Source organism: Ursus arctos, unplaced genomic scaffold, assembly GCF_023065955.2.
Source record: "Ursus arctos isolate Adak ecotype North America unplaced genomic scaffold, UrsArc2.0 scaffold_1, whole genome shotgun sequence".
In the NCBI taxonomy this organism is placed as follows: domain Eukaryota; kingdom Metazoa; phylum Chordata; class Mammalia; order Carnivora; family Ursidae; genus Ursus; species Ursus arctos.
The window spans coordinates 93,331,260-93,619,617 of NW_026622763.1; the positions used below are offsets into that span (position 1 = coordinate 93,331,260).

The 288,358-nt window shown below is 41.4% G+C and overlaps 1 protein-coding gene across 2 annotated transcripts; it reads right to left on the reverse strand.

Annotated features, from left to right (window-relative positions):
- Positions 1-31,083: 31,083 nt before the first annotated feature.
- Positions 31,084-171,179, reverse strand: EPHA4 (EPH receptor A4). 2 transcript variants are annotated; one of them, XM_057305094.1, is made up of 18 exons: positions 171,033-171,179; positions 167,860-167,927; positions 163,032-163,695; positions 105,471-105,626; positions 88,745-89,083; positions 64,237-64,361; positions 63,047-63,206; positions 61,784-61,895; positions 53,275-53,333; positions 51,326-51,439; positions 50,882-51,067; positions 46,452-46,513; positions 45,793-46,002; positions 43,819-43,968; positions 40,192-40,385; positions 36,787-36,942; positions 35,525-36,457; positions 31,084-31,622 (listed from the first exon to the last, which is right to left on the reverse strand). In XM_057305094.1, the coding sequence occupies exons 1-17, from the start codon at positions 171,121-171,123 to the stop codon at positions 36,343-36,345; spliced, it is 2,961 nt and encodes a 986-aa protein (XP_057161077.1). In that variant the 5' UTR covers positions 171,124-171,179; the 3' UTR covers positions 31,084-31,622; positions 35,525-36,342. The 2 variants fall into 2 exon arrangements, with proteins under 2 accessions (XP_057161077.1, XP_026347626.1); XM_026491841.3 differs by lacking the exon at positions 31,084-31,622 and having other exon boundaries at positions 36,370-36,457; positions 36,758-36,942; positions 171,033-171,159.
- Between the last annotated feature and the right edge of the window lie 117,179 nt (positions 171,180-288,358).

A 288,358-nucleotide genomic window follows, 5' to 3' on the forward strand; every position in this document is an offset into this window, starting at 1 on the left:
GTCCTTCTTTAAAAAAAAATAGTGTCTGCTTTCTTAGCATTTCTATTTTATACTCTTACTAAAAACTTTGCCTTCTGACTCCCTATTTTGTTCTAGCTCTAAAGAATCTATGCTTTAAGAAAGATCACTCTCATTCCTTTAACATCTTTCTTCCCTTTTCCCCATTCTTAGTGGTTCTGAGCTATTTGTGGATGCAATTCTTATTTCAGAAGGAGTAGTGAGTAAGTGGCTAATAGACAGTGAATCACCTACTTTGGACCAACACCCTATTTACCAGGGATTGGCCATGTTGATTCAGGTGTGTGTATATTATTTTTTAAGAAGCAGAACTGGATTGCCCCAGTAAGGCAATGCACCTATGAATTGTCATACATATCCAGGCTTGCCATCTAAAGGAGATTCCTAACAAATACAATATAGCTTCACATATGTTGACAATCTATTCTATAACATGGTTACATAAATAGCTAAACACTAGAAGGCCAAACTTGACTGTGTATATCAGATTTGGGGACTGAATTCGTGTGCACTAACTATCAGAGGAAATGACAAGAGGGTATAACTGGAGGTTTCAGTGCAAGGATTCATTCTGAAAACTGCCAAGGTAGAGAGGATAGAGGGAAGAAGAGTGACCAGGTGGAAGAGGGACCAGCCGGGGAATGACTAAACCCAGTTCTGGATCCAGTTCCTCGGTTATACATTTGTTTAAAGTGGGTGGCCTTGGGGAAGGCTACAAATGGGCCAAGGACAACTGGGAGGTGAACTTTGCAGAAGTGTAGTGGTGAGAACTCACATGGGGTGGTGTAGAGAAAGTGTGTGCCCTTTACTCATTGGAGGTCATCAAGACTGCAAATAAAATGCAATTAAAAAATTATTTTAAAGAGGGATAGCTTCACAGCCCAGGATAACATGAAGAGTGTAAGACAGAAAGAAAGGAAACTAGTTGGAAGACTCAAAATAACCTTGGCCCGAAACTCTTAATGTAGACCCTGCTTTTTTTCTCTTTTTCCATCAGTGTCAAATTCCTCTCTATACTCTTCTTTTACATTCATATCAATCCCACCTCACCTACCACCGTGATACTGCAATCTTGGGTTACTTATGGTTCCATTTTTTCTATGTTATTCCCTCCCAGAGAATGTTTGGAACAATTATCTCATGTAGCCAGCATACATATGGATACCATTTAGACAGTGAAGGGGCAGTGGTTTAAAAGTTTTTCTTAATATTTTCAGTGTAAACTTTTTGTTTCATACTTTGTTATTTTCCAGTTAAAGAGAGATTCAAGTTCAGTGTGATGTGAGTCAGCAAAGCCCCTCAAGCACTCCTGTCTGCTGGGGAAGCAGGCTGCTGATGCCACCTTGACCCCCCCCACACACCCCCAAAATCCTTGGAATAGACCAAGCACCTTTCTCGGGGTTACTTTTTCCTGATGGATTTAAAGAGAGAAAGCTGGACTAGAATCTGGACATTCCCTGGATCAGGATCCCAAGAACTATATAAACAAAGTCCACAAAACGACTAGACTCAAAATTCCTGGTACGTTGGAAAATGTAGCACAGGGCCTTATACGTAGTCATTACCTAATGCGTGCTTACTGAACTGAATTGGATCTCACCATTTTATTTGATGTAGCCCTTTTCTCTGCTCCATTTTTCCTTGCTATAAGAACAAGTGAACCTGAGTAGTTAGAAGAAAAGGGCTTTTGAAAGAGAAAAACACTACACCAACTACATGTAGAAATTTAAAATAACTGTAGAACTCATGGCTTGTGGAGACACAATTGTCATGGACCCACATGCGAAGGCACTGCGTGGTGTGTGTATACAGTTCCCTGGGTGGTAAGTGTGTTGACGCACAATGTGTTTTTATTTAAAGTTCAAAGGGAAATTTTTCATTAGAAAATATTCTGATTGGCTGCCATTGTCAAGTCATTCCTTCACTCTTATTTTCCGTCTCTAAGTAGCTAGAGGCAACACACAAGAAAGAAGCATTTGAGGGGAGCCTGGGTGGCTCAGTCGGTTAAGGGTCTGACTCTTGGTTTTGGCTTAGGTCATGATTTCGGTCAGGCTCTGAGCTCAGAGGGGGCATCTGCTTGAAGATTTTCTCTCTCTCTTTCCTCTCCCTCTGCCCCTCCCCCTTCAAATAATAAATAAATCTTTAAAACAAACAAAAAGAAACATTTGGGAACAAATCCCGAATCAGCTTCTCTTCATTAGGCCATGCTTAATGATATACCCTTGGTCAACAATTTGTTGAATAAGACTACCAGAAATTCAGGTGATGTTCATGCTACTTTGTTAGTATTACTCGGCAGTAAGTACTAACATTCTCCCAGTCAATGACTCCCGTAGTCCTTGACTTCATCATTCTACAGTTTCTGGATGAATCTCCCACCTAGCTGCTTACAAGCCAAGGAAGCTTAATCAATGTATTAACATCCAATAAGAAATGTGTTGTGTTAGCATGGCCTTTTAAAAATATCTGAAAGTAAAACTAATCTCACCATTTTGGAGGTAGGATGGAAGACTTCCTTTTTTTTTTTTTTTTAAATAAGATTATGTAAGATGAGTGAGCTAGATATTACAATAAGGAATACATTACATGCATCCGCAGTTCATCTCTCTATCTGGAGCGGATATCACATGCAGTGCTTCCCTACAAGATAACCTAACCACGACCAGACTGCCCTGAACAGCCCACATCGGCAATGATATCTAGTTTTCTTACTTACTAGGGAGTATGTTTTTAATTGACCACATTTTTAAAAGCTTCTACAGCATCAGTTCTATCATTTTCAGTGTGATGACTACAAAAAAAAAATTTAAAGGCTCTTTTTTGGAAAGCCACAGCATTTCTCATTTTGTTTCCATTGTTAGAATCTGAGTGACATTTCAGAGGAGTTGCAAAGAACTATTCCCCACTCATTTTCCCCGTTTCTTTATCCCATTCGCCTCATGTAATTGTATATGTGCATATAATCTATCAAAAAGATTACCAGATATAACCCCAGGAAAAGCCAGGGTAGATGCCCTTCCACAAATATTTACAGGCTTTGTGTCTGAGGCGTTGTACGTAGACATTTCCCATTTTCATTTGTGCCAAGTTTGAGTATGTCGACATTATCAGATGCTAAAAGAAGAATTAAACAGACATGGATTCTGAGTGACTTTGGGCAAAAACTTCCTGAATCCCAGTTTCTGTTTCTATAAACCTTGAGGTGGGAGGGAGATAGCTCTGCTACGCAGTCTTCAAGGCTCCCTGCCTTAGCTGTAGCCTGAGACTCCAAAGACAAATTTCTTTCTGTTGTCGACCGATTGGTAATTATTACCCGTTAATTGGTAATAAGTACTGATTGGTAATTAATTACCTGTAATTATTTACATGTGCAGCAAACAAGCCAAGACAGTTACACACACAGCTTCGTGGCACTATTCTTTCACTTGCGCGCCAGCTCCTGGTGTCTCTGCATAATTTCCAAGCCTAGTTCGTCAACCATAAGATGGCTCCCTCGACAAAATCCTGTGCTTAGCTCTAAGTCTGTTGAATTCATGCTTTTCTTTCCCCCTCTGCCTCCATCTCATAACCTTGAAAATAGCCAGGTGGCCTACTCTAAATCACCCAGGGTTAATTAGTCACTGTTTATTTGTAAGCGTCGGTCCTCTCTGCTCCCAACATCTGCTTCTTGTACTCAATGTTTAGCATCTATCATGCTCATCGTTACCTCTGATGAGGCTGGTTGGTCACTGGGGCAAAGTTTCAGCCAAACTTTAAGTGAGTTTTCTTCATGTTGGCACATTGAACAAATATTTGTTGAATAATGACTGATTTGGTTAGGGAGAAATACAGGCTCATGTAAAGTCCATGGTTTCCACTAAATTGAGTGTAAATTTCATCTGTTGATGTTATTCACAACCACTGTGTTGACATAATAGTGGTAAAGAAAGATAATACAGTATTATGGAGTTCTTTTATTATCAGCTGGAGTGAATGAGTACTGAAGAGTTGGGTCCTCTTACCTTGACATAAACCTGAGAGAAAACTGTGGACTGGACCTTCTAAAGATTTGTATCCTGGGACAAGACACACCTCCCACCCCTCTCCAAAGAGTTCTTGATGGGCCTGTGAGGCATCTTGGCTGCACACTGGATGGGGGAGTGTCTCATCCAGTTTCCCAAGAATACTTTAGTTAAGGTGTTCTCCAACAGGCACCTGGAGGGATGTGAAACTTCAAGAAACTTCAGTTCTGCCCATCATAAATATGGCTCAAAGTGGCAATCCAAAAGGATTTTGCTCTCTACTCCCAAGAAATGTGGAGCTAGAGTCCTCCCACGAGGAGAGAGTGGGAGAGAAAACAAATACTTCATGTATTTCTAACACTACAAATTTTTTTAATTGGTGACTGACGATGTGTCCTCCACTCCATCCTCCCAGAATTATAAAACCATTTACCAAAAATTGCAGGACTTTTGATTTGTTCTGTTATGGGTTATTCGAAGTCTTAACTCCAGAGAATCAAGTCTGAACTAGTAGCCAACAGTGATTCCATGCTCCCTTCCCATCAGCCTCAGCCACGACCCAGGAATTCAAACACAAGTGGGAGCGGAACTCCGCTTGTCTCAACATCAGTGAACATGTCTTTATGAAAGACAAGACTTGTTTGCCAGACCAATGAGGAAAACATATCTGTTTTGTGTCCTGCAGACAACTGGTCCATGGACGGTGTCACTAGTTGAAGGCAGAGGCCTGTCATGCCACAAAGAAAGACCTCATGAGTATCAGCTCCTTGGCCATTGGAGGGCTGCCTGATTGCGCCAAATGCTCTCAGCTGCTACCCTTCAAAACATTAACCTTTTTCTTTTTTTTTTAAATCTACTGATGTTTGTCCCTTTTTAACTGGTCTTGAAACTTGTTTCAGTTTTGCCAGCCACAATCCTGGGGGTTGATACCAAATCAACACAGGCTGATTGATGCCAGTTTGGAGTTTATACAAAGTAGGAAGTGTACATAAGTTTTCCATATGATTTTTGACAGAAAAACATCTGACCCCGACTATGTTAATTTCTCAGTGAATTCTTGAGATAGATTTATTTATTTACTTACTTACTTACTTATATATGTCTGTCAGTTCTTGGAAGAGGAAGAAAGAGGAGAGAGAAGCTGATTGCCTTTGCAACATGAATTTCACAGAAACTCTCCAAAATGGAGTAAAATGAGTTGTTTCAAAAAATCACAATGTGTATGTTGTTGAACTATCAAAAACTGTGTATGTTGTTAAGCTATCTTGCTAAGGTTAGTTGGCTGGGATAAGAGAAAAAATCATTTAATTAGGAAAAGGAACTAAGAAATTGCATTAATTTAGCGACCGAAGTATGAACATTAAGGTAAAAAAAAAAAAAAGTACATCATCCAGGTGCATTTTCCTAGTCAAGAAATGTCCCATTGTCTTGTTTTCCCTTTTGGCATTTTGGAGAGTTCCAGGAGCTAAGTGGGAAGGACTGATCTTTGTAGAAGTGAGAGCCTAAGTCAGGCAGGCGCATTGGGCTGATTTTTCTGCCCTGTTGCTCTATATTCCCTGCTTTGAAATTCAACTATTCTGTATTTCATTTCTTTCATTACAGGCATGAAAAACGGACACCAGATCTCTGAACTTCAGATAGCAATCATGTGTCTGTCCCATCTTGCAACATAAGTTGTTCCAGTCGGCTAGTACAGTAGAGTGGAACAGTTAGGCCTCCGAAGCACAAAACCCTAATTTAAATTCTGGCTCAAGCACTACTCTGGATGAACTCAGGAAAAATGTTTTCAGCTACCAAGTGGGAGTAAGAATTCCCATCTCAGGAGGCTGTTAGGAGGACTAAACAAAGCTCGGTTCGGTCACTTGTGAGCTGTTCCCCAGGATCCGGCACATGAGCTAGGCTCTGAGTTTGGCAACGATGGTGGAGTGTGTATTCTTTTATGTCATTCCAGATAGGAGGAAATCAGAGACTCTACTAATCCCTTCTTTTCCGTAATACTAGTCTACATATCCGCGCTTCCCTTCTAGCTATCGTTGAGAAGCAAACAGGGAAAGCTCGCTCCCATAGGCATGAAAAAACTGAGATCTGTCATTGGAGGAGCCGTGGAGAAGCAACCTGAATGTAGTACATATAGTAATGGTCGAAATAGGACTAATCAAAACAAGAATGTATTTTTTTCCTTTGTTCCAACTTAAAGTAATGGGAAAAAAACAGAAGCAGATTTCTCATGAAGACAGAGATATTCAATTTCTGAGCCCTTCCTTCCTAAACCCTTCCTAAATCAACATTGATTTACAGGCCTAATTTTGCATTATGTTCCTCAAGGAGGGCCCTCAACATCGTACCCCCATCAGCCTACACAGCACCCAGCTCCACCCCTGCGCAAGTTGTCGTCAGTTAATTTGCCTCATGTTATTCCTGCTCCTGTTCCATACTGAGCTTTCGACGGAAATTCTGAATCTGAAATTTGGAATCTGATGTGCAACACAAACAAAAGGAAAGTGATCGTCTGATTAATTGGCAAAATCCTCGCGCTCAAGAAACACTGAGCCCTGGCATATGTTCACTCAGCAGTGTAACAATGCGTCACATGTGGGTGTTTCTTGCTCAATTATCAAGCACCAGTTTAAATCATTCGAATTGACGAACAGCATACATACAGAAGAGTGCACAGATTATAAGCGAATAGCTGGGCAAATCTTAGAAATCAAAGACGTCCTTGCAACAATCCCCCATGTCTAAATATACGACATTACTGACTTTCTAGAAAGCCCTTCTGTGCTCCATCATTTGTTTTCTCCAAATTTTTTTTTGTGAGACTTCAAACCTTCAAAAAAGTGAAATAATACAGTAAACACAAACACCCCTTTTAGCTAGATTCATTGATTAACATTTGCTCTGCTCTTATACCGCCTTCCCACTCGCTCTTTTGTGTAACCATTTGAGGATTGTCATAACACCTGACTCCTAAAAATCGATGTATTCCCTGAAAGCAAGACATTCTCCTGGTATTCACAATACCATTATCACAATAAACGACATGTCAATTCAGTGACATCACCTAATATCAAATCCATATTCAAATTTGTTCCCCAAATGTTCTTTATGATTTTCTTCCCACCCAAGACTCAATCCGTGTTTCTGTATTACTTATATCTGTCATGTATCTTTAGTCTGCTTTATTCTGTCACGGTCTCAGCACCATTTTTGCCTTCGGTATATTGAAAACACAAACAATATGTCTTCCAGAGTGTCCCAGAGCCAGGTTTTGAAACTGGGTCTTCTGACTGTTTTTCTTTGTTGTTGTGTTTGTTTGTTTCTACTCCGGAGGGTGGCTACCTCAAATGTCACAGACAAGACCAGCTACATAATTTATGGAACCTGTGCAAAATGAAAATGCAGGGCCTCTTTTTCTAAAAGCAGAGGAGAAAATGCTGTTTAAGAGAGGAAAATAATAAGTTTTTATCTTTAAAATTATTTTATTCCTGTGAAACACAGTGGAGTAGCAGTAATATGTCAGTAACAATGCCAACTTAGAAAACGCAAAAAAAATAAAAGGCCTTTGGCATTATATTTTATATAAGAAATAATAATCCTAATAAAGTCAAAACTTTATTAAGTACTTATATGATATCTTGAGTGATCATAAAAATTTTTCTGGCCTTCTTCATTTATTCATTTTATTAGATCAATCAAACTTTTAGCAACTTCATTTTCAATCAATATAATTGAAAGTAATCATTCTCAGCAAATGAAAGGTAGCAAACGATAGTTGAGCTTTTTTAACTTTAAGAAAGATCTTTATGCTGATGCAAGTGTTACTATAGTTAAGGACATTTTATAGACTGTGACAATATTGGGAGACATTTTTGATGTTATTTTGAAATACAAATTTTTGTACATTTAGAGCTAATGATTCTTGAGAAACAATTTTTCTAAAAAGATTTAACTCTTCATACAAATCAGTTTTGTGTAAGTTTGAGTTTAATTGTAAGTGTAAATTTATACAATAGCACTTTAATGTTTCCTCTGACATTTTACGTAACTTGTAGAGGTCATACAAGAAACTGAAAGCGGCTTCACGGTCTGTGTGTAATTCAAGTGCCTGTATATGCATCGTATCACTGTATCTTCAATTACAAGGAAAGATTCATCTTAAAATTGTTTCCTTGGTAAATCCAAAGCTTCGTATGAAAATAGTATTCTTTTTCATTCAAGGTGATAATTTTTTAATTTAATTTCAGTTTCTAAGCCTGTAAGTATTTGCTTTGCAATGGTGCCACGGGTTTCAAATCCAGAAATTCTAAACTCTTTTAAGAGTAATTCCTTGATACGTTTTATTGCAATGTCCATGCATATGCTATTATTTTGTAGTAATTTACTGACAAAGTTTGCTGAGTGCACGCCAGTAGTCCCTGTGCTGGTATATAGCTTCAAGATGGCTGTTTATGCATTCTGTTGCTTCCTTGGGGATCCATGGTGCCCCGACTGCCCCAGGCATGCACATGTGCACTGGGCAGCCAAGCCAACTGCTCAGCGTGCATGCTGCCTGCTACCCTTCTATGCCCATCAGCCTGAGTCCATGCTTGCTGCCAACTGGTGGATTTCCTCTGCTCACACACATGTTCAGTTGTCCCATCGCACTTCACTTAGCAAACATGAATTCAAAGATAAAATGATTAAGAATTTCAAGACAGAATAGCAAAGCATTGAACCAGACTCAAGCCTCTCCTAAGAGTAGGGCCATGTGACTGCATGGGTCACACACCCATGAAGCTGGCTGGCCCCAGGGACTGACTAAGAAATTGCCCCCTAGAAGGTCAAGGGTAAGAGAGTATGTGTACACACAGTATTTCCACAACAGGGTTAGTGGCAAGCTGGAACATCAAAGACCAGTGGGAAGATGCCTGCTCCCAAGGAAATCCTAGAGGGCTGCCACAGGGCAGAGGTCCTCAGCCATGGTGTACAGCAGAATGACCGAAGGGTCATGAATATCACAGTGTTTCTGACTGAGCAGGTCTGGGAGGACCCATGAATTTGCATTTCTAACAAGTTTCTAGGTGCTGCTGGTGCTGCTGGGACCGCAAGCATACTCTGAGAACCACTGCCATAGGGTACGGTAGGACCAGTTTGCTTGACAGTCCATGTTTGTAAGGGAAAGCAAAAATCCAGATTTTATGTAAAATATTCCAATTTTTACAAAAAAATATTTACTTGAAAGTTATCGAACACCAAACAAAACATTTATAGGTTGAGTTTGACCTGAGTGTTCTTGGTTTATAACTCTCCTACTAAGAAATTATGCTAAATTAGAGGGAAATAGCGCTCAAAACCTTAATGTTTAAAAGTCTAGTAGGAAACTGAGTCAGGGATACAATTCTTAAAAAGCCATAACCAGTGGAAGTATTACTTATTTATTATTTACTTTATTTATTTTAGATAAAATTGCATTATTTTCCCTCAGACCCTTAAACACACACACACACACACACACAGTATGATGGGTAAATGCATGGATACCTTCAGACTTACATTATCAAATTAAAAGGAAAACACACCTCACAAATCAGGTAAGGAATTTCCCATCGTGGGTAGGAGTTACAAGGCAAAATGGAGGTGCATTGTCTTGGTCTCGTTTTTATCTGAAATGTGAAGTGCCGAGGATTAAGCCATCTCTCTCCCGCACCTTTGCCTTCCATTCCTTCCAACTCTCAGACTTCTCTTTATCACCAATACTGTACATTTGGCTTCACAAATCCAATACTCAACAGTTATAATTAGAATAGGGAGAAAAGAATGAAGGCATCTTTTTCTTACAGTGAAAACCTACAGCTGAATTCATTCTACTTAGCAGCAATTAAAACACATTTGTGAATTTATAAATATTTTGTAGCATGGTTCTGCAAGTGTTTCTAATTTGAGCAATGACAGGTGTTTGTTGTTTAAAATAAATAGTGATCCTGGGGTCTTTTACTTAGGATTCAAAATATGTCATTGTGGAAGAACAAAATTGAATGCCGACTAAATTTTCTTCAATAACAAGTTGTGATGAGCTCTGCTTAGTTCACTTAGTTGACATATGTCAGACTAGCATGTGAAGTGCCTACTATGTGCCAGGTGCTACTTCAACTACTGGCGTGTAATTTTCAGAACAATTCTGAGACCTAGGTCTTAGTAGCCCCATGTTATGGATGAGAAAGCTGAGCTCAGAGAGCATAAGTGACTCAGTCAAGATCACACTGTCAAGGAGTGGTGGAGATGGTACTGAAACACAAAGTCTGAATCTTACCCCGGGGACTGGTCGCTGGGGATGATCTTTGTCTTCAGCTCAGCTCAGGATCCCTGAGCTGAAGAATACCTGCAGGCAGCATCACACTGGAGAAATGCCAGTCTTACATGCAGCTTCGGGGAGGACGCCCAGTGGGCTTCGAGTGAATGGTGTCCAAATGCATTTTCAGGGAGCAATTGAAAAATGAAATCCTAGACTCTGAAGTCAAAATGTTTGTATTCAAATCCTATCTCTGTAACTTAGTTTATGCACTTTGGCAAGTTGCTTGCCTGCCCAAAGCCTCATTGGCCCACTGCCCCCCCCCCCCCGCCTTGGTAAAATGAGGGTGATAACAGCACCTATCCCTTGGAACTGCATTGAGGATAAAAATAGATGAGTAGTACTCAGCACAATGTGAGCATAGTACTCGGCACATTGTGAATGCTCAATAAATCTTTGGCATTGTAATACTGCTTAATTTAAGGGGATCTTTGGGAACACTCCCACTCCCAAATATCTTATCTGCCCAAGAGTCACATCTGAAACCCCGGCAGGACAAACTCAGTCTTAGAGGCCACTAACTCCTCCTCCTATTTCAACAATCAGTTCAGGTGTTTGTTTGCTTTTATCTCCCAGGAAACTTTCCCAAACGTCCCGTACACATTTGCCTAGCATTCTGCCTATAAGATTACATGCCATGTGAAATTGTATTATACTATATTACGATGTATACTATATCTGTTTGACCTTTGCCCTACCAGATTGTGTGCTCTCTGAGGGCAAGAATGTCTTTCTATCTTACCCACCTTTGAGTATATCTATGAGGGCTGGCTCTTGCTCTAATCTGCTGGCATAGACACCTACCTTTGCAAAACACCCCCTCCTGTTGCAAAGCATTTCTTTGAATCACTAACAAGTTCAGTCTGTCAGGTAGGCAACTTGGACCTACTAATGTCCGTGGAGATACCTGGCCCTCCCTCTGGGTACCACTTCCTCTGTCCCCCACAGTCACTCCCTGCCAGGCTCTGCTAGAACCTTCTGAGTAGCAAAATTGAGCAGTGGTCTGTGAACAAATGGGAACCTTCCTCTCTCTGTCTGCATTTTGCCTTGTTATATCTTTCCCAAAGTAGTAGGGGAGTAGGAATGGAGGGAAAATGGCAGGGGTCCCCCTTCAGAGAAGGCAATACAGGGATGTACTCCCTGTGGAGAATTAAAGAGAATTAAAAACAAAACCGTCTAAAAGTCAACCGGCTTTTTACTATTGCTGCACACTGACAGTCCTAACAATGAAAAACTACTCCTCCCTTTAGTGCATCTAAGTTCTAAACAACCGCTACAGTTTTTGTTGAGTTTTAATAATAGTAATAGCAAAACAACAGTGGCAATAACATAGACTTCAAATTAGCAAGTTTTGTCACTTGTCTTTGAATAAGTGTGATATTCCACATGAAAGTTAACGCAGAGAACGCCCAGTTATACAGTCACCCTCAGAATACACAAACTCAGCTACATAATTTCATTTGAAGAGTAAAGAATCATTTGAAATCAATCCAGCTCCCTGTGGGTGCAGTTTGTGTCTTCAATTTCCTAAATACTTCATATTTCTGCATTTAAACAGTAGGTTCAAATTAATGACAACATGGTGGTTGGAAAGATGAGAGATAGGACTTGAGTTGCTTCAGCTCCGTCATTCTATCTGATCTCTTGGACTTTTTGGGTTTGAAATTTAAAAACAATGAAATATAGCGCAAATAGCAAGCTTTGCTGGGTAAGTGCAAATTTCAGTTCATAGATTAAATAATTTATTGAATTTTAATACTATCATTAAGGTGAAGTTTCTTTTTCAATTGTTTGTCAATTAAAGAAAGAATTGAGAAAATAATGAGTATTGTTATTATATGATTATTACAGAAGATAATTTTGTTGAATTGGAGAGGATTAATAAGTGATCTGCTCCAGGTGTCAAATATGTTAGGAATGCCATAAAAAGTTGTGCTGCCCGGGCCATGATATTTTACAAAGAATGATCTTTCAGATACTACTGAAAGTCAAAAATCCACATTACAGAATTTACATATATGTAAATATGTATATATACATATGTATACATATTTATATATGTGTGTATATATGTACATAGAGAGAGAGAAAGCCATGTTACTGAACATACATATTACTGAAACATATCATATAAGATATGTGATATTATTAAAATCCAGACCAGATGCAACAAAGTCTAAGTTGGAGACAGAGGTCAAAACCTTTGTTTCTAGGTGAAGCTTGTCCTGCTCCCATCTTCCTCCTTTGCTTTTTTGCAAAGACTCCTGAAGAGCCTGCCCCACCGGTTCTCCCAGGTGCTCAGATATGTGGACACATGGCCATTCATGCAGCTAAGGCTCAGACTGGAACCCCTCCACCTTTGTAACCAGGTTAAGTATAGAGCCCAGAGCGAGCAGGTGTACCATAAATTTTAAATGGATAAATGAAAGAATGAAGTGCGTGAAATTAAACCACATTGACATGATCCCATTTATTCAGGGCTGTTTTTCCTCCTGGCTGGATAGGGAAAGGGAAAGGAGGACAGGAGGGTGTCGGAGGTGGTCGAAGGGTCAAGACTAATGCAAGACACTGCGGGACTGGAGCTCACTTCTCCGGCTGGCCAGGCTGGAGCCTGAGCGGGCTCACATTTCAAGAGCTGTTCTACCGAGCGCTGGAGTTGAGCAACCAACAAGGAGAGTCCCTTTATTGTTGCTTTTCTGTTTCCATAGCACTTTAGGTTTCATGCTTTACAACCATTAATTATTTATTCCGCAAGACACTCCAGAGAGATTATAGACTAGGAAACACGCAGAGCAAGATTGAGTGCCTTGCCAGGCCTGCGGAGCACTTCAGTGAGAGTGAGGAAGACTGCCTCATGGTTTCCACTCCTGTACTCAGGTCCCCACGGCCCTTCCACCAGCCTTTTCTGCCAGAGGGAAAAAAAGCACAGTCTGGCTTCCAGAAGCCGCTCGAAAAGTTGAATCCACTCACTTTTGTTTCATCATAATTAAGACTTTCAGGAAAATGACTTTCGCTTTTGAAACTAATTTAAAAGGGAACTAATTAAGAGGAAAAACAAACAGTTCAGTATAAAGTATTGAGCCTTGACTCGATTTTCCATTCCTTATCAAGTAATGACCAGCGGTGAAGCAGGAATTTATTGAGCTCCAGTATTTGAACCCTAAGGATGTGTGGTATTTTGATCTATCAACAGGGCAGGCAGTTAATACTCAGCAAATAATAATTTCAGCAAGACTTCCGGAGTTCTGTGGAGACCTCCAACAGTGGGCATCCTGTTGTTTGGACTGTGGCACCACTGGCTGCCTCCAGAGCATCTCCTGTAACCCCTGCACCAGCCTCAGGGGGGATTCAGCAAGTCCCATGAAGCTCCTTGCACTCCTGGTAAGATGGCCTCTCCTGCAGCGACACCACTACCCGCCTCACCCTTACAAACTGACCAAGAACAAATCTAAAAAAAGACTAGAAGAGTTTATTAGTTACCTTCATCAAAAAGGCCATCACAGCTAATCTGACCACACTTTAAATCTCTGCCTACCTCAACCACTTCCAGAAGTTTAGGGCTTCCCATCATCACCTGGGTTTTTATGCTTCATAACCTCCTAATCTGACACAGCCTCCTACCACTTCTCTGCCTTCCACTCTAACATCTGGAATTTAGAGTGTATTATGAGCTAAATTCCCTTTAATCACAACATTTCCTCTGGGGGGGGGGGGTTCTCTTTCTTTGTCTAAGTGGAATCTGGCTATTGTCTGACAGCTCTACTTCCCCAAAAGCCCTCACCAACCATGACAATGTTTTTCTATGGCTCCCTAGCACCCTAGGGCCTGGACATGCAGCATTATCATCCCTGTTCCTCTTGGCTGTTTCCACATAATTTCTCATCCCTTCTTCCTCAAACGCACAGGCTCCTTTGAGCCACATCAATCAGGCAACACTATCAACTACCCCTCCTTATTTTACTCATCTAACAGTATTCAATTAGGCCTCCATATTTATTGAAAATATTAGCACCCAGCTCACTGCCTTTGTTGCCAAAATTAATCCTGTCTCCGTCATCACTCTTGGCAGCTTCAACATCTAACAAAATAGTCCATCCATCACTCTAGCCTTTCATTGCCAACAATCTTTCCTCCAGTTCACCTTAGCCATCAAGTCTCATGATCTCAACAACCTAGATCTCATAATCGCCATATCCATAACTATATTACTTCCACTATCTTGATTGCACTCTCTGACCATCAGCTCTGTCTTTCTAACTCACAATTCTAACAAGCCCCCTCCCATTCCAACAATTCTTTGATCTTCATTGGGACTTCCAATCTATTGACTCTAACACACCTATCAGTCCCCCTAACGGGCTTATATTCTTTTTTACTCAACTCAGATTCTGTGGATCACACAGTTTCTATGGATCACAATCCAAGAGAAGCGGGGTATTTCTGCCTCAGAGTCTTTCATGAAGGTGTTGTCAAGATATCGGCCAAGACTATGGTCATCTGAAGGCTTGACTGGGGCTGGAGGGTCTGCTTCCAAGTTGGTTCAATCACATGGCTACTGACAAGAGTCTTCAGTTCCCCCCCATGTGAATCTCTCCATGGCACTATTTGAGTGTCTTCACCGCAGGCCAAATGACTTCACCCAAAGCAAAGAATCTAAGAATGAGAGAAAGAGGAAGCCACAACACTTTTGGTGACCTAGTCTTAGAAGTCACACACCACTACTTCCACCATATTCCTTCAGAAAACAAGTCACTAAGCCCACTGTACACTGAAGAGGAGGAAAATTATACTCTACCTTTTGAAGGGAGAAGTATCAGAGAATCTGTATACATATTTTAGAATAATTGTTCCATTTTACAGATGAGGAAATTGATGTGCATGGTGGACAAATAGCTTGCCTGTGATCATACAGTCTCAAACATGAAAACATTCTATTTCTCACTCACATAAAGTCTCCATCAGTGGGTTCTTCTCCAAGTGGTAGCTCCAAGATCTAGTACCCTTCCATTTTACAGCTCCACCATCTTCAACACATGGCTTCCAACGTTAATATTTGTGTCTTCATCAAGCCCTGGAAGGCAAAGTTATATGAAAAATCAAACATGAGAGATTTTTATGAATCAGTCCTTAGAGTGACATAACATCATTTCTGCTCCTATTCCATTAGCAAGAACTTGGTCACATGGCCACAACTACCAGCAAGGAACTGGTGAAATGTTATTTAACTTGTATAGGAGTAAGAGGAAATGGAGTTAGTAAGAAGTTAGAAGTCTCTGCCACACCCAAATCCCATGCTCATCCTGTATGCACTGTGTTGTGACAATGTCCATATGGGGTTACAGCAGGGTAGTAGGTTTCACAAATAGTCTATTTCACAAATAGAAAAGATGAAATTGAAAAACTACATTGTATATTGTATCCCTTCAAATTGTTTCCGTTATTATTTTTATTTTTTTATTTTATCTTTTTATTATTTATTTGTCTATTTATTTATTTTAACAAGGGAGGTGGGGAGGGGCAGAGGGAGAGGGAGAGAGAGAATTTTTAAGTAGGCTCCATGCCCAGTGCAGAGCCCAACACAGAGCTTGATTATCACAACCCTGAGATCATGATCTGAGCCGAAATCAAGAGTTGGCCGCTTAACTGACTGACCCACCCAGGCGCTCCAATTGTTTCCATGTTTTAAAATTGTTTGTTCGATTGTTTGTTGACTGAAACCACCAGTGGATCCACATATCCATTCCATTATATGTCTAAATATAAGCTTTCTAGGCTGTCTGATATATAAACATGTAGCTCCAGGCCAGACATGTTCTTTTCATCTTTACAATATAGATAGGACTTATTTGGAGCTCTATTTTAGAATTATCTGGAAAATGCCTCCAATCTCTCATTTCATCTATGGAACACAATGTTCAAAGGCGGTGAATACAAATTAATCTGTACCAATTATCCTGCCTGTTCAGGAGTTAAGCACTCCTGAAATTCTCCCACAGGTATTTTTTTTTTTTAGATTCCCCAGGGGTAAGTAGCATCTCACATGTGCTCAGCAACAAGGTCGTTCCTGGTCTGCTGCTCCAACATCTTGCCCAGGCACCTGGCCCCTGACTGTAGGCAGGAGGCCCCAAGAGAAATACTGCTTCTCCATGCTCATCAGTGCTCCACTGATGGCCGCTCTAAATGCTGGGAGTACCAAAGCTGCAGGAGGGTCCACGGCACTGTTTGGACCCTGACACTCATAAGTATTTCATGAACACACGTCCTTTACTTTCTGGCCTTACAACTTGTGGTAGATGATGATTCAGGGAATCAGGAAATATGTCCTCACTTCCCCCTGCCTCATCACAGGAGAATATACCCCTACCCACTGATGTTTGCCCTAGCCGTGTGACTCGCTTTGACCTCGTGGTGGATGGAATGTACTTCCTTACCCCTTGATCTTGAACTCAGCCATGTAACTTGGTTTTTGCCAATAGGATATTAGTGTGTATGACATACATAGAAGCTTGAAATGCAAGTAGCATTTTAGGATGACATGTACGCAGATTTTATGTGGCAAGAGCCAACTTCTAGCCTCTTCTGTGATCTCAAAGTTAGTCCCTGAGTCTAAGTCAGGGGAGTCAACACCAATCCATCCATTCCAGTGTGTTTCCACCTGTTCTGTTCCCTTCAGACACTCCAGGACCAAACTAATCAAAAGGAAAGATGGACCTAAATCCAGTCTGGGACTCAACTCAGATATCTTGGTACATTTGACTAACACTTACCTGTCCATGTTCTTCATGAATCCACTTGTAGGATTGCTTTAAAATCACATTTGGAAATAAAACCAGAACAACTTTTCACTACCACCTTAAAAAAAGCAGGCTTACCATTTCCTATAGAGAGAAGTTTACTAGACTTTTCTCAGTTTAATTAGGCTCTCATGCATCATAGGTCTTTCATATACATGACCTCACCCTGCAAGGTTAGTGGTATCTTTCCTGGCAAACATTTTACAAAGAGGGCATTTGTTTTGGAAATACACGTTTAATTTAGATGAATTTTTATAGCCACAGTGCTTGATTCTGATGAAAATGTTTACGAGCAGCATTTCTGCTCTGGAAACATTTGTTTCTATTATTCTGACAGAAACAAAATTTGGTTGGTTGTTGTTTGGGATGTGAAGTGGTTTTGTAAGCATTTCAGTTTGAGGCCCAGGCAGGCAGTCACAATAATTCTTCTCCAAATAAATGGGAACCACTGTTTTTGTATTCATTACTTCAATAAGAAAAGTTTAACCAGTGAAAGGATTTGCAAAACATCACATCACAAAAAGCCTAAAGTGAATCCCAACAAAAGTTAGCACATTGTAAATATTTTGCAAAGGTTTGAGCAATCTTTTCTTTCAATAAATAGTTGTCTACACAGTAAAGGAAAGAAAAGTCGAAAGAGGAAAGTGTGTTGTCTCTTTTATAGTTGTGAACAGCAAATATTCCTGAATTCAGCAGAACGTTATTGTGTGCCTTATGGGTTATACATAAGGAGGAAGAGTGGAGTAAATTTCATGCCAACATATTAAGTGACATAGAAGTGACTTCTGTAATTAAATCATTTTTTAATCATCAAAATTGAAAATAAGAGAAAACAACTTCTGAAGAAGTCCAGGGTCAATCAGCTAAATAAACTAAAGTCATTCAGTCAACTAACATTGATTGGATTTTAGCAAGATGAAATTGACTTTGCTCCAACTCCACCCACTTCACAAACTAATTAAAAGAGCACATCAGCAACATCTTCAATCAGCTAAGCAAGATAAGTGGGCTTCAAAGCAATCAACTCCAAAACTCTGTCAAGAATAGCAATAGATCCTCAAAGAACCTCCCAGAGCTTTCTGAAAGTTACTCGTGTCAATCAGAAGAACAAAAACTCAGAGCCATGTGGTTCTGATTTGGGGGGACCTTTTTGGACAAGGTGGCTGACATATAAAAAAGAAAATCACACACTGGCAGGGCATATGCTCGTATGCAAGATCTCCCTCAACTTCAGCCCTCCTAAATTTCCATCAAGCAAGAGTAATAACAGTGCTTAGATCAGAAGGGCTTGCAGGGTCATTGGGTAAATCATTTAAAATGTCTAGAAACGTACAAACTCCTATAGTCCTTAAATGGAATAGAGGATTATTAGATTACCTTTTGCAAGGAACACTAGCTGTGGATCAGTGAAAGACCTTGCATTGTAAGCATCCCGTTCTCTCTACCATTCAAAGCACCACAGAACATTTCGTTCATTTCAGAATAGAGCAAAGAATAAAAGAAGCACTTTGAGTTCACTTAATGGCACAAGCAATGTTTTTTCTTCTTTCCATGTGTTTCCGTTCTCAAAGTACCAGAAATCTAATTTTTTAATAAAAGATATCTAACTATTCAAAGCTCTGTTCTATTGACAAGCCTAGGTAAAAAAAAAAAATTCAGGAAAAATCTGAAAATAGAAATTTCTTTCCTTTAACTCTTGGATGAAAATAAGAAAGGAAAAAGGAAGGAAGGAGTAAAAAGAAAGAAAAGACACAGAATGACATAGGAGAGACCATCCATGTCTAGTATGGTGTTAAGTTTTCTGGTCAACTTCATTGATCCTTCATGGTAATCCTTTCTTTTCTCTCTGGCTTGCTCTCTTTCTATCTTTTGTGTCTTTTTTTTTTTTTTTTTTTTTTTTTTTTTTTTTTTTTTTTTAGGGCCCATGTCTCTATTCAGAATTTTTATTGCTTTAGATGCATGAGAATATTCTTAAGCCTTTCAAAAAATAAATTTCTATGAAATACATGGATTCAGTGATTGCAGGGCTGCATGGGGAATAATTAGAAGAGCCAGGGTAACAGGGACCACTCAGAGTGCTTCAGAACACAAACCGTGCACCAAGTAGCTTGAAAATACTTATATATCATCACAGCTGCTACGGCAGGACCAGAACATACCTGGTAAATATCAGTGCTGCCTCTTTTCTGTGACTGCATATAAACATTCTTGCATTCAGAAGCTCATACCTAGGAACCAAGAAATTTAAAGCATATGTTGAATTTTAGAGCTGAAAGATAGTAGAGATTAGGGAGCCCGAGTCCTGGTTTTAGAACAAGAAGTCATGAGTGACATATTTCCACTCACAAAGCTCTTTGTAGCAGAGTTCAGGCTAGATCTAGTATCTTCTAAACTGTATGGTATTATTTTCCAATGACATCAAGCAGAGAGTACCTATTACACTAAGTAGATTTCCTATCACACTGGTGTATAGCTGGGGGAAATCAATTTCAGGTCATTGACCAGAGAATTCAAAGTCTTACTTAAAACGTGAAATTTTACTGCTTCTCATGAAAACACAAATTTCCCCATATCCCAGTCCTCCATCAAGACGTTTGGACAGATAACAATAATAATGGGCAACTTATACCAAAAGGACTGCTAAAATGAAGGGAAAGCAATACTCCGTTGTGGAAATGCTACAGGAAGTTAACCAGTGAACCACATTCTTCTCCAGCTCTTCTTCATCCTTCAAGAAGCCTGATGGTATTGTAGGAAGAGCATCATCTTCGGAGGCAGTTGGATCTGATCTCTTTCCAGCCAAGTCTTGGCAAATAGCCTTCTCAAAGGTTTCTGAGTGTTTCCCAGCATTCCTGCCTCCCATAGAGTCTGGAACAAATCTGTCAGGTTCCCCTTGGTTTTTCTCCTATGCCGCTGACAATCTTCATGAGAGCAGTCTCTTCCAGGCAGCTATTTTTCATTACAAGCCCTTACTCCCTTCTCCCTGATTTTACTGTGAGCTTACTGCTTAACCCGATTCCCCACATCACAGTTGGGAACGGATTAAGGAAGATGTGGATTACCCTAAATTTAATTGAAGTTTAGGGTTACAGGGAATAAATTACAACTGCTAACATCCCGCCTACCCAGGTTCCTCATTAGATCTCCTTATTAGGTCAACACCCTGCCTATCTCTAGCCTACTTCTTTGTGTAGAGACCCAATAGTTCTCACCACTGGAAATGCTCCTGACACTCCCGTGGCTCAACTTTACTTTGCCATCTGAGGCCCTACAGAAGAAAATATCCTCTCTACTAGTCCAAGAGCAACATTCTGTTCAGCCCTAGAGAATCCTCCTTTCAGGTTGATTGACCATGATTAACCTTCCATCCAGGGCAAAATTGTCACCTGTTGCATGTGACCTGGCATCATGACTCAGACTTGACATTCACAAGAGTCAATGGGATATTTCCCAAAGTCTGACATATTCGATCTTAACACCACATAAAGGATAAGAGTTACTCAGTCCAAGTTGCTAAGACCAACCCAGTTGATTTTTTTTTCTCTACCGGAAGTATGTCTTCCAAATTAAAATATGAAAAGATGACAGTTTTTACATTGTTCCTGTCATGGTCTGGTCTCACATTCTGATTTCCCAGGAGCAAGTTTCAATGGCATGCACACGCACACGTAGGACTTAATAAGAAGGGAAAGAATGGGAAGGATCCAAAGACAAATCAGAGCCAACCCTAAAAATAAGAAACTTCTTAGAAACCTGTGAGTGACAGGGTTTCAGCTTGGAAAAAAAAAATGTTTTGCCTCTAATCCCCATGGGGATATATAGTAATATTCATGGCTGTTGTTAGTCATCATTGGATTCATAGGATCCAAAACTAGTTTGAAATATTCAAACAAAGCAAATGGAAGTCAGATTCTAAATCTTAGGTGATAGTTCTCAGGAAAAAATAATGCAAAATATGGTTAAGATTGTAGGACATGAAGGTAAAGAGTTAACCATTTCTTAACTATCTATTACCATGCACCTGACCATTTACCAATCATTTACTTTCACACAGCAACCTTAAATGGTAGACACCATTCCCATTTTACATATGAGGAAAGCATGCAATTTGTCTAAGAAGACCCAGGCAGTGAATGGCAGGACTAGAACTCATGTCCCATCTATTTGATAAATAAGCCAAGGATCTTTCTAATATCCCTCAACACACTCATCCACTTGCCTGATACCTGGGCGGACAACACATGGTGATAATGATGTTGATACTAAAGATGAGAAAAATGAAGAAGGGAGAAGTCAAGGAGTTTTGATGGCATTATGATGATTCACATATTTAGTATAAGGATATGTACTAAGGGTAATGACAGAGTATTTCTTCTTTCCTTGAATTTCAATGCAGTAAAAACAAATCACGAGGATTTACTTATTCATCCATTCAAGTAACTCAGCCAGCATTGGTTGGGAACCTATAATATGGCAGCCATGTCTATATCCATGAAGAGGTAGACAAGGAAAATGAAAGATTTCTAAGATTTTTAAGATGCTGTTGATTTTAGAGTCTAGCAGGAGAATCAACAAGAAAATCAATAGTACTCTCCATTGCTAAAAGCACTCCAGACAAAGTAGGCACAGGGTGATATGAGAAGGGACTTAGTGACTCAGACTAAGAGGATAATGAAGAACTCCATGAGGCACTGACTCAAGATCCTGAAAAACAAGTAGGCATTAACTAGGTGGACACGGTATATAAGAAGAGGAAAGAGCATAGGTGAGGCATGGAAAGGCTTAGTATATCTGGAAAATTGTAAATAGGTCTCTTTGAAACTTGGGTAAGTAACACTTGTACTCTAAGGTTTGATCTCTCCATGTGCGTTAGAAATAATCAAAGTACCTTCTTTGTAGAAGTGGATGGTTCCTTGGTGCAAAGCAGATCACACTTAGCACAGTTCTTGGTCCTTGGCGAAGGCTTCATTAATGTTAGCTTTGTTATGGGGAACTTTGCAGGCCATGATTGATATGGTTAATTGTCACAGAAATCATCTGGGTCAAACTGACTTAAACAATAAAGGAGATTTCTAGGCTTCCGATATTAAAAGTGCAGAAGCAAACCAAGCTCCAGGCATGATTCAGAGGCACGGCTAGTGCAAAGCCAGGAAGTGTTTACCACACAGCTCTGGGGGCAGAGTGAGGAGGAGGAGGAGGAGGAGGAGGAAACAGAGCGGAGGAAAAGAAGCAGCAGCCCGGACTTCTAGCATTTGCCCATGTCCAAGGTATAAATACTCCCAACTGTGGCCAGTTGCCGCTCCCAACATGATGTTAAGCAGCTCACAAGCATCCTACAACTTTAACAATCAGCTCTCGAGAGCTGGTTGGTACAAACAGGCTCTGTTTCTTCAAGGTTCTCTTCATCTATGTGTGTGTCACCTTCACCCTGAGGCTAACTTTTCTCATGATCCAAAATGGCTGCCAGAGCAAATGGCGCCTTTTGTTCATGTCGGGGGCAGGGCAGAGTTCAAGAAAGATTGCTTCCTATGCTATGCAAAAGAAGTCTCAAGTTTCACTCTGTTTGGACCTCCTTTGAATCAGTCATTGGTTCAGAGGTTTACTCTGGTTTGGACCCACTAGTACAACTCCAGATGGAGATGGGTCAGTCCCACCCAAGTGACATAAAGAGAGAACGTGGATCCTTTACTGAAATCTGTTAAGTGCTATGAGGAAGAGCACCAAGGGGGAGTGGATGTTGTGTGAGCTACCAGCAAAAGCCCAAGACACAGCCTGGGAGGCTTATACCTTATCGAGAGGGTGAGGCAGAGATCCTGGGAGGCAAATGATTGGAAAATTAGTCTCTTCACATCAGATGCCAATCCTTATTTAACCAGCTAGTTCTGCTTTTACTATCATGGCAGATGACATCAGGGAAAAAATGTGTATTATGTTAGCTCAAGTTTTAACTTCATATATTTTACAAACAGTCGGGACCTAACTTATAAAGAGGTAATTTACAAGGATCTTCTCGTTTTGCAAATGAGAATTTGTTTTGATTCTCTCAGTTCCTGGCCATTTTGAGGAGGGGAAAAAAAAAGATGAACTCAATTAAAACCTTAACTGAATGGTAAATGAGGTGGTGACGCTATTATGTCACCCACGAGATAATGCATAAGCAAGAGCAACCTACGGGGCAATTAGCCCCCTGAGAGCTTCTAATATTTCAATAAGTCACAGAAATAAATTCTGAGCAATTTAAAGACTAAGAACTCTATTAATTGTAATGTTCTTTTGCCCGTATAAAAAAAATTGTTGTGCGTGTGTGTCTTTTTGCCATTTCCTATCAAGTCTTTCTTGAACTTCCTTGCAACTTTTCAGCCCTACGCATTTGCCTCTGGCTGATTTTAAATTATGCTAATTGGAAGAGGGAAAAATGCTGGTAATGGAATAAAATGGAATGCCATTTCTTATAGCATCTGGTGCAATCTGAGCCATTTAAAAGTGCATCTTATGGAATAGGGCTCTGAATAAGCAATGCCAGTCTGATTACAAACAACATGGGTCTCATTAGAATCCGTCAATCTGATTGCTAGGTAGTGATACAGTGCAGATTACTAGGCCATAATTGCCTCTTACATATTATGTGTATAATATATAGTTTCTCTGGTGTATGTTTAAGCCACTTTCTCTCATGGCTATCTTTTCCAGCTCTACACAAAGCAATGTCTATGTTCTACTAAGTTGATTTTAACTGGGTCCTTAGGTCCTAATTCTATTTTCTTCTAAGTATTCATCAAGTTTTCTACAACAGTGCTGTAAACAAAGAATTATGTTCAGGGCAATTGCCAGAAACAAGATATGTCGGGGGTCTATTACCCATTCAACCGGGAACAGTCAAGGGCCCAAGGCACTTCCTCCGAAGGGAAGGGGAAAATGACGGAGGCCGAAGCCCTCAATATAGCTACGAGTCTTAATGAGGTTGTTGATTTAAGTGTGGGGTGCATTTTTGCATTGTCAAAATCTATTTGGTTCTTTACGAGGACTAGAAGAATTCAGACATCTTAGCCCTGGACTTTGGCTCACATGGTTCGGTTTGTGAATTAAAGCCTGCGATATGGGCTCTGAAATCAGGACTTGAGATTCATACTTCCGAGTAGCGTAATCTCTCCCACCCCTGCTTCCCACCTCACATGCTCCATCCCCAAACAGTACTTGCAGCCACAAGGCCGAGGCCGTGCTGGAGAAAAGTCAAATCTCCACGCAGCCGCAAAGCTAGAGAAGTACTTGGAAAATGCCTGGGGTTGTGAAGGTAGAATGCCTTGTGGGCGGTGGATCAGGATACTTAAGCTAAACATTGTACAACAGTTGTTTGCCTATCTCCTTCAGTTTCCTCATATGAAACTCCAAAGGGTAGACTGAGAGCTTTCATTCCATGGAGATGTGAACAGGGTTTCATTTTCAAGTGTCTTTGGAAAATGCTAGGGTAAATGGGCAAAACTGGTTTCCTTACTGCAGGATTTCTCAGAGCCTTTAATACACCAATGTGCTGTATGAATCTCCAAAAGGGAATAATAGAATGCATCATGGTTTTCTCATCTTATTTGGCTGTAGAACCCTTCTTGCCCCAACCTACCATCTACTGAATAATATTTATTAACATCTGATCAATCTAATGTTTTATCAAAATCTTTATGTGTTTTCTGCTGTGCTACATTTGGACAGTTACACTCGTTCACATGGCCTTAACTGGCTCCTTAGACATCCGTGTTCGCAGCTCCTGCTTTCTGGTTTGGACCCACTAGTATAACTCCAGATGGGGATGGGTCAGTCCCACGCAAATGAATTGATTACACTGAATTCTTACAAGACCCTGACAAAGTAGGGAATTCTTACTTTCCTTTTAAAGGTGAGTAAACTTTGTTTCAGGAAGGTTAAGTGAATTGCCCAAAGTCACATAGGTAGTAAGTACCGAGGGCAGGGTTCACATTAAATTGGTGTACTTTTTATTACGTGATCCTCAGACTCCACTTCAGTGAATTTTTCTTTTGTCCTTGGACCCATCCTTTGTTTCTGTTTGGTTAATGACTAGCCTCTCTGTCACAAGCCATCATCGAAGTGAAGAATGGCACTTGAGAAGTTTCATCCGTGACTCTTATACTTAGGATACAAACGTGATGACTAAACGAAAATCACTACTTCCTCCCCCACTCTACATCAGATGGTAGTATTTGAGTGATAATAGATTACACTCAGCTTTTAAGTGAAAAGTAGACTTTGGAAATTAATTCTTACATAACGCAGCGTGTAAGGTCGACGTTGTATGTAAGTTACAGTTTCTCTCACTAGAGCTTCCCAAAAACAATCAGCAGGACTCACCGATCGAAAATGAGCCACCTGGCAACAGAAGAGGCAAGCAGTGTTTAAGGAAGAACGTCCTGGCATGTATACCTCCTACCAATGGCTTCAACATGAAATTGGAACATACCCACCTGGCAAAATGTTTCATCAGATTGAGTTTATCACACGCACGGCGTGGCGGGGGCTGCAGAACTTACAAGCAAATTGTTGGAGTGCAGCTACTTGTGTTTAAATCCCAACTTCCAACCCTTTTTAGCAAGGTGGCCTTGAACTAATTGTCTAAGCAATCTGTACTTTAGTTGTTTTCATCCAGACAGTGAACATATGAGGACTTACGCCACAGACACAGGCTGCTGCGTGTACATAAACAGAGCTTAATACATGTCTGGCGTGTCGTTAAGTGTTCAAAAATGCTAAAGAGAAGGAAACCCCATAAGCCTGAGCTTTAGCTCCAGTTCTTCCGATGCTTCAGACAGAACAAGACTTTAATTAAGGTCTTGCCCATCTCACAGATGGCAAAGGGCTAAGGTGGTTTGGTTTTCACATTCTAGTTGTATCCTGATTCGGAGGAAAAGTACTGCTTGAAATCTCATGCCTGGGATTAGGGTTTTTTTCTATGCTCCCCACTCCCTTCCCCCGTCCTAGGAATACTGAGTGGCTAAGGCCATTTAAGCCTGAAGAGGCAGCACTTTTGTATATAAACAGAAGCTTGTGGCTACAGAAAGCATAGAGATCTGTGATGCGGGAAGGAAAATGTTATCTCTGAAGCATCTGGGTAGACAAGGATGAGGATGCAAATAGTATAGCAAGTCTGAACACTGCTCGTGCTTCTCTGCATCTCTGGGAAAAGCATTAGACACATTAGTGGGAGGAGATCAAACGAAGCTTAGAGATGCATTTGACTTGCACAAGAAGCTTTCCCTGACCTCCCCTTGGTGCACGGGGCTCCTTGTCCTTGTGGTAGAGACTGGATAGCTGCTCGACAGATTTAATTCATCTTCCCATGCACACAAGACTCTATTTGCCACCCTCCAAAAAGCTTAGGCCATGCAATAGGTTCTGACCAATAAAATAAGGGAGGAAGAATACAAGCCCTTCCCCAGTCTGGCCATAAAGCCTTCAGCACAATCACCCACATTCTCTTAGGTGGTGGCCATAGATGCCACCTGTTGACAATGACAGCCTCACAGGAGGGAAGGAGCTTGGATCCTGGTCACTGCTTGCCAAGTTGCCAGAAAGAGCCTCTGGATCTTCATCCGGCCATGATGTTCGCTAGAAACAACACTTTAGTGTGTTGAACCCTGAAAACATGGGGCCTTTTATTGCAGAAGCTAGCCTTCATTACCCTAAATAATACAAAACCTCGTATTACGCTACACTGAAATCAATCTCAAAATTATTGTTAAGATTATGCGTGGCAATTTTGATACCACTCTGCCAGCTCATTCTAGAAAATGGGGGGGGGGACTACTTCCCTGGTCAATGTGATGGTTAATTTCATGTGAACCTGACTGGCATGGGGTGCCCAGATTAAACATTATTCCTGGGTGTGTCTGTGAGGGTGTCTCTGGATGAAATCAGCATTTAAATTAGTGGATTCAGTAGAATGCCCTCCCCAGCGTGGGTGGGCATCATCCAATATGTTGAGGGCCTGAATAGAATGATAGGTGGAGAAAGGCGGAATTCCCCTCTTTTGTTCCCTGCTTAACTCTCCGAGCTAAAACATCTCATCTTATCCTGCCCACGGACTGGGACTTCCGCCATTGGCATGGCCGGTGCTTAGGCCATTGCATTTGAACCGAACCACACCACCGACTTTCCTGGGTCCCTGGCTTGCAGATCGTGGGACTTCTCAGCTTTTGTAAATGCATGACACAATTTCTCATAAAAAGTCCGTATCTATATTTCTATAATATAGATTTATCTCTAATACAGTTGACTTTCTTTCTAAACAAGTGGGACAGAAAATGCCAAGCCTAGTCTGCCTCAAACCATAAATATCTCATCAATGACTCAATTAATAGAGCTGATTCTAGAGAGGTATTTAAGAAATAAACACAAAATAACCAGATGTAACCCAGATTCTTTTTATTCCAAGGTCTATGTTTTAAAAGATCTCTGGTAACACTAAACAGCCTGCTCTCATTCTCTGAAGCCAGCTGCTCCTAAGGGCTTTAGTTCATGCACTGTAGTAAGTCTTGAGACTGATTTTCAATTCACAGGGGCTCAGTCAATTGACAGTTTGCTTAATGAAATGGTGTAATGATGGGAGCATTCATCCTTAAAACTATGGCTCTTATTATTTTTGTATCCCACACTCATTATAATTTGCTGAAATTTAGGAACTTTCTCTCCATCAAAACCCATATATATAATCATTGACATTTACACCATGTTTTAGGGACACTCTTAGACCTCTTGGAGCCCCAATGCACTCTCAAGAGTCCAACAATCCAGGATTGAAAGCTTTTGGTAAGGATGGGTGGCCCGTCACTAGCAAAGATGTTCAAGGGAGTATAGAACTGGGGATGTTGGAGAAGACAGGCTGATCACTGAAAATGCTCCTGAGAATACTGTAGTCCCCTCTTATCCACAGGAGATACATTCTAAGACCCCCCAGGGGACACCCAAAACCACAGATAATATCAAATTCCATATATAGTATGTTTTTTTTCCCCCAACGTGTATCTACCAATGAAAAAGCTTAATTTATAAATTAGGCACAGTAAGATGTTAACAATAACTAATAGTAAAATAGAATAATATAACAATACACCATAAGAAAAGTTATGTGGGTATGGTCTCTCACTTCTTCAAAATATCTTATTGTATTCACCCTTCTTGTGATGATATGTAGATGATAAAATACCGAGGTGATGAAGTGAGGTGAATGACATAGGCACTGTGACATAACGTTAGGTTACTATTGACCTCCTGATGCTATAGGAGAAGATGGGTCATCTGCTTCCAGACCGTGGTTGACTGTGGGTAACTGAGACCATAGATAAGAGGGAGGAAACAACTGTAGTTACCATTTGCTGAGTTCTGGCTAGATGTTAGACACCCTGCTACAGCTCTAATATATTTAGTCTTTATAAAAGTTTGTGGGGGGCTTAGTTAACTGTTTGACTCCATTTCGGCTCAGGTCATGACCTCAGGGTTGGGAGACTGAGCCCCCTGTTGGGCTCTGTGCTCACCCTGGAGTCTGCTGGAGATTCTCTCTCTCAGTCTCCCCCTGCCCCTCCCCACTGCTCACACGTGCTTGCTCAAATAAATACATAATTTTTTTTAAGTCTATGGTGTTATTATTGCCATTGTACAAACAAGGAAACGGGCACAGGGAAGTTAAGAACCTCGCCCTAAATTGCATTATCAGTAGTAAGTGGGGAGCCTAGATTCCAACCAAAGATCATAGTCTTAATTACACTGGGCTGCATTCAGGATCTCATAGAACCTAAGTCTGATTTGCTAATGTGTTGTTTTCAAGGGCAAGGGCTACTTAGAAGTCAATGCTTTTTATCCTCTAACTAAGCACACTCAATTAGAACTTAAGATTTTATGTTCTCGCCAAATGACAACCAAGAATTAATTTAGAAACAGCAGGCATATGGAAAAATTATTGAAAAGAGACAACTGGATTCCAGGTCTGTATACGGCAACTACTTTATTATTTTCAAATGCAAACTCTTTGCATTTAGTTTGCTATTTTACAATTTTACAAACTAGGTATAAAAGACCATAAATAAATGACATAAGTTATGTGTACCTAAAGTTCATGAAGGGAAGAAAAATACCTTGACAAAATAAAACAAAATAGAAAATCTATGTCTAACTCAAGAGATCGCTCAAATTTCGGAACATGTCGGAACCAAGCAAAGTTCTGTTAATTTCCTTTTCGGTATGAACTAAATTATAATATGCCTTATACATTCTAATTTTAACCACAGTCCTTGCATATTCCAACATACTTGGAGTGATACAAAAAATAAATGCACTCTTCAGTGTGTATCAATGCTTGATGTTGTTTGGAGAATGTCAAATAAGTGAAAATATTGCTTCTAGAACTTTCCTTTACTGGTCAGAATTTGAGTGTCTTCAGACAAATACTGAGGCTATAAGCGTGTATGGATTAATACACATATCCTTCACAGATTGAATACAAGAGTTCTCAAAACACACACACCAGCAGTGTAGTGAGCACAACCTGTCTTGAAAATAACTTTTTCAACACACCAGAACATCTCACCCATGACTGTTAAAAATAACTTGGGGCCGGCAGACACATGGTGAAGCTACTTGATTTGGTGCAGGGGAGCAGCTTAATGCTGCCTAATGGAAGATCTGAGCAAGATTGAGCATCCGAACTCACTAGGCCAGCACGTGCTTACAGGGCTAGATACAGTCCCTGAAGTTGGCCTCCTGCCCTGACCCCTGGGGAAAGATGACCAGCTCAGAGATTCAACCTCATTTCTTTATACATATTTTTCAGGCATCAATGCATAGGCACATCCCTTTAAAAATATATTAAAGTCCCCAAAAAGGGGTGAATTAACTTTGTCACTCTGGCATAGCTATGAGAGTACAATGCCACACACCCTGTCAGAATATAATAAGTATTTATTGACGATTTTCTCTACTTAATTCAACGACATAGGGTTCAGAATCTTTTTTCCCATTTTTTCCCTGATTTGATGTTAGAGCTTATGTAAATGGCCACGGTTTCTGCAACCATAGCTTAGAATAAGCAAGGCAGCCACTCAGATGATGAAAAATGGCAGTACGTTGGCTGGAGTTTGGTATACATATCCTATCAGAACTGAATCTCACACACCGGACCTCAGATCCTAGAAGGCTAAGGGCCATCAGAGTCAGCTGCACGTTGGTAACTGTAGAACTCTTCCTGTAAATTGGGAACCTGAAATTGCTTGAGGACATTTAATCCCAACTATGCTAACCTCAAGAGTCACTGGCATGTATTTTTCTGTGACATTGAGAGACAAAGTATTAATCCAGGACACATCATCTCAAAGCTGACACACGCGTCTACGTTCATCTCCGGAAGTATATGAATTGCATATATTTTGTTCGCACTCAACGAGTCCATTTATGCAGGAAAACAAAGGCTACTTCTATTCCATTTGGGGTTACCAGACAAATCCCACGCCCTTCTCTCTCTCCATCAAGAAACTGGTGATTCAGGTGAGAAGTTCAATCGGAATTAGTGATTTTGATGATGGGTTGTCACCTGAATGGATTTATACTCTCAAATGACCCCACCGCTAAGGTGAAAATGCCTCCATCCAAAGCTGTAGACCTACTTATTAAGGTTAGTGTGGCAGCTACAAAATACACTTCTAAGATACAGGACATCGAACATTTCCGGGCTGTCTTTCTAAGGGGACGGGTGCGGTCTTCCAGGCCCACCAACTCATGGGGCTCTTCCTCTCCGAACTGGCGAGAAACCAGAACTCTCCAGGTGTCGCATTCCACAACATTCACAGGCAGTTCTCAGCAAGAGGCTCTACACTCACACGCACATACACCCGCGGACACGCACAGGCACACCTATGTACACACATCAAAAGAGATAGTCAGCTCATAGTTAGTCTAGGAAAAAAAATATATTTATATCACGGCAATGGCACACCCTGGGTAAAATGTTACTTCAGCAATGCATATCATAGGCAGCTCATGGGAACTGGCTTTGTTCTGTGTGATGGCACCGAACCTGGTGTCCATGGTACAGCCTGTAGCCTTGGGTCACTCGCTGTCGCGCCAAGGCAGCGGTGACGTACAGGAGCGAGAGATGGAAATACATATAAATAAAACCACAAGGAGTTTAGGAACAAGGGCTCTGCAGAGCTGGTGCTGCGAGACAGTACATCCCTCAATGCAACCGGAGAAGCCGTGCAGAAGCTCGCACGGTCGCCGTTTCTTTCACTGGGCAAGGAGATGCGGACGTCACACATGTATTCTTCTCGGGTAAGGGTGTTGTTTCATCAGTGTCTTTGCTCCAGAACGGGCGTCGCAGAAGCAGAAGAAATGCATTTCGGAGGGACTAAGGAAGGCGTGTTCTGTTTTCTTCTGTGGGCTTTGTAATCACAGGAAGGGCTGTGAGGCCAAGATAGCAGAGTCTACTCCCTGTAGAGAAAGGAACAAGAGTTTAGACAAAACAGCAGCCAGTATGGCCAGCCCGTTGTCAGCCAGTATTGCAAGGAAGACGAGAAGCACGTAGAAGTTGGTATGGCTCAGTGAGGAGTAGTTCAGGAAGGAGAGTGCCGAGCTCTTGCTTTCCTCCTCGGAAAAATGACCATTAGCGTAGCAACAGGCATGTCTGTTAATAGCTTGATTGCACAACTCGAGGAAGGCACCGGTCTTCCCCTATCATAGGGATGAGGCCGTCGAATCAGAGCAAAGTTGAACTCCCTGCTCAGGGTCACGTCCTACGTTGTGAAGGAGCAGAGCTGGGATGAGAACCCACACAGTGTGGAGTCTATGAGCCATGCCTTAACCACTGTGTGAACAGTCTCTCTGTGGAAACGAAAAATCTGACCTGGGAATTGTGCAAGAGGAGAAAGGCTTAGAGTTGGTAAAAGGATGTGAAAGGAAACTGTAGTACCGGAAAAGCCCCAGCTCCTTAGCACCCAGCCTTTCCAGAAAGGGAAATTATGTATCTAGGGATCAAATCTGGAAACAACACAATCCACCCTGATTCAACACTATGATTGAAAAAATGCAAAGCAAGAAATAAAAAGTACTGGGTTTTTTTCTTAAAAAGTAACTTCTAATGAAGGAGAGTACCTAGTAAAGGATTCATACATGCTGCATTTAACAGGCACAGGGAGGGAGTGCTGGGGCTTTGGCACTGGGAGACGTCTGGTGCACCAGTGAGAAAGGTTTGGGAGGTTTGAGCCCACCAAGAACTAATCAGTCTCAACTGTCCCATCAGTCTAGAACAGAACAAGATCAGTCCGACACAACAGAATCACTGTGGCTCCTCATTGTCCTCTCAATAATCAACACGGACCACAGTAAATAATTTCTCCTCCTTCCTTTGTGACAACTGACCACCAAGACTGCTTCAGACACCGTGTCTCCCACCGCAATGGCTGTGTTTGGCAGTGGATGACCTCAGGTGGAGAGCAAAGGATTAAGACCAGAATGTATCCTCACAGACAATTTTGCTTATTTTCTTAAACCAATTCTTTATTTGCTTGTTTTGTACATTGTGAGCTATAAATCAAATTTAGTTCTTTGAGGTAAATAACCATTAATTAGTCTTGTAGGAAACAAGAAGCCACTTGTCAACATCATTCATTTTGACAATTATGAGGAAAATGAAAGAAAAGGACCCAGAACTACTTTTCTAGCTGCGTCTTCTCTGGAGATCAGTAAGTCTATCAAATGTGCAGAGCTTGCACTGGCAGGCATGGATTTACTCAGTCATGAGAGGACAAGAGAACATGAGTATGACCTTAAGACTGACGCAGTACAACCACCACCATATGGATATGCCCACTTTTTGAAGGTGATTTTGCTTTGCTGCCAGAAATTCCATTCTTAGAGGAGACAAAGGACTTCCCAAAACATGTCTGTCCCATGTCAGTTCACCAACACTCTTCTTCAATAATTTGCTATAGGAAGTAGGCTATTGGGGGACTCAGCGTGTATGTCAGAAGGGTTGGACTTTTGAAGTGGCAAGTGTGGGAATGTGAAGGCTTGTATCTAGTTGATGCCAGAATACTCTAGAACAGAGAAAAAGAAACCTCTGCTCCTTTGAATTCAGACAACTCCTTATTTGCGGGGAAGTGCTTGAACAAAGACCAAAGCATGTGGTCTGTGTGGTGTCATGAGGGAAAGATGTAACTTTTGTTGTGACTAAATAAACAAAACATGGTTCCTCTGAATCCCTTACAAAGACCTCAAGATGTCTTTACCATCCATTTCATTACAACAGCATCTTGCTTGTGCATTTCACCCTTTTCCATTGTGAAATAACAATGTCATGGATGTCGAGACTAAATGATAGAGGAGTATCGGATAGGTCTGCCACCTTTTGTATCAAACCCTCATAAATCCACTCAAGGTGAAGCAGCCTTATCTGCATGGCTCCTACCAGCGAACTTCATTTCACCCCACTCTCGCATGTCGCAATACAACATTTGGGTTCGAGAATGAAAGATGGATGAGTAACACTTGGAAAACATTGGAGGAAGAATATACCTTCCTTCTGTGAAGTTCAGCGTGTTCTACATAAGAGCATTTCATATACACTTACAACAATGCCACGTGTTAGGAAAGGTGTTATTATTAAAGTATCATTATCTCTAATTTACAGGTGGAGGGACTGAGTTATAAAGAAACATGGAGTGAATTTCTCAGTGTCAACATCTCAGTTGGCTTTAGAATCCATAGTTGTCTAAATGCCAGAGCCTGGCTCCATGCCCTGGGAAACAATGGAACATTCCTATTGTCCTCCTCTTTCTCTTCAAAAATGTGTAACTTCACGGAAGCAGTAGAGTTTCACTTCGACTATTACTGGATATTATTTTAGGCACTTAGAAAGCCCTTTTTTGGCTTTTCCATTAGCCTGACTCTAATTCACACAATGTGTTAAAATTAAGATCCAGAATCAACCTTCGAATGTAGTAAGATTTCGAGCCTTGCCTCATTATTCTGCACATACAGAAAATATGCACTGAGAAGTAAAACCACGACCTTGGCATAGTGTCCGACATTAACTTGTTAGGATATCTTACAACTGACACACTCTCTCTCTTGAAATGTTCTGCTTTGGTATGTTCAGTGTGTAGAGAAATACCTCATCTCACGTTATCGCCTTGAAGAAAGCAAGACTTCTAATTATTCAATGTATGCAAGGAAACACTCTTTTGACTTCCAAGATAATGCCATCATGCTCCCTTATTTGAACTGGTCCGTGGAGATTGAAAACAAAATACTCCACAGCTTTCCTGAAGGAAAAAAATACATAATTTTTTTTTACAGCAAGCAGAAAAACCCACCTCTATTTGTCACCTTTGAACATGAATATCCAGAACTCTTAGGATTCAGCAAAAGTGGTGATAAGACAAAAACAGTTGGAGTAGTTTTTTAAAAAAAAGAAATTTCACGTTCCTTCTGAACAGAAAAGCTTTTACAACCAGTGTTGCAAAAAGGTTTTTACTAAACTGTCATGATTTGACAGCATCAAATTGAACATGCCTTGCTCTGTAAGAAATAGCTCTCAGCATAAAACCAAGGGGGGGGGAAGGTCATTAAAATCAGCCAAACTCATGTTTAAAAGTGGTGAAAATGGAAGAGTTTAAGAAGTTAAAATTTGTCCAGTCAAAAAAGTTAGGCTGTTCGTTTCTAGGAATAAACAAAGCCATTTAATTCACATTTCAAGAAGAAAATTCTGGGATTAAAATGGAAGCATCTAAGGCTAATGGTCTTGATGGATGAGAAGCATGTTTTCCAGGAGGTCACATTCTGATAATGGGATGTCAAGGTGAATTCTAAGTCTCACTATTGACTTCTAGGTAAATCCTCCCTGACTGCCCCTGTTTGGTGCTGGGGTTACTGGAGCAGGACAGAAAGTGAGAATAATGGATGGATCTTCCAGTACTTCTCAATTGCAGCAAAGTCTCCAAAGAGTGAGGCATGACCCAAGGTTAGCGGTACCCAACAGATACTCAGTAAATATTTGTGGCATGAATGGAGGGCACCAAAGGGCAAGAGGAACTCTGTGTGAGAGAAAGCAAAGTGAGCGAGGCTCTGGGTGCCATGTCTCCAAACCTGCCTTCATATATCTCCTAACTCACTTCTTCCCAGAACAGCAGGGAAGCCATACTGGTTTCCACACTGGTCTCTTCTCCCATTGTCAAGAGAGGACTGAAATCTTGAAAGAACCCCAAACTAAATGATAGACATCAAAGAATATTTATTGGTCAGTGTTTCAAATTAGATCAAGTTAAGAAAAAAGTTTTCATTGGAGAAAGATTCATTGCTGTTTTTTTTTTTTTCTTTTTTCTTTTTTGCCTTACCTTGTAGGTTCGGGTTTGCTTCTTTAAAGGAGGGAAGTGTGAAAGTTCCCTACTCAAGATTGTCACGGTCCGCTATCCATAAGGTAGTTACAGTAAGTTTGTAGAGTCCCAAAATACGATTTCATATGGCACAGCCTTAGGCCCAAAGAAACAGACCTTGTTTGTCCAGTGAGGGGGAGGTGCTTGGGTTTTATTATTAATTATTATTATTATTATTTGAAATCCACTTTCCTTCTTTCCAGCCCCTTATGTCATCGTAGGCCACCAGGTGGCCTGAGCACTGAAGGAGCAACACTGATGAGCCATGTGGTTTTCACCTAGGTTGTTTCCCACGGTATGAACCAAGCCTTAAAAGCTACAACTGAGTCCTTCCAGAATGTTCCTGGGCATGGTATCCATTCCAGTGAAAGCAGGATGACGGTCATTTACGCCACAAACAAAATACTGCAGTTGTAATTCCCAATGGAGAGAGGATCAAGGATGTCTCAGAGAAGCTCAGTGTCTGGCAGCAAATGTGGCATCAAAACTCGGAGGTGGTGTTCTATTTATATAGGGACATGTATTTTACAAACTGGTGATGGACGGAGTACTTCTGAGAAACACTTTGTTCCAGGTCTCATTTCAAACGACGGCTGTCATTTCGGTGAAGCCCCACAGGTTCGGTGATCTGTACACCAAGCAACACTGCAGGTGTTCGATTTTCTTTTCCTTAATTTCAGAGGGCGAAGACGAAGTAAAAAAAGTGCAGTTCTTCAATTAAAGTGCATGGATGAGGTAAACTAATTTTTCAAGAGTTTCGAGTTTATTCAGTAACTGGCTCAGACAGGAACCATTCTGCCGTGGATCTGTTGCATTTGGGTTCTCATCGCCTGGACGCTGCTCAAAATCTTATTCTGGTGTGTGACGGCTGTGATGCCGATTCTTGCCAGGTCACTGTAGGTACGGGGAGAAAAAAGAGGGAGAGCAAAAGTTACGAGGGCGGAGAACCTCGTTTCCGGGCTTCATGCAGACACACATTTGAAATCAGCCACAATTCATAGAGCACGACAAGGCAGGTGTATTAAAATGTTTAATTAAGCAATTGAATGCAACAATGTAGGTGCTTTAGAGGCGCTGTACAATTATACTCAACAAAATGAAAGGCATTCCGGTTTTTCTTTTTTTTTTTTAATGAGGAGGATGATAATGCAGCTCAAAGCAAAAAAAGAAAAATACTATTAAATCTAGATTTACCCTTTGGTGTTACATCGCTGAGTACTTACTCCTGGTTCATGTGCACTACAGCCTCTAGTGTGGTATAACCAGCAGCCGTGAAGTTATCCTTATACCGGTCCATTTTAATGGCCTGGAGCCAATCGCCCACTGATACCACGGCAGAGAATTCAGGGGAGCTTGGATCCAACAACGCTGTGTTAGGTCTGGTAAGGGAATGAGGAAGTGGAGACAGACAGGACTTATCAGTGAGACAGGACAGACTCAGGAGTCAGATTGCCTAAGATAGGCACTGAAATGCCGAAGACAAGCTTTTTAGAGGGACTACCTATCATCAAACGGCATCACGTGGTTTTTTTGCCCCTAATTTCAAAAAATTGCAAAAAGCGTGTATCCAGCACCTTATCTATTCTTAATTCCACTTCCTGCATTTGTTTTATGTGGACCTCTTAGTACATTAATGATCATACAGGTCTTTCAATATCCCCGACTGGGGTAAAGATTGCGAGAGACCTTGTGGCGGAAACTGGTTCAGTCTTCGCAGGAAGAGTGAAGTATTACATACTTCGGCAAAGCGACTATGGAAACCCTAGTGAAGTATGAGTAAGGAAAACTGTGAGCTTGCAACCTGGCAGGCTTGATGAAGCAGAGAAAACAGCAAGAGTTCAAGTCCAGCGTGCTCCCAGCCAGGTTCGTAGGCAGGCTCAGTGCCTTCAAACAAACTTGGGACAGCAGGGAGTTAATGCCCTCTTTAATAAACCCATTCCTGACCAGCACGGGTGCCAAGATGGGAAGGAAGAATGGCCACTTTGATCACCGCTTGGGTTGTGGAATGTGCTTCTCATGTTCCCTCTTAGATCATTTCAACGAATTCTAAGCACTTTTTATGAAGTTATTTATTAGTTTACGCATTTCTCAGCCCAGGTGTTTTATGTTAGGACATCGTCAAGAGCGACAACAGTTGAAGGCAGGAATTTTGCCATTCCTCGTGATACTGATATACGATAAAACATCTATTTATGGCAGCATTTACTAAGATAAGTATAGTCATCTTCAACATCAAACTACTTAATAATTGTTGGGTGGACCTTCTCAGGGTATTTTATACTGCCTTTACTTTAATCACCTGGATAGCGACAGGCTACTAGTTTAGTTTAATTTCCTTGAACTCCTATTTCCCTAGAAATTGTAGAATGCGGCTGATCTTAACATTTGACCTAATTTTCATCCTGAGACTGTGCTGCTTGAATATAAACACTAAATCAGAATATCATCATTACTGAATTTTTAGCCAAAAAATTATTTTCCTCTGAAAACAAAATTAAGTCAGTGTAATGCCTTGATTAATTTTCTACCTAGCAGAATTAATCCAATTCCATTGTTTGTTTTGTAATTTTAACCTGTGACTTTGACCCGCATTACTTCTTTCTTATGTAACTATTTTACCAAAGACTTGTTTTATCAGTTTTGTGTCCAAATAGTAGCTTGCCTTTGTGACCTTTTATGTACATTACTTCAATGAATTTTCTGAGTAAAATCCTGTAAATTTTTATGGCAAGAATAATCAGGATTTAATTCTTCCCCCAATAACAAGTATCACCACAGAGGATTTTAGACATTAATATTAAGGTTTATAAATAATATTCGTCATTAGAGAAAGACCAGTAGTTTGCATTTCTAACTTTAAGCCAAGAGCATTAATGGGTCGGTCCACATGTAGGCTCTAGGTACCTGACTAGGTCAAAATGACCCGAGGATGAAAATAGCCTGAGTCAGTATCAGTGAACTGCAAGGGTCATTCTCAGGCTTGTTCTTAAAGTCTCTGTGCTCTCTGTGGAACACCATGACATGTGCCCAATTTTGTGCTGAATCACATACAATGTTATACTACATCCCATTATCAGCAAGCAGTAATAAGCATCAAAGCTACTGAAGTACCATCAGTGAGAAAATTGAGAAGAGTATATCCAGTAACTCAATTTGTTCTCAATTTGTTCTGCCTAAATGGCACAAAACACACATTATGCAATATTAGTAAACTGGAGAGCTTCCGCCGGCAGGAGAAGCACCAAGTACCAATGAACCAGCCTTAGGATGCTCAAAATTGATGGGATCCGGAGCTGGAGCCCCAGAAGCTGAAGGAAGATCACCTTGGAATAGAAGAGGCCAGCTACACCTCTCAGAGAACAGAAGAACAAAAAATAGTCCAGAAATGCCAGGAGGTTTTTTTTTTTTTTTTAAAGTCACTTGGCTATCAAGTGGCCGAAGTAAGATGTGATATGAATTCAGCCCAGTGTGATTTCAGAAGACAGAAGAGCTTGATCATGAAGCTCCCGGGACTGTGGCCAGTGCTTAAGGGATCTGAAAGCCTAAAAGAATAGAGTGTATCTCTGCTGTCTGATCCAGACTCTTTTCTTCATGCATTGTAACAATCAGTATATACCTTCTCTTCCACAATCATTGGGCTGTCTTCAGAAGACAGGAGGAGATGCTCATAGCACTGTGGAAGGTCTTGGCTATCGTGGCAAAAACATTCTCCTGTTTTTGACTCATGTTGAAAGAGAGTCATGATGAAAGAGAACCTTGGAGAAGTACAGATTTGGAGGTGAAGCAGCTGGTCGTAACAGCAATGGTGGTCTATACCCTTCCGGATGGGACAGGTATGGAGGGATCCTGACTCTTACACTAGTGAGGTCCAGTCTCCAGGTAGAGAAGTTCCTATTGAGTTATAGGACTTGCAGTATCCTTACCTCCTTTCTGGGCTGATAATGCTTCTCCCTTTTGCTCTTTCCAATGAAATAGCTAACCTCTTTCACAGGTGGTTCAATCTATTCATTTTTTAAAACCCCTCTCAAACATTCATCCGCATGCTTTGTAACCTGATCAGTTTCTGTTTTGGTCCTGTTTCCTTCTACCGGTGAAAGACTCAAAACAAGAGAAACTTTAAGAACTGAAACCGAATGAATTTCTTGCTTGAAAGCCTATAAGCACCTACAACACTTTATAAGTCAACTTAAAACTACAGTGCATGGAGAGCTGTCCTCGACTCCTTATTTTTTCCTAACCCTGTGTCCTTTCCCTTCCCCCAATATAGCATCTGGTGATCTGCATGTCTTCCCAAAGTCCTTTTCATCTCTCTTCTCAGGTCTAGAATCATCAAATAAGCACCTTTGTTCTTTCTTTGTTGCTGGTTTGTTTTTGTTGTTATTTTGGGCCTTTTTTTTTTTTTAATTTATTTTTCTTATGACTGTTTGAGGCCTGACAGGTGCTAGGCTCTTCCATGTGGTGAACAAAACCATCACACGTACTCCATTAACTGAGAAACAAGCCACCCTGGTTGCAGAAGAGTTGTGCAGTGACCTCTGACAAATAGGCAGGAATTCCAGGGAGCCAGCGCTCGCCTGCCACCTCTAATGTACCCTTTCATACATCACTGTTAAGCAAGCATGGCCGACCTGGAGCTCTCGGTCCCCGTCCTCTTCAAGCTGTTGGGGTTGCGGATGAGTTTGTCCAACATGTTGACAATCTGCCCGAATTTCGGCCTGTCACTCCGCTCCTTCTGCCAGCAGTCTAGCATCAGCTGATGGAGTGCAATGGGGCAGTCCATGGGAGGGGGTAGCCGATAGCCTTCCTCAATGGCTTTAATCACCTACCAAAAACGAGAGAATGATACGGAAACTGTCAGGGAAGCTGCCGTTGGAGATCCGCCCTCCTGACCGCCAAGTTCTCCGTGCATCCAGCTGCCGGCAAGCCTGAGCATGAGAACAGCACCCATGTCTTCACAGAAGCCACAGCTGGACCTGAGTATTGCTGGCAACAGGCAGGGAAGCCAGCTGCTGCTACCTGGTGTTCTCAGATGGCAGCCAATGCCAAGCTGAAGTTCTAAAGGGAAGATGCATCAATGTTCCCCAGTGGTTAGAACACAATCAGATCAATAACCTATCTGGTGGCAGCCTGGCCCTCGGAGATCATGTGGCAATGACCCTCCCCCTTCCGCTAGCCAGCATCAGCCAAACCCTCGTAGCCAAAGAGACTCTAACCTGCTGTTAAAGACCTTCCTTAAGAAGCTTTAATGGTTGCGTCCAAGATGGAAGTCCCTTTGTATCATTTTAAGCCTCTGTCCTCTTGCTCAGACAGCTCATGGGTCAAATACAGGAGCCCACCTTCCAGATTTCCCAATCCAGAAGACACTACCTCTCTCTAAAATAGCACTCGCCCCCAACCCTCCAGATGCCCAACTATTTTTACTTTTGGAAGACCACAATATGCCAATATGCCAATTCTGTATCTCATTCTTGGTTTCAGCTGGCTGTCAACTGACCCTGTTAAAAGGTGTTAGTAAGGAGATTTGAAAAAAAGTGTTAGCAAAGAAAATTAAACAAACAAATTTCTTTCAGGGCGTTCACATTTTGAAGGGGACCCTTACACATCAAGGAAACAAGTTATAATGGTAATGATAATTGTCTTATTGCCCAGGGTTCTCCCTGCTTAATAAGACATCAGTAGACCATTCAACAGTCTGTCTTCTCATCCTAAATTTTCCAATCTGTCTTCACAGGTATTATGGTATTTTTATTATTGGCATTTTGCTAAGCCCCCCTTCTTCAGGGCATGAATCCCAGTAATGTAATATCGTATGACTCATGCCAAATTTAAGGAGGGGAATTATTTCCTAACTTCTTGGCTACTCATCAGCAGTATTTACGGGGATCCTATGAAATTCTGGACGTGCTTTTGCTTGGAGAATTTTTAGAAGTTTTATTTGTTTTAAATCAGTTTTTTTTTTTCTCTCTCTCTCTACCAAAATGGTAACTGCTAGCGACAACAGAGCTGTAGCCATCTCAATGACTGTGCTGGATTCACCCTGCCATGGGGTTTATTTACTGCCCAACAATTGGTCTTCAACAGAAAACGGTTAATTCCCAGTTTCTATGTATCAGTATGACTATTGTCTTTTTAGCCAGCACACAGTTTAACCATCATCTTGTGACTTATTAAGCCCTCTGATCCTTTTTTCTCCCACGTATCTTTGCCAACATCCTGTTGTATGAGTACTATTTACCACTCCTTGTAGTGTAGACTTCTATATGCTATCTTACTAAACATTATTCTATTTCTTTCTAGCAATTACATTAAGTCATTTTGATCTGACTTTCTTTTATCTTTCCAGGTGCATGGTGTTGACTCTAGACTTGATGAAAACATTTCACATTGAATTGATGAGAATGAGAGCAATACTGGGCTAATGCCAGGGTAACACAATTTGTTATAAACCCTCAGACTGCTTAATACTCTTTCGTTAGCTCCCTCTCCACTGCCAGCTTGGAAGATGGCTTGTGGGTTAACAAAGCATATTTTCTCAGTTTGCTGCTGAATGTTTTGGGGGGAGCTGAAGAGCAAAACAAACAAAAAACTTGGTAAGTTTGCCATATTTTCAACAGCTATTTTGATTCTATTCACCATATGCCAAATGAATTCTGATGAAAGTAATTCCCCAGTTACATTTCCTATTGATCCCTGTTCTACACAGAACCCAACAGAGACAAATACACGTGAATGACTGATCAATATTACTTGTGGGAGAGAAATGGCTTCAGATGTTCTTCATGGATAAAGCCAGACAACTGAAAGTTAAAAACAATAAAAACTGTTTTCATGTAATATAGAAACTGTCAAAGCTACAGGCCTGAAAATATTTAGGACAGGAAAATGGACAGCATCTTTAGATCCTCTGCTTTTATGAGCATTTGGTCATGACTCTCCACTGAAATAAAGTTGAAGTATCAAATCATTCAATGAGTATACATATGCACTACGTGTTCACGCAGGTTGCTTTTGTCCCTCTGAAAGTCTCTAATCTGAAACCAAATGTTGCTACAAGATAGGACCTGGAAGGTGTCTGTGACACAATCACACCAAACAACAGATTACACACCACTCACCTCTACAGTTTTCCCAGCCTGCAATTACCTATCGGTTATGCTAGCTGCTGGCTTTCTTCCTGTCTGCTATGAACCTTTCTTTGTAACTTACAGATAACACAATGTCAACACTATCATTCCTTTTAATCTGGTTAGAGAATTCTTTTTGCCCCAGTAGACACGAGTACATTAGCTTCTCTATTGCTCTGAACAGTCTTTTATTGATAAGGCAACCAGCATCCTATTTCCTGAATGCACCTGCTTCTTCATTTAATTGTCAAGCCTTTGCAGCTTCCTGTTGGTCCAGGACAAGGCAGATGGGCACGGGGCATTCCACATAGAGAGAATTTTCTAAAAGAAGGCTTTTTTCCCAAACTATAATTTTTATCAATGAATTGAATACCATGCCTTTGTAATCACTCTCTGCTACTTCATATTTTACTTCACATACGTAAGTAACTAACAAGTGCTCTGGGAAGATCCCCTGGTGTAAGATTTTTGTTTTTGTTTTTGTTTTTTTTTTCCCCTTTTGCACCGGAGATGTTTGTAATTAAATTCTATTACTCTGGAATCTTATTAGTGTCATTATCGAATGCTTTTCTGAAATTGCAGGCATTGTGGATACTCCCTTCCGAAGTAGTCCAGATGGCACATTTAAAGGGATGTGCATAATTTACAAAGGGTCATTTAATGAAGCTTTATTTTAGAGTCCTCAAGGGGCAAGCTCTAATTACAACTAGGCCAGCTTTAAAATACTCACTAGTTTTCTTCCAATAAAGCTTTGGTGTCAATTTTTTCACACGTGAAATTTGAGTTTTTCATATATCCTTGTATTTTCTTATGATTCAAAGTTGAGTTTTGTTTCAGTATGGATTTGAGCATTGATCAAGTACAATACAGTTCCTTATCACTCCTCTGTCCATCTGTGCATCTATCTATAAATCTACTGAATGTGTCTTCCATACTATTCCATGTAAGCTATGTAATTTTGGGCCTTGAAATCCATGACCATAAGGCTTAACGAGATTATTAAATGTGTTTGTGTTGAGAATCTTGCATTTCATGTATCATTTCAAGCTCAGCGCTCACTCCATCATACGCTGATGCGATCCTTCCTGAATCTCAATGCAAAGACATATATTTTAGAACGTAAAGACTCACGTCTTGATTGGACATATCCCAATAGGGTCTCTCTCCATACGACATCACTTCCCACATAACGATTCCATAGCTCCATACATCACTCGCTGATGTGAATTTACGATAGGCAATTGCTTCTGGCGCGGTCCACCGGATAGGAATCTTGCCACCCTGTGAACATTCAAGCCATAAGTTATTCCCTAAGTACATCACTGATGTGCCATTTCAGTCACTGAATGTTGTTACTGTTTGCCTAGCAGGACAACAGCATTCCTGAGTTAGCTCTCTAAACAATAAGACACTTGTTTATTTTAACTAGTCTTCTAGGTTGAAACACTTCTCCTCGTATGTTTTCTTTAGTCACAGGAAGTGAATAAGTAATCTGTTTAATTATTTTTAAAAAGTCTACCTACTATCTGAGCTCTGCTTCAGGCAATACTGTAGGAGAAAGGGAATCGCAGCTTTTACAAAATGCGTATGTCATCACGGTGTACCCATGGACATGCTACTGATACTCACTTTGACTTCTTGTTGGATTCTCTCGCTCAACAGCACAGAGGCAGTATTTAATATTGCTTCTAAAATCAGGAACTAAGGAAGTTAGATATGAACATTTCTACCCACCACACTCATCCTACTTTACATAGCATGAGAAACATGTTTAACGTGGTTAGAAGATACTACATTCCATAGGTTCTTAGCAGAAGCCAAATACCAGATGTTAGAGCTGTTATTGTCTTTAATGGAGTGAGGGCACCTGCAAAAATGGTAAAGCAATTGAATATCCAGGAAAAAGTTTAAAATACTGTTTTCTTGTTTGGTTTTGGGTTTTTTGTTTGTTTGTTTTGCCTCAAATATCTGTTGTTTGATTACGCTTATGTGAAAGGTGTTTTTAATTGAGTTTCACATTTCTTAAGGTTCCATCTGGGGAAATTAATTCAACTTAAATTCAGACCCTCAAGCTCATTTGAAAGTTTGCCTTACTGAGGCTACTAGAGAAGACAATGACTTGTACTAGAAATTGCATTGATTCAAGGGAGTTTACTCTGAAAACCCAGTGTGTTACATTTCTACTTGTTCCATACATAAGGACACTTGTGTTGCCTTCTACCTTCCTTATTTGGCTAAGGTTTTATCTATGCAAATGTATCATTCTAGAAGCCTCCTTTAACTTTCCTCTCTCCAAATACTAGAAAAAGAATTAAAGATCTTTAGGATTCACGAAGATGCATTCTTTCCTAAGTGAATGGAATTAGAATTCAAAAGTGGATATATGTGTAAGAATCAAAACTAGAGCCAAAGAAACCATACACTATAAGGAAAAAAAAAACCAACCAACCAAACACAATGTTTAGGATTGCTAATGCAGAATGAGCATCAAAGGGGGAAAACGGCTGGTAACTACCTGCTTCCCACTTATTTTAGCGGTGCCAGCCCTGATGGCCAATAACTTTTATGATTCTGTTTATTCCTTTAGTGTCTTATATTCAGATTGTCCAGCCAAGATAGATAGCCAGTAACTGAATACTGATAACTCTGAACTGTGCCCTAATCCAGCGTATCTACCAGGAGTAAAATGAAGGCCAATTAGATACTAAAAATTCTTGCCCAGTGTAAATGTTTTATAAATCCTCTATCTACATTCTCAGATTCAGTAGCCAACCAACTAGAAACATTGCTCTGTCTTCTCGAAAATAAGAAAATTTTTTAATAATAGAAAAGAACTGAAGAGAAAATCGAAAGAAGGAAGGAAGGAAAAATTAAGTGTAAAAAATGCAGTAAGTAAAGCTCTAGTTTGCAGATTTTAAAGTAGTCACACATCTTGAGGCGGTTTCAAAATCCCTCAGAAACATGGCTTAAAAATGAACACATGGAAACGAAGAGGCTCTGAATGATGAGGAAACTTACAAAAACATGAAGGGTTTAAACATCAAAGTGAGAAAAGAGGAACAGTTTCATCAGAGTCAAAACCCAGAGGTCACAAATCCTCCTTACCCTGGTGGTGTAAGCTGCTTCCGGATCATCCTCAAGCACTCGTGACATGCCAAAATCAGATACTTTGCAGACCAGGTTGCTATTTACCAGAATATTCCGTGCAGCTAGATCTCGATGCACATAGCTCATATCAGATAAGTACTTCATCCCGGACCCGATGCCACGAAGCATGCCCACCAGCTGAATGACAGTAAATCTGCCATCATTCTTCTGTGTAGGAAAGGAATGAGAAACAATCTCATTAGCATTAGGCCAAATTAATTTTCACCAAGCATTTATTACTTGAATCTTTTTTGATATCTGTATCGAGTAGGCAATGAAACTCAACATTATTTCCGGGCCTTTCTGATGAAAAGTCACTAATTCTTTGGTAGAGTGTATCCTAGGAACTGGGTTTGCTTCCTGTAGTAGATGGAAATTATCCAACTGTAATGAATCTACGGCTCAAACAGCCCCACAATGCAAGAATCAATCTAATACTACCTCCGTTGAACACGGATTATTTAATAGCCTTTAAAAATCACATCGTTCTCTATGTCTTCTCTTCTTCCCTCGCCCCATTACAAAAGTCCATGAATACAACCAGAGTGGACACAAGGAGTCTGTGAGAGTCTTCTAAATACCAACATTCTTGGGTTTAATATGAAGTAGTCACGTACCCTGAGGAATGCATCCAAGGAGCCATTCTCCATGTACTCTGTTATGATCATTACTGGTTTACCTAGAGTTTTCAGAAAGAAAAACACAAACCCTTGATGAGCACTGCAGTTAATGAGATAAAAATGGGCTGTGCACAATTTTACTGCCAAGACACCTGTCTTGCGCGATCTAATTTAATTAAAACAAGCCAAGCTTATGCCTCAGCTGTGGGGAGCTAGGAATGAAATATTAAAAGGACGGGTAGGTTTAAATTCCATCTGGAAGGTTAACCCTTTGGGTGGCTTGTTGACAAGGTCTTTAACTAAAGTGGCCTCCGGTATCCAGGGAGCACATGAACGGATAATTGCTCTCTCAAGCAAAAGGGGAAGAAGATAAATGGGCAGGCCTGTGTAAAGGCGAAAAAAATCTTTAGGATAATTAATTTATTTTGTCCCCAGAAGAGCCACTTGTGTGATGCTAAAGCAATCAATGGACAGAGGAACTTTTTTACTTATTTAGAGAAACCCAAGTTTCTGAGAGCAGTGACTACGTCAAATACTCCTTTACTCAGACACATCTTTTTTTCCCCCAGAGCTAGCTAGCTATTTATTTATCTATTTATTTATTTATTTATTTATTTATTTATTTATTTATTTTTATAATGTTATGTTAGTCACCATACAGTACTTCATTAGTTTTTTTTATAATAATTTTTTATTATATTATGTTAGTCACCATACAGTACATCCCTAGTTTTTTATGTAAAGTTCGATGATTCATTAGTTGCGTATAACACCCAGTGCACCATGCAATACGTGCCCTCCTTACTACCCATCACCGGCCTATCCCATCGCCCCACCCCCTTCCCCTCTGAAGCCCTCAGTTTGTTTCCCAGAGTCCATAGTCTCTCATGGTTCATTCCCTCTTCTGTTTACCGCCCCCTTCTTCTTCCCTTTCTTCTCCTACCGATCTTCCTACTTCTTATGTTCCATAAATGAGTGAAACCGTATGATAATTGTCTTTCTCTGCTTGACTCAGACACATCTTAACATTCAAGCGTGCACAATATTAAGCACCCCCTTCCCCGCTCTGCTCAGGTCAGGAGCTGTACCCCTTCTTTTCCCTTTCCTTTCTACTACAAACACTTTATTCTATTTGCTCCCTTAAGCTGACAACCTCAGCAACAACAAACAACAACAATCAGAGTAAAGGTTTGGTAAATTATTTCATCTGAGACAGCAAGTTAATTTGGTACTAGAACATTCTTGCTCCCCCTCACCTGCTCCCCCCACCCCCACAAAGAGAAGAAAATTATTTTTAAATTTGGGAGAAGTAGGAGAAAACAATACTCTCATTTCACTTTGGTTTTCTTTCTGAGAAAACTTAGGAAGTAAGAACCATTCTTAGTTTCTTAATTGCTGGCAATGGGCTCAAGGTCTGAGGTTCCTTCTTTCTAAATGTATTTGTCGGAGGGGTAGGAGTGGAAGCATAAATCCTCCATATTTTACGAAAGGATGGGTTAAAGCAGAGAGACCATAGAAGATTCCCCGGGAGGAAAATAAAATGCTAGTTTGATAAATAAAAAGACTCACTTTCATTGCCATACTTGGGGAATGTTTGGACTTAGACATTCAGCTAGGGAGAATGACTAGGATATGTCACTGCTGAAAATTTCCTGCAATTATTCTAAACTGATACCTTTCCCACCCAGAATAGACTCTGTTCTGATGTGGGGAGAGGGGAAATATCTTCATTTCAGAGGGAAAAGTTAGGAAGAACAGACGTTTTCCATTTCAAAGCTGTCCAAGTTACCATTTTCCCCCCACTGTGTGTTCGGTGTCATGTCTAAGAAATCTTTCCAAGGTAAAACTTTTGGATGAGGAAACAACACCATGGAGACTATTTTCAGTGATGAACAAAAGCTGGCAGAGAAACCGGGAAGTGTGATGTAGGTCAAAGGATGAACAAACACCACTTCCGGTCTCTCCCCTTGGCTGGAGGGAGTGGTCTCTCTACACCTTTTCTGTCCTCCCTCAACATAATGCACAGGAAGCTCTTAATTTTAGATTCGTTTACCCTCTACGTCTGTGGCCACAGACAGAGCAAATGCATCTAAATGAGTTTTAATGAACCCGCCTCAATCAAAAGATACTTTGTCAACTAATGAGAAAGGTTGACTCTCTTGCATTAACACCTACTCCAATTTCACCCGAGCCCTCTGGAGGTGTGGATAATAAGAGAAGATCCAAAAGTTGGGGGTGGGGGTAGTGGAGAGAACGTACAGTCTCCCCGTCAATTTAAAAAGTTACTCAAGTAACTGCTGGTAATGAATTCACACGCTTCCACGTGACCTTTGCACCCTCACACCTCCCTCCTCTGACGGTAGGCACTATCTTTACAATTTTTCTGCATTCCTTCTTCTGTTTTTATGAAAAGTATCCATTTGTCAGAATCTTTATGAGCTCTCCAAGAGAAATAAAGATGAATGTCTCCATAAGCAGAGGGGCTTATAAAATGGGTCTCAGCTGGGCTCATGGATGGACGTGGCTCCCTGCTACCCGCCGCCCCCCCCCCCAAAACAGGCAGGGGTGCAGTGGGGGAGGCCAGAGTGGGGGGAGGGGGACAACTCCTCTGGTGGAAATTTTAAATCATTTTAATTCAGTGACAACTGCATTATGCAAATGCATCCAGTCGTTTATAACAGTTACAGCTGTAATAGCTACGGGTTTTAGAGGCGCGGTGGGACTTTAATACAAAGATCCCCTGTTTCTTCTCTCTTCTGCAGAGGTGCTATGAAAATCACTGTCTGCAGCAGGAAAAACACCCCAAGCTGAACAGAGCCTCCTTTTGAGAAAATGGACCTGCAGAAGTATTTAAACAGAATGTTATCTTTCAATTAAAGTAGCGGAGGGCTTTGGGCGGCCCTGAAGGCCACGGGCAACAGAAAAATATCCTGTCTGTAAAACTAATCTTAAAAGGCAAATAGAGCTATTCTATGCTAATTACAGCCTTTGCCTTAGGTAGAAAATTATATACCCTTAGCACCGAGGTTCCGTTTCTGAAGGATTTGAAGGATTCTGAAGATGGAGAAAGATGTACTTCTTAGGACCTCATAATACGAGTTAACACTTAGGGAAGTTTTTTGTTGTCGTTGTTTCCAATTTGCCAAGCATTATACTAAATACGGAAATACTTCATCCAAAATAACCATCTAAGTTCTATTTTGATCTCTATTGTACAGAAGAGGAAAGTGACAGTTTGAGCCACGCGTCAAGGCCATGTGTGCCTTAGGAGCAGGAGTGTGGACAGGCACGTCTCTGGTCACGGGGCCAAGGGGTCTCTCCGTCTGGTCCCAGGAACCGCAGCTCTGGTTTATCTCCCCGCCCCACCCCACCTGCCGAATCAAACCGGAGGATGTGGTCCAGGAAGCCGTTTTAACAAGTTTTCCAGAATTGTATGTTCGAGGACCTCTGAATGAACGTACACTTTCTCTCACTTTTTAGTAACCTCCTTATTTTCTCTCTGTAAAGGTCACGGACCCTTGTGTCTCACTTTCTGCTCTGCCCAGACCGCCATGTCCTAAGTTGGCTGGTTAACCTCCCCTTCCCTCCCCCCTCCGCACATGCTGACTGGGGATGCTTCCCACAGGCACCTTGGATCAAGTTAGAGGCACCCCGGCCTTCCAGGAGACATAGCCCCGGGGCTTACAAGATCCTTAACTTGTAGTCAAGTCATAGGTCCCGCGGCTCCTGGAACAGAGCCACGTTCAATAGCAACCGGTTTGGCTGAACTGTCCATGTGGTGCTTTATAAATTGGTCTTAGCCAGCCTTACAGATGTATTCGGGGTTTGCTTCACAAAGTGCATCTGTTGAGCTGTGTCGTATTTTAACTGAAGCGTGGTTCACAGGCTCGGCGAATGCTAATGGCCTAAAAAAAGGGAAGGTTCATCCAGGTGTTACCGTGAATAAGGTGCTGAATAGCAACAGCCATAAATCAGGCAGAGCAGACAAGCAAATCCCCCAATATAATAAAGATTTCCAAGATTCACTCCTTGCATCTGGAACTGAAGCTTCAAGCACAAGGTGTGGCGAGGTTTTGTTGTGGTTTATATGAAAAGTACTTAAATTTTATTTTGCCTACCATCTGCTTGCGCCTACCCTGTGACAATCAGTTTGGTCTAGCGAAGGTTTGGAAGATGGCGAGGCATACCAAAAATCTGCAATATTAATTTCCCTAAAATCTCACACAAGCTGCCTTGGAAATAGGGAATCAGCCTAAACCGTAGACCCATTGAGAGCTGACTACAAGATTAATGACTTGTCCTGCACTGATTTCCTCCTATTAGCAATCAGTGGGTCCGCTCCATCTGTCATTTCCCTGGAAAGAAAATGTGTGTTTAATTTGCCAGGAACTTCTAACTCGGCTTTGTAAAGGGAGCGACCCGCGTACATTTGGTAACAACGCCTTCCAGGTGAATTATGTTCGGGTGGTCGAACTGTCCCATGATGCTGGCCTCACTCAGGAAGTCTCTCCTCTGTTTGTCTGTATACCCAGCTTTCAGGGTCTTGATGGCCACACAGATCTCTCTCTTGCCAGGCACTTTGAGACGCCCGCTGCATACCTCGCCAAATTCACCTTTGGAAGAGAAAATGAATCAACTATGGGCCAGAAACACGTTCAAGATGAAAGAGTAATCGCTAACATTTGTTGAGTGCCTCTTACAGGCTGGGCACTGCGTTCATGTTTTACATAGATCAAGGAACTCTCATGTAACAGATCCTTGCATATATACAGGCATATACAACATGTTCATACACATTTGTAGAATCCACATATGTATATTTAATATCTACAAAGAAAATAGGCTTATTCCAGAGACATTCAGATACTTACCAACTCCTATGACTTTTTCGATCTTAATGCAGGATGCGTCGATTTCTTTGGCAAATTCTCGAACTGCTTGGTTGGGATCTTCATATGTAAAGGGATCCACGTACGTTCTAACACCTAAGAAATAAACATGGGATAGGATGGCTGAACACTTCTCAAAGACCACCAATAAACTTAAGTTGTCCAGGTCTAAAAATACTCAGTACAGAAAGTGTTCTTAGCATGACAAAAATACTTAGCATCGACATACGAAAATGTTTCAATTCTTGGTCTGGTTTTCATTAGTGAGTAAACAAAGAATCGTTAGCTACTTAAGAGGTTACAGCTCTACTGACTTCCTGGAATGTCTTCACACTTCAAGGATGAAATCTGAAAACCACCCATCCCATGGAGGAAAAGAGAATCTCTGCAAGAAAAGTGGGAATGTGTTGGCTGAATCCTGTTGTCCAGATCAGTTGCCTGTGTCCTACCTACATCTCCAGCTATCCTTTCTTAGGGAAGATAATTGGAACGTTCTTTCTCAACTGGCCATGTCTACACTGAGCCCCCTTTTGCCCAATAGCTGGACCGATTAAGCATGTGACCAATGATTAACCAATGAAGATTAAAGCCAGGTTAAAATAGGTAAGAGGGATAACACCAGCTAGCACATTTGAGAGTATCATAAACTCTGTATTGGACCTGCACTTTTATTCTGCGTTGCAAAGAAGGTGCTATTAGTAAAGACGCTGAAGTTCACCTGGAAGCTTCAGCTAGAGAAAACGTTGTTGGCTCATTGTGAATGGTTTGAATACCAGGAAGTGTAATTCGGCCAAACCCCACAGTCAACTTGCAGCCTAAATTCAGAATCTGAGCCCTGAGCCCAGAGATTACTAGGACAAGAAGCGTTAGTAATTACTGGGAACGCTCCTTTCCCTGCTAGAGCTCCTAGGGTTTGGGGTACAAAGGGTGTAGGGCACTGGTTGACTTAATCCCCTTGATTCTTCAGAACTGTCAGTCTTGTCCTCAGCTCAAAAACAAAACAAAACAAAACTCATTTGTTTTTGAAAATACATACCACATGCAAATTTTTAAAATATGGTTTTGGAAAGAAAACCAGGTGAATAAATAGAAGGTTGTCAGATATCCCATATCCTTTAGCCCTTTACATGCTGTAGCCAAGACACTCTTTCTCAAGATGATTCTTCCTACCCCTCGTCTCTCTCTTCCTTCTACCTCCCTGTGTTGTCCAATAGGGTAGCTATTACCCATAAGTTGCTATTTAAATGTAAATTAGTTAAAATTAAATAAATAAATTATTTCGATTAAATTATTTCAATTAAATTTAAAATTCACCTTCTCCTTCACACTTGCTACTTTTCAAATACTGAATAGTGCACATGGCTCTCGGCTAACGAATGGGATGACGCAGACAGACCACCGCCATTTCAGGAGGGTTACTGGATCGTACTCCTCTGGGAAAGGCATCAACCACCGTCCATTTGAGAGTCTTCTATCTTGCTCAAGTCATTCTAGGGCCAGTTCTTCAAATTTATTCTTCAACCCCCAAATAATCAGAGTATACTGAAGAAATATTAGTGGTCCTGAATGCCGTAGCAAATATTCTTGGGGTAGAGCAATTACTGTTCATTCCTAGAAGTTCTTTCCTCCCCCCCCCCCCCGCCCAATTTTGTAACATGAGAAAGACTGTGACCTGTTAAGCCTTGCCACCCAGCTACAAAAATGAGCCAGCAAGACCAATACTTTTTCAGGGTGGGGAATAAAATAAGGCAAAAGAAGAATCTAAAGGAGTTTCTCCAACCCCATCTTTAATCTCACTTGAAACAATCCCAAATCACTATTTAGATAATTCTGTGGAAGGACTATAATATTAATAGTCAGATGAATTTAATTTAGGCATTTCTAAACTGAAAACATGAGACATGCTCTAAAATTTAATCCAATTTTCGTACCTTGATTCAAATGTTTCTCTTCATCTGCTTCTTGTTTAGCTTTACTGTATTTACTCCGTCTATTAAAGATTAAGAAAAAAAACACACAATTATTTTCAAAAGTTGTACACCGGTTATGTTCTTTGCTACCATACTGTAAGTCAGGCAAATAACACTGTGCACATTTCACAGATGAGTAAAACTGAGGTTTATGGGAAGTAAAATAATAAGGTGAGTAACTGTCACTTTGGTGGCGAACACTGGTTTCAAGCACAAGCAGTCAGAATCCAGAGTCTCGGCTCTTAACCACGATACTAAACTGAGGCGATAAAGCAAGTATTTTATAATATAATTTCAAGTCTCTAGAATACATTTATCTTACTGAAGACAGATTGTAAGTTTCTTGGCTAATTTTCCCATACATATACTGAGTTGAAATAAGTTTCCATGGGCAAATTCTGCAGAAATCAGATGGTGACAGTATTCACTACATGATAGGTAACAGTCAGTCCTGTTGCTGTAACCACAATAACCACTACCACAGAAGACTCATTATCATATTATATGATATTCTTAAAATAATAGTTTTGTGGTTATTGGTTTCAGCTGCTGCTTACAAACTCCTAAATTATTAATGAAAATTTAAAAGGTAAATATTTGCTTTTTTTACTGGATTACATTCCTTAAGAGTTTGTAGAAAACTTGCAAGAGTAAAAATGAGAAGTTTCCACTTGCAGCAGGATTCTCTTTCCAAAGAAATGGTGTATGGTCTCAGCATCGGCATTCTGTTCTAAATGTCCTACAGAAATGAGATTTGGGGGGGGCGGGGGGGGGGGCTGGCTCACCGGCTGAGTGGCTAAGCCTATGACTCTTGATTTCGGCTCAGGCCATGATCTCAAGCCTGTTGTCAGGTTCCATGCTCCCTGGGGAGTCTACTTAAGATTCTCTCTGCCTCTCGCTCCGCCCCTCCCCTCCCCGACCTAGTTCACACTCACCCTCTCTCTCCGAAACAAACAAACAAACAAACAACAACAACAAAAAAAAACTGAGATTTGGGTGTTATGAAAGTCTTGGGAATCAGAAATCTTATAAATGTTAAATCAATAATTTTCATACATGACATATGTATGCATGTGTGTGTGTATGTGTGTGTGTGTATGTCACTTATGTGAAACAAAAAATAACTTGGTACTACAGCTTTCTGAAGTTCGGGAAGATGAGGACAAATAAGTGAATAAAATGTGCACATTTATGTTTCTGTCCAAAATGTGAAGATCACATTGGAGTTCCTCTTGTGTTTTCTAGTGAATAAGCCAAGGCTCTCGCAGATGAGGAAGCTGACCCAAGATCCCCGCCAGCCCACAGAACATCTCGGCAGTGCGGCCCCATCAGATTCTGAAAACCTGAACCCTTGGACTCCAAACAAGCAGAGAAGGGTGTTATGATCTCATGCAGAAGAGAGAACAGCAGGGAAACTGACAGGGCTGCCCAGGGAGACCGGAGAGGAGCCCCAGCGCAATCCCCATCCCTCTGGCCTGTCTGCAGGTGTCCCTCCAAGTCATAATACCTCGCACTTTCACACTGCATTTAACTTTACAAGCTGGTCTGGACACATTCTCGTGCCCTCCCCGGACCATTGACGAAGCAGGAACCAGCTCGATAAACGGAGACTCAGTCACTCGAGTTAGCTGCCAAGCGTGTGGAATGCAGTCCCAAATAATAGCTTGCCTTTTTAACTTTTTAAAGAGCCATCATGTCTATTATTTAATTGCATCTTCCCAGCAAGCCCAGAGAAGTAGACAGACACACACACACACACTCAGTTTCACTGTACAGGTGAGGCAGGGTGGGGGTGGGGGGCGGTTTCCCCCAGGACCCTCTTTACAAGGAGAGGGGTGCGCCTGCCCTGATCTACTCACAATCTCACATGCCTCTCATAGTACAGATGAACTTACATCAAGATCTCTGATGAGAGTTATTGTAAGTAATACTACATTTTATGTCAGTAAATCCACTTAAACTAGATGCCACTGCTTTCAGAATCCATTGCTTCATCAAAGAAACCAAACACGTTGAAATGTCCTGAAACCAAACATTTGTATGAAAGATGTAGTCCCCTCCACCCCTCCCTGCTCCCTCTCCTTTTAAAGGAAATACAAGAATGTAAGGTCAGGAACTATGAAAACAAGATTTTATGTCAGGGAAACGCATGGCTGGGTCCCAGGGGTGTGATAGGGTCCTGCCAGCCCGAGCGATTGTATCTTATCAGAGCTCCTAAAAGCATTATCTAAAATTACAAGTATATCTCTTGAACCACTTTAGATCTCCAATACTGATTTCGAACGTCTTTCCTTTGGAGAAGCGAAACAATGCACTGAGCAGGAGAGCTTTGGTACCAACTTGAAAATGCCAGTGAGTTCGTCAAAAACCCAGTAGAAACAAGGGCCTCCCTCGGCCCAGGAGGGCAGTTATCTGCTTCACATCAAGCACAGCCATTAACTGTGTGCGAAGCCATGGAAATGCAAAGTGGCAGGGATCATTAATTATAAGGCTGACACGCCCAGCCCCTCCTCAAACTTCTAAACGCAGGAGGAGGAATTAAACAGGGGGTGAAGGTGTATTTTTAAAGAAACGTCTTGACTTGCAGTATTACGTGGGGGAGAGGACCCTCCAGGAGTACAGAAAATGCTGGAAAAGAAACACAAGGAATCACTGTTCAAATGCTAATGGTAGCCTATTAGCTTTTTCAGAAGACATTGGAAATGAAAATGCTGAAGTCAGGCTCTACCTTTGTCACCTGACGACCCTTTCTCCTTGGCTCAGGGGAGGACAATGTGTCTGTTATTGTCCCAAGAAAGAAAGCCCATTGAGGCTGGCCAGCCAGGCTGGAGGCAGCCCCACAGCCTGCAGAAGTGCTAACTCTAAACTGACCTCCACGGGGGCATCACCTGAATGGCAGAGGAAACCTTTGTGGGAGATTTTCTAATTACTGGGACTCGGGCAAGCTGATTAAAGACAGGGTGGGAGGGGAGTGGTTCGTTAGTGAATGCTCCAGGGACCTTTCATCTGCAGGACTGAGAGGGAAGAGCTGCGCCTGCAGGTGAAGCGAGAGTGGGAGCTGAGCCCTCCCCAGCCCCGGTCAAAGGGGGACGGAATCCGGGTATTAGGAGGCATTGTGGAGGAACAGCGTGAGCCCGGAGAGCTGCCCTCCCAACCAATGTGTCCTTCTGGCACCTTGACTATTCAAAAAAAAACAAACAAAACACTGGAGGGGGAGCGTGGCAGGGGCCCAGCACAAACCCCGCTTTTATTAAAATACTAACTTCCCGTGATCAAGTGGATGGATTTGATTGATGTGGTTCACTGTTCCAAACTAATTAGTAAAAGGTAAGTAATTTATTCGGCTAAAGTGCAGATTAAAGAAGATAAAGCAGTGTAATAACTAGCACGGCTCCAGGAGGACCCTCTCCAGCGTTTAATGGCATCACCCATGAAGATTCATGGAAGCCATCCTTCTTTTCCCCTTCCTTAAGCTGTCATTGTTCTCACACCAAATGATGTCTAAATGCTCTACACCAGCAACATTTTGAAACGGGTGGAATGGAACTGTACAATTGCACGCAAGTTGTTTAGAAATGTTCCCGCAGTACCATCTGCCCCCTAATTGTATGAATTTACATGACTTCATCAGAGCCAATTTAGGCCAACATTTGAGTGTATTCATTCTTATGTGATCATAATATTCCAATTAGGACACCAGCGAAGATGGATCCAGCCTGAATGGTAACTGTTTTTGCATTATGTGAACAGTCAGCTCCGAAGTGGAAAAGCTTAGGCTTCAGATGAAGACAAAACCAACGCACAAAGTCCGACGTCACAGTGTGCAGTAGCCCGGCACGGTAACTCACAGATCACACAGGCTGCCAACAGCACCGACGAGACCCCTGAAATTTTCGTCGGCTAGGACGGTCAGTGTGGGCTTTCGACGGAGGTCCGTTTTTTTCAGTCCAGAAGACATGAGAATCATCCGTGCCAGTACTGGAAGTCAGGTAAGATGGACTCCTGTCCCAATCAGGCAAATAACTAGCCGTGTGACCTTGGTTTAGTCATTGTTTCACCTGCTCTCCAGTATAGAAGGTTTCCAGTATAGAAGGTGTCAGTGTTAGAATGAGGCAGTTTCGTGTACCCGGGTCGTTTGTGTACTTCTTCACAACTTTTTACCACAACCACCTCATTTTTTTCCTTAAAATCAATTCACTTCTTTTTCTTTAATTTTAGTAAAATGGGTACAATATACCCTAACATAAACGCACATAACAAAAACCCAGTAGCGATCCTCTATGCCTGGTTATCAGGCAATACTTGCCTCTCATCACCAAACTGTGCTTTAGAATGAGATACTCGTCTTAAATTCTAGTCCTTTCAAAAGTTTCTTTTGCACAATAAAATGGTATTTGAGGAAGACACACTGGCCTCCAGCAACCAGGATTCATAGTATTTGGGACAACCTGATGAAATCATTTATAATGGGGCAGGGGACCAGGGAAATGTAACACATTCGATCATTAGTCCTGGAGGTTGTGACCCTATCATTTCATTTTATGATGTCATTGTTAACACTCCTTTCAAAAATCACTTTAGAAAGCAGTGAAGTGGTTACATGGTGGAGACCACAAACAGATACAGGAGTATGGGCACATGGTGCCACATGCTACTGAGTGGTTTGGGATAAACTTTCCAGGGACAGCAACGCCTAAGTACAAGGCACGCAACACCTGAACCACCCCACAGCAGTACAACTGCGTGCTCGGAAAGCTGACGTAATACTTGAATTACACATCAAGGGATAAAGGGCACTCTGATGGTAGATGCTTGTAAAAAAAGTAAGTGAATTTGTTGGGGCGCCTGGGTGCCTCATTCGGTTAAGCAGCTGCCTTCAGCTCAGGTCATGATCCCAGGGTCCTGGGATCGAGTCCCGCATCGAGCTCCCTGCTCAGAGGGAGAGCCTAATTCGCCCTCTGCCCCTCCCCCCGCTCATTCTCTCTCTCTCTCTCAAAAAAAAAAATTAATTAAAAAAATAGTAAGTGAATTTGCTTAACATAATGTGGGTGGTAAAAACATACAATGGGTCTTAAGTCAACTTACCTTGTAAATCATTTTAAATACATAAATAAAATTGATAAATGTGGGAGTTTGATTCTTTTACTTAGATCCCTAAATGTTTACAACACATCCAAGCTGGCCAAAAGGAAAAAGCGATCTCATTGAAAAAAATGGAGATTACCCTGGCTTGCCTAAGGCTCAGGCTTCCCAGTATAAAGAAGAAATAATGAAATAAATGAAACAATTACTCTCAAAAAAAAAAAAAAAAATCTAGCAAGATACCAGCTGTGAGCCTGAGGCTGTTTCCTCTTTCCTAAATGACAAATTAGCACCAGACAGATTTTTCTTTGAGGTAATCAGGAGGGTTGAAACTTTTCTGTGTGGGTCCCTGTCCTCTACTTCTGAAAGAAATCTCACATGCCATCACCTGGTGGGACTCGGCTGGAGGGAATCACCTTATAAGGGATCCCTCTGTCTCTAGCACTGACACCGCCACCAACATTCTGGGGCTCTACAGGGCGAGAAGCAGCCCTATCATTTCCCGGGCCAGGCTGTTCCATTTGCTGCCTTCCCAGAGGGCTGGCAAGATTATTCGGGGGGTGCTGTTCACCACCGGGGACTAGACTTTTGTCCGCACCACTGTCTCCTCTCTCTTCACCTGTTCTTGTCGCATTGAAACATCTGTAGTCCAATGTGACAGAGCACACAGCCTGCGTGCGGGGAAAAATCAGCTGAGTGTGCAGCAGCCTCCGCGAAGCCTGTCAGCTACCTGGCTCCAGGCAGCCTTTCCCATGACAGCTTTATGGCCGACACTAAAGAAGAATCAATAGGAGGGCAAGGGGTTGACATTTCATTTTCTAAAAAGTGATCCATTGAGGACCAATCACCAAGCAGTGTTTATCAGCCTTGGGAAGTGACATTTTTTTTTTTAATGGGGGAGAAGGGACAAGAATCATCGCTAGGTAACTCGACAGGCTCAATTCTCTAAGGTGGGGACTCATAATTGGAAATTCGATGCATCCTCCTATCAATTCTGCCTTAAAGAATAAAGTGATCAATAAAAGCAGAAAGGAAAAATTAAGTCATCAAGTGTGCGATCCTATTTCCTATAGCTACAAGCTTTTAATAAGCTCATCTTCCTGCATTACATTTTCTGGTGCTTTTGCTTTCTTTTCGTCAAAGCAGAACGTCCAAAAGAAACTTATAATGAGGTGACTTAATCCTAATTATTCTGATTTCACTGGTATATTTAAAGTAAGTTGGGGGGAAAAAAAAGGTAACTCTAAAGAAAAGCTGGACAAGTAGACAAAGCTTCCCTTCAACATCAAAAAGAAGGTTGAGATACAATATGAGACCCACTGTCCGCAAAGGGGTGTTCCCTCAAATGGTTCCAAGCATCCCATGGTACTGAATTTTAGCCAAAGATCATTTTGACGTGGAGGTAATTAAGAATTTTTTTTCTAGTTTTAGACTTTTAAACATCTTTTGTGATAAAATTTTATTGATATATATACTATAAAATTTTCACATGTAGAAAGACATTAATAATGAAAACAAAAGCCCAAGTAATTTCTACAAAGTCTCCCATCCCACCCCTGCCCCCCACTATGGGATGGATATGTATTATTGCATCCCGTTCCCCTGGGTTTGTGTGCCCAGCATGTGTACGTATGCAGAACCACAAGGCAATGGACAAGAAGGAGGTCCATCCTGATTGACTTCCAAAATCAAATGCCAGAAAAGGAAAGAACACTTGAGATTCAAATTCTGTTTAAGCCAAATTAGAGTTTCCTAGGACGGAGCTCTAATAATACACAGGATACAGTGGGTATGTCTATGTATGCTCTACGGGTGCAGTCCAGTGACAGGGAGAAGTGTTCGCGGTGGACTTCGCTTCTTCAGGATGGAACTCACTGCTCTAATCACACACACAGTGATAGACTTCGCACCAAAAAGAACACACACAATGACCAATGTAGGTGGGGTCTGCACATAATGAGCTCTTGTTGCATACTGCATTAGAGTGACCGAGATGGATTTCTATAATACCAGCACATTTTGGAGCATGGGAGTGGGGAGGCATGATATTAACAGATACATGTGACAACTGAGACCATCCCGGCAAATAAGGATATACAGTCGTCACCCTAATTATAATGTACCACAAAGTGAGCAAAGAGCATGATGGCTTGCTCAGGCCGGGGGCAAGAGCCAGAGGCATTGTAGTGACACCAATGAAATCACCAACAGGAGGGGCAGAGAGAGAGGACACAGCAGACGCTGGCCAGGGAGCTGAGCATGCTCCTGGGTGCCCAGTAGTAGCTCTCCCACGAAGGCCAACTAATGACCCGAGACAAGGACTACGTCTTCCTGAGTATCAAGTTCCTCTTCTGTAACGGGAAAAGGTTTATACCGAAGAGGATCATTCTGATGTCCCCAGGTTCTGCCCTTCTTTTGCCAAAAGCCCCACCTTGTGATATAGTTATGGCACAGGGGAGTGAAAGCTGAAGAAACCTCGATCTGGGCACATATGGGACACGAGTGGCTGTCCCTCCTCCACCCCATTCCTCTGGAGCCTCTCAGTAGTGTTAAAAAGCAGATGGGGGCAATAATAATAAGGAAAACTGGTTCAAAAAAATAAGCTGCCAAGCCATTTTTATTTCTCTCTTTCTTTCCTAGATTGGTTCTCAAGTATCAGGGTAGACTGTAGACTTTCACAGAATTAAGTACTCTGCTGTTTTAGATTCATTTCCAAGAACAATGTCATGCCCACAGCGTGCTTAATGGAAACTCTCTAGAAATGGCGATGGCCTCTCCTGAAAGATGACTAAACACAGTGCCCGATTATTGGCTTTGGTTGCGATTATTATTCACCAAACTCAAGCTGAGCCACCTGCTGTTGTGCTGGATTCGCTACTTCACCTATCAAACTTCTCCTGTCGGTAACTCTTCAAGGCAGATCTTCTGCGATCCTCTAACCCTATTTTATAAAAGGGTGAAAAAAAGGCTCAAGCGTTTAAGTAATGTAGCTGACAAATGGCAGAGCTTACATTTTGGACCCAAGTTTTATGTGGCTTCTTTTTTGCCTCTGGCAGTAAGTCCAAGCTTAAGAGAGGTATAAATGTAGCACCTTACAGCTTAGAGAATGTAGACATCTCTCCCTGGCTTGCTTTTCGGCTGCGTTTCCAGGAAATAGCTGGGTCTTTCCAGGACTCTCAGCTGTGAGGGCTGCCACCAGGGCCCAGCCAGCAGCTCCAGGAGGGGTGTGGGGAGATCAAAGCCAAGAGGAAGGAGCTGGCCATGCACATGCCCTGTTTATGATGCTAATCAAAAGCCTAAGCTTTTTGGGGAGGAGACAAAAAGCTCCCTCATAAAAACTGGGATTGGGGGTGGGTGGGTGGGCAGTGAGTGGCTTTTAAGTGCTTACCTCCTGCTGATGACAAAAGCTGCGATGAGAATGACCACCAGCACCACACTGCCTGAGACGGAGACCAGAAGGACGGTGGAGTTGGCCCCATCTCCAATGATCCGGGAAGGCACTGGCAAAGACAGTTACACAAGGATCACCTCTGGGAAGTCCTAAAGCTAGAACTTCTGACTGGGTCACAAACGTCAACGTTCTGGAGCCACCGAGAAGGCTCACGGCCTCTTTTGGCTTTTGATTAAGTATTTATGTGACAGCATTTCTACGACAGCCTTAATGAGATTTAGAAATCTCTTTTATATGTTTGTATGAAGAACTTCAACCAGACGACTCTTACTAAAGCCTCTGGTAAACCTTACCGCTCATTGCTTTTTCTTCTTTTCATTTCTAGTTTTAGCCCTAACACTTATTTAATGATCTGATGTGTTCCTTAGTGAGAAAGACACTTAATTTCAAAAAAGACAAGCAGTTTTGAATACCTACCGATGCCCCACCCCAAATCTGTCAAAAACCTGCTCATTATTGACTGCATCAGAAGCTACTTCCCCCTTGAAGCCTTCCTGGAATATCCCCCCAAAATGTCAAACCGCATCAGATTCAATCCTAGAGTACTTTCTTTTCTGCTTTTTCATTCTTACTTTATTTAGTAATTCATGAAGAAAATGACTTTCTAAAATTGATGTTGAAGATTCTTCTCCACTATCTCCTTATTGGGTAAGCTTTGTTAATTATATAGGTGGAGTCATCTTATGTAACCCACTTATTCAATGGGCATGTCCTTTGTTAACATTTTCAAGTCAATCAATCAGTCCAACTCACAGGGTCAAGAATTGATATGTTTGTCCGAGGAGTCATTTAAAAAAAACTGATCTGACTTGACTTGAACAGATTCCTAGAAATAAATAAAAGAAAATAAATTTGGTCCCTTCTTTACTCTTCCCAGGGAGAAAACTTCCTACCTTCTTTAAGATAGCTATGCAACCCTCAATTTACCTACTTATCAATCCCCTTTTCCATGACCAACAGAAGACTCAAAATAAGAAAAAGAAGAGAACATTTTCTAATCACATGAAAAGACGGGTTCGATAATATGAAAAGTGATCTTCTCCAAAGAGCATGAGCTTTTCTAAGTTACAGACATCGTCATTTCAAGCCGTGTTCATCGCCAGCAGAATGTTCGCCTAACCAGAAATTAGGTACAGCTCCTTGGATTTCAATGTAATAGCATTTCACCTGGACCGTAAAAAGGGCCTCAGAAGTTGGTACCTGTGTTGGTTGTGACCTCCAGGGGCTCACTGAAGTCTCCATAGCCAGCTGCTGTCCTGGCTCGGACATGGAACACATAGGAAGTCAGAGGATTCAGGCCTTTGATGTCCGTGTTCCTGGCAGCCGTCCGGACGATCCGGTAGCTCCGCTCATTCTGATCCTGCATCATGGGACGATAAAATCAGGCAAGGTGGCAAAAGAGAATCCCCCACTTACTCTAGGCCCATAGTTAAAGGAACCAAGCCAGTGTACTCAGAAGTTAAAAGTTACTAGAGTTGGATAAACTCGAAACCTCCTATTCTCTTTCATGTTGGAAGTACCACTGTAACATCTCGGACCCTGAAGGCCATGTGGAGTTTAGGTGTGATCCCTGTTGACACCGACCATATGCAGATCTTCACTTATGATCTTTTTTGAAAAGAACTCAGAGGACGGTTGGTGGCTTTTCCCACTCCACAGCCAGCAATTTAACAGAAATAACCACAAGAAGGTCTCTCATCTTTTTCTATTTTCCGTCTAGAAAATGTCAAAAATGTTGTAATCTGGTTTCAGTGAAAAATAAATCCTGTCCCCTTTCTGCTTTTAATAAGGAAGCCAATAAGTGATTATCTTTAAAAAGAAAGAGAAGTCAATTGTTCATTTTCTAGACAATCTTGAATGCAAATAGCTCTCTTCAGAATTCTGTCCTTTAAGAGAGACAAGTTATTTGTAAAAATAATGTCTTTCTATAACTTTAAGAGGCTGAAAAATGTAATTTTCCTTCCCTGATTTTCTATTAAAAGTCATCAAAACCCACACCTTGATTCTGAATAGCAGTGATCTACTTAAACAGATCATTATTTCGACTTTTATGAGTCACTCTCACTGATAGAAGGCTTATATATAAGAACCTCTTAGTTATCTTGATTTCCGTTACTAGAAAGAAAAAATGGTTATATTAGAATACAGTGCATTTTTCCTATTTTTCAAGATAACCAACTTAATACATAAAATCCATAATTGGATTCGATTGGGGAACAAAATACATTTGGTTTTGAGATTCGCTGGTATTCTGGATTTATAACTGGCTAAAAACTAAAGAGAAAAAGGATGGACGGATGGAGAGAAAGAAGGATGGAAGGGACGACAGGGGCGGGGGCAGGGAGGAAGGAAAAGAAAGGAGGAAGGAAGCTTGCTCATTCAAGCAATACCTTCTCATAATACTTGACTTCATACTCCAAGATCACCCCATTGGGCCTATCTGGTTCCAGCCAAGCCAGAGCAACACTGTATCTTGTAACTTCTTTTGCCTGGACCAAAGCAATGGATGACGGTGCTATTGGGAAAAACAACAAAAAAACAAAAGGGGAAAAGACATTGGTGGTACCAATCGATAATTTCATTTTACTTAAGAAAAATGTGAAGGATTGTCTTGTCTTGCCCAGATTTCCATGTCAGTCTTCCCCAGTACACAAGCATACCATTTTTATGGTTCTCTCCAATATGTTGGTATATGGTTTGTCTTAGAAAAATAATCTTTGAGGTAAAAGCCTGTATACAGCATCACCTCCACAGCACCCGCGGCCATTCCTCACAAAATCTATAGAAAATGCTACCGTCTTCTTTATTTTTTTTGCAAGCCTTGAAATCCACTGGAAGACCGCCTTTTACGTTCAGTAACACTGCGTCTCCTCCTACCTTCCAAGTTTACAAGTGGTCATCTTACTGGTCTTTAATTTTATACAAGCAGGAGAATTTGCGACTCTTCCCGGGGGACTGTAGGAAATGCACACAATTTCTATCCTTTCTAATATAAATAAAAGTACTGCTTAATTGGAGCTAAATTTCTGGTTTGACACAGTGATGCAAATAACGAAGAACAGGAATAGAACAATGATGCTCTCTCTGGACATGGGTGACGTCGTGCAGCTATTTTTACAAAGGCTGAAATATTGCTTTTGCCTGTGGAGTAGCAAACTTTCTTCTTTCCACGAAGAAAGACGCAAAAGCAGTCCTGTAGTGGCTGTGTTCTCAGGGGTCCTGAGATTTATAAAACCAGGCTGCCCTCTTCTTCACTGTGACGGTCCCGTCTCCAGCTGTTGTAAGCTCTGCTGGGACTGACAAGGACACAAATGTGCCATCTCCGGGGAAGAGAGGAGCATTCGTGAAATCCGTAATCTTACCTAACAGAGCTGGTCTGCAGAACTAGAGATTAGGGGGCCTGCCTCAATTGAATGTATATTCCCGTTTGTTACCAAATTGTGGACGTAGGTGAAAACATCACAAAATGGCCACTGAGGAACAACAGCATGGTGTCAGGCCATCCTCCTTTTCTTTCCCAACACACACACCACTGCCAAACCCTAACTCAGAGGAAAAAAGAGAAAAGTAAACTAAATTGTCACTGAAAACGGGCTGGGACTAACTTCAAACATGCTTGACCATATCTGACAGGTGTACTGATGGAAAGGAAAGCAACCAGACACACCACAGTCACACAGGGAATCCTCCAGCTGAAGTGAATCCAGCAGGGAGCACCTCTCGGACATGGTTATTTGACAGCCTGGCGTCTCCGTCGGGGGCACTTCAAGATGGCATGTGCGCATGCGCGTGCGCGCACACCCCCTGCCCTACTTCTCTCTCCCACTCTTTTTCCCCCAAAGCTATTCCAGATTGAATCTCAGGCATACACACAAGTGAAAGATACAGTGGATACACATGTCCTCCATCAAAGGCAACCCCAAGGTTAGTAATACCAAACTGGGTGAACGGAGCTGCATGCAGACATATGGAAGCCACTGAACATCTGAAGAAAATGAAAAACGGAAATGTGCTCATTAGCTGCATTAAGGCTTCCCTCCCCCACCACACACACACACACACACACACACGCACACATTTTCTCTCTCTCTTTCCTTACCGGTTGACACCGAACCATCGTCCAGCAAAATGTAAGGAGTGACTCGTAAATACAGAGACAGCAAGAAGGCTAAGCAAGCTGCCTGGCTGTGAAAAGCTATTTCACTCCAGGTAATAAATATATTGTCTAACACAGCACTTGAGCATACACTCCATAAGAAGGGGCTCTTTAAACTCTGCTGTTCAGGATTGGGAAGTGAAATAGAAAAGTGAGGATTTTTGAAAGAAAGCGGCGGCGGGGGCAGGGGGATCATAAAGTTATAAAACGGACTTTCTCTCAGAAATGGTCTGGGTCAGATCCTGATAATCAATAGATTCCTCGGGAAAGACCTGCCTGGCTGCCCTTGGGGCGCACTGCGTAACGAAGCTTGTTTCTCTCTGGTTGGTTCATCACGAAACTGCTGCACACGGGCAATGAATCTGGTTTTAGAAACTGGAGCAGCAGTGTTCCCCATGCCCATTCGAGGGGAATAGGAATGCAACTGAAGGGCTCAAAACATCGCAGCCAGGGTGTCCACCATAGAATCGTGGTAACTGATAGACTCTTTCTAAGGCAGCCCTACTTGGAAAAATCCATATGCACCAGTGTGTAAATAAACCAACCGTGTGTGCTGACTCGGCCGTCAGTAAAAGGGAAGAACGTGAGATGAGAGAGTCAAGTAGAATAGTTCTAATTCCCGCAAGGTGTTACGGTGTGTGGCTGTCATGTCTGAATTCTTTCTGGACAGATGTCTTTCAGAAAAGCATTTTTATCAGGCTACAGTGACAAAAGCAACCCATGACCAAGTGAGATGGAGAAATAGACCTACTACAACACGCAACTGCACTGTAGTCTATCATGGCAGCCATTCCTCCCCCTGCGGAGAGCGTCTTACCTTCTCTGGTACAAAGAACACCAGTTTAGAAAAAAAACTGAGCTTTACAGCCACTCTGGAGGGAAGAGGCAACTGGATGTGTGCTCCACAATATAAGCCACATAGGGGTTCTTCCCTCGTCCTTCCTACCCTGCTTCCAACCCAGCCAGCCTCCAAGTCCACATCTGGAAGCCATCACTCTGCCACGTGTCCCCAGCTGCGGCTCGCTTCCCCAGATGAGGCATTTGGCAATGGCATTTCTCAATCATTCTCCTACCCCAAAGGTTCCCAAGCTTGTCTTCTCATGCCATTCATGTAATTGCTGCCACATCCCTCTGCATCTTGTGCTATGATCTCAGTAGAAGTTTTCTTGAACTCACATGCTATATTGACTTGAGTTATATTTATATGAAAAAACTCCCCATTACTGATGTAAATAAAACCCCGTTAACAGCAGGTAACCCTAAAAATGAATATGTGAATAAACAATGCTATTAATGTTTGCTGGACAATCTTGCCTCTTCCTACTTTATCCAAGATAGAGATTAGTCAGTGTGAGAGACGCAGCAAGGATAATTCGAGCACCAACTTAAGATTCTGGCCTTGGAGTAACTGCAAGAACTGAGAATTGCAAAGACTCTTGAATTTTCACATAGGGCAATTCAGTATTATAGGACGTTCCACATGGGTCTTCACTGAAATCGTCTCTGATGTCACCATTGTTAGGTTTCCACATTTTGGTAAAGACTACCAAGCCTTTCTCAATTTAGAAATGTTTTGGCTCCTGAGTCCCAATACCCCAGGGCTCTGCCCTTTGCTAACAAAATTACAAGATAATAGACAAACAGAAGGACAGATTGAACACTCTCGTCCCTAAAATATGGTTCAGAAGGAGCTATGACAAATCAGTGCCTTAGTTCAAAAGAGGGCTTCTCACCATAGTGGAAATTTTAGTCAACAGAAAAAGACCAAGCAGAGAAAAGGTCCTGCTTGTCTCTCAGTTCTCTAACGTACATTCTGAAACCTGTGGAGACATAGCTTTTCCTCAGGACTGACTCATCCACTAAGCACATACTTCACGAGCACCCGTGGAATAAGGCAAAGATGGGAAAGTGCAGACAGAGCTAAATCAAATACAGCCTTGGTCTCAAAGGAAGACCCATCTTATCCTTCAGCCTTTTCTGAATGAACAACAACAAAATAGATGAGGAAATTTTTCTAATAGTCTTACAGAGAAGACACCCATTTTCTAGAACTCAAGAGGGGGCAGTTCCTGCTAACCCTCTTCTTACCCAGATTCTCTCGTGGTGATGGGGGGAAGGATGGGGTGGGCGCTTCCTTATTCTACTGTGCGATTACACATGCAATACACCTGTCAAAGGTGAGAGGAGAAGCCAGGAGGAAGATGAAGGTTGACTCACTGTAAGAAAGAGACACATCTTAGATTGGAAACATTCCTACCTACCCACAGACTTTCTTCGTAAAAGAGGTATTTGCTTTAAGGAAAGTTTTGTGCCCCTGGACATAAGCAGGCATTCTTCGGTGGCTAGAATTTTGGCATAACACACAACAAGGAGAGCTGGCCGTGCTAGTCGACAGTAGTACGGTTGAGAAAGATGACTGATGGACATAAAAATCACAAAGGCAAGAACTACTAGAGGGTAGTTTTAAAGAAAATTTTGTGACTTCATTTAATTAAGTCCTTAATTTTCAAATGTTAGAAGCAGTATTTCCAAGGACTGACAGATGTCCATTTTCCTATCCTGAGATATTGTTATCTGAGACCACATCCTATGACTCTCAAGGGTAGTTTAATAGTTTTAATCCAAACCATGTTCTCGATTTCCTTTTCTCTTCACTTATAAATCACGCTGACGTACCCGTTCAATCACTCAACAAATGCCCCGTAAGCCTCTGCTCCAGGAACTTAAAATCCAAAGTAGAGCTAAAAAGATATTTATGTTGAAACAGTTAAATATTTGGCTAAATAAAGATAGTGGCTGAGATAAGGAGCCAGAATAGGGAGGAGGGCATTGTAAATTGCAGAAAGAACCGTGGAAGGATTTGGAGTAAGGCTAGTGAAGTAAGGTCAAGATTTACAGTGACAAACAGGAGGCAGAAAGGTGAAAGATGGCCGAACACAGGTGCACCTGCCCCAAGTATCACTGGGATTTTCAAGAAATTACTAGTATTCTAACTCTGTGAGCGTCGAGGGCTCAGCTAGGACATGTGAAATGAGGTAAAGATGAAAACATATTTGACTCATATACTTAAAGTATTTTCTACTTTACTAATTAGGTGGGAAGATCAGTAACTGTTAGAAGGATTTGGGATGTAATTCTGGGTTTGAAATTTACCAGTTGCCATCTTGGCCAAGTCACTCAATCTTCTTGCCTCCATTCTCCCATTTGTAAAACACCTTCCTTCCAGATACAAGCATGTGAGCTATCAGAAGGTACGCTCCATAAAAGTAGGGCTTTCCCTTGTCCATATCGATACCCGAACTATTCAAGATCATGTCTGGCACATAATGAGCACTTAATAAATTTGTCAAACAAGTAACTAAATGTTAAAATAGACTTAAAGAAATCTTTGTAGACATTGAGACATTTTCTAAATATAAAGTACCGAAAATAAGTCATCCCTAAAACAACTTTTTTATCTGCACCTGTTTCAGATGACCTTCTGTGGGTTTGGTTTTGCTATTTAGGTTAACTAAGATATTGACAATTAGGAGTAAAGTAAATGACAATTCTAATTATAAATGGAGTCTCTGTTTTCTAAGAGATATGAGAGGCTTCTGAGCTTTTCTTTTCAAAGACACAGGTTGTAAAATGTCATTCAAATGTGAATTAACATTAAAACTAGTTTTCACTGCACCTGTTACAGACAGCATTTTGAGGGGCTGCTCTTTTGGCTGACGGAGGTGTTGACAATCCTCTCAGCATTTCACCTCTGTATCTGGAGGGTATGTAAATAGTTCTCCTCATCACAAAGGTATAGTGGCATTGAAATCCCCCCCCCCATGTCATGATCCTAAATCCAGAAAGGGCCCTAAGCAGCTCTCTTGTTTTATAAGACCAGAGTTATCTCCAAAGATGCGTTAATGGAAACAAGTCAGTAACTGCCAGGAGAAGCATGTATCCCTGAAATCCCACCAAAAGGACATCATTGATGAAGTGTTGAGGGTAACAGAGTGCAGAGCCCTTTGCGGTCAAGGTTGGGACAGCAAGATGAAAACACGTGGAAGATATCTTTTTCCACACACACTGGAAACAAGTAAAATGGTAGCAGAGTATCATTTTCTGAAGGTGGAGCAAACACCATAGAGGACGAAAGAAAAAAACTTACCAAAGCTTGAAGGCTGAATGATCTGAGCTTTCTACTGGAAAGCCAAGACAAATGATCCCCCCTTCAAATAGTTCCGTATTCAAAATTCCACATATCCCTGAGAAACTGAGAATGCTTTCTGAATAGAATCCCCATTTGCTATGTACCTGTGGTTACATTTGGTGGGCAATCTGGCCACATGCATGCAGAAGGCACATGTGGGTTTTATCTCTGTGTGTGTTTCCGATAAACAGAAACAGCACAGATTAGGGGCTCGATCATGACTCTCTGACAGTGGTACATTTCACAACGAAGAATAACAGGAGATGCTTTGATGTCAAACAGAGGAGGCTCCTTTTAAGAAAATGGTAAATTTAACTTTCTTTGGTTCAAAGCTCAGCAGTTCTCCTTGCTCCCCACCGATTCAAGTGCTACAATTTTCTTTTATTCGCTTCCTCAATGACTCGCCATTAAACACCTACAAGTCATTTTACTGCAGCAGTTTGGCACTTGCGACACCCAAACAGGATGGAAAGGAGGAAAAAAAAAAGATACGGAGCCAAGAAAGGCAGGAAGGAGTCTCAGCAAATCACTGCAGGCTATCAAACTGTTTGCTTGGGTCCAGCATCACGAGCAATGAATTAGAAACAGTTTGGGAGACCCTGAGTGAGGGAAGGAATGCCGCCAACGAACAGATCGACTACATTTCACTACTGGCTCAAATTAGGAGGGCGGGGGGAGAAGGCAGGCAATAAGCAGATGCAAGGAAAGCTCTCCAGCCTGCAGGCAAGGAAGAGTGGAAACAGCCCTTTATGAAAGTCAAGAAAGCTGGGGATGTCAGTGGTACAACAATGCCCACTGCTTGGAGGGAAGAGGACTTCTTAACCACAGCGGGGTGCCCCCTCCCCAGGATCTGAATTTAAAGAAACAGTGTTTACTCAAGGGGGTCTTTCACTGATAGGAAAAATAACCCCACAGTTTATACATATCTCTGCTTCATGCAAACGGTATATTTAAATTTAATTACTTGGGGCTTAAGGTGGTTTTTGTTCCTTCTTTCTTTCTCATTTCAACACCGCAGCTCTGATTTGCTCTTTATCAAAGGTTTGTGCATTTTAAAATGCTGTCAGGCATCAAAATTAAATGCTTCAGAGCACTAATGATATCCTTGTGATTAAGGGTTTTGCCGTCACAGAAATGCTAAGAACGCCGGTGCTAATATTAATTGCTTTCTTCCACATCCCACCAAAGGGGGGAAGGATTTCTCCTCTGAGCTTTGCACTACCTATGGCACTAAAACACCAGTGAGTAATTTTTTTTTTTTTACTATTATCATCATGGTATTTTATAGTACTCAACAGTGTGAAGTGTTTTCATAGACATATGATGTCGTTTGTACTACATTCAACCAGCTGGCTTAACCCTCTGCTATTTTTTAGGTAAAAATCATTAAAAGACTCAAGCCCCATCCACCCTCCCTTACACTGGTGATACATCACCAACGTTAACAACTCTTCTCTGCACCCCCCAGCGTTTAGCTGCCGTATCATTGATAAGCACCTAAGCACATTTTATCAGAGTCAAGAAAAAAAAAATTGTAAAACTGTCAAAAAAAAAAAAAAAAAAAGAAAAAAGGTACAGAAAAAGTTGATTATTCCGAAACAGATACAGAATTACTTCCCTACTCAACAAAAGACAGAGAACCAAATACTCAATTAAAACCTTTAGAAGACTGAATTCAAGTAAGTTCATTTATATTTAAATATGGATATATTAATATTAATTAAGTGTACAGTTAAAATATAGAAGCGATGCGTTTCTTTTTCCCCCCAGAAAGTGATTTCTTTCCAAGGTCAGGACACAGAGTTGATTTTAAACAAATACTATAAAATAAAGCAGGGCACAGTAACACTTAACCAAAGGATTCAAAAAGACCCACGCTTCCAGTGGTTTTCAGAATCTGTGGACACTAATGGTGACCCAAGAGCAAGTCTTTACAAAGCATTAAACTCAGACTCCTCTTTTTCCAGAGAAATGGGTGGCAGATAAATTTTAGAGAAATCTTTTTCTCGAGAGCTGTTAACCACATTTTAAATAATGGAACGTGACGTTATCCTTGGTCTTCATGGGATGTGTCGGCACAAGCAAGGGAAAGGTGCTGGGATTAGCCTCTGTGGCTAAGTGTCCGAAGATGTGAGCACCCCTCCCCGAAATGACTGTTTCTGGGCTGGAGAAGCTCAGACAAGGACACGTTTCCTTTACATGTGGGAGGGTTCATATGACTGAATTCTGGACATTGGGGTGTGGGTTTAAGTGATTATTCCTTTTCTAGACCCAACACACAAATAGTGTCCTTGGGTCTTTCCATCCTCTCCAACCTACACTCGTCAGCTGGATGTTGACGCCCAGGCCCACATGTCCCCTCATCACCACCAAATGGCTACAACTGGGGCAAGGAACAACTTTCTATTGTGTTAACTGACATTTGTGGTTACAGTAGGTACTCATTCAGGTAAAGGGGAGCCATTCAGCAACAAAGAGGCCTTTTGCACGTAACATTTTCATATGATAACTAACGGAAGTGTAGTAGTAAGGGGGCTCCAGAAGATTGGACGTGGTCCAAGCTGCCTGAATGGCCTTCAGGTTCCCTCGGGGCACTCCAGCCCCAGCAGGGGTAGGGTGAGCAGAATCCACTCATTTGCGCCAGAGACTGGGGAGCGCTGCCCTGCGGTCAGTAATGCCAGGAGCAGATGGTGCAGCTCTGCACGGACACAGGCGGCCGCAGGTCTTCTCCCAGCGAAGGAATTCAGAACAATCACAAGTTACTGGGCTCAAAGATTCCACTGAGCTTGTCTTAATGTTCAATGGGAAAAAGACAGTGGGGTTCTCAAAATGGCTTCGGTGAATTTTCTTTTCAGAAAAGAGTTGGTCTCCACTGCCTAGTTAACAGCTGCCACAGTTGAAGGCTTGGGCTATGTCAGTCAGAGGAAAACCGAGAAGAATGGGCAGGTGAGCAAATCTGACCTCCGGAAGGTGCTGCCATACACTGACCGCCATTTTGACTGAGCAACTCTCTGAGGTACTTACAGTTATCACCTTTGAATTCATATTTGCAAACTTAGGCAACTACAGAAGGTAAATAATTGGGCTGGAGCTATAAAATGAGACTGTAAACCCAAGTCTGCCTGACTCAAAAGTATACAATCCTCTTACCATACCTCCTACCTATAAACACACACTCACTAAATTAGCATTTACTGAGGAACTACCGTGTGCCAAGCACCGTTTTAAATGTCTTGCATGAATTAATCCATATAATCCTCACAACAATCCTATGAGGCAGGTACTACTATTGTTCTCATTTTATAGATAAAGAAACTAAGGTACAGAGAGTTTGAATAACTTGCCCCAAGTTACAGCATGTAAGTGGTGAATTCACAAGTCAAGTCCTGGAGCCCACATTTTCAACCACACTGAACCATAAGAAGCCTCTAGTCTCTCCCCTCCTTACACTGGTAGGAAATGAGAGATCTGAGCATTAAATGGCTTGCTCTCCCGAAGCACCAGCAGTATTAGGAACAGCAAATGCTATGTCTGCTATATGTTACTTAGGTATAGGACTGTCCCTGTACATTCTAGGTTGCCAATAACTTAGGCATGACCTTTGTTCATAGACAAACCTTAAAGCTTTCAGAGATGAATCACCTCACAAGAGAACTACTTAAAGAGCTAAGAAGATAATGATCTAAAACAGAAGAATTCAATCATGAAAGAAAATGATAGTATTTGAAGTTAGGGAAGGGGTAGGGGGTATAGGGCAAGCTTCTGGAAGATCGGTGATGTTCTACTCTTTGCTCTGGTTTATGGTTACACAGGTGTTTGCTTTGAGATAATTCACTGTACATTTGTGGCGTATCCACTTTTCTGTGTATATTTCATAATCAAAAGGCTAAAAGTCAAAGAAAAATGTTAACTAAGGGTATTAAGGATGGAATAGGAAAAGTAGTATTAGAAAGACCCATCCAAAATTTTTAGTTAACCCTCTGAGTAAAGGTCTAAAGGTGTCATGAAAGATCCAAGCTTTTGCAAATTAGGACTTTTGTAACTATTTAACTGCTCTGTTTCATATCTGAGCCATATAGCAATCCCTGCTCTCTGCAGTAAAGAAAATATATTACTTAAATGCTTGTTTTACTTTTTAAAAACTACTACCTTAAATTAGCATTACTACATATGTATAGCTGTACCGTTAGTTATAGAATTACAAGTGAGTGACAGCTCAGACTTGGAACCGAGGCTCATGTCCCCCAGAAGTAACTGCGGATGACTTTGGGCACCAAGTGTCTCTGATATAGGATGTCTTCTGTTTCATCTGACAGCTGCTTGTTTTACTTTCTATTTGCTTCCTAAGAAACTGATTGGCAGGTTCCAAGCAAGGGTAGCCCAATATTTGCCAACAGAAACATTGCAGGATTCAGGGTGTATTTCCTGGTAAGTAAGAATGCCAGTTTGAGGCAAATAGGAAAACAAGTCTTTCGACTGGAAGGCAATTTATAAGAATTTGCCTGAGAAAGACAACCGTTTTAAATGGGCAAAGTTAGCAAGAATAAATAAATTGGCTAATTTTTTTTCTTCTCTGAATGCCTCTAGGAAGATGAGCCTTTCCATTGCACCTCCATAGGTCAAAAAGTATCTAGGATAAACTCTTGGCTGAAATTATTTTATATGCATCTTGATCGGAGAGGATGACGCGCCTTGGGCCAAGTGAGCCCCTCCATGACCGCCGATGCCTACCAAAATTATTGTGGGATTCGGAGGATGGTATCAAGGAAAGGTTCTCCTCTGCTGAGCAGAAATACAGCATAGGGAGTGGAAACGGATTAGCTGCTGTGAATCGAGGCTTCTATTCCTTTAGCTGTCAGCTCCACTGGAGAGCTTGAGGCATTCCAAATCTGGAAAATAAAAGCCGTGCTGTGGGCTTCAGGTTCTCTTTGTTACTCAGACAGCTGCTAATCGTCCTGCTGTGTTTGGAACCAAGGAGACAATGCTATAACATTTAGCTTTTTGACATCCGAAGCATCTAGATCAGTCCCCTATTAAAGATGAATTAATCACAAAGACTCTAAAAGCCAGGAAGATAGATGTACCTAGTAAATCTCTGCGCTTGCCTTTTACTTCCCACACTCTACGTTTCTACGTTTACAGGCAGAAATGCTTAACAGCCTGTTCCAGAAACTGACCGATAAAAAGCCTTGTTCATTACTTTATATCAGATGCTTGACGATTTCCTACACCCCCTGGAAAAGCCTTTCAGAAGGAGGTAAGATGTTGATCATTCTGCTAAAAGAGCCTGTCTGTGTCAATAAATATATCCACTGTGACTGTTGTCATCTGGACTTTTTAAGTGTGATAACTAATTCAGGAGTGTGGCTTTGCCACTTGCTACAGGGACATCCAGATCATCTGCGTAGTTAAAAAAAAAAAAAGCCATTAGATAAACCTGGGAAACTTTAGGGAGCAAAATATTACTACTAGTAGTACTACTAGTACTAATTAGCATCACAAATACTAATACTAGTGCTACTAATGATACTAATGATACTTGGCCTCCAAGTCAGGCCACATTATCCCCTCAAGTCATGGCCCCAAGTGAGAGTGAATAAATGGGAGCTTATTCTGGGTTTGGACACCTGGAAAAATGGAAAGAGTGCGCGCTGGATGAAGCCTCGGAATTCTGTGCACCGAAATTTAGGTTAATAAAAAGGTCTCAGAGTTATTTCTTCACATTCGTCTTCATTTCACAAGAGCATTGAAGAGGGACATCAAATTCTCCATCAAAGAGCAGACCGCCCACAGCATCTGTTATGAATGGGTGCCCGGGTCATGAACCCCCAAACAAAGAAAAAATTAAAAAATAAAAGCAGACAGCCTGACTGATATTATCACGGAGGCCCAGAATCCAATTTTCTTTTTTCCTTCCTTCCATATACTCTTCATAGGAGGCATCTAATCACCATAACACAAGATGAAGAGAAAGTCTCAACACAAGGAGGATCCTATTAAAATACTACAGAAAAGCAGCATTAACCATTCTGAGTTATTGGAAATCTTTTGAAATCAGATTGCTATTTTTTATTTCCCAAGCTAATGGAACCAGTAAGAGGCTAGTACAGTATCTGCAAGGTGCCAGGCTGGTGCCAGCTCAAGGCGCTGAATTCCTTGGCTTTCGATGGAGTCTGAATATATCATGACTAACTCCTTCCCCGTCACTGTCTCAGTGACAGTCCACCGTCTTCCAAATTGAAAGAGTAGGAAGTCAATTAGTGTCACTTATGATGTGAACACCTGTCGACTAAGACCTGGACTGAGACCAATTTCATTACCATAGCCACTCAATGGCTGCCAGATGGCCAGGCCTTGGACCACTTATGATATAGTCCAGATTCAAGGAGGTGACCTAAAGACAGAAAGGTCTAGAGTCCCATTAGTCATCTCCTGAGCCATCCAATTCCCCATCACATATACAATTGCAATAGGATACCTATTTTTCCTAATTGTCATTTAAAAAGACCACAGAAGCTGCTAAAAAAAAAAAAATAAAGTTATGGTGACCAGAAATTGAGGATATTAGCTCCTTAAGTGATAAGCAATTTTATCACCCATTGTTATTTTTAAATCTGAAACTCCTTTTTAATAACTCAACTTTCTCTTTATTGCATTTGAAAACACGTGGACAGAATGGAAAAAAAACACAGAAATGAAAAATATCAGACAAAGAATAAAGAGGAGCATGAAATTATAGGCTACAGATTATCACTGACAGGATAAGACAGACAAGCAGAGGGTACATTTCAATACAATTTTGGTTGCAAATCTATGTGTTCTATGCTAGCTGGAATGTTTCCAAGTCCAAACGTTGCTTGGCTTAAAGAACAATGGCTATGCTGAGAAATGATGGCCATAGATGGTAAAGTAGAGTGCTGCAGGTTGAAGGGGTGGGGGGGAGAGACAGACAGAAACAGGAAGAAGACCAATGCTGAGACTCTCCCTCGTATTCCCAGTTGGTTTCACTACATGGAAATTTGGGAAAGTTCTGAACACAGGGAAATCAAATATTCAAGGGGCAATATGTATGAGCCATAGAACAAACGCTGAGGAGCTGATTTTTCAGTAATACCTAAGGAAGCCTTCGTTTTACTTGGAGTCAAATCTTTCCCTCCCAGTTTCTTGCTTGCTACAAAGACAAGCACAGAGTGACTGTTAAGTGGAGAGAAGTGATGGAGACCTTTGGGTTAAATTACAACCAGCACTTTTTGCAAATGCTTCATATACAAATGGTCACCACATGCTATGCTCTCAAAAATGTGGCCATGAAATGATAGTCTTGAAGCCCTCATATCTGAAACTCTATCTTTTTGTCAATTGTCATAAAAGCTATGATCGAGGTTAGAGAAAGGAGCATAATTTATGAGAAGGAATTTTAAGCTTGGGAATTTGCAATGATAGAATTAATTTGTTTTTAATATTGGGGTATCAGCCAGAAACGAAATGTATGTGCCAGATAGTTTAAACTCCTACAGGCATTATAAGTCTGAAGCTGAAACAACCGAGCTATTAAATTTTAAAATGTTATTAAGGCCAATAGATGTCTCCAACTGGATCTGTGTTTGAAGATCCAAGATAACTTTTGTACGCATAAAGAATAACAAAATCTGGGAAATCTGTAATTGTTTTAGGACTTGAATTTTCTTTTTTCTTTTCTTTTCTTTTTTCTTCTCTTTTTCAACTAGGAGGTTCACAGCATCTCACTGGGGCCCCTCTTTTAACACAACCTGCTGAAATGTGAAATGCAGTACTCCTGGCTCCGCCCAGAAGTCAATCTGTAAATACCGGGAAGGACCTCAATCGAAAAACACATTGCCTAGAAATAGTCCCACAGCATGGTCTCCAAGAAAGACATCGGAGCGGGGCTCCCGCACACTACAGGCAGTTAATGGGAGTATTTCGTGTGTGTTCTGAAATATGAAGAGAAGAAAAACTGGAGGGAAAGTGAAAAAGCCATCATCCAAAGCTCACATGCAATGAAGGTTATACTCTTGAAGAGTTGACAGGAAGATTTAAAGGGCTTCTCATCTACCACTCTTCCCCAGACAATACCCTTTGATATTACACAAAGATTCCTTAAATATATCACCAGTCTCTTAGAGCCACACCTGAATTAGATGACTACTCAGCACGGGTGTCTGCAATGAGGACAGTGAACACAATTTATGCTTTTTAAGTCCTATGACCTGTGCTCTGATTATAAGACACTAATTTTCATAGGCTGATATCCTGCCATATTTGTACTCTCTGCTTGCAGTGGAAAACAAAGCAACAAGAGCCCCGACTATATACTGTAATGATAACCATGCCCCTATTTTAAAATGGGGAGAAACAAGATGACTTTAGCTTCAAGAATTCCCAAGCCTCCCAAAGCAACCTCCTAGAAAGATTCCTAAATCACACTCTCCTAGAGCCTTGTAGGATTCAGTGGGTTTCAGTGCAAACAAGGGCTACACCGACAACTCGTAAGATCATCTAAAATTTTCAGATTAAAAAAAAAGTCTTTGAGTATCTTGGAAAGTGGAAGGAACACTTGATGAAGCTTAGTTGCATATTCAAAATCCCTGGCCCGTCTCTATGCGTGTCCGTGGCTTTGATAAAGGAACACGGAGTAAGCTGTGCTCTTGCCCATCTTTACACTTTCTATGCTCAAAATACATACTTGTTTTGCTAAAAAAAGAAAAAAAAAATTAGGGTTGATTCAAGAGGCAGATTTCCAGCTTGCAGTACCTTATCTAGAGAACCGCCACCTCTCCAGGGAGCCATCGTGAGCTTGCCCCTCTCAGTGTTCGTGCTAATGGATGGATCTCCTTACATGCACTGAACCTGTTGGTGGCAGGTCCCTAGTTAATACCCACTGAGAAGCTGCAGCTACTATTTGTCTTGTTTGTGTCACCGTCAAAAGGTCCCGAGATAAGGATTTTCTTAAAAATCATCTGCCCCAGAATCTTCATTAAAATGGTCTTTTTGACAGTGAGGACCAAACTGCCTGAGAAATTCATAGACAAAGGTTCTCAATGGAAGGTGCCAGGCAAAAAGGAGGCCCACTCTTCCCTTCTTCGCTCTCCCTCTCCTTGCAAGAGTGATCACAAAATAGGACAAATATTTCAAATCACTGTCATTTTACCCATAAGATCTTCTAGATGGATTATGTTTTGGTAAGTAACCCTTTGCTTTGTCATAAAATAAAATAACATAACACAAAATAAAATCAGGTAAGATAAAATTAAATTTAATTTAAAAAAAAAGATGGTTCAGGAGAGCCACAAAGAGCCCCTTTAGAACAAGCTGACCAATTAATCAGAATAGAAGAAGAAGGAATTTAATTAACATTTGTTTCTTCAGCACTGTGCCTGAATTGACAGCCATTTTGCCGACTGTTCAGCCAAATTCCCACCGTACTCCGGGTACCCACCTTCCCATGTGAGACCAAATCATGAGTGACGTTCTCCAATGAAGCCATGGTGTTCACCAGGCAGGCGACCACACTGATGTCTGGCACCACCTTTCTTTTCTGTTATTGTAGTTCTAGGGAAGCCTATGGAATCTTTTTCATTTTTCTGACACAGCCAAAGGAGGAAAAAGTATGCCTTTGTTGGGGGCGGGGGGTTGGCAAAAGGTGGTTGCTGGGGGTTAAGACATTAAAAGAGCTGTTTTTAATACTGATGGATAGAGCTTAGGCTTGCTTATCTTAACAGATTAAAATGTAAAAACTAAAAAAAAAAAAAAAAAAAAATCCTCCCAAGTCTTTACCTGAAGACAACATATGGAATGCTCTCTTACTGTATACCCACATGGAAACAGCACGCAGACGCTGGCGTGCAGAGAAGGCTCTGTACATTGGGCATGACGTGGACACGCACTTTAATGAGTCCCTGTAGATTTAAGATCTCTCAATGCAGGATTAGTCCTGCAGCACGGCTCTTGGTTTTCCTGGTGTTTAAAGGGAAAGAACTCTCTAAAGACATTAGTAGGAGGTTAATGGGAGGTTTGATAAAGTTTCTCTGGATCTTTTTATTAATGCTCAGTGCAAACGACTTCCAGAGCCTCTCCTGGCTCCTCGAAGGAGGTAGTCATTGATTTAGCCAGTTGGACTGATAACGAATCAAGGTAGAAGCCCGTCTAAAACTTTCGCTAGTCTTGCACTGTTCATGTCTCATCTCAGCCAGGCACTTCTCAAATCTCTTGATGGCTTCTCCAGAGGGTGCAGACTCAGTGTTAGTGTCCGAAGTAACGAGCACAGCACTGAGAAATGAAAAATGAATCAGAAATAGACTGTCAAGTGTTTGGGAGTGAAAGCTGGTGAATTAATTACCCTTCTCACCAAAAAAAAAAAAAGTGTACATGATATGTACATTTATGTAAGAGTGAAGGGATAGGAGTGGAAACCAGTGTCCTCAGTCTTGGGTGCAAATGAACTTTGATTCTCTTAGACAGAAAAACAGTTGACTATCGAACAGCATGGGTTTGAACTGGACAGGTTCACTTATGCATGGATTTTTTCCAATACAATACTGTCCTGTAAATACATCTTCTCTTCCTCAAGAATCCCTTAATAATACTTGCTTTTCTGTAGCTTACTTTAAGAATACAGTATATAATATTCATAACATATAAAATATGTGTTCGTCGATTGTTCATGTTATCAGTGAGGCTTCTGGTCAACAACAGTAGGCTATCAGTAGTTAAGTTTTGGGGAATCAAAAGTTATACGTGGATTTTTGACAGTATAGGGTAGGTGCCCTTAACCCCTGCATTGTTTGAGGGTCAATCGTATTAACATCTTTTTAAAAATGAGAAGGAATTTTTATCTATATATAATAATTACTAATACGCCCTATACACACACTATTTATCTATGCTACTCAGTCGGCCTTGAAGCTGGATAATTTAGTAGGTTCTTCAATTTTTTTCTCCTCCCTAGGACTTGAAGCACCCATACTGAATACAAATTCATAGATCCCAGTGCCACAAACAAGAGGCTGTGTACTACTGTACATCTCCCAGTTTATTTTCTTAATTATGATCATAATTAGTGAGTATGCTTAATAATTACAGAGGTGGCAACAATATTCAATAGACATGAAATTATTTTATGGATAATGTTAGAATCAAGAGACTATTCCCTTTTTCAAAAAAAATATACTCCATGTTTTCAAATGTATATTTCCTAGGCATTATGAACTAAACCAGGAGCCCATAGCTGGATTGGGCTGTTAATGAGAAAATCGCCGCCTGGCTTCTCTGAAGCCCATTGTGTGCTTGTCTGGGTCTGTAATTACTCAGGCACAGAAAGGACTCTCCAACCAGCTTCCACTGACAGCTACTCATGATCACATACCAACCACTAGGGATGCGAGAACAACTTCCCACCAAAATCTCTGGACACAATCGCCCTACAATTTGTTTAAAGAATTTTAAAATGTGTCTTTAGAAAGATATCCGACTTACATTGAAGTAGTTTCATTGTGTGTCTTTCCTTTAACTTTCTTAGGAGTAAGAAAAATACAACATATTTACTTGAGATGAAAGGCAAACGAGAAATCATCTCAGTGAGGGGACAATGTCAAAGAGCAGTGCCTACGATTATTTAAGGAGAAAATTGCTGCCAGCATCCAGCCAGCCTACAACACTGCTCAGAATGCACGTTTTTAAGAGAACTGAACGCTGCCTTATCAGAACACTCAAGCACGTTCCACGTTATATTTAAACCTGTCACTGGGAAAAGATCTGCGGTACAAGGCAGCGAAGACGTGCATGAAATTCGACTTGATTCCCTGAAACCGTGTTTAGGTAGTCAAAACCTCTAAAAAAGGCATCTTGCCAAATATTAAAATTGTTTCGAGGGGCGCCTGGGTGGCTTAGTCAGTTAAGCGTCTGCCTTCGGCTCAGGTCATGATCCCAGGGTCCTGGGATGGAGCCCCACATCAGGCTCCCCTGCTCGGTGGGGAGTCTGCTTCTCCTCCTCCCTCTGCTACTCCCCCTGCTTGTGTTCTTTCTCTCAGTCAAATAAATAAAATCTTTGAAAAAAGATGTTAGTCCACCACAATCTTCCCCAGTGTGGTTTCTGACAAATGACCCCAGCACCTCATCTTCTCAACCTCCTTTCTGACTCGTGTTCTTTCTCAATTTAGTACTCCAGAACAGGGATCGGCAAACCTTTTCCACAAGGGGTGAGGTGGTGACTATGTTTGCTGTGCAGGACGTTCACGCCCTGAGCTGCTCCACTCTGCTGCTGTCCCGTGGAAGCACTCTCAGATCACACACCGACGACAGAGTGGGGCTGCGTCCCTGTGGAACTTCTCCACGGACACGGAAAATTGAGTTTTCTAGAATTTCCAAATGGCGCAAAATGTTATTCTTCTCTGGGTTACTGTCAACCCTTGTGAAATAGAGAAACCATTTCTAGTGGGTGGTACCCCACCTGGTAGAGGATCAAGATTTGGCCCCGGGGTTACAGTTTGCCAACCTCTGCCCCAGGGCACTCAGAAGTCAGGTATTCGTGCTTTAGAAGTATCAACAGAGCTTCCCCCCTTGCTCCCCTTCCTTTTCAAGCTTCAGATGCGGCCCCATCTTATTTGGGTTCCTATTCTACGACCATTCTCAAAATGACCAGGACTGTGCTTTCTGCCTGTTAATCTGATCACGAACCACACTTGAGGCCACTGTGGGGCTGCCTGTCACACTCAGCTGTGGTTCAGACCACTCCAGGATGACCTTGCTCTTCAAGGCCTTTCACACCAGGCCAAACCGGACCTCCAGACATCCCTCCCTCCTTCCTGTTCCTTTCCACCCCTAGGTATACAATTACACGACAGCCCTGTTACCTGACAACGGCATTCACTTCAGTCTCATCAGAGGCAGAATTATACACACTGAAGCTAAAGAAGTTAGCACAGGCCCTTTCTGAAGCTCTTTCCCTCATCTGATATTTATAACTTTGTAGGATTTTTTTTGAAATCACACAAAAATTGCCTAAGCTTTACACCCCACAAAATCCGGTGCCACCATGCCCAGAGCACATTGCCTAACTCAACTGCTCTAAGATGTTTCCCTTTCTCCCACCGTCTCCCTGAAGCTTTCCTCTTACCAAGTACAAGACAGGTAGCAATTATACCCAGTGGGGATGAGAATTCCCACTGTTCTCCATTATCCTACTCAAATAACATAATATGTCTAATTAAAAGATGACAGAGAAAGAGAGAATGGGAACCTACCAGTTGAGTAATAAAAGACAGTCTGCCTCCTGTACTTAGTTATTTTCCTTTCTGTACTCATTATTTTGGTTTTATTAAATTTATCGCTACTTGAGAAAGAGTCCACTGATTGTTTTTACTATAAATAAATGTGTTGATCGACAAACAGATATTGAGTACTATGGACTGTGCAGTGGCATTCCATCGAAGTGTTCTGTCACTTCATCGTTGATGTAATATTTTCTTTCAGTCTTCATTAAGAGCAGTGTTGGGAGCATTCTGTTCCCAGCATGCAGCAGTGAAACCAAGCGAAGGCAGGATCTTGATGCAACCCTTGGAAGGCTGGCATTTCTATGAAGTCATGAAATCTGTTTATCAAACGTATCACTAGAGCAGAGTTTCTCAATCTTGGCACGATGGCCATTTCAAACCACATGATTCTTTGTCGTGAGGGCTGTCCTGTGCATGGTAAGATGTTTAGCAGCGTCCCTGGCTTTCACCCACTAGATGTAACAGTGCTCCCAGCTGAGATAACCCAAAATATCTCCAGACATTGACAAATATCTGGGGAGGCACGTTGAACAGCTAACTATACCCAAGATTTAGCTGGCTTACTGTTTCGCCTTTCAAAGGACATACCTTGGCAGGTGTGGGTTTGGACACGTAGAGAGGAGGCAGGATTCAGGTGTGTTCTGCTAACTCTGCAGGAGTATTTACTGGAATTTTCCCCACCCTTGACATTGCCGTTAGAGCCCATTTCTTAACATCCTATGGAAATAAGCCCTACTTCTTCATGCTCATCGCTCATGACTATATTCTTGGAATTACAGACTTTTAGAATTAGAAAAGATCGTAGAGCTCAGCCAGGTTCACATGACTATGTAATCCACCAAGTATCTATCTGAACTTCAGACTCTGTGTTAACAAATGTTTGTCACTAGGATGCTGCAGCTGTGCCAAAGAGAGATCACCAGATGCCATCCCATTGTCAAGTATCTAGACTATGACCTCACGCAACATAAAAATCGAAAGTGTGATCATCGGGGCGACTGGCTGCCTCAGTTGGTAGAGCATGTGACTCTTGATCTAGGGGTCATGAGTTTGAGCCCTGTGCTGGGTGTAGAGTTTACGTACATACATACATATGTAATCATTGTACCAGGTGCAACTCAGGGTTATTAGGGAATACAACCCGTGGCAGTTCATAATGATTTAAAACCAACAAAACAACCTTGCGTATGATTCGGGCCCAGAGCTGGAAGACGGGGGGCGGGAAACGTGCAACTGGCTCGGTGATATTAACATCTACTGCTGGCTGCTATCTCAGCATTTTTAGCAAAACTATTCACAGTTCTGTTGCTTGGCCAGGAAAACCTTGTTTCATTTAGACAGCATTTCTCTGTCCCAGTGACACATCCTGTATTCATTTACCCGAGATGGTCCACTTAAGTAAAAGTAAACCAAAGAAAAGCCATTTAGAAAACAAATCACCCAGCAGTCTGCTTATTCATTTTTCATAAACACCAGAACCATCTCCTCCTGAACGAAAAACACAACAGTCACTGGAGGATGTCAGATGGGGGAGGGGAAACATTTCTTGAGGAACCTCGCTTTGCTCCTTTTGGAAGATAACGCAGGAAAGTGACAGGGTAGGGAGGAATTGCCTTTTCCTCGTCTGTTCTTTTCCTAGGGTGACTTCTGGAGTGTCCCACCCTCACTCTCTTCCCGCTGCTCCTTCCCACTCCTGGCATCGAGGTGAGGCACAGGGGTGGGGGTGGGAGCAGTCCTATGCCCTCTCTGCCCCCACACCTGCCAACCTGTCCAGAATGGACAACTTTGGTAGCACAGGCTTTATCCTTGCAGGGAGCCTGCAGTCAGCCAGCTGAGCTAGAATCTGGGTGACACCGGGCAAGTGTCATTAGAGCCAGCCCTTTTGGCCACAGAAATAAAGCTCCCATCCTTCAATCAGATGGCCAGCAATAAAGCTGACATCCTGAGTTCCCTTTGTCTTGGCTCCAGTGTCAATTGGGTTTGAACTCGGAGGGGGAGGAAAAGCATGTTATTTACCTCTTAAGACCTTAACAATAAGATTTGGGTTAGAATGGTTTAAATAACCATGTGAGAACACCGGCCCATTCACACCACATTCCAGAACTAAATGATCAAAGCCTCGTCAAATGTCCATTTCCGTGCCCAGATACTCAAAGTCTGGTTTCACCAATGAGGCGCATGCCAAGCTGGATGCGGGGATGCTACTAATTATCCAATCAGTGTAAAAGAAAGCAACTTTGTCCTTTTGGGAGCGGGGAGGAGGGTGCTCCCTAGTTTCAGGTACTGGCCCAGACATTAGCTTGGGTGAGTCAAGTCACCTTCACGAACCTGTCCAGCCGTGGGAGTCTCAGAGGTGGTGGTGATAAAACCAGGTATCCCAGGAGGGTTTGTGTCTGTTTGTTAAATAAGTTACTGATGACAGAAAGAACCCTGTGAAAACAGGGCAAAACCAGAGAGCCATGGGGGGCGCCTGGGTGGCTCAGTCATTAAGCGTCTGCTTTCAGCTCAGGGCATGATCCCAGCGTTCTGGGATCGAGCCCCGCATCAGGCTCCTCCGCTGGAAGCCTGCTTCTTCCTCTCCCACTCCACTCCCTGCTTGTGTTCCCTCTCTCGCTGGCTGTCTCTCTGTCAAATAAATAAATAAAATCTAAAACAAAAAACAAAACAAAAAAGAAACCCAAACAACAACAACAACAACAAAAAAAAACAGGGAGCCATGAAACCGTGGCTCTCAGGTGGTAATGTTAACCACCATTTATGCTACGTCTTCCTTCCAGAGAGTGAGCCATCGCTGTCTACCGAAGTCCCTAAGGAATTTAGTTTAATGAAATGATAGGAACGACTTCAATTAGAATATAATTGTGTGTATGTAAATATGCTTAGGGGAGCTTTGGCAGAGTTTATCGTTGCTACATTCACCCAGAATTTGGGCCTATGTTATTAATTTGCCCTACCATGAAGAAAGGGCTGTTCATCACAGATGAACTATTCCGCTGATACTGAATTAGGGAACTCCAAGTCGTAGTAGGGTAATGAGGCAGTGTTACGCACATATACAGCTCTCTGCGAAGCGAAAGCTTTCTGGCTGGCCACATCGGAGGTCTCCTTATTGAAAGACTTATTTTTAATTTTGAACAGCTTCCCAGCATTACCCTTCATGAAAATTAAAACAGGGAGCTGGAATTTTGTCCTGTTCAGCAAACCTCCTAGCAGGGCGCTCGCCATGGCAGAGAAAACCTCATTGCGTCAGAGGAATTCCCCGTCCACCTTTCCGTTAGATCTCAAAGAATTGCACCTACATTTTTTAATAAAACTTGGGACTTTTTTCCTGCCTCTCTCATCATGTTTTTGCACATTTTCTTCCTTTGGAAGATTTTTTAGCCTGTGTTCTTTGTGCTCCTTGGGCCTTCTGGCCTGGTAGAAACTGACATAATCCCTTGGCTCTATTTCTTACGTATAAAGAGAGTCACAGCCATTCTCTCCCTCCCCCGCCCAAATCTGGGGGAGCCAAGCCTGTCCTCAGCACGTCTCTCAGAGGCTATTCTCTGCCAAGGAGAATGACTTCACCTTGTACAGCCTCAAAAGGTCCCTTCCTACTTTTAAATCAGTTAAGAACACGAAGTAGTGATGTGTTTGAGGATAAGTACATCAGGCTGGACGTAAGAATATTGACCGAATCATAAACCAGATTCCCCCAGTGGGTGCAGAGAGGTTGGCTCCGTCTAACTCAGAGACACCAGTAGCACCAATATGTCTCCCAAGATCTATGGGCAATATTTCCAAAAAAGAACTACGAAAAAGCTGGCAAAGTCAGAGTACTTGTGATGCTATCAGAACCTCCTAAATCACACTAGTCTTTGTAGAAAACTGAAACCGATTACCACGAACAGTGCTTACCGCCTATTAAGCGCAGAAATAAAAGACAAAAGCATAACCAGATGATCTGTTCACACCGCGTATTTTAAAAGACTGGTCGTATTTGTGGAGTTGAAGCTGCCCTCCAGTCACATTTGCCATCCTAGCTCCCGCTTAAAATCTTGCCTGTGTTGTAACTTTGTATTTATTCTAGAGAGTTCAGGGCAAAGCAGAAAAATAATGACTTTGCATTGGGACACTGGAATACTTTTCACTATAGGATCAATTAATACGGATATATTTAACTATGGAGTGCACTTACTGAAACATTCATTTAAGAGAGAAGTGCAGTAAGAGGGGACAAGGCTGAGGGCAATTTATAATCCTTTTCCAGCGAAGTGTGTTGTTCTGAAGAGCCTCATGAACGAGTAAACCACAGTGCTTTTCTCCTACTCCCCTTGAACTCGCCAGAAATAAATAACAGGGAGCCAGCAATGTGAGGCAGAGATTCAGGAAGGAAAAAAAGCTCGAGAAAGTGTGGAAACGTTTTCAGGGGAGCACCCGGAATGAGGGGGTCAGGAGCGGGAGCCTAGAAATGCAGACTGTGATTTGCACTTTGAAATATCTGATACCCAAGACTTTGTTAACAGTTCTGCAACTAACTCAGCAGAAACTCTCTTGAACAGAGGTTTTCACGTCTACGGAATTAGAACAGGAAAGCGATGCCGGAAATGGGGTAAATTAACTCTCCTCCCCCACATGTCAATTATGGATTCAACTATGAAAGTGGCTGCAAAACCAGTACTTGTTTTCAGGAAAATATTGTCAAACCGCACAGAACGCCCATTAAACTATTCACTGTTCACAGATTTCCATGATGATTCTAGTAGAGGTCTTTATACATTTTTTAAATTCTAAAATACCAAACAAGATCAAAAGATAGCCACTGATGCTTTGGTTGGAAAGGGCAGCAAATGCCGATACAGCACTCTGCATTGGTAAAAATCAATTTTACAATCCAAAATAATCTTTTAAATGCTCTGATGTCTAACCATGGACCTTGTGATTAAAATGGCTGATACGAATCCCTTACAAGAAAAGTCCAACATGGAGTGACCCAGCTCACTAAACTGTCATCCCCTTCCAATCAGATACTGTCTTCCATCTCACTGAATCACCACCACTTAGTATAGGTCATGCTATGCAGTTGGTGCCCAAAAAAATATTTACTGAACGAATGAACATTCTCCTAAGTATCTTTTGTATTACAAAGCAGCACACGGGTTTATAATTAGATCCATGTGGTTCTACTTCGATTGTAGAACTTTAATATCATTCATGGATACCAACAGAGAAGCCCTTTCTCTCTCTAGATTCGTATTGTACAACAAAGGAGGTCTGATTCCTACCTGCTTGGTTGGTTGTCACAGTGACGGACACTGACTGGTCCGGGCTGGGGTTATACTTGGACACTCCATTCACCGCCCAGATTTCAAATGTGTAATTGGTGTGAGCCAGGAGGTCAGTGATGGAAACTTTGGTTGTCTTCAGGCCATTCTGCTGTGGCGTATAGTGGACCCCACTTCCACAGGGTCGGCACTTGCTGAAATCACCAGCTCCACATTTCTTGCACACCACATTGTAGGAAATATCCTGGCGGCCACCTGTGTTCTGGGGACTGCTCCATTCCAAGTTCACCGAAGTCTCATTGACATTCGAGATCAAGTTGAGGGGAGCAGATGGTGGGCCTAGAAAAAGAAAAAAGAAAAAAAGACACACACATTATCACCCCAAGAACTTAAGCTATCCTTTTGGAATCGCTCAGAGTTTATATTATTCTCTGCAGTAAGGTGGGCCCATGTAGCAAAGAAAGCCAAAAGCAAATCAAGCCAGCAAAAACAGATCTTTTCAAAGAACCACATGAAAGACGGCTGCCTGTATGTCATTCTCAATCCTGTGCAAACAGCAGCAGTGCTGACTGCCACTCGGAGACGTCGTGCATTTCGACATCAAATGGGCTTCGAGTGCAGGCTTCTCTTTGAAGCAGCAGGAAAATACCAGAACTTATCTAGTTTTTATCTCATCATCTGAAAACAGGCATATGAATGTGATTCTAGTTCCCAGGGCCACGGTGGGCCTGGGGTAAAGTAATAGTTAGGTACCACTTTTGAAGCTACAGCATGTCCTCAAGCTGGAATCAAATTAATTGAATTGTATTGCTATGCCTCTTCGGTTCAACACAGCAGTTGAGAGTTCAGCTTTTTATAGGTAATTTTTAGGAACTGGTGTGACCTGGTTGCAGAGATGTCAAAGGTACAGTCACTGGGAGATCCCAACTTGAGGCAGAGATTGCGCAAAGGCTCCCAGACCCCGCGACCTGCCCTTCCGCGACCCAAGGCTGCACCGGGCCCTTTGAAGCATACTCATTCCCACTGACATCAAAGAGTTTATGAAACACGAATGATGCTGGTGGATGTTTTGACACAGAACAATTGACTGCAAACAACATAGTGGTTGGTTTTAAAGATAGTTTAAAAAACAGAACAAAACAAAACAAAAAACCCCAGAGAGCCATGCCGAACCCTCCTGCTTCTTGCTGTTGCTTCATCTTCACATGCCAAGAAGTTGTCATGCCTTCAAGGAGAAGAATCAGGATGGGAGACGGGAGGGAATGCTCCTGGTCTGAGCCACCGCCAAAGGTTGTAAAGACACTTGCCACACTCTCATGAAAAATACCTACTCAACGGAACACATGGAAAGCCCTCTCTTTTCTTTCCTCTTTCCCTTGTGGGTCTTTCAAGAAAAGAACCAGAGTGAGTGTTAATGAAAATCTGAGGTTTCTTGCTCACTGTATCTATTCGATTTTTAATTTACCTGCAATGGACTGCTTTGAGGGAAATGTTTTGTGTTCGTTAGGAAAAGGAAGTGAACTGGAGGCCTGTAGGAACTGGGAAGAAGCTTTAGCTGGTCAACCATAATGGAATGTGCTGTTCCAAAGTAGCCATTGAGAGGGAATTGAAAGAGGTAACCTATTAATCAGGAGTCATACTCAATATTTATGACTTCGCTCACACTGATGAATGGTGAAAGGATTTTGGTGGTAATGCTGAAAAAGGGTAATCCACCCTCCATTTCTCTTCACAGAGCTTACTTGAAGACTGTCACAAAGCTGGCAGGAACTCCCAATCTCCCCTTGAGACTAATTACCAACAATCTCTCTTAGTTTTGAGATCTGCTCCCCATCCAGGGCTGTAAAATGTGTGTTTCAAAGTAAGATTACCCCCCACAGAAGTCTGCAGGAAGAAAATGCAGATTTCTTTCTTGTTTAGATTTCAAATTTATAGCTATGGTCCTTAGCTCACTGACTGGACTATAATAAAGATAAATAAATGGTTTCTGACTAAACGAACACAGTTATTTAAAAATCACAGTGTCCTAGAGCCAGACAGGATGTTAAAGATCATTTGGTCCAATAAGCTCATTTTAAAGATGAGGGAATTGAGATCTAGTAAGTGGATCTGCTAATACTGAAATTTCATGCAATTTAATTAGTGACAAAATCGGACTAAGATCCAAACGTACTAACTCCCACTCTGGGGTCATTTCCACTCCCTTACGGGAGCCCCATTAAAGGTATATAGCAACCAAATCCATAGTTTCAGCCAAAGTTTGCGACATAAAGGTAGGAAAAAGGGAAGGTGTATTTTCAGTTCTGCTCAAATTCTAGTGATGCTCGCCACCACGGTGAAATTCATTAGTCATCTGCCGCTAAAGCTGACCACAGCCTGGTTTATAAAATGCGTCAGCCACTGGTTCTTATTTTGCTGTGACTTCCAGGGTTAAATACGAGTGACTCTTAAATCCATTAACCTCCTTGCCAAGGTTCCTGGTCCACTTTCACATGGGAAAATGTGACACAATGAATCAAGCAATGCAGAAGCAGAAAGTCAGTAATTAGTATGTAGGACGGGGCACAGCAGTGTCTAAACAGGGAAGAAATGGAGCAGAAAAGGAAATGGTCACAGGACTCCAGAGATAGAACACTGCCCCATGGAAAAAAAAAAAAAAAGATGCTGCAGGATTTCAAAATGGAAGGCTGGACCAAAACAAGGGGTAACCTGGAAGAGCCTTCTTCCTTCGGGCAGTGATTCTTCGAGAGGACCCTGGGGTCGATGCTAAAGGGAAGACAGAGAACAGGACGAGGCAAGTTCAGATCCAGTGATGCCTCCGTGAGCGGTCTGGTGAATTGCACTGCACGTGTTTTGTGTGTTGCTGCCGCAGGAGTGATATTATATGGGCTTCAAAACTGGACAAGGGCAGAGTTTTGTCTTGTGGGTTTTGGGGGTGGGGGCAGAGGTAAAAATGCCCACCCAGTATGATTATAACGGCATTCTGCCAAGGCCTGGGAAAGAGCTCATGCTTTATAAATTAGAATCATTATGGCGGTTGTATTTTGTTTACGGGACCGTGGTTTTCTTTCTTCTTCTTTTTTTTTTTTTAAACTCGTGTCAATTAAAAGATGACAGTATATTTCCATTTATAAAAAGGGGCCATCTTTTCCTCAGAAAAGACAGTATTCTCCAGACAAGGAGAAGTCCAGCCAGACCCAGCAGTCATACTTAAATATTAATAGCAGCACCTTAAAACCATTTCCTATAGAAACGGCTATCAGGAAAAGAAAACAGTGTTCTGCATAACCTGGGCTCTCTCAGTAAATACAAGGCATCCAGGAAGGAAAAACTTAACTCTCCAATTATCCTGTCTTCTGTTTACGTAAGTAGTGTATCTGGATATTTGGGAACAAGTAAATTTCTGACAAGTGATTACGCCTTTCTCGTCAGAAATCTGTCCACCCGCAAGTACTTCTCCAATTACAATAGGAGATCTAGAACAAAATGGGTTAACCATGCCATTTGTTTAAATTTTCTAGTCGCCATATTGAGATCGTATCTACTGACCATACAGTGTCAGGGAGCTTACAGGACATATGCGAGGCAGGATTCTGTCCTTCCCAAAACTCCTCACTACTAGCCCATATACAGGACTGGCAGCAATCCTGCTTACGGTATTGTCCCGCGATTCAGGTCATCTTTCTTTCTGTCTTACTCTGGAACATGCAATGCGGGGGTCTCGTTATTCAGACATACACTGCGCATCTGTCTATATCACCAGTCTATGTGCTCCGTAAGAGAGTTGTGTCTTCACCATTTCCCAGTGTCTCCCCTGATTCCCCGTTCAGAGCAAGCTCAACACACGTTTGAGGAGTCGACAAATGAATGACTAGACAGAAAACTAAGAAAGTCCTGTAGCGCATCTGAGGCGCACTACCTACAGTGTGTGAATTAATACAGCCTTCCCTGAGCTAAAGCTGCAATAGTCAGCTCTTCCCAGAGAGACGCATGAGCACTAAGCCCTGTAAAGGAGTATCTCAATGCACCCAGTTTAAGTCAAGTTCCCCTTTTCTAGAATTTAAAAACACTTTGGAAAAAGTCAGTAGGGCTGTATGTCCTATCTTAGTGGTTAGTCCTGTTGGGAGGGACTTGTGGACTCTCCATTTATTCAACAAGGTCTTACTGAGTATTTGTCACCTGCTTTAGAAGATGGAGGGAAAAAGAAATCTGATCCCTTTTGACGCTTTCCTGGATAAGCAAAGCAGCAGAGGGCAGGAAATCGTGGGGGAGGGGAGAAAAGAATAAAGGAAGCTAAATATGGGGGGCACCGGAGGCGCAGAGCAGGCTCTCTGCCCAGTCTCATCATTCTTTAGCTCCCTTACCAGCCAGTGTGGCTGGGAGAGTAAAATGTGGGCTCCATGGGGCGCTTGGCTGGCTCAGTTGGTAGAGTCTGACTCCTGATCCCAGGCTTGTAAGTTAGAGCCCCGTGTTGGGTGTAGAGACTCCTTAAAAATAAAATCTTAAAGGGGCACCTGGGTGGCTCAGTCTGTGAAGCATCTGCCTTCAGGTCAGGTCATGATCCCAGTGTCCCAGGATCGAGCCCTGCATTGGGCTCCCTGCTCCTTGGGGAGGCTGCTTCTCCATCTCTCTCTGTCCCTGCCCCCCCATATGCACTCTCTCTCCCTCTCTCTGTCTTCTGTCAAATAAATACAAAAAAATCCAAAATCTTAAAAATAAATAAATAAAATGAAAAAAAAATGTGAGCTCCGTCAATCAAAGTTTTGATAATTTAGGACTGGTTATGACTTTCTTTCCCCATCTTGGTTCCAGGTGATGGTCTATTCGGGTTTGAAGCTGTGGAAAACTTCGGATCTGAAGAAAAGTTAATTTTCACATTTTCAAAGGGAGGCTGGTATTTTTCTTATTATAGCCTTTGTAGAACCCACTTTTCCTTTACATTTACATTTTATTTTTATCATCAAAATCAAGACTTTTTTTTTTTTTTAAAGATTTTATTTATTTATTTGACAGAGATAGAGACAGCCAGCGAGAGAGGGAACACAAGCAGGGGGAGTGGGAGAGGAAGAAGCAGGCTCATAGCGGAAGAGCCTGATGTGGGGCTTGATCCCAGAACACTGGGATCACGCCCTGAGCCGAAGGCAGACGCTTAACCACTGTGCCACCCAGGCGCCCCCAAAATCAAGACATTTTTAAATAGAAATCAATCAAATGCTGAAGTGTATGTAAGGAGGAAAAAAATGTCCTTCCTTTACATTTTTTTTTTCACTTCCTTGGAATTCCCATGTTAAAATCCCTCTCTGGCTCCAAGAATAGGGCTAGAATGTTAAACTCTTTTAAATTTCCCATGTTTAGAATGCCCTTCACATTTTAAATATAATTTAGTGACACAGAGAATAATAGCTCTGCTCCCAGAACCAAAAGCCAAGCACCATAATCCTTAACCTACGAATCGGTAACAGCAGGATTCAACAGAATTTTCTCTGTGAAGGACTGATGGAGAGTCAGTATTTCAGGCTTTATCGGCCATATGTTCCCTGCAGCCACTATTCCCCTCTTCACTGTCCCTCGAAAGCAGCCAGAGACAACACGGAAACAAATGGACGTGTCTGTGTCCCCAAGAAAATTTTATTTGCCAAAACCGGGGCCAGTGGAATTTGGCATTCGGACTATAGCTTGCCAACCCCAGCTACAGAGAAGTCGTTGGGAGCAATGTACCCTCCCCTCAAAAAGATGCTCAGATGAAGCCTCCTAATTCGGCACATTAATTCTAGAGAGTTCCAGCACATCCCCGCACCTGTCTAGGCAGCTCCATCCAAGAACCCCTGATTTACACCTTCATACGGCCCTGGCTTCTGAGCTGGAAGTTACATCTACCTTCACTGACTCAGGAAGAAATAAAATATGTGAAATATTATAGCCCATTTCTTGAGTTTCTCAGTGCTCTGAAAGAAATGGGCGCTGTATTCCTGCCACTGTGGATAAATTGAATGAACATCCATTTGCTTCACTGGTGTGAAATACTTTCTCTCTGGCACAGCAGGTACTGGTGAAAGGTGCTACAATGGGTAATTATTATTTTCTGCTGGGATGTCAAGTTGCATTCACTTGACAGGAGTTTGACAGCATGAAGTCCCCAAGAAGCTGTAGCCAAATTACAGCAAAAGCAAAGGGCTATCATATCATATAATAAAATATCATATCATGGGATATCATAAAAAGAAGGCTGATCTTCCCTAACCCATCATGTGCTCTCTTCTGGGAAAAAGACAACCTTCCAGAAATAAAGCACACACTATCTGGAGAAGTTGAGTGAATGTGATATTTAAGAAGGACGATATTCCAAGTATAAAAGAAAATTCTAGTAATTCTACAAATCTTAGTTCTTCTCTCCTGTGTATTGGACTAAAGTATCATTCCTGAGTAGTTCAGAGAACACGCTTACTGGCTTATGTCAGGATTTAAAGTAGCCCCATGCAGGAGAACCAGTGTTAACACAACCACATGAAATCTCTATGAGCCTTACTTATATAATAAGGTCATTGGAAAGGGACTCAGCCAACACCGAACCTAAAGTCCTAAATGCCTCCAATGTGAAGGAGGACTTTGGTATGAACCGTTCCATGGAAAGTCAAGGTTAAACTAAGTGCTCCCTATGTACCCCACCCCCAACCCACAAGTCTGATTAAACACATTTTTTCGTTCTTACAGAAAGCAACTGGAACTTCAGCAAAAGACAGAAAGCAAAAAGGGGGACACTGTGATCACTGCAGCTGGAAGTGGGTTCTGCCAAAGGGTTTAAATCCAAATGGACACATGGTCTAATAATATGCCACATCAGCCTGAAATCACTATTTCTTATAGCAACTGTGAAAGTGCTAACAGACTCTAGAGCCAAGGGGAAAAAGAAAAGTTGAAAGTACCCATTATTGGGGCACCTGGGTGGCTCAGTGGGTTAAGCCTCCGATTCTTGATTTCAGCTCAGGTCATGATCTCAGGGTTGTGAGATCAAGCCCCGTATGGGGTTTCAAGCTCAGCCCCGAGTCGGCTTGGAATTCTCTCTCCCCTTTACCCCTCCCCCCACTCATGCATGTGCTCTCTCTAAATAAATACATAAATAAAATCTTTTAAAAAAAGAGCACAACTCTAGACATGCAACTCATAGATTTTAGACTTGGTAGTTCTGCCAGGAATTCTCTTCCCTGACTTTTCAATACCTGCCTCCTTATTCCTTGGCGGGGGGGGGGGGGGGGGGGGGGGTCTCAGCTCAGATCCTCTCTCCTCCCTCTTGACTACTCCATGCAAAATGAAATGCTCCCCTTTCCTCCATTGTGTGCTACCCCATCATCTTGTCTTTTTTCCTTCTTGTGGGAATTTTACATCATCTTATTTATTATTTATATTCCCATTAGAACAGAAATACTATTTTCTGGTTCATGAAAGTACCCCTAGCCCTTAGGAAGATGCCAAACATACAGTAGATACTCACTAAGTACCTGCTGGATAAATAAATGAATTAATGATGATTCCTTACCCAGTCCAGCTCATTCCTCAGAAGCATTACCACTATAGCACTTGTGTATGTTGTGAAAGTGTATTCGAAAAAAAAAAAAAAAAAAAGACAATCACAGGCTAGAAAGTTGAAAAAATTCAAGGCTGCAACCAAAACAATGAGATAGTTGAGAGGAAAACATAGTAGCCGGGCTCCTGTAAAGACTGGTTTCCAGAGCTATCACAGATATTTAATATGTAACGGATTTTTAATCACCATTTTAAAATTCAATGTCTGAGCCATGAAATTAATTCTGGATGTGGAAAGAAACATTCCCCAAGAGCATGGGCAGAAACCTGACTCTTAAATGATCAATTTCTTCAAATGCTACTACTGTCACCCTACAAAAACACTAAGGCAACCAGTACAAGACGGATCTTCTGAGGAAGAGGCGCCATGGGTCTCAAGTTCCACTTCCTATGGCTTCATTAATCACGTACGACTTTGGGATTGTCAGTAATACTTCAGTGCCTTCACTGTAAAACCCCCCGACCCTCCAGATAAGCCTATGTTAATCTCTCTCCAGCTGAAAGACAGGCTGTAAGGCAGAGTCAACAGTCGGGGTGTGTACGTTTTGACGGAAATGAAGCCCACGCTTCCTCCCCGGACAGCTGTATATGTTGCCCCCATTAAATTGCTTTCTCTCTCCTCGCTGCTGTGGGTCGGTTTACATAAAGACTGCTGTTCGGGGACACCTCTCCTGAGATCGATGGACAGTGCATAACCTTTGCTCATGGCAGTTTGTGTGTTTTAATGATGAAGAGAGTCAGAGCATAACTGCCTATTATTAAAAAACAAAACCATTTTGGATGCATCAATCACTTATCACTCCATGAAAAGCTCTTGGCTTCCAATCAGGGTAACTCCTTGCTGCCATTTTGCCACTACCTATTTTTCTGGTGCATCTATTTTAACACCCTCCTCTCCAGGAACCTTTGTCCTTCCTGGGTTAATGGAGGTTTTGGTTTATTTATTTTAAAATGACTAGTTTATGGCTGAAGTACTTTTAAAAGTAAACTCCCAGTTAGCCATGAGGAAGCTGTAATGTGAAAGACTGAGAAAAGTGATTTTTTTTTTTTCAAAATGAGCTTTAGAATTAGTTAGCCTGTGAATTAATTGACATTTCTTGCAAAGCGGTTTTTCCTACATTATCTTATTTAATTCTCATAATAAAATCTGACAAAAAGTATTTATTAGCCTCAGCCATCTGATGACCAAAACGAAGAAACCTTACGCACGTTGCCCCAATTACCACCACCCAAACGTGCAAAGCTATTATGATCAGAATGCCTGATTCTGAGGCTATAATGGCCCCTGTCAGAATGATGTAAGCAATCCGAAGGGAAAAAAAAAAAGAAAACACAACTATGATTTTTTTGTGGAACATTCCTCACTTTCTCACTTCACCCCCGAGTCACCAGTTCTTCTAGCTTCCCTGTCCTTCATGCTGAAGCTTGCTGGCATGACTTCCTGGATGGCGCACTTGTCCTAGATGAGTTACCCTCTTTCTCTGGGAACTTCTCTGTCTCTAAATTCCACTGAAGAGGGTAATCATGAGTTTCTGTTAAAGGCTCTTTCCCGGGGGGTAGGGGTCACAGGAGGGTTGGGGGGCAACCGTATCTATGCAATGAGACTCTTCTCTCAGTTTGTCTTCTGCTGGGCTGTAGATAGCATCTATAGCTGAGCTGTAGATAGAACAAGAGTCAACTCTGGGAAGAAAATGAAAATGCTGATAGCAACGAAGGTAACCAGTGCTCACCCCATGGGATGGCAGCAAAATGTGTAACCAACCCTGTTTCACAGAAGCATGCTATGCACAACCACTGTATGACTTCCATGAACAGTGTCAAAAATGCTACCCAGAAATGATAGTGCTTAGTTGATAACAAGCCACTCGTAATTATTCATGGTGGAAAAACTGCAACGACCTGACTAAATGGCATTGGCAGATTATTCAAGCCTTTCACATGGGAGGTTCCTCAAACCTATGGATTTTCTAGTTTAATCCACATTATACTATGAATCCCTATAAAATGTCCACATTGGACTATTTATCTGTATAAAATGAGAAATAGGTTGGAGGGTAAAGAGAAGGCTAGAATAGCATTGTTTTAAAACAAGTAATTTGGGGGGCCTGGGTGGCTCAAACAGTTAAGTGGCTGACTCTTGATTTTGACTCAGATCACAATCTGAGGGTCCCAGGATCGAGCCCCAAGTCAGCCCGCTCAGCAGGGAGTCTGCTTGAGGTTCTTTCTCTCCCTCTCCCTCTGCCCCCACTTGTGCATGCTCTTGCTCTCAAATAAATAAATAAACCTTTAAAAAATACATAAATAAAACAAATAATTCCATGAAATGATACTTAATTCTTATTAAATATCCTGACGCTTTTTAAAAATTTTAAGAACAACCAAATGGCAAGTCATGAGCCTGGGATCCATCCAGTCCCTTCCAGGAAGCCTCCCTGGTGATCTTTCCCCCTGTAGCCCTGTCTCTGGACAAGAGTCATGCACTTGGGTTCTCTAGAGGTGCTTTTTTTCTATTAGTCAAAATACTGAAAGGCAATCAAAAAGGAAAAGACAAGGATGTGGGTTACTCACTAGCTGATGTCAGACTCTTAACTACTGAGATCTAACCAAAGAAGCACCTAAAAATGAAACTTGTTGAGGACCGCATATGAATCATCAAAATCTTTGGTTGTTCGTATCTGTTTGGTATGGTCCAGGGGCAGGCACATTAATTGGCTTATCAATGGATTACCAGACAGCAAGACCATACATTCTGAACCAAAAACCCTGTCACAGAATCTGGCAATGAGGGAGCTGGTGTTTCAGTCTGAGTTTTTATCCCATGACAAATGGAATGTAGTATGAAATCATACTCTCATTATCACAAATTTGATAAACGATATGAAATAACAAATTTCCCTATAAATCTCGGATCCAAAAATTTTCATAAAAATATGTTCACAAAAATGACTGACTACATGGATGATAAAATGTAATATGGTTAGAGATCAACCAATGGACCTTCTGAAACACCTGGATTAACAAAACTTTAGGAATCGTTGGCCTTTGTTCTCACTCTTATACCGACTAGTCTTCCACTAGAGCTAACTATGCTCTCACTGACCAATTTCACAGAGCGTCCTTCCTCCCATCATTATATTATTAGTTACTTGAAGCTCTAGAGCAAAGAGATATATGCTTTGGGGTGGAAAAAAAAATGTAATTTACTTGAAACCAAAGGCTGCCTTTTATGCTATGGTTTATACATCAAAGACTCATGGTAGACATCCCTCCCCAAATCCCTTAGCCAGACTGTAAAGCACATAGATCTTTGGGGCAGAGAATTGAATCGAACATCAGTGGCACCTTCAAGGGCTTGCTTGAAAATGGATGTGAGATTTCCAAAATTAAAGTACTTAAAAAAAAAAGTGTCTCTCTTCTCCTGACCTTGGAAACAAGTAAGGACGATATTATTTTAATTTGCATTCAAATTTTAACAACACAGTCACACAGCACCACTGGGACCCACATTGGGTTTCCACTGAAGATTGCTCATCATTTCATTATGGTTCATTATGTTGATAACTGTCAGAAAGCATTAGAAGTGAGGGCTTTGAGTAATAGAACTGAAATGGTAATTTTAAAACAATACACTTTCTGGAGGAACTACAGTGGCGCACTAAATTCAATTAGAAAAGGCAAATGTAAAGACAAAGTAAGTGGTGTCTGCTGTTTGGAGCTAAGCTATTTCAATTTCTCCATAACCCAAACCTGCAGAAAGCTTTTTCAAATCAGGACCTTTTGTCATAGATCTTGGTAAATTTGCCCTCATTAGCTCCAAGCTTCTCCGGTATGAATTGTCTTAAAAGCTGCAAATTTGGAATATTTTAGGCCATGCCTAAGTATCAATCAATCACTCTTTGTTTGTTTGGCACAGCTGACTGAATTATTCAAGGCCGTTTACTTGGAGACAGATTTGTGAAGGCCCTTCAAGTTGGCAATCTAAAATAATAATCTCTTATTTACGGAGGGCTCCAATCAGGAGGTTCTAATAAGTTTCATCAAACAAGTTAAATAAAGAGTACCCAAAAGCACAAGGACAGATTTCCAATTGAAAAATACAGAAAACCATCCTGGTAATGGCGCTCGGAAGTAAAGGTGGTGAAATAGCAAATTAGCTATTTCTCTCCAGATATGCAAGGCCAATTTACTTCTTCTGTAAGGCATTTTTTTTCCTAGTGCATTCTGAAGCACAATAAGGGGTTACAATGTTCCCTTAACTGTAATATTGGTTCGGTCTCCCCAGTGGGGGGAACAAAGACCTTTCTCACCATCATCACTGAGCAAGCAACTCAATAACTAAGGTAATCAAAGTTTTCCTGCACAGGCATGTGGCTGACTTCTCCCAACACTGCTGACTGTCGGACAGACCACATTCCTGACTACCAAGAAAGGTAAGCAGAAGGTGAAGGAGATCCGGAGGGGAGGGGCTGGGTCTCCGTAGAGCTAAAAGACAATGATTTCATTAATAAAAATCACATTCGAATTCCTTCTAAGAAATGATTCAAGACATCAAAATGTCTTCATCAGCTTAAACGGAAGCCTTGTGTGTAGAGAGGTCTCGGTGTCTGCCTCGTTGGCAGTGCCACAAAACCACCGTCACCTTTCTTGGTGGACACACGTGTCTCAGGCAGTAACTTGGTGGAGACTCGAGAAGAAAACACAAACAAACAAAGCTCCACGGTGAGTGTTTTTGATTATGTAATTCCGAACCGGGTTGGGTTTTCTTCTGGGAGACAAAGGAAGTATTCCATTTCCATCAAGGGAGAATGTTCACGACCCTTGAAATTATATTCCCAGAGTCACCGCTGAGCTGAACCACAGCCATGGAAAAAGGGCCTCTGTCTCCTGCCATCCAGCAGGAAGCCTTACCACCTGAACACCGTCCACTGACCAGCAGTATCAGCAACATCCAGGAACGTGTCAGAAATGCAGAAGCCCAGGCCTGACTTCTACTAACCCCCAGGTGACTCCCATGAGATGTCTACACCCATTCATACGTAACGAAGCATTTTTCTGACTCTATTCTAACACGTGTGGATTCGCTTCTTGCAAATACTCAAGGATGCTTCTACGGAAGCAGTGCCTAATCCACAGGCAGCCATTTTTGTGAACCTTAACCAGAAGCTCCAAGAGAAGTCTTCTTCAAAATCAAGATTATTTACCATTCAATGCTTTGAAGTTCTCTAGCAGTATGGATGGTATGAAGAACTTCTTAGGGGTTTCCTCCCAAATTAGCCAATGCCGCTTGTATTCACCTGGTCTAATCGTTCTCCAAGTGAACAAAAACCTGATTTTACAAACCAGTGGAGCGGAGTCTTTCTTTGGCTAGAAGAATGAGTCTCAGAGAGTGTGTTTTATTTCTTCATTAGTGTGCCGTCACAGTGAGCGATCACTAAATGTGGGGCTGCATAAGAATGCTGGGGTTAAAGATAGCATAATGAACAAAGAAGGTGCCTGATTATCATGGCTGTCAGCACAAGGGAATTGGCTTTGTCACCTGGCTTAACCAACTGGTAAGAACTGATTAAAGGCTGGAATCAGTTTGAAAGGATCCCTGATGTTTATGTTCCTTTCCATCCCCACATCTTGTCAAAAGAATCCGATAAAGCTCGGGGTGAGGCATGGGGGAAGGGCTTCATTCTGTTGGGTTATCTGAACAACAGTTTCTTTGAGAAACTCCCACTGGCTTCTCTATCGAAATGCCTACTAAGCTCTGTCCCACAGAACTTTCTGCGCTGGCAGAAATACTCTGTGACTGCCCAGTATAGTCACCACTAGCCACATGTAGCTATCGAGCCCTTGGAATATGGCAAGTTAAGCGAGACACTGAATTTTAAACTTGACATTAATAATTTTAAATTTAAAGAGCCACATGTGTCTAGTGGCCACAGTCATGGACAGTGCAGGAAGAGAGAAATCTAGAGTGAGCCATAAACTAGAATAGATTATTCTGTTGCTTAACTTACTAGTATACCTATTAGCAAAATATGGTCACCTCCTTAATGATCCCTGTCTCAAAAGAGGTCTTAAGAGTCTTCTGTAGTTAATGTTTATTAAATTAAAAAATGAAAAAGAACTTAAACTGTGCAGAAGTGGTCTCAACTTTGCCTTTACAGTACAATTTACGGGCGCAACTTTTAAAAGTGCCGATGCCCGAGTCCTATCCCCAGAGACTCTGGAGTGCTGTGCAGCCACTGGGTAATTCGATTGCACAGTCAAGTGAGAAAAGCAGCGTAGAAAGGCAGTCAGACGCACTGGCAAGGTGCTCTGGAGCTAGTCTGGCGGAGGCAGTGACCAACTGGAGATAAAAGAAGAGAACAAACATTTGCTAGATTCCTACCATGTGCCAGACCTTTACAAATATTTTCTTATTCAACTCTTAAAACAACCCCAGAGGTAAGACTCTGAGAATCCCATCTGACAAATGAGTAAGCTGGGGTTTGGAGCAGTTTAACCACCTTGGAACCTGGTGGTGTTAACAGCACTGTGTTCTTCCTCTTCACTCAATAAACATTAGAATAACGCAAAACGCTTGAGTCAGTGACTAGGCGGCGTTCCAAGGGGATGGAGCGGGAGAAAAAAAGATCACGTATTGCTTTGGTATTTTCATGGAACTTTTATCAATGACACAAAGAGCCCCCAGTCTTCCTCTCTTAATGTCACTGAAAGCAATCTGTGAAAAATGCAAAAGCTACTTTAGTTCTTACACTTTTTGGTGCCCCCAATCGCTGAAATCCGTATTTCCCTTTCCTCATTTGTAATCTCAAGATAAAGCCAACAATTGATTCCTACACAAATGTAAGAATCCCAAGGAGTCAGCTACCACACTTAGACACACAAGGCAAAGCATTCCAGTAACTCAGGCAGGTGGTGACCTTTGGGGTCTCCCGAAACTCCCACGTAGCAAAGCTGCAATAGTTACGTGATTGGTCCATGGTCCTAGAAGGCTGCATGACAGATCTGAATCATGAGACTAAATACCTGGGAGCAAGACCCAGGCCATCTTGCCATCAAAGATGAATCTTAGGAGGTTCATAACACAGTCAGCCCCAACCTGGGAAGGCTCTCTCTGTATGAAAAGTAGGTGGTGGACTGCATGCTGTAAGTTAAAGGCAACCATCACATTGTCCACCCCCTGTACTGCCCTTTGAGTTGGTTGCTGTGCCCTAAAATCCCACACCTGGTCAACTGTTGGCAGCCAGAGGAGGAGAGTTTACCATTACCCTAATCACACATCGTGGAACTCAGGATGAGGATACTTGGAAAAGAAAAAGTCTGGGACTTGAGCTCGTCAAACATCCATGGCTATCCAGAGAAAGTACTTAGTCTAGGGAAGCAAGAGAAAAGGAAAATGAGAAAATCCGTGCCTGGTATTCTGGGCTGGCTCTAGTTTACTCCTTCCTTCTGGAGGAAGTATGTGTTTGATCTGGGGCAGTGGGCAAGAGAGCCTGCCAGTGACCCGAACTATTGAGTCTTCTGGTCATGCGGCTCTATCATCAGGCTGGCGTGGAGCTTTGGGTGTGTTCCTTAACATCTCTGAGCTGGCAGTTACCTTGTCTATAAAATGAAGATAATGTCTGTTTTGTAGATTTATTTTAATATGAGCCCTGTGATAAGGTTTCCTGAAAGTGCCTGATAGCTTACCTGGGCCATCATTATAAAACGGTTCTTACTGCTGCTGTCGTGGCCATTTCTGGCTAGAAATGAAACTCTGGGGGCACGTGGGTGGCTCAGTTGGTTAAGCGTCTGCTTTAGGCTCAGGTCATGATCTCAGGATCCTGGGATTGAGCCCTACGTTGGGCTCCCTGCTCAGTGGGGAGCCTGCTTCTCCCTCTGCCTCCCCACTCATGCTCTCTCTCGCTATCTCTGTCTCTCCCTCAAATAAGTAGAATCTTAAAAAAAAAAAAAAAAAAAAGGAAATGTCCAACCTCAGCACAATTGGAATGGATCTGAAATCTCTTCCCACTCCCTTTACAGGTGATACTTGACTGAATTAAGACAATGGCCTCACAGCCAGCCCAAACCAGAAAATGCTTCTGTTTGGAGGGATGCTGGCTCCAGGGCAGCCATGATGGAATTTATAATAGGCAACAAAACGGTATTCGTCATAAAACACAGAAGAAGCTAAAATACATTGAGCACCATCGCTTTACGCTTTTATACACTACGTCACCAACATGGGGGCGCTGAATACCAAAGACCTTAGTGGAGGTACTGTTATTAACTCCATTCTACAGATGAGGAAACAGGAGGCTGAAATTTAAGAGACTGAACAGTCAATCAGCTCCGAACTGGGCAGGCTGGAAAACAAAGCCCAAACCTGTGGGAATCCTGTGTGCCTGGCCCTCGGCTCCATCCCTCCATCCACTGACTCACCCAATCGGGACACCATGGGTAGAACCGCCTGGGCCCACCACTCCCTGCTCTGGTCAAGGTCACAGCCATCGCAGTGTCTGTGAAGCCCACGGTGCACATGAAAAAAATGGCAACACTACGAGCACTGTCCATAGAAAGTGTGAGAACAGATTTCCCTGCTCCTCTGCATACCAAGGTGCCAACCCCATCCATTCATTAGCCCAGCACTTACTGAGTGCCTATCATTAAACAGGCGTCTGTTAGGATCCGGGCCTAAATGTTATGAACACAGAACTATGAGGAAAGAAGGAAGAAGGGTAATGACAACGCAAGCCATGACGTCAGTGCCCAGGATTGAAACCACAGCCCACACGTGATCCCATCCCCGGAACCCTGCCCTGTACCGGTTTCCCCCATAGCTGTCAGGCGTCCCCAAGAATCCTGGAGGAGACGGGAGAGCCATGTAGAAATTCCAATCTCAGCTCTAATTACACTGTCAGACAACCTCTGAATGCTTCACCTCTGCTCCAGAAAGTAGTCTGTGGGCAGCTGTGCGTTTCGAAGGCAACCAGAACAGCGAGAGGAGCCTTGCTTCTCATAAGCACCTCCCCTGCTAGGATTAAGAAAAGATTCATATTTGATCTAATTTGCCCCCTGCACGGTTATCCTGGGAGAAGGCCTGGCAGTGCCCTGCTAGGTGTTAACGAAAGCCGTTGGCATCGAAGAAACAGGACAGAGGCACACAACTTACGGGTGCAGGGCATAGAGGCTGCATCGTTGTCGGCTCTGAAAAAGCCTCGGTCACAGGTGCATGACGTGGCTCCTTCCCAGACCGAGTAGCTGTGGGGTGGGCACTTGGCACAGGTCGCATCCGTGGAGAGGGCCTTGTAATATCCAATTTTGCAGGCTACAGGAAAGGAGGAAAAAAAAAACCAATAAAACCACTGCTCACAGAAGAAAGCAAAATGTCATCTCTTTGATTAAGAAGGGAGACATTTCTGTTAACCGCCAGTGATCACCTGGCTTCAGAGGCTGGTAAAGCAACTGGAAACATTAATCAATTATAGTCACTCTAAATCGTTACATTCCTGATCAGGTGGCGAGGAGCCCTATAGAGGAAATGTTCTTAAAACCAGTAGTATCAATAAAATTACAGCTACGTTTACGGAGTGCTTCCTATGTGCAGGTACCCTGCTTATATGCACAATGCTGTCCCATCCCTACAGCACCTTTCGCACAGGCACTGGGATAAGCTCTACCTTAGAAATAAGGAAGACCAGGGGCACCTGCGTGGCTCAGTCGTTAAGCGTCTGCCTTTGGCTCAGGGCGTGATCCCGGGGTCCTGGGATCGAGCCCCACATCAGGCTCCTCCGCTGGGAGCCTGCTTCTTCCTCTCCCACTCCCCCTGCCTGTGTTCCCTCTCTCGCTGGCTGTCTCTCTGTGTCAAATAAATACATAAAATCTTAAAAAAAAAAAAAAAAAGAAAGAAAGAAAGAAAGAAAGAAAGAAAGAAAGAAAGAAAGAAAGAAAGAAAGAAATGAGGAAGACCAGCTTGGAACAAGACATTCTTGGTACTGGACCATGCATCCAGGAATGCCAGGATCCAGCTTTGAGCCAAATGTTCTGCCCCCAAAGCCTATACTCTTGGCCACATGCTATGGAATCTGAGAGCCTGGTCTTAAACCAACAGTTGGAAGTGTATCCAAGTCCTAACAAAAAATTATTGCTGATTATTTCCTAATTGCAGGTACAGAGGGAACCAAAGCAAAGACCAACAAAGGCAACCAAGCATAAAAAAAAAAAAAGAGTTGGTAAGACATGGGTCATAATTTCAGGGGAAAGTCATATAAAGTCCCAACTGCTGATTCTGAAATATAATATGCTAAGATTTTTTAAGATCAGCAGATATTTTATGTTGATTTTCCAATTAATAAAACCCTCCTGTTTTTCCCTCTCTCGATTTTTTCAACATCCCCCCTTCCTCCCTATGTACGCACACCCTAAGAGCCTGCTGCAGAGAACATGGGCCATATAGTTCTTTACCCACCTGACGTGCTTTCCATGACTTCATCTTTGCAAACATCACACTGACACCAAGAACTGCTTTTACTAATGTGGAAAATCTCAATAATTCTGTGAAACCTCACAATAAAAAATAATTAATAGGACCTTGCTCGCTCCTTTTTCTCCCCTATGCCCTTCACCATCACCTCCCAAATCTGTCTCAACCTGAAATAAAAATTGACCAACACCATCAATATTAAACCCACAGTGACAAGGCCATCCAAAATCACGTTTTTTCATAAGACCAGCGGTTAAAAAAAAAAAAAAAAAAAAAAGGTGACAGCTACCCACAATTTTTCCAGTATGATTTGCTTTCAATTTTCTCCAAGTATCTCATCCTTAAGATGTTCCTTAACTAACAAAAAAACACCAGCTGGGAGAAGAACCCATCAGGCATTTTCCATCAGCTTGACCACAAAAGGAGACCCACCATGCCAGCAACCCAGCAGATTTTACTCAACTGAGTAGATTAAAAAAAAAAAAAAAAAAAAAAAGAGCTCCACGAAACTGCTTGATTCTCTGAGATGTGGCCACTTGGCTTGTCTCATGACTCATCCATCAAGCATCTGTATGGCTTCCAGTAGAAGTCTGTTCCTCCCTCTTGCACATCCTGCTGGTATTTTCTTAATCACGCTCGTGTAATGGCAAGCGGAAAGGGAGTTGAGCAGAAGCTCCAGAAAGGTACACAGTTACTTCACGATGATTAACTAAAAGTTGTTTATGGAATTTCCTTTAACGAGCCAAAACTTTATGACGTGTGGAGCGCCAACAATAAAATGCACCAGGAGATCAATCTCTCCCTTATTTGCTTTCGTCTTTCACTGGACCGGAGAATCTTAGAAAAACAAGTTGCTCCAATGACTGAGATTTATGTGTCTCAAGCTTATACACATCACATAATTAGGAATGGTTCAATATGCAAGGCGCTCTTTGGTCATGCTCAAGATGGCCCTAGGGTTTCCATTAAAATCAGCAACGCCAGCTTGGGGAGGAAGATACACGGAGGGTCAAGCTTGTTCTTCCCACATCAAACACAACAGGTCCCTGAACTCAGAAACAAACCCACTGGGACCTGTGTGTCACTCAGTCACAGCCAACAAAGGCAAGCTGTAGAAACCTGGCACTGAGTCTGGTGGTGCTAGGACTGCTAGGAAGACAGGAATTGCTTCTTATTTTTTCACATCTGGACATTGGATGAAAATTCTCCACATTCCTGATAATCCTTATGTACCTCCCTTCCATCAGGCATCAAAATCTAACATCTCACCATGGAAGTGGAAGACTGACAAGAAAAACTGGCCCATGGTAGATTCACTGCCACGTGAAAAAAAGAGCACATTCAAAAAGTGGTAAGGAAGAGAAAAACAGAGTATTGCTATTTCCTCAACTTCTACGCTGATCAGACTACTTCCATTTAAAAAAATCAAATTCATCATTCACAAAAGTCAAATTACAGGATGTTTTGAATTGTTTGAAGTTCAAAAATGAGTTGTATGTTTATGTTAATTTAAGGAAAAAACGAGATCGCGACTTTATACTTTTTCTCTGTGTCCTTGAGGCTGGCATGAATGTATTAGCGAAAATAAGTATATGTGAATTCATCTGGGGAATACGGAGTTTTATACCTATTTGGAAAATTGAAGGCTGCCCTTCTTTAAACACCCTGACTATTTTTACTCACTTTTCCTCCAGTTTTTACCAGCGCAGGCAAAAGTACAAAATTGTCATTGTGCTATTCTCGGCAACCTTGCTGCCCTTAACACATTCCTTTGTCTTCAACTACATCAAGATCATCTTATTAATATTTCAGGATTCTTAGAAAGGATCTCTCAAAATATAGTAGTGGTTTTTCATGCACACGGCCATTTTGCTGCCTACATTCAAAATGACCTACTAAATTGATGGCTGAGTACATTTCTTCGCTCTCGTGGTTCACAGCCTCCCAGCCTTTGGTGCATGAATGTGTAAGAACATCCCATATTTATTTATTCACCACTTATTTGCATCCTGAAATTTTCACTACATCTTTCATTCTAAACAAAATCCCCATGAAAGGTGTGTTTGGTATAGCAAGCATTGACACATGTTGTGATTTTCCATCACTCTCCTGTAGGTGAGAACTATTACACTGTGTTTTGGAATGGTAATGGCTTGGTAAGCGAGTCAGGAGTGAGTCAAATTGTATACCCAAGAGTCCCTGCACTTCCTTCTGCCCCCTGGCTGGAGTTACACTATGAAGGGGCGCCTTATTTGGCCTTTCAGATATATCATTGTGGGAAGATTAGTTCACATGTGCAGTGCAAACTTTGAGTTCCTTTGCTGTAGCTTTGCCTTAATTAGTTCTTTCTGCTGACTTTAAATAAAAGAAGAAGATAAATGAGGACAAGAAGAGGAAGAAAAACTCTGTTCTTTTCTTTCATTGGCTCACCCAGTACCATAACGAGTTGTATTTTAGGACAGTATTCTATAGAAGTTTCCCTATGGAATACTTAAACATAATAATTTCTGGTTAAACAAAACCAAAAATCTTCTGAAGGTAATGAAGCATCTTCAGGATTTCTTGGTGCATAGATGATTTACATGCAATGCCCAATTTGAGCAGCTAGTTAAACCTACTCCTTAAAAAGATTATATATCGATGTTATGGTCATTTTCCTCCTTTTTTGCAGAAATAAAAAAAGACTGTCTTTATAGTTCATCTTTAAGCAATTTTGATTTGTAAAAATTGTTAATAACAGCAACAGTGATGACATGTCAAGCATTTTTGAGCATTTATGGTGTTAATGTGCATTATTTTATTTAATCTCCACAACAACCCGGTGAGGCTTTATCGGTATTCCCATTTTGCAAGTGAAGAAATTGAGGGTTTTACGTAACTTGCCCCAAGGCACACAATTAAGTAGTAGCGTCACCACCTAACCCCAGCTCATGTTTTTCTAAAGTTTTTCTGTAGTTACATGGGGTTAACACTGACCTTCAGCAAAAATGTGACACTGATATAACTGAGTACAAAAGAACTGAGGACGGTCCCAACTTTCATTTGTCCCCGCTGTCCATCCCGTGGTCGTCTTCACCAGCCACGCTTTGCAATCTGCGAACCAGTTTCCAATTCAAGGCTCCCAGAGCTGCGATGGCCATTAAGATGGCTAATTTATGCCATAGGCACCTGCTGACCACTTGAAATGTGGCTGGTCCAAACTGAGACAGGCTTTAAGTGTGAAATACACCCTGGATTTCAAAGAGTTGGTATTGCAAAAGGAAATGTCCTATTGATAATTTTTATATTGATTATATATTGAAGCAATAACACAGTGGCTTTATCAAGTTAAAAACTGTATCATTAATTTCACCCTTTAGAGCTTACCTTTTTTTTTAATGTGGCTACTAAACTTAGAATTATCTGAGTGGCTTGCATTGTATTTCTGCCGGGCAGAACTCCTCTCCAGTTGGCCATATTGTCGCGACTGGATGCGCGCATGCGCACAGGGACTCCCGCAAATGCTCGGTGCCAAAAGTGCTGGGGCTTGTATCACAATCACCTGAGTCCCTAATAAAGGTTAGCCTAGTCCACTTCAGAGAATCTGATTTGTTTCTACTTAAGGGCGGCTCTCAGCCACCCAGCTAATTTGAAAAACCTAATTTGGGCTAAAGTACTAACAAATAGACACAAATGGGTTAAAAATTACCTTCCTAGGTAACAAATTTGCATTTTACTACAGAGTCCCCTGAAGGTCAAAGCTGAAATTCCAGCAGTGGCTCTCTAGGGGAAAGCTGAAACTTTTATGCAAACTAGTCTCTAGGTAACTTTTGGCTCATGGGAGCCTCTGGGTCCCTCCAAGCTCTTCATGTAGGTATGGTATTAGGCACGCACTTCCAAACGGGTTCTATGGGAACTCTGCCTCGTGTGTACTAGCTACACTGTAGATTCGGTAGGTTTAGGAATCTGCTTTGGAAATATCAGAGTCACTTTTAAAGGGCATTATCGAATCAGTTCTCTGATTAATTGTTCACTTGCTAGACTATTTTTTTTTTAAAGATTTTATTTATTCGACAGAGACAGCCAGTGAGAGAGGTAACACAAGCAGGGGGAGTGGGAGAGGAAGAAGCAGGCTCATAGCGGAGGAGCCTGATGTGGGGCTCGATCCCATAACACTGGGATCACTCCCTGAGCTGAAGGCAGACGCTTAACCGCTGTGCCACCCAGGCACCCCCACTTGCTAGACTATTATATGAATAATTTAAGAAAAACTGATGGGAAAGGGAAACATCTGTCACATAAGTTTCCGCTTTGAGGTTTTTATAACAACACACAAGCCCCAGCCATCTTTGGGGAAGCTGTGGACATGAACAGATTTCCCATATATAGAAGGGAAAACAGGGGCAAAGAAAATGGAAGAATTTGCCCCAGGCAGGGTTGGTTTTCTAACCCAGACAGTGTGGCCTGAATTACTATGCTCATGGGTGAAGATGGGTAGGGAAATTGTTCAGAGGGAAACAAGGGCTCTACTTTCGGGTCCTTCTGATTATACTCCACACCCAAATAGCAAAACATGACCAAGCGCTGGCAAGTCCACATGGCCCAATTCTTCTGTACTCCACAACTGGTTTTACTGATGATATGTGTTGAGAATGTCTGAACACTGAGTCTCTGATGGAACCTTAAAAATCATCTAGCCCAGGAACTGGCACACAGTTCTGTAAAGAGCCAGAGAGTTAAAGAATTTAGGCTTAAGAGTTACACCAAGAATATTAAGAAGGTGCTTACTTATAAGATAAAATTCTAACAAATTTTCTTTAATTTCTTTTATCGATGGAATTCAAAATATAATAGTAATAATGAAGTCCTTTTTTTAAAAAAATACAGGTTTACTAATGATAAGAATGAAATTCTTATCTAGAGAGATAACATTTCACTTAGTTAGCTTTCAAAGAAAATGTTCCATATTATCAAATTGACTGCAAATGCCGTCTGTAAAAAACATTCTTAGCTCTCAGACCATACAAAAACAGGTGGCAGGCCTGAGGGCCATACTTTGCTGACACTTGATCTAGTCCAACATACTCCTTTTCGAGATGAATGACTTGCCAGCAGTTCCTTCTAGAGCATTCCAGGACTAAGTCTGGAATCCAAGGTTCTGTAGTCTCTGTTACCTTGCAAGGCCTCCCTTCGTTTTGAACAGTGAAGCTTAACAAAAAAACACCTTCTTACCATTGCTGCAAGAGTAAACTTTCCATCAACCACCATCCTGGAAACTGATTTGACTCAGTACTATTATTAAGTAAATCAACTTTTAAGTTGATTTTCTTGGTTAAATGATGTACCTTGATTTGGGGGATATCCCTTCTCCATTTTGGGGGCAATACCTCTTAGACTGTTTGAATTTTCACAATCAGTCATTACGATTGATTTTAACTTTACATAGTTTTCAAGGTCAGGTTAAGGTTTTATTTCCTGGGAATCCTGACCTTGGCTTGTTTTTCTATATACAGTTAAAGAATGACGTTGATTTTTGCTTTCTGGGCCACTAAAATCATGGAACACCCAGAAGAGCAGTGGATACACTTTGCATTTATGACACCTGTGAACAAATGTTGCCTTAACCTTCTGCCAGTGGAGATGGGTTTACTCCCCACCCAACTCAAGGATATGCATAGGCCAGAGGAGTGTTCAAGCACTTTGAAAGATTTATCAGTTTCTCAGGTCATTCTTACTGAAGCCTAAGCTCTAGTTTGGGACACCAGTTGATTTAAAAGGAGACATCAACGTGAAGACGACCTGAGCCCAAATTCGGCTGGGAGGTTGAGCTTCTATTCCCCATAGCCATCACTCTCAGACTTTAACATACATCAGAATGATTTGGACGACTTGTATAAAGACCAGTTGCTGGATTCCAATCCGAGTTTTGAATTGTCTGACCAGGCCTGAGAACTTGCAATCCTTACATATGTCCAGGTTGATGACAGTGCACCACACTTTGAGAACTCCTGCCCAAGAGTAAACAGACCCATCTCAAAGTAAAAATGTCAAAGAACACTACATTTCAAATTATGTCAAAGTATCTCATCCTTTTCCAGTACCCAGTTGCTACAGGGAATGAAAAGAGGGCCTAATTATTATGAGGGGGGTTGTAACTAGTTTTGGAGATGGGAGAGAATATCCCAGAAATTTGAAATTTTTTGAAATTTAAAGAATGAATGATTATGAATGATTTCCTTATGAAATTGAAATTATTTTTCAAACCAGTATAACTGCAGCTTGTAGTAACCCGTTCTAGAACAGAGCCTGCTGTGGAATGTCTTTATAAAAATGGATTAATCTGGCACGCCTGGCTCGCTCAGTCGGTAGAGTGTGTGACTTTTTTTTTTTTTTTAAGATTTTATTTATTTATCTGACAGAGAGAGAGAGAGAGTGCGCATGCACACAAGCAGGGGGAGCAGGAGAGGAAGAAGCAGGCTTTCCGCAGAGCAGGGTGCCCCATGCGGGGCTTGATTCCAGACCCTGAAATCATGACCTGAGCTGAAGGCAGAGGCTTAACTGACTGTGCTACCCAGGCGCCCCAGAGTGTGTGACTCTTGACCCTGGGGTTGTGAGTTCCAGCCCCACATTGGGGGTAGAGATTACTTAAAAATAAAAACAATAGGGGCGCCTGAATGGCCCAATGGGTTAAGCATCTGCTTCTGTTCAGGTCCCGATCTCAGGGTCCTGTGATCAAGACCCAAACCTGCTTCTCCCTCTGCCCTTCCCCCTGCTCATGCTTTGTCTATCTCCCTCAAATAAATAAAGTCTTAAAAAAATAAATTTAGAAAATGGATTAATCCAAAATCCCAAGGAAACTTGCTAAACTCGCACAATCTCAAATAAGTAGTTTTCCTCTGCTATCAGTACTATGAACCGATCACTGTTTCTTTTGCCACTGTGCTTCAGATCTATTAAATGGAATTTTTAATTCTTGTTTATTAGATTTAAGAACACTTGTTATCTGGATAGTAAGTTCAGGATGGTAAAAACAGGTGTTTGGGGTTTTTTTAAATTATTAAATAGTGGAATAATTATTTAGAGATTTTTTTTTTTTACATACTCTGGAGAAAATATTTTCTGCAAGACTGTTGTTCTGGTTCTGAAAGACCATAAAATCAGGTTTATCCCATGCATGCCACTGCCTCTACCAAACTGAGTAATACATGAGAGATATTGTCATGAAGGTTTTGCCCTGATGCTGGTGACTTTCGATCTTCAGTCTCCTCAGAATATGATTTTTTTTTAAGATTTTATTTATTTATTTGACAGAGAGAGAGAGAGAGACAGCCAGTGAGAGAGGGAACACAAGCAGGGGGAGTGGGAGAGGAAGAATCAGTCTCCCAGCGGAGCAGGGAGCCCAATGCGGGGCTTGATCCCAGGACCCTGGGATCACGCCCTGAGCCGAAGGCAGACGCTTAACGACTGAGCCACCCAGGCGCCCCAGAATATGATTTTTGAAGTGGCTTCTGGGGAGATGGTGAAAACAAAGTTTCAGCTAAAATGAAAATATTTCATTGCATACTCACCAACAACGAGATCGTAAGTGAACGTGAAGGATGACAATGGCAAAAAGTAAAGCAGAAACAAATCACTGGTTATTTTTCTAGGTCACATTTCTCCTCACTGTCTGATTTCTTTTTAGAGTGTGTCATAATTTATAGCGGGGCAGCAGGGGAAGGTATGGGAAAGGCCCACACTTCGGTCCTGAGTCGTACAGACCTGGATTTGGTTCTTGGTCCTGCCATTTATTGGATATGTGAACTAGAAGAAAGTTTACCTACTGACGTCGACGTTCTCCTCTGCAGGGCTGGCGTGAGGAGGAAAGAAGACACCACAGAAGAGTGAAGCTGGGTTCCTGGCCTGTATCAGCTCCTCCCTAAAAGGGGCACGTGTTATTGCTACAGTCTCCTGTAGGGGGCCTGCACCAGATCAGAGTGTGGATAATCCACGTATCTTATGTACATAGTACTGTATCTCAGCTCTAGAACACTGCACGACAACTTACCCATATTATTTCATTCCCCCTGCTAACACGTTGTAGCAAACTTTCGAGTGAGTTCTCATTCATAGCACCTGCAGCTTATTTCATGATGACACATAAGATAGGTTATTGGGTAAATTTTTAGAATGAAATCAACGATTGGGTTGGGTTTTTGAGGTTTCGTCTTTTTACTGATCGTTTATGATCCAGACCATCTCTTCCAGAAAGCCACAATTCTATCCTACTCTCTATATTCCATCTCCTTCTATTGTTTCCACTCTTACTTGGGAGCTAGCTTTCAAAAAAACAGACAAAGGGAAAAAAAATGACCGAAAAAAATCTATGCTGAAAATTGACTTGCTCTTTCAAGAACAGAATGCAGCATAATCCCATAAATAGGTGGGTAATTCTAAAATGTCAGATGTAGACGGTTTCCACATAAGATGCAGTAAATCCTCTGGAAGGAAGTTCACATAAAGCTTGCTCAATTTAAATTAACTCCATAAAAATTGTTGAACACAAACAAGAAGAATGCAAGGGAGAAATAACTTATTATTTTCCCTGCTTGCCTGGAAAACAGACAATCTAATTATGCAAGGAGCTATTCCTCTTTGGTGAATTTGGAGGGAGTCAACTTGAATAGCAGGAAGGTCCAAAGTAGACAAAAGTTTAATTAAACATGGAATTAATTAGTAGACTCCACGCATGAACAAGACCTCATTCTATTGTCAGAAACTGCGCGGCCCTCCTCCGTATCATGTAAAGGTACTGATGGGAATGAAGATTGTTGGTTGCCATCTTTGTACCTGCAACTTTGGGCTGGTACGCCTGGGGCTCTCCCTCATGGGGAATTTTTAAGGGCTCCAGCAAAGGCAATCAGCCTTCCAAATACAGATGTAAGTCACTTGGGTGATAGATAAAGTGAAGGGCGGCTTTGGGATTTTGGGAAAAGACATAATCTCTGCTGTTAGTTCTAAAGCCCAGAGGTTGCTACCAGGTTTGATCGTGGTGCGGTCAGAAACTTTTACTTAGTTTGATCATGACAATTCTATCTAAGATGAAGTTACTATAACTTCGTAATGCATCACAACAGAGCCTTGTTAGACACAAATTATTTCAGCTTGATAAAGGATGACAATTTTTAAATAGAAGGCAGCACAGCAAATTACTACTTGTGATTATTATTGTAATCACAATAATTTCTCTTTTAATAATTTATCTTTTCTTTTCTAGTTTGTTCAATAAAGATTCCTCTAAGCCTTGTTCTTATTCTCCCACCAAGGGCACTGACAATTTTCTACGTAAAAAAAAAAAAAAAAAGACAGATTTTAATATTGCCTTGAAAAACAATATTCAGGGAAACATTCTAATCCCTAGATAAACTACAAATTTTTATTTTCCGTCTTTATCTCATACCTAAATTTCACATATCAATGACCCCGACTTTTTTTAGTAAATGTTGTGATTAAGGAAATGTTAATTTAACTTTTGTTTTCAATGTATGGATCCTACTGAAGATATAAATTCAAGTATATTGAGCAGAACTTAACTGAATGACTTACAATAATATCTTAAGGTTATGACAAACTTTAAGCTTGTCGGCTTTTCTAACACATTAAAGTTTATATTAAGAAAGTGCTAAAAACACAAATGACCACACTATAAAGAAAAACAATCAAGAAAAACTAATACTTTAAGATGAGCTAAATGCAGAAAGTGTTTAATCATGTTTTTAAAAACACCTAATCCTCTGCCTTGAATCTGAGTATAAAATTACTGAAAATAGAAGGGAATACTTTTGCAAGATTTAAATAAGCCCGGCCATATAAACTATCAATCCTCACCACGGACAGTACAACATTCACAGCGAAGACATGCAAATCTGAAGCCATTAGCACAGAACTTGATTACCCGTGACATTTCAGAGAGCGCCAGGCTTTTTGATGAGTTCTTATTGTCTTCTTCACCCTTCGGTATTTGGGGTCCATAAAGACTAAGCGGCTCATTACATATCCACTGATTACAAATACCAGGTCAAGGCACTGAGTAAGGAAAGCAGCTGGTCTTCCCTCTCACACCTAACACTACCCCATGTGCACTTAATACAGTCTGTGTGATCACCTATCATGTAAAAGTTCCCCCAATAGGAGGTATGCGTATTTATTCATTCACTTGGCCACTCATGTTTTAGCAAACATTTATTAAGCCTTCACATAGTAACAGTGAAAGTAACAATGATAGTGAATATTTACTGAGCACGTACTAAGCGCTAAAAGGCGAGGAATGTGTTCCTGCTTTCAGGGACAGAAGAGTCCATTGCTCACCCTCACATCTTTGGGAATGTTCTCTGGCAGACGTGTCTGTAGACTATTATGGGGTCCTTCCTTGTGCACCTGCTAGTAGAAGGAATGGACTAGAAAAATGGTACCTGAAAGACTAAGTGAGCCCTGTGTGGAATACTCCTGGAGAAAAAAGAGTGTAGACAGGAAGCTCCCCCTTCCACCCCAGAAATTGAAATGACAGTGATTGCCAACTGGCAGCAAATCGATGTGGGGAGTACTCCAGGCATCCAGCGAGCCGATTTAGACAAGGACCCTCTTTCTAGGGAGATCACAGCCCGCCTGGAGAGGGAAGTGGTTTCCTCATTAACTGCACACACATCCTATACTTGCTCATTTTCTCCATTTGAAAGTAAAGGTGGTAAAGAACACTGGGAAAGAATGAAATATGTTCTGAAGGCAGGGCCAGATCAAGAGAAACACGTGTTAAATAATTATTTGATTAACTCCAGCAGCGTCGCTAGTCATTGTCATCCAAAGGACTTTATAGCCCGAGTTGTCACAAATCATGATTTACGCTGGCTGCAGTAATAACTGCTTGGCGCCCCTTCTTCTTTTTTGTTATGTTGATGGGGACTGAGGATCTCAAAAAAAAAAAAAAAGCAGTTTTAAAAGACCAACTTCCCCCATGTTAGTTATTAGCAATGCATTACGATTCTCTGCTGAGGTTTTTGATCATGGGTCCCTTTGCTGTTTACTCTTTGAAAATTATTGTATTAAGATTTTTTTTTTAAAGATTTTATTTATTTATTCGACAGAGATAGAGACAGCCAGCGAGAGAGGGAACACAAGCAGGGGGAGTGAGAGAGGAAGAAGCAGGCTCATAGCGGAGGAGCCTGATGTGGGGCTCGATCCCGTAACGCCAGGATCACACCCTGAGCCGAAGGCAGACGCCCCACCGCTGTGCCACCCAGGTGCCCCAAGATTTTTTTTTTAAAGAGGATTTTAAGATTCTGAGTACCCCTAATAAAAAGAAAGTGATTTATGCTTCACAGGTAGGACCAGGTTAAACATCTGTTTTTGGCATTCCATGCAGTGGATTAATGATTTTTTTTTTAGAACTACCTGCCAGCATTTAATATTCTATGTGTTTGACTATTCCAACCCTGCTTAAGTCTGAGGAGAACAAAATAAAAATTCCCAAGGAGCTCCCAGAAGAGTCCTCGTCTAGACCAAGTGAAATTTATGGGCAATCTTGCACTGTCTGTTTTTGGTGCAGTCTAGTAGGGACCTCAGAGATCAGAGCAAGACCCAGCCGACCAGACACGAAATAACAGGGATGACTTTGCTGTTACACAAAGTAGTGTAGCACCAACCCACTCTCTCCCACTGACTCAGTACACTCGTGCAGGTGAGGGAGGATTTGATCACTGATTTAATGCAATTCTGAAGGCATCAGGTCGGCAGACCAGTGCCCTAAGAAATCAGGTTCAGCTGCTGGCAGGATTGAGCAGTGTGGTGCAGACAGCCCACAGGCACCTGCCTGGACAAGGATAACCTAGGAAGTTCGAAGACAGGGCTTACCGGTGAGCTTCCTAAAGACCCACACGGACAAAAGAGGGGAGCCGGGGAGCCGCACCTTCACAGATCTGAACTCCATGGCACTATGAGAACATCCTTGCCTTCATTTGATCTCCTGTGGTAAAGCATAAAGGGCCAGTCTCTAGATCCTCCCGATGGCAGGGCAGGTCGGGCTGGTCCCACCCTTAGGGGCTCTGGGAGGTTCTCCTGCGGAAAGTGCTCTGGCAGCCTCGGCTTTCTCTGTCATCAGTCTGGATCCGTGGGAAAGAGTAAGATGCCAAAAGTGCTTGCAGGTGAATTCTTTGTCCCTTTCAAGTGCATCTGACTTACACTGATGACTTACAAGTGTGTTTATCTTTTGTTGGGAAGGATTATCAGTTCAGTTGGTAGATCTTTCCCAGGTATAATTTCTAAATCACGAACAGGGACGCTGGGGGAAATACCAAGTCACAATCTGCTCCTGTGTCTGTGTCTCATCCCCAATATCAAACACGAGCAATCCCGATGAAAACTGGTGTGAATACAAACAAAAACGAGACCATGATGGTGACATGTTCCCACAGGCCTGGGTCATGAAGGAAGAAAAAGTGCAACTCCTCCCATTTGAAGAAAGCAGGGGAACAAATCAGGTTTATTAATAAACACGAAAAAACTGCATATCATCAACATAGCCTAAATTCATCTCGACGGAAAAAGAAAGCAAAAAATCCAAAAAACCCTTTACTTACCCAAAACCAACTTCTAGACCAAACTTCAAAAATGACAATGAACAGTACAGGAAATTGAAAACCTTTTCTAGGATTCTATTTAAAGACCTGGCTTACCTACATGTAGGAAACCGGCTTAATCTCTTTGCTAATTACTCTTCCTTTCTATACAGCACAAAGCAATGAAAAATCATTAGCAAGTCCTTCCAACCAGCCATCAAAAGTAGATCACTTTGTGTCTGGAAAGCTGAGACCAAGAGAAGACCTGCATTTTATTTATTAGAATATGAAACTTTTTTCCTAGCCCTGAGGCTGAATCATTCTGAAAGAGGCTTGGATTTGAAGGGGAAAAAAAAAAAAAAAAAGGAAAGAAAGATGAAGTCATAAATCTTCCCCCGGGGCGGGGGGGGGGGGCATTAAAAAAATTTGGCAGGGAGACGATTATCGGCATGAACAAAATGAAGGTTTTTTTCCCTCAAGGCTATGTCAAGGTTACACTTGGTATGTCAAAAACACAACCAAGAATCCATTCCACGCCGATGCGGAAGGGCAGAAGTGAGCTCAGACAGCAGGCTTGCCAGGAGGCCACGCTCCACGGGGTCCAGACCCGGGGTCCAGACCCGGGGTCCAGACCCGGAGTCCAGTCCCAACATTTACCAACTTAAGATCTCTGGGCCTCTGTGTCCTCCAAGGACACCAGACTAAATTTCTACGATCTACCTCTAACCCGTTCTGTGACCTGACAGACTCGATTCTGAAGTGGCCAAAGATGTTTTAATAAACACTGAAGTCATTTATAATTTGGTTCAAATGCCATTCATCAGATCAGTTGAGTATGTTTATCTTCCGCCTTCCGGAACTGGTATGGCCTCATGCATGGAACTCAGGTTCTAAGCTCTGCCATCTACCAGCTGTGGAACCACGAACAAGGGACTGACCTGACTGGCTTTACATAAACAGCTCTTTCCTTCCAAGAAATTCATCACTTCAAACTCTTTATTGAACTCTCTCTTTACCCGTCTTAGCAGAGATTTCTGAGTGCCCCCTATTTCCTTTCAGCCATTTACTAAAATCAAAAAAAAGAGAACAAAGGAAAGAAATGTCTTTATGGTGTCCCAGTTCCCTTGATCTCCATGTATTGTGGACACATACACCTGCCTGGCAAAGGAGAAGGACGGACAAGGTCTGTGCTTTCAAAAAGCACACATTCTAGTGGCAGGGTGTCAGTCCACACAACAAACCTTGTGATGGGGAAGATACTGAGGGGGATGGGGGAGCAGCTTAGAGCAGGCGCTTAGGAACCGCCTTTCAGAGGGGACTCATGAGTTGGGCCCTGAGCTAAAAACAGGCCAGCAAATGTGAAAATTGACATGGAAAAGCATTCAAGGAAAAAGAGAAAGTTGCAAAGGCCCTGTGGTGAGTGTGTATTAGAGGAACGGAAAGAATAGTACTGTGTGGGGGGAATGCTTCAAGAGAAACGCTAAGACCAAGCTCAGAGTCCAGCAGTGTTCTCATTATAAGACCTAAACTCAATGAACAGTTTAAAGTTTATTCTCAATAGGGCGATGGGATTTGCTAGAGATTTTTGAAACATCATTTTGGCCACCAGTGGAACACGGATGGTATAAGTACCAATAGAAGCAGGGTGACCAGTGGGAGGCTGCGGAGGCCAGGGAGAGGTGGTGCTCACCTGGGGCTGGGGCAGCCAGTAGAGCTGGGGTTCATGGTTGGGTTCCAAGTAAGTGACACAGGTGCTCACGCTGCTCTCCCCATGGTCACAAGATGTCCCTTTCGGTGGACATCAGATACCAAACAAGTGACATAAGGAAAAAAACTTAGATTTCCCCCTCGGCTCTGTCCCTCGAAATGAGTCATGTCTAGATCGAACTAAGCAGACGGGGCCATCACTTCCACCGCTGATTACAGAACAACTCTTGCATCTGCTAGCACAACAGGCTTTAGGAGGCCGGTGCCCAGGCCCCGGATTTCGCCACACCTCGGTGGCAGCCACCTGACAGCACCCCCTGACATCAGCCAGCCGAGGGGCCGGATTCCTGAGTGTGATACAAACTGGAACTGAGAGTGCCGCTGACAAGAATTTGTCAACAGCAGCAAAAGTTATTAGGTTTCCAGTTGACATCAGGTAGCTGTTGGTGTGGGCCGTGCGCTGCTGTTTTGCAAGCGACAGCTTCCCTTTCCTGTTTCCAGACAGAACCAACGTTGACCTAATGGGGAGACTACAGAGAGCTTGCTGGTTACCAGGAAAACTGAAAAATGAAAGTAGATTTATTCGGACCTGGCACCATCCATGCCCATTTTTTTTGATTGCCTCTGTGGTCATAGAGCTCAGTCCTTATCCTTCAGTGTAAAATAGTCTATGTCTCTAGATTGTCAGAAACAAGGAAACTTCTCCAACACCCACACTCGCCACAAGGAAGTCTCTCTCCTATAGACTCTTACAGAGCCTCTCTCTACCCCCTCCTTCTGCATAATTGTGATTAAGTCATGAACCGTATGTTTGGAGATTTACTGCCCATTTCCCCCATAGAACACATCTTCCCCGGTGCCTACCCCATTTACTACGAAGCTCTAACAGTGAGTACAGGATCTTGTGACGCTAGCAGCTCAGTATATGTTTGCTGAGTGAATAAATGGATGACCAAATGATGCCTTTAGCATCTGAACTCCGATGACCATCTCAAGAAGTTTAGACACAGGGGACGCCTGGGTGGCTCAATCAGTTAAGCAGCTGCCATCAGCTCAGGTCATGATCCTGGAGTCCTGGGATCGGGACCCCACATCAGGCTCCCTGCTTAAAGGGCAGTCTGCTTCTCCCTCTCCTTCTGCTCCTCCCCCAGCTCATGCTCCCTCCCTCTTTCTCAAATAAATAAAATCTTTAAAAAAAAAGAGAGAGAGAAGTTTGGACACGGAGGGTAACTCAGACCACTTTTGGCTGTGACTTTACAGAGATCATTCCGGGTTCACTTTCCTGTTTCTGTATTTCTTGGCCGTCGGGGTTTCGATTTCCCTTCAAACAGCCCGGCAACATTACAGGCTCTGCTGAAAGTTGCCAACAGGGAAATAAGACAATCCTTACACAAGCAAGCAAGAAGGTCTGCAGCTAATCCTTAAATGTAGAGGAGTAGGGGAGGCAGGATTTTCAAGCTTTCTGTTGGTGAGTACCTGCCACTCAGAGAAGTAGGAAAGCTGTGGTTCAGATCACCCAACAGAAAATGAATCCAGAGAGCAGATTAGTTTTGAAAAGCCAAAATATTTAGATATGAATAATTTGGGGAGGAATGATAGCAGTAAAGGTCTGAGGGGTTGGGGCTCGTGGAGGAAGAAAGAAGTCCTATCAAAGGCAGCCTGGAGAGCTTAGGCAGATAGAATAAGAGATAAGTCCCTTCGCTAAGTTAGTCACACTCTCCCACATACAATTCTCTTGGCAAAAGCTTCTTGCTAACAAAGCAAGCACATACTTTAAACATAACACAGTGCAGTATAACAGCTAGGGTGCCTGTAAATGTAGTTTTAAATACATTTTTAAAAGCATCAAAGGAGGGGCGCCTGGGTGGCTCAATCAGGTAAGGTGTCCAACTCTTGATTTTGGCTCAGGTCATGATCTCAGGGTCACGGGATCGCGCCCTGTGTCTTGCTCCATGCTCCGCACGGAACCTGCTTATCCCTTACCTTCTGCTCATCCCCTTCCCTCTGCTCCACCCCCGACTTGCCCACACTCTCTCTCTCTAATAAATAAACAAATATAATCTTTTTTTAAAAAGCATCAAAGGAGTGGAAAACCAAACAAGACCCACGGTTTGAGAATACTAGAATACTACGATTCCCCGGGTCCTGTGGCCACAAAGGCAATCGGGTTTCCTCACTGCACTTGAAGTAAGCATAGTTTCTGAAAAGCAGTGTGTGGACCTTGAGTCCCAGACAGCTGAGCTGGGGCTAATCCCGATGCACTAGGAGGTGGAATACAGCTGGTGATTCAAAGCGGGACTCCAAGGGAAAGACAGGAGAGAAGAGGAAGGGTCAATTGACAGGGAGAAAACTCATTCCCTTTTCTGCAGCTCTTCAGGCAAATCCAACAGGACCTCTCCTGTTCAGCTCTAAACACATCCTACCCGGGAGACTCTGGTCCCCGATGGTATTAATGCTGCTGGCACTGCCATTCAAAGCTAATCTTACAGCGCTCCCTTAGGAAGGGAGTCTGTCAAGTTTTATGGCTAAAAGAACATTAAAGACCTGTGCATCGTGGGAGAACCACCACATTAACCTCTCAAATGTAAGGCAAAGGTAACATTCTAAACTCGCAGTGTAAATACACAACAGCAGGTTACCTCCAATACGATCTGGAGTTCCAGCCATGCCTTCTCTATCTCTTGGCAGATTGTTTTTTCTTCCTCTGTAATTGCTCCGTTTTTCTCTCTCTCCCCTTAACTCTTTTGTTTCCTCTCCCATTGCCTTCACTGGCCATTAGCGAGAGTGAAGGCTAATTTTTAAATACTCATTTTATGTAATAAATAAAATATAATGCCCATGCTGAGGGTGCCAAGCCTGTTTAAAACCTTTCACGTGCCCCATTGTGTATACCATGAAATTCAAATGGAAGAGTACAGAAACCCAAGGTCCCCCATATGCAGCCCTAATTTGTCCCTCAAACATCCTACGCTCAATCAAACCAGACTGCATACCATTTGATCTTACTTGGGTGGTCCACACATTCCCAATCACTTACAAATAATAAAACCTTAACCTTTCTTCAAAGCCTAAAATCAGGGGCACCTGGGTGGCTCCGTCGGTTAAGCATCTGATTCTTGATTTCGGCTCAGGTCATGATCTCAGCTCCTAAGATGGATTCTTGCTTCAGCAACCCCCTCACCTCACCCAGGCATGAAGCCTGCTTAAGATTCTCTCTCTCCCTCTCTTTCTGCCTCTCCCTTCCCCCCTCCACTATTCCCCACCCCACTCTCTCTCTAAAAAAATAAAACAAACAAAAAACCAAAATCTAAACCAACCACCTCCTCTTCTATCAAGCATTACTACCTTCAGGAATCAGAACTCAAGTTTATGTTTGTGTATACAACATTTGTACCTTGATGCTGATTTTCACATTTATTTTTTCCCCTTATTATCCGGCAAGCAACCGGTAAAGTCAGAAGACAACACTTATCCTAGACACAGTCACGTCTCACGCACACACACACACACACACACACACACACACACACATAGAGCGTAGTATCTTACCTTGAATATAATAAATGTATCTTTAGGAAGTGAGAATTTGAAACTCACTATTCAAGTGTTTCAAGGTTTTCAATTCCAATTTCTCTCCCCCAAACCTTATTATGAAAGCTCATGTAATCTCTGATTTTTTTTTCCTATGTATTGGTGACTGAACAAATAAAAATAAAGTCAATCATCCTTGAAATCCATGTTTCATAACGACATCATAACATTCTGACAGTTGCACTTACAGTATGCAGTATCTGAAATATTACACAATGACAAAAAGTTACTACTACACATTCAGTAACTCTTTAAAATGTATTTGCATTTTACTAGCCATAGTGGTATCTGCATGTAGAGACTCTGAGTTACCACACACAGCAAGGTTTGGCTTGGTCCACAGCATTAGCCCAAGGACACCTTGCAATAATTCCCTCCCTATTCTCGTCCCCTCAGACTGTGACCTACTACTGTGAATGTCAGTCAAGCAGCTATTGCTTGGCCTAACTTCAAACAGCCAACATCACTTCCAAACTTGCCCTTGAATGCAAAAAGGAATAAAGCTCTATCGAGACCAAACCAACAGCAGGACCTCACTTCTGATTAGATGTTTCAGAATATAGAAGTGTGATTGAAACTGGCTTTAAGGTTTCCAGGCCAACTACCTGAGAGAGTAGAGATCTTATAACCAAAATAGGGCCTAGAGGAAGAGGAGTCAGATTTGGAAGGGCATGAGGTCAGTTTGGCAGTCACTGACTCTGAGATTTTGTATTGAGATGTTCGGGAAGCAACTGGAAATACAGGTATGGAGGTCAGCATGACCAAGGATGGAGATCTGAAAAACATCTGCAAAGAGCACAGGAGTCACAGGAGTAGAAGAGCTGAAGATTCAGAAAAAGTTCCAGAAGGAATTGGAAATAACCATATTTCAAAGGCAACTGGAGAAAAAGTAATAAATAAGGCAGGGCAGACAAGAGAACATAGAGTAAAAAGGGAACTAGAATTTACTGAGCACCACCAGGGACAAGGGCAGACACTTTACTCTCACCATTTGCTCTGGTCGTGGCCATTGTCAGTTATACCCACTGTGCATACAGAGGACCTGAGAATTCTGGTGCCCACTGCCACAGATCAAAGGCTATATTCATCATGGAGGAACCAGGAGAGTTCATGAAGAAAGTCAGACCAGAATTTCAAACAGTCAAGGAAGGTGTCAGGGAGGATGAGGCTTAGGAAGAGACCGGGATTGTTAAAGTCGAAGGTGTCTGTAACCTTTGAGAACAGTAACAGAGGAGTGGTGTGGGGGAGGTTAATGGCAGGAATGGTCCAGTTGGTAAGTCACAGTGAATCAAAAGAGTTGGCTAACAACACCTATGCAAGGACCAATCGAGCAATTCTATAAAGACAACAGACTGCTATTAAACAAAGCTCCTATGACCAGAATTTAAACCCATAAAACACCCATCCCAGAACATGGCTCAAGGAGGGTCCCCACACTTCATTTGTGTTCCATTTTCAGGAATTTTACCTTCTGAGAATTCAATCACATTCTTAATCATTCAAAAGCCAATACCCCTTGCTATAAATTAAAGGTGATAAAAAATGTAAGGATTTAGTTTTTATTAACTGTCCATGACCATCTAGAATTTGAGAATCTGGCTCATAGCCTGAGTAATAAGAACGACAAGTAGTTACTGGGACTCACTATGCACTCTTATATTACTTTAAACGATCCTCCCAAACTCTGAGAAGTATGAGCTATTATTTACTTAACCAATTTATTCCACAAATACTTTTACACACCTGGTATGTGTCAGTTAGTGTTCTAGGTGGCAGGGATAAAGCGATATTCCTTGACAAATTGGTGGGGAAAGAGAATAATACATACAATTAAATTAAATGACATTAAATTAAATGACATTAAATTAAATGACATTAAATTAAATGACAAATATATTTTTAAAAAGTGGTAGGTGGTGAGAATAAAAAAAATAAGATATATTTCAATTGAGAAAAATGAGGCACCCAAGCAATGTTTGACCTGTAGAGGGCAGTGAAATGTTTACTGCATGGCGGACTCTGTGGTGTACTGGAGGTCAGATGCAGAGAGAATGACTGGACCAAAGGCTTCTGGACACTCCTGCGTGCTGTGCTGCCTCCCGCCAATGCCACCCTCACTCCTGAGCACCGGAGCGCCACAACCCACAGGTCAGCATGAAACCCATCAGATGCTGCCCAAGTGACATCCAGTGCTAGGCTTCTGGATAGAAGAATGAAAAATAAAACTTGAGAAACTGAGGAAAGCCTAATCCCGCATCTACTACAGTCAGTAAGGCAAGGTTAAATGATCCTTCCGCTATACCTCTGCAGGCATTTTTGCCAAACTGAAATTGAGCATGTAGGGCAAGGGTTAGTCCGTGTTAATTCCTGGTGTATCCAGAAGTCATTATGACCCACTGAGTTAACCTTATAACCAGTCTTATCTGAGGGTGAACATTAGCTGGGACGTACAATTGTCACTGCCTGTATCAAATGGAAAGGCAAACTAGAAAAGGTAAGAAAAGATCATCCTACATGCTTACCTTTCAGAATTGCCCAAACGCTACATAAACCTTAAATATAGTTGAGCCTTGAACAATGTGGGAGTTAGGGGCACGAGCTCCCACCTTCATGCAAGCAAAAAAACCTGTGTCTTGGGGCGCCTGGGTGGCTCACTTGGTTAAGCGTCTGATTTGATTTTGGCTCAGGTCATGATCTCAGGGTTCTGAGATCAAGCCTGCAATTGGGCTCTGCACTGGGCATGAAGCCTGCTTAAGAGTCTCTCTCTCTCTTTCTCTCTGCTCCTCCCCTCTCCAAAAAAAAAAGGGGGGGGGAATCCTGGGTGGCTCAGTCATTAAGCATCTGCCTTCGGCTCAGGGCGTGATCCCGGCGGTCTGGGATCCAGCCCCAAGTCAGGCTCCTCTGCTAGGAGCCTGCTTCTTCCTCTCCCACTCCCCCTGCTTGTTCCCCCTTGTTCCCCCTCTCACTGCCTCTCTCTCTCTCTCTCTCTCTCTCTGTCAAAATCTTAAAAAAAAAAAAAATCTGTGTATTACTTTTCACTCTCCCCAAAACTTAACTGCTAATATCCCACTGTTGACTGGTAGCCTTACCAAGAACACAAAGGTCAGTAACACATATGCTGTATGTTATATGTATTGTACTGTATTCTTCGAATAAAGTGAGCTAGTCAAAACACAATGTTGTTAAGAAACTCATAAAGAAGGGGCGCCAGGGTGGCTCAGTTAGTTAAGCATCTGCCTTCTGCTCAGGTTGTGATCTCAGGGTCCTGGGATCCAGCCCCATGTCACTGTACTGAATTCACTGAAAAAACTCCACGTGTAAGTGGACCCACGCAGTTCAAACCCATATTGTTTAAAGATCAATGTATATCTTAATGACTTTACTTAAGATAAGAAGATACAACATGTAAGAAATTTGTACTTGGGAGTGCCTGAGCGGCTCAGTCAGTTGAGAGGCTGACTCTTGGTTTCAGCTCAGGTCATGATCTCGGGGTCATGAGATAGAGTTCTGGGCCTGCTGGGAGTTTGCTTGAGATTCTCTCTCCCTCTCTCCCTCTCCCCCTCCCCCAGCTTGCACATCCTCTCTCTCCCCCTCTTTCTCTATATAAGTAAGTAAAAATATAAATAAGATAAAATAACAATCGTATTTTTATAATTCTTTAAGTTCCCAAAAGTGTGCTATCTTGTCTCATTTACTGGGATAAACGGTAGGGAAAGACAAAAAAAAAAAAAAGAGGACAAATTTCCTGTCAATAAATATGTAATTTTATAACCTTCTGAAAGAGCTTACTATTTTCAATACTCACCAAATTACATGCCCACGGTAGAAATTTCTATTTCATAAGAGAATGCGATAAAAATTGATGATGTAAACTAGCCCAATCTGTCAAGTAACCTGGCATTCACCACGGCCTCAGGGCAAAGCGGCTGCAAACCACCCGACCCCTGCCCTGTGTAACCCGAGGGGACGTTCATTATACTGCGTGAAACTTACCATTTAGGCAGATGAAAATGGGGACTAGACTCAATGTGCAATGTATATATTAAGTTAAAAGGTTAATTTTCTGACTCATGGTCTGGATATTAGAGCTGTGAAGGAAATCGAGTCATCGTATGCTCCCTAAATTAGCTTTCAGTGAAACAAGACGCGGGATGGGAGAAAGGGATATGTCTCCTGTTTAGGTCCATTAGTTCCAGCAGCAGGGATGCTCCCGGTCACACCTGTGCCGCCTGTCAGGGGTGGAGGCGCGGCGGCCAGGCTCCTGCCTGGATGTCAGGCTGGGATGGAATGACCGAGCTGCCACACACAGCGAGGTGGGACACCTGACCCTCAGCTGTGGCTCCGTCCATGAAATGGGGACATTATGTGAAGAGCAATGAGAAATGGGCCACAAAGGACTTGGCTGGGCACTCAAAATATGCTGCCATTCAGTGGCCCTGAGGTCTTCCCCAGGAGACGTAAACTTAGAGCCTATATCCTCCATGTAGAAGGGTTTCCTCCCCCTGAAAGAAGATCCCCTGAAAAAATGTTGCCAAGAAACAGGCTAGGAGCAGACAAGGGAGAAAAATCCTACAGAGTATTTTTAGGCCCTGTGTCCCCATTAGTGCTGGATATTGCCTACGATCCTATTGTAACTCCGAATCGGATGCTATACTGTATTTCCTATTTTCTGGATTACAAAACAAAGGTTTGGCAAAGATGCCAACTAGTTCAACAACCAGAGTGGGGGTCAGATTGAGGTTTATCACATTCCAAATATAATTCCAACTAATATTTAGTGTATGGTTATAGCTCAGCACTTTTCATAATCTTACTAAATACTTAAGATGATCTTACAAATAAGGAAATACATTCTATTTTAGACTAGGGAAACTGAGGCAAGCAGAGTTCATCAGCTGCTTGAGAACACTTGGCTGCTAAGTTTTGGAGTCAGTTTGAACAAAGCGGTATAATTCCAGAACCACGGCATAAAATACACACATGCCTCCCAAGGACCCGTCTTTCCCCTAGGTGCTCAGGGAAGAGGGTCCACAGTCAAGAAAAATTCATACACACACACACACACACACACACACACACACACACGTACATGTTTAGATTGAGTGAAAAGAGGTATTGAAGTCCCAGTCTACTCATTTGTCTTAGAACAACATAAAAGAATAAATTAGAATGGTGTGGAAATCAAGTACATTCAACATGTCCCATTTCTCCCGCTTCAGAAGATTTTTATTAAAAAATATGTTTGACTCCTCAGTAACAAGTGTCTGATTAACATCCATGTGCACCTGCCCAGTAGCTCACGGGAAACAGAAAGAGAAAGGGAACAGAAAGGGAGAAAGACAAAACCCTGCAAAGAGGCAGCAGAAATGAATAGACATTTTCCCCCAGAAGCCCCCTGGACAGACCTTTATGGTCTCCAGATTCAGGACAATGACTCGGCCTCACAGGACGGAGGGGTCATACCCTGACGTGAAGCCCTGACCTCTACCCTCATTCCCCACCTGGATATGTACAGCCAGGTGTGGTGGCCTCCAGCCTGAAGAAGAGATCCTCATGGGTCTGCTCAACACTCAGGTGTGCTCAGAGACAGTACCTGGAAGCCTGTTCCTTCTGAGGACCACCTTCACAAACCCTCCATAAGGATTCAGTGCCAAGGAGGCCTGGATCGGTCCTGAAGACACTCGTGGCCATGAATGTCTTACAGTTACTCCACAACAGCCCAATGTGGTAGATACGATTATTATTACCTTTTTTGCCAAAGAGAAAATGGAAGCACCAAAGAGATAAGTCACCTGGCTAACTAATGGGTGGGGCAGGGCTGAGACTGAGGCCCTCTAACTCCAGAGCTCACAGTGTTGCCCTGCAAACACCTTCTTCCAATATTCCTCCAGTTTCTGAGGCTCAAGAGCAGAGACAAATTCTCTCACACGTTAAAGTTGTCTCTGTATCCTTCCCAGGCCTCACCTCCACTCAACTACTCCCTATTTCCCCTCCCCCTCCCTTCCCCACAGAGAAGACAAACCTTATCTGTGGTTTAAAACACAAATCTGGGCCTGTCCTGTTCACTCTTGTGTAAATGCAGCAAGATTCCTGATACAGTGGCCTGTAATCCCTAGTAAAAGTCTGATAAGAGTCTCTTAGGTGAAGAGAGTAAACATATTAGCTTTACAGGAGAATGTACTCATCGAGTTAAAAATACACAGACTGAAGAAGAGTGGCTAGCCTAAAATAGCAACTAAAATAATCCCAATTTCAGGCTGGATGACCACCTTCACAGAAAGCATACAGAAACCACTGGATGCATTAACAACCACAGAGAAATCAAATAGCCAATTAAACCGTTTTACCCGCCCGCTCACCCAGATCTGCCAGCCACCTTTGCTCACGTTATCCTTACTCCCTCTGAATCCCCAAGGTCAAGCCTGGGATCCTTTTTCATTTAATATTAATATTATATTTAAATATAATTTTATTTATATTTTTATTATATTTATTTTATAATGATTTATTGTATTTATTTTATAAATAAAAATAAGATTTAATATTATCATCTGCTTCTTGCAGTGCTGATCTGCAGATCATTTTCACCAACAGCACCTCATTTCATAAACTGAATCATCAACTCAACCCGGAGAAGTAAGAGTTCTCCCATTTCCCAGATTAGGAAACTGAGCTTCAGGGAGGTTACCCAGCCAGCAGAGCAGGAACCTGAGCTGACTGGAAATGAGGTGCCACTCCCGTTCCGCCATTTTCAACCCCTCTGAGGTGGCAGCAGGCCGCCTCTCACACCCTTCTTTTTCGACCCTAGCCTTCTGGTCCTGTGCTCTTCTGTGCCATCACCAAACGTGCGACACCCCAGAATTTAAAATAGTTCTCAGTCACGCAACTAAAGGCAGGCTCTCAGCCTCTGTCAGATACGCCCCTCTGATACAACCAGATAAAGAATCAAATTAGAATGTGCAGCCTCAAATACACTAAAAGCAGAGAGTATTAAAAAAAATTCTATCCATATGCCAAAAAAAGGAAAAGAAAAGGAGAAAGAGATACCCCAAGAATATGCACAATATATTAATAGTGGTTCTCTCTGAGTGATAGAATCGTGGGTAATTTTTCTCACTCTGGTACTGTCTTTCTAAATTTTCTGTAATTAGTATATATTATCCTGTTTGACATGGGGAAAATGATGTGAAAAGCGATAAGCAAGGAAAACACTGCAGTGAGGAGTCCCCTGAGGAAGGAAGGAAAGGGACAGGCGGCCATGGTGGTGGGGGGGTGGATTTTGCCGGGTCCTGAGGAGGCTGTGCGGACGTGGGGGTGAAGGCGGCCACCCCCGTTCCCAGAGCACGGGCGACCCTGAGTCGAAGGCTCCCTCTCCCCCTCAGGAACTGTGACTTCTGGGAAACAGCCACCCCTCCCTCCCTGAGGGCTGCCAACCCTTTCCACATCCACACACGCTGACTTGTCCCAACAGAGAATGCCTATCCTCTAAACAAGTCTGCGGATGGCTCGGATCTGGGCTGGGGAGGAGCTGATTATTCTGCAGGCAGAGCTAATTATGGTGACCTGATGCTTGGAGATCCCCTGGTATCAAACGTCTGACTCAAATTCACCTCCAAGGTCATCCCACACGGTCTTTAATCCTAGTCTTAGAGCAAAATGCAAGTTTTCGTAGCTCTGCGGTCACAGCGCTAAATGGCTGAAGTTGGCATGGGCTGTACAGGTTTCTAGGCACGACTCTTGGAGCTTTTAGACCCAAACCCAGCGCTCTGTTTTCCTTCATGGGGGCAAACCCTCGAGTATATTTCCCTCAACGTGAAGACAGAACACTGGAAACAGGAAAGGTGTTTTAATGGGAGTGTTGTTTTCCTACGAGGAAATCCGACCTACCACAAAACCAACTCATGAAAAGGGAGAAAAACGGATTCAGAAAGTGAAATGATTTCAAGTGTTATGTTAACTGAATATCAAAATAATAAACACCCAAAGCAAGCAGGCCAGTAGGAGCAGGTAATAAATCAAAATACTTGTGGGAATGGGACCTCATTAGGCTTGGAAAAAGGAACAGTGTTGCACAAACTGGTTATTAGCACAGGGTTCTCGCTCCCTCCCTCTTTTTCTTTTTTCCTCTTTAAAAAAAAAAAAATGGGACAAAGTCCAATTCTTTTAATACGTAATTTCTTTCCTTATTGTACATGTCTCAGCAAGCTGCCATCAGCTGTTATTTGTTGTTAAGGATTCGTGTAAACATTAAGGCCAGGAGACTGACTCACCCATCAGAGCAGGAAGAGAAAGGATGTGATCACACTGTTACTTTCAACCGCCCTCACGGTCAGCATTGTCCATTACAGGAGACGGCAGTTACCCTTCCCTAACGTGTATTTGAGCACAGTCGGAAGCAAACTCTAGAAGGAACAACGCAGCAGCAGGTACCCACGGTGGGCTGGTGCGCTCAGGTCTGGCCACGTGCACTAGAGGTGGCTCTGCGACACGGCAGAAGCAGCCTGTGGGGCTCCCGGGGACACGTGGACACCGGACATCCTTCTCAGGGGCAGAGCAACCACCAGGAAAAGCTGCTCCCCTAGGAATCCTTGCATATGTGGGCTGAGCGCTTGGTGTGTCTGATTCGGGAATGGGACACAGAGGGAATGCTGTTTTCCAGCTCCACTGGGCGTATCCACAGCCCCGTGGAGCCAGGAAGGGGGGAAGTACAGCAGGACATTGTGGTCTGCAGGCAGGCAGTTCCTTTTGTTGTCAAAAAGTTGTATTTCCTCCACTCGGCAGAGTCCCCTACCTCCACTGTACGATGGGTAAATGCGATTCTTAGATTTTTTTTTTTTTTTTTTGAGAGAGAGAGCACCCAAGCAAGAGAGCACAAGCAGGGGGAGTGCCAGAGGGAGAGGGAGAAGCAGACTCCCTGCAGAGCAGGGAGCCCGAGGCGCGGCTTGATCCCAAGACCCCAGGATCATGACCTGAGCCAAAGGCAGATGCTTAACTGACTGAGCCACCCAGGCGCCCTGGTAAATGTGATTTTTTAAGCACTGCCCCCGGCCACCAAGTACCCTGGAAGGCCTTCAAATACCAGCCATAAGTGGCGGAAGGCCGAGTCCACACCTCAAGGGCCTGGGAGTTCACTTACGAAGGCTAATTTAGAATCACGTGATCACCCCAGCGCACCCTGCTACAATCGAGTTAAGAATCAGATGTTCACTGGACTTACTGGGGTGATCATTTCGCAATACATACAAACAGCAAATCATTGCATCGTGTATCTGAAACTAATATAACGTTATGTCACCTAGACCTCAATAAGAAAATCATTTAAAAAAAGAGAAAAGAATCAGTGAAGGTACAACTGCTCCAACTGCAGCAAACAGCTGTTCTAAGACCACCGGAGAAACCAAGGTCAAGCAAGAATTACCAGAAACGTCCAACAAGGGCTTCTTAACCATGCTTAGTACTGAAAGTGAAAAATTAGAAACGCTTTTAAACTTTCTCTCTGAGATAAACTGAACACGAAAATCTAGTTAGAAAATGTTTATGCGGGCGGGTTTATTACTCTAGTATAGATTATAATAGATTAACCACTTCAATGCCTCTGACATGCTGATCATTTCTTACATTCCTCAAAGCATTAGACCTGTTTCTGCTTGCAGAAGCCATCTGTACTTCTTGAGCTCAGAGTCAATTTGCCTGGGACTCAAAATCATCTTTCAACTAACTTTTGCTTTGTATAATTTTTACAAAATTCCTGGCAGTCCTCAGGCAGGAATTTCATAGCAAACACAAACGGAAGCAGAAAAACAAGAGATACTCTAATTCAAGATTGAACTGTGATAGAAAAGGAAAAATGTGCAAATGTACTTCCTCTATAAATAAGGCCTTTTGCCTTCCAACTCAGGGCTGATTCTGGAGGATATCTCCTTTTTCTTCACTGATGTATGTGAAAAGCTTTTTTTTTTTTTTTTTTCAATTTAAGAACAAAAGTAATATAAATAGGGTGGCAATTATATCTATCTCTCTGTGTCATACCAAATCTGGACTAAACAATTTCTGTGTTTCTAGATATAGACAAAAACATTTTATCCAAATGTCTATTTTATTTTTTACATTACAGCTCCTCAAATTCAAACAGAATCTTCTATTTAGGTAAAGGCCATGGCTCAATTTTCCTCTCAGCAAAGCAGAGACTTTAAATACAAATAAAGAAGGGAGAAATGTACGAAGAGATACCACGTGCAGAATTTCCCAATGAAAACATGTCAGGAGCGAGCACTTCTATGTCACTGAGCTTCTCCCTTAACAAGGGAGTGACCAGCACTCTTTCAAAGGGGGGCTGGCTGAGACAAACCAAATACGTTGGTTTTTGCAAAGGAAATTTCAAACATGGATCAACTGTCACCAAGATATTTCAATTTGTGCCATTGAAAGGTTAGAAAAACTGATCAGTTGAGATTTAATAATCTAGTTCTGATTGCTGGCCTCTTTAATTCAGCAAGTAGGCACATGAATTAACCAAATCCCTTATCATTAGAAGGACAGAGTATTCACTTCCAGTTCCTGCTCAAGGAACCACTTCTGAGCCATTTTACGAGCCTCCAGGGGATGAGCAAAAATTCAAAGTAGTCATGTCAAAATTGTCCAATTTCGCTGAGCCATCCAAACGGCCCTGGCATAGGAACTGTTACAAAGTTACACTGAACAATGTGCAGGCAGTATCATAAACCCATTATCTATCCAATCATCTCCATCTCCAAACACTGGCATCTTTTTGTTCAAAACGTGTTACAACAAATCATAAGCCTGGTCTGTCGTCTTTTGACTTGGTTTCTCTATTTCTGTGTGTGGCTCTTTGGTAAAGTTAGAATGAGGACATGGAGGGCGGTGGGAGTCACGACTCCTTCCAGGACCTCACGTGTATCAATGAGGGATACAGATGTGCGTATGACAAGGGGGGTGATGACTGAGGGAGGAGGAAAGCTGTGTTCAAAGCATAAATTCAAAGGCCTGTCCCTGAAAGAAAAATGTTGAAACCCTGGCCTACACCCATCTGTGACTCCTAAAGTCAACACAGCTCCCAGACACACATTAGAACACTCTGGATGAGTTCCAGTTTATGGAGTTTCCAGAAATACGTAATAATGATGGTACCTGGAGCTCTGCCTCTTCAAAAAAAAAAAAAAAAAAAATCAGTATGATTTGATTCCAAGTATCAATCCAACGACTTCTCTTAAAGGGTATCAACAGAGACCATTTTAACTGGTATCTTTTTTTTTTTTAATAAAGATTTTATTTATTTATTTGCCAGAGAGAGAGAGAGGACGCAAGCAGGGGGAGCAGCAGGCAGAGGGAGAAGGAGACTCTCCGCTGAGAAAGGAGCCCAATGTGGGGCTCGATCCCAGGACTCTGGGATCATGACTTGAGCCGAAGGCAGATCCTCAACCGACTGAGCCACCCGGGCGCCCCTAACTGATGTCTTTAAAAGGATAACTAAAAGGAAGCTTTGAGAGTGGCCCACAAGGAGAATAAACTGTACCCTGCTTACTAAAGAATGAACTGATGCGAAACAGACATCTAAGAAATCAATAAATCATTGGTGTTCCAGCCAGCCACAAGTCATGTGGGAAATTTCTCCGCCCGGGGCCTAAGCCCCGATGCTGGCCTTAATTCTATTTCCATTTGTTGGTCTTCCTGGCTAATCCACACCCTGCTCTAAACAAGTTTTCTTTTTAACCAAATGCTTGGGTTAAGTCCAGAAAATTCTGGAGTTAACTTTTCTCTGCAAAAGCTCCCGAGTTCTAACACTGGGAAGGCCCTCCCTCGTGGAATACTTGCATCTTGCAGGTGCCCGATAGCCTGAAATGACCTTCCCCGGTCTGGCAACAGTGTGTGGATGGGTGGCAGAGGGATTTCCCTACTTTTTAGAAGGAAGAGAACAAACAACGGGCGGGCTGTGATTATCCCTGGAACCCAGGTCAATTTGGTGGCTCTGTCTACAGGTCTTAGTGGCTGGTAATTTCTGATGGGTAATTCTTTGCTCTCCTAGTGCTGCCACATTTAGTTTTATGCCTATAACCCAACTGAAGAGCCTTTTACTTCTACGTAGCTGTACGTCACATTACTGCCCCCCAAAAGTTTCCATAGAAAAGAAGCACTCATACCTCTCCAGTAGATGGGATTGCTTCTCACTTAGGCATCTATATAATTTAATATTATTATTATTATCATCATCATCACTATTTTTGTTAACCCAAAGGAACATTATTCAGAGCATCCAATCTAAACATACGTGGAATTGGCTAATTTCTACCCGGCAGGGATTGATTGACCTGGTAAGCCTACATGGGTGACTTTCCTGGATCCACAGGCCTTTCTCTTCCTACCAAGTTTTTTTTTTTTTTTTAATTTATTTGACAGAGACAGAGACAGCCAGCAAGAGAGGGAACACAAGCAGGGGGAGTGGGAGAGGAAGAAGCAGGCTCATAGCAGAGGAGCCTGATGTGGGGCTCGATCCCACAACGCAGGGATCACGCCCTGAGCCGAAGGCAGACGCCCAACCGCTGTGCCACCCAGGCGCCCCTCTTCCTACCAAGTTAAAGAGAAACGAACAGCACTATTACCTCCCTCCCATCTTGTACTTAGCAAGGGGACCAGCAAATCACTTTCAGGTCTGGGTCAGCCAGTCTTCTCCATGTGGGCAGCAGAGGTCCCAGCCGCATCCAAATGCTATTCCCTCAACCTACCAGAACCACCTGGGAGCTTGTGAAAAATTCAGATCATAGGGGTGCCTAGGTGGCTCAGGTCATGATCCCCGGTCCTGGGTCCTGGCACCTGCTCAGGAGAGAAGGGGAGGGAAACCTGCTTCTCCCTCTTCCTCTGCTGCTGGCCCTGCTTGTGCTTTCTCTCTGTTAAATAAATAAATAAATAAAAATCTTAAAAAAAAGAAAAGAAAGAAAGAAAGAAAGAAAGGAAGGAAGAAATTCAGATCACAAACTCAAAACTTCTGGGATGTATTCTTAAAAATGAGTATTGGTAGCAAACACCCAAAATGATTCTAAAGTACAAAACAAGGGTTCATTTTGGGGACCCTCAGTGTTCACCGTCAGAAGGAAAGCCCAGAAAGCAATCATTTTCCAGGCACATCTATTATGCCATTCTTAGACCTACAAAAAGTAACCACCAGGTGCTGACCTTCTCAAAGGGTTCCAAATTCCGAATCTAAATAAACATCATCACCATTTGTTTAGTGCCCTAAACTCCCCATCTACAAGGTAATAAAGCATCAATCATCCCAAATCAAGAGCACTTTTTTTTTTTTTTTTGGCTCTTCAAACAACTGATTTGTTGTTTTCTCCTTTTGTTGAAATGAAGCCGATCATCCTTTAAATATAACCTTTATGTCAACTTTACTCTGAGGCTTTCCTTATCTTTCTGCTGCATACCTGAAGTGGTAGAACAAAGATTTTGGTAAACATGACAAATCTTGCTATCAATGGCACATTCCCCCTGGTTAGATGAAGTATCTAGACTCTTCCAAGATCAATGGCTCTCAATGGCCAGCAGATAGCAGGCAATCAATGACTATCTGAGGAATGAGCCAGAGGAGGAGAACAAGTCCTTCTTGCGGCTCTGCCCTTCAAAACCTTCCCCAAATCCAGTCTCAGGCTCTGGGTGAGATACCCCTGCTACCAGCTCGTGGACACCCATTCCTCTCCTCCTTCCTGTATTTATCCACATTTAATCAGGTTCCTCTCTCCGGCTTCGAAGCCTTCCCAGATAACTCCAGTCAACATGGACGGTTCTTTTCAATCTCCAGGCAAACAGCACTGATGATCCTCTCACACATTTGGACATTTAAGAGCTAAAAGGCATGGACGGGTGACTTATCCAGCTAATTATTGTCTAGATGAGGAAACTGACGTGAGAAAGCTAAGCAATTTGTCTGTGATCACATAATTGGATATTTTCAAAAGAAATTAGGAACCCAAAGTCTTTCCACCCTCAAGTACTCTTTCTCAAGAAGATTATAGGCCTTCTGGGGGATGAAACAGTATTATTTTCTTTTTTTTTTTTTTTTTTTTTTTTGAGAGAGAGTGAGTGAGCCAGCACAAGCAGGGGAAAGGTAGACGGAGAGGAAGAGGGAGAATCTTAAGGGAGCCTCCATCACACAACCCAGATCATGACCCGAGCCGAAATCAAGAGTGGGATGCTTAACCGACTGAACCACCCAGACACCCCAGATGAAAAATTATTACTATTATTTTTTAAAGATTTTATTTATTTATTTGACAGAGAGACAGACAGCGAGAGTGAGAGAGGGAACACAAGCAGGGGGAGTCTGACAGGGAGAAGCAGACTCCCTGCTGAGCAAGGAGCCCGATGCAGGGCTCGATCCCAGGACCCTGGGATCATGACCTGAGCCAAAGGCAGATGTTTAACAGCTGACCCACCCAGGCGCCCCATGAAAAATTATTTTTAATAAATGTCCTAGTGCTTACTCTTCCACTGAAGTCTGATCATCAGAGTACTTGCCTCGGGATGGTCTGCAACAGAGCTGTGACATTCTCGAAAGTTGTATCCCCAAATCTCCACTAATTCTGAAATTAGAACATCCCTCCATAAACCATAATTTGGCTAATTCCCTTATCTCCAAAAGGGGGTTATTATATCCCCAGTTTAGGATGACTGAAATGTGAGAACATGTATCAAATCAGACAAACAGAGACACACAGAAAGGAAGCAAAGAACCTTGGTTAAGGTGCAGTCAGTAGCCAGACCTCTCAGGTTCAATCCCGACTCTTCATTTCCGCTCTGTGACTTTGGACAAATTGCTTTGCTTCTCTGAGCCTGAGTTTCCACATCTTTAAGGAGAGGATAAAGACAGTCACTCCTTCACCAGGTTGTGGTGCTACAAAGAAATACGGAAAGTAAACTGCCCAGCACAGAGCCAAATTCTGGCCAGGTATGTGCACAATGGCCTTGAGACAGATGATTTAAATTAATGCCAAAAAGTAAAAAAGATAAACCACTCTATGCCATGGGCCTTGGCACCCATAAAACTCATTCATGCATGCTTTCATTCACTCATCGATTCATTTCAATGCCAACTATGTGTCAGGCTCAGCTCAAGGTTCTGAGGATTCAGGAGGACCCAAAGAGGGCCCCCCAGGTTCATGCACGTGGCTCTGTGGTTGACAGAGAAATCCCCGAATGCTGGAGACCTACCCCATCCTTATTCCACTAATGTCACCAGCGTTCCAAATACTTCTTTTGAAGCTGCATTCAAAGCAAGTTAAAAGTCAATCATGAAAAGAGTTTGTTACTTTGCCAATCACTCATTGTTCTTGACTCAAAAGCAAGATTACACAGCACGCTTGATCTTTTCATTTATCAACAACCTTGTCTTTGAATTATCTGATTTCCAAAAATTAAATCCACCTTAAAGGACAAATTGCCCAATACTAAGCACGTTTGAAAAGGGGCCATCAGATATTTTGAAAAAGGCAATTCAAAAAAGTTCCAAAGTCGTGGAGGCATTGTCGTAATTCTATAAAGCCGTCAAGGTGACCACTTTCAAGGATTCATTTGTGGCAAAGTCTCTGCTTTTGCTCTTAAAAAGTCGTGTTGCACTCCGGAGTTACACAGACTTTTGTGTAAGTACACTGCTCGGCAAAACTGAGGGCTGGGCATATAGCAAGCACAAAATGAGTAATTTATTGGATTGAACCAAGAGCCTAAAACATACTGGCATGAAATAGATGTGGGGTAGGGTTATAAGTCTTCCCTTCTAAGACACAAATGAAAATCTCCTTAGGGATACAGCTCTACCTGTAATTTATCTCTACATTATTCTTGTGTGTAATATTATTTTTGGCATGTTAATGCATTGTCAAAGAATTCCAATCTAGTGACATGACAAAAGCTGTATTTCATTTTGGAATATAAAAAGTGTGAAAATCAATTGAATTATATTATCAATGACATGCAATAAGGACAAACAGTATATTCTGGGTAATGTCACTTTTCCAGAATGATTAGCAGCCTAGAGCTATTAGATTAATTACTAGAGTTTTATTCTTACTATTATAATCAGTTGGATTTGCTGAAGGGAGATAAAGGCTCAAAGCTCTCCCCCCACCAAAAAAAAAAAAAAGAGAGAGAGAGAGAGAGTGATTTGCCAGAATCCACATAATTCAGATGATTAACTTCCTTTCTTGGCACTTGACTAAACCCATGAGTTTATGCTGGCAAATAAAACAAGTACTGAAAGTTGAAGTCACTCTTTGATCTAGTAAATAAACCCACAGAAAATTCAGCCTCAATAACACTCTTTAAATTTATGACATAACCAATATTGTAACAAGATGGTGACAAATCCTGGTTTCTTACTGAGAATACACGATACATCCTATGAGTGTGCTTCAAAAATCAATGGGCTGTTTATAAATAAACAAAATCACAGCAACATTTGTCTTTTTGCATTCGTTTACTCATTCATTCCAATCATCACATATGGAGTGCCTGGACCAAATAGGAGCCTACATACTATATTGTTTCAGGCACTGTAGGGGACGCAAAGATAAATGGAATATAGACTTAGCCCTGGAAGAACAAAGGTTCTGGCACTGAACTCCATATACAGTTGTATCAGTTGTTCACTGAACAACTCAAGGGGAAAATGCAACTTAACTAAAATGCAACCTCAACCCTTCTCACCTAACTCAGGGCCACAACAATCCAATAACAGTAAGAGTAAGAGTATAAGCTAATATTTTTTGAGTGACTACTATGTTCCAGGCATGGTTCACGGGCTTTACAAGTATTTACATGTCTAATCCACACAACAACCTGATAGAGTAGGTACTATTACTACCTACATTTTATAAATGAGTGAACTAAAGCACAGAGAAACAAACTGACTTGCCTGAGGGCAAACAGTTAATAAGCTGTAGGGAGGTCATTCACTAAAGAATACTCTGTGCCCTGAAGAGTAAGAATGGGTCCATAGGAAATATAAGTGACATTAGGGAATGTAATTGAAATTCCCACCAAGTTCCAAGGGAGAAGAGAAGTGCTGCTTTAACAATGCCTTGAAGAATGTGTACCATTGAGACAGGCAGGATGTGGGACAGCTTGAACTGTGGACGAAAGCCCAGCAGCTGGATGCAGTAAAGGAACACTTTAGAAAGAGCTTGGACCACCTTTCCCTGAAGAGCCATATGTAAAAACTGCGAGTCGTTTCAGAGTAGGTGTGTGTGATCAACACTCAGGTTTAGGAAAATTCATAATCCTGGTGTGTGTGTGTGTGTGTGTGTACATATACAAATACATACACACACATACCGTATTATAATTACATATCCAGCCTATATAAGGAAGGCTGGGTAGGTTTGGAGAGCAGGGAAGCAGGTAGAAGAGGAGAGATTTGTCATCATGCCCAAATACTACTTCATTTATTAGCACTTGTCCATTTTTACAAGACAATTTTCTTAATTAGTTCAATAAATCCTCTCTATTCAGAGCAAAACATTCAGCTGCCGCTCTTGTGATTACTTAAGTTTCTATGTGCAAGGCAAAACAAATACACATCCACTATGGATACCTTGAGCCAGTGAATCAAGTCAGTTTCCTCAGTTGTCTTAACATCTGACAGATGTAAACAGGATCAACATGCAATTTACGTGGTCAGTGCGACTGAAGTTACCAAACAGGCGATTTTTGATCAATTCAGTATCTTTCCTCTTTTTGTTACTGATCTCACTTTTTTTAAAATTTGATTTTCTACTCGATGGGCATACCACAAAGCCTTCTGTACCAACTAGTCCTCCCAGCACACGATGGGGGAAATGGTGAGAGAGTTTTTATTGAATCCGTGAGTGGGAGGGGCAATTACTATTGAATTATAATAATCTTAAAATTAGAAGGGACCAGAATTAATTACTCCCGTCTTTCTTTCCAGTGAGGGATACTTGCTGAAGCTCCTCTTACCGAGAAGATTCCCTCGATCTGCTTAAACACTTTCCACGGCAGAGAGCTCACTGCTTATCTTTGATGGGTTGGCTGCCAGGCATGTAGAAACCTCACTGACACAGGTAACAGAGGGAGATAGGGAATAACTGGAATCCAGAGGAACTAGGTCTACAGAAACAGACATAGGGCCAAATTCATGCCCCAAATGTTGTGCAAAGCTAGGTAATTTGGGACAATGTCAAACTCTCAGGACTTTGAGCCACAAGGCAGAGAACAGAAGCAGCTAGGGGGGCTCAAGAAGAGACCATAGTGTAGGTCCGGTAGGCAATCCACATTCAAGACGATGATTCAGAGTAAGATTCTGTGAGATTGAGAAACAGGGTGGCAGCAGCCTTGGGGAAGGGAACGGCGGGCTCATTCACAGAGGATTTCGGGAATACAGCCAAAGGTGCTGGTCCCAGGGGGGAACTGGAATGCTGAGCTGGAAAGAGACAGGAGTAGTTATAGTTTCTGGGCCAATAAAGTGTGTGGAAAGCTGTAACACCACAGGCATGTCGATGCCAATATTCACCCCAAGCAAGACAGGAATGCAGTCTGCAACAGCAAAACGCATCTCTACCCAGCAAGTGGGTGATTCTAAGGTTACCACTGAACCACTTCCTTGGTCTGCACTGGCAGTGGAGAGGAAAAGACAAGTCCCACCACGTAAGCAGAATAAATATTTCTGTTTTTAGACATGTCCAGCAAGAAGCCAGAGAGGATAGGTACCAGGAATATTCCCAAATATGACTTCAAGTTGACTTTGTGTGTGAAAGTCTTTCTCTGTGTTTTCAAAATGCTCTACAAGGAATGGTATTAGTTTCATGAATAAAATGTGTTCATTCATTTAAGAGAAAAAATAGAAATACGGCTTTATATTTCATATGGCTAAGAGGTTAGCTACAGAAAGCAGAATGAATGTGTTAGGTCTGAAGAGATGCATGGTCTCACTGACTCGACCCTATTTCCAAATGACAAGTTCCTCCAGATTAAGGCCAATGTGTGTGGGATTCTTTCACTGAGAAAGAGGGAACCAAGAGGATCAGGAGAAGGTGGGAAAGAAAAGATGAAGCAGTTTTCCTTTTTCCATCCGTGCAATTGAAAAAAATAACTTGCAAGATGCTTAGCTTGTTTGTAAGTGGGGAAGGTGCAAAACTGAACTGGATAATTAATATTCCATGGTGAAAAAGTGGGTCCCCAGAGATAACTGCAGGAATGCTCGTATAGGCACTTGGATGACCTAGTTTAAAGGTGCTAAGGCTCTGAAGTGTAACAAGATGAATTTTAAGGTCACAGAAACAATTGATTACATAGCAATCAATGCATTTAACTCATAAACAAGGAGAATCAGCCAATCCTACAGGGATTTGAACTCCTGGTTTTAATGTGTGTATTTTAAAGTCCATGCACTGTCCATGAAGTCATTTTCCTTTCCAGCTGCAGAAACCCTGAAGGCTTTCTGTAAAACTGTAAGACAACAGTGTCTAAGCGATTATATAAAGACAATCAGCCCCATCAAGCTCACTTTAACAATGTCTTTTTGAAAGGCAGCGTTTCTCTGGGTTTTAAGAGCAATGATGCTCCTTGGATAGGAGGAGGAAAAACTTACAGTAGATTTAGAGGCCATAATTTACATCAGGTGACTAAACCATATAATCCTTCATATTAAAGGTTATCCTTTACATTAAAGGGGAGCTGCCAACAGCTACCACAGGCAGCCAAAGAATCCCTACATTTGTTTAAAACAAGCAGAAGAATGAATTGATTTTTAGCATGAAAAGGCAGGCTTAATTGGCAAAAACCTTGAGAAGGTAAATCCTTAAAAGAGGTTTCCTCACAAGCAAGTGCAGTAAGTAAAACCACCTCAGCTTGAGTTCATTTGGTTGATGAGTACTGCATGGAAATTAACACATAACGTTCCTGGAGGTACACGATTTCTCCTTGTCTGTTTCAAGCTCCTTTAAAACTGCGTATGTTTCAAACCAACAATTACTAGCAAATAATTAAGGCTATATTTTGAGATTCTGCTGTGATGATATTCAGGGCACTGTTATTAAAAGCACCAAACCGAAACCATGTGTCCAATTCAATAGGAGAGGGCTGAAGAAACTGTCATATACCCAAGCAGGAGAACACTCTTATTTATTGATCTGGAAAGATTTTGTGATCATGGTGTATGATCTATAACTCTTAGTGTATGTGTATTGTATGTGTGTATATATATATATATATATTTAAAAAAGAAGTCTGAAAGCATAGAAAACAAATGCTAAGCATGACTCTCATTATGTGGTAACATGATAGACGATTTTGCCAGTCTTTTTTTTTTACTTGCTTATGTTACTGCATTTTTCTACACACGACTTCTAAATTTCTTGTGTGTGTGTGTGTGTGTGTTTCCTGAACTTGATAACCCGTCATTCATCAGTTTCCTTGAATGTGGCTTAAAACCATATTTAGATACCCCAGTTAAACAGGGTTTTCCACGCTACACCTGGCAGCCATGCACATAAGGAAGCCAGAATATACGTAATGAGAAGGCTGTGCTATAGTCTAGGAAGTACTAACCAGCTAAAAATCTAAAAAATTACTATCTTCTTTAACCAAAGATGTCATAAATGTATAAATAAATGTAACACTATATACAGATCTTATGAATTACACTGCAGAATTCTAAGTTAACTAATAGTCTCTCCATTTCACAGATGAGTACTACAAGGGCTCAGAGGGATCACACGACTTGTAAAAGATCCACACTCAACAGAAGAGCCCTGGTCACCAGGCCCCAAGCTCCAGGCTCCTTAGACACATTGCTTTCATGAGAAACCCACACAGGCACAGATCAATATATAAAATAAACTCTGAGACAGGAAGACAGAAACCTTCATACAAAGGCTAAATTGTAACAACCTGCCACATAGTCACATTTTTTTTTTATAGAACAAAGAGAGAGGCATCTTTCGTCTCCTGTGACGGAATGAAATGTATCCCTCTAAGAATTCATATGTGGAAGCCCAAACCCCCCGTGTGACTATATTTGCACATCAGACCTCTAGGGAGGTAATTAGGGTTAACTGAGGTCATAAGGGCGAGGCCCTAATCCCACAGGACTAGTGTCCTTTAAGAGGATCTCTTGCTCCACACACACACACACACACACAAGGCCATGTGAGGACACAAAGAGAAGGCAACTGTCTACAAGCCACGAGGAGAACCTTCACCAAAACTAACCCTGATGGCACCTTCACCTTGGACTTCTGGCCTCTCACACCATAAGAAATTAAAGTTCTGCTGGTTAAGCCACCTAGTTTATGGTACTCTCTATGGCAGTCCAAGCAGAGGAAGGTATTTTCCAAAGAATATCAAACAAAAGCCTCTCAAAAGTTGTTTTTCTACAAAGCCAAATTCAGAATTGAAAAATAAATAAGAATGTGATGAGTCTCCTCCCTGGACCAGCACTCTCACCCACTCAGACACTCACGAGTGTCAACTAAATTAACCCTTCACCCTGCCACACCAAACCACCATCCCTTAAAAATTACCACATCCTCTATGGTTTTTTAAACATAAGAATGAAATCACCATGCACTCATGGACCAAAGCTAAAACTTAGAAGTTACTCAAAACTTTCCCTTTCACATATCCCCTTGTTCCCATTGGTCGCGGTATCCATGCTTGGGTTTCATGCCGTATGCCATTTCTGCCTCCCATTGACCAGACACAGTAGATGCTTAAGAAACATTTAGGGCTGAAGTCAGCTGCTGTTCAATACTTGTTTAATTTTCCAAAAGCATTCCTTCACACCTCATCTGAAATGATATTCAAAGTATTTCCCTCCTCCAGGTCCTCACCTGAGCTTACTTCACTTCTCAGATACTTTAAACAGTTTTATAAAGCTTCCTGCTCCCTTAGACTGTGAACTCTTTGCAAAGGAACTTTTCTGCCGAAAAAAAAAAAAAAAAGTGGTGCAGGGAAAGCATGAAGGATTCACTACATACCGATGTAGACAGAGAGAGGCGTAATAAATCCAAGGAGTTCAAGTTTATATGAGGGAGAATGGTTTACTGAAACCCCAATGAATGCAATCAAGGACCAAGGTATAGACTTAGGTATAGGGCACTAAGTTCCCTGAGGTCAACTGCAAAGACACGCAGATACTACTTTGCCTTGGCTGCCCACATCTTTTCTGGGCTTTTCCTGCCTTTAGCAGGATCAAAATGACAGGATTCTACAATTCATGACTTCAGGAAGCAGTGCTTACTCATTTATTATACGCATTATTAATTTGAGCCTCAGTTTCTTCATCTATAAAATGAGAAGTATGATCTAACTAGAGGATTCCTGGGGCCCTACCAGCTTGAACATTCTCCACTCTTAAAGAAGACAGACGTCCCACTTCACCAAGCAACAGTATGGAACCGGGTTTCCTTTTGCCTCTCTCACTACAGAACCCAAACTAGTCCATCTTGCCACCAGGATGAAAAGAGAGTGAAAAGAGCCATCCAAGATGTTTCTATTGTATATAGGATTATAAAGAAATCTTTCGGAAGGGCAACTACTCAGCCTGGGCAAACACATTATGTTTTCTATGCACGATGTTTGTGTAGAGAAAACTAGTTTGCAAGTTAAAGTAATTGCCGTGTTAAAGTAATGACCTCCTTTATTAATTAGGATTGCATCACAAGCAACAGAAAACCAGATTCTAAATGGTTTAATCTAAAAAAAAAAAAGAAGAAACTTAAAAAAAAGGAATTTTTGTGATTTACAAAACACTTCAGGATGGAACTGTTTTTAGGTGCTGAAAAGGTGAGCCATTTCCAGGGAAGCCACAAGGTAGCACCCAGTGGGGGAAGGGTAGAATGGATGTGGGGGGGTGGCTAAAAGCAACCGACATCTACAGCAGTCTCCCCTCATCCCCGGGTTCACTTTCTGTGGTTTCAGTTACCCACAGTCAACCACAATACAGAAGCAGATTATCTCCCTTCTGACTGTCATCAGATGGTCAAGAGCAGCCAATTGCCAAATCGCAATGCCTACGTCATTCCTCTCCCTTCATCTCCTCTCTGGAGGCATTTTATCATCTCATATCATCACAAGAAGGGTGAGTACAGTACATGAAGATTTTGGGAGACAGACCACATTCCCAGAACTTTTATTATGGTTTATTGTGATAACTGTTTCATTTTATTACTAATTATATGGTTAATCTCTTACTGAGCCTAATTTATAAATTAAATTTTGTCATAGGTAGGGATGTATGGGAAAAAACATAGTATATACAGGGCTGGGTACTATTTGTGGTTTCAGGCATCCATTGGGGGTCTTGGAATGTATCCAAGAGAGGAACATATCCAAGATAAAGTGGAGGGAGGGAACATTATACCACCATTTGCAATTGTTTACCCATGTTTTTTCTCTTTCCCCCTTATTATAGAAATGTATTACCTTCCAAATGAGTTCACTGCCATTTTTTTTTTTTCTGCACACATCTGCAAGTAAATACTCTACCTGAATCAGCTTAAATGCACAGGCCCAACATTTAGATAATTAAAAGTTCACCCTCCTTTTCAGATTGATTTTCCTTCTAAATCTCTCTGTATTTACTAAACAATGTGTGAGAAATCAAAAAGTTCTCATTCGCTTAGGCTGTCCTCCTGTTAAAAGGAGATGATGCTCTGTCTTATGTAAACTTGGGTCTATGTTTGTAACCTTCCTCTCCGCTGTGATACCAAGTCAACATAAGAATAATTTGCTCAGGAACACACTCTAGGACAAGGTCTTCAGCCTTAATAATTGCCAAGTCACAATCTGCTCTTTGCAAGGCCATTCGAAATAACACAAAGGCCAGCCATTGGCAGATGAATGTTTGACAAATCTTGGGAATAAACACGGGGCACTGTTGACATAGGTCTATAACTCAGGCATTTTAAATATTCTTCTTACCTTGTAAGAATAGAAGGTGATCCCATATTGTTAACTTGGAAACAGTTTCCTTTTTTTCTAACCGCTCTTACCCAGGCAAAGTAGGCTATACAAGTGGCAAGTGCGGAGGCTGCAGCCAGTCTCTCCGGTTCCAAATCTTCTTGGGGAGTCTACGTGACCTTAGGCACCTCTCCATGCCTCAACTTTCCCAACTGTAAAATGGAGATCATAGGAGTAACATCTGGTCTGTTACAGGGACTAGAGGAGGCCACAGGCATTTCGTGACCAGGGACTACTCAGGATTCTAAACGCTTTGTAACATGTCGGCACCGTGTGCACGAGAGGGATCTGCCACGCTTGCTGGAGTCCTTGAGTCAAGAATCGCCCTGCCCAGAATGACAGCAGCGTCCCCTCTGAGAAACACAGGGTCTCCAATCTCTAACTCGTTAGATGCCCTGGGGTCATGCAGCCAGTGCGAACACGTTCCAACTATGTGGGGCTCCCGGCCTCCCAGGGCATCGCACTATTTCAAAATCCTGGACCGTTCCTCCTTACACTGAGGTAATTATCTGTCCTCTGGTATTCGTTCTGCCTGCTGTAGCCTACGAAATAATTCGTCTATTCAGCTAAATGAAAACTGAAATTTGCCATTCCTCAAAACCAATATAAAATATTTACAAATTATTATGTCAGCGTCAGGGCTCTAAGGAGCACCAGATGTTTCTATTAACAGTAGATCTGTCATTTCATGCTCTGTCTTTCTCTCTCCATAAGAAAGGGGAGTAAAGCACCACAGCTCAGAGGGGCTGCATCCACACTGACCCGCAGTGAAACGCAGCTTTCTCTGATGGGATATTAAGTATTTCCCCAACTAGCTTCTCATTACCAACCAGGCTCCTGATTAATGAGTAGCTCGACCATGCCAATGCTCTAACTCCAGGTCCAATGATCCTGTTACCTTTACCCTGTATGTTCACGGTCTGCATAAGTAACCCAAAATCTCGGTAGCGGAATTATGGATGAGAGCAATATGACACCTTTGCTTTTTCCCTCAAGTCAGCAGAGACCAAGAAAGGCCCAAATCAGAGTCGAAGAGCACGTCTACTGTTAGGGTTGAAAATTTGTGTGATCTGAAAAACCACCAACCACAGTGGCTTGGTTTAGCCCCTTTATGGGGCTTTTGTACTTTTTACTGAATTCTAGCAAACAGACAGAAAAATGCCCAAATCATAAGTGCACAGTCCAAAGCCAGTTTTAACGGTGACTCCTTCAAACTTGCAGAGAAAAGCCAGTTCCCCTGCACAATAACTTTCTGCAGTGTTCGTTAAAAATGGAAAACTATCGGGACACCTGGGCGGCTCAGTCGGTTAAGCGTCTGCCTTTGGCTCAGGTCATGATCCCTGCATCTTAGCATCAAGCTCCTAGGATCAAGCCCCAAGTCCTGCTCCCTGCTCAGCGGGCAGCCTGCTTCTCCCCCTGCCTGCCACTCCCCCTGCTTGTGCTCGCTCTCTCTCTCTCTGACAAATAAATAAATAAATAAGTCTTTAAAAAAAAAAAAGGAAACTACCTGAATTAACTTTATGAATTGACCATAATACCAAAACCTTCTAAGAACAGGATTAGAGAGAGCGAGAGAAAGACATACAGTTGGAAAGCAAAAAAGAGAAACGGAGAAAGAGAATATATTGGCTAATATCAGTTGAATAATTTTTAAAGACTCATGATAAAATAACACAATTTCCACATTTTACTGACCACTAAATAGATGCCACTTCCCAAGTGAAACTTATATACGTTATGTTCATTATTTATCATAAGTCTATTCATGGGGTAGGTATCATTATTCCCATATTACAGAGGAGAAAACTAAAGTAACTAGCCTATCATCACACTGTAAGTTATAAAGCTGAGATTAAAATTAAATTTTTATCCCAAAGCTTTGCCTCTTATCCACTATCTTCAACAACAACAACAAAAAAACAGAATTCAAGAAGCTGTTTATAAAAATTTACTGCCAACTAATAGTGGGGTTTTTTTCCCCACAAATGCAAAGAGAATTTATGGATCATTTTCCAAAAGAATTAACATATTTAATATTATAAATATAAAAAGTCAGAAAGGTCACATAACTAAAAGCAGTACTTGAAATAATTTATTTTTTTTAAAGATTTTTATTTATTTATTTGACAGAGACAGCCAGCGAGAGAGGGAACACAAGCAGGGGGAGTGGGAGAGGAAGAAGCAGTTTCCCAGCAAAGGAGCCTGATGTGGGGCTCGATCCCAGGAGCCTGGGATCACGCCCTTAGCCGAAGGCAGACGCTTAAGGACTGAGCCACCCAGGTGCCCCAGTACTTGAAATAATTTAACAGAATTTAAAATTTAAAATTCCTTCTTTCTGAGAAATGTTTAGGAACTGGAAATATGATCTTAGGAAAAAAATATCTCATAGCATACTTAAACTATGCTCACTAAAACTCAGCCTAAAATAAAGATGTTCACATCTTATTATTACTGGTCTGAAAATTCTGACCAGTGTTGTAAGACAGAAATCAGAAATAAGAGGTCTAATTTTTAGAAAGAAAGGAAAAATATATATATAATTGCATGCAGTCAAAACTATTAGTTCTCTAGAAAACTCTGGAGAATTAACTGAAAACCTATTAGTATTCACAAGACAGTTCAATAAAAAGATTGGATGCAAGATAAACATACAAAAATCAATAGCTGTCCTGTAGATCAGTGATAACCAGCTAGAAGACCTAATGGAAAATATTGGAAAAACTCAGTAAGTTTGTGTCTTTCAGTCATTAACTGCAGTAGAAGTCAACAATCCTTTCTTCAGGGAGGGGTTCTTTTTAGGATAACCATTTTTTAAAGTTACGAGAATAGTTGTGATGTTTATAAGATCAGACATTACTTTCAAAAAACAACTTTTTATTTCCCTAGAAGAAGAAATGGAAAGATCTAACAATGAATTTTTAAAAACCCGTTTCAGTACAATTGTTGAAATCAGAGTGCAGGATTCTTACTGTATCAAGTACCTATTTAAAAAATACTGAAATAGGGGCGCCTGGGTGGCTCAGTCCTTAAGCATCTGCCTTCAGCCCAGGGCGTTATCCCAGAGTCCTGGCATTGAGCCCCACATCAGGCTCCTCTGCTGTGAGCCTGCTTCTTCCTCTCCCACACCCCCTGCTTGTGTTCCCTTTCTCGCTGTCTTTCTCTCTCAGTCAAATAAATAAATAAAATCTTTTAAAAAAATTACTGAAATAGTTATAGTTACAATGTGTTGTGAATGAGGATCCCAGAGTCCTTCATAAAAGCTAGAATAAATTAGGGACTTGGTTTATTTTAGCTAAATACAATCAGCATTTTTGCCCTGTGGAGGAGAACTTTCAAAATCTAAGACCTCTGAGAACTTCTGGTGGCATATTTCAAAACTTTTTTTAAAAATACTTCTTTTCATTCATGCAAAGATAACGTTCTCATTTTTCCATCAACATGGGCTCCTTTCATATAATTCCATCCACCATGCTTTTATATTGGTTTACTGCAGTCTTGCACGAGCATTAATTTAAAACTCTAGGATACAGAACTGCTGAATTACTATATGGTAAACCTGGAACTAATAAAACACCGTATGTTCAAATAAATAAATAAATAAATAAATAAGATAAAAATGAAAAACAAAAACAAACAATGAAAAATCTAGGATACAGGGAGGCAGTTCCTAAAAAAACGTTGCAAACGGAAGCCTGAATGCTCAAATATGACTTTTGGCTTCACTTCTTTGTTGGCACCTCCTTAGAAAACAGAGTAATGAAATCTCAATTTCTCCCATTAGTTAATTAGCCACCTTTGCATCTTAAGTACTGGAAGCATTATGCTGTTAATTACCTACAAGTCCACTCTCAAAAATCAGTGACTGTTTTTTTTTTTTTCCTTATGCACGGATTTGCACAACCCTTAGAGAAAAAAACAAAAACCTATAAAATACACACAGGCTAAATGTTACAAAATGAAGTGCTCTAACTGCAAAAGGTGAGTTCAGTCAACCAGTGCCCTTCTATTGATCTCTTATTTCAATCCCAACACCTTTCTTCTAATCCTCTCCATAATTCCATGAACTGCTACAGCGTTCCCGAAGCTGTCAATGCCTCCAGCGTCCGTTTTCAAATGACCAGCGAAGACGCAGTCTGGGCACTAGATCAAACTGTCCCGATGTTCCCAACTCGGCAATGAACAATCCTCTCGGAATCTCCTGGCACATCTGTCTAGGGCCTCCTAGGGTTCTTCAAAACTCTCCCCCCTCGGAAGAGAGTAAGAAGGATGGAGGGGCCAGAAAGGTATTGATCCATTCTTTTAACATGCTAATTTGCCTGGGGGCGGCTATAGTCATTGCCCAGCTGGACACTTCAAAAGCAAACTGTTTTTTCAAAGTGGGGATGTCTTTTTCAAACACTTAGAACTGAAAACAAATGAACCCACGCCTCAAGTTCACAGGGCAACTGTGAAGGAGGCTGGCCAACTAGAAATGGGAGCGCTCATGTATGGAAAGGGTATCTAAAATTAATTGATGGTAGCCAGAAGTGTGAAAGTTTGAAAACTATTTTAAACTTCTTCGAAAGCCTGTGTGTGCCTCATAACCAGGTAGGAAAGAGTCTATTGGAGAGCCTGCATTAATTCTGGGGAGAAAAAATTAAGACTTATGTAATTAAACTGATGTAAAACATTCATAACTCTGGTATAGATGAATGCTTGGACATCTCCATAAATGACAAAAATGGAAAATAAAATGGATTGTTCGCTTAATTACACCTCTAACTGGCAACACACCATTAACACGAGACAAGGAAAAGGTGGAGGGAGCAGTAGCACCATTATTAAAAGTATCTTTGTCTACTGCCTTTGTCATCAGTTTATTATTTCATCAACGAAACATACAGTGCAGATAAGACTACAAGACACAATTAAGTGTGCAACGATGGCGAAGAGTTACCATATTAAGTTTGTAAAGTTAATTCATACAAAGCAATGATCTGCTCATCCTTTTCAGGTCGTGTATTTCTGGGGATATCCCGTGAGTCGTGAATGGTTAGCAATGGAAAATGCCATATCAAAGAGGCAGCGGTGCTCCTAATGAAGGATGGGCTTGTGGCAAATGATAGCTGGGAAGCTTGGCGTATTAAATCGGGGAAGTTCTTAAGGACAAAAGCCCATGAGAACTGCATTCCTCCCTGAGCTGTGTCTTAACCGATCATGAGGTTGGCCCATATTTACCTGCCATGGTATTATGGGAGGAAATCAGTATTCTGTTAACCTCTGACCCCTGGGATCTGAAGCAGACAAAGGACCAATCTGGAGTCCTGGGAGAACAGAGCCAAATGTCAAACAGCAGGGAAGCGATTGTTACGGAAACATTTGGCGTGGGCACAGCCAGCTTCATTGGGGCAAACTGCTATTCATGGAAACAAGCCATGAAGAGATAACGCCATAAAATATGAACAAAATGGAACTTTTTCTGCCTTGCCTCTAAATTGTTAGCTTTATGGGACATCATGCTGAACAGTATGAAAAAAATCCAATTTGCTTTGAAGCGCATTAGTCTGTCTAACATCCTAATTATTGTTTACATTGCCATTTGCCTTCTATTAAGAATTGAATAATTACCCAGCACTTCATAGTTTAAAAATACAAGCAAACAGGATTATCTGGGTAATTAAGAAACTGTACTTTGGCTTTGTACTGCTGCGGAAAATATCTGTACACATAGGGGAAATGATAATTATCAATCAACTTACTTCAAATGGTATTTTAAGGATTTTGAGCAATTTGAGATCTGTAACTTATTAAGAAGAGGTTAGTAAGATCACCTTTGAGAAGTGTGGGTCTGTTTAAATCCATCCTTAGAAACAAGAGCCAGATAAGCAGCTGAATTTTCTCATCCACTAATGACACCAGAGAACACACCAAGTACAGAGCCTTCTGCTGTTCTTTAATCCCTAATAATCCATCCCAAATGGACTTTGAACAGCATCATCAAACTTTGTCAGACCATGTGGAGCTAAACCAAAGCTCTTCCACATTTCGATGTTGTTTTAGCTGACCCTGCCTCCACTTAATTACACTGCAAAGTCTGGCTATGCCCGTGTTCTGCCCTGTGAAATTAGCCTGAACCCAAAACTAATTGAACTTCAAAAACATTTCATGCAAAGTCCTCTTCTTCTGCTTTATAGAATGCATATGATCCTGGCCTTCTGAAGATAGCGCTGTGGCCAAGGAGGGTGAAGTCTGTGGTGTTACATATGCAGTGTGCTTGCATTTCCATTCTAGGGGAATAAAGCAAAAGTCGAGTCAATTTGGAGACACTGGGTGGGATGCGAAGAAAGGACTCAAAAGGCGACGTTCAACCCAAAGTGAATACACATACGGAAGAAGAAACAGAATTATAGTCGATACGCCTTTTAAAAAAATTTATCTGGGACATAAGCGAAGATAAGGGCTTTTAATTGTGAATCTAGGTACAAAGACTGATGTACTCATTCATCCATGTAGGAACAGATGAAAATACCAACGGTGATCTTAAGTTATATGCTTTCAGTATCTATTTGTTGAAGGAATGAATGGATTCCAGCCCACTAGTGACCTGAAGCCTATTTTCGGAACTTCCTGAGGTCTGACAATTCCTTTTCAAAGAATTTTATCTTTTTGCTTTGCCATTTTTTTAAGCCCTTTGTTGGGACACTTCTAAACATTCCTCGCATCTGAATAGTGCCATCTCCTCCCATCAGAAAGAACTGCAAGATCCCAGCTAGAAGCTGTCACTGAACAGACAAGCCAAAGGATTCACCAAAACTAGGTTACTTTCCAAAGGTCAAAATAAAATGAGCAGCGGGAGCTTGGGTTGTTTTGCAAGGGGCAAGGGGCCAGGGAGTGACAACCAGCCACCCCGGGGGTTGGGGTGGGGGTGCACAAAAAGAGCCCAGTGCAAACAGTCCACTCTACGCCCCCGCCCCCAATCTCTGCAAGCATTCAAATCAAAACCGAATTAATTTGCATGGTGTCTAAATCATCGGGTTCTGCATAAACAAAAGGAGATTTTGGCTGGAGTTTCCAAAGGAAGCCCTCATTGCCTTTGTGCGAGGGGGGAAATGGGTGTGCTGTTTTGCATGCGAGCGCATACAGAATATGCAAATGAAGACTCCGCAGCCTGGAAATGCAACCCTAGGCAGACAGCTGACGACCCGCATTCACCCAGAAAACGCTCGGCATCTCCAAAGGGAGTTGTAAGCGGTTCCGACAGGATTGTTTCCCAAGAAGCCGAAACAGACCCTGAATATTCATAAAATGTCCATTTAGTCATGGGATTATTAATTACCCCTCGGATCAAGAAACGGAGTGACCTCACCTGCTCTCCTCCCCAAAAACAGCTCAGAGGTACCAGCTGTAAAGCACACAATGAAAAAGGTTTTGTGCTCGACGTGAAAAAGATACAGTCTCTCAGGGTCCAGGGGACAGCTGAGACCTTCTTTAATCATGCCTTCTCACAAGGACAATAAAAACTCAAAAGCGCCAAGCCACCTTCTTGGACACAGATAAACAGCTTTAAAAGGCTAAAAGCTACAAATTGGTGTCTAAGTTTATAGAAACATCTAAAGGGGGCCATTCTTCTAGGCTACCTTCATCTCCCAGATTCTGAAAGTTCTCAGAACTTTCTGATTTCATGTTCATTTTTAACGTGTCTGCAGCAAGACAGAGGAGTGCACCCTGCCTACCTGCTAGAGAAACTAAAAGTGCTGATGGTCTCATGACCCCTTAATGGTCTCATCACCCCTTCACACTTTAAAAAATATTGAGGATGCCAAAATGCTTCTGTTTATCTGACTTACAGCTCTCCATATTTACTATTAGAAATGGAAATTGAGAAATTTTTGAAGTACTTATTACTAACGAATTTTAAAAATCAATGGTTTTTAAACCATCACATATTTAAACAAATAACATACGTTCAAGAAAAAGTAACTATAGTTTCCCAAAATACAATTCATGGTAAGAGTGACACTCTTTTACTTCTTTTTTTTTTTTGCAAATCTCTTTAATGTTTGTTTAAATAGAGGGCAGCTGGACTCTCCTATTTGCTTCTGCATTCAATTTGACGAGATATCACCCATCAGGAAGCCCCTAGAAAACTCCACTCATGAAAAAAAGAGGGGTAATAGGCAAATGATAGCTAAGTATTACTTAAGAAAAGTTTTGACCTTGCAGACCACAACAAAGGGTTGTGGGGAACCCAGACAGAACACACTTTGAGAACCACTGCACTGGGGCAGGCAGTAACATGGTGAACAGAAGATCTAATCAATGCATGTAAGATCAGCCATTTCAAATCACCTCCTACCCTCGCTTATGTTAACTTCATTCCCCCCCCCCCCGCCCTGCCCCCCAAACAAAAATAAAAACAAAAAAAAACCCTACTCTGGAAGCTAAATGAACTGCTTTCATTGTTGGACAGACACTGGTCCAATAACCCATACCGTTAACATATTTCTACCTAACAACAATAAAAGTAACAATAACCACTTCCACTTACTAAGTGCTTACTGACTCCAGACACTGTGCGAAACCCTTTTCTCCAAACATACATGCTTATGCGTGTGTATCATACGTAACATACTATTACCACCAATTTGCACCTGTGAACTTGAGGGTTAAGTTAGTGTCCATGAACACACAACTGGTTAAGTAGCACAAGTAGAAATTGAACCTAAGCCACAAACTCCAAGAACAGGTCTTGGCCATTTTATACTAATAATTCTGTTCACCCATGCACTGCGGAGATTTTGAAAGGTTCAGGCATAGAGATGATTCATAAACATGATGAAAAGAGTTAAGACCCAACTGAAGAAGGAATTATAAACCTCGTTAATACATCAGTCACACACACAGATTTTGATATATCATCTTGACTCCGTGAAACATTACTCCACCAACTAAATGTTAAACAGGCCACAGTTCCTTATGCATTTATTTATTCATTCATTCAATGAACATTTAATGAGACCCCGCTATGCTCTGTAATCGTCGCTGGGGTTACTTGTCTGATTATACCACATTGCCCTTCTTCACATACGTGCTCACGGTAAGACAGTTTGCTAAATTCACTTGTCCAAGATAAAGATAGGAAAGTCACAGGGTCAGGCTAATCATCTGATTTTTAAGCTAACTTGTATATGTTGGATTTATAAATTAAAGTGTTTGTTTAAAAATATTGCCGGGAAAAACTAAGAAACCTAAATATCCACCATGGAGGGAAAAATTATATAAAGTACGATACATTCAGACTACAGAATATTAATTAACCATTATGAAGGATGAAGAAGAGGGGTATCTTCTAACACAGATGATGTCCATGATAAATAGTCAAGCATCATAAAAACGAGATGATAATTAAGAGGATGATTCTATTTCTGTTAATTTCTAAAATACATGTTACAGAGCATATTTGAGTTGTCTGCCAAATTACAAAGAGTGGTAACTCATAAAAAGTTGAAGAGTTTGAAGCATGCCGTTCTTTGGTAATGTGAAATTCATCAGTTAAATGGAGGAGGGGAACAACAATCTAAACCCAAAGTAGTCAAGTTCAATGATAGGAAAGTCAAACTTCTATCATGACCAGTTCTGGTTTGCACAGTAAGCAGTAACTGAAAAGCCATTTACTCAGTCTTTTTTCCAAAGACTTCAAGTCTTCACAGAATAATGATGTCTTAATTCGTTTTTGGAAGGTACGAGGAAGCCCAGTTAAGACTAAAATAAGTCATCAAATCTTAAGTACCATATTCACAAAGGCCCTCACAGAGATCATTCCTAAGTGATGCTTTGGTGCCCCCAAAATAGAGACCACTCCATGATTCACACTCACAAAAGAACCCTGGTCACACAAAGAACGGGGGGGAAATATACCAGAAAAAGCACAATAATTAAACTCTGCTCTTCTTGTGTATAAAGAATTGCGTCTTTCAGTGATCACAGCCAGGCTTCAAAGCTGGAGATAAAAGCAGCCATGTGATTCAAGCAATTGCTTCTTAAAGACATGATTCAAAGGTAGAAGAAAAATTTCAAAGGTGGAAAGGATATGAAGCAGCATCTCTCTGAAGTATATTTTAAATGCTTCCTTCCCAGTACTTCTTTCTCCTAACGTCTTTCTAGAGTAGAGTGGGAAAAACAAAGTAATTTCTCTCTCTCTTTTTTTTTAAAAAAAACATAACTCTTCCTCTTTTCGAGCACAAATTTCAAAATTTCTGTTATGGCCATCAAAGCATTTTTATCTTGTTCTTTCTCCTAAGAGCTTCTACCCATACTTTTGCCGATCTGAAGGCATCCTCTATTAACGATATATAATATAGGTCCTGGATATGTATGCCCCAAACAATCTACAGCAACAATGTATCTTTCAGGAAGGCTTGATCCCTATGGAGCTTGACTTTATCACAGTTGTGATTCTTTGGCTTGAAGAGTGACTCCAGAAGAATGCCTTCTTTCTATTAGTATCATTTTATATATACGCTCTAAAATAGTGCTTATTAATATTTCACGAAGAGTAAATCTGTGACTTTCCTTTCATTTTTCAGCTTTTTAATTAAGCAGAAAACATGTTAATAAAGTACCTTTTCCTCTCTTCGTCTGTTTAATCTTTCTGAAGTAATGAAAACAACCTCCTAAAACATCTGGACTAGTGCCTCCCTGGGGGGGTACAGGTGGGGGGCTGGGGGGTGGTGGCGGGGTCTGAGGTGTATTTTCACTTTCTTCCAACCATCTGAGGAGACCTGGTCATGAGACCAACCAGAGCAGTGACTTCTCTGCAGCCAATCACTGGGCAAGTTCAAACCACGGCTGAGGCCAGCCAGCCATGCATCCTCCTGGAGAAGACAGCTGAGCGGCTGTTACCACTCTCTGTGATCCTGAGGAGACGGAGCCAGATCATTTCAGAAAATGTTATTCAAGAGCAGAATGAACTTGCAGCTGCTTCGGGGGGCATGCCCGCCATCACCTCTTGACACTTCTGACGGAGCCCTCCATCCTTCGCCTCCATTAGCATGTACCGCTTGGAGGTAAGAACGCCAAGAGGAAGTGTCGTTCTGTCCCCAAGGTCCCTTGAGGACTCCAGCAGCTGACGAGGGTTAGATTCAAACAACAGCACACCCCAGGCCCCCACCCACCCTGGCCATTTTTGCCCAAGGATCCTTTGTCACACATGTAAGATCTTAATCCATCTTCACTCTGACCTCCCAGACCCCAAGGAAGATGGATGAGGAAGTGGGTGACCTTTCACCTGTTCTATTCGGCCTGCAACAGTAGGCCCACTGAAAAGACAATTGGGGAGGAACCGGCTGCCACAGTTCTGAAGACTTGCCAGTTCCCCTTTATATCCCTTCTTAAGCTCTCTTTGCGCCCTGGTCTTTCTTGTCCCGCCCCCAAATCTCTTTTCTCTCACTCAAAGGAAAGTTCGCTTTCCGACAGGGGAGAAATAAAATGACTCTCTCCAAATATCATTTTCAACATGAAGTGTGAAAATAGACATTATTCTTTGTTAGGGCAAGGGCAATGCTTCCGTCCTATCTTTAGCCTTGACTTCCAAGAGGGGCTGGGAGACAGATGAGCTTCTCTTTTGCTTGTTCAACTCAACACCCTTAAAAGTCCACAGCTATGACTGTGGGAAGAACAGAGTAATCAAAGAATTGCTAGCATTAACACCGGGTTAATGCTTTAGGATCTGAAAGGCGACTTGTATTAATCTTACATCACTGTGCCCTCGTAAGTCCTTACTTGGACTGTAACCTAAATACAATTATTTTCAACCCATTTTATAGATGAAGAAACCAAGCTACAGACCTTAAGAAACACGCTGAAGGTCACAGAGTTATGTGAGCACATGGAGACACATCTCCATGTTCTTTCTGCTCTACCTGGGTGCTTCCCAGTAATGATGTCAAGGATGGAGATGACCATTTTTATTGCTCCTAAGATTTTTACAGTCTTGAGTCATCTTTAAAAAGTCTCACTGAGGTTTGGAGTTGGAGAATCTTGCCATTCAAGTTTTTCCTTCCTCCCTAAATTCATCAGTGATGCTTACCTGTTACTATTAAAACAAACAAATAAACAAAGGGCAAGATTTTGTTCAAAAAATGCCTTCTTGAAAGAGTTAATCCTTTCATGAGCAGCGAAGAAGAAAATACCTGGGTAGCCAGAGTGAGAACAATGAAGATGTTAAAAAACAGCCTCAATCAACCTCCCCTTCCATTAAGTATGCAGCCTTGTGTTAGGAATAGTTTGCTGAGAAACGGACTGAATCTAAAACATGGAGTCCCACCCCTTCCACGAACCATATGATTAACTGGATTCCCAAGATTATTTCCATAAAGCAAACCACTAAAATGTTCAATTGGCTTTACATTCACTTCCCCCTCCATCTTTTTCTCTTCTTCTTCTAATTTGGGTTGTAAAAATGTCAAGGAGTTTCACAGTGTAGCAATGTATGAGTTAGTGGGCTCTGCAAAAATTGAAAATCAATGACATTAGATACAGAGATAGACTAATGCCAGAGCAGGAAGGAAATGGGAGACAATAGTGTTCTTTTTTTAAATACATATAAGAATCTTGACATGTGAAGACGTGCAAGTCCTCCCTTACAAAGATGGAAAAGGCAGAATAATTTACTCTAAAATATGGTGCAGTGTCATCGCCCCGTTCCTGTCGCTGTACCTGCTATGATGACTGCGATTTAGGTGCCAATAACAACGCACTCACCTACGTTCCAGTACTCATATCAGCATGTTTCAGAGTTTCAATTCTGTACAGCTTATGCAGTAGTTACTAAGTCAAGAGCTAACACAATGATCAAGAAATTAATCTTCGCAAACAACAACAAAAAAACAGCCTTACATTCAAATGTTAAAATTTTCAAATTTACAGGTTCACCTTTTTTACTCTGAGTCAACAGAAAAGGTAGCCCGCCTTTATTGTTTCATCTGCAATGAACTTACAACATTCCCTGTTAGCTACTCCTGGAATTAACTAGCAAATCAGGAATGACACTTTAAAAGCGTATAAACTATAAAAGGGAAAAATGCATAACCTATGACATGAAATTACCAAAAATGCAACTTTCTTCAGGTTATAACTGTTGATTTCCAGTCAGTCCAGTGGATTGTCCCACAGTGAATCCCGCCCTGTCATTAAGATGGTTGAAATGCCAGACAAATTGTGTGGCAGTCAGTTATTTCGGGGTCTTTAATCACCAAATCAGACGAACCATGTGGCAATCAGTCTACAGTTCAACAATCAACCTGAGAAAAGATTAATCGGGTCTGTCCCATAGTCGGGATCAGAGTTACCCTGTTTAGCCATAACCATAGTAAGACTGGCAGCAGCCAACTATTGATAAGCACTAAAAATAAACACCAAGCGAAAATAACAACCCTGGGATAACTGATTTTTTTTTAAGCCTCAATCCACACACAACACAAGCAATCCATGTAAATACGAACTCTTCTCATCTCTTGCTCGGAAGCAAAGCTGCTCCAAAGGAAAGTATTTAGCAACTCCCCAGAAAGGAGAAACAAGGGAGGAAAGAATTGCATACACTGAACTACAGGGAAGAAAGAAAAAAATCACCTCAGTAATGTGATAAGTAGTAATTAACATGACACAAAAGTCTAGATTTCTTCAAAAACTCAATAACCAAAATGGATGGCAATTTACTACTGCCTCTGACCACCCAGATCAAGTAAGACTCTCACTAGCTTTTTATCACCTCCTCAGGGAAATCAAGAGGTCTTTCATCAAGATTAATGTCACTAGAAGACCTTATCAATGGGTGCTCAGTGGAACAGAATGCCCTTGAAACTCCGTCACTCCACTTCATTTGGCCATGTCTACACTGGTCCATGAGGCAGGAAAAACGGTACTTTTTTTACACAGCTCGATTTTCATCAGCCGGCGGGATTTGCAAGAATAGAGTCCTCATTTCACATTTAAGTCGTTCATGTCCATATATACACACCACAAGAGATATTTACCATCTTCGCCATGGTACCAGGTTTCCAGCCAGGGAAAACTGGGGTTCAAAAATGTGTCTGCCCTCTTTAAGGAAGGAGCAATCAAGTCTGTTTCTTCAGCTCGTTCATTTACATTTCAGAGGGCACATCAAGCCGGTGGAGATCTAAGTGCCTGTTAGCAAATGTGTTTGGTCTTCTGCTGATTACACAGCGTCATTTATTTTGTCAGTATTAGAACCGTCTTAGCCTTGCCACCTGGAGCCATAGCACTCACTCATTAGACCCCTCTGTCCCACCACATCCCACAGGGGCTGCTAATTACTGGCTTTACTCCATTTAGTCTCATCTCTGATTTAATTACGTGCACTAAGCCCTAATGAAAAGTACAATATGGCTCTCCTTACCTTGGCATTCTCCATTCCGCTCTTCATGCCCAGCATTGCATAGGCAGTTGCCAATGGGTACCAGCCATTCACCATCTGCCCCACAGTACATTTTTGGCACATCCTTCTCTTCTGAGTTGTTGACACAGGAGCCTCGAACTTCCACCAGGGAAGATGTATCAGCCCCTGTGATGGTGTCTGGAAACTGGGCCAGATTGCGAACGGTGAGCGGACACTTCTTATAGAACACACGGACTGAGACCAGGGCAATGCAGGCCCCCACATCCTGAAAAGCCAGATAAAACCCCTTTTTGCTCAGTGGCCCTACATCCCGGATCTCGGTGTTCAGCTTCATGATTCTGTCACCAATGTCCACTTGGGTGAAGCTCTCGTCGGCCGCAATGGTGTCAATCTTGGCAAACTGGCTCTCTCGGATAAAACGCTCTTTGTCGTTGTCTGATTCGTAGTAGTAAAGGTTAAACGTCTCCTTGCAAGTCCCCATGACACCTGGAAGACTGTTGCAGTCTCTCAAGGTGAACTTGATCTCAATATACACCCTCTGGGCCCCCTCTCGGGTGATCCAATCAGTTCGTAGCCAGTTATTCTGGTTGGGTTCCATCACGTTGCACACTTGGTAGGTTCGGATTGGTGTATTTTTTTCATCCATTATACTCACTTCCTCCCACTGCAAAGATCCAAAGGAAATGTATCCATTACAAAATGTCATCATACAGTGACTTGTCAATTCTACTGTACCCTTCCAGGACAGTGACAATTTTTGTTTCAGGGAGGAAGAAAATGACTGAGAACCAACCCTCACTGACAAAACATCTTATGGGAGATAAGACAATATTTTATTGAAAATGTGGTGTTTTGGGGGTCTGGTTTGGTTTGGTTTTGTGGTTGTTTCCTTCTTTTGCCTAAAATCCAGAGGCCTGCCGAGATCTGTTGCTTCTGAGTTCCCAGCAGTTCCTTGTGGTGGTCTAACAACCTCAGATTCACCTATTACAACAGCTACAATTTCAAGTGGCAACAGTTCAAATTTACTCATAAATGAAAAACTAGTATGTGCACTGTTTCAACAACTGAGCAGAGACCTGCAAATTAAGAGCAGGAAGAAAGAAGCTTGCCAAAGGAAGACAATTATCAGCTAATTAGTGGTGCTCCTGTCAGAACTTTGCTCTCTAATACCTAAAAAAAAGTCAATTTTTTTTTTTTTTTTTTTTTTTTTTTTGGCACTGTCACTGTTCTTTAAAGGGGTAAAGAAAATCTCACTCTTCTGGTTTTGGTAATCCTGAGAAGACAGAGAGTAAACTTTATGGTTGGATTTCTCAAATCCACTGTCATTTATAACAATGAAACACTTTTCCAGAGCAACGTATTCAAAGTCTGTATATTATTTTTAAAACATATACCCGTAAGTAAACGAGGACGCAACACATGCTTTGCTTCTAAATCATTTGTGGATATCGAAAATAAAATAGTAGGTGGTATTTATGATTGAAAGCCCAAGAAAATTAGAGGAGAATGGTAGGGTTTTCTTTACGATCGCTTTCCTAACATAAAGATTTTCACTGTGGGACAATCTGAACTCACTGTGACTGGAGTAGTAAAAACTCTCTCTCTTGACACAGCTTTTAAAAATAATCCTAAAAGCAGCAAGATTGTTTGGGGGGCTCCTCTAAATCTCCTAGGCAGCCTCCAATTCTTCATAAGTATCTACAGTAATGCACTTATATAGATCTGGTATAAATCAGTTTAAGTATCTAACACCTGAATATAATTAGAAGAAAAAAGATAGTTTAAAAAAATTCATATTCTGTAATAGCTCCACTTAAAGCTCCATTCAATCCAATGAAGTACATAGAACCATAATGTATCTTTTAACGGGTTTTCCATCTGTGCATTGGAAAACTATTAATGGATGGAAACGTTACTACGTGAAGGGCCATACTGCATAAAATTCTGTATCCCTTTCATCTGCTACCATTATGAAAGTTGGAACTGGGAGGGATAAGTGCCCTGTGGTGATTAAAATTTCTTTTTATCCGCTAAGCAATAAATCACCAGTAATTTACTTATTTGGGGGAAATTCATGTAAATCCAAAAATAGATCTCCACCTTCAAAAAAACCCCTACCCAGCATGCTTCTCATCTCAGAACAAAGGGAATATGGAAAAACACATTTATCAATGTAAATGGAAGCACACAGGGATATCTCCACCGAGTTCATACAGGAGAGTTTGGGTCTAATGTGAATTTTCCAGCCTGAACTTAATTGTCTAAACACATTGATCAATTTGCCAGAACAATGACAAATCTCCCCTTAGTTTTTGTATTTTACAATCAGCATCAGAAACTCAATATACTCCTTTAAATGAACACTGCCAAGAAATTAGGTTTTTTGGTACAATGTTGCCATTAGGAGCCATTACTTCCTATTATTCTTATGTTCTTAGTTGTTCTTACAGAAAAACAGAGAACAGCGAGTTGTCTCTGACTGTATTTCATATTTTACTTTGTGGTATTGTCAAGTAAATTCTCTTTTTCTCTTTAAAGGCAACAATAACAACAAATAAATATCATTATTTATTGACAAAACCATGACCCCAAGTTTCCAGCCAAGAAAGATGTGAACCATCCTAACTCTAAGTAGAAATTTCAGAAAATCACCAAAAGACACAGATGTGCTTTTATCTTCAGCTAGAAAGAACTTTTTAAAGCCAATCTATCCACACTTTCAGATAATCTAATTCATCCCTTCATTCTAAACGAGAAAAAGTCTTCTTTAATTACAAGATCTACAGATTAATGAAACTTTATAATCTGGCACATAATTTCTCAATGGCTACTATATATTTTGGAATGACTAACTGTATTATATATAAATAACGTTTCATTTCTCACCCCTCACAGTGAGTCCCTAAAATGTTACAGCCATCATATTTAAGGAAAGAAAGATGCTACCTTCTGCGTCTACATTCAGTCCACAGGAAAGTTCTGGGTTGGACACAATCAGCTATCTATGCATGGTATTATTTTAAGAGACCTCAAGACGAAAGAAGTTTTGTGTTTAGAAAAAGTGAGCAGGTGTTCTTTCAGCAGTTTGGAGGTCAGTGCGGGATATGGGATGTCTACAGCATATTAAATTGCAGTAAAAGCTTTCCAGAAACTAGATAGACTATAGACTGTACTCAAAAATGTGTCATTCCTTGCTTTTAAACAGGTCCCAAATCATACTGGACGCATTCTCCCTTCAAACTTGAAAGCAGGCAGTAAGAAATAAGAAAAATAAGACTCATTAAATTTTTAAAGTACTGATGCCTTCCATCTTCAATGTTGCTGGCAGTTCTAATACATTGGACCTACAGAGCTTTACATCCTGGTGTAGCCTGGGAAAGCCTCCCTGAATCAGTGACCTTTCCAGGGTATAGGATTAACAAGAGTCTGACTCTCACGAGATAAAGCTGTACCTTTCTTCGCATTCAAAGGACGAGGGCAATTGCCTGCAATCAGCAGTGAATACAGCCTGTCTACACCGCCAGAGGCCTGCCAATCACTCTCGCTCCCTGTAAAAAATGGTTTTGAGGGCCGACTAGAATTTTTCAGCAGAGATCCAACCAACTGCAGTCAAGTTCAGGCAGAAAAACAGGAAGGCAAGGCAAATCTCCATTTAATTTCACACGGATCACAAGACGTGTTTTGGAAAAAGACGGCCTAACATTCTCCATCTTTATGACAACTTTCTTGCCTTATTTTTAAAACCCTTCCTCTTTTGTAACAGTTCCTGTGCATCTTTACTGTTCTGATCCCTTATTGTTGATTCCGCAGACAGGGGCGAAGCACTGTACTGGGTGCTGGTATTACAGTTCTCCCTGTGTCTTTCACCTCCATTGCACTTAATCAACTGATTCGTTCATAGATCATCCAGCATATAAAGGCAGAATGATCTTGATTTTTAAAGGATCTGAAAGTTCCTTAAATTTGGCAGGAGTCAGAGTAACATGTTATTCTGATTTCTTTCCAAAGCCGATTCACTCTGACTTGTTACGAAGGGCGGTGGGGGAGAACATGGCCACTGACCTGTATTCTCTGAATCTTGAGGAGGAGGCCGTGATGGCACATTTCAGAAGAGATGAACAGTGATGGGCTCTCAAACTTTCTATTCTAGCTTCCCCTTTCCCAAAGACTCAAGATTCCAAATACTTAAAAACTTTTTTACATTCAGCACCAACAGTACTAAAGCTTGCGGGTTTTCTGTATACACACTGCGCCCCTGGCACAAGTTCATAGGGGTTCCTCTCGGTGTGCAAGAGAGCTGCAGTTGATTAAGGTTGGGAGATTTAAGGTTGTGAGAGGTGAGGATGCACCGGACCCCCCCCTCCACTGCCTGTGCAGGGAACTAAACTTGTGCCCGGTACAATCAGAAATGTTCTCTCCCCTGGTATCTTTATTTATTCATTTTCCTCATCTGGAAACAGAACAATTGTTCTGAAATTAACCCTGTCAGGTCTTCACGGCCATCACAGTAATAGGCACACATTCTAATTTGGTCCTTGGATCGTATTTCTTGTCGGTATTTTAGTTTTAAATAGGCATCTAAGTCTATGCCTCCACCAATCTCCTAATTTTGAAACCCCTTTCTGCCCTTTTGGTTTCTAGTTCTTCCATGACAGAGCTATCCAAAGGGAGTATAGGATTTCTCCAACAAAGCGTAATTCACTTCATAGGCCACGGCGGAAATCTGACCCCCTCACCACAATCAACAAGAATCAAGCCATTAGGACTCTCAGAAAGTTGCTAATCACTCCTTTTTACCCTCTGGATCAGAGAGCAACTCGGAACTTACCCCTCCTTCCAGAGGGCTTGCTATCCACCCAAGTTCTCCCTGAACAGATCTGGAATCCAATAAGGTAACTGCAAGAAAACAAAGAAAAATGGATTAATTTCCAATTGCACAAAAAGCCAATACTACAAAAACCATTTGCCTGAGCGTTTCCATATGTGCTGGGGGTGTGCATATCCAACTCTGATCAAAACTAAACTCGGTCTCACTTATGTAAATAATCATTACTTACTTGATCTTCTCCCCTCTTTAAATCTGCACGTTCTTATTTATTTAACTTGCTTAGCATTTAAAATTCCATCCCAGGACTGAGCTGATTCATTTTCTAAAAAGGATGAATAGAGAATCTCAAGTACAATTCAAAAAATAAATATATCTATGTAGGGCAGTTACACGCCAGAGCAAAATCAGCATTCATCTCTGTCTGGTATCTACGAGAGTTATTTGTTTTTGCAAGTTTCAGATGACCACATAACTCATCATCATGGTGACAGAACCACAAGTGAATTCTAACAGAGAGTACTCAAAGGGTCATGAAAAGGCTCTCTCCTCTACAATTTCTTTTTTCCCTCCCCCACCAAATAAAGAGGCCCTGGATGTGGTTTCTGTTGCTTTTTTTTAAATATCAAAGTTTTAGAAACTGGTAATGGCAGACCTGTAGAATTCTCTTAGAATGCCAACACACTGGAATATTCTCTTCCCCAGGTCTTTTGGAGGCCAACCAGAGACTCAGTCCTCAGCTTAGGAGGAAATCACTGGTTTGAATTTTAGGTGAAGGAGTGCTGCCTAACAGATTTCGTGTTAGTGCTGCATCTAAGCGTGGGTGTCAGAGCTCAGGGAACAGGGAGGACAGCTACAGAGCTGCTATCCCCCACCCAGGCTGGAACTGTCCTAGGCACCGAGGACACTGAAAAGGACATAATGGATTCCTAACCTCTCCACATTCCCTTTCCCACCGACATCTGCAGGCCTGGGGGTCGAAAGGCCCATCTCAAAGGAACCACTGGGTTATTAATTTGATCAGTGAGGCTGGCTCTTTAGGCTGGGGGAGGGGTGGGAATGGGGAGCCCTCATCCTTGCTCCTGGGCACTCAGACTCTCCATCTCACCACTAGGCCCCTAAATTCTGCCCACCTTCCCTCATTTCATGCCCAAGCCAAAGGAGTTAAAAACAGCCGCTTTCTCCTGGTTTTCCCGGGGATCCTGAATTCCTAGGGTCTCTTAATTATTTTAAAATGTAGAGCCTTCCCTGGGTTGCTCCCGCCCGGAGTTGCGCCCCCCTCTCCTCATTCCCTCTTCTCGGTCCCTAGAGAAAAGCCCGCTACATCCATTTGGATTTATGTAAGGTGGATTAGGGACACAAAGGGAACAATAAGACCCAATTTACAAAAAAAGGGAGGGAGTAGAAAGGGAGGGTAAAAGGGAGAAAAGGAAACGTGACGGGAATAAAAAGCAACAAAATGAATTAATTTTTAGGGGGGAGGAGGGGCCGGAGGGGGGGAGACACCCCCCCTTCGTTCTATATCAGCCTACAGCTCCATCAACACCGTTTTTGTCTAACGCTCCCAAGTTTTCCTTCCAAAAGAAAAGGCAAGAAAGGGGAGGGGGGAAAAAAGGAAAGAAAAGAAGAAAGAAAGGAAAAGAAAAAAAAAAATCTCCGTTAAGTCTGGTACCAGAGAGGTCTTGAGGGACGTCCTAACAAGTGTGCGAAGTAGTCAGGAGAAATCGAGATCCATGATTCCACTAAAAGAAATGACCCTGGGGACCGAGGGACCGCAGCGACCGAGGTGGCGCCAGAAGCCAGTTAGAAGGAAGGGATCAAGGGGGTGGGAGAGCGCCCCTTTCCTCCCAGTGTCTGCCGGCAGGTGTGTGAATCTCTCCCAGCCTCCGTCTGGCGAGCTCCGGGTACCGGCTGCCCAGCCAAGGCTAAGTTGGTTTTTGGCTCCCTCCTTCGGAACAGGGAAAGTGATAGATTGCGCAGGGATGCATGGACGGATTCTGGAGAGATGGACGCCTGAATAGATGGATGGATGGATAGATGAATAGGGGAGGGAGCGGGGCGGGGGGGCTGCTGTGAAAGACTCGACGAGAGGGGTGCAAGGCTACATGCACGCTGACTTGGGCACAAGCAGCACCGAACACAGGCGCACACAATCAGGGCACTCACGCATAGGCAGGCACACAATCGTCCGCGTCCACGCGGGCACCCGCGCACCCACATACAAGCATTTGCGCGCGCGCGTACATACACAGATTCACACACACACACACACACACACACATTCAATTCGCCTTTCTCTGAGATCATCAGAAACTAAATGATCAACACGCGCCTCCTCTACACAGAAACACCACACACAATCTTTCTAGCACGTCCGAAGAGAGGCGCAGAAAACAGCACCCAGAAGGGTCCGGTCGGTCCGCGCGTTCCATCCAAACTAACCAAGTGTATAGTTCTGGGGACAAAAAGCAACAACTACTACGTTCAACTTGGCAGCGGGTCCCCAGGTCAGCGGGGTGATCAGAAGAGAGTGGGGCCCCGTAGGCCGGCGTTCGCACACCCGGAGCGCGCGGCTCGGCGGGGAGAAAGGTGTCTGACGCCGGGTGCTACAGAAACCAGGTCACTGGCGACCTGCGAGCGGCGCCACGACCGCTGTGCGGCTGAGGCCCCGCAGCCGGGTCCCAGGAAGCCCAGGGCTCGAGAAACTTTGCAGAAACCTGAGCTCCAAGGCTTTCGCATGAACCCGGGAGCACCAAGCACTCACTTAGCTCCAGGCTTCCGTTCCCCCCCTTGACCGGGGCTGGGTTGGGAGCTGTGGTAGGGAGAGCTAGGTCCAAATATATATATATGTATGTATTTTTTAATCCTGGCGTTGGCTCTCGTGTATCCCCTGGGGCGCCCGGAGCTGGCCTCGCCGGAGGATGCTGATAAACTTTGTCCTTTCGCTACAAACTTGGGTAGCCCTGCCGAATGCACGGTCACCTCCGGGGAAGGCTGCCCGGAAGCTTCCCCACTCCCCTTCGCGGATACCCTCGTTCCGGCCCCCTTCTCCGGAATCGGGGCGCACCGCTCACGCCGGGATCCCCTCATAATCTCCGGCTTCGCAGTCCCGGGGACCATTCACCCGCAGATCCACCTCTCTGCCCGGGACCGCAGAAGGACCGCCTCGTTCTTACCTTCATTTGCGGGGTACACCCTGGAACCGGTGACAGCGTCGCAAATCCCAAAGAGAAACGAAAAGAGGACGAAATAGAAAATCCCAGCCATGGTTCGTCGGTGCCAACGCTGCTCCTGCCGCTTCTATCCCAGTGGAATAAATGCTTAAGTTAGGAGTGCAGCAGGCTGAAGACATTGCCAAAGGGGTGGGCCCAGCCCGTGACGTTCACCCGCCAGTCCGGCGCCCGCGGCCAATAGTGGCGCAGACGGGACGGCCCCGCCCCGCCCCACTGAGCAGAGCCCGCCCCTAGGCCCCGCCCCCTCCGGGCTCTGTGGGGCGCGCCGTCTCCCCGGGCCTCTGGGGCACAGCTCTGCGGGGTTCCCGCCCCCGCCAGAGGGAGACTGCGTGGTCCCCGGACCTCACCACAGGGGTCCAGCCCTTGGGCAGCGGAAGGAGCTTCGAAGACTGAATTGACTGGGGGGAATCCGAGGAAGATTGGCAACCCCCTCAACACCCACCCACCCCCCCGGCCACGGGCGATTTGAGATGGAGGAAAAGGTTCTTTTCCTGCAATAAAATAAGTATAAAGTTGACCTGCCTCTTTGCTGTTGCTCTTTTCTGAGGGTCGTCTTTGCTGTTGCTCTTTTCTGAGGGTCGAAGCGTTGGCGTCTCGCGCGCCCGAGCTGGCGCACAGCCTCTGCCTCCCTCAGCTACCTTGCCCTGTTTGTGTCTTGATGGCGCATCTCCAAATGAAACGCTCTTTGGGGGAGTTCTGTGGTTTGATTATGTCTTTCTTCCCTGGCTCCCCAGCTGCCTGGAGAGCAGGGACCTAATCGGTCCCCAAAGTCCAGGGCAGCTCCCGGCAGGAGGGAAGCCTCAGTCACCGTCTCCAGAGACGGAACCAGTGACTTTCTAGCAACGGAGAAGAGCACTCTGGTTGCACCTCGCGTTCACGCAGCGCGTCTTTCCCAGGCCCCGGGACAGGACTTCCCATCGCGCCAAGACTCCCCGACAAGGCCCGGCCTGAGCTGCAGGGAACCGACTGCGTGTTTCCCGGGGGTCGTCGCAGGAACCTGGCCTGGTCAATCCCGGGCGCCGGGGCAGAAGCGAAGGGCGTTAAGCGGGAGCGGGGATACCTGCTGCTGCCCAGACCCCTCAGGTGCGGACTCGGAGGCTGCCCAGCGCGGTTGCTGCAGCTCTGCGCTCCGACGGCTCCCGGGCGCTGCTGGAGACCGCTCTCCGCGCACTGGGCGCGGTGGCGGACGGCAGAAGCGGCAGAAATCCTCGTAGCTGCCCCCACCCAGGCGCCGAGAGTGTCACTGTCAACCTCCGAGGACGTAGGCCCCACTGGGCCTTGGTCTGTCCCCAGATGTCCCGGCTGCGAGAGCAGCCACCTGAGCGCTGCCCGGCGACTGTAACGCTGCTGGAGTCCCGGGGACCGACACCGGACGCTCCTCGGAGCGTTTCTCCCGACGTTGAAAGGGGCCTGATTCCTGACTTGGCCTCCCCCTTCCCTCCCCCCCACCCCAGGCCGCCCCTCCTCTCTCTCCCTCCAGGGTAGGACCGGGTTTTTCTCCGGAGCCAGGATCCCAGCGGGTGGGCGACCGCGGGGAGAGGAAGCTTCTTTCCCGCTCCTGGGGCGGCTCATCGTGAGGCAACCGCGCCACCTGCCGGCTAGACGGGGGAGTGAGCGGCCCCTGACGAAGGGCGAGCGGACAAAGGCTGCAACCCGCAACCCGCAGAGCGAAGGTGTCCCTGGGGCATCTTTTCATCCGCCCTCCCACGACCCGCACACCCTAGCCACTCCTGCGGGGAGTGGCGGGCGGTGGTGCAGAGAACCCAAGAGTCGTGCTTCTAGCCAGCTGGGTTACAGAAAATGGAACCAGAACGGGTTTCAAGGAGAAACTCATAGTCAACATCCCCAGGGCTGCCTGAGTAGCCGCTGTCCCGACGCGGGGGGTGGGGGTGGGGGATCCTAGATAAAACAAGAGGGGTAGGGCGGTGTAGAGGAGAGAGTGGATCGGGGCCACGGTTTCAGGTCCTTGGTCCCCGCAGCCCATCGTGCCTCCTGCGTGGCTGGAGAGCCGCACCCTAGCAAACCCGAAACCCGGCAACTTTGATTAGAGAGCACTTGGCCAGGCTGAGCTGTAGCTGTGTGAGTCCGGTGGCCTGGGGGACAGCTTGTGCGGGGAGCCCCAAGTATTTTGGCTTCTCAGCGAAAGACTTCCTAAAATGTCACAGTCTGAGGAGGTGGATTTCAGTTATTGTAGCTACTGTTTTCACACAAGTAAAAAGGGGGGAACTCACACGGGGGGGGGATTTATATGTATGTGTATGTATCAATTATTTAAGTAACTGCACTAAGTCCCTTTAAGGGATTCACTTCTAGCTTCTTTTCGTGTGTCTTTCCTGAGCTTTATCGGAAAAGACGATGAAATATTGGTCCCCGTCATTTGGCACAACGACTGGGGAGAGGAAAGAGCAATTTGAATTCTGTCTAAAACAATTTTAAAACAATAGGTACAGGTTCCCTCTCTGCACGTGTTTGAGTTGTATGTGGTGGAATGGGAAATTGCCCGCCTCCTTAAAAACAGTGAAATTTCTAGAACATGTACCATGTTTCCCCTCCTGGGATATGCACGCTGAATATTAAAGTCTTTGCAGCCACAGCGGCCTGAGAGCAAGGCTTCATTGCCTAGGGTACATTCAGTGACTCCCCCTTTTTGCTTCCCATTTCCCTTTTCAGAACCCAAAGCAACACAATAACCTGGAGAACCAAAAGGCAAGAAATGCGAACTTGGAAAACTGAACTGTAACTTCCTCTTTAAAGAATTTCTGAGATGAATATCAGAAATGAACTACTGAAAATTCTGTCCACTGTAACTGCCTAGAGGAAAAGTTCTCTGACCTAACAGGCATGGTTCCTCTCCAAAACAGGGCAAAGTGAAAAAATAAAGATGGCGGCCAGTCCATCGTCAGTGTAGAACTCCCCCACCCCCACTTTACTGGAAAACACCTAAGAATTTCCAAGCATTTGAGAGAATTTACAACACATCAATAACTCACTGGTGTCATGAGCATACAATAGAATCCCATAATCTCAAAAAGTACCTAAAACCACCTTCTTTTAAAATAAATTAGCGTGGCTCCGTCAGTTAAGCATCTGCCTTCAGCTCAGGTCATGATCCCAGCATCCTGGGATCGAGTCCCACATCTGGCTCCCTGCTTAACGGGGAGCCTGCTTCTCCCTCTTCCTCTGCCCCGCCCCCAGCTTGTGCTCTCTCTGGCTCACTCTCTCTCTCAAATAAATAAATAAAATCTCATTAAAAAAAGAAATAAAATAAATTAGCTTGACTCCAGAGTAAAACACCCTAAATGCTGTGAGAATTCGAGACTATTTTGAATCCCTTAAGAGATGTGTCAAAATATATGCGCTTATAAGCTTAATGAAAATAGTAATCCAATATCTCAAAAATTTGGATAGGTTTTTTTTCCTTTGCGTACAGTGCCTACCACAAAGACCGGGCTTCCAAGTACATCTTAAATGCTAAGTTGAATTAAGGTTGATTTTCAGAGATCTATTTAATTTTAAAATAGCACCAAGTATCCGAGAGTTTCTGCCTCTCAGTGGAGGGCCAGTTTCACCAAAGTGGTGAGAAGAGGACCTTTGACCTGTGGACAAGTAAGCAATGACAGAATTCTTGAAAGACCAGGATAACAACAAGAGGACGAATTCACACTGCCTTTTCCTGAACACTCTGCTCGATTTTTTGAGTGAGTTTAGCTGGACTTCCCTGGACATAAGTCTTGTTATCAATGAATGGAACCCCAACAGTACTGCAAGGACTCTACCATTGCCAGGAGCAGGGATTTCAAGACAGACATCTAGCTGGTCTTTTACCAGCTGTGTGTCTTTGGGTGAGTTATTTAACCTCTCTGAGATATGGTTTCCTCATGTGTGAATTGTAGTTACGTGATTCTTCTAAAACTTGAATGAATTTTGTAGAGCACCTGGTGTCGTGCCTGGCACGTGGTAGGAAGTTATCACTCTCAAATAATATTCCACTAATAACTATGTAACAGTTAATCGCTTAGTATTAATCATTTAATATCACCAATTTCATATCAATAATTGAATGTTATTAAGTGAGAAATCGTGTGTTGAGCTTGAAGCTTCCTTTCCACGAGGAAACTGGGCACTGGGATTTATGTCTTGTGCCCCATGAGAGGAGGATGCTTTATTTTACCAACTCCTAGAGTCAGGAGGGAAGTAAATTCCAAATTCTTCCCTTCTTTCATTGCTGATTTGTCACAGCTTACCCTCAACTCATATCCCTAGATGGTACAGTTGGATTTGAACCTGGAGGTAGTACTTACCTCCAAATTTAATAGTTTCAAAAAACGATTAAGTGAAACAAGGTGCAGAGAACCCAAAATCCCACAGCTAAATCAAAATGTTGGTGGTCAGGAATGACCAAAGCTCTGCCTGTTGAATGACATAGTTACCTTGGTCAGGAAGACACTCCTGACCCGAAGCCACCTGAAATATTGTTAACCTGAAACAACGTTTGGTGAGCCTCCTAAAGCTTCCAGAAAAACTTTTTGGAGACTTCATCCTTTGATGTCCAGGCTTTGATGCTATTTCTGGTGCAAATAAGAAGCAGGACTCTTGCTAGCCCTTGACAACTGAGCAGAAAAATGGCCACAGAGCTCAGGTCCTGACGAGTCAGAAGAGTGAGGGCAAGACACAGGAAAAAAGCCTTCCCGAGTCACTGAGATGGAAAAGGACAAAGAGTTCTCCAGGAAGAAGGCTTTTCTAAAACTTTGGCTTTGTACCTGAGTTTCAATTCAGTTCTAGCAAACATTTGTCAAGCTCCTACTGTATACCAAACACCACATGTTTAATGTGTCAAAAGTTTCTTCTCAGCCCTGACCATGCATGACACCTACCCCCCCGGGGATGTGGGGGCTGAGCAGAAATCATCGGGAACATTCTGTCATCCTTGGGGCCGTCAAGAGGGAGCTAGAGAGAGAGGAAGACACTCAGCTCAGGCCTGGGGCAACTCTAGACCCCCAAAACTAAACATTTTGTAGAGACAATGGACCTTTCTTCAAGAGAATTTGAAGGAGGTCATTTGCATCTGTGTCTTGGCTGCATTGGGAACATGAGTTAAATATTGAAACTATTTTATTTCGTAGGCATGAAAGAAAATGCTGTTTACTTGGAACCCTTCAATACGACACCTATAAAATACTGTTCACTTGCTCTAACTCAGAATACCAACATAAGGCTTCAAGTTACGGCGATTAAATACTTTACTATTTAATAGCCATATTGATTTATGACCTTTAAAAAAACTTTTGGAATGATAGTTGTTTTATAATGAAAAACTAATATTTTATAATGTATATGTGAAAAACAAACTGGTACAACTTTTTTAGCCATTTTTAGAAGAGAAATAATTATCTGGTTAGAGAACTAATTTATTTATTTATTTATTTATTTTAAAGATTTTATTTATTTATTTGACAGAGATAGAGACAGCCAGCGAGAGAGGGAACACAGGCAGGGGGAGTGGGAGAGGAAGAAGCAGGCTCCCAGCGGAGGAGCCTGATGTGGGGCTCGATCCCATAACGCTGGGATTACGCCCTGAGCCGAAGGCAGACGCTTAACCGCTGTGCCACCCAGGAGCCCTGAGAACTAATTTATAGAATTGCAAGAACCCTCTTTTTTTTTTTCCTGATAAACAATGTGTAATCTCAATGAAAGGCTGTAAGAAAAAGAACATAACCATGAACATACTTTCCGATTTACTGTGTAACGAGAATGTAAGTTTGGGAAACCTAACTTTTCTTTTCCCCATCGTGGCCTAAAGCATTTAGCAAGTCTTTATGTCCCAAGCACTTGTTTTGTAATTTCAAAAGCTCTCCGAATATTCTAATGATGTCTAAAATGACAGATAATGTATTTCCTTGTGTACAACATATGTCCTGTAAATGCTTGTTTAAATAATGGTAACTTATAAGTGTATTTACAGTGGAAATGTTACTTTGGAAATTACATTTATATATTATTTCTGTAACCTAATCATTTGTGCCATGTAGTAAATAGGAAAAGCCTTTTCTCTGCAAAAGATGATGTCTCTTGACTCCAATCAAAGAGGCTAAGAGGAACCTCAGTCAAAACCCTGAGAAACCTAAGGACACCCCTTCCTGGATCACGTACTACTTGGCTTACATTGTAAATTAATGAAACCTTATTGAAATCAATTGAACATAAATAAAGTCCCTCTATAAAGAAATACCAAAGTGAGATTCATGAACATTGTTTAGTTAGAACTAGTGTTATTGGGGGAGCATTCTGAATGTATGACGTGGAAAAAAAATGAAGAATTTCTATAAAAAAATGCTAATCCAGGAGTGTATGCATAACGTGCTATACGATGCAGGAAAACATATACTATCTTCCACTAAGTTATACGTAGAATCACTTTTTCTTAGACCTTGACTATGTGCACAAATGAACTGGTGTGAATTCAGGCAAACAACGAGTTATTTGAAGTAGGGAGGTAAAAGAATTCAGTTAGTAACAGATCATTTGGCTGAAAGTGGCATTTAAAGTCTATCAATTCAGGGGCGCCTGGGTGGCACAGCGGTTAAGCGTCTGCCTTCGGCTTAGAGCGTGATCCCGGTGTTATGGGATCGAGCCCCACATCAGGCTCCTCGGCTATGAGCCTGCTTCTTCCTCTCCCACTCCCCCTGCTTGTGTTTCCTCTCTCGCTGGCTGTCTCTATCTCTGTCGAATAAATAAAGAAAATCTTTAAAAAAAAAATAAAAAATAAAATAAAATGGTGACTCTGTATGCAAGCAGCTTTCTGAAAACAGCACCCTTAACCATCTCTAGCTGGATTGGGGATGGAGTTGGTGCCAATTTGGAATAGATCTTCTGTATAGAACATCAGTACATTGTAAATATGATAGGGTTTATCGCCTGAGATTTGATGCTTCACTCTGATATTCAGGATTAACATGTGGGATAATTAATACATATCGTCATTTTTTATATGTCATCACTTTTAAGTATGCCACCTTTATCTCTTGCAGCTCTGAATTAAAACCAATTTGAATCAAAACATGCACAGGTGATTATGAGAGAGATTCCAACATACATTAACTTTAAGAGTAAGGTCCCATTGCTGCAACTTCAACCTGCCTATTTATATTGCATTAGACACCTATCAGAGGTAATTGAACATTGGCAGGATATTAATCAAGTCTGTTCCATTAAATGGTCAGTTGACTTCAGCTCAGTAAAGCTGGGCCCCATTTCCTCTCTGTGTCTCATTATGTTCTCATCTGAAACTTTTATAGTTTTCAGTCCGATTGTTATCATTTAAAGTACTTTGATAAATGCCTTCTTGGACTCATACTGCTTAGCAGGCCACCCTGGTTAAGTTACTCACAGAACTTAATTCGCAAATGCAGAAATCACCGCAAAGCTAATAAGAAAATTTAGGATGCTTTGGGCCTTTCCACTTACAGTTGTCTTTAGCAATAGACTTCTTGTGCCACTTTACAATATGTATATATGTGTTACAGATTTACTTATAAACCTGGGTGCTGTTTTAAAAACCTGGCTTCGATTAAAAATAAGATTAGCAGGTTTTAAAGCTCCTAAAGCCTTCTAAGACTGGACAGGCCTGTGATTTAGAACCTTCCTCTTGCTGTGTTCCGATTGAATCTGCTCGGCTCTCTGTTTTTTTCCATGTCCACCTACACGCAGCTGTCCATCTTCCTGCAACCTTTTTGCTGTCAGTCAAGTGACAGCCTTGGATAGAAGCTTTGTGTACCAAGGCCTCCTGAGGCCCAGCACCACATTTAGATGGAAAAGTGTAGGGGGATATAACCAATTCTTCTCGGAGAGCTGGGGGTGGGAGGGTACCGGTGGGGGAGTTTAGGTCCACAGCCCTTCAGAAACTGCTTTCTCAAACACACGCAAAAATGCAAACACATATACCAAACCCCCACATCTGTAGCCCAGCACCAACGTGATGTAAAAATCACCCCGGGAGGGCAGCATTCCAAGGCTTGCGGATACAAAGAATAAAGCACCCAATTTATGGGCGGGGGGGGGGGGGTTGGAATCCAAGAATAGACAGTTTCTCTCCTAGTGTGAGTGATCACATGTGTCTAGCTTCCCGTTTCTTGGACTGACTGATTCTTAGCTGACTTGTAAGTACCAACATCTCTTCATCAAAATTGCCTGGGAATATTTGTTTTTGCTAATGGGAGAGTAACTGGAGGGATGTTCTGCTTATGACTCCGTGCGGCTTGCATCTGTACAATTTAATGTCTTCGTATTGGAAGGAGGTCGTATCCGATAATATGAAGCCACAGTATGGAGACATTTCTGTTGTACAGTAGATTACTTCCCTGAAAAGTCAGATAGATCATTAGCATAAATTGAAACTTTGATCTCTAGAAAGACAGCCTGAATTAAGATGTAGGCCTTATTTTAATTACTTTGTTTTTATTTGGTGCCATCTGCATTCTGATTAAAAGAGTCTCTTAAATTTGACATTACTTTCCTGATCCGCTAAAACTGCAGGATCTTTAAACAAAATGTTCCAGGTTTATGTTAAAACCACTGGGAGCCCTGATAGTCTCTAAAAATAAGCAGATTAATTTTCACCTTGTCTTGGGAAATGAAATATAGTTGTCTGTGTTTCAATTAAGGTGCATGTCACCCAACGATTGTATACGTTATACTGTCATAATGTATTGTACTTTACTTGTTGTATTAACTACATTCAAGTTTTACTGTGTTCTGATTTTTATTTTTTGTTTTATTGGAGGGAAGAAGATATAAAAGTAAAAAAAGTGTGAATGATATAAATGTGAATATTCTAGTTTAATGTCCTATGCATAAATTGTTTTGCTGTCTGGGAGCATTGTTGCTTGTAACAATTGGGGTTCTCTTCTACCAGGCAAGAGTATAGCCAATAAACCTGAGTAAATAACTTTATAACCCTGGAGTTTATTTGGGATGTGAACACAGATGCTTGGCAAATCCATGGGGAATGCTCGGCAAATGTTTGATTCACCAGTGCCTTAAACCTGTTGAGTGTAAAGCTAATAATTGCCAAGAAAATAATTTTGTGATTCTTTTTTTTGTCTAAACATAGTTAATCTTTAAAAACAGTCCTTCCTCTGGCACGTGTATAAAACATAGAACAAGTTTAAATGTAAAGAATTCTGGGATATTATGCACACACAAAGACCTGAAGAGTAGCAAAGATAGCAGCCTTTAACTTTGAAAATTAAAGCCCTATTATTGATTATTCTCAGTTTACATAGATCTTTTTCAAAGATAATGTACCTGTGTGTAATTCTGTAATATGTTCTGTACCTCAGGTCCCGATAAAATGCACATGCATAATTTAAATCTAATATCACTTAGAGTTCAACTTTTTTGACAGTTGATTAATTTTCAGAATGATGAAATTGGTGAGAACAAATGAAGTAATACTGGGAATTAATATTTTAAAGCTCTGAGAAGCCCCAATAAATTACACGTGGTTGTAGATGGAAAGAAAGCTTTTAGTAAATTGTCTTCCTAGTATGATAATGCCAAAAATAATATTGTTCTTTAGAACTCAATTTGGGTTGATTTGGTATATTTCAATACAAAGTGTACCTGTTGATTATCTGTACACGTATCACACACATACACGCACCTGCGTAGGCGCAAACTCGCACAAACCCGGAAATACTCTCGGTACGCCACTGAGGTTCATGATCTCTAAAGAATATACCTTCATGTAATACCATCTCACCTTCTAACTCAGAATAAAAGCAATTTATATGGGGACCTGGGGGAGGGATGGTTGAGTGTTAAAGAAAAAAAATAAACTCCTTAAACATAGACATCTGTATAAAATCGCCTCTTTAAACCTCAAAATAAGTTATTGATTTTCTCTTTTAAGTCCCTAATATTGAATTTCTCCTTAGTTCTTTTTTCACCATAGAACACATACATTTTTCCTTTTATGTTCGGTGTATTTAATTTGGAAATAATAACCATAAAAGATGAATTTCAGTAGGTAGTCATACTGTGCATGGAGGGGTGTTTTCCTATACAGGTATTCATAACGAAATCAGGGTGTAATTAATTTATGAAATAAAATTGAGCCAGCTGATGGTAAACATTTTCCTGAAACTTTTGAAGCTTTACTTCTTCTTTGTGACCCCATAAGATTTGCATTGACTCTCTTTATGAGGCCCGTTCATTACAGCCATTTGGGGAATAGATGTAGATTTTCACACAATTAGTTGCTTGCTGCCAAACCAAAGTGAATGGCCTTATGTTGTACCATATTGGACAAATGTGCCCACTTCTGTAAACAGAGGATCTAATTACATTCCCCATTGTCTCCACAGTCAACTTGGTGATTTCAGGAGCTTGAAGGCTGTCCCCAAAAGCCACTGACATTGGCTTTTTTGCTAGCTGATTATTTGCTCCCAACAAACAGAGGAATAAAACCCCAACACACACAAATAGCTTAGCTGGTTAGTTGTTAGTGCGCTTAGAAGCTCGATGGCTTAGAAAGTTCAAATTGGTGATTAAAATGAGACTTAGAGAAACGAATGCTTTAAAATCATTTCCCCTTGTTCCCACTTTTTTTCAGGAATCAAAGGTAACTCAGAATTTGTTGACCTTTTGAAACTATTGTCAGAATTAAGCATTGTACAAAATCTGTCTTCGTGGTAAGGCAGAGTAGACCCACATACAGATTCAACATGCAAGGTTCCGACCATTTGAGAGTAACCTTGACTAACAATGGCGTGTGACTTCTAACTTCACTGAGACACAAATTTAAATTATGCACTTTCTAGCTAAAGCAGGAGAAGGTGCCATTTACTTAAAGGACACTAACTGTCCCTCTGGCGTTCAGCATCAGGTCAGTTCTCATGTTTTCTGTTCCTCATCTCAAACCCAATCATTGTCTTTATGCTTATCACATTCTAGGAGAGAAATGCCTGCCCTAGTGAGAGTCTCAGTCTCTTCATCTGTAAAATGGAGCTAATAAAAAAAAAGAGCTAATAACAGTGTCTGCTTCGGGATTATTACAGGGATGAAGTGAGATATTCTACATACCGCCATAAACAGAGGGTCTGACACAAAATAATTGTTTGTTGTTAAAAGTATTGTATCTCAACTTGGTGTTCAGTGACTGAGGTGCTAGACATTTGTGGTAAGCCATTTTTTAAAATTCCGCTGTATTTTTATCATTGAATTTAATTGTCTAGATGTTTTTAAAGAGCCTCACAAGTACTTCTCTGCCAGTGATTCCTATTTCAATTGGTTATCAGTCTTAAATTCAGAGTTGGACTTACTTTGAGTCCACCATGAATTGTCATCCTCCCATGTACCAGCTCTTGCCGGGATTAATCCGTTTTTATATTTAGATAATTTATATGTTAGGCTTCCTCTGTTGCAGTATGTGTTTGCACGAGTACAAACTGCTTTTTTGCTTGACTATTACAAAGTGTGAGCCATAACTTTTTTTCCTATACCTGAAATTTACATCGAAATGCAGCTCTCAGTCAAAAGTGCTCTCTCTCAAACACAGATGACCAAATCTTAATTAGTAGACTGTGGAATCTGTTTTTAATATATACAAAACAGACCATGGAAATCAAACAATTTAGCCCAGGGGGCTACAAACACATGTCAAACAATGAATGGAATGCCATCTTGGAAAGCAAGAATCCTGGATTGTTTGACATTGGATAAGCATCGTCTCTCCGGAAGCCTCAGTTTCCAATCTAGATCACCGTGATGGTTCCTTTAAACTCTAAAATAATATAATCCTAGTTCTGGCAATTTTCATACTTTTTCTTTGGGGAAGAATAAAGCTTCATATTCAATCACTTCAAAATAATTACCTACTATTCATAAACAAAGCAAGCATCCAGTGGGTTACATGCAACTGGATGTTTTGGGTGTAAATCCTTTTATTTTCTGTAAAAATTCCGTAAGGAGAATAGTTAAAACCTATTTTGTGGTTTACATAAAAAAAGCTGTGGTTTCCAAAATTACATAATTCAAAACTCAACCATATGAGAGAAAGACATGAAATGCTCCATATAGTTAACTTCTGTTACCGTGTTAACCTTTATTGTGTTTATGAATGCAGGCTTATGAATCCATAACTCTCACAGTTAGAGGGTCTTCATAAATAAAACAACCCACTTAGAGCTGCATGTTTAAAAAAGCAATGCAACAAGCAAGCCAACAGATGGATGCATTTTTAATTAGTCAATCCACTGCTATCTTTTGGTTAGAAAATTTTCTTGCAGGTTGTACAAAATCTTTCATTGGGTGCAAAAATAAGGACAATCTTGGAATGACACGTTTCCTGAAAGAATTATAAATTTCAATACTTTGATAACCTATTCAGATAGTGTATAGGGATAAATTAAACTAAATTATTGGTGGAGAAACAAATCAAACAAAATAATTTGAGGTTATTGTAAATCTGAGACATGAATAAAATTAACAGCAATATCCAGTTTCTTTTATGTTTTTACTGATTGTAACTGAGTTAAGTAAACCAGTATAATCCGATTCAATTCAAGGCTGTTTTTGCCGTGTTATAAGGAAAGAAGCTACAATATTATGCTCCAATTTTTAATTTGCATTATCCTGACAAATAATTTTGGAAAAAGATGCTCTTTGTTTTTGAAAAATTGCTACAAAAATGAGAAGATAATATTTATCAAAAGAAGCCAGATGCAAAATTGTGCAAGGTTTTCAGCGATTATATTGGATGATTCCCAATTTTAAATGCTGTCTTTTCTAAGAAGAAAAAAAAAAGTCTATCAGATTATCTCTTCATATGCACAAAGTAAAAAGGAATGGAGAAATAAAGTAATTATTTCCATAATTCGGGCACTTAAAACTTTCTCCTAAAATACCCAAATGATTGATATGATAATTTTGACTGAATCAGTCAAATTACTCTTTCAGAGTTTGCCTTCTCATTTCATGAGTAGATACAATCTAAGTGTGGATGTAACATTTATAAATGCAGAACCCTAAACTCATAGGTTACAGTAACTTTCAAGATTCAACCAATTACATATAATCATTTACCTTTTGGCAACATAGATAGTGACAATTAATCAATCTTCTTCTTCAAAAGCACCTATTGAGAACTTTTCCTCTGGGACTTTGGAGCATCATCATACAAAAGAGTTCCACCTACGACATTAGACCCTTATCACCATACAGCTATTGTCAACCACTGTGGAGTGTCCATATACAAAATATAGGTGGCGAGGTAAACATTGAGCTTGGAATTAAATGAATGAATCATGAGTTTAATAATATTTTATTGGTCCTTTCAATAAAATGCGTTAATGCCAAGAGATAATATGCTTCTGCAGAAGCTACAAAAAATAAAAAATGGAAAAATAAAGGATCAGTCCTACCTTGGAAATTTAATTGATTGTTTCTATAGAAATCTGATGACAATTTTTGTAAATTGTCCATTTTAATTGGCTACATTTTTACATCTTTGTAAGTTAGCATCACAGTACGAAAGGGGAAAACAAGTATACAAAATCTCCAAATGAACCTCTACTCAACCCAGATCTAGAAACCAAGAGAGCCTCCTGGAATCTAGGGTCCTTATCTTCATGAAAATTACACGTATAAAACAAAAAAAAGAGGGGTGCCTTTTGCCTTTGGAAAAGGGACAAGGGACTGATCTGTTGATCATGTCTGAAGAAAGATGCTTGAATATTAACAATAAAAGAGAAGACAGAAGACCTATTTAGCTTAATTTTCCTTCTTCTTCACTGAAATGAAGAGCTAGGCTTTCAAAATGGAAAAGGAAGGAAAAAAGATTGAAAATTTAAGCAGTCAGCAACTAAGCCCTGGGTTAGATGCTAGGCCACCGTGGTAATGAATGCAGATAGTTTCCCCAGGACGAGGGAAGAGATGAAAAGAGAGAGCAGCTTTAAGTAACTGTACATCTTCAAGTACAATTCAGTTCTCTCTCTGGAAAATAAAATCACTTGGAGGTATAATTGAGAACTCATGGTTGATAATCTTTAAGACACCCTGATAATGAGTGGAATATGGAAAAAAGTGGCAAGCGACAGGTGGCATTCTGTTATTTGCAAAACGAAAAGGTTGGACTCTAGAAATTATAAACCAGTCAGATTAACAATGATCTCTGGCTAAATGTCCTAAAAGTCCTAAGAAATTGTTAAAAATACAGTTTGGGAACATATAATGATAGAAGAGGTCAGCACTAAGCAGAAGAATTGTTTCACTAAAGTCAAATCCTACCTCAGTGCCTAGACAATGTCTGGCACATAGTAGGCACACAATAAATCATGTTGATGGCTCTGCTTTTCTGATGGAATAATTTGATCAGATAACACCACAGTGTATCTTAATTTCAGAAAGACAGTTAATAAGATATCTTATGTCGTAAGGGACAAGATGGCTCTGTCCAGTTCAACCCATTTATCAGTGATTAAGATGAAATCCAAAGCAAGCTTTTCGTGTCTCTGACTGGTACACAACTGACAAGAACAGCTAATTTACTGAGCACGTATCAGGTTTTAAATGATCTTGGTATACTGGAACAGTGGAATAAAGCCCTTGCAAAGTGAAATTTTGCTGAGATAAACGTCAAGTCTTGGGTTTAGAATTTTTTAAAAATCAAATTCTGTAAGTCTGGGATAAAGAAGCTACGACTTCACGCCAGTTTATGTGAAGAAAGATCTGTTAGTTTTAGCGGATGAAAAGCTCAACTTGTGTCCGCCACGTCATAGAGAAGATGACAAAACAAATGTGGTCTTGGGCTAAATAAGCCAAGCTCTGTATCTGGATACGAGATGCAACTATCCTACTGTCCTGTACATGGCATGTCCAGCCACATCTGGAGCTGGATGTCCTTCTTGGGATTCCACATTCTTACAGGGACAGTGACAAATGACAAAAATCCGGAGGAGGGCAACAAGGATGGTTGAGCCTTGAGGCCATGACTTAGGAGAAACCGTTGAGGAGAGTGGGTAATGTTTAACAAAGAGAAGCTCAGCTTCGCAGACTACGACAGCTGTCTTCAAGGAAATGGAGGGCTGTCGTGTGGAAGAGGAGAACCCTTACTCTATTTTGTTCCAGGGGCAGAACTAAGATCAGCAGGTAGCTTTTATAAGGAAAGAGATTTCTTGTCGATGTAAGGGGGAAAAAAAACTTTCTTACAATTGTTTTTTGTTTTGTTTTGTTTTCTTCTATCTGATGTTCTGTGAAGTAGTGATCCAAGAGGAAAGACTCAAGCGACCCTGGTTAACTATTTATCAGGACTGCTTTAAGAGGAAATTCCTGTGTTGATGAGAAAATAGAATTCCTTTACTTCTAAGAGTATTTATGAAATGTTGGCTGAAATGAGTAAATTGCTTGGCAATCCAGAAAGAATTAGGGGTGGAAACTCTGCTTTGGGTGACAGCTATTGTAAATTCTCTGAAGATAAGAAGGCAGTACTTATCAGCAGGAAGACCGGGAAGAGGGATCTATCATCAAGGACAGTACTGTCCGTAAAAATAGAATGTGGAACATATATGTGGGACCAATCTGTTATTTTAAATGTTTTAGTAACCATCTTCTAAAAATAGAAAGACTAGGTAAAATTAACTTTAATAATATTCTTTATGTAACCCCCATATATTTGAAATAATTCCATTTCAATATGTATTCAAAATTCAGAAGTTTATTGAGCTAATTACACTTTTTTTTTTCATAATAAGTCTTTGAAGACCTTTGTGTATATTACACCTACGGCACACCTCAATTCTTACTAATCCCGTTTCAAGGGCTCAATGGCTACATGTAGCCAAGGGCTCCCACACTGGAGAGCACAGACCAGAAGCTGGAGTCCCCACGCATGGCAAGTTAAGATAAAGGGAGGTCTTAGTAAAACCAGGCAGAACTGTACAGGTTACCAAGAAATTCTGGAGACAGAGCCAAAATAAAGAGGGTAAAGCTGCGGAATGTTTTCATTCTGGCAACCATAAGAGTGATAAGAGCCAGGAATACAGGTGGAGTTTGACCAAACGGAGCCGAGAATCCATTTGAGGCTGAACTGCACCTGCCCCACTCCTGGTTGCTCTGGCAACCGGACTCCCTCCCCATGCTAATGACATTATAATGAGAACATCCACATGCAAATGAATTAAGCAGTAATTACAGGCAGATCCTCACTTGTTCTACTAGCTCCACTTAAGGGGTTGGTGGTTGAGAGAGGAACTGGGGAGAGTTGGATACTGCACAGAGGGGATCGCAAAAGGGGAGAATTCAAATTGCAAAATAAAATGGCTATCTGGAGCTGGTACACCAGGCGATAAAGTCATGTAGCTACATATCCATGTGGTCCCATCTGTTCTGCGCTCCCTGCTCCTACCATCCCTCCTGGGAGAGAGACCACCCAGGGGAAGGAGACGAAAGGATGGGATGACAGCAGCAACTCTGCAAGGCAGGCTCTGGGTTTAGGGGAGAAACGCAGATTCTCCCACCCCCACCAATTTCAAAATAAATTACTCAAGAATCGCTCCACCTTCCAACCCACCAAATGGGGAGATACACGGCAAAACATTGAAACTCTGGGAAAAGATAAAAAGGAGAAAGCAAGCCTGTCCTTTATTCTTGGGTCTGGTTTGCTCTTAATTGCTCTTTACGGTTTCCCGAGTAGATCAGAGCCCCATAGTAATTAATAGAGAACAAGTTGAACACTGAACTTCAGATACTTGATAACTTTGGCCACACAGAGAACTTCACCAATATGGGAATAGTGCGTATATTGCACTTTTTTTTTTTTTTTTTGCATCATGTAGGCATTTTTAGGTTTCTAGAATCTTTTAGGGCCTCTCAGAAAAACAATATGCATAAATATCCGGGGGATGATATCTCCAGAAAATACTTAGCAACTGAGCAAACAATTTAGTTCATTGGAGGGTGCGTCACTTTGGCTGACACCAGTAGGCACAGTAATATTAACACCATGCATCAGTAATGGCCTTCACCTACGGGCTTATAAAGGAAATAATATAGTGCTCTCTTCTTTTGGAATAATAGGGAATAATTGCCTAGTGCTTAGTAGATACTGGGACTATTCTAAATTCCATGGCAGCCCTATGCGGTAAGCATTTTTGTTAGCCTATTTTACAGGTGAGGAAATATGTCCAACTAGTAAGTGGCATGTAACTTGCTTAACCTACTAAGTGGCAGAGATAAGAATTGATTCCAGGTACCTTGGCTCCAGAATCCTTAGATCTATTCTGAGATGTCTGGGATAGAAACTTCCAAACGATGAACCAGTTTTCAATGATTAACTAATCAACTATTTTGCTTTCTAATAGAACCACTAATATCATGGAATTATTTAACCGGTTATGACATTTAGAGCAAAAGTGGAATCATGAGCAGACCAATTTGGCTGGAATGGAAGGTTCACAGAGGGCATAGAGGAAGGGCAGGAAGGGCCCAACTGTCAAAGAATCCTAGAACAGGGAGGTTCCAGAAAGATGCCATTGAACCTGTTTGATGTGAGGAAAACAGTATTTGAGGGCATTTAATTTAGCAGCCGTGTGTAAAGGTAGGAGGGAAAAGAAACTTGAACTATTAAGACCAAGGAAACATGTGTATTTTTACCCAGGTGCGTGCATACAATGATGGTGGTAATAGGATTGAAGAAAATGATCAATGGACAAAAATTTCCAAGGAAAACCCCAAGTGCAATTCTGTCTATTAAATGAAGTGGGAAACATGAAGAAAACAGAAAAGAAGGACAACAACCCAGGATTAAATCCAATTCGTCCTGCCAGAGGGACTTGGCAGAAATGGGGAAGTGTCAGTAGAGGAGGACAAGGTTTTAGCTTGGCCATTATTCATATTGGGGGCCAGACGACTCTCTCTCGTGGGGCTGTCCTGTGTGTTGCAGGATGGTTAGCATGAGCCGTGGTCTCTACCCACTAAAGGCCAGCAGCACCCCTCCACAGTGCGATGGTGTCCCCAGACATCGCTGAAGGTCCCCGGAGGCACGCTGGGGAGGGGTGAATGGAGAGGGGAGGTGGGGCAGCTGCAAGATGGAGAAGCACTAGTTTAAGAAACAGAACAGGAGGTTAGTGGACTTTGTGGTAGTAGTGGGACAACCAGGTAAAGTACCAAGGAGCCCTGGGGAATGCCATCACTGAAATTCCAGAGAGAGAGATAAGAGCCCGAAAGGAGATTTTTGTATTATCTTGAAGCGATAGTGGATGGGATGTCTGACGAGTTTAGAACAAAGAATGAATGAATGAATGAATGGGAAATAAAATAAAAGGCAGAGAGCTCTAGAATCAACAAAAAGGGAAAGAAGACAAAATACAATCAACAAAAAGGAAAGGAAGTCAGCAGTATCCTGAGGCCAGGAGAGGAAGCCAGGTTGGGCAGTAAGAGCCTCCCCAAGGAAAGAGCTGTGTGGAGGGAGTGAGGGAGGGGTCTGGGGAGCTGCCAGCATGATGGACAGACACTGTTGGTTAGGATGACACGCAGGTCATAGTGATCCCGGAAAGAGCAATTACACTGCAGTGTGTGTGTGTGTGTGTGTGTGTGTGTGTGTGTGTCTATGGGGCATGTGTGTGGGGGGTGGAGGTTGTGGTATAGAAATGAGATTTCACAAAACCAAGGAGTGAGTACAGGGTGGTGGAGACCTGGTGGCGATGAATGTAGATTAGTATATGAAAAGCTGTGGCACTGACGACTCTAGGAGAACTAGTGCCCCCGGGAAAAAGGCGAGGTCAATGGAAGAATTTTCCTTTTAGGATTTGAAATGATAAAGTGAAATAAGTCAAGCAGAGAAAGACAACTATCATATGATTTCTCTCATCTATGGAACATAAGAACTAGGATGATCGGTAGGGGAAGAAAGGGATAAAGAAAGGGGGGGTAATCAGAAGGGGGAATGAAACATGAGAGACTATGGACTATGAGAAACAAACTGAGGGTTTCAGAGGGGAGGGGGGTGGGGGAATGGGATAGGCTGGTGATGGGTAGTAAGGAGGGCACGTATTGCATGGTGCACTGGGTGTTATACGCAACTAATGAATCATCGAGCCTTACATCGGAAACCGGGGATGTACTGTATGGTGACTAACATAATATAATAAAAAATCATTAAAGAAAAAAGAAAAATTTCAATCAGGCAGTCAGATAGGAGCACTGAATACAATGGAGAGGCCAATGTTGGGGGAAAAAAATCACCACCACCCCCTACCCCCCCACCCCCATTTGATCCTTCCCTTCTGGGATGAACATTGCTCCATAAGCACCTCTTCCTGGAAACTCCAAACAGCGAGATGTAGAAAAGAAAACAATAAGCCACACTGACTTCTCGGTGAAACTGGGAAACCAACTCCAAAAAACTTTGTGAGGGAAGGAGGCTGTTTGCTTTATACCTTTGGGACTTTTTGATGTTTGACTCATGCAAATGTATATTCATTTTTGCAAAGAATTAAATAATTTTGCTTAAAGAAAGGCAAGAGCTAGAAAATTAAATGCCATGTGTTTTTGGTCTTCCCTCAGAGAGAGAATTCTAGAATGACATTGTGCACAATTTCTAGAACACGTTATCCTTGGGTTTGGGACTGTGTAAATTTCGTCTTTTGCCAGTTGTCGGAGTTACTTGTTTGGTTGTTGAAGTCAGACAACTATGGTCATAAGCCGAAGGGGACTATCTCAGACAACTGGTAAGAAGCGTATATTCTTAAGTTTTTGGAATCGTCCGGCTGGGTTTGTTTTGTTGTTGTTTTGTTTTGTTTTGTTTTAGTTTGTCTGAAGTATCCTCTCAAGTCGGCTAGAGGAAAGACTTTTCAACAACTAAAATCTTTTATTTTGGAATTGACTTCCTGTTTTTCTCAACTTGGTTTCATTTCATTGATTTTACGGGCCTTTATTTCTTGAGTCAGGGAATAATACCTTGAGGATTTCAGAAATTTTAATCATAAAGCTTTACTATGTTTTGTCTATCACCTTCTTTCTCACTCCCTGTTCATTTGCCCTATGAAAAAGTACTTATTGAAAATGATTCACTGAAAAAGATTATTTGTGCAATGCATACTAAAATGCTCTGTGTAAAGCACTCAATTGGAGAAATACTTTATACTACAACTGACATTCTAAGATCGTAATTACACACATGCGTAGCCTTCTTGGTGTTCTTCTTTTATCTGCTTCCAAAAGAACACGGGTATTTTATACATATTCAAATGTTTGCACATACTTTTTTGAGCGCCAGGCATTAGGCAAAGTGGTAGGAATGCTGGAGGGACCAAGGCAGCAAAGTCCCTGTCCTGCTAGAGATAAACCAGTGGAGGGGAGGGAGCATTAGGCAAACGTGCAAATCACGTAATGTAATAAGTGATCAAGGTCATCGCAGCCAAAAGTGAGGGAGCTTGGCCAATACAAGCATAAGATGTCAGCGAAGGCCACTCAGAAGAGTTGATACACGCATAGATGGAATATTCTCTCACTTTACATGTAATGAATAGGTTACAGTTTTATATATGGCTTTATGCTGAGCTAAAACAAACCTTTAGTCATCAAACCTAGAAGGTCAGTCTCCAAGAGCCCGATCACACGGAACAGATATTTAAAGTACGGATTGATTTCTTTTAGCATAATCTCTTGCTTCCATTTAATCTAGTTACCAACAATTTAAATCTAACAAGAAAATGCTATTTACAGGAAATCTACATTAGGTAAATCCTTACTGTCTTCAGGTTTCTATTTTTTGTTTGACTTGGAGTTTAAGAATTGGGTTAGACACACTATCTTCATTGTGTTAAATAACATCAACTTGTTCTTAATAATTACTAATAAGCATGCACTTGATTTTGTTCTCTCACTTCTCCCAACCCACATTTTGGTCCACAATTTATAAATTGGAACTCAATGGAAAGTTTCCACCAAACAGAGTAAGAATCTGTCGTTCCCATCAGGTCATCTCTACCATGAGTACACGTGATAAATATGAGATATTTTGTATTGCAGCAATGCCCAAAATAAAAGTTGTTTCAGGATGCAATACAATATTAAAATGGTACCAAGCTATGGAACTCAAACAAAGGAGTATATTCCAGAATGGATACAATTACTTGGCCACAATATAAATGAACTTTTTGCATGTGTGGTTAACATTCACACAATGTTAGAAGAAACAAGAATAGATAAGACTTAGGAAGAAGTAATTAAGTGAGCATATTCAAGGGATATTGGAATAGAGATGAAAACAGTACACAATGCCTAGATTGCATGGATTTCCCCAGATAAACGTGAAGTGCCAGCTTCGGGATATGGTTGCTATTATCCTAGGGTTATTTCCCAACACTACACGCATTCAGTCAACAAGAGTCCCAATGTCCCAATTATTTTAAACTCAAACAAGTTATTGCTCTGGAGAACTGTCCTTTATTTGTAGTTTTTATGGATCTCTATGAATTAGTAACAGAGTCACCTAGATGCACCTGCAAGTGGGCTGTTTATGCTGTGGCATTAACAAGCCGAGAGCATCAAGTGTCGGCACGATTTTTAGGATATTAACCTGTAAAATCGTTCCGAACGAGCCTAGAATTTCAGGCTACTAATATCCTCCACTCCAGTGATAAAATTTAACAGCTTAGCTTTATATTCCTTTAATACGGTCCAAGTTAATAATTTCCAACCTTGGTTTTTTTCACTCCGCACGTTGTCTTCCGTTTTCTTGGATAGCCTTTGGAAATATTAGGAACAAATGCAAAAACAAACCCTTTTAAAACCAACTGGCCAGTCATCCGGCAACGAGTATGCGTTTAATATTGACTTAGGTCTTGGGAGGGCCAAAGGGCACCACTACCCATGGCCCCTGTCATTTTGTTGGGAAGATGAGATCAAAACGAATAGTATACAGAAGTTAAAGCGAGAGAACATAATACAAATTTAATTACAACTCGTTCTAATGTTAAGTGTGTGTGTGTGTGTGTGTGTGTGTCTATGTGCCATGTGTTACTTTAAAACTAAAGAGCAACACTGAGATGTGAGTGACAGGTTGCTATCACACAGTGATATGAAAACATAGCTTATATATTTTTCTTGCTCGTCTTCACCCAATCTGAATTTGATATTTCGAGATAAAGACTTGAAAGTCAGCCCTATAAGGAAAAACTGAAAGAGGTGGATGGAATCTTCGGCCTCATCTCTGTGTCTCTGAGCAGCTGCCCGCATGGGAGCTTCCGAGCGGCCGGGCGTCCCCGCCGGGACCGCGTAGCTCTGACCCTCTTGGAACAGCGTGGTGGTGCGAACCCATTTTATGAGCTTCGGCAACATCTGGCGGTGTTGGCATTCTCGTTCAGCTCTGATTGTCACTCCCTGTCACCGGATGAATGTGCCCCGAGCGCCGGTTGGGGTGCGTGATAATAAAGCCTGCATTAGCAAACGATGGGGTGGGGGCAGGCGGAGGCATTCTTGGGCCTCCCCATGCAGGGGCAAGATTCACAAAAGTGCTGATGTCAGAAGGCCTGACACGCCGCAGGCGGTACGTGACATCTCGTGGCTTTGGGCTGTTGTTGGGTGTGATGTATGTCACGGGCATGATGGATGACTTTCAGATCTTTCCCATTATATCATATCTGTAAGAAATCCCCTCTTCCTCAAATGCCTTTTTGTTTCCCCGCCCCCGAGCTGCAGATGGCACCTACCCACGCACTCCCATTGTGTGAAACCCACAGGGAACGCCACCATTCTTCAGGGACCCTGGCTCATGGTTCAGTTGCTAGCATTCAGTGAAGACTTGAAATTATGTCTTTGGGCAGTTTGACCTCTTTTAACACAGAGGAATGGTAGCTACTGTGGCCGTTGAGCAATTTGCCATTGGTATATTTCATGAAGGTCTGAGAGGATAGAATCAGTGGACAAAATAAAAGCGATTGTTTTTTCCTACCCACTTCAGAATGAAATTATTCTCCAGAAAGAAAAAAACGTATCCTCTTTGTGAGTAAAGCATTTGTACACATGCATGAACTCCTAGCAAAATGGGAAGTGATCTCTCAATTGCAAAATCCAGCCTAACGATATTCATATTAGATGCAGAGGTTAAACATACACGAGTTGATAGTAGGCCCAAGTAATAGCTTCTTCTTTCTTTCTTTCTTTAGCTCAATGACAGAGACTGCATGTCTGATTTATGCAGCAATTTTTTTTTTTTTTCTTAAGAGAGGCTGAGATGATGAGTAATGTGGAAAGGAGCAGATTGGTTATACAGTCTTTCCTGTTCCTTTCTTAGGGTTATACCAAGCATTCTATAAAAGAGAATATAAGCTATAGTTATGGATAAGTCAGTGAATGAGCACAGGGACGTCTTCCGAATTATAGAAAGAAATCAATATATCATCTGGGTGCTCTCATATCCCCATGATGTGTGCAATGTGTGGGCGGTTTGGACCTCTCAAAAGGAACACTCCAACAATTCGTGGGTGGAAGTAACATTCGTTACAGAGGGTGAAAGCCACATGGATGCCTGGAAATTGCAGATTAATTTTAAATCATCAGTCTCAGACTCCAGTTTCCAGGTAAACTGGGTCTAGAGAGTAGGATCAAGGAGCATCAACCTTGAGAGTTAGCAATGGAATGCCAGAATTCCCAGGAACGGCTCCTGTGGCCACAGATAGAGAATGAAATGACTCTTGGGAAAGTTGGTATCAGGAGGGACATTCAGCTAAAAGAAGAGAGAAGATAGGAACCAAAATAGGAGAGTTAATGAAAAAGAGATAGGAATTTGGTCAAACACCTGAGTAAAAAGATGCAGGGAGTCATGGATGTAATCAAGACAAGGTTCTGGGCCAGTGGCTGAGAAAGCTAATGGCTTTAGAAGACTGACCTTTCGAAACGCTATTTCTTATCTACACTGATCGTGACAAGGGAAAACAATAGTGTCTAAGGTTTAATTAAGAGCTTAATACGTGCCAGACACTTTCCTAAGTATTCTGTATGTATCATACAACCTTTTGAAGAGTAGCTAACTACTTGATCTATTCATAATTTAATAGAGTGTCTCTTGTGGTCTCCATATACGTGCATTCTCCTGAGGCGCAGTTTCCCAAATTACCAAATCGTCTGACTCCCTGCGTGCTATTGAAGAATACAGGCTCCTAGGGTCCTGCCACAGAGGTCTTGGTTGAGCTAAGTGTCTTTTTTTAAAATAAACAATTTATTGTAATTTTTATGCTGAGGACAATTTGGAAAGCACTGACTTGGGGAAAAATAAAGAGATTCCTAGTTTTGTTGTTGTTGTTTTACTTTTAGGAGAATACTTCCACATTCAGGGGTAAGCCTAGCAGAAATGTATACTTTCCGTATATATTAGACAGTGGGCCCTCAATATGTATCTTTGAAAAATTGTATGAAAACCTTGGATTGTAGGATATTACTAAAGAAATGTAGCCTAAAGTTCAAAGGTAGCTTGGCAATTCGTAAAGGAAATTTTCAAGTAAAAGTCTTGCCTGATCTGTTTTAATTGGGATTCTTAGAAATAAATGACTTGTAATGAGTACATTGCGTGTTACTAAATGACCTCATGACTTACTGTACCGTGGATCCTGTCACAGTGTGTGGATCAATGTTGGTTTCTGAGACAATAATGGCGTCCGGTGCATTTCTTTCACTGAAGTATGAAACATCTAGAAGAAGGTGTTGCATTCTAATGGGATAGCTGCACAGATAAGCTCCAAGCCTCTTTCTTTATCAACTCCAAATCATCTAGAAATCTGAGTCAAACTAGCAGGACACTACAAGTCAAGAAGACTAGCAAAGAGGATATTATTATTATTATCATTAGTTAAAAAGACTTATTTATTTATTTGAGAGAGAGGAAGAGCATGAGTGGGGGGAAGGGACAGAGAGAGAGGAAGAGAGGGAAGCCGACTGGGTGCTGAGCAGGGAGCCAGAGCACTGGACTTGATCTCAGGACCCTGAGATCATGACGTGAGCCAAAACCAAGAGTTGGATGCTCAACCGACTGAACCACCTGGGCATCCCGAGGATATCATTTCTTTATTTATTTTGGAAATTCCCACCATAGCACGTCTCTTATTCAAGAAAACTGTTCAAGGGGTGCCTGGGTGGCTTAGTCGAGTAAGCGTCTGCCTTCGGCTCAGATCATGATCCCGGGGTCGTAGGATCGAGCCCCAGGTAAGTCTCCCTGCTCAGTGGGGAGACTGCTTCTCCCTCTCTCTCTCTGCCCCCTGCTCATGTTCTCGTTCTCTCTCTATCTCAAATAAATAAATAAAATCTTAAAACAAAAAAGAAAGAAAGAAAGAAAGAAAGAAAGAAAGAAAGAAAGAAAGAGAGAGAGAGAAAGAAAGAAAGAAAGAAAGAAAGAAAGAAAGAAAGAAAGAAAGGAAAGAAAAAAAAAACTGTTCAAGCTTTCTGAGAAAATCGCCAGAAGTCTACCTTTGTGTTACAGGAGAAAATGGGCTCCAAAGATGGTTGAAAATCACTTCTTCTTTTTTTTTTTTTTTTGGTAAAGGTTATAATTTGTAAAAATCAATTAATTTCCAAGGTAATCATGTATCTTGTATCAAAAGTTCCCACACAAAGAAAAATGTGGAAGTGTTGTCTGCAGAGCTACCAAAAGCCATTTCTGGGCATCACAAAGAGGGTGCAAAAGAGAAACAACTGTGTAGAGATTTACTTCATCGCAACAAAAGGTTTAGGCTTAAGCCAGGTTGCTAAATTTTGGACTCAAAATTCAAGCTGAATATTTATCAAACTTTAACATTTCAACGCATGAACTTGAGGCCTCATGAGCATCATTGCTGTAAATGGATGTGAATATGTGATTGTTGCCCAAGAAAAATTGTGATTTGGTGATCCTTCAAGAAGATACAAACTTCATCTCTTGGTAAAAATGTTCCCATGAAATCAAAGGGCAAGTGGTGGGAACTGCTTTGCAGTAAGTTGCACATTATCTCTGCTCTACCTACCTGATGCTACTAGCACTCCTACCCTATCGCGACCGTCAAAAATGCCTCCAAGCATTGCCACGTGTCCCCTGGTAAGGGAGGGAAGATCCCCCCTGGTTGAGAACCACTGCTGTGATGTGAGCATCACCCAGAGGAAGGCTCTTCCATTTTACAGGACTGTTTTGCCGCTTGTTAGGAAAAATGGGCCCAAATGATCAATGGTAATGCAACACTGTACTTTTTGGCTGTGGGACAGTGTCTTTTTTTTTTTTTTTTTTTTCCAATCTTATTCTGGCATTTCTAAAGTTCCTGACAACGGTGTCAATCAATTAAAGTCAATCAGTTAAATTCTCCAAAGCAGCCTACCCATAGCTCCATTAACACACACAGATTGGCGGGGGGGGGGGGGGAGCGGAGGGGGGCAGTTCTCTGAGAAATTCCAGATGCTTGTAGGAAGAATGCTCATTTCATCTGTAGTATGCTCTTACTCTTCCAACACATAGTGCAGGATTATTTGCTATTGAAAAGTGACTTCCTTTCTCTGGACAATTTTGTTTGTTTCACCATACCTCGGGCTAAGAAGACATAAGCCCCGGTGTCCCTTCACGTTTACTTACATCTTGTTTTCCCTCTCACATAGAGTCCCTTGCATATGCTACTAAGCAGAGCGGTAGCTTTCTTCTACTTCTCACTGCGATGGAAAGCGTGTGGTAAGAATCCCATGTCCTTGAACAGCGCTTCATTTGAGGCAGGTGAAGGCTGCAGGTGAGGTAAGCCCAGGAAATGAGCTTCTGAAGCATGGAAAGACTTTTGGTCAGAATAAAAGTCAGATAATGCTCAGGATCTAGAATGATATGAAAAATACTGCCCTCCACAATAATACTACAATGTAAGAAATTCAAAAGAACTCAAAATGAATTCTTTTGGGAACACAAGCCTCACAGAAATACATTGCCCCAAATTTGCTTTTTTTTTTTTTAAAAAAAGGGGGGGTGTCTGGCTAGCAGACATGTGGTCTGGATCTCAGGGGCATTAAGTTCAAGACCCGCATTGGGTGTCGAGTGTATTTAAAGAAATATTTGCAATTAATATATTTATTTTCTAAGAGTAAAAACATATGCACATCTTAATGTACATATTTAAGGCTAATTATCATTAGGAAATGTATTGCTTCCTGAATGTTTTTTTGTTTTGTTTTTGTTTTTTTGCTTTAAAGAATCAAGTTCGGAAAACTTATTTTCAGCGCTAACATATCTGACCAAAGTTTACCTTGAATCATAAATTTGTCTTCTCCCTAGTAGGCTAAATGGAATCATGGATTATTAATTTGCTATTTCTCCTCTATGTGCAGGTATGAGTTTGCATTTCTGATAACTATCTGCTCTCTTTCATTCTTTGACGCTCCCTCTGCCCCTTTCTCCAGCAGTCTGCGTTCCTGGAGAGCGTAGAAAAGGGTTAGTTCATTGAGGTAAATGAGATGAAAGTTCTCGAAGGTCAGGGACAGAGACACATTTTTAAAAGACTGAATTACTTAAAATGAAGTACATGCAATAAGACACCGAAAGACTAGCGTCTAAGAATCCTGAGAATTTTTTTTTCCCCAAGAAATCAGCAAACGTTATTTAGTGTAGAGTGCTACTTAATATTCACTTCAATCAATGTCCCATCTCTAATGATTGCTTTCCTGAGTGGCATCCACCAGGGCTCCAGTGATAAATATTTAATAAAGGGAACTCCCCCTACCTTTTTTTTCTTTTTCCCATATGCATTAAATTAATTACTCCATTTTCACAAGCAAAGTGGCTCTCTGGAATGTTACTACCTCAATATTTCACACTCTTGAAAACTCTCCATATCAGGCTGATTTACAGTGAAACACTTTTAAAGATTGAAGTTTGGGGAGTGGATTTCATCAGGAAAAAAAACAAAAAACAAAAAACCCACGAAACATAAAAGATGCTTAGCCCACGAAATGGGAAGTTTCTGATATGCTTCCCTCCTCCAGATTTGGTGAACATTGCTCCATATTTGGTCATTTCAGTGAAATGACATAGAAATTTTGCTTACTGCAAAGGGAAAAATAAAGACATTTTATTTGCTTTGTGGAGGGCTTGATTTCCCAGAGACTTTTCTCCCTATTTTCTTCCCCACCCCCACCCCTTTTTTGGTAGAACTCTCTGTGTGCTGAAGACATTCTGGTGAGCTCGGCACTTCTTATCCATGGCAATTACGCTCACGTCTTTGATCTTGGATGAGATCTCTTGTGCATATTTTGTTCTATTTATGTCTTTGATCTGGTTTCTTGTGATTTTTTTTTAAGGTTGTGTTTTTACTCGAAAGACATTCCGCTTACAATATTTAAAAAGGAAAAAGAGGTGAAATTTAGTTCATCCATATGACATTGTCTTTTTAGGCATATGAATAAATTAGACTGTCTCTGTACCTCTCAGCTTCTTCTTCCAATATACCGATAATTTGTGGTTTTCAGCTGTCACAACAGTGGAAAGCTCAACAATCAGATGGATCGCAACATGGTTGATCAAATTCAGCTCAACATTTTTGCAATCTTGGTATTCCATTTGTCATAAAAGAATCAAACTGGTCTTCCAATGATACAGACGGGGAGGTAGCTAGAGAATAGTAAGGGAGTGAATTCACCAAGCTCCTGCTTATGGATGGCTTAAGGAGTCTTATTTATTTGTTATTATCATTCTAATGTTATCTAATAGGAATTTATTTTCTTGTTTATGTAACATATCATTTATACGCGGGTTTCAAGAATTCACCCAGGTAGCTTAAAGGTGATATGTATTACTAAGGGGGGATTAGATAATAAGACAGCAGCTAGCGGTCGCTGTAGTGATGGCAAAGTGCTATGAATAAGGAGGCCGCACGGGACCTGGGAATGTACATGACAAAAATTGGTCACCATGGCAACATTTGAACAGTGGGAGACAGGAGCTGAACTGAGCAACGCAGAACTGCAGTGGCCTGATTGAAAAGAACTGCCTATAATTTAGCTTGACTGACTTGTTATGTAATATGTTTTCTGTTCTATGCAAATGACTATAGAAATGTGAGAATCCAAAACAGTCTATAAATTCAGACTGCAATAAAGGACATACACCTTTCTTCGGGGGTAAGGTTAGGAATTCCAATTTGTAGGCAGCCAGAGAGCTCTTTGTTCCTAACAATATTTGATTGTGAGCATTAGCTCAGGTATTTCTCTAGAAAGCTGCCTCTCCAAGCAAGATTTCCATATTTTCGAGGTCGGTTTATGCAAACACTAAATATCATTTTATGAAAGTGAGTAAAACCAGAATTAGAAGGCAAAGAAAAGTGGGCCCGAATATAAGAAATTGCTAAGTCGAACAGCTCCATGGTGAGCTGTATCATAGAAAATGTAATTCAATAAAGTTTTTCTTTATTTCCAGCAAGTGTTTGCTCTTTAAATTATGTGGATAACTGTCCTTGCTTTTCTTTTCAATTCGTTTGCGTGGCACAGAGTTGCAGAGACATAAGGAGCCTCAAACAACCATATGATTTGGTAAACAAAGGCTAAATGGCATTTTTCAGTTTTGTATTTGCATACTAGGACAGGGGACCTCTAAAGGGCACTCACAACATATGTGTAGATAAGGACAATCAGGATAGCTTATTAAAAGTGTTTTAAGAACAATGATATTTTGGTTAATAAATCTTCAAATATGAAGTCTCTTCCTAAGATTCAGTGATGTCGAGCATACGAGCACTTTTTAAATCATATAAAGCAGAATTAGGAAGAATCATGTAGTTTAATGGTAATACCTCTCCTGAACTGTGCACATGTTAATAATAATAATAAAATTTTAGCAATTATAGAAATAACGAGACCTTAAATTTACTGAGCATTATGTGTATGCCAGGTGCTCTGTGGTGTCATTAATCCTCCCCAAATCACTGCAAGGTGGAAACAAACATTCTCCCGTTTCGCAAACAGAGTCTTAGAGAGGTAATTTGGGGGCGCTTGGGTGGTGCAGTCGTCAAGCGTCTGCCTTCGGCTCAGTGCCTCCGCTAGGAGCCTGCTTCTTCCTCTCCCACTCCCCCTGCTTGTGTTCTCTCTCTCTCGCTGGCTGTCTCTGTCAAATAAATAAATAAAATCTTAAAAAAAAAAAAAAAAGAGAGGTAATTTGCCCCAAGTTACACAGATAGGAAATTGCTCTGATTTGAACCTAGGGCTGTCTAGTTCCAAAACCTAGTTTTCCAAACACAGTTTCTTTCTGCCGTGTATCTAGATTACTGCTTTTTTTTTAATAGATTTTATTTATTTATTTTAGAGAGAGTGAGCTAGTGGGGGTGGGGGAGGGGCAGAGAATCTCAAGCAGACTCCGTGCTGAGTGCAGAGCCTGACTCGGGTCCATGACCCTGAGATCATGACCTGAGCCAAAACCAAGAGTGGGATGCTTAACTGACTGAGCCACCCAGGCGCCCCCAGATTACTTCTTAGTAAGAGCTTTCTTCTCTATTCCTATTATTAACACTTTTCTCTGCCCATTTCATCTCCTATCAGTCAATTGCAACCCTTCCTTGATGAGTCCCAGCTTCCAGTCATGCACTGAGACGCTGCAAACTTTCTTTGTTTTGTAATCTGAAACTCACGCATTTGCCTCTTTGAAATTTTCTACGTATACAGTTTTTCTCCTTTCTGATCATGTATCAGTTGACCTTTCCTTCTATTTTAATTGGCTAACCTAGATTAAGAAGAAGAATATGTCTTTGTTTAAGTCCTGAATGTCCTCATTCCAGTTGTGTTTAAGTGTTGATGTCACAAGGGATCAGGACGCAAACAGAGAAGAACGGGCCCGGATTTGCTAGAACGCAGAATTCACGGAGGCTAGAAGCACTAAGTCAGAGATTTTCTCTACAGCTAGGTGGCTTAAACCACAAGAATTTGTTTTCTCACGATTCCAGAGGCTACAAGTCTGAGATCAAGGTATCAGCAGAGTTTTTTCCTCCGGAGGCCTCCTTCCGTGGCTTACAGATGTACATGGCCATCTTCTCCCTGTGCCTTCATGTGGTCTTCCCTCTCTCTGTGTCTGACCTCGTTTTAACTTAACACCTTTAGAGATCCTATCTGTAAATATAGTCACATTCTGCAGTACTAGCGATTAAGATTTCAGTATTAGAATTTGAAGGACACAGTTCAGACCATAACAGGTGTGGAAGGCAGATTAGTTGACTGTGGGGGTGTAAATATCTACACACATGAAGCTTAACCAAAGATAAAGGAAGTTTTATGAGAAATTTCTAGGCTAGCAGTTTTCAACTGGGCTATTTATTTTTGACAACCTTTTTCATTTTTTAAAATTAATTTAAATTTCCAGAGAGTGACATCAACAAGAGGGCCAAGTAAGACATCTCTCACTCATGTCTTGCCCTTAACAACAGTAATTTGGCATCAATCCATGGACAAACGTGCTTTTGTGAGAGCTGAGGAATCCAGGAAGGAGACGGGGAAAGCTGGTACAGTCCACAAATGAGCAAGGCTGTTTTAAGAAGACAGGTCTGCACTTAGGTGGCTGACTTGCCAATTGTGGCCCCAGCAATAGACCACGAAATAGCTCTGTACCTCTGAGGACTGGGCTACAGCCCCATTTGGCTTTTCTTCTGTCACCAGTCCATATATCAAGGGACCCGGGAGGATTCTCACCCACATATGCATCAGGTAGTAGGCAAACAGACCTCAGTCTTGGCTGTGGACCCAAAGTGCCCCAGGGACTGGCTCCAGCCCCTCTCAACTGTGGTCTGGGAGTCCCTGGAGACCACTGTCTTAGATAATCACTCACAGATGAGAGAAACTTTGTAGAAGTCTCCAAGTCCACAGAAAAAAAAGAGAGAGAGAGAAAGAGAGAGAGAGAGAGAGATCAGATGTATTGGAGAGGGTGAGAGGAAATGTTTGACTTTTCCTGCATTGCCCTTCCCCCGGGAAGTAGAGCGTGGTGCCAAGAGATCCTTGCTTGGCTTTTGATTTCCCCTGTGGGGAAAAGTGAGAGCATGTGAGCGAGTGCCTGGCTTCCCTAGCTTTGTGGGATCCTGCCAAAGAGGCTCATCTCTCTCTTGCCGCATCCAGGGTACTGAGTCATGAGCTGCATGACTGTGGGACGCAGGCAGCTGGGAGGACAGCAGCCGGGACTGAGAACAAAACATATCAAGGGGACGTGGACCCTTCTAAGCACATCAGGGACTCAATCAGGAGGGCTGTCCATGAGCCACTGGGGATGTCTTGCCTACAGATCCCCCCATCTGGCCCACTGGTGCTCACAGCACTCCATGTACCTCATCCATACACCTGGCCTAACCCTGTGGTGGGCAGGTGTGGTGGGACGACTACCTGTGTGTGATCCAGACAGTAGCAAGAGTGAGCTTTTGCAGATTGCTAATAACCATGTACAGAAAGCCAGTCTGAATCTGTGGACCTGGGAGAGACCACCCTTGAGAAAACAAAACAGAGGGTATGATCACACAGCATGGCTTTGCAGGATATAGAGAAGGCATGCAAGCTTAAGAATTCTGCCACAAGAAAGGGCAAGAAGTGTGGAGACGGTATATCCATCCATAGAAGGTCTGAGACAGCCTCAGAATCCCTAGCAGTACTGATGGAAGGTGCGTCTATCCTGAATTCAGTCAGTAAAGACCGGAGGAGATGACTGCTACTTCAAAAGTGAAGATACAAGACTTCAAGGAACATAAAATATCAAGGAAACATAACACTATAAAAGGAACACAATAATTTTCTAGTAACCAACTCTAACAACATGGAGATCTAGGATTTACCCCATAAAGGATTCAAAATAGCTCAATGGTCTATAAGAAAACAGAGCAAGACTATTAAATGAAATCAGGAGAAGAGCACATGAAAAAAATGAGAAGTTTAACAAAAAGGTAGAAATTGGAAAAAAAAGATCAAACAGAAATTCTGGAGCTGAAGATGACAATGAGCAAAATGAGAAGTGCAACGGGCAGCATCAGCTGTAGCATGGTTCAAACAGAAGGAAGAATCTGTGAATTAGAAGACAGGGCCTTTAAACTTATCCAAGAAAAGAACAAAGAGAAAAGAATGAAAAAGGAGTGAGGGAAGTATCCGTGACCTGCAGGACACCATCTAAAGAAATAATCTGCAAATTATTGGAGTCCCAGGAGAGAGACAAGGAGGGACTTATTTAAAGATAAAATGGCTATGAATTTCCCAAATCTGGAGAGAGATTTGAATATTCCAGTTCATGAAGCTCATACATTCACAAACAAACTCAACTCAAAGAGATCTTCTCCAAGATACATTATAACAAATCTGTCAAAAATCAAAGACAAAGAGACCATCTTAAAAGAAGCAAGAGAAAAAGAAGCTTGTAACTTACAAAAGCACCCTCATAAAGCTATCAGCAGATTTCTCAGCAGAAACCTGATGGTAGTAAGGGTAAGTATATCATCAAATTCAGAATACTTTAATATTACAATATGATGGTGTGCAAGCTACTTGAGTATAAAGATAAAAGGACAAAAGTATTAAAAATAACTATAGCAACAATAACTTTTAAGTGAGTAGGTGATACAAGAGGAAGTAAATTGTGACATAAAATAAATGAAAGAATGGAGTGAATGGGTAGTGTATTTGCTTTGTTTTGTTTTGTTTTTGTATGTGATCAAAGTTATTATCCACATAGAATAGAGAGCCGTATCTATAAGGTGTTTTACTCATGGTAACCACAAAGCAAAAAACCATAGTGGATACACAAAAGATAAAAGAAGAGAATCAAAGCATATTACCATGGAAGTTAGGAATTCTCAAAGGAAGACATCAATACAGGAAGGAAAAAACATGAACTGGAAAACAGTAAGATCACACTGGTAAGCCCATACCTATCAACAATTATTCTAAATGTAAATGGTTTGAATTTTTCAATCACTTTAGCTTCAAGGACACAAACATAGGCTCAAAGTGAAACAGTAGAAAAGATATGATATGCATCCAATAGCAGTGGAGTACATATTCTTCCCAAGTGCAAGGAACATTCTCTAGAATAGACTATATGTTAGGTCACAAAACAACGGTTAGCAAATTTAAGATTAAAATCAAACCGAGTATCTTTTCTGACCACAGTGGTATGAAAGTAGAAATCAATAACAGCAGGAAAACTGGAAATGTCATGACAGGTGGAAATTAAACAATACACTCTTACACAACCAATGGGTCTAAGAAGAAATCAAAAGGGAAATCAAAATATATCTGGAAACACACAAAAGTGAAAACACAAATACCAAAACTTATGGGATACGGCAAAAGCAGTTCTAAGAAGGAAGTTACGGTGATAAACACCTCCATTAAGAATATTATTCAGCCATAAAAGGAAGGAAATCCTGCCATTTGTGACAACAGTGAGAGACAAATACTGTATGATCTCACTTACAGGTGGGATCTAAAAATCCAAACTCAGAAACAGACAGTAGAATGGTGGCCAGGGTGGCATGGTGGGGGAAATCAGGAGATGTTGGCCATAGGGGTCAACCTTCCAGTTATAACGTGAATAAGGTCTGGGGGTCTAATGTATGGCATATGCAGTGTAGTGGTTATAGCTAACAGTACTGTATTAGAGACCTGAAAATTGCTGAGAGTAAACCTTAAATGTTTTTATCACACACACACACACACACACACACACACACACACACAGTGTGAGTGATGGAGGAGTTATCTAACCTTATGGTGGTACTAATTTCACAATAAGTACGTGTGTCAAGTTACCACACATACACCTTAAACTAACACAATGTTATACATCATTAGATTTCAATAAAGTTAGAGAAAAAGTTTCCAATAGTTGCAAAGTTTCTCCCTTCCCTTGTGAACTTGGTGGCTGAGTGTTTGTGAAAATGACTCCCCTACCCCGATTCTCTCTTACTCACGGAGGCTCTTTTGTTGTATGGTACCTATCACCAAGCATGACAGCGGTCCTATGGGGAAGTGCATTGCTAATGCCAAGGTGAATACCAGGAATATTCCGATTCTTTACTGCAGGCCTCAAAGTGAGAGCAGAGGTTTCTTTTCATACCATTCAACTTGCATGTGTTGGTTGTAGGCCTGAAGCTACTGGGGTTGAGGGTAAAGTTCCTACGGCCAGACAAAGAAGATCCACAGCTTGGGGCAAGAACTGCTTATGCTCTGAATATAGAACCAGGGTAGGAACTCTGGAATGGGGCATGTAGTAAGGCGGGCACACTGAGACACTGCGACCAGGCACAGGGGATCAGAGACTGGGAGAAGGAGGGACTGCTGTGGTAGACAGGTGGGACGGCTGGGATGGGGACAGTGGTTCATGGCTGTGATGGTGGGAATAGGGCCGACTGTGCCCCTCCTTTGCCTTCATCACTCTGCCTCCCCTCTCTTGCCGTCATCGGCAAGTTGGTAAGAAGGGTATTTGGAGCAGCAGAGGGCATATAAGGGCGGGGAAGGAAAGACAACAGTAAGGTTTGCAGTAGAAGGAAAGAGAAGCTGGTGGGAAGTGGGGCAAATGGACAGATTCTCTAGCAGTGCCGCCGGAGCCGTGGCCCCGGGCAGACCTCAATGCAAGCTCCAGCTCCCATGCTCGCCAGAGTAAACTCCCATCATCTTTTCATCATTTGTACCTTTGTGTTTTGTTTTTATCCTCAGCCATCATAGCGATGTGGTCCTTTCCCACCAACGCCCCATTGAAAAATAAATAAACGATATCACAAATAAGAGCTGAACTCACTTAGTTAAATTTATATTTATCTAGAAATTATGAGACTCAAATCTTCTTCTGGAAACTCCCCATCGTATAATTAGTTCTGGAGAAGCACGTACTTTCATTTGACATACAAATTAAAAATTACAGAAATGAAAGAATTAATTTTTCTGGGAATATTCGTTTTGCACTCTGGATATTACGTGAAAAGAGCATGGCGTCATTCAGATATAAAAGCATTTGGATTTGCTCTGTGTGTGGACATTTGTCGCACTTGCTATCTCTCCGTATACATACTGTGTATGTTGTCAAAACAGCTTCCCCTGTGCACAGGGCCACGTTCCCGCTAGCGCCATTACCTACATATGGCGCAATGTCATAATTCTAAACAAAGAACTAAAGCGTTGCCTACTCTCTCTTCTGTTTCCTCATTTCTATTGTCTCTCAGTATCTCTGCCAAATGCTTACTGAGAGAAAAGCACCATGCTAGCAGCGATGAGGTTTTACCTGGACCGAGGAAATGCTCTTTTGCCCTTCAGCAATTTAGGAACTAAGTGGGGTGACAGCCATCCCAATTCCCAGCCCATATGTCAGGGGAGAGGGCTGTCATATGGCTACATAATGACGATCACTCTGTAGAGGTTCTCTCCTCTGTAGGCACAGGACACTGTGGCCTGTTGACTCCACATATATTAGATTTGCTGCCTGGAAAATTGGTGCCATCTGGGACCGGGTGGGATGGGCCAAGAGGACCACTGGTGGTGTAGTTCCTGTGTGTTTTCAAGCAGCTGGGCAGCAAAGCCGCGTGGGGTTGAAGAGTCCACTGTAACAAGGGTCTTAATGCATATGGAGTTGGAGGTGGGAGGAAAAAGTGGTTTTTTTAATCGGAGAAGTTCAGAGGGAAGGTAAGTTGAAGCTCACGGAATAGGAGATACAATGTGGGGGTGGGGCAGGGAAAGAAGCACATTCTTATAAATTAGCCATGGTGCATATTTACAATGCGGAGTCAAGGTGGAGTAAAGCAGGAGGGATGGTAAATCCGTTCCTTGTTCACATTCTTCTAAATAATTCATTCAAGAAAGACTTAGAGTGTCTGGTGTGTCCTAGGCACTACCCTGCATTCTGGAAAGACAATCAAGAGGAAAACAAGCAAATCCTCTGCTTTTGTGAAGTTCATGTTTTAATGGAGAGAGATACAAAGCAAGAAAAATGAAAAAAAAAAAAAGGATGTATCATGTACTATCTTAGAAGGTGACACGTGCTTGGGAAAAAAATAAAGCAGGCTTAAGAGGATGGAGGATTACAGGAAAGAATGACATTTGAGTAGAACCTTGAAAGAAATGAAGGTGGTAAGCCATCCATATAACTGGACAGAAGAAACAAGAAGTGCAAAGGCCCTGCGGTGACAGCAAGGAAAGTAGAGTGAGTAGAGGGGAGAGCAGAGGGTGAGCCAGAAAGGACATGAGAGCCAGTCTACGTTGGGACATGGGGGCCCTGCTGAAGACTTTGGCTTTTTTATTCTGAGTCAAGAGGACAGTCAGGGGGGCATTTGGGCAGCAGAATAGGTTCATGCATTCAAATATTCAGTGAGCCTGTGTTCAGATCCAGTGTTGTGCAGAGTACTGAAGATAGACTGGTGAATGTGAAACAGTCATTGCCCTCAGCAATTCAGAGCTTTTGGAAAATTTGGCCCCTGATGCCATCTAATGAAGGGATCTGGCAGGCTGGGAGCCGATGTAGCAGAGAAAACGTACGGTTGGCCAAAAATCTTAGATGTGGGCAGGAGCTTGGTCGCATGCCTTCAGAAGCATAAGGAAGATGATCCAAGACTCAGTTTCAGTGACCACCCTTCACCCCAACCTTTACAGACTACCTTCTAGAAACAACATCCCCTGGGGTGGGTTTCCCACTCTCAGAAGCCTGAAATATTGACAGGTGTAGTTCATGTATGTCCTATACCAAAATCAAGTGCTTTTGCGAAGAGGAAGTGTGGTCTTCATCTTAACAGTAACCACACCCTAGTGAACACAGTTTGGATCCTTTCTTTTGAATAAGTTTTGAATGGGAAAAAGGGGGAGGGTCTGAAGTGACTAAATGTTTGAGGTGGAATGAGGGTGGGAAACGGCGTGCCAGAGACTTATAATCCTAGGGGTTAATGACATGAAAGGTAAACTGATCCCAAGGGACAGAATAGCAGGACAGGGACTGTGTGACTGAGTAAAGACAATAGGGTTAAACAGGTGTAAAGAGGGTAAGCCAGATAGTGACCAAAGCTATGGAAGAAATTCGCAGGGAAATGAGTGACTTTGGGCAACAGTATGGAACCAAACGATTACTAATTCGTAATACACCTGATCAGAAGTGTGCAGACAGGATCTCCTCTTTGGCACAGAGCTTACTGAATATCTTAGTAAATGAACTGTACCAGCACACTGATTTCTTCAGGAATGCTCCAAAGTTTCAATTTTTCCTTTAGGTTTTGATTCTCACTGGGATTTCCTTTGGGATTCCCTTTAGGAAACAACCTGGCATTATAAATCATTAAAACAACAACTAAATATTTGATTGTTTTTGTGCAAGAAGCAAAGGAAGGAAGGAAGGAAGGAAGGAAGGAAGGAAGGAAGGAAAGAAGGAAGGCAAGTGAGCTTCTATCTTATTTCTGTTTTCTTTTTAAGGGATAACATATCTAAATATTTTATGCATTCCACGAGGGGTTGGCAAACATTTTCTGTATAGTACGAATAATAACTATTTGGGGCTTTGAGGACCATGCATTCTCTGTCGCGGCTCCTAAGGTCTGCCATTACAGTGCAAAAGCAACCACTGACAGTATGCAAACAGAGGAGTGTGGCTGAGTTTCAATAAAACTTTATTTATGAAAGCAGGTAGTGGGCTGGATTTGGCCCAGGAGCCATAGTTGGCCCATCCCTGAGTTTCATTGCCATGTTTAAAATCTGAGTCTGTTGTCGATTTTTTGCTGTTGAGGTGCTGTGATTCATCTTCATTCCTACTTTATACCTTGTTTTACACCCAAATCTAATGATTTTAATAGCAAACTTTGATACGGTTAAGATTTTTCATATTTTTCCTTCTTTCTTTTCTTTCTTTTTCTTTCCCCTCCCCCTCCCAAATTTCAGTCTTCTGTGAACTTTTAGGATGGATACAGGGAGTAGTAAAGCTTTTCATTGTCCGCTTTCTTTTCCCCGAAAGGAAATAAAACGCATAATTTCTTGTGTCATTTTTATGCTACAGCCGCTATGCCATCAGTAGATTTCCATTGCAAATGTCATAAAAAAAGCAAAAATTAATTTTCTATCGTTTGAATCAAAGTGTCCCAAGGCCTCGATATGGTGCTAAAAGTAAAACTGTAAAGTTAATGGAATATTATAATCTGCAAGATGCTCTTTTGTTGAAGAAAGAAAATTGGCTCATCCTCCATGGTTTGAAAGGTTTATAGCAACAGGACCAACGAAATCAGCAATTAACAGCAAAAATAACAGATGAAAACGATCACTCTCATCCTATTTTACCCAAAGATTAGACATTCTTATCGAAATACTCTTTTTTTTTCTGTCTCATTTTTAATGCTAAGGTAAACAAACGCCTTTGCTTCTAAATCTTGCATTGGACCAAAAAATAAAAAAATTAAAAAAGAGCTGTCTTAAAAAAGAGCAGCTTTTTTTTTTTTTTTTTTTTTTTTTTTTGCCTGCAGATGAAGTGATTAAAACGTTGACAGCATACCAGCGTCCCCGGGCTTCGGGACAGCTGCCACTTCTACAGAGCACGACGATAGAGTGAGGGCAGGATTTATTGGTAAACTGCTCTGCTGGACCCGGGACGCTCTGCTTCCATTGCCCACCAGCACCTGGTGTCGTGCTTTTAGGGTTTACTTCACCAACTTTGACAGAGGCATTTGCTCCTGCGACAGAGCCCCGCTCCGTCAGTTTTCCAAGACGGAGACCCTACGCTTTTGTTCCCAGAAACTGACGCATTGTGCCTGCGTTTTGTTAACAGCAAACACATTGTCGCTTCTTGTACAATCTACGTTAAGGACATGGCAATGGCACTGAGTTACAGATTTCCTTTTGGCAGAACAGAGAATAATCGTTGCGATCAAGCCTCGCCAAATGGGACTTGCGACATCTTTGAAGCATTTTCAGTGTGTCCCAGTTAGTGGAGGGAGCAGCCCTGGTCCCACATCATCCCTGATGACAACGGCTTCCAGTGTGGCTGTGGCAATGCTCTGGAGATATCCATTTAAAAAGAGAAGCACGTAAAAATCCAGATTTGAAATTCAATAAGGAATTCAGAGAAAAGTCTAGTTTTCAGGCCATCTCCTAGCTAAATGAGCAAGTGAATAGACAAACTATTGCGGGCGGAGGGGAAAATCTAGAAGGCCACCAAAGGAAGTCTTGCTCACTAATGTCTGAAAATAGCCCTGTCTGGAAAGGTATGCTTTTAGACTGAGAAAGCAGAAAAAACTAATTAGGCGAGAAGCAGCCGTGAACAAACATGTTAGCAGAATCGATAACTGGAACTGATCGGCTATTTCTTTGATTGTACCAGCTGGGCGGCCGCGAAGTGCTTAGCAGAACATAATTACCAGTTTCCATCTCGTAGCCAAGATCTTTTCTTTTCTTTTTCTTCCTTTTACATAAATACTGGGCATATGCCATTTAATAATAATGATAACGAGAGTAAGAGTAATAATAATCCTATTTTTTTAAAAAAAATGAAAAATTGAATGGAAAACGAGATGTCTCATGTAAGATGACATTTCATGAATAATTAGAAGGAGGCCAAGTAAGTACGCCAATCGTGCTAATAAGAATGTGAGCTATCAAGGAAATGTAACTAATTTCTTAATTTAAAGGCCATTATGTGCTCCACATGCAAAGCTGCATTATTAAAAGTGGGGACAATTTGCTTTGCTATTTTAGCATGCGTTCTATAGTTTGTTCTCATTTGGAGAGCTATGATTGATTTGAGCCCAAAGCATTGTGCCTCCTGCAACTTGAAGGACCCTGTAATACAGTTGGCTGGCACCATTAGGAGGAATTAAGACACTACGAGTCGTGTAAGTAAAAGGAATAGAGAAGAAAAAGGTTTCACTAGTTAATTCAAAGAAAAAAAAACAATCCCGGCCCAATTGATTTGTACACTTTTTTCCCCCCGAGTGACAGCAAAACAAAGGTTTGTAAGCATGTAATAGACTGGAAAGCCCTGTGTTTAAAAGTCCTGGTTTAGCCGTGTGTAACCACAAAAAGCTTATCGTTTCTGACATATTGCTGTGGGAAACTGGCCTCTTAAGGGCGGTTGTCACCTGGAAAAGTGACATGTTAAAGAAAATATGTACATAGGGAGTGAAGGGCAAACCAGAAAATACTGGAAGATTCTGATAAAAGTAAGGATTTTCTGATGCTTATTCAAAACTTAAATTTACCTAAGATGTCTTTATCTAGACATCTAGAAAATATTTCCTCCGGTTGTTTTGAACAAAATGAAAGAATCCATTATAATAAATGCTTTGACACATTTGCTCCCAGATATAAAGAATTTATTAGTAAAACAAAAACAAAAACAGTAAAATAAATTTTCAAGTGACAAAGGGTCCTAAGTTCTTTTTTTTTTTTAAAGGTTTTATTTATTTATTTGTCAGAGAGAGAGAGAGCGCGAGCACAAGCAGGGGGAGTGGCAGGCAGAGGGAGAAGCAGGCAGAGGGAGAAGCAGGCTCCCCCCTGAGCAAGGAGCCTGATGCTGGACCCGATCCCAGGACCCTGGGATCCTGACCTGAGCTGAAGGCAGATGCTTAACCACCTGAGCCACCCAGCCGTCCCGGGGGGTTCTAAGTTATTTTAGCTTTTCTTCCTTTCTCTTTCTCCCTTTTTCTTTCTTTCTTTCTTTCTTTCTTTCTTTCTTTCTTTCTTTCTTTCTTTCTCTTTCTTTCTTTCTCTTTCTTTCTTTCTTTCTTTCTTTCTTCTTTCTTTCTCTTTCTTTCTTTCTTTCTTTCTTTCTTTCTTTCTTTCTTCTTTCATGTTCCATTGTTACATATGAAATTAGAAATAGGAATTGCTTTACTCAACAGGCATAACTCACTATAGCTGTAAACACTGTAGCTGCTTTGGGCCTGTGGGTACCTGGGTTCTACCATCCCTGGAGAAGTGATTGCGTTTTCACTCACGATGTACAGGAAGGGGAGTCCCTATACCACCTCTCTCCACACCAACAATTTAGTTCAGTTTAGTTTAACTCCACAAATCTTTATTGTGCAACTACCATGCACCAGCCCATTGTGAGGCACTTGTCCCCAGAGAGACCCATTGTCTTTCAGTCCCAGAAAAAATCATGCATTTCCTTTTTCCCAGGCTCTCTGGAGGCAGAGTAAAACCAGGCTATTTCTACTTGACAGCAAAGAAGAAATACTGACCCTAGGAGCTTTCAACTGTGGGGTAGCCAGCTACCTTGGCTGTGACACAGGTGACATGAGAGCCCATTTGTCACATCACTCATTTGTTTTATGACTTTGCATTGGTTATTTGATTTCTCTGGGGGGGAGTGAGTCTTATCTGTGAAATGGGGATTACAATATTTATCTATCTCATAATATTTCTTTTTTAGAGGGAAAATTTAAAAATAACAGAGTAGTACTAAAAAGAATACATCAAATAGCTAGGTTTTTAACCAGAATTGACAACGGTTTATGTTTTATAGTATTTGCTTTTAATTCATGTATGTATTTTTAACATTTAAAAAATAATGAGTAATGCATGTGTGAACACCAGCTGGAAAATGGAAAGATAGGTATTCTAAGTTTATTAGGCTCTTTCAGGTTGAAGGTAAGAGACACCTCAGGTGACCAGAAGATGAGACTGTATCCTGAGATGCCAGAAGTGGTAGCTTCGCCAGCACACAGCTCCCCTGGGTCCCCAGGCTCTGGTCTCCTCATAGAAAAATCGCCTTTGGCATCAAATCTTGCAGATAGATGCTGCGTAGTTAATTTCATTAGTCCACATGGTGAGGAATAGGAAGAAACAAGAGGCTCAGAGAAACCTATAAAGATATATTGCATACTGTAGAATTTTAAGAAAGAAAAGCACATATGGAGTCTTATTTGGGAGGAAGAGTACCTGAGATTCAATTTCCCCTTTTCAGTGAAGCTGCATGAGGGAAATGGTCTATACCGGCTCTATCCAATATGAGAAAAAATGAACCACGTGTGACTATTGAGTGCTTGAAACATAGTTGGTGTAATGGAGGACCTGATTTTTAAATTTTATTTAATTTTAATTAATTTAAATTTGATTTAGATAGCCACACATAGCTCACAGCTTCCATATTGGATGGCACAGCTCTAAGCCAACCACTCTGTCTGGATTTAGATCCCAGGTCACTACCCAATGTTTGACTTGGAGCAAGTCACTTAATCTCACCATTTCAATATTCCCTTTACCATGCAATAGTAGTTTCTGATGATTTAATGAGTTAAGATAAAATGTTTAGAATGGAGGTTGGCATACAGTAAATGCTGTAGGAGTGCTTTTTTTACTTTTATTAATGGAAGTGAACATTTGTATGTTTATTTGGCCATTTAGATTTCTTATTCTGTGATTTTTTTTTTTTTTGCATATAACCTTTGCCCATTTTACTACCTGATCATTTGTCTTTATTTTGTTGATTCACTCCAAATTAATTTGATTTTGAAAAACTATCTGATAAAAAATTTTAAAGTGACCATATTGAAGAGGCTTAAAGAGAGAAGCACAGGAATGACATCCACCAAAAATACAGCATTTTCTAGGATACTCTGATACAATTTTTTAAAAGAGAGAGAGAATGTGGAAGAATAAGAACTGAGAATTTTCCAGAATTAAAAAAAGAATCTCAGAACAAAGGGTACCTTGAATATTAAACAGGATAAATGAAGATAAATCCACACCCAGAAACATGATACTGAAGCTGAAGAACAAGAAGGGGGAAAAAAGCCCAATCTACCAATCTCCTGTTGGTTTTTCTTTCCTCCATTTTTAATCTTTTTTTTAAAGATTTTATTTATTTATTTGAGACAGAGAGAGAGAGAGAGAACAAGTCTGAGGATGAGCAGAGGAGGGCGAGGGAGAGTGAATTTCAAGCAGACTCTGTGCTGAGCACCAAGCCGGAGATCATGACCTGAGCCAAAACCATGAGTTGGTTGCTTAACCAACTGAGCCACCCAGGTACCCCTCTTTCTCCACTTTTTCACTAAGCTAAGTTTTTTTTTTCCTGCTGAAATAAATCATACTTGATTAATAAGTATTTTGGTAGGGATCTGTAGGTGGAAAATTCTCATAGCTTTTGTACATTACAGAGCACTTCCTTTTTTTCTCTCTTGAACGACGATCTAGCAGAATAGAAAACTCTACGTTGGCCATTTTTTCCCTTTGGCGCTGTGAAGATATTAGTTCATTGTCTTCTGGTCTGTATCATGGCTCACAAGAATTCTTTGTCAACTTAATCATTATTCACTTAAGGTAGTAACTAATAGTAGTAACTAATTTAAAATGTTATGTTTAAAGTCTAATGCACAATAGCAACAGAAGCTGTAAGGTACCTAAATGTAAAAAAAGAAAATTGTACAAGATGTTTTTGAAGAAAATTACAAAATATTTACAGAAAGACCTGCATAGCTTCATATATAGTCCAGCTTCATGCATATGTACATGCATACTTACGCATGGCTATGTGTAATAAAGATATAAATTCTTTCTAAATTCCATTCTATCCCAATAAGTATCCCAACATTTTTTTTAATGGAATAAGATAAACTTATCTAATAAGTATGATGGAAGAGCTAAGGTCAAAACTAAGATGATTTTGAAGAAGAATAGTAAGAGATAGAGAGCTTGTCCTATATGGTAAAAAAAAAAAAAAATATATATATATATATATATATGCACACATATATATATGTATACACACACACACATATATATGTATACACACACACACATATATATATATATATATATATATATATATATATATATGGTAAAGCATATAATTAAAAGAGTATGATATTAGCAAAGGGATATACTGGGAAACTCATGGAACAGAATAGAAAACTACTACTGGTAATACTACTGTCTGCCTTTCCTAGCATTAGCTTTCTCCTTAGGCATGAAAGTTTGCTTTGCAAGTTCATTTTGAAGGAAATTTTGGTTTCTGTTTTAGTTTTATTTTTCTATTTCTTTCTTTATCAGTCTCGTAATCTTGAGTTTCCTGCACTGAGGTCCTTTGCTTCTGATTTAGAAATGTGTCTTAAAATACAATTAGGGGTACCTTCTCTGCAGTGATATCAAGATATCACAGATCCAGTGATGAGCTGCCTCATTGCTGGTGATGTAAATGTCAGGACACAGCTTCTTTTAAAGCCCTAGTCCCAGATCTCAGTTGAGCAGCTATTTTTTCCCCCTCAGTCTATTTTAACAAGCTTGCATGCCTCACCCAGCTCTTATCTTTGAGCACTGAGTTCCAATTCTCCATTTTGTAATTTTATTTTTTTTTAAGATTTTTTTAAATTAATTTATTTGACAGAGATAGAGACAGCCAGCGAGAGAGGGAACACAAGCAGGGGGAGTGGGAGAGGAAGAAGCAGGCTCATAGCAGAAGAGCCTGATGTGGGGCTCGATCCCACAACGCCGGGATCACGCCCTGAGCTGAAGGCAGACGCTTAACTGCTGTGCCACCCAGGCGCCCCCCATTTTGTAATTTTAGTCCCACTACTCTTCATAAGTTGGACTCACAGTTACTACTATTAGCTTCTAGCAATTGAGCCAATCAGGCCAGGGGTTTCAGCTCTATTCGTTGCCACCCACAAGCCCCTTTTCTGCTTTCTGTTGATCTTTGTGAAGTGTTTGGAACCAAGGGGATGAGTTCAAATTGTGAACTCGAGAGCCATTTTGGTAGAGGTCCTTTGGATTACCATTAATTCTTTTGATAATTTACTCCCAATGAAGTAAGAAAATTTGTGTGTTTGCTATTTAAGAAAAAAAAAAGTCTGCTTTGAGTAGAAATAAATCATGTCTAAGTAACAGTCTAAGTTGAATTCTAAACAAATTCAACAAATTCCACTCTTGGTGTCTTTGCATATGAATGTTTTCAATGAAAATAAAAGGTATATACTCATGAAACCATCAAAAATGCAGTGTCTGCCCACTCCCTCCTCCTGCCTGTCCCCCAACTGACCAACACAGAAAAGTAGTAATTGTCCTCGACCTAGAGCAGTTTTCAGACTGTTCTATAAAGTCCATAGAGGCCAAGTTGAGGAGCTGTCTTTTTGTTTCATTTTGGGGTTCCATGTACATTTCATTTTAGAGAAAGTTCCACTGCTATAAATGTGTTTCAAAAGGTATGGTCTACGGCAGAGTCAATCTATCAGTTGCTAACTACAATAAAACCTTCACAGTCTTCAGAATTATATCCTGAGATCTTCACGAGTCTCAAAGCCGTATTCGCAAATAATCACTACACAATTATTGTTCTCAGTTTTCTCTTCTTCAAAGTGTTCCCAATCATGATTATGTCACAGGTGGTTGTGGGAGTTAAATGAAGTCGTATATTGAAAAAAGAGACTACCATGCCGCATTGAAAGGAAAGCTGATTGATGAGCAAATCTCTCTTTAGCTAAGCGACTTTCTTTCATATATCAGCCTTGAAACACATGCGACTCTAGTTCATGCTAAGGGGGAAAGGATTATTATAAACTGTGGAATTTGGTTTATCAATAGATAATCAGAACTACAAATATCCAATTGAAAATGGTGGGGGCCCTTGAAATTAGAGGCCTCACAGCCCTCACAACACCAAGATCTGAGATCTCTTCACCTTTGTTGGATATACCTGTAAGGCTAGACTAGCAAACCACCCCCTGGTACAGCCTACCTCAAAAAGACACTTCCATTTTTAGTAAATAAACTATCCACAGAGTCTGAATTACTCCAATAATAGGAATCAATGTAGAAGTCAGTAAATATTTATGGAGCACGGTGTGGTGTTTGCGCTCTCCCCAAGAAATGTAGAAAGCAAGATTTATAGCATACATCTGAAATGTTATTTAACCAGACAAGAATCCTCAGTGGAGGTCCGGAGGAACAGATCACCGCTGCAGAAGTTCTGTGGCAGGTGAGCTCATGGTGGTGGCTCAGGGCGGGTCAAGGAGGCTGCACAGAAGCCATGAGACTCTAGTAGTTGCCTCTGGTGTCGGGCAGGTGGCACAGGGGCAGCACGGGTTAGTGGGTAAAAGCTTGGGCTTGGGATCCAGGCTTTCTGAGTATAAATCCTGATCCTGGCTTTTCCTATGTTCATGATCTTGGGCAAATCATTTAACCTCTCTCTGTCTCTGTTTTCTCATCAAAATGGACTTGATAATAGTACCTGTTCTAACAGGGCTATTGTGAAGATAAAAATTTCGGTTTTTCAAGTGCTCACAACAGTGCCAGTGTTTGCTAAACAAATTAAATAAGGCTCTTCGAGGGCCTGACTTGACCCATATAGGAACCTGCTCTTTCAGAGCTCAATTCAAAACGCTCAGTGATGGAAAAGGGGAGCTTTTTTGAGTCTCCAGAACAGATGGGCTTGATTTTTCCTCCTGCTAAGATTGTTGGACTATTTCGAGACACATATGAAAACAGTGAACTATAGAATGGTCTTGAAACTCGTGTTGCTTGCTCAGTGCTTTATGCAAGTTAAATTCTTGTAGATGGAACAGAAAGCAAATTTAGAATAATGCAGTATTCGAAAAAGCCCAGTTCCTTTCCACGAGCCTGGTCCTCTGTGGGGTGAGCTGAGCTCACTGGTCTTTGACAATAATTGTTGTCTTCTGGTGAGAGGAATTAGCTCTCCCAGGGCCCCAGGGTGTCACTGAATATGTTACCTTTCCCAATTAGGAGCTCTGAAAGAAGTTGTAGTTTTCGGGTCCTATGATTTAAAATGTTCTGCTCCCTTGTACCAAACATAATTTGGCATAAGTAGAATTAGACAAGCTCCCTTGTCTGCCTAAATTGCTATCACCCAAGTGCTGATTTGAAAGAGCACCTAAAGAGGAAGAGAATGTAAGTCAGCCACGGAAGTGTGAGGGCCGCAGCTCTGAGGTAGCGCGACTTAAAGCCTTGTAATGTCAGCTAAGACAACAAAGCTCTTCGAAGGGTTTCTTTCTAGCACCAAATTACAGACTGTCCAAACAGAGAAAATTAAATTAGACTGCTTATAAATTAAACGTCTTCCACTAGCAAGATCGCACTGCCCTGAAGGAAGTGTTGCTCTCAGGCAATCAGCAGCTTCGATAACATGACAGCTGGATCTGTCACAGAATTTATAAAGCCATTCAAAAAGGTCATCCTCTTCTCTCTGCCTGGCTCCCACCTCACTCACAGAGAATGAAATTGGCACCAGCAGACTGTTTGGAATTACAGTTGGTACAGACCCATCTGGGTATCAGATGTTTGGCTTGTTCATCCTTTCAGAGGCGGGATTACAAGCTTGGTCTCCCATATTCGTAGGAGGCCGCAGTCACGACGTGGTAGTAGGAGCACCGTCCAAAGATTGCCAAATTCCAAAATGTCTTCCCCACTGCTGTTGGGGTCAGACCGGAAATGCCATCCTGGAAGATCTGTTCTGTGAGTTAGGTTAGGAAAGGGGTCCACGGACTTTTCCTGTAGAGGGCCAGGTTGTAACTAGTTTAGGTTTTGGGGACCGTTGCACCTTAGAGCATGTGAAAGCAGCCATAGACGATCTGGAAATGAACGGTCGTGGCTGGGTCCCAGTAAAACTATTTACGGAAAGAAGCAGCTGGCCACATCTGGTCATCTTTGTAGCCAGAAAACAAAGCCAAAACCAAACAAACAAAAAAACAAAGAAAAGAAAAAAAGCTGACTTACATAAAAAAGAAAATTAGAAACATGTCGGATTTCTTTGTTGTAAACCTGGAAGCTAAGAAGATGGTGGAATGATGTGCACCCACTTGTGAATCCCAAGATTTCTGTAACCAGTGAAGCTATCCTTCACCTGTGGGGGAAGGGAGACTATTTTCAGATACGTGGAACTTCAGAAAGTATACCACCAAAGAACTCTTGCTGAAGACCTAAGGGATTACTTCAGCCAAATGAAAATTAAGTCAGATCAAGAACTCAAGATGGGGAAAGACAACGTAAGAAAAAATGATGAATAATGACCTGCAAAACCTAGAGTAAAATCTAACTGAATAATGATAATAAATCCTATGTTAAAAATGAATCTTTGAAAAGACTAGCTTTACTTTAAAAGAAAACTTAATAATATCCTGCATTAAATGCAACCATAACCAAAAGAGTTCGATACTGGCATATTATCAGCAAAATACTGCATTGAAATCTAGATATGGTTAGATATCACTGAAATCTAAGGCACAGAACAAAAGGCAAGTTCAGACTGAGACATCCGAATAAAGCTAGCACTACAAGCCTATGGGTAAATGATGGATAATTCAATACAGCATGGAAACAACTGGCTAGCTATTCGAGAGACTAACGAAGGACTTTTGTCTCATCATATACACAAAAATAGCTTACAGAAGGTCTGAATACCTGTGTAAATTCAAAATATCAGAGGACCATATAGGCAAATATTTGTTCAACTCTGAGGGAGAGGAGTCCCCCCTAAACAAGATAAGAAATTTAGTATGTTTTTATTAGAAGATGAATAGGTTTGAATCTATGGAAAGATAAAATTTACATGGAAACAGCTCAGATAAAAGATAGCAAATATTCAGAAGAGTGTCCCCAGATGAGCTCAGAATGCAACAAAAACATGAGGGAAATAAAACCGTTTTAATAGGTCCTGACAGGTCTGCCTCTAACCGTAGGATCATTTCTTCCATGCGCGTAACTTACACTCTGATTCAAAGAGCTGACTGCACTCGTAAACAAGCAAGAAGGTGTGATACCAAACAACAGCACATAGTGCATATGCAGACGTTCCTCTTCTCCTTAAGCGAGCATCAACGGGGCTCTTCTGTGGTCCTGCAGACTCTATGAAAGAAACCATCCAAGCTCCTAGAATTGCACCTGTAAAGACAACCCCGCCACACGCTGATACTCTCTCTCTCTCTCTCTCTCTCTCTCTCTCCCTGGCATAAGTTAATAATGCAGAAAATAAATCACCAGACGTGAAAAAGCTCTGAAGGACCCACCTGAGGAACGAGATTAAATGTCTCTCTGTGGAAACAACTAATAAGAAAGAGAAACCAAGCTCTTGAAATGATCGAATACGTAGGATCAATATAATTCCTTAGGATCCTATGTAATAAAAGGGGGGCGAAGTAAGATCAGAGAAGACTGGATTTCCATAGAAGTTTAATTTTGAAGTGGAGGCAGTGGAGAGCAGACTGACTAGTACAGAAAACAGCTCAGGTATCAGAAAATCAAATCAAGAGAGTCTCGTATTCTGAGACAAGCAAGCACTGAGAAAACGCAGTACCCACATACCTTTCCTCATTAAATTCGGTGACGAAATACTACTGCTGAATGATAAGTTAATAAAAATGACTCACTAAAGAATAAGGAAGGTATATAAAATGATGACGAGAAAGTCAATAAATCATGATTTCCGTACAAGTAATGATTGAAAAAAAATGGTTATAAAACCTAGCGAAAACATTAAAATTTTTGGAATTTTACATTTTCTTGACATTTTGGAGTAAGAAGGAATGAAATGTGTTTATGTATATATACATCGTGATCTGTTTATTCCTATAAAATCTGGTTGGTAAGTTCGGGAGACAGAGGAATTTAAATTTTTCTAAGTGTATGAGCCTTTGTGGAAAACATTAGAAGATTCTATTTCTCATTTTTAAAGAAGCCTAGATTTTTTAAAATTATATTATTATTTTTAAAGATTTTATTTATTTATTTGTCAGAGAGAGAGTGTGTGTGTACAAGCAGGGGGAGTGGCGGGCAGAGGGAAAAGCAGGCTCCCCGCTGAGCAAGGAGCCCGATTCGGGACTCTATCCCAGGACCCTGGGATCCTGACCTAAGCCTAAGGCAGATGCTTAACCAACGGAGCCACCCAGCACCCCAAGAAGTGTAGATTTTTCTGAAGATGGCTAGCAGAAAAAGAAAATGTATTCTTCCATATCGGAGACTGCATTATTTCCAAATAAAGCTTGAGTGGTATAATAAATAAGATGAAAAGGGAAAACATAATTAAAGATGCACAGAAAACAACAAAGAGATGGACAGCAAATAAGGGTGAGAGAAATGGGTGAACTTAATATTTTTGTTCAAACAAATTGATTTATAAAATAAACTAATTTTAAGAAGAAAACAGACAATATATGTTTGGTTATTAAAATCAATGGGTGTCGGCCACACTTTCTAATTTAAAAACAAAAATTTTAGATCACTTTAAGATGCACACCTACAATAAAATGACTTACAATCATACTTCAATTAAAAAAAAACAAACAAGGCTTGAAAAGTTAAAATAAAAGAGAGAGCCAAACACATGTGGAATAGAAAGAAACCAAAAAGAATTTGTCTCCAAAAGATTCCCTGTTATTAAAAATTTATCACCCCAATTTGGAAGCAACCTGATATCCAGCTGCAAGGGACTGGATAAATAATTTCTGGCACATTCATATGGTGGGAGGCTAAAGGTTATGTTGACATTTAGTGTTAAGTTAATAAAGAGGATCACAAAACAAAGTTATACTGACACCGATGTGAATGACATTTCGAAAATGGACATCTTCCGCAGATCCTGCACTTCGGAGAAAAGCAGCTTGAATTGGTTCTTTGCATAGGAAATTGCCTGATGGGAGTGGACCCAGTCATGTCACTCTTTCCCCAGCTGATGGAAGGCTCCACACAAGAGCCAGATAAATGGACACAGGCTGGGTATGAAAGAAGACAGAAGCGTGGAGGTGGCTTGAAATGAACTTCACCTGAAAGTGATGGAGAAATGTTCCACTTGGAGGGCACCAAACAAACCCAATTAAATCTCTAATGCTAAAAGCATTTACTGAACTGGGCTCAGAGATGCAAAGAGAAAGACCCAGTCTGCTTCTCCACTTGGCCTTCCAAGTACTTGGATCTGTAATGACTACACCGCTGGTGAAACACCTTCCCTTGTCATTCACATCCCTGTGTACCCCTGAAACAAGTCTGCAATGTTTGTTCTTTGAGACTTTACAGATTTTGATATATATGTATGCAAAATATAATCTCATTGTTTATATGCATAAAGAAAGATCTGGAAGTCTATGCGGTTCGATGTTGTGTGGTTAACTCTATGCTAGAGTTGTTCATGCTCTTTATTTCCTTCTTGTTGCATATCTATACTGCCTAATTTTTCTATAATGAATATACTGCATCTACAACAGGACAATAATAAAAGTTACTTTGAAATTAAATTAAATTTAAAGGCAAACTAATGTTATAAGCCAACAACATGCTTTCTATGCAATTTGGTAATGTGCATATATAAACTTTCAAATTGTTCATAGTCTTTGACCTAGTCATTCTGTTTCTGGGAATCTACCCTAAGAAAATTTGATCCAGAAAAAGCTTTATGTACAAAGCTGTTTATCAAAGCATTATTTATAATAGTTCAGAACCAGAAGCAACTGAAATATTCACCAAATAAAGTTTGGAAATGCCTCTTAATTGAATATCATGGAGTAAAAGATAATGCAAAAGGTTTGTAATAAAATAGAAAACTATTTATGGAAGGGTGAAAAATCACAACTAGAGTTAAGTACTATTTGTATAAGAAATAGTATAAATTACATATTTAAAAAATGAAAAGGAAAGAAAGAGAAGTAATAGGCATCCAAGTCTTTCTTTCCCCTTGATGACATTTGACTGGAACAGCTCTCTTCCCCAGTGGTGAGATCAGATAAACCTTGAGGTACTTAATAAACACACTCAGCCACTGATCAAGTGTTTGCACAGAAACACAAAGTCTCCTGAGCAAACACCATACCCTTGCAATGCCCAGTTCAGCCACATTGACTAGTGGACACTACTGGTAAATGTCCAGTGCTCTTTAGGAATAGGTAAGAGAGAACAAGGGGAAGAAAAAAAGTAAAATCCCCTAGTGACGGTGTGCCATCTTTCCCCAAAGCTCAAGAATGCTACCCACATGGAGTGAGGAAAGTAGTAGAGGCTTATTTAACTGGTCATTTTGGGGACTTACTCCCCAGGTATCCTTAAACTCCTGTGTCCAGTTCTGTTCATAAATATTCATTAAGTAATCATTCATTCATTCAGTCACTTATTCAGCTATACTTGACTATCTACTACGTGGCATACATCTTGGTAGGCTGATTGTTCCTGTCGTCTGTATGATGAGAAATCAAAACTTAAATCAAGATCTTATACAACAGGGTTGCCTGGGTGGCTCAGTCAGTTAAGCATCTGCCTTTGGCTCAGGTCAGGATCCTGAAGTCCCTGGATCCAGTGGGGCATCAGACTCCCTGCTGAGTGGGGAGTCTGCTTCTCCCTCTGCCCCTCACCCTGCTCGTACGCTTTTTCTTGCTCTCTCTCTTTCTCTCAAATAAATAAATAAAATCTTTAAAAAAAAGATCTTATACAATATTTGAACAGTGACAGAATATTTGATAATTTTAAGAAACTCATTAATTTTTGGCAGTGAGAGTATGAAAATATTTCGTGGATTTTTTTTTTTAATAAAGAGTCCTTATTTTCCAGAGGTATAGACTAAGGTCTTTACGGGTAGAATATGATATCTGGGGAGGAAGTAGGACAGTATAAAGGATAGAAAAGATAAAAGGTGCATATGTTGTTAATTGTTAAAGAAGGAAGAGGAGATGAGGGTTGGTTATATTTTCTCTACTTTGTGCATGCTTCAAAAATTCCATAATAAAATGTTTTTTTATGAGCACCAAGAAAACTAGATGCCATTAAACAAAAATAATTGCCCAGACACATGAAATGTTATGAACTGAGATGAGTATTTTGAAGGAAAGGAACACAAAATTAGGAAAATGAATAGCGGGGACCTTCGCCTAGATTGAGGTATGAAGACTTGAATTAGAACTCCTGAACTCACACAAGGAGGAAGAACTGATAATCTGGTGAAATAATGGAGGGGGTGAAACATTCCAAGCAGTGAGACCTGCTAGTGTCCAGACCTCTGGGTGGAGGACTGCATGTAATGTTCTAGACTGAAAGAAACCTGGAATATGAAAAACAATGGCACATACTGAATGAGATTACCTGTAGTGGTCAGACACAGCCAGACCATGAAGGGAGGGCTTTAGAACAACCAAGGATATGAGTTCTTGTCTTAAGAACAATAAGAAACCATTAAAGTTTGGGGAATAAGATCCAATTTGCATTTTGCAAAGATGATTACCTTGGCTACAATAAAGAGAATAAATGAGAGTGGTGGGCTAGGGGAAGGGGTGTGCTACTGCACACAGGAGGGCCAGTAAGAAGCTATTCTAATAGTGCAGGTAAGAGATGATTATAGCTTTGTGGTTTGGATGGAGATGGACAGAGGGAGGTGGTGCTGAAAAATGCTTGGGAGTAATAGCCACAGAATTTAGTGATGGATTACATATGGAAGACTAGGGAGAAGGAGAGTTTCAAGAATGACTGGCCTGTGGAGCGCCTGGGTGGCTCATTTGGTTAAGTTATCAGTTTGGCTCTTTGATCTTGATTTTGACTCAGGTCATGATCTCAGAGTCATGGAATCAAGCCCTGCATCAGGCTCCCAGCTGGGTGTAGAGCTTGCATGGGATTCTCTCTTTCCTTCTCCCTCTACCTCTCCTCCCCCCATTAAAAAAAAAAAAGAAAAGAATGACTAGCCTAGCACTTTATGCTACAAAGACGAGTGACAAAAGATTCTATCTTAAGCGATTTTAGAGCCAAGGGGTGGGGGAAATAAGCAGTTCTGACCTAATATGGTAAGTGCTAAGATAGAAGTAAGTCCTGAGCTCCTATGGGAGCAGAGACGCTAGGAGCAAACTTGCACAACCTGGGGGCCAGGGAATGTGCAGTTCAGCCAAATCTAAAATATATGGATGAGTATTGGTAGGAAAAGGAAGATAGAAGTGGTATTCCAGCAAAGGCAACAGTACGAGCCAAGAAAGGGAACACATAGCACCACATGAACTGCCCGGTGGGGATTCTTTGAGGAAGGAAACAAGTGAGATTCCTAAGGCACAGCATTTATGGAGGTGCACTTAAATGATCCCAAGAGTCAGCACCTCCTAAATTCCTACCCTAACGATGGGTCTACTTCCCAGTGCATGGGTCTAAGGTGGAGAGTCTAGGAGGTAAGGGAGCAGAGGTGGGATAATTGTGTACTAGAAACCTCAGACTTCATTCTGCAAGAACAGAACATCAAAAGGCATCATGCATGGGAGTTAAAGGTCAGTTTTTCAGCTTTGATAAATCTCTCTGATGTAGAATGGACGAGGACAAGAGACTGAGCCAAGACCGGGAGATGTGCTCAGGCGCTATTGTCTCATAATCCAGGGGCAGATCGTAATGGCTTGTTGAGCATGACAATATGAGAGAGAAGTTTACATATTCCAGGGACGTTTCGGAACATTTGGAAAAGGATGAGTCAAAGGTAACTCAGGTTTTGCAGTTCGATGAATGAATAGATGATGATACCATTTAATTGAGATTCTCCATATGCCTGTGCGCACACGTTCATATGCTCAGAAAGCCACTGTACTAAGCATTCAACCATCATATGCACACACACGTTCATATGCTCAGAAAGCCACTGTACTAGGCATTCAACCATCATATGCACACACGTTCATATGCTCAGAAAGCCACTGAACTAAGCATTCAACCATCATATGCACACACGTTCATATGCTCAGAAAGCCACTGAACTAAGCATTCAACCATCATATGCACACACGTTCATATGCTCAGAAAGCCACTGTACTAAGCATTCAACCATCATATGCACACACGTTCATATGCTCAGAAAGCCACTGTACTAAGCATTCAACCATCATATGCACACACACGTTCATATGCTCAGAAAGCCACTGTACTAGGCATTCAACCATCATATGCACACACGTTCATATGCTCAGAAAGCCACTGAACTAAGCATTCAACCATCATATGCACACACGTTCATATGCTCAGAAAGCCACTGAACTAAGCATTCAACCATCATATGCACACACGTTCATATGCTCAGAAAGCCACTGTACTAAGCATTCAACCATCATATGCACACACGTTCATATGCTCAGAAAGCCACTGTACTAAGCATTCAACCATCATATGCACACACACGTTCATATGCTCAGAAAGCCACTGTACTAGGCATTCAACCATCATATGCACACACGTTCATATGCTCAGAAAGCCACTGAACTAAGCATTCAACCATCATATGCACACACGTTCATATGCTCAGAAAGCCACTGAACTAAGCATTCAACCATCATATGCACACACGTTCATATGCTCAGAAAGCCACTGTACTAAGCATTCAACCATCATATGCACACACGTTCATATGCTCAGAAAGCCACTGTACTAAGCATTCAACCATCATATGCACACACACGTTCATATGCTCAGAAAGCCACTGTACTAGGCATTCAACCATCATATGCACACACGTTCATATGCTCAGAAAGCCACTGAACTAAGCATTCAACCATCATATGCACACACGTTCATATGCTCAGAAAGCCACTGAACTAAGCATTCAACCATCATATGCACACACGTTCATATGCTCAGAAAGCCACTGTACTAAGCATTCAACCATCATATGCACACACGTTCATATGCTCAGAAAGCCACTGTACTAAGCATTCAACCATCATATGCACACACACGTTCATATGCTCAGAAAGCCACTGTACTAGGCATTCAACCATCATATGCACACACGTTCATATGCTCAGAAAGCCACTGTACTAAGCATTCAACCATCATATGCACACACACGTTCATATGCTCAGAAAGCCACTGAACTAAGCATTCAACCATCATATGCACACACACGTTCATATGTTCAGAAAGCCACTGTACTAAGCATTCAACCATCATATGCACACACACGTTCATATGCTCAGAAAGCCACTGAACTAAGCATTCAACCATCATATGCACACACACGTTCATATGCTCAGAAAGCCACTGTACTAGGCATTCAACCATCATATGCACACACGTTCATATGCTCAGAAAGCCACTGTACTAAGCATTCAACCATCATATTCACTGATTATACTGCTCCAATTTTCAGAAAACAAAATAAAAACAAAACCCCCAAGCTCCACACATTGTCTAGTTTCTGAACCATAACTTTTTCCTGAAATATTATGACCGCGAATACTTCCAAGACTTGAGTTGAATTTTAAAAGCAGTGGATGGTGGAGGGTAATTATTTTCAACATGAAAGAATTATTTTTCTTCCTTTTTTAAAATTTATTTATTATTATTTTTCTCTTTAACACAAAGAATGATAGGTTCATGACTATAAGCTCTGGGAGATCAGGTAGCATGTCCATTTTATTTACAACCATTTTCCCGGAAGTTCCTGGTATGGAGGAGGTACTCATGTATTTATGGAATAAAAGAAGAGTATTTAAAGTTAGTAGGATCAGTTAGGCTTTCTGTAAAACTAGTTGACCCAAAATTCAGTGGTTAACAACAACCTAGAAGGAACTCTGCAGTTGTCATTTTCTTACTCCTGGCAGTGTCAAGCACAGGGCACTCTGCAGAAGCACTTGAATGATGTTCGTTTCATTGCTCTTATGCCTTGAAGACATGATGCTATATCTGTATTATTTTTGTTCACATTCCTATAGGTCAGTCAGGTCAATTGATTGACACTGGATTCAAGTGGGGTTTGTGCCAAGGCTTGGACAGCATTCTGGTCATCAGCACAAACATATTTCAGGCCTCCGTGTCATATTTGTGAATACCCCACTGGCTAAAGAAAGTCAGATATTCAAGGCCAAAGACAGGAGCACAGGGAATCCTTTGAAAGAGTAACAAAGTCATGTGGCAATGTGGATGCAGAGGGGAGTGAAGAGCTGGAGCTAATCATTTAACCTACTACTGTCCACACTCTTGGTCACAACTGTCCATGTCCCTCCTACTTGAAAAATACACTCACCCCCATCCCAAGACCTCCAAACTCTTATCCAATCATGGCATCAAGCTCCAAGTCCAGGATCTTATTATCTACATCAGGTCTGATTTATTTTCTTTTCATCTACAGATAATTTCTTTTCATTTTTTTTAAGTTTTATTTTAAGATATTTTGAGGTATTTCATTTTTTATTTTAATTTGTTTTGTTTTGTTTGGGGATTATAATTGTTAATTTTATATGTCAACTTGATTAGACCATGAGGTGCTCAGATATTCGGTCAAATATTTTTCTGGGTATTTCCTTGAGTGTGCTTTTGGATGAGATTAACATTTGAATTTGAGTAAAGCCGATTGCCCTCTCTAACGTGGGTGGGCCTTATCCAATCAGCTGAAGGCCAGAATAGACTAAAAATGCTGAGAGAACACTCCTTCTGCCTGACTGCCTTTGAACTGAAATATCAGCTCTCCCTCAGTCTCAAGGCTGCCAGTCTTCACAGTGGGACTACACCATCTGCTCTCCTGGGTCTCCATTTTGCTGACTCACCCTGTAGCTCTTCACAGCAGTGTGATGTGCCAACGGTATCTGAAATCACACAGAGAAAATTCTGCATCTCCTGAGAGCACCCATTCCAGTCAATGGTAAGTAATTTTTAAATTGATTTTGACATTAATACAGCATGGATAGATTATGGAGTAGAACGTGATATGTATTTTTTTAACCTAAAGCAATACTGCAAAGATATGCCATGCCCACTGCAGTCATTTGGGGTCACACGTGCAGATCCTCTGAATTACAGAATAATCTTTTCTGCCCTCCAAGGTGTGTTGGTCAAGACTTTGAGAAATATCACTAGTTACCACCATGTCTGCTATTCTCCATCTCCTGTTCATGGCATTCTGTGAGGCCAGGACTTTGCAGCTGCGATTTTATTATTCCTCACAGTGGCTAGCACAGGGCGTTCCACTGATTCTGGTTGAATTGCACTGTGCTGGGCTGATATCGTCCTATCTGGATTCCTGATAAAAGAGTCAGACAAACCTCAATTGAATCCTGACTCTGTCCCTCATAGTAATGCGACCTGGAGCAAACTATTTAACTTCTCTGAGATTCCATTTCCTTATCTGTAAAATCTAGGATATAATACTAATTACATGGAGTTATTGTAAGATTTAAAAGAAATACTGTATAAAGAACCCACTACAATTTGTACTATAAAGTAGGTACTCAAATAATGAGAGCTATTACTGTCGTCATGATGACACAGGGGACATTGATGATGTTGGCTTAATCTTACCAGCTGGAAGAAATAATGAAAGCTGTAAAGAAACTAACAATAATGATTGGAGGGGAAGGCTTTCTAAAAAATAAATACTTATTTGCTCAACATCAAATCTCTATTTTATTCCATGCGGTAGAAAGGGTAAAGCAAAACTCACGTCTGCTCTAAGTTCACTAACATATACTCACATAAGCAAACGAAATCAATATTCTCTTTCCTAAATGTAAGTATTAAATAGAAATCTCAAGCCTTGCTCATATTTTCTAACTTAATTATGAATCCATATAATCAATGATGTTATAGGGAAAACACTAAAAATAAAAACAAATGTGTCTAGGGGGAAAAGGCTTTAAACAGAGCCGTGAGAAATGAAAACCACTGGAGTCATTTTTCCTGTCCTTTTTGGTGAGAGCATTTTAAGATGCTTTTTTGTAAGGCTTATTATTATAGAAGAGTGATAACATGGAAAAAAAATCTCTCAGACCCAGGACATCTAATGAAAACATACACCGTCTGCTGTCATTACAGCGAGGACGTCTGCAGCCATGTCCTGGAAAAGTGTGGTTCTCTGTCACCCTTTGTATCTGTTTTGCCCGAGAGAATATCACACCCACCCCAGCCTATTAATGAGGGCCACAAGCCCCACATCACCAGACCCATCCAGGCTTCAATCAGAAACTTTCATTCCCCAGTGGCTCGTGTCTGTGAGTAGACTGTCACTGGACAATGACTTCAAATGTACCTTTAAGCCCTGTGCTTCCTAATAATTTAGGGCCATGATCCTGACAGCTGGGACATATTTCTGCACCTGTCCAGCACCTGCTCCTGGAAAGGACTGTCCACTGAGAAGATACCCACAATTTTCCAGGATGGAATAGCACAGGACATTCCTAATAAAACAAATTCATGGGTCTTAATGAATGTCAAACATGACCTATTTGGGAAACTTGGCCATAAATAGCACTGATGTTTTCCCATCTGAATTCTGAATCAAGTACGGGGTTTGTGACATGCCTCAGGGAAGGAGAAACAATGGGCTCCCTGATACTGAAAAGCCAAGTTAGACTCATCCCCTCGGGCTCAGGCTGGGCAGGCCCTCCCGAGGCGTCCTCAGGCCCTGAACTATGAAGTTTGTGGTGTGGAGGTGGAGAGCAGAAGCTTGTGAGCTGTTCATTCTCAAAACCAAGAGTCCAGGGCCTGACAGATTCCCTGGGGAATTCTACCAAACATTCGAAGAAGAAATAATACCTATTCTCCTGAAGATGTTTCAAAAAATAGAAACAGAAGGAAAACTACCAAACTCATTCTATGAGGCCAGTATTACCTTGATCCCCAAACCAGGTGAAGACCCCATCAAAAAGGAGAATTACAGACCGATATACCTGATGAATATGGACGCCAAAATTCTCAACAAGATCCTAGTTAATAGGATCCAACAGTACATTAAAAGGATTAACCATCAAGACCAAGTGGGATTCATCCCTGGGATGCAAGGTTGGCTCAACATTTGCAAATCGATCAGTGTGATAGATCATATCAACAAGAAAAGAGTCAAGAACCATATGATCCTCTCAACTGATGCAGAAAAAGCACTTGACAAAATATAGCATCCCTTCCTGATTAAAACTCTTCAGAGTGTAGGGATAGAGGGTACATTCCTCAATTTCATAAAAACCATCTATGAAAAGCCTACAGCGAATATCATTCTCAATGGGGAAAAGCTGAAAGCCTTTCCCTTAAGATCAGGAACACGACAAGGATGCCCACTCTCACCAATATTATTCATTCTCAAAAGGAACTGGGTGAGGAAGGGCTGGTCTTCGCATTCCCAGGTCCTCAGCCAGGTCTCACCCACCTGAGCAATCACTCACTCCCCTGTGTGTGGGAGTGGAGTGAGGTCTTGGGTGTTAAGCTGATGGGACTACCTCCAGTGGAAAGAAAATCTAAGGAGTGAGAAACACCTTTGTCCATCTTGCCAGGACTTCTCAACCTCAGCATTATTGGCAATTGGGACCAGATTCACCTTTGCTGTGGGACTGTCCTGAACGTTGTGCAATATTTAACAGCATCCTTAGATACTAATAACACACAACCTCCCCACTCTGCGTTGAAACAACTAATAAGACATAGTCAAATTCCAGACATGGTCAAATTCCCCCTTTAGGGGTGGGAGCAAAATTGGCCTTGGCTGAGAACTACTGGCCTGGACTCCAATTCTATTTGCTATTAATTGGTTCCTTCTGAGCTCTTCTGTTGAGCACTCACAATGGGCTAGGCTGAGGGGAAAGGCAAAGAAGATCTGGTTCTAGCCTTAAATAGCTGTGTCTAGTTGACTCACAGAGATGTGTGTAAGGAGAAATTTGATGGTACACACGAATGTTTAACCATTCCCCAGCAATCCTGGCCTAGGATCAGGAAAACCCAGTTTGACCATGTGGACGTTGATCTGTCATACCTTCCATGACAAACTGCCTCTTAGGAAAGCAGATATTTCTCATCAGGTCCTTCAATTTCTGTTTGGAGAATGACTACTGTATCTGGCTTGACATTCAGAATGTATGCCTACAGCCCATGAAATTTGTTTTCTTCCTGAGTAATGGGGCTCTTCCACCCTCTGTCTCCATGGCATCTGTGAGATCAAAATCATTTATTTCATGACAAATATTAAGGCCCAGGCAACTTAATCTTGACAGAAGGCAGAATCTCTAGGGGAAAATGCAGAGAGTTTAAACAAAAATAACTCACTAATGCCTTCATACCAGTACTTGTGACTTTTATATACCAAATATTGAACTGATATGATTGCTATACTTAGGATGTCACTTCAAGTAGTCATTTTTAAGGAAGTAACTTCCTATTTCCATGATTCAAATTTCATGGCAAATGAGGGTGGCCTCAATGTAAAACCTCACAAGGAAATGTTTTCCAGTATCTTTTTCACAAAAGGTGTCAGATATCTAGTTTTGGATAGGGGTGTTGGATAAGGGTGTTTGGGTCCAACTTTTTCAAAAATAATTTTAGAAGAATAGAAAGGAAAATGTCTTTTTCTAATAGAAGCTCTCATATTTTCTTGGGGACAAGCCATTTTCATGAAAGATTTCCCTTGAGCCTTCCTACTTTTTGATACATAGAAACATCACCAGGAAAAATGGGAATATGGCTCTTATTTTTAACAGGATACTGAATCAGAGAAAGGGAAGGACAAGAGACTCAACAGGAATCGGGATGCCTGAGCTGTAGAACCAGGTCTACTTCTGTCTGTGAGATGATCTTTCAAGCACAGTTGACCTTTGAACAACACAGGTTTGAACTGTCCAGGTCCAGTTACGTGGGGATTTTTTTCAATACATACAGTACAGTACTGTAAATGCATTTTCCCTTATGGTTTTCTTAATAGCATTTGCTTTTCTCTAGTTTACTTTACTGTTAGACTACAGTGTATCATACATATAACATATAAAATATGTGTTAATCAACTGTTTATGTTATTGGCAAGGCTTCTGGTCAACAGTAGGCTATTAGTAGTTAAGTTTTATGGAAGTCAAAAGTTATATGTGAATTTTCGACTGCACATGGCATTGGCACCATTATCCCCCCAGTTGTTCAGGGTCAACTGTAATTTCCTGTTACAATATTAAGGCCTAGAAACAAGATTCTTTCTCTAAAGTAGGGTGTGTGTGTGTGTGTGTGTGTGTGTGTGTGTGTGTGTGTGTTTACTTTAAAATAAAGGGTTTGGGCAAGATAAATTCTAAGTTTTCTTGAATTCCTGAAATTCTATGACTTTAAGAAAATAACATTTAAAAATATTATTACTAATATTGAATAATTTTATTCATTCAATGACATTTATTGATTATCTACTCTGCACGATGCTTAATTTCAGGCACTAGGGCTACAACTAAAGGGAATTGCTTATTTAGGCATGAAAATACATATAGATACTTTCTCATGACAAATATCAAAGCTTTAAAAGACTTTTTAAAGACTCTCTTAATGGTATCTGCTTTTTTAATAATCTCCATATTTAAAGGAAAGTTTAGGAACTTACCCATAACTCTTAGGTATCTTGAAATATGGAAATAGGTCTCTTCCTCAACCTTAATAGTAGAGCTACCAGAATGAGCTAGAAAACACTCTGGAAGGCAGAGTGATGGAGCAGGGTACAGGCAAGCCTATACCAGCCTGGGATGCCCCAGCACTCACTACCCCTTTTCACCCTCATCCTCCCAGCACTCACTCTGTGTATTCATCTAAGGAATACTGAAAATCTCTCCACCGACAGAAGACGTGAACAGACATTTTTCCGAAGAAGAAAGACACACGGCCAAAGACACATGAAAAGATGCTCAATATCACTCATCATCAGGGAAACGCGAATCAAAACTATAATGAGATATCACCTCACACCTGTCAGAATGGCTAAAATCAAAAACACAAGAAACAAAAGGTGTTGGAGAGGATGTGGTAAAAGGGGAACCCTCTTGTGCTGTTGGTGGGAATGCAAACTGGCGCAGCCACTCTGGAGAACAGTACGGAGTTTCCTTGAAAAGTTAAAAATAGAATCACCCTATGATCCAGAAATCACACTACTGGTCTTTACCCAAAGAACACAAAATTACTAATTCAAAGGGCTATATGCATCCTGATGTTTATAGCGGCATTATTTACAAAAGCCAAATTATGGAAACTGTCCAGGCGTCCATCAATTGATGAATGGATAAAGAAGATGTGGTATGTATGTGTGTGTGTATATATATATATATATATATATATATATATATATATATATATATATATATATATATATATATATATGTAATAGGATATTATTCAGTCATTAAAAAGAATAAAGTCTTGCCATTGGCAACAACATGGATGGAGCTACAGAATATTATGCTAGTGAAATAAGACAGTCCATGAAAGACAAATACCATATGATCTTACTCATATGTGGAATTTAAGAAACAAAACAAATGAGCAAAGGGAAGAAAAAGAGGGGAGGGCAAGCCAAGAAACAGACTCTTAACTATAGGGAACAAACTGGTGGGTACCAGGGGGAAGGGTATGGGTGAAACAGGTGATGGGGATTAAGGGGTGTACTTGTCCTGTATGTATGTATGGAAGTGTTGAATCACTATATTGTACACCTGACATTAATATTACACTGTATATTAATTAACTGGAACTTAAATACAAACTTTTAAAAATTTATTTATAAAAAGAAAAAATAAAATCTCCCCACTAAACATCTACACACACACACACACACACACACACACACACACACACACACCGCTCCACCCGCATACACACATGGGCCTGAGCTCCCGAAATTGGCTACTAAATCACAAAGAAACATTAAAGAGAAGGCATCGCTTTTCTGAACTCCAAAGACTGAATTTCACTGAATATACAGGGCAAACATTTGAAATCCCAAACTCCAATTGCCCTGATATGGAAAGCCTGGTATACTTAGCATAAAAAAAAATAGTAAAAATTATTCCTAGTCAATAATAGTGAATCTTTCTTGGAAGTCTTGGTTGATATTTGGCTTATTAGGCAATCCTGAAATTTAACATGCTATTTGGTATTGAGTTCAACATTTTCGAGTAATGACTAAAGTTGATCTTTCCTGTTGAACAACAGGAGATTGGTGGCCAAGATGGGAGAAAAAAGTTATTAGCTATAGGGTTTTACTTGTAATATAAATTAGTCTCCTTTTGAATGCTAAGATCCTTGAATGCCCTCTTAAGAGGCGTTTATTAAGTGATCTTTATCATATCCAGGGGATAGTACTATGGGTGTGTGTTTCTTTCTAGTGGAAGGAGACAGGAAAAGAAGGGCAAAAAAGAGTTTATTTCTCCCCATCAATACTCCCAAAAGAGATTCCTAGAGATGTCAGAATAAAGACAGGAAAAATCCATTTACTTTTCAGTGAAGACTGGGTATAATTTATTTTTTGAGGTTTTGCTTAATTCGAACCCCTAACTCCATTGTTAATCCCTGTCAGTTTCCCCTGTAATTACAATCTGTTGAAATGTCAAACAGATGGGAGGCAGTAAAATCCTTTTAAATTCTCTTGGTAGGCTAGCTTTTATTCAGGCAATCAGGAATTTCACCAAGAGGCAGAAAGATAGAGGAAAGGAATCAAACAGACCAGACACGGAGTGAGAATACAACTGGGAGAAATCCACAGGCCAACATGGTCAACATGGCATTCCTGAGACCTACTTGCTACTTCTCCTCCCTCCTGTGCTCAGAGATCCTAAGCGCAGTTTCAGAATCCTTCTCAGCCCAGGAAGCCCAAACCACTCGATAATCCTGGGCACTAGAGATGAAACCCATTTCTCATTTTTTGGGGGGGTGGATAGGATTTATGGGACAAAAGATGAGAAATCATGGACAACTGAATCAGATATATTTCTGAATAGTCACTAAGCAGGTGGCCTAGAAGGCCTGATTTGAAAAATGCCTTAAACATAAATTTTACAAATGAGGAAGCTAAGTTTCGGAAGCCTGTTCCTTGACAAACACCAACATAATTGATGACAACCATAAATAGCATGTTTCAATGGCATCACATGTCTGCCATCCCACCCATCAATCAGAAGCATGCATCTGCATTTTAAAATATGCTTATAATTGCTTATTATTCAAGTTTACTGTTGCAAAAGCACTCATGGTCCGATATACTGTGAGTAATTGAGTCTCTACTATATATTGTTACATGATTTGCATGATCTGGACCCCAAGGTCCTAGCATGACATTTCCCTCTTTTCTCATTACGGACTATTCACAGCATCCAAAGACATGACAGAGGCCCGAACGGTGATGCCTTGATCACTGCCAGGCTGCAGGCATTGAAGCCATGCTTGCTGCAATTCTCCTTGGCTAAGTTAGACACATGCTAAAATGGATACAAGGATCCCAAAGCAATTGCCTTCTAGGACACTTAAATGAAGGCAAGTGAACACAAGGTGGACAAGGGAAAGCTTTCAAGAACCTTGAAATTGAATTTGGAGTCACTAATACAGCTGGGAAATGATAGCACCGAATGTCTCAAGGTCACTTGCTACAGAGAAGGGGCCTTTATTTCAAAGAAATTGCCTTGTCTGCCAAGATAAAAGGGAGACATATACACAGCAAAGAAAAGGAACAGCTGCTACAGAGCGCTACCAAGGGAGAGGCTGCAAAACAAATCACCAACGGGAAAGGGAATGAGGAACGCCACACATTTCTTCCCTCATTGGGCAAGAAGAGCTCTTCTTCTAACTCGGCGGACGAAAAGTAGGCTGGCTCCAAATGGCCGTTTAGGCCCAGTAGGGCCATTTGCACGAATAGGAAAAGCTAGAGAATAATACGATTTTCTCCAGTGTGCCAAATCAATGGCCATATTGCACCTGCTGCAGCTGGATCGTAAGGGCTGAAGCCTTCTGGAACCATTTTAGACCACATGGTCCCCATAGGCAGGAGGTACTCACAGAAACACCATTTCTTTTTACCTGTGGATAAGACATCCAGCAAATTCCAGGAGGCAATATAAATAGACTAAAACCTCCCTTGTTTCTGGAGTGGATATGAAGACACTGCAGAACCAGTATTTTCTCCTCTGCTTTCTTCTTGAACTTTTATAGTTTTAGGTTCCACACTGAGTCTATGAACTGGGTTTGGTTTTTTTTCTTTTTTAAGATTTATTTATTTTTGAGAAAGAGTACAAGCAAATTGGGGTAGGGACAGAGGGAAAGAATCTCAGGCAAACTCCCCACTGAGCAGGGAGCCTGGCTCAGGGCTCCATCCCACAATCCACGACATCATGACCTGAGCTGAAACCAAGAGCTGGCCACTTAACCGACTGAGCCACCCAGGTGCCCTGAGTCTAATGATTTGTTTCGAGTATATTTTTTACATAGAGATAAGATCTGGATCACAGTTTGAATTTGGACATGGATATCCATTTGTTCCAGCTTTGTCTGCAGAAAAGACTATCCTTTTTCCATTGAATTGCCTTTTCAACTTTGAAAGGAGTCTATTAATCCATATATGGGTGCCCATTTCTGGATTCCATTCCATTCCTCTGATCTCTACTGTTATCCTTCTGCTGTTAATACACGGCTTGATTACTGTAGCTTACGGTAAGTCTTGAAATCAAGTAATGTGAGTTGTCCAGCTTTGTTTTTTTTATTCAAAATTGTTCTATTTTTAGATTTTGTCTTACCATATGCATTTTAGAATTATCAATTCCCACAAAAAAAATTCTGCTGGGATTTTTGGGTGGACTATATTGAATTCAATTCCAATTCAAATTGAAAACCATAGTTTTTTACTTAACCCTCCTTGGAAATGTTTGTTTTTTTTTTCTTCCATACCAGTGGCCTGGTTCTCTTGGACATGGAATATGATAGAATTAAAACATTCCATAATTATTCATTACTTTTATTCCACATTACACACATAATCTCTAAGAATGCTCATACTACCACCAGCAGTATAATTATTGGTTACAATTAAAAACTTTTTGCTTGTCTCTCTGTTCTTCTTCCATTTTTATCATGCACTGTATCTATGTTTTCTGAACATATCCATATTCTTCCCATCATAAACGCTCTCCCTTAATTAAGAATATTTTTTCCTTAAAGGCACATTTAAAATCCATTTATTCAACTTAGTTACACTTTGAGTCCTCCAAAAATGATTTTAAGCTGCTTTAAAGAAACACAGTTAAGAAAAAACGGAGACAAATACGCTGACCAGAGTGTAAATGTGTGCTGTAATTAAGCACAATATTTGGGTCTACGCATCCTAACAGGCAAGCTGAAGATGGAAATGTGACCAAGTTACATAAATTGGGGGTTGTCTTTAGAAAATCTTTATTTTATTTTGCTTTTATCCCTCCAATTCAATGCCAAAAATATATTTTTTCATATTGCATTAATAATAGGAGACACATTTGCAGTGTATAATAACATTCTCAACGAGGGTTTCACAGAAACGCAAAAGTGAAATTTATATGGAAAAAAAGTTCAAAACATAATACTGAAGTGCAAAGTAGTAAGACTGAGTGATCTTTTAAGGAAAGATCTTTTCTTGTACTCCGGTTTTAAACACCTTGCTAGGGGCGCCTGGGTGGCACAGCCATTAAGTGTCTGCCTTCGGCTCAGGGCGTGATCCCGGCGTTATGGGATCGAGCCCCACATCGGGTTCCTCTGCTATGAGCCTGCTTCTTCCTCTCCCACTCCCCCTGCTTGTGTTCCCTCTCTCGCTGGCTGTCTCTATCTCTGTCAAATAAATAAATAAATAAATAAATAAATAAATAAATAAATAACCTTGCTAGGTACTTGATGTAGCTGTTGCTATCTCTCCCCTTCCTCTTTCCATATCCTACTCTCTCTATATTATGTGTATATATTATAATTATACAGAGAACTATAATATTATATATTTGCTTTCATATTTAATTTTTATATTTATACAAATATACACATATAATAACTATATATAGAACTTCTTAGTTTCCTAACTAGAAAGAACATCCCTGCTATCAGTAATACCACCCAGAACGTTAGTTGACTCTTTGAATCAAGAACAGGCATTTGAAAATTATAATGAGCCACCCCTTAGAAACTGCCACAGGTACTTTGCTGCCATGTTTATGCCCTGTTAAAGCAAACCTGACGTCAACTTCAGGGGCAAGGTAGAGGGAGAAAACATTAGATGTGGATATAATTATATGAAAAAAGGAGCCAAAAAATGAGAAAGCATCAACAAGGCATGTGACTAGTGGGTGGGCAGTGGGAGAAGCGATGGAGAGTAATAGGGCCTCTTGGGGACCAGGCCAGGAAAGGAAGAACACAGAGACATTGGTGGCCCATTGTCAAATTCCAGCGGGACCTACAGGGAATGGGTGTGGCTTGGGGAAGCCTGAATTTGTTAAGAGGACAATGGCTTCATGCACAGTAAATGACAGGATTACTGGAAAAGATCATCTGAATAGGAGTAGGGTCAAAGATCCAAGATTAAAGTCTCCTGCGTTCTCTCAGAGTGAAAACTCCATTTTATAAGAATTCTATTACAAAAATATTTTCCATATTGAACCACACTTCATGATATGCTATATGAAATAGCATTTCATCTGCTTGAAGGGGATAGCTTGCTGATATTCAGCTAACTAAATTCTTATTACCACTTGAGAGCAGGTGGGTTCTGTCAAAAACCTTCTGCTTATACAGCGTGGACGGTCCCACATTTTTACGCCAATTTCTCTATTTTCCTCTTGTGACTGTATTTTATTGCAGCACTGTAAGGACATTCTGACCTCTTAGTTCCCTGAGGGCTACGATTGACTAGAAATACTCTCAACTGCTGAGGGAAGGGAATAGGAATTCTTGGTAGGTCTTTGGTCAATCACTTAAGAACATCTATTTCATATAAGTCATTCCTGGAAATTTTTTGTATTGCTTAAATATGTTGTGCACCTTTTTGCTTCGCTGTCGTGATGTAAGGACACACGGGTTAATGTGAAGGAAGCTTATCTATTTGCTAAAGAAATCAAGCCTTTTAAGGGACAGATATATGGGTTAGTTGTAATATTAACACTGATTCTTCAGCTCTTTCCTTATGACACCGATGTAATGTATTATTTACACTCACAAATTATTGAAATTTTATATGATTCTTGATAAAAGGTCCTCATTAGGAGAAAAAAAAATCCTACCCACGGGAAACAAGGGTTTCACCTGAAAAGTACAGACGATATATTCCCTTAGTAAAGCTGGATAGAAAGTCTGGTATATTGGACAGAACACCGAACTTAGGGCTAAAGGCATGGACTCAAACCTTAGGTCTATAGCAAGTCGTATTACAAGTTGTCTAATATTGGATGAGTCATTGAGTAGGTTTGCGTCTTGATTTCTTTCTCTAGTTTACAAGTAGAGATAATAATAACAATTACCCTCATGGGATTGTAGTCATGATCAAATGAAATAACATATGAAAAATTTATTGGGACATGCTAGAGTATTCTGTAGCTGTAATCTGCCTTTGTGTGTGTTTGTTTATAATAGTCTAGGTCTACTCTGTTTGTTTAAAAAAAAAAAATCCCCATTCAGATTATTTTGGTGGGAAACCTGCCTTCACGCTGCCATATTTCCCCAAACAGCTATATTTGGTCATTAGATGGCGTCATTCCTCCCACCAGGTGAGAAGGACTGGCTTGTGAATGACCCCCTCTAGGCCCTCCAGGGAGGAGAAGCCATTGAACTGTGTGGAGAGTGAGTGACACTGACCCCAGAGTCAGCACAGTGTGTTCCCCATCCCAGCCCATAATCGCTTCCAACTCCAAAGATCATCAAGCCAACTATTCTTTTCATTTTCAGGGCAAGTTGTTGGCTGCTTTAAGATTATGGGTGTTATTTATATGGTTGAGAGCATAAATGATTATATACACTAATATATTTTCATCAGCTTTTGAAAGAGACCCCTCCGTCCACACCCTCTCCCTGACATACACCCGCTGGTTATGCCCTGAAACATGCCATTAAAGAATAAGTTTTTCTTTTTGCTGACAAACAAAATCAGGTGCTAATCAGTAGGAATTCAGTTGGCAGAGATGTCTCGCTCATCAGTGAAATTACATCTGGATCTTGTTGGCTTGGTAGGAAACTCTTCTGATGGGAAACTAAAATGAAAAAAAAATGTCCTCCGTCACTTACCATTAAAAAACAATATAAACAACCACAACACCTCGTCAATCAAGCAAACAAACAAAATCCCGCCAGTCATTAGGGTGTTGCCAACCAATTTTATGACTCTGTGCCCCCTTCCCACAAAAATATGAGTCAATAAGATGTAATGATTAGGTTTGCTTATTCAAAATTTTAATTGATTACTCTCGAAAACAGTTGGGGTTCAGCAAGCCTGTCCTGTTGTTTCTGTGAGCACTTAAACAAAACTGTGTCAGTCAGAACTGCCCCATTCAGTCCTATTACATGAGGTTACTACCAAGCTCTGTAGCTATTGTTTACCCTTTAAAGGAAACACATGAAGCATTAGCATTTACGAACAATAAGTCTCCCCAGATGGTCTCACTTAGGTAGACGTGCTTCATCCATCGGTGAAGATCTATCAGCCAAGTCATAGAACTAGGTTGGCAGAGACACTTTTGTTCTTAACCAGGCTCTTAGCACATGAAAACGAAGTTGTTTACCCCCCTTCTCTCCACCAAATATGCAAAGACAAGAGAGTAAGGAGGGGAAAAAAAAAAAAAAACAGGACCAAAAACCATAAGCACAGTATGTAACAGAATGACCATTAACCAGGATATAGTAGTTCTGTCAGAAATAGTCTCATCTCACTATAAAGAGTTTTGATGCCTTTAGATATATACCCAGAATTGGTACTGCTGAATCACATGGTAGCTCATATTTTTAATTTCTTGATGATCCTCCATATTGATTTCCATGGTGGCTGCCCCCATGTACAATCCCATTCACACAAGGGTTCCCTTTAATCCACATCCTCGTGAAAAATTGTTCTCTCTTGTCTTTTTGATAATTGCTATCTTAACAGGTGTGAGGTGATATCTCATTTTGGTTTTGGTGTGCATTTTCCTGATGATTAATGATGTTGAATACCTTTCCATGTCCCTGTTGGCCATCCATATGCCTTCTTCTGAGAAATACTTATTCAAGTTCTTTGCCCACTTATTAATTGTATTCTGTTTTGTTTTGGTTTTGCTATGAATTTGTATGAGTTCTTTGTATATTTTGGATATTAACACCTTATCAGATATTTGGTTTGCAAATATTTTCTCCCAATCAATAGATGGCCTTTTCATCTTCTTAATGGCTTCCTTTGCTGAGCAGAAGCTTTTTAGTTTGATATAGACATTACCTCAAAGAAATATCTGTGCTCTTGGGGCATCTGTGTGGCTTAGTCAGTTAAGCTGTAAGCATCTGATTCTTGGGTTCAGCTCAGGTTGTGATCTCAGGGTCATGGGATCAAGCCCTGTGTTGGGCTCTACACTCAGCAGGGAGTCTGCTGGAGATTCTCTCCCTCTCTCTCCTTCTGGTCCTCCCCCAACTCACTCACTCTTTCTCTCTCAAAATAAATAAATAAATCTTTAAAAAAAAAAGAGAGAGAGAGAGAAAGAAATATCTGTACTCTCATGTTTGTTGCAGTATTACTCACAATAGCCAAGGTATGGAAGTAACCTAAGTGTCCATCAATGGATGAACGGACAAAAGAGATGTGATGTATGTGTAATGGAATATTATTCAGCCTTAAAAAAGAAGAAAATCCTGTCATTTCTGGCAACATGAACTGGAGAACAGTATGCTAAGTGAAATAAGTCAGATAAGGAACGATAAATACTGTATGGTACAATTTAAATGTGGAATTTTTTTTTTAGTTGCATTTACAGGGGTGCCTGGGTGGCTCAGCCAGTTAAGTGCCAAACTCTTGATCTCAGCTCAGGTCTTGATCTCAGGGTTGTGAGTTCAAACCCTAAAAAAAACATTGGGGGTGCCTGGGTGGTTCAGTTGGTAAGCTTCTCACCCTTGATTTCAGCTCAGGTCATGATATCAGGGTTGTGAGACCGAGCCCAGCATCAGGCTCTGAGCTAGACATGGAGCCTGCTTAAGATTCTCTCTCTCCCCCTTCCTCTGCAGCTCCTCTTCCTTCTCTCTCTCTTAAAAAAAAAAAAAAATTGCATTTGCAAACACTAGAAAAGTGTTTGGCAGGGACTTGGGGGTGGGGGAAATGGCAAGAGGCTGGTAAAAGGGCTATAACATGAATAAAGTCTAAGGATCTAATGTACAATGTGGTGGCTGTAATTGATAACCCTGTGTTGTGTAATTGCATTTTACTAAGAGAGTAGAATTTAAACATTCTCACCAAGAAAGAAAGAAAGAAAGAAAGAAAGAAAGAAAGAAAGAAAGAAAGGAAGGAAGAAAGAAAGAAAGAAAGAAAAAGAAAGAAAGAAAGAAAGAAAGAAAGAAAGAAAGAAAGAAAGAAAGAAAGAAAGAAAGAAAGAATTAGGAAAGAGGAAAAAAACAAGTAAATATGTGAGGCGATGGATGTATCAAGGTGTTAAGTAACTTGAAGTGGAGGATCCTTTCACAAGGGGTACGTATATCCCATCACCACATTGAATGCTTTAAATATAACTTGGTTTGTCGATTATACCTCAATAAAGCTGAAAAAGAGTGTTTTGAATTGGTCATGCCTTTAACATAGAATATTGAACCCCCTGGGCTCCTTCCTTCCTTTCTAGCTGTAAAATCTCCAAATGTTTTCACATATATCAATTTATCTTGCCTCCATAGAAATCCTAAGAAGTAAGACTGCTAGAATGATCCTTGGGTATTACAAATAAGATACATGACTTTGTCAAGGTCAACCATCTAAGAGTTGATACATATGAGATTCAAACTCATGTTTCCTAACATCTGATGTGGGCTTTTGTCCCCCCAATATTTCTCACCACCCAACTGCTATTTAATTTAGCTAGTAGAAGTCTGTTGGTCAATCTAAACCTTATGGACGCATCCGATAGAATCGGTTATAAGCATGAAAGTCCAAGCAAGCAAAAAAGCATATAGAAAACAGTTTCAAAATTCTCAGAGAACTACTAAAAATATCAACAAGAATAAGCATTTTCTAGCTTAATCCTTCACATAAATAGATACTACTGCTGACAGTGTTTCTTCTCGAGCTGGACTTCCCACTGTCAGCAAGACGCACGCTGAGATATTTACAGTGATTGTGTTTTACATCACGCCAGCACCATCCTTCCTGGCTTTTTCTGCGTTCTCTGAGCAGGGTGGGATAGAAGGCTGGGATCCTGTAGCCATGACCTCAAAAGCCCTGGGCTGGGCACTGTCAATGATGGCATGTTCTCCAGCTTTCAGTTCTTTGACTCCCCACCCTGACAACCAGAGGGATGGCTATGCACTTGAAAGTGCATTTTAGCTCCCCATGGTAAACCGACTACCTTTCTAATTTTTCTAATTTCTTCTAGATAAGGGTAGAGGACTCACATCAAAACTGAGTTTCCAACTGTCCTCACTCTGCACACTCAGTGTTGATTATCAACTTGCCTGGAACAAAACGGGAAGGGCCACCACTATGGCTCACCTGAATGTTCGAGTAATGTAGATTCACTTTGATACCATCAAGTTGTGTGTGTGTGTGTGTGTGTGTGTGTGTGTGTGTGTGTGTGTTGGGGCGGGTAGTTGTATGAATACTTTCAGGAACCTGAACTGTGAGCATATAAAAATCACTTCCTAGGGCACCTGGGGGTCTCAGTTGGTTAAGGGTCTGCCTGTGGCTCAGGTCATGACCCCAGGGTCCTGGGATTGAGTCCCACATCAGGCTTCCTGCTCAGCGGGGAGCCTGCTTCTCCCTCTGCCCCTCCCCACTGCTTGTGATCTCTCTCTCTCATGCTTTCTCTCTCTAAAAATAAAATAAATAAAATATTTTTAAAAAAAATTCCTAGGAAGGAGAAGTAGTGAAAGGGAAAGGAAAGCAAAGGGCACTACCAGATTGGGCCAGATGATTGCTTTAGCACAAGAGTTAAGAAATTTTAACAATTTCTTTCTACGAAGTCTGACATTTCTCCTGGACCCTTCTATTTCCATTCTTCCTCTTGCTTCTTTTGAAGTTCAGGTCCTTTGCGAAAACTTTCACCTGTTCGGTATCCCCAAAATCTTCCCTTAGCAACAGCTGTATTGAAACTCACTTCCAACGGTGAGCTGGCCAAGCACTGAAGGCTGCCTTTCTGCTCTCCAGACTGACGCCGAAGCAAATTTCTCTTTGTGTTTGCATTTATCGCAACCTCCACTCTCCACTCTTCTGTGAATGTCTCCAAATCTTGACGGCTCCTTCTGTGCCTCCAACACCCTGAGTTTATGCTTCTTTCCTAGCATTCATTTGTTTCAGAAATGTTTTACAGGTAGGACAGTGATGTGGACATAATATAGCTCTGAAATTTCTTATAGTGATTCTTAGCAGGGCAATTGTGTCTCCTGCCCTAGAGAAAAGACAGGGGTGGGATCGGCCATGTTGAGAAACATTTTTCCTTGGCAAAACTTTGGGGGGTGTTGCTTCTAGCATCTAGTGGGTAGAGGCCAAGGATTCTGCTAAACGTCCTACAATGCCCAGGATAGCTTTCTACTACAAAGAGGTATCCACCCCAAAATATCAATAGTGTTGAGGTTGACATTCCTTACTAACAGAACAACCTCTCATCCCCAAATAAATCCGTGTGTATGCCTTCAAAAGCACTGTTTTTCTTAGGAAGATCTGACCAATACAGCTGTCAGCAGTAGCATCTTTATCTAACCAATAACATTTCCAGCGCATACTGTCTTCTTTCCCCAGGAATTAACTCATGTACCATCTATAACCCTTTGGGAAGCCTATCAGGTAAATGTTATTAATCCCATTTTAAGGAAATTGGGACTGAGAAGAGTTAAGTGATCTGTAAAGGTCTCGTCCTATGACGTTGGTAGCAGAATTTGAATCTAGAACTTCTGGCTCCATAGCCAGGAGAAAAAGAATAAGTAAAGACATGAAGACAGAAAAACTCAGGGCATGTCGAGACACCAACCAGCAGTAAGATGCTTCTAAATCCTATTGTATAATAAGGTGTAATGTCCCCTTAAGCTAAGTAAAGTAAAATTGGCTTGGGGTCAGATGTTTGAGGCTCCCAAATGCCCTTGCAGGCCATGAATTTAGTAGAAGTGGAGGGCTGGGGGTAGATACTGGAGTAGCTGGTTAGAAATTTTCTTTAGAAGGTTCAATCTGGCAGTAAATGGGCCAACTGGAGAAGTGGAGATTATTTAAAAGATGACTTCAGCTTTTCAGGACCTACCTCTCATCACTAGGGATGGATGACAGAAAGTGAAGACATCCACTCAGAATTTGTTAGAAGCTGCCGTAGTCCACCCCAGATAATGTCAAAGTATTTGGGGCAGTAAATAATTACCCCCTGGAGGTCTTTGAATACATTTTGGGTCTATGTTACCGCACACTGAACTAGCCACAAATTCTCAGACTTTATTGCTCAGATCAAAAACCTGGACGTATACATCCTAGACCTACATATTCTTGATACGAGGTGAATAAAGAATTAACCCATTTCCAGAACTCAAAAGCAACATTGCAAAACGTCTCTCCACTTCAGCCACCTGAGCCTTTATTAACAAAGTGGACCCACCATTGTCTTTTAGAGTATGAGGATTTAGAAAACATATTACAGGTGAAGGGTATGGTAAAGCTTCTTCTCGATAAATCTGAGCTTGATTTTGAGTTTTGAGATGAAAAATATGCTAAGCAGCTAGAATTTCAGGGAGCATACACATGTTCTCAAAAGAATAATGCAAAACATAGCCCAGAAGCCTCCCACCAGTTACACCTGGAGTGAAGTGTATTCTTCTGTGAATGTCTTCCTTAACCTCCCACAGATGGAAGGGAAGCCAGTGTCACCTGTGATCTATTTCTCCTATAACTAGTGGTGGCAGCTTGTTTTGCATTTTTTTTTGCCTTCTTTTTAAACATCAGACTAATCCATCATGAACAGAGACTGCTTTCATTGTATAGGCTTTTGAATTTCAGAATGCCTGATTTGTTTATTTAAATGAAAAGAGTTTCCAAAAGAAAGCAGAAAAGCTAGGAAGAGGTTCAGCTTCTCATTTCCAACCAAATATTCATTTTGCCTCTGGGATCACCATTTTAAGAGTTGTCAAGGCACAAATACTCTGCCCAAAACCTTATCAGAGGGAGCATCTCCATCGAAGTGTCCAGAAAACTTGTACGCAGGGCACAGCCCTTCTGCCCTTCCTGCCCTTTGGCCATTTCCATGGCACAGCATAGTTAATGACTTTGTGAGGATTTTCTCCCCAAACCTAGTAATAATTGAGCAAGTATTTACCCCATGTATCATTGCTGTGGTTCTGTGGTACTCAGGATAGAATTGGAAATAATCTTAGGCAAAAGAGATGATATTCATCAACGAGTATGCTCTCTCTTTTGAGTTACAGAAGATCTCAGCTCTCCTATATTGTTCTTCAATATTGCCCTGTCAGGGAGAAAATTTCCCCTAGGCATGTCTTTGTGGAAATATCAGAAGAATGTTCCAGAACACTGGACAGCGAAATTCCTGTCCATGAGTGCTTCTCTCCAGGAAAACATTCTTTCTGCTCTAATACAAAATTTCAGAAAGGCTTCTGTGAGGATACATTTTGCATACTGAGGAGACTCAATTACATTAGTCCAAATTATGGATCCGTGGGCTGTACGTTAAGCATTAAGAACTTACTGAGTTCTGGGGAGCCTCGGTGTTAAGCAGGCTGCCTTTGGCTCAGGTCATGGTCCCAGGTTCTGGGATGGAGCCCCACATGGGGCTCCCTGCTCTGCAGGGAGTCTGCTTCTCCCTCTTCTTCTGCCCCTCCCCTCCTGCTCACGCTCTCTCTCACAAGCTCTCTCAAATAAATAAAATCTGAAAAAAAACAGAAAAAAAAATAACTTACTCAGTTCCTGGTAAGTATCCTTTCCTGTGAAGGTTACATTCAAGTGTGGTATGCAGTTATATCGTCCTTGAGGAGTTTAAGGGGTGGTTGGAAGGCAATGCTAATTTAAAAGTGACTGCAGAGAGCAAAACAATAGTGTCCAATCAAGGGAGAGGAGTCCTTTGGTGTGGATGTTAAGTGTGCTCTTAAAATTCAGAGGAGATAAATGAAGGTTGGCACACTCCGAGACTACCTCCTTGTGGAGATAACATTTGAACTGGATTTTAAGCCTTAGCATTTGAATATATCACAATGCAGAGATGAAATGTCAAATCTGGAGAGAAACACAAATAAATAAAAAGTTGGCATGACCCACTAGGATAAGGATAGGAATGTGGCAGCATAAACAGAAGGTCTTTCGGACAAGACATAGGTTGTTAGTGTAGGGGCATCAAAAATAGGACTGGAGGAGTATCATGAGAACAGACTGAAGGACCTTGAAAACTTAACAGAAGAATTTGGCCTTGATGCCACAGACCATAGAGTTATTGTAGGTTCTGGGGAAGAAAGCTCATGGTGAAAACCATGATGAACTGATGAAGCGGGGCATAGGTTGGGGGAAAGTTAGAGAAATGTAGGACACAGCAACAAGGACTTGCATTCATGATCCCTGAAGAGGAGGGAGAAAGGCACAGATAAATCTGAGAGTCCTCCTAAAGTCCTGGTGACTGAGGGCTTGGGGAGGGGGCATCAGTGAAGGCGATTCCAAGACTGGAGGTGGGATGGTTATAACCCACTGAAGGAAGTCTTCAGAAGATTTAGGAAGGACCTTACAGTCTCTTTCCCCAGCAGAGGTTCCCTTTAGGTCTTCCCTAAAGAGCACCTGGAATGGAAAAACAAATACAAGAACAAAACCCAGCTTTCATTCTCTCAAAGCTGGTAGAAGACTAAATGGTATTTCTGAAGAATAAGTCCTTTCAAATATGAAAAGTTATTGATTTGATGAAGGGCCTGATTTGTTCCATTTTTTTACTTCATTACAGCAACACCGGTGTGTATATTTTTTGAGAAATAAAATCAATAGAGAGGAAAACGTAGAACCATCCTGTGGTTCTGTGTTCTCATAAGAGCCTATTGATGGTATAAGGACCTCAGACCTCTCCCTTGCAGCCACAGCCTTCATCCACCTTTTACACCCTTCTCATTCCTGATCAGGGGTGCAAAACCCTCTTCTACATGGTGCACTGTGACTCAGACAGGCTTCCTCTGCCTTTCCAATGACTGCTCTCAGCTCCTTGCTTTCCTACCAAGAACTCCACCCTGTCCTCTCAACCCCACCAGGACAATCAGGTTAACCAGAAAGTTAAGTTAACACATTCAGAATCTTGGTGTGCTTTCTCTTAATTCTTTTCACTCTAAGTCAAGGAATCCATCTAGCTAAAGGAGTGGGAATAATATGCTTGGAACCTACACTAGTCTGATCTCTAAAATAATATAAAGCAGTGGAAATTACTTTGAAAATAGGTACCACCTTATACATATAATAGGTCATATTTAAATCTTTGCATGGTTCTACTAATTTCTTATTTTTAACGTTATGCTGAAATTTCACATCTATCACATGGCTCTAATGATCTCATATAGAACCTTTTAAAGGAATGCCTTGACTGCAATGAGTTTTAACTTCTGGGCTTTTAAATCAAATTAATAACTTTCCTAATAGGAAAAGAAGGAGCAGAAGTGAATAGTGTAGAGAAAGAGCATTGGGTTTGGTGCAGAGATTGATTCCAAGAGAATCAGGATAGTTAGGATAATTCCGATTTGTATTGATGATACTCTCACCGGCATCTCTTCCCTTAGCAATGGTCTCTTTTTGATTTAGTTGTAGATAAAACTGTTCTTAAATGTGTGGACACAATCCAGTCTGTAGACACTGCAGCTAAGCTTCTTCCACACGCAAATGTCACTATCCTTTTGCTCAAATAGACCTGATTTTCAACTACTGAATGCTGAGATGGAAGCCACAGGAGAAAAGCTCAGAATATGGTCTCTGGGACTGGTTTGGAAGACCACACAGGTTTGAATCTTGTTTTTGCCATTTACCAGATTTGTGACCTTAGTGAAGTCACTTAATATTCTGAACCTTGATTTTTTGATAATATAAGAATAATAATAACTAATTGGTTGTTGTAAGAATTAAATAAGAATGTATATGAAGGGCTTAGCAAGCACCTAATAAAATATTTAGCACTGAATAAAATATTATTATTTGTCACCATGTCCTATGATAGCTCTATGAGCCTGAAGGACATCTTTTTATCGATGAAGTGTAAATATCTAAGTTTGTTCTGTATAAAAGAGAACTTGCATTATTTTTCAAAAAGCTCCTCTTCTCATTGTCCTTAGCTTGATTAATAAGATCATCAATCTCCCAACTGAAATCTCCCAACTGAAAAATGGGAAGTATTGGACTTTTAGTGTTTTTTTCCCCCAATCCTTTAGCCTCCACATCCTCGAACCCAGTTAATCAAACCTCTATCACTGCCAGTTTTTTCCTTTAAAACAATGGTAGTCCACCTTTTTGTAGTTTACAGACTCTTTGGGGAATTTGTGAAACCACGAATCTTCCCCATGGAATAACGCACCCAATGTACAAATTTTATAGAATATTTTTAGGATAAAAAGACCCCGCAGGTCCCTAGGTGTCTAGGGACTCAAGATGAGAACCCAGCTTCAAAATATTTTTCCAATCTAGATGTTTCTTTCCATTTCTCTGGCCTCCATGCTAGTTTCAACCCTCTTTACCTCTTGCCTAATACAACTCGTCCTCCAGATTCCAGTATGTTCTTTCTTCCACTTAGATTCCATAGGTTCACAGAATCTCTTTTCTCTAAAATAACATCTTTAACTCAAATTCTCTTGAAATTTTTTATTATCGATACACCGATTCTCAAACTTTACTATGCAGAGTGAGCCAGAGAGATTCTGAATGTAAACCTGGCATGGATTCCCGAGATTTATATACTTTTAACAAATTGGCTAGGTGATTCAAACACTAGTGTGTTCAAAATCCCTTTGAGAAACACTACCCTGAGATGGTCCCTTGAGGCTAATTTCCTCGTTCATGGTTTTGTTTAACCTCCCCTTTGTACTCTCACAAACTGAACATGTTTAGAACTTGTCCTTTGCTTTTACTTGCCCTTCAAGCTAGGAAATTCTCTTTACTCTCTCAACTTCATTGAAAAAACTGCTTAGTTTTTATTGCTCAACGCTGCCACTAACTCTTCCATAGATTCTTTCCTCACCAGTTCCCCTAATAAGAATGTCTTCACACACGGTTGCCATGTGCTCCATTATACAACATTGTAGATTTTTCCTGCATTATCATTGATTGTGTGCATGCCTCTTACCTTCACTAGATTGTACAACTCTTGAAAGCCAACCAGTTCCTACTTACTCCTTCTTCCATCACAGGGCTCAACACAGAATCATGGACGTTGTAGATACTCTTTAAATGTTTGCTGCATGGTCGAATTTGCATCTATGTGCCACATTTCTTGAAACACCGCATCTTGTCCTGAGAACAGCAGAACTTGCAGCTAGGGTACAGAGTTGTCTCATTTGTAACAGTGAAGTGGCAAGCTGTTGTGCTAAGCTAGCTTATACTGACTTAGAAGAACCACTCGTGTGTATTTCGTCCCAACTTTGAGTTCAGTGACATCTTTTTGGTAAGCTTGAAACCAATCACAGTGATAGTATTTACACCCCAGAGATTGGCAAATATTACAAATCTTTTTTTTTTTTTGCAAATGATTTGCTGCTATACCATTGCCAATAGCAAAAATAGTCATAGAATTCCTGTGCACCTTCAAAGAATCCAATCTAATAGGAAAACCACATTTAGCAATCTTGAGAGCCACCATTTGTAAGTAAAACGCATAGATCAAAGCCCGGAAACCTTCACTGTCCAGAATGGCATGGCGAAAAATATACCAAAACACCAAGATCTAGGGTTTTCCTTGGTCTTCCATTTGCAAGCTATGAGATTTAAGCAAATTGCTTGGATCTCTTCTGGGCCTTAATATCATCACCTATACAGTAGAAAACTCAATGCCTTCCCCCGCCTCTCTCAAGAGCCACTGAAGAGCAAAATGAGGGACGCCATGTGTGCAGAAGCATTTTTAAAATTGTAAACTGCTATCAAAATACGTTCTTCTTTCTACCATTGAGATCCTAGGTTCAGTTTTATGAAGGAGACCCCAGCCACTAAGAGAGCGGCAGTTGTTCATTTACCTTCACTAATCAATTTAAGTTCATGAAGTCAGTGCATGTTTTAAACGCTGCATGTACCACCGTTTTCCTACCTGCTACAATGCCAACCAGGTTCTGGATTTTACCTCTTCTCTCTTAATTTGCATGGAATCCTCCCTCTGCCCTGACAGTAAACCCTAAATTAATCTGATTTTTATCACAAAATTTATTGAAATAGACACATACCGTGTAATGACCCTCCCTACTCCCCATCACACAAAAATAAATGGAATTGATTAGTGATTGACTTCAAAGTGAGTAATTGAGTTTTAATGGGTTTATAAAACAGATTGGAATCAAGGCAATAAATTAAAAGCAAAACAAAAGAATAACAAGAAAGGATGTTTTACAACTTAGTTCCATTACAGTCTATGCTAACCAGATTAAAAAGTAATTGGCATGTCAAGTAAAATTATAGTGGCCACGCAAATGAAAGAGCAGCGGGCTCTTTTTGTGTGGAGGGTGTAAAATAGACAAAAAGAAGGGAAGGAAGTAGAGGGAGTGGGGAGAGGGCAGACTGCTTTTTCCTGGCGGTCCTTATGCTTTCACTTTCCAAGATGTCTTCATAGAAATAGACATTATCATCAACACATGGTAATGAGCTGCCTGGGTTCAACTGAACCCTTTCATGTCCTCTATTATCTTTGTATAACATATCAGAGAATATTTATGACTGTGTGGTTTACCCATTTTAAATGTCTCTAAATCAATGACAGTGAGAAGACAGACTATTCTCAATAATTCAGGAGCCTTTTTTTAATAGACTATTTTTTTTTAATAAAGAGGGTCACATATGATGTAAAATAAGAGGCACTGGTAATGGGAGAATCAAAAGCCACCATAAAATAGGGAGATCCTGTAAGTAAATTGGACGTAACCATCGTCCCTAGGAGCCTTGACCATACGTCATGGGCACTTAAGGAATTGAATCCACAGAACCACAGTTCATTATCCCTGAGAATTCATGGGTGGCTGGTGAGAAGCCTAAAGAGAGGGAAAGGGCAGATGTAGCAGCAATTTTTAAAACAGCTGTCTCTAGAATCTCCACAGTCTGAGAACCTATTGTTAACAGCTGAAAAGTCATTAAGCGTGGAGATTCAGGACAGAGTGTCTGCTGATGAATCTGCCGAGCAAAGCCGCTGTGCTTCCAGTGTATGCGGGGGGTTGGGCTGGGTGCAGTGTCGATGGCAGAGGATGGATGGGAGTTAGCCAAACCTCCCCACAGACACATCTATCCATTAGCTGGGGTTTTCAAGGTAGACCGGGAGCGCTCGCATTGGATGCCTGGGAAAGTCAAAGTGGCCAAACGAGGAATCTTTTAGGAGATAATAAGAATGCTTTCCAGCGGGGCTGAGATCAGCTCTTCAACAGCCAGAGAATCCTGAGTGCTCACAAAGTCTTAGGTATCACCGACAAAAAGCAGCCATGCCCATCTAAAGAGAGAACAAACTTGTTTATCACATAGGAAATGAGGACAAACTGGTATTTATCGTGCATTTACTTTAAGAATCTGTAGTCCTGGCTAGATTCAGGTCAAGAAGATAAATAGGCAAATGTCCAGATAATTACACAAAGTAATCACCCCCATAAAGATCAGTCACTCAGTTAATACAGCGTGAACTTAATATTCCTTTAACAAACTCTTCATTGAGCAGATCTAGGATGGAGATGACGTGTTGATTAAACTCAGAAGATCAATTGTTATCCACGTTATACAATAGAGAGGGAGTACAAAAGTGCCTCTTCTTTCTTTTTCTAGCTTTCCTGTAAAAAAAAAAATCTTTAAATGCATTTAATACATTTTTCTTTCTTCAAGCTGTGCTTTAAAAAGCCTGTGACCACAAAAGAGGAGGCACGGTTCAAATGGATTTAAAAACTCGAAAAGAATTTTATGTCAAGTTGAAGAATTGTTTATCTTCATTTCCATAATGCTCTTGTTTTTAGTTTGAGTTATTTTAAGCAAGTTTGCTCAGGCAAGTTAGCCCAATTGCTTAGAGCTATTGCAGGACAGAAACAACAATGCACAGACTTCTTAATTTTGCAGATGTTACAAAACAAAATATTGATTTAAAAAAGATCGGGGATTTAATTCAAGATGGAATATTCGATGACCTGGCCAAAAAACCAAAAAACCCCACAAAAAACAAAAACAAAAAATGGTCCTTATACATGCTAATGGTTGCCTGAATTCACTAAAGATAAAATAAAAGCAAAGCAAAAAATATACCAGATATCCTTTTTCCACACATCACAGTGGACAAAATTTCCAAAGTTTAATAGCACAGTTCGGTTGTAAAATTGTCGGCAAACAGAACCACAGAGATATTTGGCAATATCTAGAAAAAGAAGACAGTGCGTAAGCCTCACAAGGTTTATACTCTAGATATACTCATGCAGAGTAATAGATATTTTTAAGGTAATTCATGTGTCATGGTTGCAAAAGCCAAAGAAGTCAAACAATGTGAATGGCCATCAAGAAGAGTACTGATAAATTAGATGGATTCATAAAATGGACTAGTTTGAGGCTGGGAAAAAAGAGCGAAAGAGGGAAAGAATGAAACTGATCTCCAGAACAGACCGAGAAGAGCAAAAAAAGCAACATGCTGAACAGTTTGTATAACAAGATCTCTTTTGTGTACAACGAGCAGGAATAAAACTATATATTCGTATTTGCTTGCATACACCTAGAAGCTTCCGGAAGGATCCACACAGGTCAACAGCCGTGAGTTGACCAGGCAGAAGCAGCAGGTTAGAAGAACGTGCTGGATTGATCCAAGGAAGCATACTTGACAACCACAAATCATTTTGCTATTTTTCCTATGATAATTGGAAGGCAGAAATTTGGGCGCCATTTTGGAACTAATATTACCTTCTTCATTCTGAAGCTATCAGAGTTTGGTATTTTGCTAAATTCAAACTTAGAGACTTCATTTGTTTCCAAATGTATTTGACTCATTCATTGCAGGTTCAAAGGGCTGCAGAGCTGAATTCCAGCCCTTTATTAGACTCTCATGAAGTCAATTGACTGCTCTTTATATACCAGTACCTGTTTAGTTAGATATGGTAGACACATGCCTTTTTTGGGGAGGGTGTGTTCAGGAGACCTGTTGAATTCCTACCTTTGCAAGTGTTGAATGACCTGCTTGGCCTCAGGGGCTTGCTTCTGGGTCACAGTTCCCGTAAGGGCCTCCCAGGTCCTACACAAAACAATGACCTTTCCAACTTCTGGTAAATGCTTATCTCTTCCATTATGAATACTTTTCATTTTTAAACTAGCTTCTGCATTAAAACTTTCTAGCACCTTCTACGTTTCCTTACTAGCACTTCCACACCCGAAGTCATTTCTGCATTTATTTGTTTAATGATAATCCCTGGCCCTAAATGTAAATCCCAGGACTGCAGAGAATGTGTCTACGTTGGTCTCTGCTGTAACCTCCGGGCCTAGCCCAAGGTAGGTCAATCAATACGAGTGGAATTAGTGAAACATTGTTCTAAATACACCTGATTGTAATTGTCATCTTTTTTTCTAAATAAACCTACTATTTTTATCATTAGCTAGTACGTAACAATGCACAGAAGACAACAAAATGCCTTCCGGGCTTGCATTTCAGGCCGATCTGAATTAGTTTTAGTTAGCATTGACATTCATTAGTCGTTTGCCCTTAGACAATGTATTTGATTTTTCGAATCCTCAATTGTTTTCTCCGCAAAACAGGAAAAAAATCATAATCAGTATCTAACCTACAGGGTCATTCTGAAGATTGAATGAAATCAAGAATGCAAAAGATTGAGCACAAGGTCTGGTCCAGGACAAGAACTCTACAAGGACCAGTAACTTGTTGCCACCATTGTTCCCGGGGCTGCACGGCTTGGCGGTTAGCTGTACTCACTCAGTAGCTGACTCAAGGCTCCCCAGGCAGCAGCAGCAGGTTTCTGCGATTCGAATATATGACACAGCAAACTGACAAACTCTCCAGGCCTCTGAGCCTCCCCCCAAATTACCAAAACCAAGAGAGTATTAAGTCCATAGGCACGAAGGGTTGACTGTCACCCGTTCAGCTTCCCGGGCCTCGCTCTCTAACTTGCTGGGTGATTATATCTTAAGATACGTGATTTGGAAATGAATGTTTGAATCTCTAGGGGGAGAACTTTCTGTGAGGAAAGAATCCTTCCTCTGTAAGAGCTCGAGGCCATGTATTTCCTTTATTCAGGTCTAATTATAGTATTTCAGAAGTAAATATTTGATATAATTCTTCATCGGAGTAAATAAAAATAGACCGTGATTTTACTAGTATTTGCGTTGACCCTTTCCAGGAAATCATAAAAACTGTGTCAATAAAAGAAAAGGAAAAAAAAAAAAAACCCACACACAGCCCTACGTTGTTGAGTCTGAATTTTCTTTTGCACACATTTGCGCTCAGGACGCAAGACACAACCACAGCTGGTAACGCATGAAGATAAGGTTTAATGTGGTGGTTAAATCAGGGACTCAGCTCAGACTACTTAACCTCGGCTCCACCAACGCCTCCTTCTAGCTGCATGGCCTTGAGCAAGCTTTTTTAAAACAGCCTTTCTGTGCCTCAGTTTCTTTATCTGTAAAGTGGAGAAGATCCGAAGTGCCCTGGATTGTTGGTGAAGCCATGCAAAGAGCCTGGAAGGGTGCCCCGAGGTGGAAATGCTGGGTGCCGGTTGTCATTGTTTCCTGCGACGAAGGTACTCTCCGCTTCCCTGTTTCTAGAGACCAAATACTGAAACCAGGTTTACATCTGGCATGGGGTCTCCTCTCCTGCCTGCTGAAAACACAAATTCAGAGCTGCTCCCCGTACCCCTTGGTCTCATGCTCCCCACCGCAGTTAGAAAGTCCAGGGCGGGGGCCTGTGAATCAGCAAGAGCGCGAGGCTGCCGATGACTTCTGTCTGTCTGCAGCCGCTCCCACACAGCACAGAGATTGGGGCCACCCTTCACTCCGCCCGCGACGGACCCCTCCTCTCCTAGTTGATGTCTGATGAAGGCTGCAAGCCTGGGTCCCTGCCATGGGACCAGGTGTTCCAGCATCGCCCTTCAGTGAATCTGATGGGTTTCCTTATTTTTAAAAAGGGAAACGATTTTGAGCAATGTGTCGTGTGAAGAACTTCACCCCTGGAATAGCAGAGGAGAGATGTCAAACAACAAATGCTCTGCCAAAGCTTGAGCTGCCATCATTTTTCTCTTCCGCTTTGCAAACGCTTTATGTGAAAGTGTTTACAAAAGTTAAATTCTGTGAAAAAGTCCATGTCTATTTAAAAAGAAGAGCATCTGGGCTGCCTGAGTGCCTGGGTGGCTCAGTCCCTTACACCACCCGCGGACTCCTGATTTGAGCTCCAGTCCTGATCTCAAGGTCGTGAGATCGAGCCCCATGCTAGGCTCTGCCCTCCGCACTCAGTGGAGAGTTTGCTGGAGATTTTCTCTCTGCCCTTCCCCTCGCTTGCACGCTTAGTTGCTTTCTCTCTCTCTCAAATAAATAAATAAAATCTTAAAAAAAAAAAAAAAGAGCACGTGTATTGCGGGGCCAAGGGGTAAAATCTGCAGGGAACCCCCAAGCAATGAGGAGGTACTGGTTGCCTCTTCCCAGGGACAAGCCCAAGCTGGAGACCCAGGAGCGTGGGTTTAAATCACAGCTCAGCCATAACCACCTGGGAGCTATGGGCAAAGTCCCTTCACCTCACCCAGCCTCAGTTTCTTCGTCTGGGAAGGGAAGGCATTAAACAGGAGGGTTTCTAAAGCGCCAAATAAATCTAAATTCTCTGTTCACTGAAATTCATCATTAAAGGCCATGGGGCAGGTGTATTTCTGATCGGACAGGAGACCCACCCAATTAATCAGAGAGAGAGAGAGAAGACATTCCTTTTAGTAAGGCACAAAATTATCAGCTATTTTTCTTCTTTTGAGCTTTCACAGGTGGGAGGAACTTAAGAATAGAGAGTTGCAGAGAGTGCTGGCATAGCCAGAAGAGAAGGATTTCCTCTCAGTCACTGAAAGCCAGTCGGGACCCCGGTGGGTAGTGAAGAGACCTGGACACATCGCTGGCTGGAAGGAGGGCTGGAGGGGCCAGGCCCACGCGGATTTCAGAGCCATGCCTATGCTGCGGAAAGATCTGGGTTTGGGGGGTTTTCTTTTTTGTTGTTGTTTTTTTCTCCATCCGCGCTTGCAGGAGGGCTCAAAATGTTTTCCCACATTGGCTAAACCAGCTCTCAGCATCCCTGAGGCCAATTCTCATGTTAAAAAAAATTAATATATATATTCGGTACTATGTGTTAGGAAAAACTGCTTTCTCTAGAGACCAGATATATTTTTCCCTTATAAGAAATGGAAAATTATGTAACTGATCCTATTTCCTCCCAGGCTTTATCCACCAGGAAGATAGGAGCCCGTACGGTGTCCCAACATCGGGTCCTTTGTTTTCAAATTCTCATTGCCCTGGATGCTGCCTTCCCTTACCCAAACCCCAGCCCTCTTCTGGGGCGGGATCCCAAGTCCCAGAAGAGCGTCCCCCACCTGCTGGCTGGAGAGAGCACGTGAAAGCTTTCACCTGTATCCTCTTCTGCTCATCTTTGTAACGTAACTCATTTTCCCTTCTTGCATCTTCCTGCCACTTCTAGCCACAATAGTGTACTCAATTCTGTGTTTACCCTTCCATTTGGTTTAGCGATCCATGATTTTTATCTGCTTGTAGTTTCCCATCTTACACTAGTAGCTTATTAGCCACTGGAAAACGAGGGATCAAAACTACACAAAAATTTAAAATATATTTTAACTTCTCATGAAGGCAAATTTCAAATATATTTATAAAAGTAGACCCCCCTGTGCCCAAACCCATATTCACAATCAGGAATTTAGGTTTGATTTTGTTTTATCAACATTCTAACCACTGCACAACATTCTCCTACTTCACGTTATTTGGAAGCAAATTCCATTTATCATACCATTTTGCTTGTAAATACTTTAGTACGTATCTCTACAAGAGAATGATTTTTTAAAGTATTTTTTTTAAACAGGAAGTTGAAAATTGTTGGATAAAGGGAGAATTATAGGTGGGGCTTTTGCTTCAAAAGTAACTAGTGATTCCAGAACTACAAACCAAAACACAGATATACTCCAGATAAAAAGGAAATCCCAGGGTGAATTCCTTGCTCACGAAACAGGGAGATGATGGGATCTTGCGAAGCAGTGATTAGCAACACTTAAAGTTTGGTTTTGTAGCAAGGTAGAGAAAATTTAGCTACCTTAATGGCTAGCATCAAAATTTCTCCTCAAACCGCAATGTGAAACCATGACACACCCACTAAAATAACCAGAATTGGGGTCCCTGGGTGGCTCAGTGGGTTAAGTGTCTGCCTCTGTCTCAGGTCATGATCCCAGGGTTCCGGGATCGAGTCCCACATAGGGCTCCTTGCTCAGCAGGAGCCTGCTTCTCCCTCTCCCTCTGCCTGCTGCTCCCCCTGCTTGTGCTCTCTCTCTCTGACAAATAAATAAAATCTTTTTTTAAAAGATAAATAAAATAACCAGAATTAAAAAGCCTGACAATGCTAAGTGCTGGTGAGGGTATGCTACAGTTGGCCTCTCTTAGATTCCTGGTATGAGTGTACAATGATAAAACCATTTTGCAACCCTGCTGGGCAGTTTCTTATAAAATTAAATATCTACCTGCCCTAGAGATAAACAATGATACTCCTATGTATTTATCCAAGAGAGATAAAACCATGTCTATGGAAGGAATTGTTCAAGAATGTTCAGATCAGTTTCTTCATAACAATGAAAACCTGGAAACCACCCGAATGTCCTAGTGCAGAATGGATAACCTGTCCATTCCATGAAATTCTACTTAATAATAGGAAGGAACCAACTACTGATACCCGTTGAGTAACCGTGTGGTGGTTTCTCAAGTACTATCAGATCATTTGTCAAATTCCATCACACTGTATGCAGAAAATCAGTGCATTTTATCGACTATAAAATATACCTCAATAAAAAATGCTCTTAAAGAGAAAACGGGTTTATCTGGGAAAATGCATTGATCAGGGCATAGGTAGACAGTGAACCTTTCTCCTTCCCTGTACTCCACCCACCTTCCACCTGCTGCCCTAGGAGAGGCATTGGGGTCAGTGCGCCAAGGGTTGAGAATGGGCTCCATGTAATAGGCTTCGCATCCAAGGTGGGAGAAGAGAAGAGGGGAAAGAGAGGTGGAATACGAAGCAAGAAGCAAGGCTGAGGGGCTGAAAATATAATGCCTCCCCTGATCCCCTTAGAATGTTTGGTAAAATTCGCTGAACAGAGAAGTCTTTGCAAGGGATTTTGTTATTGCTCTTGGTGGTGAGGCTAGATGGCTGATGGTGGGGATACCCTCAAGGAAGGTAGAAGGAGGAAGAGAAACAGCTTAAGAGGGGAGCAGAGTCTTGGAGGCAGAGGTGTCGGGGAGCATATATGTGGGGAACCAGTACAGGGCTCAGACTTTTAGGGGCTGTGCAATTGGCAGGGCACAGCAATTTCAAGCGGATCTCATGAGGCATGGAGGCCTCTCAGGGGGGCTGAGGGTGAATGCATGGTGCCTAATTGTATCTAGCTTTTCTTAGTTCTTCGAATCACTTTTTTTGTGGCTTTAAACTATGTTCTTCAAGAGTTTTGCTCAATTGTTTTATTTTTTTTCATAATAATACTTTTATTATATTATGTTAGTCACCATACAGTACATCCCTGGTTTTTTATGTAAAGTTCGATGATTCATTAGTTGCGTATAACCCCCAGTGCACCATGCAATACGTGCCCTCCTCACTACCCATCACCAGCCTATCCCATTCCCCCACCCCCGCCCCTCTGAAGCCCTCAGTTTGTTGCTCAATTCTTTTAATAACGAGTGTTCTCCTCTTTCTTCTTGGCTTGATGAAGATTACGTATACATTGGATTCTCTAAATTAATTCCCTATTTTGGCATCAACTATCATAACCAAAGCTGAACGTCCCATAAACAGAAGGCTTATGCTAACTAAAAGCTAAGTACCTATAAAAAATAGTTCTCTCTTTCAGTGTCATGAAACGAAAGTCCGTAAAAGTGCACAATACTCCCATTTTCAGAAGACTAGTTGACCCTTGAACAACACGGGTTTGAGCTGCGCATTTCCACTTACACGCAGAGTTTTTTCAATAAATACAGTACAGTACTGTAAATGTATTTTCTATTCCTTATGATTTTTTAAATAACATTTCCTTTTCTCTGGTTTCCCTTATCGTGAGAATACCAGACATAATACTTATACAGCACGCATGTTAGTTGACTGTTTATGTTATTGGTAAGGCTTCTAGTCAACAGTAGGCTATTAGTAATAGTTATGATTATGGGGAGTCAAAAGTTACAGCAGATTATTAACTGTGCAGGGGCTGGCACCCCACCTAAACCCTGTGTTGCTCAAGGGTTGACTGTATACGGACTGTATGATCCAAGTAAGTTTGAGTGGGGAGATGCTCAGTAGAGTAAGTAGCCACAAAATAGTGAGGAAAGGGGCCTCAAGGATTCATCCGGCCAAACCCATATGGACTTAACATGACTCTTGTCTTTGGGTGCAGAGAATAGAATTAGAATTCTTGGTGTTTTTTTCAACTTTATTGGGGTATACTTTATATACAAAAAGTTTCACATATTTACTGTGTACATTGTGGTAAGTTTGAACGTATGCATACACCTGTGATACCATCATTACAAAATAACGTAATAGACATACGCATCACTGCCCCAAAAAACTTTTTCTTGTGTTCTCCTGCTGTGTGTGTGTGTGTGTGTGTGTGTGTGTGTGTGTGGTAAGGACACATGGTCTGAGATCTACCCTCTTAAGTTTCTAAGTACACAACACTGCGTCATTAACTATAGGCTTTCTGTTGGAGAGCACATCTCTAGAACTTACCCATCTTGTGTAACTGTAACTTTATACCCATTGAACAACTCCCCGTGTCCCCCTCACATCTCCTGGCAACCGTCATTGTATTCTCTGCTTTTATGAGTCTGATAATTGTAGATACCTCCTATAAGTGGAATGATCTCTGTATTTTCTTTAAAATTGCCTCCCTTTTACTTCTCATTTTTTAGCTTTCATTTTTTTAGCTTCTTAGAGTCTGATACCATGAGACAGCCTGGCTTGGACCTGAATCTCTCACTCGAAGGCATTTGCACTCATTTAATTAATTGACCTGGCAAGTGCTACTCAAAAAACACAGAACGACTCTCACTTTTCTATTAGATAATTACACAGTGCCACAATGACACGGCAGAGTTCATCATTCGCAAGATTATATATTAAGAGGTGGAAACTCACAATCAATAATGATCTATACCCTTAGAACCCACTTATCTTCATATCACTTGAAAACACAAAGAAGTGCCAAAAAACAGTCTTTTCCTGCCCACGGTCACCATTCTCTGACCTGTTGGTTCATTCCTCCCATAAAGGAGCCATTTATGACGGTGAGCCCAGGAACCCATGGGAGTTTTATGTCGGAGGGAGCCTCATAAGCCTTTCATACTTGAATTTAGCATTACTGGGGGGCATATTAACAACTGTAAATCTTGGCCCCAGGGACTTCATGGCATCTCAATAAAAGAGTATAAGAGACTTTTTTTTTCCAAATGCAAGTAAAAACTGATCAAAGACCATTAAAGACAAATTCCACCATCACCACTTTTGGGCTGTGTCTTAAGCTCTTCTCTTGGCATGTTAACCATTAACAAAATGAGATCATTTCAAATGCTAGACGATTCTCTTCACACCAAAGAGTTTGTTCTTACATAAAGCTTAAATTGAAATCATCTTATGTTTAATAGAAACAGACATGTATTTAAAATGAGAAGTGGTAGGAGCAGAAAACCTATAAAAATGGATTTTATTTTTATAGGAAATAGAAGTAGTAAGAAGTCATTTTTGCAGAAATTACCTAATTGATGGGCCTCTGGGTGATTTTATGTACTTCTTTACACTTATCTGAATTGTCCAATTTTCTTCCAATAAATAGTTTACTCTCATAATAAGGACAAAATGTCTAAGAATAGGCAAATCACGGTAAGTTTATTTAATGAAGGTGGAGTTGAGGCAGTGTGGTTTACTGTGTGAGTCAGAACTCTCTTCTCATCTGGTTGGGATGAAGCCTAACAAAAACATCCCTCAGAGACTGGTCAGCTCTGGACCCTTCCTGAGCCTCAGTTTCCACACATGTAAAATGAGGGGAATGAGAGCTCCGATCTGATAGCATTGTGGGTATTAAACCATGATCCGTGCAAAGCATTCAGCATAAGGCCTGGCATATTGTAGACACCCACCATAGCTCAGTGGTTACTAGTAATTCCACCAATAAGGCCAAAGGCTGTTTATTCCTCCTGCTCTAGTTTAGAAAACTTTCTACCTTGAGGGGAGGTTTATAGATAGCCAATCTTGTTTGCAACTCTTTCTAGGTTACAGAATTCTTTGCTTAGAGTTGTGTAGACCTTCTATACAAGAAAATACACACCAAATGCACAGACAGAACACACTTCTGCACAAAAGTAATTTCCTGCGGGAAGCACAAGTCCGGAACAGGGCTGCTAGGGGATCAAGGACAAGAGGCTGACCAGCAACCATGACACGGCTGCTCATGGAGCATATGAATGGCAACTACCTCCTCACTGAGCTGGGAAGGACTCAGGTCACCGCAGGTCGACAGGGCAGGCAATGTGGAAAAGGAGTGAATGGAAAGCAGAGGAGAGTGGAAATCAACAGGCACCTACATCTTGAACCCTGGCGATGCGGATGACCTGTAGAAGAAGCTTGAGACCTTCGCCAAGGAGCTGCACACGCCGTCTGGCCCGGGCCCGGAGAAGCTGAGGGGATTCAGGGAGGCATCGTCCCTACAGCTAGTCCCATAGCTGCTGGCCCCTGCCGGCAAGGCGGGCCAACATATGCCACAACATGCAGGGGCTTTGACAACACCCGACACCCTCCCTGGACCTTCAGAGAGTGATGGCTGCTGGTTTTTCTTGTGGCCTGCCCGAACCCACAGCCATTCCAGGAAAGGGGGTCCTGGATACAGGGTTCCAGTCTGGCTAAGCTGACAGTGTAAAAAAACCACCTCCTGAGGTGGTCCCAAGGGCCTTCTGTTTAAATGCAGATGCTTGTAGATACAATGCTGATTTTGACCCCAGCTCCTCTGATTTCTAAAACCATTGGCTCAGAACGTAAGTGGCAAGATGGAAAAACTAGTCTTCTTTTCAGGGGAACACTATCAGGACTCACTGAAATCGACCTGAAATGTATCACATCGTTCTGAAATCAGCAGAGAGAAGTTCAGCATATGGAAAAATGATTGAAGGGCAGTCAGTTCTCTCATTCCCTCTTATCAGTGGCTCTTAAACTGAATCACTCAGAGGCGGTTGCCAGTCCCCATAACAGAGTTTCTAACCTATAGTTCTGGAGCATGGACCAAGAATTCATATTTCTAATAAGTCCCCAGGTAATGCTGATGTGGGAGCACAGGGAAAACCACTGCTCCCAACAGTGGTTAAGAACCATTTCAGGCTCACCTAGAAAACTTTCTAAAAATTCAAATAATCATGCCCATTGTACATCACTGAATCAGTATCTTGGTTTGGGGTGGAGGGGGGGTATTTTCTTTTTGAAAAAGTTTTACAAGTGCTTGTGATATGCACATCTATTTAGAAACTACAGTTCGGGGGCGCCTGGGTGGCACAGCGGTTAAGCGTCTGCCTTCAGCTCAGGGCGTGGTCCCGGCGTTCTGGGATCGAGCCCCACATCGGGCTCCTCTGCTATGAGCCTGCTTCTTCCTCTCCCACTCCCCCTGCTTGTGTTCCCTCTCTCGCTGGCTGTCTCTATCTCTGTCGAATAAATAAATAAAATATTAAAAAAAAAAAAAAAAGAAACTACAGTTCGGAAATTTTCAGCTTCTTCTCAGCACGTTAGTACCTGTTATAAGTTGTTAATAGCTTGTTCTAAGGACGCCCACAGCTAGCAAGTGGGAAAGCCAGTTTAAAGCCCAGGCACTTGGGCTCTGGATACCATGCTATACCGATTTACCCAAACTCCTAGCATCTCACATGCACTGAGAATCTCTAATACCGTTCATTCTTTCTCACACTTGTTTGATTTTGCCCCATTTCCCCCATCCCCATTTTCTTCTACAGGAGCTTTGGAACTCCTGTTCCTGGAAACCATTCTGGGAAATACTGCTTTTACAAACTCTAAAATCCATTCTTGGATTAAGCAAGAATTATCTAAATATTGGTCATTTAGGCCAAAACACATCAGTCTCATATATAACTTACTTACCTAATAATTAGACTCTGATGAGGAGCCATTAACTAATATTATGAGCTACCATAAAAACATAATCCCGTGGAAATCATAGTTGTGCTCGTTGCAAGAACATGATTTTTTGTTTTTGTTTCTGTTTTTTTTTACATCTTACTGTGTCCCGATTGTGTGGTCCAGGCTTGGTAGCAGGAATAGATGTAACTTTTCAAACCAGAACAACTGGTTTTCTAAATTTTTTTTCTTTTTTTCTTTCTTTCTTTCTTTCTTTCTTTCTTTCTTTCTTTCTTTCTTTCTTTTTAAATCTCAGGCATACTATGAATCATATGTCTGGTCGTGTTTTGCTCCTGGATTCTGCTACAGGAAAATACAGCTCCACTCTTAAAGCACATATATGCACTTATGATAGCAATAATTAATACTAAAAAAGAACCTTTTAGATCAAAGACCAAAATTTTCTAGTAAATGACTATGGTGACTGAGTAGCGGTGGGGGATGGGAGAATGTCCGGGGTCCAGAGGATGGATAGAAATTTCTTCTCAAAAAATGAAATTAAAATTATTGTAAACGCGTATTTTCTCAAATATTTAACACACTTCAAAACGAGGCACTAACTTATCAAACAGAAAACAAGTCTTGTGTTAATTATTTGGCACTCTTCTGTGATAAAATTATATAGTAGCTTCGTAAGACATCTTTCACATTTGACTTTCATAGTAAGATATAGAAGGTCATTTCTGTAGAAATATTCAAGAGCTTCATTGATTTACCCAAGGGTCTTTCTTAATCCTTTGATATTCAAATCTTTCGCTTTTGAAGTCTCTACCAATGGGGTCTTCCTCGTCCATTTCCCCTTATTTAGTTGTTAACTAACCTAACTGCCAGAGCCTCATTTGCCACAGGCTTGTGCTCCAAGCTGGTATTCTGTCTGACTTGCACCTGCTTCACGAAGCCCTGCAGCTTTTTGAAGATGTGCAAGTTCGCTCGGGGATGCCCTACATTTCCATTGTACAAGGGCAACAATCAGGGAGAGATCGCTAGAAGACAAACTGGTGGGATGGATGCTGTGGTTAAGGAAGATCATTCTCAGAGTCATTAGTGAATGTCTCCGGGAAGCCTTTGCTTTTCTTATGCAGCTCTCGTAACTTCTGGAACTCCTCAGATGAATTCAGATCATACCAACCAATCCCCTTTATGTAAAATGTCACGGTGTGCACGTCTGTACGTGGACTTCATCCATGCCTTCATTTATGACCTGAGTCTGTATTCTTTTTGTTTTACCTTTCTCAAATGATTTTGTGTCATTTTGCTTTTTTTTTTTTTTTTTTTTTTGCATCTCAGTAAACAAAAGCATAACACTTTGCAGAAGGAGCGAAAGTGGAATGAGAGGGCGAAGCAACTAAATGTTACACATTTTCTAGGGTCTCTTCCTTCACAATGTTGTTTGGTGTCCAAGGGTTTGACTGACACCTGTCAGGTTGCACTGCCTTTGAACTGAGCCATTCAAGTTTTATATCTGCAGTTCAACCTCATGACACTTGGTTTCAGAACCTGGGTGAACTCTCATCCTTCTGCTTCTGTTTTCCAAATATTTACATGGATCTCTATATTATTTAAATGCAAGATAGGTCCAGCTGTCAGCAATTGGGACATCCAGATCCAGAGGAAATGAAGTATGAAATGACTCACTCCGGCTCTTTGTCCAAAAGGCAAGTGAGAAACATTTTAACAAATATATGTAATCCTCACAGCTAATTATGATTTTTCTCATTGCAATTTTAATTATTTTTTTAAAACCCACACTCTCTTTCATCCTCATGGCAGTTTCATTGTCATTAAAAGTACCGCTCTATTGTGTACATTCTCTATTCATATTCATGAGGTCAGGACCATTCAACCACAGTAATTGAGCGGTCTGATTGGCGGAATGTCCCACAGTGGTTTAGAGTGATACTGATTAACAAAAGGCACCAAAGCCTCTGCCATGATAGAAAGTATAATTAAGTAGGACCCTAAATGGGGACTCCAATCATCTGACAATGCCCATTGGACTCACATAATATTAGTGTGTTATCTATCATCCCACTATGATTAAGTAGTATTTAAGTATTCTTTTTTATGGGGATTATCCCCCGTAAATATGTCTTATGCCTACCAACTTAACACAACTTCTTTTCTGGATTTTCTAAAGAGGATTTTTAAAATCTAATATAGAAGTCAGACAGGAGCGTATCTAAAATGGCTATCCCCCAAACTGGTAAGATACTGGCAGGCACATACCGGTACATAACCATCGTACTGAATTGTGTATAGATTGTTTTACTGTAGGCGAGATAAAGTATGGCTGTCTTTTGTCTTCCGGCTCCTTTCTTTGAGCTCCAGGGGAGATTCCTTCTGATATTTCTTCCAATACTCTGGAGCCATGTAACCTTTGACAGAACATTTAATCTCTCTGGATTTCTGATTCTTTATCTGTAAAACAGGAGAGGTTGGGGAAAATGGTTCAGAAGCTTTCTTCCAGCTTTAGAATTCTGTGATTTTATGTAAATGAATGTCTATTCTACTTCATGCATGGAAGTATTGTCAGAATTCCATAGTCTGCGTGGTGGCTCAGACAGTTGTTTCAAAGTGGAGTCTGTGGACCATAGGAGGCATATACAGCCATTTCCAGGAGGATGGGGAGAACTCATTAGAACTTTATTTATTTACATTTATTTTTAAATTACCTTTAAAGATTTCCTATTATATATTTATGTTTTATATTCATTAAGTTTTACGAGCACTTAATATGTGCCAGGCACTAGTCTAAGTGCTTTAAAATTATTAGTATTATTTAATCCTTACAGGAACTCTATGAGGGAGATACTCTCACTATATTGATTTTAATGATGAGGAAGTTGAGACACAAAGGTTATGAAAATGACCTGAGATCATACAAAGTTGGAGATTTTGAAGCTGAGACTTGAACCCAGACGTGAGTTAACCTCTTAACCACTTACTATTCAATAGAATACAGCTACAGGATCCAAAATAAGCAAGCACACAAATGAATCAATCCTTATAATATAGAAGGCATGGCAGACAGGCTTGGTAAGATGATTCTCCCCACCCCCTGTGATTCCCAGTTCCTGACATTCCTAGGTTTGTATAATCCTCTCTCTTTCAGTATGGGCAGAACCTATGACTTGCTTTCAGTGAATGGAATATGCCCAAAGTGAGGGGTTACCACTCTCAGCCTATTTACTAACAGATTTCTTCTAATAGATTTTCTCCTTTGGTGGCTCTGAAGAAGCAAGCTGCCATATTGTGAACTGCCTATGGAGACAGCCACATGGAAGAGAATTGTGGATGTCATCTAGTAGTCGAGGGTGACTTCCAGTCAATGGCCAGCAAAAAAACTGAAGCTCTCCTTCCTACAACCACGAGGAACTGAATGCACTGACCGCTGCCAACAAAATCGTGAGTGAGGAAGTGGATCCTTCTGCAGACAAAGCTTGAATGAGACTGAGTCCCAGCCAACATTTCAATTGCTGCTTGCAGAAGACCCAGCAAGGCTGCACCCAGACTCCTGACCCATAGAAATTAGGAGATAATAAATGTATGTTGTTTTAAGTCTTTGAGTTTGTGCTAATCTGTTACATAGCAATAGAAACTAATATAGGAAGTGCCTGCTCATGTTTCTAGCCTAAACCAGTGAGCCATAAAAAAATATATACCACTTTAGGGCCTCCCTCTAACCCATCAGATGGAAGTAGAAAATGTGGTTTTGGTCACACTGGAGTCTTGCTATCCTCAGGAACACTATTCCCAGCCAATATGTGAGTACCAGTGTCAACAATATCCATGCACTGAATAGGCAGCTAGCGGAACATCAGAGAGAGCTTTCTCTCCAGTAAGCTGGGTTGCTCATGGGAAAAGAGGTTCAGGAATTTATTTATTAAAGAATGCATTTAGAGAAAAAAAAATTAAGAAATGGTGCCAGCTAAGGGCGCCTAGGTGGCTCAGTCGCTTCAGCATCAACCCTTGCTTTGGCTCAGGTCATGATCTCAGGGTGGTGAGATTGAGTCCCACAATGAGCTCCATGCTCAGTGGGGAGTCAGCTTGAGATTTTCTCCCTCAGCCCCTCCCCCCCCCACTTGCACACACACACACTCTCTCTCTCTCTCTAAATAAATAATTTTTTGAAAAGAAAAAGAAATGTTGTCAGCCATATAGATGAAAATAAAACTGGACCCCAGTCAGACACCATAAAACAATAAATTCTAGATATTTGTATGATGGAGAAAATGACATATAGAGATACACACCATAAGGCTATTTATGACTTCAGAGAGGCAGGAGTAGAGGAAATTGCCTTTCTGTCTTTGAATGGCATGGAATAACTCATTAAGCATATTCCAAATTTTAGTTTAAATACATTTCATTAAAAAATTTATTTTATTTTATTTTATTTATTCATTTGGTTTGTTTCAAGTTTTTTATTTAAATTCCAGTTAGACAACACACAGTGTAGTATTAGTTTCAGGAGTAGAATTTAGTGATTCATCACTTACATGTAACACCCAGGGCTCATCACAAGTGCCTTCCTTGGTACTAATGCAAATTTTAAATAAAAAATAGAGAAAGGTTTATTTTGCTTTCTTACTTGAAAGACACATATGTGTTTTTCTTTTCATTTTGTGCATATTGTTTTTATTCATTGTATTAGGAGTTTTGAATTGTACAAGTAATGCTTAGTCCTGGTAATAAGTTAATCTATGTAAAGATGTTCACTTCCTTTTTCCAGTCTCCTCGCTGCCCACACCCCCTACTCCATTATCATTGCAAACTCATTGGCATTTTTTTTTTTTCAAATTTCTCTATATCCATACAAGCAAAGAACAATGGGGGAAAGCATTTGGAAAGCAAGATCTCGACAATTAGTGTACTCGTTCCTATTGAGCGTTACTACTTCTTGGGCCCTTTCGATGGATAGGGCTAAGAATTAAAAGTTATAAATCATGAATTCATACTGATAATTTCAGATGCAGCTTAATAGGATTCTTTCTTATTTTTCTCCATTCCACATTTATAGCTCCTTCTCCAATGCTGATTTTTTTTTTAAGAGAGAGAGAAAGAGTGGGAGCACATGAACAACTGGGGGGAGGGTGGACAGAGGGAGAGGGAGGGAGGGGATCTCAAGCAGGCTCCACGCCCAGTGAGGAGCCCAAGGTAGGGCTCCATCTCACAACCCTGAGATCATGACCTGAGCTGAAGTCAAGAGTTGGACATTTAACTGACTGAGCCACTCAGGTGCCCCAGAATGCTGATTTCTAACATCAATATTTGTACTCATTTGTTTTGTCATATAATACATGCAAAATTGTTTCAGATTTACCACTCCAATACCATTATCAAAAAAGAACTTTCTAACTAAACTTCAAAGTTCTCTGTAGTTCCTTTTAACCTTAGACTATAACTCATTAAGGGTATACAATTAGATTATTGTGTGTAAAAATTATAAAAGTTAATTATTTTATCTGTATGGTCACATTATCAGTTGAACATAGCTCCATTTGTTTCTGTATATATTAAATTTTATATCTTTTTTATTTACTAGAAGTATGTTAATTACTGTAATTTTTGAAATTGTAAAACACTTTCAAATTTTGAATGTCAAAACTATATAAAAACATATACTGGCGATATTTCACTACAATCCCTAACCCTTCCTCCATGTGGCTACCTAACGCCATAGTTAAAACCACTTTTAATTAGGATTTGAATTAGTCTTCCTATATTTCTTCTGCCTGCACACACACAGACTTATTTATGCATTTCAATTTTTTTCTTCTTTCTTACATAAAACATAGTATAATATGTATATACTATACACATAGTATAATATATGTGTGTTCTTTTGTACCTTGTTCTTTTATTCAACAACATATTCTAGAAATAATTCTATATCAGTTCACAATGATTTTCCTCATTTTCACAGTATCATGTGGAGGCAGCATAGATAATACACATTCATTCATATATCTATCAGCTGAATTCAAATGAAGAGAAATTGTAAAGTGCTAGAAAGGCAGAGAATATTGAATACTAGGATACCAGAATGACTAGCGAGCGTAGTTACACTGCAGCTGCATTGGGGACGAGCATGCTGGTGAGAACCACAGGAATTTGAGTCTACGGACATGAGTTTTTTTTGCCTACAGATCATGGGTCAGTGTGAGGCAGAGAGTCAGCACTTAAACTCCCCACATAAAGCCAAAATCCTCAAAGAATTGGACCCTTCATGGAAGAACAGACCAGAAAAAAGTTGCCCATTGGCTTATGTAGACAACAAGAAACATTGTTTATGTCTACCTAGTTATTATATACCCTCACGGTCTGATAAATCTTGAATTAAGAATGTAACATAAAAATTGATCCTTGGACAGTAATATCCAAGGGAGGCCCTGAAAGAAGTACTATAAAACTCTTCTCAAGGTATAATCCTACAAAATGTTCATGAAGCGTATTTCAGAGGAAGGGCTATATTCTGATAGAAATCATGACAAAGCCAACTCAAGAGCAAGACTAGAACCTCATGAACATGAAACAATCACAGGGTAGTATCAAATAAGCTGTTTATTTATTTTTTTAAAGATTTTATTTATTTATTTGAGAGAGAACATGAGCAGGAGGGAGGGGCGGAGCTAGGAGCAGACTCCCCTTTGAATATGAGCCAGATCCCAGGACCCCAAGATCATGACCTGAGCCGAAGGTAGATGCTTAACCCACTGAGACACCCAGGCAACCCTCAAATAAGCATGTTTAAAATGGTTAAATACAGAAAAAAAAATTAAAAAATAAAAAACCTAATGAGGCACTGTAAGCAAAAGACCAAATGAGACTTCTAGAAATAATAATAATAATAAAAAAGCAAAATCTATGGAATAAAAAGCTCAGTAAATAGGTTAAGCAGAGTACCAGACAAACTTACAAAAGCAATGGTTAAGAGATGTGACAGTTTCACAGAAGAGAGATAAAGGAATGGAAATTATTTTTTTAAAAAAAGAAATTAAGATATGTGTGGGACAGAACAAGAAAGTGTAGTATCCAGTAACAGTGTTTCTGAAAAAAAAAAAAGGGAGAACAGAGAGTGAGAAAGGTGATTTTCAAAGATAAGAATGAAAGATTTCCAATTTAACCAAAGAAATTAATCCTCGGGTGAAGGAAGCAAAATAATTCTTCTGAAGGACAAACAACTAGTAATCCATACCGAGACTTACAGTAAAAGTCCAAAATACCAGAGGTGAAGGTCAATCTTAAAGAAGAAGATAAAGAAGATAGAGCACTTTTAGATGAAAAACTTCAAATGAAGATGGCCTTAAAGAAAAAGCATTACCATTTTCAAAAAACAGAAGAGACCTAGGAGAGCAATGCACAATGCTAAGGAAATCCTCAATTCATATGCATCTAACAACATAGACTCAAAAAAAATTAAGAAAAATGGAGAGAATTACAAAAAGAGATGGAAAGATCCATGCTCACAGTGGACGATTTTAACAGACATTTTTTTAGTAATAGGTAAAGCTAAATTAAATATTGGTGTTATTTAGTAATACAATTTATAGACCTGTCAATAAATGTTTATCAATTTACCTATAATGATTAGAGAACGCATATTTTTTAAAGCCCACCTGGAACATACCTAAAAATAGAACACACATTGTACCCCAAAGCAAGTGTCAAAAATGTTGAAGAATTGATACCTTATAGACAACACTCTCTCTTTAAAAAGAAGCAAAAATAAATGAATCAAGACATATAAAGAAATAAGAGTGAAAGAGAGAGAAAACATGCATGCACAACCTTTGAATACAAGTTATCCAGATAAAAAGAGAAGATAAAGAAAGGGGGGTAATCAGAAGGGGGAGTGAAGCATGGGAGACTATGGACTCTGAGAAACAAACTGAGGGCTTCAGAGGGGAGGGGGTGGGGGAATGGGATAGACTGATGATGGGTAGTAAGGAGGGCACATATTGCATGGTGCACTGGGTGTTGTACGCAACTAATGAATCATCGAACCTTGCATGAGAAACCAGGGTTGTACTGTATGGTGACTAACACAATGTAATAAAAAAACATTAAAAAAAAAAAGAGAGAGAGAGAAGAGGGGGAATGGGGTTAGAGGTTACAGAGACACTGTTCTAGGCCTAGAGAGGAGCTTTGGTGGATCTCCTTACGGGGGAAGGGGCTTTGGTATATTTGAGTGAAAGAGGAGCAGGGTGACTAGAATTCACTAGAGGAGGAAAAGTAGAATAACACGGGGCTGAAAAGATAATCAGGAGCTAGACCAAGCAACTGTTTGTGGATCATGTTTTTTTATGAACCAAGGTTTTGGGTTTTATCTGAAAACAAGAGGAAGGCACTAAAATGTTGAAGAAAAGAAGCAGATATGATCAGATTTGGATGAGGAAAACTTGCACTTACCTACTGCATGGAAGTCGGACAGAATCCGACAAGAGTCTCCACTCAGAGATCAGTGAGGAAGCAAAGCTGTAGTTCAGACAACAGATGCTGGGGCTTTGAACCAGGATGGGGGCAGGAGAAAAGGTGGAGGTGAAAATGAATGGCCTGATGCCAGAGATATTGAGGTGATACTTAGAAGATTCAGTGATACCTTGCTGGGGGGTAGGAAGGAGAGCAGGGAGTGTTTAATTGGTTGAAATAAAAAATGATAGTACCAATAAGAAGAGAGCCAGCTGTCATATTTCACAAACAAAATAATGTTTTTTCTTTCCTCTGAGCCATTTTTTGGGGGTGAATGCCTAACTCCTTGCTTTTATTTTAAATATACCACGCATATCCTGCAAAGCCTGGAGGATGTTTGATTTCTTCCATTCATGGGAATTTATATTCCTACAGCACCATCTGCCCTTTACAGTTTCACTTAATTATTGCAGGAATAGACCCACACAGGGCTGAAGGTCTCCTAGTGGGAAAGGACGCTCAGCAGTGTGACCCTGGAGACCGAGCTTTGACTCACCCTAAGCACTCAGAAACATACGGAATTCACTGGGGGGGTTTCTGGCTACTTGAGTCTAGCAAGAAGGCACACATGGAACCAGAGTGTCCAGAAACACTGAGAAAGAGCTAGAGATTATAAAACCTCTGTTAAAATGACAGAGCCTCTCAAAGGACCTGTGGGTTCCTTTCCCTAAGTGGTAGTAACAGCAGCTTCTGGGCACCTTCTGTGGAAAGCTGCCCGATCACCTGCTCTGTGCAGCAGCCATCTGTGCAAACTCAATTCATTTGTTTACTCATATTAAAGGAGCTCATATTCTTTTTGTGTCTTTTGATATTTTACGGTTTTAGCTGGTGTTAAAAAAAAAGAGCTGAGGGATTTATTCATGTGCAATCAAAACTTCGCAACTGTTTGCATCTTCAAACCATTTGGGTCTCTTTTTATTTATCCGACTGATTAGTGAATCTTCCTTCCTCTTCCATATCTATTACATTTGATAGTCTATCTTTTCTGTTGTTGTTGCTATGTTGCTGTCTTTCTGCGATAACAGGAGTGATTCATTAATCAGATAATATCACGCCCAGCCTCAGACCTCTCCCAGTGGTTTCCCATCGTACTTGGAATAATAATGATGAACTACGAGAACCTACCCGAGCTGCCCCTTGACAGCTTCTTCAAACTCATCTTTCGTTCTCTTAACTTCCTGTATTTCAGCTGCATTGCCTACCTTCAGCGAACACAAGCACACGCACACCTCGGGGCCTTTGCAATTTCTGTCTCCTTTCCTTGAAGACTCTTCCTCCAAATACTGACATAGCTTACTTTTTAGAGTGCACATCACAAATGACCACTAATCTCTGGTTTTCTTTGAGTAATCCTCAGAGAGGATTACTTTCATGATAGGTCAATGACATGTAAACACAAGGGACATGTAATTTCTAAGTGAATGGTTTAGTTGAATCTAATTGTGTTGCTTGACTCTGCAATCCCTCTGCTCTCTTGTTGTCCTGAGCAGGAAGGCCACGTGCTCCAGATGGCACAGCTACAAGATGGCAGAGCCCTTGTTGGCCAGGATTACGGCATGATGGCTGCATAGTCCTCACCAGCCCATGTTGGACATCAGTGTGAGTGAGAAATGAATTCTGCATTGTCACTGTAAGCCACTGACGTTTTGTGGCTGTTGGTTACTCCAGCATAACCTAGACTCTTCTAAATGACACATCTAAGTCTTTGCTCAAATGTCACCTCATCCAAGAGGTCTTCTCTGACCACCTTATCCAAAATAGTAGCCCTCTCCCAGTTTCTTCTGTGTCCCAACTGGACTTTATTTTTCTTCATTGGATCTATTTTCCTCAATAGAATGGAAGTTCTGTGAAGGTAGAAACTTTGATTTGTTCATTAGTATACCAATTAGCATCAAGTATAGTCCCTCGTCATTGTAGATGATCAAGAGCTATTTGTTCGATACATGATTATTCATTATAAAAATCGAAATCTTACAGATTTGTATAATTTAGAAAGCAAAAGCCCATGCAATTCCTTCTCCAAGGAATAATTACTATTGTTTATAATTTTTTTCTAAATTGTGTTGTTTATATACTAACTTATGTATAAATACATTGCATGTATTGTTTTCTTCTTTTTCACTAAAGGAATATTCCCTCCTAAATGAATTATTCTGTAGCTTGTTTTCGCATATAACAATTACTCATGGAAAGTTTCAATGTCAATGTTTACTTATACTGATGTGTCAGGTTTTTTAAATATATGATAGTATTTACCTTCTTAATAATTATGAGTTTTTTCTGAAACTTATTATTCATCCATTCCAGTAACGTTTGCTGCATGCCTGCCATTCCAAACTCTGGAGATTTGGCAGCAATCAAAAAGACAAGGTTCTTTCTTTCTTTTTTTTTTTAAGATTTTATTTTTTTATTTGACAAAGAGAGAGAGGGAGAGGGAGCTCAAGCAGGGGGAACAGCAGGCAGAGGCAGAGGGAGAAGCAGTCTACCCCCTGAGCAGGGAGCCCAATGCGGGGCTCAATCCCAGGACCCTGGGATCATGACCTGAGCCGAAGGCAGATGCTCAACCGACTGAGCCACCCAGGCACCCCAAAAAGACAAGGTTCTTTCACTTAAGGAGTTTATGTTAAAGTTGTAAGAAACAGATAAATAAAATAAACCCAAAATATTTCAGATGATGATCAAGGAACATACAAATAAACATGGTAATGAGATGGGAAGTGACCTGGAATAGAGGGGGTCACAGAAGACGTCTGGAGGGACTTTTGAGCTCAGCCCAAAGGCGACAGGAACTAGTTCTACATGCATTTGGGGGAGGAGAGTGCCAAGCAGAGGGCACTTATGGGGCAAGTTTGCCATGTCCGAAGAAGAGAAAAATGTGGTCTGCGAAGAGGGGTGTCATATAGAATGAGGTCAACGAGGAAGGCTCTGATGATGTGTAATACATACTAGGGAGTCAAAGATGTAATGGATCGGGTCTTTGTTAACAGCAATAATATGATTTCAAAGGCAAAACTAATAAATGAGCAGAATGGGAAAATTTTCTCATTTCAGTTTCTACTGATTCCATAAGATATTTTGAATCCAAAGGCTGAGCAGAGCCCTAGAATGTTTTGGCTCTTTTATAAGGCACCATTAAGATGGCCATAAAATGTTTAGCCCTTAAAAACACATTCTACAGCTCAGCAGTATGTCTGAGATAACTTTAAATGTTAATGAAATGTTCCATAAGTCCACTGTTTTTAAGGCTGTTAGGAGTCTAAGGAATTTCTTAAATACCATCTCATAAAAAAAAATAATCTAACTTAAGATTAACTTACATACAGAAATATGTCACAGAAGGCCTGGTATATGACTTGAATTCAATGATTATTTTCTTCTGAGAAGGAAACAGGATTGATTCTGTACCGGCCTCAAGTAGGTTCTTGGAAAGATCTATTCCTTTCCAAATGAAAATATATTAGTGGGAATAAAATTCTTTATAGCTTGTAATTCAGAAGTGAACTTCTATGAAACACTTTGGCACTGTGGATATATGTCCAGTGGAATCATGTATAACTGAAAGATCTAGATTGTTTAGTTTCTGGGGAGCCATTAAGATAAACTTTGGAGCAGCGGAAACCGTATTTCCGGAGACAGCTCCCATCCTACTTCAGACAGGTGAGGGGAAAGAAGCACATGATGCCCTGTGGGCACATTTGTTTTGTGTTGTTTTGCTTCTGCTAATTATTTTGTGAATGTATTTTTCAATCCCCAGTAGTGACAGCAGTCCGAAGTGACCCTAAAGAAACAGCTAGGGAAGAAGTTGCAGACATCCAATCAGGGCACGAAAGGAGAGGAGCTCTTCGAAATTAAATACCCTTACCTTCAATTTACAAAGATCTTTCATTTCTCCGTGAGAAGTTACATATGGGTATGCCTTGTTCAATTAACTTCTTTTGATACACTTTACATCTCTCACACTGAGAGATATGTGTGAGCTAAATCAAAGCAGCATGACAGTATTTTTGTCACTGCTGGAAAAGCAAATTGCTCCTTTCAATTACCCAACCCCTTTCTCGCTGGACCGATACACACCATCAAGTTAAAACTTACAGGAGACGTAAATGCCATTTCTTCTGCCCCAAAGGATATTGTGACCGAGAACCCCTCCTTCCCTTTGGGTTTGGTTTGGTTTTGCTGCTACCACTGAAGTAATGAAAGCGACATTCATTGTCCCTTACCATTTAATGGAAATAATAATTGCCAGCCAGCGTGGACTGTGATGCTAAAATCAAGAAAAAGCCTTTTCAATCATGGCCCCTGCATTTCCATCCAAGCCCCCGCTGTAGAACACTAGAGAACAAGGTGTAAATCAGTTTAAGAACATAGTTCTGCATTCAAGGCATTGTGGTTTACAGCTCCCAAATGACCTCCATCTATCTCCCTTAGCTGTAGAGGTGTATAATTGAACTAAAGAGAGTCTTGAGTAATGAGGTTGAGAGTGGCAGCTCCATTGCTGTGGCTTAATAGTGTAACAGCGACATGCTTTTTTATCCCCTAAAATGTAACAAAATAGTCTAGTAGGCCCAATTCTTCAGGGTGACACTTGCCGAGAGTCTATCTTTTAAAATAGAAATAGGTTTTTATAAGCAAAAAACTATAAATCTCTCTCTACAAGAGGGTTCTCAAAACACAATTATACAAGCCATTTTCAGCTGGAGCAGAAACTAATATGAACGCATGCAACAATCTGTACTTCTTTTTGTGGGGAAATCACTGTTAAGCCTTTATTCTTCTAACGCAACCAACAGCTGCTTTTTCGGTCTCCAAAGGGGCCAAGGAGTGATAGCTTTCTCAACTCGTGTGCTGCTGGGAGTTATAGCCAGAGGACCCATGTTATTTCAAGTTTTCTTTTCTTTTTTGAAAAATTTTGTTTGGTTTGTTCAGTGAAATTCAGGAGATCCTGCCGTTAGAGAATTCTTTTTTCCAAGGATCGGTTTGCTTGCAAATGAACGTTTCTCTTTTAAGGATCCATAGTTCAGATGTACTTATCAGGCCTTGACCATATGCAAATTGCTGGGTGAGCAATTTAGTAGAGCATGAAAACTGAACAAAGACATAACTACCTCCTCGTGAATTCTCTGGGAGTATAGTATCGGCCGAACATTAAGAATGAGCTTATTAACACAGTCATTTAATATGAGTAATTAGAACTACATGGATGACTTCAGGGGCTCTGAAACCTCTATCCTTCCCAAAAACAAGATCCTAAAAGAAAAAGAAAAAAAAAATAATAACCTGCTTGCTGACAGTGCTTGAAATTCCATATTGGACATTCAACACTATTGCACAAGATATTTCTGGCTAACATACAAATCTCACTAACGAGGAGTAAATTATTAAATAATACCGATGACAACAACTAACATTTCCTGATAGCTTACAACATTCATAAGTCTTCTAGGCACTTTATATGATTTAATTCATTCAGTCCCGTCCCCCCCCCATCAACCTACTGATTGCTCCCATTTTACAAATTCAAAACCTGAGGCAGGAGCAGAGAAGTTGATTTGCCCAAGGTTATAGTTGATATGACACTGCCAAGGTTGTCTGACTTTAGAATGCTTGGTTTTGTTTTGTTTCGTTTTTTAATTAATTTATTTATTTGAGAGAGAGAGCATATGTGAGCAAGCTTGGAGGGGAATGCAGAGGGAAAGAGAGATTCTCAAGGAGACACTCCCCTTGAGTACAGAGCCCAACACAGGGCTCAATCTCATGACCCAGGGCTAAAATCAAGAATCTCGCCCTTAACTGACGGAGCCACCTGGGTGCGCCCCAGAACATTGGGTCTTAACCACTCTGTTCTTGTGGATAAGTTTATGAGATTCATTAGTGAGACGAGAGAACTGGGAAAGTTGAGAGAGATGAATTATGCACTATGAGGAGCCTCCTTTCAGAATCCACATCTCCTCCTGGGACCAATAGTAGAGGCAGTCTGTTTCTGTAGATTTGGTGATGCTACCGAGTTATCTTTAAAACCAATACCACATCATTTACGCCATTGCTGTGCCACAGAAAGGTATCAAGGTCAACATTGCTTTCACAATAACATGCATTATTTACCTTTTCCACTTTGCTGGCATCTGCAATGATGGTACAAAAGCAAATGGTGGTTAAGATGACCGGTAACTCAGATGAATTAAGGCAATGGCATCAGACGTTGAATTCTCTGCCACACACTTGCAGTGAACATATGCCAGTTCCATTCAGGAATGGCTTTGACAAAGCAGTAAAAATTATTAATTTTACTAAATGTGACCCTAAGTATATGCACTTTTTAAATATTCTCTGTAATAAAATAGGGAGTACGCATAAGCACTTCTGCTGCGTACCCAAAGTATGATGGTTGCCTCAAGGAAAAGCCCTTACGTGATTATTTAATTTACAAGTTAAACTGGACACATCTTTCATGGACTACTAGTTTTTACTTGAAAGAATGACTGACAGACAAACTTCAGTATTGGGTAGATAGGTTATCTAAGTCAGCCTACCATGCCAAGGAAACCAACTGACTCCCGCAACTAATGATAGTGTTACCATTACCTATTTGCAGAAGAAATCTGTGGAAGTCTCTCTATAGCTCCACACCCCTTCTTCTTACAAGAGGTATCTTTCCCTGCCCCTGACCAACTTGATTGGGTTGAGGTGGGTGCCTGACCCAAGCGGGGTCAATAAGCCCAAAGCTACAGCATGTAAAACTCATGACTATGCGGGTCACTGCATCCCTGCCAAACAGAGAGGTATGAGGCCACCATTCTGGGAGGAAAGAGAAAAGAATGAGATGGCCATGGTGCTTAAGGAATGATTTCTCATTGTTTCTGAGGCTCACAGGTCCCCATGAGCTCTCTGTAATTTGGGCAATCCGTGAAATAAATTACCTGGTATACTTCCATTGGCTTCTTTCTGCTAGCACTCATTTAATTTGGATTTCTATCACATGCACTCAAAAGAATCATGACCAAACTTTATTTGGCTCCGTTTCCTACTGTATGCCTCTATGTACCTTCTGTTCCACTCACATTAAATGACTCCACAGACCCTAAACAGAAGTGTTCCTGCATTTTCACATGCTTTTGCCTTCTTCTAAGATGTTATTCCACTGCAGAATTATTTTTCTTTCCATCAAAATCCTTTCATTTCTCAAGCCTCAGGTCCAATACCACCTACTCAACTAAACTTTCCCTGGTTCACCCAGCCGACTGCACATTTTATAGTGTCTCTGTGTTGTGCTGTGTATTTCTCTATTGGTTTTCTCGTTCAGCTCTGTATGATAGTTATTTTACCACCTGTCTCTCTCACTAGATTTGATTTCCCTGTGGGAAGGCTCACATCATTCTCTGATGCTTTAAGCCTTAGTACCTCAGTCACGGCACTTAGTTGGGCTCAATAAGGGTTTGTGCAATGTGTAATTTCGGTGAGAGGGTCTCGTAAAAGAACTTGTCATTCACGTCTCTCTAAAGCTGCAGGGTGAATGTCTTCTTTCTTGTGATATCTCCTCTTGACAATCTCTCTATTCTTTGTATCAATGCCCTATTTTTCTGATTTGTCATTATTCTTACCCTGTCTTGGACAATTTTTTTCTCATTATAAAAACATTCTGTTTCAGAGCCAGATGGTCCATTTACTGAAGTAACACCTTATCTAGATAATGTGATTTTTCACCATCGCTTGTTTCTCATGTTATTGTCAGACCTTCCATTTGCACTATTCAAGGTTTGTATTTTTTTTAAAGATATGATCAACCTGCATGTTATATTTATCTTAGCATAAATATATGTGAAGTCAATATGTGGATTCTTTTGCATTTATATCGTTTTATTCCTTCTCATTTTGTATTTTATGCCACAAAAGCTGAGAATGGGAGGTTGTGTGGAGAGGATAGGCTCACCCACCATCCATGTATCAGCTCAATAGAGCAGTTTGCAATCAATGAAGATACCATAATCTCATTATAATTATGTTTCACTAAAGACCGATCATGAATCTTGGGTCAAGGTAGCCAAAAATATAATTCAGAAAGACTTATAGGGGGGAGCCTGGGTAGCGCAGTCGTTAAGTGTCTGCCTTCGGCTCCCACATCGGGCTCCTCCGCTGGGAGCCTGCTTCTTCCTCTCCCACTCCCCTGCTGTGTTCCCTGTCTCGCTGTCTCTCTGTCACATAAATAAAATCTTAGAAAGAAAGAAAGAAAGAAAGAAAGAAAGAAAGAAAGAAAGAAAGAAAGAAAGAAAGACTTATAGGGGTTTTGAAAACAAAAGACACTTAGGTATCAGAACTGAGTTCCAATCTGGAGTTGCCTTACTTACTAGCTGTAGGACATCATATCACGGATCGTGCATCGTCATAGATACTCAAGCAAGGGCTTGCATATCTGAGATAAAGTACCTCAGAGAGATTTAACTACACAAAAAGTTAACTGTCAAAAAGCCCCATTAATAAGTAAATAAGAGAAATTTGAATATAGCAGTACATATTTATTTATTTTAAGGTTTTTATTTGAAATATACTTGACATACAATATTAAATTTGTTTTGGAGGTATGACATAATGGTTCGACAATTATATATGTTACAAAATGCTCACCATGATAAGTGGACTATAATTGATTATTGACTGTATTCTCTAAGTGGTACTTTTCACTCCTGTGACTTATTTATTTAATAACTAGGAGTTTGTACCTCTTAATCCCCTTCACCCATTTTGCTCATCCGTCCACCCTTCCCCCTTTGGCTATCACCAGTTTGCTCTCTATATTCATGAGTGTGTTTCTCTCTTTTGTTTTTTGTTTGTTTCATTTTTTAGATTCCACATATAAATGAAATTGAAATCGTATGGTATTTTTGTCTTTCTCTGTCTGGCTTATGTCCTTTATTCCACTCTAGATCCATCCATGTTGTCACAATTAGCAATATTTCATTCTTTATTTTTTTAAAGATTTATTGTATTTTACTTTTATTTGAGAGACAGAGAGAGAGAGAGAGCGTGCACAAGCAGGGGGGAGGGGTAGAGGGAGAGAGAGAAGCAGACTCTCCACTGAGCAGGGAGCCCAAGGCGGGACTGAATCCCAGGACCCTGGGATCATGACCTGAGCCAAAGGCAGACGCTTAACCGACTGAGCCCCCCAGGTGCCCCTTTCTTATGACTGAGTGGTATTCCATTGTGTATACATAAACCACGTCTTCTTTATCCATTCATCTATCAATGGATGCTTAGGTTGCTTCCATATTTTGGGTGGATATATACTTCATTTTTAATTGTGTAAATATATGGAAAAGATTAATTACAAGTTAATTAAAAAAAGATGAAGCCCTGGACAGAAAAGTGGGCAAACAATACGAATAAACAATTCACAAAGATAAACATACACATTGTCAACAAACGTGTGAAAAATTTTCAAATTCACTAGAGATAGAGGTACATGAGTTAAATTGTAAAAAAAGACAAAATATCTTACAATAATTCATTGTACAAGATAATCCTATCTTAGACTGCCAGAAGTCAGAAGCGATAACAGCCTCAGATGGGGCGAGAATGGGGATTCTTACACTTCGGTGGGGCGTAGTTACAACTTTTCTGGAGGCTAATCGGGACTAAAAGCAACGTGCATACTTTATATTTTTGACCTAGGAATTTCACTGCTGTGGATGAACGCTAAAGAAATGACGGAACAAGTGTACACGAGGCAGGGTTTTGTTTGTTTGTTTTAATGGCAGAAGATCAGGAACAGTCTCAACAACCAACCAGGAGAAAAAGATGTAAATTAGAGCTGTTATTTAGCACTTCCGTAGAGTGGAATGCTGTTCAACCCCATCAAAAAGTGCCAAGAAGAATATTTCTCAACATGAAAATATATATTGGAGATAGAAAAATGTTTATTGAAAAAAGAAGCTATGAAATGTGAGAGTAGAAGAAAAAAACATGCCTAGTTAGAAGGATGTTAGGACGTTGGCCAATGGCTTTCCTCTGGTGGTGAGGTAATGGGTGGTTATGATGAAAACAAAATCTTTGTCTTTTTGGTGCTTTCCAAATTCCTACGTGAAGCATCAATCCAACATCTCTATGACCCACCGGGACTCCTCATTCAAACCACGGCAGCGGTGCTGGACTGTCTTTTGCGGAGTTTCTCCACATGTCCGGCAGCAGGTGGCACAGGCAGCCCTTAACCAGTGCGGCCGGAGCCCGTAGAGGAATCCTCCAACCCTGCCCCCCCCCCCCTGCCATGAACAATGCGGAGGTGCATTTTTAGGGCCCCTCAGCCGGTCTCAGCAACTGACACTCTGCTCTTCACCGCAGAAACCGGGTCCTGGCAGAGTTTGGGGACCCCAGCGCCTCACAGACTTTTCTATCAGTCCTTTCTCCCTCAGTCTCACCTTTCCCAGCCCTTCCCTCCTCCTCCGGAATACACCATCTCTCTGCAAGCAAACCTGGTCTCAGGCTCTACACGCATATGTTCATTTCGTCACAATAAAATGCAGTAACACTGAAAGCATGCTATTACTTTAGTACAAAGAATGACAAGCCCCAAGTTGTGAGGCACATGGGTAACACTGCCACCAGCATCAGAGGGGCTATTGTTGATGAGGAGGACTTCTGGGCTCCCAAAGCCACAGGGGAGCTCTCTGCTGGCCAGTAAGTAGGCAAGCTGAATGGGACGCAATGCTTTCCCTTGCCTCTTGGTTCAAACCAGTCCTTAGAATCTATAGGAGCTGCACTGCTGCTAGAAATAGTGCGAGGACCATGGAACAAATGACACGTGTCACACCTCCAGGGGTGGAATCTCCCTGCCTGGAGGATAGCAAAGAGCGTAACAGTGGCTGGCATCAGAGGCGGCAATCCCAAGACGCCAGCATACCGCACGGTCGGCAGGTGTCAGGGCACCAAGAAAGACATGACTCACACAGGCACTGGATGAAACAATGGTCCAGACACAGATCAGCTTCGACAGTGGCTGTCTTCGGTGGCCGGAGCTCTCACCACACAGCCGCTGCAGGGAGATGGCGTGCACATGCCCCTGTTAGGCTGCAGGAGAGGGACCCCATTCCCTTCAGGCTGAGAAGAGATAACAGTGGGTTTGGGCCGGTGCCGCATTATGCGCACACGTAAGCAGAACAAAGAAGTATATGTCCAATCCAAAGCAGGGACAAATATTCCCCAACGGGCTGCCAGGGCTCTTTATCTAAGGGGATGTTCTGTTCCCAAGGCACATTCGTATGCACCTGGGCAGGGGTTGAAAAGACTGAGTGTGCATGACTGCCTTTCCCAACAGGGATTCGGTGGTTTAAAACATGACATTCAAGGGCGTCTGGGTGGCCCAGTCATCAAGCGTCTGGCTTCTGCTCAGGTTGTGATCCCAGCGTTCTGGGATGGAGCCCCACATCAGGCTTCCTGCTCAGCGGGAAGCCTGCTTCTCCCTCTCCCACTCCCCCTGCTTGTGTTCCCTCTCTCTCTGCCTCTCTCTCGGTCAAATAAATAAAATCTTTAAGAAAAAAAAATGACATTCATGCATAGGAATCCCCCAGCAGCCATGGAATACAACCGGCCACTAAGCTGTACATTCTTTCTAGGTAAACTTTTCTGTACAGGTCAGCAGAGTCATTATTTTTTCAAGAGCACCCACTTTTATGGGATTAGAAAGTTCAATCCTTTTTCTAATTACCTCCCCCTTCCTGGCAAACCTTGATAACCTAATTCGGTGGTGTTCAGAAGAGCAGTAGAAATCGGCCATTAAAATTGATTGATGGCAGTCATTCCCTACCCCCCTGGAAAAATTAAGTTTATAGATATGATCTCTTTCATCTCAAATATTTCTTCAATAGGTTTGGCCTAAACCTTCGGCACCTGGTCTCCCTGGCCTTTACTAGAATATGGGTCAGCAATAATATCTGATTTATACGTATTTATTTTGTAACATAAACTTGATTACCTCACGGTGTTCTTAAAAAATGCCGCTCCTTTGGGTCGTTATGCCCACCAAAGTGAAACACTATCCTCATGGAGTGTATGTTTGATGTTTTTTTTCCCCATTTACCTTCTTAAATACCTGGGGGGGGGGTTTATAAGAATCGTCCCAATGCTAAATGGGAAATAAAGTGGTGGGAAAATTAGAATCTGGCCAAGATTTTCCTGCAAGGCTTTTGACTTGAAATCCTATTCTGTTTCCTCTTATTGCCTTTAGCAAGAGCTCCAGGGGAAGATCTCGGGAGGAACTGGCATTCTTCTTATGACAGCCCCACTGCCTTCCAGAGGCAAGCCCCTGATTCTAGTTGTGACAGTCTTCTTCATAACCAGGTAATTGTTGGAAGGGATGACATCATAATACGGTGCACACCGAAGGGTGAATTCTGCAACAGAAACTTGCTCTAAGAGTTGGATTGATGCCTCTGGCAGAGAAGCTCTCTGTCTTAAGAAGCCTCAGGTCATGCAGAAAAGATGCCGTGCAGGACCCAAGGAACCCAATGGAACAGGGAAGGCAAGGATTGCCCAACTGAATGCACTGCATGGAACAGGCGTTGTCGAAGAGAACGAGATTGCCAGCGGCAGGTGCATCTAGGAGACTGAAAACAAGCAAGTGGCAAGTGGGCTCTTGTCAGTAAATAGTGTTAAGTGCTTCGGTGATTTGAGCTCTGAAGTGTCCTACAAATTTTCCTTTATAGCCGGCGCCCTTTCTTCAAATCATATGCCACTGGCAGGGTCCAACCAGAGTTGTTCTATTTAAATTGACAGTGTGGAGATCAGATGGTCTTCAAACTGAAGACAAGCTGTCTTCTCCTGCCTTCAGACTCAGACTGAAACTATAACAGCGGCTTTCCTGGGCCTCCAGCTTGCTGACTGCTGATCTCGGGACTTCTCAGCCCCCATAACCACGTAAGCTAATTCCTTCTAATAAATCACTTCTCACATTGTTTCTGTTTCTCTAGAGAACCCAGACAAATATATCCCCCTAATCACCCTTCCAGTTTCCTCCTCCACTCATCCTCTCTAGGAGCTAGGATGGGTGCATTTAGGCAGATTTCTGGATGGAGGCTCTCGCCAAAAAAACGTGATAAATTCCTAGAATATATACCAGTCATTCATGTCAGAGCAACCTCTGGCACAAGGATTACACTACAATTTACTGGACTTGGCTCATCTATCTTCCGGGATTGCCTTTGACTGTCTGTCAACCCTGGAAATTATTTACCTCCCCAGAGTTTAGACTAATCCCTCGTTCTCTTCCTTTCATTGCCACACTGCTTATTCACCTGTCAGATGGCAACTGTATTTCTTTTAGCTCCAGGGAGTTTACTCGCTTTGAACCTACTGGGTAGATTATAGGGTCTGGGTATCTTAATTTCTGGGAATTCCACAGACTCCTTTGTAACCATTGGAGAAATCTGATCACAGCTTTTCAGTTTTGTCTTTCACATTTCTTTAAATCTGAACCTATCACTGTATAAACCTTAACATAGAGGATATGAG

Bases quoted from the DNA above. Each gene is read 5' to 3' on its own strand.
- EPHA4 (XM_057305094.1), bottom strand. From the start codon at position 171,123: ATGGCTGGGATTTTCTATTTCGTCCTCTTTTCGTTTCTCTTTGGGATT. The intron at 61,896-63,046 runs GTACCAACTTCT...TGTCTTTGCCAG, and splicing joins GGAGGTCACAACCAACACAG to TGCCTTCCCGGATCATTGGA. The intron at 51,068-51,325 runs GTAAGTATCTGA...TCTCTTCCAAAG, and splicing joins CGAAAAAGTCATAGGAGTTG to GTGAATTTGGCGAGGTATGC.